The sequence below is a fragment of the Armigeres subalbatus genome, chromosome 3, assembly GCF_024139115.2.
Source record: "Armigeres subalbatus isolate Guangzhou_Male chromosome 3, GZ_Asu_2, whole genome shotgun sequence".
NCBI classification, from domain to species: Eukaryota; Metazoa; Arthropoda; class Insecta; order Diptera; family Culicidae; genus Armigeres; species Armigeres subalbatus.
Window position 1 is genome coordinate 77281603 of NC_085141.1, and position 288358 is coordinate 77569960.

General features: G+C 41.9%; 6 protein-coding genes, 2 long non-coding RNA genes and 1 pseudogene across 16 annotated transcripts; 5 read left to right on the plus strand and 4 right to left on the minus strand.

Moving 5' to 3' along the window:
• Positions 1-8545: 8545 nt before the first annotated feature.
• Positions 8546-213517, minus strand: LOC134224359 (ATP-binding cassette sub-family G member 1). 7 transcript variants are annotated; one of them, XM_062703689.1, is made up of 9 exons: positions 144425-144507; positions 143241-143735; positions 77049-77689; positions 41079-41190; positions 31220-31425; positions 30581-31155; positions 29817-30518; positions 29661-29761; positions 8546-10550 (listed from the first exon to the last, which is right to left on the minus strand). In XM_062703689.1, the coding sequence occupies exons 3-9, from the start codon at positions 77456-77458 to the stop codon at positions 10050-10052; spliced, it is 2607 nt and encodes an 868-aa protein (XP_062559673.1). In that variant the 5' UTR covers positions 77459-77689; positions 143241-143735; positions 144425-144507; the 3' UTR covers positions 8546-10049. The 7 variants fall into 7 exon arrangements, with proteins under 7 accessions (XP_062559673.1, XP_062559672.1, XP_062559671.1 ...); XM_062703688.1 differs by having other exon boundaries at positions 144278-144507; XM_062703687.1 differs by lacking the exons at positions 143241-143735; positions 144425-144507 and adding an exon at positions 213054-213517.
• On the plus strand, positions 83432-88146 carry LOC134221748 (putative nuclease HARBI1). The gene is made up of 4 exons (XM_062700934.1): positions 83432-83466; positions 83771-83937; positions 86291-86561; positions 87718-88146. The coding sequence occupies exons 1-4, from the start codon at positions 83443-83445 to the stop codon at positions 88144-88146; spliced, it is 891 nt and encodes a 296-aa protein (XP_062556918.1). The 5' UTR covers positions 83432-83442.
• LOC134224360 (uncharacterized) lies at positions 88718-96964 on the minus strand. The gene is made up of 5 exons (XM_062703693.1): positions 94595-96964; positions 92834-93106; positions 92592-92772; positions 92117-92210; positions 88718-89057 (listed from the first exon to the last, which is right to left on the minus strand). Exons 2-5 carry the CDS (start codon positions 93102-93104, stop codon positions 88803-88805), a joined length of 801 nt encoding a protein of 266 aa, XP_062559677.1. The 5' UTR covers positions 93105-93106; positions 94595-96964; the 3' UTR covers positions 88718-88802.
• Positions 136753-137810, plus strand: LOC134221749 (uncharacterized). Its single transcript, XM_062700935.1, has 2 exons — positions 136753-137244; positions 137304-137810. Exons 1-2 carry the CDS (start codon positions 136819-136821, stop codon positions 137808-137810), a joined length of 933 nt encoding a protein of 310 aa, XP_062556919.1. The 5' UTR covers positions 136753-136818.
• Positions 137820-153200, minus strand: LOC134221750 (uncharacterized; annotated as a pseudogene).
• On the plus strand, positions 168236-168868 carry LOC134221211 (uncharacterized). The gene is made up of 2 exons (XR_009982262.1): positions 168236-168283; positions 168394-168868. It is a non-coding gene; the product is annotated as an uncharacterized LOC134221211 (long non-coding RNA).
• On the plus strand, positions 181184-182168 carry LOC134219930 (uncharacterized). Its single transcript, XR_009981717.1, has 2 exons — positions 181184-181584; positions 181695-182168. It is a non-coding gene; the product is annotated as an uncharacterized LOC134219930 (long non-coding RNA).
• Positions 213518-222605: 9088 nt separating the features above from the next.
• Positions 222606-225362, minus strand: LOC134225418 (dnaJ homolog subfamily B member 12-like). 2 transcript variants are annotated; one of them, XM_062705478.1, is made up of 3 exons: positions 225145-225362; positions 224073-224939; positions 222606-224002 (listed from the first exon to the last, which is right to left on the minus strand). In XM_062705478.1, exons 2-3 carry the CDS (start codon positions 224888-224890, stop codon positions 223714-223716), a joined length of 1107 nt encoding a protein of 368 aa, XP_062561462.1. In that variant the 5' UTR covers positions 224891-224939; positions 225145-225362; the 3' UTR covers positions 222606-223713. The 2 variants fall into 2 exon arrangements, with proteins under 2 accessions (XP_062561462.1, XP_062561461.1); XM_062705477.1 differs by having other exon boundaries at positions 224073-224892; positions 225145-225355.
• A 27503-nt stretch (positions 225363-252865) lies between these two features.
• On the plus strand, positions 252866-272652 carry LOC134226137 (cytochrome P450 4C1-like). 2 transcript variants are annotated; one of them, XM_062706716.1, is made up of 6 exons: positions 252866-253048; positions 269527-269910; positions 270397-270466; positions 270521-270833; positions 270891-271134; positions 271197-272652. In XM_062706716.1, the coding sequence occupies exons 1-6, from the start codon at positions 253045-253047 to the stop codon at positions 271535-271537; spliced, it is 1356 nt and encodes a 451-aa protein (XP_062562700.1). In that variant the 5' UTR covers positions 252866-253044; the 3' UTR covers positions 271538-272652. The 2 variants fall into 2 exon arrangements, with proteins under 2 accessions (XP_062562700.1, XP_062562699.1); XM_062706715.1 differs by lacking the exon at positions 252866-253048 and adding an exon at positions 253315-253488.
• The last annotated feature ends 15706 nt before the right edge of the window (positions 272653-288358 follow it).

Here is a 288358-nt window from a genome sequence, read left to right on the forward strand (position 1 = left end):
GCAAAATACAAACCGGAAATATTCGGATTATACATCCAATAAACCTTACAGATCTTGAAATAACAATCAATCTCCTTACAAACTTAGTATACCAGAAACAACAAGATAATCAATCAATTAATCAAATTGGCAAGCATAAAATACGAGAATTATATTCTAATTTTTGCCTTTCTCGTACAACAAAGTTGTACCAGAAGGCTATAATTTCACTCCAAAAGCCAAATTTTCATAGAAGGCTCGGAGACCCATAGTGTTATATACCGATCGACTCAGCTCGAAAAACTGAGCACATGTCTGACTGTGTGTGTGTGTGTGTGTGTGTAGCCCCGGGAATTTTTTATTGTTAAACACGTTTCATATACACACTTAAAATATTTTACAGTGTACGGTAATTTTTTACCGAACTTTCAACAGCTGAACGTTCGGTAATCTGTTCGGTAAACGAAACATTTACAGTTCGTTCGGTAATTTTTAATTTTGTGATGATCTGTCAAAATTTACCGTACAGTTCGGTAATTCGAAAAAGGAACTACCGAGCGCTTCGGTACTTTTTCATTTACAAAATGAAGAGATATAAATGTTTGATGCTTTCAGTAATAGTTATAAAATAAAATACAACTTCGGTATAATAACATGACTTTTCTTTATTTCATTTTTTTACAATCGACCTCATTTTATAATGAAAGATCGCCATGAAAATATGATCTGCCACATTTTCCGTACACGAAACATACCTTTCCCAGCACAAACAAATATCAGCAAAGAAAAATCTGAAAAGAGTTTTGCTACATTAAAAACGATATACTTTTGTAAACAATGTAAAATACCTGTTATTATTTCTCCGGTCTATGTCTGAATATATTTTTACAATGATGAAAATGTTTCAAAATGGATCGTTTCGTAAAAAAAAGTCTTGATCCATTCGCAAGCTGTACATTTTTTCTGTAAAGAATTATGACTTTTACTGTTTGACAGCTCAACCTAGTTTACCGAAAAACTGTAAAGCAGAATTTGTTTTGCAGTTTGTTCGGTATTTATTTTACCGTATACGGCAACGACTTTGTTTTACCGTACGAACTGTTGGTTTCAATACCGAATTATGTCAAATAATTTTTAAATTGCAGTTTGATCCGTAAAATTTTACCGAAATACGGTAGAATAATTTATTTTTACCGAACTTACGGTAATTTTTAATGTTTACCGAAGTTTTTCGTCAAAAACTTTACCGAACAGCGAAATCTATTTTAAGTGTGTAGAATGACTTGACCGATTCGAGTGCAACTATTTTCATTCGACGGAGAAACTTTCCTAGTTGGACACTATTGTTTTTGTTTGCTAATAACTCATTCGATTTGAATAATATTTCTATTTTTCTTTTAACAAATACGCTGTTTACATGCACACTTTAAGTCATTAATCAATTTAGCCATGACGCAATCCATTACTCTCATAATAATTGCTTAAAAATTACTCAATTATTGAGTAATTTATAAGCAGCGTGATAGAGTTGCATCAAATATGTTAACCGCCAAGATGTAGGCAATTAGCACAGCATTTACAACATTAATTCGAATCCAACATATCGAATCGAGAAAGGCATAATCACCACTTGGGGATAAATTTGGGTTTTTACAAATTAAACCAACAACTCACAAGAGGACCAAACGATGGGACATCATTGGCACAACGTGGAAGTGGATCGCCGGCACTCCCGACGCCCAGGATCTTCGAATAATCGATAAAAGCCTGAACCAACTAGTACAAGAAAACAATCATCAAATCAAAATCAACAAACAGATCGGCAACAGTATTTCAGAGCTTACATCAGCCATCAATCAAATTATAGAAAAACAACACATAAATCAAATCGTCCTTGATGAAATGGATCTAATCACTACATTCCTGAACATAGTCACAATCAACAAAATTTTAATCAACATTCAAGAAGCAATACTCTTTTCAAAAATACACGTCACCAATCCCAAGATGCTAACCAACAAAGAAATTCATCTGATCAGAACCATCCTCAGCAACCAGGGAGTTCAGACGGATATACCCGAAGAAGCACTCAATTATGTATCCCCAAAAATAGTAACAAGCGACAAAACACTTTTATACATCCTACATGTACCGGAACTGGAACAAGAAGAATCAACAGTTATCCGTATATACCCGACGATTCAGAACGATACAATAATCAGAGATTACCCTCAAATTTTAATTAAACGGAACAAACAACTTCTTACCACGCTGAAACCCGAAGATTACGTCCAGCTTAACACTTATACTAAGGAGTTTAAAGACTCATGCATCTACCCACTCATTATGGGCAATTCACCCCTTTGTTTCTTGGAAAAGAACGAGGAAAGTTCAGCAAAGCTGATAGCCAACAACAAGCTGTTTATCTCAAACGCAAAACACCATGAATTACGTTCTGACTGTGGACCCAACTCTAGAAACCTTTCCGGAAACTTTGTAATATCCTTTTCAAACTGTACAGTTACCATCATGGGAAACAACTTAACATCTTCCGAGAAAATTAGTGAATCTGGAATTATCCAAGGAGCGTTCCATAACTTGATCATCAACCAACAAATCTTAAAAGAATACAACGTAGCACAATAAGGCAAAGACAAAGGTGCTGTTTGAACGAGATGGCGCCACAACATTTAAAGTAAAATGAATTTCCTTGTATGGACAAATCATCCGTTCTCATTAACTACGCATCGCATCAATATGAAACCTAGGTCAAAAAGCAACAAATAATTTTTAGATTTTTTGTTTCCACGGCTTGTTTTACAGTTCTAAACAATAAAAGAGATTTCATTGTACCTCCATACTAAATTCTAGCTGTATACTTTCAATTTCTTCAAGACTGTTCTCCACCTCGTGTGTGTGGAAGGAACATTGAAAGCTTACGATATCGAACAGCAGATGTCACTAGTGTATATGCAATATTACATTGATACAAACACACAGCAACACCACCTGTCGCCTGATAATGGAAATATTGCATTTATACCGTCAGGTGTAGTGGCTGTTGTTAAAATATTTTGAAAGGGCCTCAAGCGGAATTTTTGCTAGAGTGCAACTGACGATCTCCTATTGGAAAAGGTAGCGTTTTCAAACAGGAACAATTTAGACAAAGTACGACTGCAGCAGCAGTACGATCAGAAATGGAAATGGAGCTTAATAGGAGGAACATCCCTGTCTTCAACTTTGTTAATAATCATCATAATACTATTCTATTTCCATCTGAAAGCTACATATCAACGAGCATCGAGGAAATTGCAACGTAAACGGAAGACGAACCCAGCTTCTAATAACTTATCTAAAACTAACGATGAAGAACCAAGTATCGAGGACGCCACTTTTTCACCCCCCGGAGGAGTTACGATATGACCCATTCATATCCATTACAACGTGGCGTGCATCGTCATCAACTTACAACCACGCCACAGGTTAACGACCCGCGACGTCATCAACTCTACCCCGATTACCGGTAATTGCAAACTCAGCAATTCGAACCAATATAACCAACCCACAGACCGCGCCCGCGGGTAGTTTAATATTATCAAGTATCCGTGTCAGTTCGGTTGTTTAATTCAGATAGTTATAAATCAATTAAGTGAATAAAAATACAATAAAAGTAAGTTAAAGTTCAGTTAAGTGATTGTTAGTTCTTTTTTGAAAACCCGAATCGCCATCCGGAATCAAGATTATATATATATATAGGTAGTTCAATTTATTTTTCCACCCGTCGTGTGCCGACACTCAGTGTAGAGATAAGCGAAAATGTTAATTAACGTACTTCGTACGGCTGGGCTTACTTTCATTATTATCCTACCGTGTTCGTTAATCTGCTCATTTCCGAGACTAGGATTCGCAACTTGGTAGGATTCTCTTTTGCAGTAGTAGGTATTACTGTTTCATTACCACATTTAGAATTACCACATGATGGAATTCAGTTTGTTCAGTGATTTCCAGTACATGAAGAAATGGAGGGTGATATGAATTGGATAAGATTTTGCATTATGTTTTTGTTATGTTATATATATAACATAAAACTTTTCGTTGTAGTGCGCAATTTAATCAAAAAGCAAATGGATTTGAATTGAAGCCACACTCTGTCTTCATAATAAGTGTTATGTTCTGCATCCTCAAGTTATTTAAATACTCTCACCATTGTTACATCAAACATAAAAAGCTTGGTCAGGCAAAAGTTATATGCGTCACTAGTTACAATCATCACTTAGTAGAAGTATAAGTTGGAAAAGTTCGATCAAAGAATAGAAATAGCTACCCCCGTCGCAAGTGTTGTTTCTAACCGGAATAACTGCACGTAAACTGGTTTATCTAATCGTCCATGGTTAAGAGTTTGTTATGTACAGCTCAAAGAATTTTAGATCAGAAATATGAGAGAAATGACAGCTAAATTCGGACACAGTCCTTGAGCTAAATTCAATTCAGCGCAATGACGTAGTTGCGTGTGATACTGTTGCCCGTGTTTAGGGGTATGATCTTTGCCTTTATCGTATAAGTACTAAGTATACGTAAAGGCTATATGGTCACTACAAAAACAAACTTTTGATAGAAGGCTCGGAGACCCATATTGTCATGTACCAATCGACTCAGCTCGATGAATTAAGGTGATGTCTGTATGTGTGTATGTATGTATGTGTGTATGTGTACAAAAGTTTGTAGACACACTTTTTGGAACTTAGATTGGTCGAATTACTTGCAACAAGTTCCATTCGACGGTGCTCCTGTCCTATTGTTTGCTATTGAAAATTGGCCAGATCGGACTATGGGGTCAGAGGCCAAAATACTATTTTCTGTGCGCAAAACACGCTAAAAAAACTCACTCATATTTTTTGCACAAGAAAGGCACCAAAACCGCTAGGTAGATTAATCAGGGTTTTTTTAATGAAATTAAAAAATTTCATTGCAAAATATACAGCTCAAACATTTTGGCCTAGACAAAAAACCCTGATTAATCCACCGAGTATTTTGGCCTTAACTTCTTATTCCATAGGCCGATTTTCAATAGCAAATAATGGAACAAGATTCTCCGTCGAACGGAACTTGTTGCGAGAAATTCGGTAAATGCTAAGTTCCAAAAAGTGTGTCTACAAAATTTTGTTCTGACGTTTAATCATCTTTCTCTTGCACGCGCACAGGAAGGATAGGATTTGTTTTCATACGCTTCGGGAGCGTTTCCGTATGAAAACCAATTTTCCCGAAGAACCTATATTTTTTACCCTTATAAGTATCTATAAGAAAGGGCACAGACTAGAGTGTGCCAATTACAGAGGGATCACCCTTCTGAACTCGGCGTACAAAATCCTGTCGCGTATCCTGTTTAACAGACTGAGACCGCTTGAGGAGTCCTTCGTCGGTGAATACCAGGCAGGTTTTCGTGAGGACTGATCAACGACGGATCAGATGTTTAGCCTGCGGATAATTTCGGGAGTACAACTTGCAGACTCACCATCTGTTGTAGCGTACGATTCAGTGAAAAGAAAAGAGCTGTGGCAGATAATGTCCGAACATGGTTTTCCGGCAAAACTGATTAGACTGATACGTGCAACGCGGAATGGCTCGAAATCAAGTATTTGGATTGCAGACGAAGTGTCGACCTCGTTTGTGACCTTAGACGGATTGAAGCAGGGTGATGCACTTTCGAACCATTAACTCTACCAAGAAAAGTATATGGTGGCAGGTAGAAATAGAGGAAGACCTATTGGTGTTGTTGCTGAGGTAGTGCTTGATAGGGATGTGTTTGAAGTTGTTGAAGCATTTGTTTACCTTGAAACGCTTGTGACATGTCGGGACCGCTTTGCGATTTGGGCGTAACCTATTTTGTAAACAAACATTAGAAGGCGAATTCCTGCTAAAACAAGCATTTCATGAGGAAACCACGGTATGGATCCGACAGATTGAGATTTCCTCTACCACATAAGGGAATTAGCTTAGGATGAAAACGCTTGCATTCTCCGGAATCCATGAAGCAATGTTTGTTTTCAAAATAAGTTACGCCCAAATCGCAAATCAGTCCCGATGTGACAATAACGTTTCCCGTGAAGTGAAAAGACGTTTTGCTACTGCGAATAGGGAGAAAAGGAGAAAAGGCAACAAAAAAAAAAAAATAAAAGACTGAGGATTAGATCCAAACCCGCAAGTGATTGATTTTTTATGTATGTGCTAGTGATGCATGTACGTGATTGGTTGGTTTATCTATTTCTAAACTTTTTTTTATCAATTTTCGAGAATAAATAGTTAAAAATTAGAAGCGTTGACTCATCCTTGATCGGAAGGTCCAAAAAAATTGAAAATCCATCGAGAAACGGCTGAGATATTAAAGTTTAAAGTCGATCATATTTTCGTGACGGTCCCCGATTTTCGCAATCGTAAAGTGTACCCCAATATAGAAAAAATACACGTCAAAAAGCCGGTTTCGTCTCGTCTTTGTCCTTGTAGTCGAGGCTGGACGGCATATCGGTTTCATGCAAGTGGGTGGCAAGACGCCATGTTTTTGCAGCCAACATCTCAGTGTAAAATTAATGATAGTATGTGTTTTGTTTACAAACATCACATATGATTCTCATTAGGATACATAACTGTCAGTGGGATACGGTCGCGCAATGTTGGCTGCAAAACAAACCTATTGTGTGAGATAGGGATGCCACCGGGCTGGTTTCATGCTGCTCTTTTTACTACAAAGTAGGGGAAAAGTGGGTAAAACCGACACCTTAAGCAACTTTACAGTTCCCCAATCTATGAAGCAATTTTTCGGTCTAGAAATTTCATACAAGCATACTTTGGCTCTTCATGCATCAGTCCATGAGGTCTCAGGACAATATTTCTTGATAGAATTTGATTTATGATGAAAACGCGAACAGTCCATCTTCCAGTCCAAACAGCTGGGGTGCGGGTAAGATCGACACCACATGAGGGTAAAACCGACACATCGAGTCGTTATGGAATCGAACATCAGAACACTTCTAAATGATGTTATCACGTAATTGAAAATGTTTAACAACATTTATTTTGATGTTTGTGTATGAAATTCATGTTTAGGGGTCACTCATAAACGATGGTTGAACAAAATTTCATATATTTAAAATCATCACCACATATCATATTTTATTTAATTTCTTTTCTTTAGTGGGTCCGGTGGAGAATATATAGAGTAAAAGAATGTTACATATTAACAAGTTTACTAACTACTGTAAATATTGATGTACATTTGAATTTCACTTATTTTAAAAAGTTGTTTATAACGGCGATTGAAACTAAATGCATATGGTGCAGTTATGACAAGAAATGAAAATGGCTAGTTCCATAGGTTAGACAAGTTACATGTCTACAGGAGGAAACGGATCACGAAAGAACAACACTAGAGAACGGATTGAATATATCTAAGAGCAAAATAAGCCTAAAAATACGGTTCTTCTTTTAGTGCTCTTGTTATCCGACCTGCAGGTTTTCCTTGATGACTCAATATTACCCCTTAGACCTATTGTCACGCCCAATGATGATATGGTAAGTAATCAGTCAATGATTAAGTTATATTCCCCGGCGCCCCCTTTTCCAATACTTGAATTATATTATGCGAATGATGTGTCTAATAAAACAGAGGTATTTCGTGATTCGATGGCAGGTGTCGAATTTACCCCAACTGATAACATAATAATGATGAGATACATGTGAATGTTTATAATTAGAAAAGTAAACTATTTTTCCACAACATACACAAAATGATGTTCAATTATGGATCAGAGATGGATTAAATACTGAAAATCAACAAATTATTGTCGAAAAAGCTTATATACCGATGCCAAAATTTTACATAACTCATCTCCTCAATGATGATCAATGCTAATTGTCTGTTTATTATGACTCTTACACGTCTCCGCCAGTTACAAAATGATTAGAAATACAAGAAATCAAACGTTTATTCAAAGTGTGTCGAAATTCTGTCCGATAATCACTTGAAATCAGAGATTTGAAGTGGTGTCGGTTTTACCCGCAGTGTCGGTTTTACCCACAGTTCCCCTACGTCACAAACCTAAAAGCCCGGAAATGTAGTTGTTTCAACCCTAATGGGCATTCTTCCCAAAGAATCCCGGTGCTGTGTGACACCTCGTGAGTTGTATTATATTAAGTATGAGTTTGGCGTAGACGATGACAATGGTTGTGCAAGAACACGTGGCATATTTCTGAAGTCCTTCATTTCACTGTGTTATGGACTGAACAATGGTGGTTTCCTTGTCATATGACGATTTAGTACTATCCCTTTCAATTCCATCTCTCGAATTGTAACTTTACAAGTACTTATTCCGACCTGGACAGTAGGGCCGATTTCAGTGTCTCGTACTTGACTCATTTTTATCAGTTTTTTATGAGTACTGCATGAACTAGCATTCATGGCTCACACATGACTGTTCACAATTAGGCGACACTTGACAATAGTATCACCGATATAAGTTATACTTATCAAGGTAAGAATTTCTTTCAAAATAATTAAAAAAAATACATCAAATTTCTTTTCTCATACTTATATTAAAAATTGGTGAAATCAAGTTTCATATCACACTAATTCGCAGCTAAAAATCACCAAAAATGTGTATGTGTCTTATTCGCAGTTTATCCTTAGCTCATTGACTCATGTGACCTTTCTATCCCACGCATTAGATACGGACTGTCGTATCGCTATCTGCCATGCATCTCTCCAATGAAAAAAAAAGAACATCATACTGAGAGTGTATAAATTCGAGGGTACTTGCGTGTGCTTGTGTTACTGTTTGTGGGAATAATGGAAAGTGGGACAAAAGCGAATCAATTCACGCACATTCTAAGAGTATCGTACTTTCACAGATTGTTGAGTTTCACTTTGCTCCCCTCTTGAAGAGGTTCTGTGAGTCTCGTTTCGCATAAATACTTTACCGATAACGGTTTCCTTGTTGGATCATTCGAAGTAAACTAATCCTAACCTATTAGTACCACCATCTATTACTAGAAAAATAAGGTTTCGAGGAACAGACAGCTAATTGGATAACGAAAAGTAGAATTCGCCGACATCATTATCAACACGCTTCTTTTTAATTAATACATATCAAGGATTATTGGAAACAATGTCCAATTCACTGTAGCATGCACTGAGATTGAGCGCGTTCTCATTCTGTTCTGTTCGGTAGTGTGGCTCATTTGATTTTATCTCATTGTTACAATTCCTGCCCTTCTCTGATTGTTCTGCTCCCTCTCAACGCACCGAATTTTAGCGCAAAAAGAAACAAAATGCATTTGGTTGATTACTGTGGTTGATTTATCGATTCTTTTTGTTTTTTGTTCGGCAACAAATATTTTGTTGTTTCAATATGCATAGCAATGATTTTCATTCAATTGGTTTTATATCGCCCGTCATTCGAATATCGCGCAATAATTTGCTAAGTTCATCAACGCAGCAGAATATATTTCTGCTGTGTTTGGTTTTTTCTTCATCTAATAGCTATATAATGATGAATATATGTTGAGACTACATAGGAGTTCGTTACAATGCTAGCGTGTGTCTTTCTGTGGGAGGTTTGTTTTTGAGTGTTTCACAGTGTTGAATGTGTTAGGTTTTGAGAATATGTATTTGTAATTGCATGGACCTTTCAAAATTAACATCTTCATCGGTTTTATCGTAAATATGCGTTATAAGAATGACCGGTTTTACCTAACGAGTTTTACTTGGTGGCAGCAATTTCACGTTTTCTTTCATGAAGCGAACATCTTATAATATTGGCTAGAGCATGAATATACATAGGAAACGGTTACATTATTCTAGAAGTTCGAAAATATTTCTTTTGGTTACAATTGGAGTTAGCTTCAAGCGGTCATTCCAATAGCGCGACACTTGAATAATTGAAGTTTCATTCCAACAAATTGGAAACAAATAGAGCTTACGTAAGAATTCCAGAAAATATGATGGAAACTAAGCTTCTATTCTACGGTTATAAAAAATACAACATAGACAAAACATCTTAGTTGGTAAAGTACTACTTTTAACGGATGGAATGCAGTTTCCAGCGCAGCACTAAATAGGCCACGATGCGCAGACCTATGAACAGGCAGAACAGTGCCGTTGCATCGATCCAGTACTCAGCTTTGTCCATCGACATCTCTTCCAGGAACTTCTGCGGGCTCCGGTAGTGGCAGTAGATTTCCGTACACCGTAGCTTTTCCCGGCCCAGTCCGTACACAGAGACCATAGCCCCCTCGAAGCCGTACCGCACGTAGCTCACATACGTTAACCACTGGAGATATTTGGGAATGACGTCGAAGTTGACGAAGAAGCCGGAGAACAGAATGATCGGAATGGTGGACACTGGACCGAGAAAGACACCCGTCTCTACGCTCATTCCGGCGCCGATCAACAGCCCAAGACTTTGCGCGACTAACGACGTCAGGATGCAGATAAGCACGAACATGCCGGCCCTCTTCGGTTCCATCGGTTGAGATGTTAGATAGTAGACAACGATCACGTACACACTGGTGAAGAGTACCTGAAAATAATAGAATAAAACACATTTCAACAACCAGAATAACCTTGTTCTGTCTAGGACATTTAACAAAAATATGTAAAGAAAATTATTAGGCTCTATTAGTGGAATGTCTTCGTCTGTCATAAGATGAGTTTAGTACTATTCCATTAGATTCCAGCACATTATAATCTTTCTTGTTTTTCTTGTTCTTCTTCAATGACTCTACATTCCAGCTGGAACTTGGCCTGCTTTTCAACTTAGTATTCTATTAGCATTTCCTCAAATATTAATTGAAAGCTTTTCTATGCTCGCCATTGCATGAGAATGTATCTTGTGTGGCAAGTACAATGTACAGATGGATGTACTGTCCAGGGTGTCGAGAAAATTTCCAACCCGAAAACATTCTAGGCCGGACCGAGACTCGAACTTCGCCATCTCCGGATTGGCAATCCTACCCCTTTGCTCGCAACACTACTGGAGACCCGTTGTAATCTTTGCAGATACGTATTTCGACCTCAACTATAAGGTCGACTTCAGTGTCTCGTACTTGACTCGACTTGAAGAAAACAAAATAATAACAAATATGTTATACGGATAAACAATTTCTTGTCATGATGTAAATGTGCCAAAATCATAGTTTCAGGTTTAATAAAAGATTTAAAAAATGAAATGCATTGGTTTGAAAAGCTTTGATTTTTCACATTGATTAACGGGTCCTAGTGCAGTCGATATCTGCGCTCACGCATTTCTACACAAAAATTTCAAACTGAAAATTAGGATCCAATATCTGCTGGCTGCACATAAAAATGTATATTAGACCTCTTCATGTTTTCAAAAATTCAACCGGTCAGCCCAGAATCACAATTCTCATGCTAAAATAAGCTTCTTGTAAAATTTTCAGCTAATTCGGATGAAATTTCGAGGTGGCTCAAGTCAAATTAGTGTTTTTGGGCTATTTTCAATTTTGTAAAAAATCCAACAATAGATATAAACGCCGAAAACCATCGCAAAAATCTCTATACGGAAGCTTTTGGTGTGCTCTACACTGCCGCTAATTGCAAGTCGAGCACATTTGTCTTGTGAACATTGCGATTTGTTCCGTTCACGTTTTGACCATGTTAGAGCGATTTTTCGATGTTTTAAGTGCATGACATGATTAAGTCAAGACAAAATTTTCAAAACGACTTATCTGCTTTTGTAAACAAAGATACAATCAATGATTTGACGAATCTGATAGCTCTCTCACGCAAACCAACACCATCAACAAGTAGCGGAATACTTCACCTACCTATTGATGGTGTTGGCACAGACAAACAGACATAACACTCGCCAAATTTCCATCGATCAATGATTTACTGGTCGATTCAAATAATCATCAGTTGGCCAATCGACCACTCGAGGTGCGCGCATCGGATTTGCTTGAGTTTGACGTTTGCTCACTACCGCCATCTGGTCCGTGATTTGCCCAACTAACTGAAATCGGCAGATGTCGTTAGTGTTTGAATGACGATGAATTTGATGAGTGAATGTTCAACGTGTTATGTCTGTTTGTCTGTGGTGTTAGTTTGCGTGGGAGAGCTATCAGATTCGTCAAATCGCCGTTTGAATCTTTGTTCACAAAAACAGATAAGTCGTTTTGAAAATTTTGTCTTGGAGTGTGGACATGATTTAGGGAAGCCTAAAATTCATCAAAGTTTTTAAATTTTTACCCATGAAAATTTTACAGTCGCGATTCGCTGGTTGGGCCACGACCTCGGCCCAACTAACGAATTCGGTTTTTTAGTTGGGTCAACTGACAGCCATTTGAGCACGTGTATTTCGACTTGAACATCACAAATGATGTCCAGTGACGCTCAATCCCGTTTTCCGTGTTTACATTGAATTTTGACGTACGGTTGCTTTTTAGTTGGGCCATGGCCCAACCAGCGGAGGCCCAACTACAAAGTGACCCAAGTATTAAAATCCCAACCAGCAAATCCCGACTGTACCAAGGAAAAGTCGAAAATTGAATTTTTATTTTTGATGACTTAAAAATGCATGAAACGTCGAGATCTGATGCTATGTATTTAAAAAAAAACAATTTTTGATAAAAATCGATTTTTTTTTCTTAGTACATTTTTGGAAGTTTTGGAAAAAAAAATTTCATCGAATTTTAACACCGGACGATACTCAAACGCTATGCAAAATTTGAGCCCCATCGGACATGATTTAGGAGTGCTCATCAAACTTTAATCAAAACTTTTTTTTTTCTCCCAAGTTGGAATTTTTTTTTTAATTTTTTGATGCCAAGGGACTCAAAATGCATGAAACTTTGAGAATTTTTTTTTTCAAATATCGACTGTTTTGGGAACTTGGAGAATTAATTAAAAAAAAAACTCGACTGTTTTGGAACTTCGAAAAATGTTCATATGGCGAAACAATTTTTCATCGAATTTAAAAACCGGACGTCACACAAACATTTCCTAAGCCCTAAAATATGCCCCTATGCAAAATTTTAGCTCCTTCGGACATGATTCAGGAGTGCTAAAAATCTTACTATCAGAATTTTGATTTGTTTGTAACTTTGAAACTTTTTGAGATCAGTTATTGACCGACCCAACTGACCAGCTGAATCGCTGGTTCGAGCGCTTCGAACAACTTTTTCAAGTGCCAGCCAAGCCATCACCACCTCGGCATGATCTGCCTAGGATCCGACGTATAACACGCGGCAATACCGAAGCTCCATCACTGCTAGAGATTCAAACAGCCATCCAAAGCATGAAATCGAATAAAGCCCCAGGGGTCGACCGCATATCAGCCGAGATGCTCAAAGCTGACCCCATGACATCCGCTCAACTACTGCATCGTTTATTTCGTAATATCTGGAACACCGCAACTTTCCCGGTCGACTGCATGCAAGGTATCTTAGTGAAGGTGCCCAAAAAGGGTGACCTGACTGTATGCGATAACTGGTGAGGCATTATGTTGCTGTGTACCGTTCTCCAAGTTCTGTGCAAAATTATCCTAGCCCGGATTCAGGAGAAGATCTATGCGACTCTCCGACGGCAGCAAGCCGGATTCCGTGCCGGAAGATCCTGTGTGGACCATATTGTCACGCTCCGCATCATTCTGGAGCAGGTCAACGAATTCCAAGAGTCCCTTTACTTGGTATTCATTGACTACGAAAAAGCTTTCGACCGTCTCAATCACGAGAATATGTGGAGCACCCTGAGACGCAAGGGGGTTCCTGAGAAAATTATCGGCCTCATCGAAGCACAGTACGAGGCCTTTTCGTGTAGAGTGCTGCACAATGGGGTCCTGTCCGACCCTATCCGGGTCGTAGCTGGTGTGAGGCAAGGATGTATTCTACCACCGTTACAGTTCCTCGTCGTAATCGATGAGATTCTGGTAGATGCGATTGACCGTGAACCAAACCGCGGGATGTTATGGCAGCCTATAACCATGGAGCACCTAAACGACTTCGAATTGGCTGATGACGTTGCACTCCTCGCGCAACAGCGCTCTAATATGCAGAGTAAGCTCAACGACCTTGCCGAGCGCTCCTCTTCGGCAGATTTAGTCATCAACGTCAACAAAACCAAATCGTTGTATGTAAACACGGTGACTCCTTCCAGTTTCACAGTAGCCAGGCAACTAGTGGATAATGTTGAAAGCTTTCAATATCTTGGTAGCCAAATGGCGTCAGATGGCGGTACCAAGATCGACATAGGAGCACGGGTCAAGAAAGCAAGGGCTGCCTTTGCGAGTTTAAGAAATATCTGGAAAAACAGGCAGATAAGTGAACGCACCAAAATACGAATTTTCAACTCTAACGTGAAATCTGTGCTGTTATACGCTAGCGAAACATGGTGTGTATCAGTGGAGAACACTCAACGGCTGCAGGTGTTCAGTAACAGATGCCTGCGGTATATAATTCGGGCCTGGTGGCCTCACAACTGGATCTCAAACAACGAGCTCCATCGTCGTTGTCACCAGAGGGCGATAGCAACAGAAATTCGGGATCGGAAGTGAAGCTGGGTCGACCACACTCTACGTAGGGGCGGAAACGAAATCTGTAAACAAGCATTAGGCTGGAACCCAGCGAGACATCGCAGCAGAGGCAGACCCAGAGGCTCGTGGCGGCGAAGCCTCAATAAAGAAATAAAAGAAGTCGATCGAAATCTAACATGGCAACAGGTTAAAGCGATAGCCGGGCAACGCTCAGGATGGAGATCTTTCAAGTCGGCCCTTTGCACCACCGGAGGTGTACAGGATCCCTAAGTAAAGTAAGTAACAGACGTTGAAGCTGCACTTCTTCTTCTTATTGGTGTTACATCCCCACACTGGGACAGAGCCGCCTCGCAGCTTAGTGTTCATTAAGCACTTCCACAGTTATTAACTGCGAGGTTTCTAAGCCAGTTTACCATTTTTGCATTCGTATATAATGAGGCTAACACGATACTATTTTTATGCCCAGGAAAGTCGAGACAATTTCCAATCCGAAAATTGCCTAGACCGTCATCGGGAATCGATCCCAGCCACCCAGAAAATTATTGCTAGGCAATGTTTATTACACTGAGGTTTATTTTTACGCGGTTATTATTACGCGGTACCGCATGAATTCAAAACACAACGTGTAAAGATCAAGTTACAAAAAATTCAAAATTTTGATAGCAAGATTTTGAGCACCCCTAAATTATGTCCGATGGAGCTCAAATTTTGCATAGGGGCATATTTTAGGGCTTAGGAAATGTTTGCGTAACACCCGGTTCGATGAAAAATTGGTTTCGCCATAAGAATTTTTTTTTCGAAGTCGCAAAACAGTCGATTTTTTTCTCAAAAAATTAATTCTCAAAGTTTCATGCATTTTGAGTCCTTTGGCATCAAAAAAAACAAAAAAAAATGTCTCTTGTGAGAAAAAAAAGTTTTGATTGATTTTGAGCACCCCCTTTTTATCTGTAGGCTGTGACACCACCACATAGCCCACTCTAGATCCATACCAGCGAGTTGAGCATACTGGATGACATTCCCAAATCTTGATTACTATGTCTGAAACTCGATTATGCATATGCACATCATGTGACCCGCAGCTAAGCGGGTACTGATGAAACCAAATTCCCAGCACCGGGCACATAGCCAAACCACAGACAAACAGATATAACACATTGAACATTCACTCATCAAATTCATTGTTATTTAAACACTAACGACATCTGTTGATTTCAGTTAGTTGGGCAAATCACGAGCCATATGGCGGTAGTGAGCAAATTTCAAACTCGAGCAAATCCGTTGCGCGCGCCACTAGTGTCCGATTGGCCAACTAATGATTATTTGAATTGACCAGTGAACGATGGAAATTTGACGAGCGTTATGATCACGGTTGTCAACTGTATCGAACGGAAGATCACTGCGAACGATGCGTTACAATATCCAGCGATTGTCGGCGGAAGGAGTATCGGCTGAGTACCGCCAGAACCTCGACGAACGAATAAGTGCAATCAACGTTAGCGACAACATCAACGATCTGTGGGAGTCGATCCATGGAGCGGTGAGTACAACAGCACGAGAAGTGGTAGGCACTGCACAGAGGCGACCCAGGACGGGTTGGTTCGATGTGGAGTGTCAGAGAGTGACAGACGAGAAGAACGTTGCCAGAAGCTGGATGTTGGTGTTGGGTACCCTATCGAATAGAGGTCGGTACAAGGAAGCAAGGGCAGCCGAAAAACAACCCACCACCCATTAAATAGCTGAAAAACAATAAGGCTGCGGGTAGAGGTGTGCGCCGGTCCGATATACGCCGGCGGCTGCGTTTGTCAGAATTTTGGACGGATAAGGCCATGTTATTACGTTAGCTCAAGATTTTGTTTTTTGCATTTTTTTGGGATATTTTCAAGAATCTTTTGAATTTTGCCGGACAAATTTGAGTTTTCCTAGATATGAATTGCCAAATATCCATAAGATTCCTAAAAAAAACTCATAAAAATTTTAATCAATTACCGAATGATAGAATAAACGTATGTAAATCAAAAGGAAAATGTATTTTTCGGGAACCCACGCACTTGAACTAGTTGGGTCAATAGAATCCAACTCTACTGAGATGGTAATGGTAAGAGTCGTTGTCGGAGCTAGTTGGATCACGAAAAGCCCTTTGGCCCAGATCAGATTCTGATCAAGAAAAATTCAAAGCCGATCAAAGGTCGATGATTTAAGGAAATATTACTGGACTTAGTTACATAAAAAATCCAACTCTGTTAGTGGCCCAAATCGCCATAGAACCATATGCATGAGCATGCAGGGCCTGATTAAGGGGGGGGCCGGGGGGGCCACGGCCCCGGGCCCCCACAAATCTTATGTACCAAAACCAACCTATTTTGTACATTTTGGGGCCCCCACATACTGTCGGCCCCGGGGCCCCCTTCCGGCTAAATCCGGCCCTGAGCATGAGCATGATTGACCGCCCACGGTTGCTACTCCGTTATTGCCAGGTCAGCAGTAATTACACAGGGAACCAACAGATGATGTTTGGGACTAACACCATCCTCAATGTGTAAAAACTGGTGACCCAATATAAAGCAATACCAGCGCCGGCCGTGTCCGAATGCAGGTCAATTAAGGAATGGGTAGGAAAATGTTGACGTGATACTCGCTTTTATGGAAGCCGACGAGTCATCTGCACTTCCACGAGAAATCACTGGGATGTTGGATATATGGGGTAAGGCATGTAGCGGGGTTCGTCTTGGTAAACGATATGCAGTGTATAACGTGTAGTTTGATTATCGTGCACTAATTAGTTCAATTAGGGTAAGACGGTATAATGCGCCCCACCTGGCCAAAACGCCCCCCTTTGATTTCTAGAAAACTATAACTAACTAAGGGTAAAAATCACTTGGTACCTTTAAATATTTGTAAATCCATCATACTATGTGAATCTGGAAGTATTTTTGTATTACATAATGAAAATAATAGCAAAATACAAAAAGTAACAGTTTTGATGTAACTTTTATTGTTTGTTTGCTCAATATTCTGGAACGATGCTAGCATATTGTACGTAAAATTTGCACTGGAATACTCAGTTGGGCAACAAAATAACTTTTCTCAGTGATTAATGTAATATAAAATTGCTTCCATCTTCAAAAATGTAAAGGATTTCGAAAATATGTTTCACTGGTCAAAACGCCCCAGTGTAGGCAGGACAGTATGCCCTTACCAACTGGACACAAGCGCAGCGAGCCTGCAGCAGTTGCTTCCAAATTATATGGAAAATATTAAAATGTAATTCACACCTGCTTGAATGGACTTATGTTGGTTTTTTAATGTCAAGCACATAAGGATTTGTAACCTTTTTATTATGGGATAGAAAAAATAATAATGAAGGGCCATGTAACGTCTCTGGCTAAGGTGGGGCGTATTGCCCAGGCACTTTTTGAAATCCATTTTTTACGACTTTTCAAAAAAGCCTTATTACGTGGTATCTGTAATATTTTTATATGACTACTCACGGGCAATGCATTTGCGACTTCTTGCACTACCAAATAACACAAAGTTTGCATGAATTGCGATGAAAAGTAAAAAGTTATCATAGGTGTTGCCTTAGGGGGGGCGTATTATACCGTCTTACCCTACTGACCGCACCAAGTAGAACAAAACTTCCGTGATCTCGAGACCGTTCTGTTTTGAACAAACACGTTCGATCGAGCACTTAATTATTTGAATAACTTTCGGCACAAAGCAGAACAAAAACCCGTGGTCTCGAAACCGTTCTACTTTTAAACAAACACTTTCTATCGCACACTAATTAATTTAAAAAGTCTTTTATCTTTATTATCCCGCGACAACGAAAAAAAAAAAACTAACACAATGCAGGTTCGGTGGCTTCTGCATACTAGGTAATGCGCTTCTACGACCGAATCTTCGCGCACTAATAAACTTTATAAACTTTCAATTATTAACTGGATTATCCCGCAGAGTAAATATCGCATAATGTAAGCTAATTTACTATAGCATACCGAGAAACGCGCAACTACGACCGAACTCACGCGCACTTTAACACGATCTTTCAAACACTATTCCAATTATTACCAGTAGGTGGTACACATTTTTGCCTTTCTCGTATACTAAGTATACGTAAAGGCTATATGTTCACTCCAAAAACAAACTTTTTATAGAAGGCTCGGAGACCCATAGTGTTATATACCAATCGACTCAGCTCGACGAATTGAGGTGATGTCTGTGTGTGTGTGTGCGTGTGTGTGTGTGTATGTGCGCACCAAAAGAGCAAAAAGTTTAGCTCACTTTTTTGCACTTACCCTCAACCAATTTACTCGCAACAGGTTGCATTCGACGCAGTATACTGCCCCATTGTTTTCTATTGAAAATTGGCCGATTCGGACTATGGGCTTAGAAGTTATGGCCAAAATACTTTTCCTCATAAAAAAGCGCGTAAAAAAGTCTAGCTCACTTTAAATGCACTTACCCTAAACGGATTCCCTCACAGCAGGCTGCGTTCGACGCAGTATCTTGCTCCATTGTTTCCTATTGAAAATTGGACGGATCGAACTATGGGCTTGGTAGTTATGGCCAAAATACTTTTTCTCAGAAAAAAGGGCGTAAAAAAATCTAGCTCACTTTTAATGCACTTACCCTGAACCGATTTCCTCGCAACAGGTTGCATTAGACGCAGAATCTTGTCCCATTATTTCCTATTGAAAATTGGCCCAAACGGACGATGGGCTTAGAAGTAATGCCCAAAATACTATTTTTTTACCGCACGAGAAAGGCGTCATCACCGCTAGGTGGATTAATCTGGGTTTTTTTATGCCATTCTGTAAATTAAAATTCTGGTTATCATATTTTTTTCAAAAAAAAAGCTTAAAATGACAGTCCTTGTAATAATTGATTTAATAGAATGTAAATTTTGATAATAGTGATGTTATGTTGCTAAAACTCGAGGATTCATGGAAGATTCTTGAAACAAATTGTTAGGATAATTATAATAGTCTGCTGGAATATCTGACGCATACCTATATGAAAACTTATGGCATATTAAAATATTTATAAAATTGTGAATACCTGTACTTTTAGAAAATATAGGGCATAAGTAAGAACCGTTTAAAAATGGATTTTAAAATATAAAAATAAGAAATTAGAGGCGACCACATGAAAGCTACCATACCCGGAGAAACTCGTTCACTTACAAATGGGCATCCTTCCCCGTCGTCTCCCTCTGATAGAAGAAAAATTCACCCATCTTGTGAGAATAAGTCGATGCACTCATTTTAGTGAGCAAACCTGCTCACCCTCAAAAACGGGTAAATTCCCAAGCAGAGAGAAAGAGATAGCAAACAAAAAGCAAAGTAAACGACTTTCTCCGGATAGCACATACAATCTTTGTCCGGTGGTATCTTGTTATAAAAAGTCAAATGACTGTCAAGGAGAAGGCTCTTTTTTATCACAAGGTACCATCTCTACGTGACCATTTGAAGTGAATTGTATGAAAATGTGATAATACACATTTAATGTTATCAGAAATGGCGTCTTTTATTTTATGTTTCTGCATTTCACTAAAAGTAGGTGAATTCAAGACAATTTTCTACTCAAAAGTTAGCTACACAAATCAAGACCAAATTTGAGCTACACGCTCGTCATTTTCGGGAAGAAATGGTTGCGAGGCCAATAAAGCTGCATCACTTGATAGAAATACATGAAATATCATAAGTTCACTACATACCTGGATGGAAACTTTTTTATTAGAACTGGGCAATATATACAAACCAATTGCCGGAAGTAAAAACAAAGCGTGAGGTCGTCCTAGTTGCGGTATTGCAGTATTTCGGAATTTTCGAACTACTTGAATCCATCAACAGGAAGGTTTCTTAAATATTTTCTCACTTCACAGCACAGCTTTTTCTTTAATTTAAATTTATCGTTTGATTGAAAAACGGAGATTTTTTTTTCGCAGAGGAAAAACACGTCCACTATCTAAGGCAGCTTGCTACGATCCCCCTTAAGCTTCCGCTTCATTTCTCAAATCGCCATAGAACCATATGCGTATATAAAGTACAGAGGGCTTTCAGAAATAATTGAAAAATTATTTATGAAGTGCATTGCGATCATTTTTTATTTTACCCCCGTCACTTTTCTCAAATCTCTCAGCATTGCTCTGCTAACTTCCCAGAATATTTTGTGAATAGTAAAAACATACCACGCAATTTCCAATCCTAATTCAAAAAATCAAATTAAAATCCGATTCAAATCCAATCCAAATTCAATCCAAATCCAATCTAAATCAAATCCATTTGGAATCGAATCCAAATTTAATCCAAATACTATCCAATCTAAACCCAATCCAAATACCGTAATCCAATGCAAATCCAAATCCAATCCAAATCCAATCCAAATCAAATCCAAAGCCAATCAAAATTTAAGCCAAATCCAATCCAAACACGATTCGAATTGAATCTTAATCCAAATCAAATTCAATCCAAAATCCAATTCAAACCCAATCCAAAGATTTAATCCATTCCAAAAATATTTCAAATCCAATCCGAATCCAAATTAAATTCAAATTAATTCTAAATCCATTACAAATTCGATCCGAATCCAATTTCAATACAACCCAAATAGGAACCAAAACTAATCCAGTTTCAAATCCCATCTTAATCTGTTCAATCCAAACTCAATTCAAACCCAATCCAAAACTATTCAAATCCGGTCGGAAAACATCGCAAATCCGATCCTAATCCAAATCCATTACAAATCCCATCCAAAACCATTTCGATTCCAATCCAAATCAAATTCAAATCCAATCTATATTCAATTAATCCAATTTAAATCCGATTTAAATCAAATACAAAACTAATCCAATTTCATTACCAATTCAATCCACGTGCAATCTAAATCAATTCTAATTCAAATCCAATACAAAATTATTCCCATTCCAAACCAAATCCGGTTCAAATCAAATCCCAGTTCAATGTTAATTCAATCCAAATCTCATTCGAATTCGATCCAATCCGAATCCATTCCGAGTAACTTACAAAGCGAATCCGAAACCAAAACAAATTTAAATTCATTTCAAATCCAAAATAGCATCCAAAACCAAATTCCTTCCAAATCCCTTTCAAATCCTAATAAAAAAAATCCTATCCTATCCTGTTCCTATCCAAATCTAATCTAAATTCAATCCAAATCAAATACAAATGTAATCCGAACCTATTCCGTGAACATTACAAACCCAATTCGAATTCAATGCCAAATTTGTTTCAAATCCAATGAATGAATGTAACAAATCCAATTCTAATCCGAATCCAACAAATACCATCCAAATCCGATCAATATCCCATCCAACCGTTCTATATCAAATTCAAATCCAATCCAAATTAGACATGATTACAATCCGAAAAAAATTCATACTTAATCCGTTCTAAAATTAGAATTAAATCTATCTATCGCTCTCCCGTAATGTGATATATTAATTTTCATAATAAGAAATCCAAATGATCTTTTTTTAACCTTTAGTTCTATTACTTCAAAATTCATGTGAAATCCAAAACGCTTCTTTTTTTTCTTGGAAGTCGTACTGCTGCTACAAAATCTATCTTTTATTGAATAGGAATCCAAATGTACATATTTCCAATTCTTTCCATACATTGAATAGGAATCAAATGTTCCAATTTCCATCTTTATCTTTTCATCGAATAGGAATCCAAATGTACCTATTTTTATTTTTTTCATTCATTGAATAGGAGTTCAAATGTTCCTATGTAAACCTTTATCTATCCATTGAAAAGGAATCTAAATGTTCCTATTTCCATCTTTATTCTTTACTTCACTATAACATTGAACATTACAAAACTTTATACCCGGGAGCTTCCACTGCGCAAATTGTCGTGACGCTGATCGGCGAAATCGAGCTATTTGGCTGGTAATCCAGATATCCAGCCAATCCACAAAACGGAACGCGTGCTTTCGCTTCAGAATCGCCAACAGAATGGAGATGTGGTCAGGGATGCCAGATACATTTTTATAAGTCTGTATCAATCTCAGCAAAATGTCTGTATTTGTCTGTATAGAGTTTAGAACACACAGGAATTAGACAATTATTGAAAAACAGTGCACTTTTGAAAACGTAGAATATCGAAGTTACAATAATCAAAAAGTCATTGTAATACTTAGTCGAGTCAAGTACGAGATACTGAAGACAAGTAAGCTTTGCGCTTTCGAACAAAATACCTTTGGCTTACTAACGGAATCTTTTAAGATTTCGGAATCCCAAAAGAATATCCTTTATACAGAATGAGAATAAAAATTCAACTCCACTCGGTATTCCAATAGTATTGCTTTCGAAAGTAAAGTCCAAAATAATTTCGTTCAGCAGCCCAATAAGGTTCCGTTATAGGAAACCCAAAAGAACTCTGTTTTGGAAGCCTATAAAAATTTCGTTCAGAAATATAGAAGAATTACTTCCAGAATCCCAAATCATTTCGTTCGGAAACCCAGAGAAGGACTCATTTGGATTTACGAACCGAGTTTTGTTTTGGTTTTCTGGACGGAGCTTTTCTTCGTAACTTTATTAGAATAATTTTTAAGTTCAGTACAAAGTTCATCACTTAAAGAAGAACTGAACGGAGCTTCTTGGCTTTCGGAAAGAACTCTTCTGGGTTTTTAAGCGATTCCTTTTGCAGTTCCGAGCAAAATCCTTTCAAGGCTTCGGTAGGAAATCGCTCAAGTATTCTAATGAGAATCCCTTGTTCAAAAGCAGAAAAAGATTCCGTTCAGAAGCCCAGAATGCTCCTATCGAAAGTCTAGAAGTATTTCTTTGGAAAGTCCTGAAGGATTCCGTTCGGAAGACCAAAAGTATTCCATTCGTGATTAAAAAAAGATTATGTTCAGAATCCCATCAGAATTCCGTTGGAAGATTCCTTTCGTAAGCCCAAAAGAATTTCGTTCGAAAACTCGAAGGGATTCCGTTAGTAAACCCAGGAGGATTACGTTCGGAAGTTCACATAATTCTGTACAGAAATCCGTACGAACGGATGTCTTTTGGGCACCGTAATGGAATTCTTTTTGAGCTTTTGAAAGGGATCATTTTGTGTTTCAGAATGAATGAATTTTGGACTTCTGAATGGAATCTTTTTATGTTTCATAAAGGAATTAAAGAATCTATACGTTAGAAATTCTAATTGGATTTTTTTGGAAACCCAAAAGGAACCCCGTTCAGAAGCCTCAAAGGCTCCGCTCGGAAATACAAAATGTTACCGATTGGAAACTTTATAAAAATCCTTACGAAATCCCATAACAATTTTGTTTTGAAACCCAAAATGTTTTAATGGTTAACAGGATTCTGTTTGGCTGCCCAAATTTTTCGAAAACTGAATGTCTGTAAAAGTCTGTAACTTTAATCAAAAGTCTGTATAATGTCTGTAATGTGTAGTCTCACTTGCACCGTCTGTTTGTTTAATTGTCCGTACATGACTTCGGAAGCAGTGTTATCAGTTTTCATTTATTCTAGTCTGACTACACATACAACGACAAACAAACAACAAAAATATTTTCCCCTTGAAAAAGGCACAATCCCCATGTCGAAACGTTGGGTGAATAATAAACTCGTTGTAATAATTGTAAGACTGAGAAGCTGTTCAACAAATATAATTAAAACGTACAGTAGATCCATAATCAGGAAAAATGTTCGTATTGCCCATAAGAAATACTTGGGAGATTCCATTGGCCGAAAGCTACATACAGCCTTACTGACAATTTGGCCGAAAAAGCCGTGTTTTCTAACAGGTCGTTTGGCTGAATAGGTTATCAATCCGAAAATGTCGTTTGGCTGAAATGATCGTTTACAGAAGAATCCATTTGGCCCAAAATGTAATTTAGCCCGACGGGTCATACGGCCAAATGTCAATGACTAATTACATTTACTCTCTACCTTTTGAATTTGATACTGGCCTTTAAGCCAAAAGTCATCTAGCCAAATTCCATTTTACCGATTTGAACGTCCTTCCGAAACTGTTATCAGGTAATATCGCAGAAAATGCATGTTTGGCTAATTTGCAGAAAGGACATTTTCGGTTCTAATGGTTCTTTCTGACAGACGGCATTTTCGAGCAAATGATCTATTCGTTCAAACGACATTTTCGGCGAAACAGCATTTTCAACCAAATAACCTGTTAGGGCATACAACCTTTTCGGTCAAATGGCCAGTTCGGCGGAATGTCCTTTCGGCTGTATGTCGCTGTCGGCCAAACTACATTTTCGGGTAAACCATTTTTAACCTAATAAGAATTTTGGATAAACGTTGAAATCGGCTTAATAGAACTTGGCTAAATGGCTTTTGACTTAAAGGTCATTATCGATTTATCGAGATTATGGACTATTAAAATATAACGTCCACTACTTCTTGAGATTTCTAGACGCTCCCTCTCCCCTCTGTAACGCTTTTTTGCCTACCTTGTTACCGGCGGGTAACTTTTGTATACTTTTTGTTAATTCGAGCGTGATGAAGATTTTGTCAGATTTATTTTTTTTAACGGTGGGTTTAAAGTCTTGCGTTGGGTGCTCGAAACGCAAGCCAAAAGAATGAGCGCCTTGCCCAGTGCGAAACAACATTTAAAGGCGGAAGGATGGAACGCATGCTTTCGGTGGGCAAATGAGTACCAGGCTGCAGCAACGAAAAATCGAAAGCAACTGAGAGGAGTGTGTCTTCTGGCTTTGATGGAACGAGAGGTTTTTTTTTCATGTAAAGTCGTGAAATAGAAAGTGGTTTGCATTGACCTAAATAACGAGGTGGTGAATCTCTAAGCCCCGAATTATTGGTTGGGCACTTCGTCGCCTGTCTAGAATCGTGTGCCGCATCCGTATTATCTTCCGGCACATAGCCGGATTCCCGCCGTACGTTTCAACGAGTTGCTACCGGCATAACAACCCATCGAGATCCTCTGCGTCCAAGCCGCTTTGGGCCCTATTGTCGCCCGGCCACCTGCTGACCAATTTCTCGTCCGGCCGTTCGTCAGCCACATTACCAACGCATCGCAGCCCATCGGCAGTTCTGTCGCCAGGCCACCTGCTGGCCAATTCTTCGTCCGGCCGTTCGTTAGCCACATTACCAACGCCTAACAGCCCGTCGGAAGTGTTGTCGCCCGGCCACCTGCTGGCCAATTCTCCGTCCGGCCGTTCGTCGGCCACATCACCGTCGCATCGCAGCCCGTAGGCTGTATACTCATCGGTAGCCATCGGCCACCCCTTCGTTCAGCCGTCGTTAACCGCGGAATCGTCCAGCTTCCGACCAACTACCTACCCGCATCGTAGCACGTTTGCAATACCACCGACCGGCAACAGAACGCTATTGGTCCTTCTGCAACAACCCGTCGTCTGTTGCACCGTGCCGCCACTCGTTTTCGACACTGAAACCCATTCGTTGGCTGCATCATTCCCCGAATTCCCTCGGGGTGAACCTTCGATCGGCAGCCCACCGGCTACGTAACCGCCGGCCTTCGTGTCGGCTGTTTCCTCTCGTGACCACCCGACCACCGCATCATTACCAACCACCTGTAAGTTTTTTTGGTATTAAAAACCTCCAAACAGATTATTGAATTCCATGCTTAGGTCCGTCACGCTCCCGAAAACCTCCCCACACCAGTGACCCTGAGACCCGGAATAAAAGAGGCCTTCTGCGCCCACCCCAGACGGCTGCCGTGGCTAGACCAGCAGCTAGGGGTTTAGGCCAGTTCCCTTCTGGAACTGAGCGGTTTCGGGGCCATAAAATTAGAGTCTTACAACCTAGTATATGTACTGTCACAAAATATATTTACAGATGTATTTCACGTTCGGTCAATGAAATTCCTCAGGAATTTTCTGTAGAAATCAAAAGAAAATCCTAAAAAAAACTTCGAACAATTTTCCTTTAAACCAAAAGAAGTTTTTGTTGAAATATACGTTTTGAACTTTCTTTCACGGAAATTCTGAGAAGTTTTCCGTGGGAATTCAGGAAAATTGTTCATAAAAGTTCCAGAAAGTTTCCCGTGAAAACTTCTTGGAGTCTCCTGCGGGTATTCAAAGAATTTTTATGTTTTGACGTTGGCTATGCCAAACTAGCCATCTTTATTAATCTATACTGAGAAAACCAACAATAAAACATCCCTTCTACCAGTCGCAATCTCCTACAATAATGAAGAACTTTTTGTGTAAATTTCGAAGAATACTCAACAGAAACTTAACAGGAACTTTCCATGGATATTCCGAATATTTTCCTATAGAAATTTGGAACATGTTTTCGTGAAAATTCTGAAGAGATTTGCATGTAGGATCCGAAATATTTTTCGCTAAAATTCCAGACAATTTTCCTTGAGAATTCCAAATTTTAAAATAGTTCCCGTGGAAAATTTTAAAATATTTTCCAAATGAAAATTCTTTAAAAAAAACTCAAAGAACTTTCTGGGGAAGTTCATTAGATTTTTTTTCGGCGGAATTTAAAAGAATCTCCCGTTAATGTCTTGAAAATGGTCAACATGACCAATTCAGCTGAACGACTTAATTCGGCCGAACGTCCTTTGAGGCCAAACGGCCCTTTCTGCCAAACGACCATATCGGCCAATTGAGCTATTCGACCACCCGTTTTTTTCAGCCAAAGGAACTGTTCGACCAAATGACTTCCAGCCTTGTGGCCTTCGGTCAAATGGCTTTCTGCCGAACGATACTTTTCCGTTCAAAATTATATTTCAACGAGAAATTCTTTAGATTTCAATGGGAAACTCTTCGCAATTTCCACTCGAAGTTTTTCTTAGTTTTCACGAGAGCTTTTCGAAATTACAACGAAAAATTGTATGAAGGTTTCAAGGAAATCATTGGTATTTTACAAAAAATTCGTAAAAGTGACGTTGTATGTTTCAATAAGGAAATTCTACGGAAATTCCAATTCGAAACATTCACTGCAAATTCCGCGGACTTCTTTAAATTTCGATTGGCGTGGATAATTATAGATCAGCGGCGTGAAGAATTTTAAACGGTGGCGCGCCGATACAAAAATGTCGGCGGCGGCGCACACCTCTAGCTGCGGGGAAGGACCAGCCCCCGGCTGAACTCAAACATGGCAGTGAGCAGCTTTATGAAGTTTTGCACCATATTATGTCGAAAATATGCGAAGACATGGAATTGCCTGCTAGCTGGTTGGACGGCCTCATTTTCCCTCTCTTCAAGAAAGGGTACAGACTGGAGTGCGCAAATTACCAAGGAATAACCCTTCTTAATTCGGCCTACAAAATTATGTCCCGTATTCTGTTTAACAGATTAAGACCGCTTGAAGAGTACTTCGTCGGCGAATACCAAGCAGGTTTTCGTGAGGGCCGATCAACGACGGATCAAATGTTTACCCTGAGACAAATCCTTGATAAATTCCGGGAGTACAACTTGCAGACACATCATCTGTTTATTGATTTCAAGGCGGCCTACGATTCAGTGAAACAAAATGAATTACGGCAAATTATGCTTGACCATGGTTTTCCGGCGAAACTGATACGGCTGATTCGTATAACGTTAGACGGATCGAAATCGAGTGTAAGGGTTGCGAATAAAATATCGACCTTAATATCTTAGATGGATTGAAACAGGGTGATGCACTCTCGAATCTACTGTTAAATATAGCGCTCAAGGGTGTGATTAGGAGAGCTGGTGTGCATAGAAGCGGTATCACAAGATCGCATATGCTCCTGGGATTTGCGGACGATATCGATGTTATCGGGATTGATCGCCGTGCCGTGGAAGAGGCTTTTGTGCCTTTTAAGAGGAAGACAGCGAGGATTGGTCTCACGATCAATACCAGCAAAACGAAGTACATGGTCGCTGGCAATCAACGTGGGTTCATTAGTTGTAGTGGAAGCGAAATGGTGCTGGATGGTGAAAAATTTGATGTGGTGGAAGACCACAGACGTTACCATTAGTGACGTGCGATAATGATGTTACCCGCGAGGTGAAAAGGCGTATTGCAGCTGCAAATAGGGCTTATTACGGACTTCGTAACCAGCTTAAGTCCCGTAGTCTGCAAACGAAACAAAATTCGCGCTGTATACGACTCTGATTCTTCCGGTGGCTTCATACGGTCATGAAACATGGACGTTAAAGTAGGCTGATCGGAGAGCTTTCGGAGCGTTTGAGCGTAACGTGCTGCGGACAATACTTGGCGGTAAACAGGAGAACGGTATCTGGTGACGTCGAATGAATCACGAGTTGTACCAGTTGTATAAAGGGCTGAATATTGTTAAGCTTATCCAATATGGTAGACTACGGTAGGCTGGTTGTTCGTATGCCAGAAGAACGTCAAGCGAAGATAATATTTAGTAGAGAACCCGGAAAAGGCCGCAGGCTTCGTGGAAAGCCGCGTACACGATTGATTTTTGCAGTTGACGAGGACCTGAGTGCGACTGGAAGCGATTGCCCCAGGATCGAGTCCAGTGGAGAAGGATACTCCATTTGGCGTGTGTTCATCGAAGAGCTGTTCATAAAGTATCAAGTAAGTATTACGATAGAAAATAAGCAATAGCAATAACAAATATATTTTAAGTATTTTGATACATCATATGATTTTCCGGTATATCGATATTTTTATTCCAATATATCGGTGAGATCAATACTTTGATTCGATTATCGAATCGAATCAAATATCGATATTTTGAAGTATCGGAACGTCTCTACGTCAACCACGAATACAGGTGGATTAAGCGTGGATTGAGAGTCTCTCTAAAAAGAGTATACTATCGACTACACGGTTAGAAAAAAGTACCTAATTTTAGGTACTTTTTTTCTCTTGCATCTCCTTCCCTCTTCCCTTTGTTGTCATAAAATGAAGAGCAAAACCACTGAACAAGGGCATTAAAGTGTGGGAACCCAACGTTGAGTAATCTCATGTTTACAAAAGTTGAGTAAAATTTACCTAACTTTTGGTTAGTTTCTATTTAAAATTAAGTATATTTTACTTAATATTAAGTGAATTTTACTTAATTTCAAGAAAAAGTTATCTAATTTTGGGTTCTTACACTGAACCCCCGATTTGAGTGAAAAGTACCTAATATTAGGTACTTTTTTCTAACCGTGTACAGGACCCTAATTAGCTAATACTGGAGAAATTTTAAATTGAGAATTCCTTTTTACATGACTTACTTGAAATGGAAGATCAGCTACGGTTTTCGCAAAGTAGAAGGACTTTAACGAGTACCAATAGTTAAGATGCTCTCTCACAAAAACGGCCATTTCGGTTGGAACTAGAAAGATTGAATTTAGAATTTGCAAAAAAAATACATCTCTTCAAACACTTACACGTCAGAATGGTTGGCATCATCGCGGTGAACATGGTGAACATGGTGGTAAAGAATATACACCCGGCGTTGCTCATAATTTTGGCCGCATCGTTACCAATATCGTAGTAGATCATGCCGATGATTGCCCCAACCACCACGTGCGATACCAGCCGCATCTGGGTTAACGTTTGATCTCGCATAATTGTGATGAACGTTCGCTTCAACAGGATCCAGAACTGCATCCAACCGGACGTGGGAAAGCCGGTCATCTTTTTCGGCACTTCAATGCTCACACTTTCGGTCGAATCTAACAACGAGGTGGTGCAGGTTGGTTTGGACGATGCCGAAGTAGGCCCGCCGGTGGTTGTTCCCCCTCCCTCGACGGTGCCTTTCCCCGCACTGGTTCCACCGACCGTATCATCTGCCGTTTTACTACTGCTAATGATGACTGACGTCGAAAACTTGCTCTCATTGTTCAGGGGTTCGATATTGATGGTCGTAAACTCAACGGCGGAAGGTTTCACCAGGTCGTCTTCCCCTGCCCCCAGTGACAGAACTGTCACGATTTTCTCCGTCTGTTGGTCATTGGATAGCGGTAGATTAATTTGCGATGTGGTTGGCGCTAATACAGGTTGATTGTAGTTGTTGCACTTGCCATTGGCAACCGCAGTGACTAGCTTGCTGTTCCAGTCTCCGTGCTCGCCGCAAGCCACTTCCATCACTGAAAAGAATCGGATGACAATCAAAATCGATGTAATTAAATTTAAGTGCGATATAACCTACCATAATTGGCGGGATTGTGATAGCTGGGGCACTCCAGCCCAATCGATGCCAGGAACGACACCAATCCATTCACCCTGCCCTGATAGATGCACTGTCCCTCAGCCAGAACGTACAAATTGTCGAACATTTCGAATATTCTAGCCGAAGGTTGATGGATTGTACAGACAATGGTGCGGCCCCCTCGAGCCAGCGATTTGAGCAGGTGGATCAACTGGGAACAGGTGGCACTGTCTAGGCCGCTTGTCGGTTCGTCGAAAAACATTACAGGTGGGTTATTTACTAATTCTAACGCGATTGACAGCCGTTTGCGTTGGCCCCCGGACAGGTTAAGCGCCAGGGTACTAGCCGCATCTATCAGCCCCAGGGATTCGATAATTTCTTCGACGATTTCTTTCTTCAGATCGAGGGAGATGTCCTTGCCTAGTTTAAGGTTGGCCGACACCATCATCGCCTCTCGTACGGTCAAGTACGGCAGTAATCGGTCGTCCTGCATAATGTAGCAAGACAGCTTGCGAAACTTTCGCAGGTTTCGCTCCTTTCCGTTGATCAACACCGACCCTATCAGGTTTGAGGTTCTGCATTGGATGTTTGGGAATTAAACGTATGGAAGAATGAAGGAATAGATCGAATATATCTTACTTGTAGCCGGCAAGGATATTCATGAGCGTGCTTTTGCCGGCCCCGGACGGACCCATGATGGCGGTAAGTTCCCCAGACCGAAACTTGCCATTGATGCCTTTGAGAATCGTTTTGTAGCTCCGTTTGTGACCCTCGGACACTGAGTAGGCCAACTCATTGAACTCAATGTCTATTGGGGGCCGCTTTGGTAGGTGTGTTAACGAGGCCTGTGAAATAGAAATGAAATTTTCCGCATTTCATTCGATTATCGATTTACAATCCACACAATGCCCGCGTGCTGCTAGATAAGCCTCCGGGTAATCCCATTCGGTTAGTTAGAATGGACACGATAAGCAAAGCTCAGATTGACCATTGAATGGAAAGATTGATTTGTTCCGGTTGCTTTACATCGTCATTATCAGGTGTCAATCTTAGCTCTATGCGATATCGATATGTAGTTATTACCAGCAACCTAATGAAAGATGTAGACATCAGGGGGCCTGGAAATGCGGGAGCACCGCTTTGGGTCGTTTGTTGCAACGAGAAATCCATCAGAAGGGACGCGTAGTTTTTGCTTTGTTTAAATCTTCTAAATTTGTTTTCGCTGTATTCGCTGCAAAGGTTACTTGGACGGAATTACAATACCAATATAAGGCCCTCATATCAACATAAATATCGAAAATATAATCAATGCTCCTGATGGTATTGCTCATGACCTGATCAAGGTAAATAGACTACGTTAGGACTATGTAGATACCAGAGGCGCATCCACGTATCGAGTCGTGAGTAGGACAAATAGGAAATGCCGATTTTGCAACAGTTCTGGTATTAACAGCGATTCGCATAAATTCGCAGGTGTTTCAAGACTTTCATATCACTTACATCCGTTGACACAAATTGTATTAATCACTGGAAGCAAGGCACTCATCAACAGTCGAGATCAGTTCTGTCCTCGTTCTTGTGAATGCTGGAGGGAAAAGCAAGGTTAATTGGGACACCTTGTACTTAAGAAAGGAGCAGAGAACTCTACGTCCTCTCATCGGTGCCACGGGATGTTTTGGAACTGTTAGTGTGGAAACTGTAACGATAGGAATCGTTTTGGTAGAAGGTGAAACACAGAAAAAACTAAGGCATTCAGAATAGGAAAAGAGGCGAGCCTGTGATCGAGCCCGTGACCTCTTGCTCATAGACAGAAACGATAGCCACTAGACCGCCGAGCATGTTTCCGATTTGAGCAACAGTTCTGGTATTTAGAAACCGATGCACATTCTATCTATACTGCCGCTGAAAGCATAACTGTTCTATGTTGATATGAAATCCATTTCAATATGGATGAAAAATGCTTGCAATATAATCAATTCTAAAAATAATCAAGACTTAGGCCGGAATATTTATATAATTTTAGAAAATTTCCTCTATTTTTAGGACATTGCTTTCCAATTAATGCTCGAACATCTTTACAAGTTTCCTGAAGAAGTCACGGGTGACAGAAATTAAAAAAAAAAATCAATTGTTTCAATCAATTATTTCTAACTAGTAGGATTTCACATTACCTCTGGGATCAAGCAATCCAAAACAAATTTCCAAAAAATCGCATGATTGTCGATTAATCTGTTTTGGGAGCTCAGTATCCCTTACGGATCAGATTTAAAGCGGTCTTTGGTATGATTCTGGTTCAATAGAGATTTGAAGAAGACTTTTTCCCTGGCTTCTAATAATCCATTCAATCGTGCTTTATCAACTTCTTAAAAAAATTATTAAATCGCATTTGCAGATTTCAATTTCTATTTTACCTCTGTAAAACCTTTAGAGTCTAAGAAGTGAAGTTTAGACATCTTTGAGCACTTTAGGGATTCTAAAGTGCCTGAAGTCCAAAACAACAATCAGTAGTCTATAGCTTTAGGATCCCAAAACCATCTATGATTATTGTTTGGACTCTGATTAACTTTAAAATCACCTTCTGCTAACACACAAATTTTTGCCAACCAATGACTTCATAGGTTCTTACCACAATCATGGGTAGGACAATGCTTTGACTGTCCCACCCAGAAAAAATCATGCGTAGGACATGTCCCACCTGTAGATACCTTGGACCAGATTTTACATTGAATATGTTGGTTTTGCCCCAAAACCTCAACTTGTATCTTGAATTGTACTGCCTATGTTCGCATATCAGTCCCATATGAATTTTCGTCGTTTCCGATTTAGCACCTGTAACGGTCATTTTCATCATAGTACTAGTCGACCCGGCAGGCGTTGTCCTGCATAGTAGGCGAAAATGCGCGTTGTGAACTTCCCATGCGAAATTTCCATACGATTCTTCATTTTAGTTCAATCAAAGTTAATTGCTAATTGTTAATTTATTATTTAAATTGTTAATTTACAATGTTATGAAAACTCATATGTGAATATGTACGTTATGTGGAAGATATTGATTTGGAAAATGTATTGGAGGTTAACCACTTTCCCTTCGATGGGACTCGAACCCATGACCCTACAGTACGCTAGACTGGTGCTTTAACCAACTAAGCTACGAAGGACCTCCGTCGGCCTTCGCAACCTAGCGGCTACTGAACGAGCTCGAGATTCTCAAATTGGACGCATAGTCAAATCACTCGCAATCCATTTCTCAAGCCATCACTTCCACATGTGTATGGTACACGTCCACATTAGAGGAGCGTGAGTATTTAGAATGTCTGGCGGCTGTACACATTCTTCATCAGCAACTGTACTGATCATGTGAGGTTGTGTAAGCTATTTGCCCGTCGGTCGTCAAGCTCAGACCCGACCGCATTGCGTAGGCAAGAGCACGCAACTCAGGTTCAGTTCAATCAAAGTTAATTGCCTATTTCCGGGGATTAAACCACCCGTTCAGTAGCCGCTAGGTTGCGAAGGCCGACGGAGGTCCTTCGTAGCTTAGTTGGTTAAAGCACCAGTCTAGCGTACTGTAGGATCATGGGTTCGAGTCCCATCGAAGGGAAAGTGGTTACCTCCAATACATTTTCCAAATCAATATCTTCCACATAACGTACATATCCACATATGAGTTTTCATCTTCATTTTAGTTTTTCACGATTTACTCCATCTTACCCGTGATTTTCGCATTAGGAAATATTTTATAAACCCGTCGGAAACGATAACGAACATGTCTGCCTGGTGAAGGAATGAAGAAAATCCATCCAGCAGTTTTTGAGTTATGCGGATACCAACACAGACCATTTCATTTTTATTATATATAAGAAGATTATCGAATGCAACTGAATAGGAATGTTTGTTCAGAAAAAATCGAAAAAAAAAAATATCAGGCCAATTTGTCCCAGATGGAAAATGACCGCATATGAGTCCCTTTTTCTTTGATAATGGGACTCATATGCGGTCATTTTCTCCTTTTGATGTTTTTTCATATGGGACTGATATGGGATCATAGGCAGTGTATTGAACGCAGGTAAAATCTTGAAAGCCGTAGTTTATATAACGAGATCTTCTATAAATAGATAAATGTAATCTACATATTACTGTCGATGCACTATAGCAGCGTTTCTTAACCTGGGGTACATGGGTGGGGGTACCATCGCCGGACCCAGGGGGTACCACGGACAGAAATGCATAATGGCGGATATATTACAATTTGAATCAAACTTTTTTTTTTTCATTTCCGAATTTCGTCTTGTAAAGTTACTGCTCCTGGACTTCATATCATAGCTTCGGCATTCATCCCCCAAAAAATAAAGTAATGTAATGGTATTTTATTTGTTTCTCATTTGTGTGATTTTTTTCCAGCAGTGAGTGAGTGAGCGATGAGAAGAATATATGTTCAATGAGATGGAAAACGGAGATATATCCATGGTGATCAAAGGTTTTTCTTTCTGAAAAGCTAAGTTGCTTCGTTGCAAGAGGATTGTAAGTATCTTTCTACGCTTCTCGAAAGCCTCCTTCTAAACACCACGGAGTACTACTTAAAAGAGGATTAGAAGCCTCCTTTCAAAAGGTTCGGAAATCCTTCTTTCAAGAGGCCCGGAAGCTCCCTTCCAAGCATCACCTTAAGAAGCCCAGAAGCCTTCTTTTAAGAGGCTCGGAAGCCTAATCTTAAGAGGCTCTGAAGCTTCCTTTCAAGAGGCTGGTAAGCCTACATTCGAAAAGCTCGGAATCCTCTTTTCAAGTGGTTCGGAAGCCTCCTTTCAAGAGGCCCGGAAAACTCCTTTCAACAGCCCTGGAAGCCTCCTTTCAAGAGACCCGGAAGCCTCCTTTCAAGAGGACCGGAAGCCTCCTTTCAAGAGGACCGGAAGCCTCCTTTCAAGAGGACCGGAAGCCTCCTATCAAGAGGCCCGGAAGCCTCCTTTCAAGAGGCTCGGAAGCCTCCTTTCGAGAGGCTCGGAATCCTCCTTTTAAGTGGCTCGAAAGCCGCCTTTCAAGAGGCTCGGAAGATTCCTTTCAAGAGGCTCGGAAGCCTCCTTTCAAGAGGCTCGGAAGCCTCCTTTCAAGAGACTCGGAAGCCTGTTTTCAAGAGGCTCGGAAGCCTCTTTTTAAGAGGCTCGGAAGCCTCCGTTCAAGAGGCTCGGAAGCCTCCTTTCAAGAGGCTCGGAAGCCTGTTTTCAAGAGGCTCAGAGCCTCCTTTCAAGAGGCTCAGAAGCCTCCTTTCAAGAGGCTCAGAAGCCTCCTTTCAAGAGGCTCAGAGCCTCCTTTCAAGAGGCTCAGAAGCCTCCTTTCAAGAGGCTCAGAAGCCTCCTTTCAAGAGGCTCAGAAGCCTCCTTTCAAGAGGCTCAGGCCTCCTTTCAAAAGGCTCAGAGCCTTCTTTCAAGAGGCTCAGAAGCCTCCTTTCAAGAGGCTCAGGCCTCCTTTCAAGAGGCTCAGAAGCCTCCTTTCAAGAGGCTCAGGAAGCCTCCTTTCAAGAGGCTCAGAAGCCTCCTTTCAAGAGGCTCAGAAGCCTCCTTTCAAGAGGCTCAGAAGCCTCCTTTCAAGAGGCTCAGAAGCCTCCTTTCAAGAGGCTCAGAAGCCTCCTTTCAAGAGGCTCAGAGCCTCCTTTCAAGAGGCTCAGAAGCCTCCTTTCAAGAGGCTCAGAGCCTCCTTTCAAGAGGCTCAGAACCTCCTTTCAAGAGGCTCAGAAGCCTCCTTTCAAGAGGCTCAGAAGCCTCCTTTCAAGAGGCTCAGAAGCCTCCTTTCAAGAGGCTCAGGCCTCCTTTCAAGAGGCTCAGAAGCCTCCTTTCAAGAGGCTCAGGCCTCCTTTCAAGAGGCTCAGAAGCCTCCTTTCAAGAGGCTCAGAAGCCTCCTTTCAAGAGGCTCAGAGCCTCCTCCTTTCAAGAGGCTCAGAAGCCTCCTCCTTTCAAGAGGCTCAGAGCCTCCTTTCAAGAGGCTCAGGCCTCCTTTCAAGAGGCTCAGAAGCCTCCTTTCAAGAGGCTCAGGAAGCCTTTTCAAGAGGCTCAGAAGCCTCCTTTCAAGAGGCTCAGAGCCTCCTTTTACGAGGCTCAGAAGCTTCCTTTCAAGAGGCTCAGGCCTCCTTTCAAGAGGCTCAGAAGCCTCCTTTCAAGAGGCTCAGAGCCTCCTTTCAAGAGGCTCAGAAGCCTCCTTTCAAGAGGCTCAGAGCCTCCTTTCAAGAGGCTCAGAAGCCTCCTTTCAAGAGGCTCAGGCCTCCTTTCAAGAGGCTCAGAAGCCTCCTCTCAAGAGGCTCAGAAGCCTCCTTTCAAGAGAGCTCAGAAGCCTCCTTTCAAGAGGCTCAGAAGCCTCCTTTCAAGAGGCTCAGAAGCCTCCTCCTTTCAAGAGGCTCAGAAGCCTCCTTTCAAGAGGCTCAGAAGCCTCCTTTCAAGAGGCTCAGAAGCCTCCTTTCAAGAGGCTCAGAGCCTCCTTTCAAGAGGCTCAGAAGCCTCCTTTCAAGAGGCTCAGAAGCCTCCTTTTAAGAGGCTCGGAAGCCTCCTTTCAAGAGGCTCGGAAGCCTCCTTTCAAGAGGCTCGGAAGCCTCCTTTCAAGAGCTCCGGAAGTTTTATGTCGAGATGCTCGGAAGTCTCTCTTCAAGGGTCTTGGAATTATACGTTCAAGAGGCTTAGAGGCGTTTTTTCAAGATGCTTAGAAGCCTCCTTTTAAGTGGCTCGAAAGCCGCCTTTCAAGATGCTCGGAAGCTTCTCTTCAAGAGCTCGGAATAATGAAAATTTCAGCCAACTTTATGGAAGTCATTCATTCATTTATTTAGTTAACATCTAAACAGATAACACTGAATCAACAATTTGACGCCACAATGCACGGTTCGAGGCCGCATCTCTCCATCCTCGGATACGCCCCACGCTCGCCAAGTCGTTCTGCACCTGGTCTGCCCATCTCGCTCGCTGCGCTCCACGCCGTCTCGTACCTGCCGGATCGGAAGCGAACACCATCTTTGCAGGGTTGCTGTCCGGCATTCTTGCAACATGTCCTGCCCATCGTACCCTTCCGGCTTTAGCTACCTTCTGGATACTGGGTTCGCCGTAGAGTTGGGCGAGCTCATGGTTCATTCTTCGCCGCCACACACCGCCTTCTTGCACACCGCCAAAGATGGTCCTAAGCACCCGTCTCTCGAATACTCCGAGTGCTTGCAAGTCCTCCTCGAGCATTGTCCATGTTTCATGTCCGTAGAGAACTACCGGTCTTATTAACGTCTTGTACACATTTGGTGCGGTGGCGAATCTTTTTCGACCGCAGTTTCTTCTGGAGCCCGTAGTAGGCCCGACTTCCACAGATGATGCGCCTTCGTATTTCACGACTAACGTTGTTGTCAGCCGTTAGCAAGGATCCGAGGTAGACGAATTCCTCGACCACCTCGAAGGTATCCCCGTCTATCGTAACACTGCTTCCCAGGCGGGCCCTGTCGCGCTCGGTTCCGCCCACAAGCATGTACTTTGTCTTTGACGCATTCACCACCAGTCCAACTTTTGTTGCTTCACGTTTCAGGCGGGTGTACAGTTCTGCCACCTTTGCAAATGTTCGGCCGACAATGTCCATGTCATCCGCGAAGCAAATAAATTGACTGGATCTGTTGAAAATCGTACCCCGGCTGTTACACCCGGCTCTCCGCATGACACCTTCTAGCGCAATGTTGAACAACAGGCACGAAAGTCCATCACCTTGTCTTAGTCCCCGGTGCGATTCGAACGAACTGGAGTGTTCGCCCGAAATCTTCACACAGTTTTGCACACCATCCACCGTTGCTTTGATCAGTCTGGTAAGCTTCCCAGGGAAGCTGTTCTCGTCCATAATTTTCCATAGCTCTACACGGTCTATACTGTCGTATGCCGCCTTGAAATCAACGAACAGATGGTGCGTTGGGACCTGGTATTCACGGCACTTTTGAAAGATTTGCCGTACAGTAAAGATCTGGTCCGTTGTCGAGCGGCCGTCAACGAAGCCGGCTTGATAACTTCCCACGAACTCGTTCACTAATGGTGACAGACGACGGAAGATTATCTGGGATATCACTTTGTAGGCGGCATTAAGGATGGTGATCGCTCGAAAGTTCTCACACTCCAGTTTGTCGCCTTTCTTATAGATGGGGCATATAACCCCTTCCTTCCACTCCTCCGGTAGCTGTTCGGTTTCCCAGATTCTGACTATCAGTATGTGCAGGCAACTGGCCAGCTTTTCCGGGCCCATCTTGATGAGCTCAGCTCCGATACCATCCTTACCAGCTGCTTTATTGGTCTTTAGCTGTTGAATGGCATCCTTAACTTCCCTCAAGGTGGGGGCTGGTTGGCTTCCATCGTCCGCTGAACTGACGTAGTCATCTCCTCCGCTGCCTTGACTTTCACTGCCTGTACTCTCAGCGCCATTCAGATGTTCCTCGTAGTGCTGCTTCCACCTTTCGATCACCACACGTTCGTCCGTCAAGATGCTCCCATCCTTATCCCGGCACATTTCGGCTGGCGGCACGAAGCCTTTGCGGGATGCGTTGAGCTTCTGATAGAACTTGCGTGTATCTTGAGAACGGCACAGCTGTTCCATCTCCTCGCACTCCGCTTCTTCCAGGCGGCGTTTCTTTTCCTGAAAAAGGCGGGTCTGCTGTCTCCGCTTCCGTCTATAACGTTCCACGTTCTGCCGGGTACCTTGCTGCAGCGCGACCGCCCGCGCTGCGTCCTTCTCCTCCAGAATCTGTCTGCACTCTTCGTCGAACCAATCGTTCCGTCGACTTCGACCCATATACCCGACGTTGTTCTCCGCTGCGTCGTTAATGGCTGCTTTAACTGTACTCCAGCAATCCTCAAGAGGGGCCCCATCGAGCTCACCCTCTTCCGGCAACGCTGCCTCGAGATGCTGCGCGTATGTAGTGGCGACATCAGGTTGCTTCAGTCGCTCTAGGTCGTACCGCGGCGGTCGTCGGTACCGAACATTGTTGATGACGGATAGTTTTGGGCGCAGTTTAACCATCACCAGATAGTGGTCCGAGTCGATGTTAGCGCCACGATATGTCCTGACGTCGATAATGTCGGAGAAGTGCCGTCCATCAATCAGAACGTGGTCGATTTGTGATTCTGTCTGCAGTGGTGATCTCCAGGTGTACCGATACGGGAGGCTGTGTTGGAAGTAGGTGCTACGAATTGCCATATTCTTGGAGGCGGCGAAATCAATTAGTCGTAGGCCGTTTTCGTTCGTCAGCCGGTGAGCGCTGAACTTTCCAATAGTCGGTCTAAACTCCTCCTCTTGGCCAACCTGAGCGTTCAAATCTCCTATGATGATTTTGACGTCGTGGCTTGGGCAGCTGTCGTACTCACGTTCCAGCTGCGCGTACAATGCGTCCTTATCATCATCAGTGCTTCCGGAGTGTGGGCTATGGACGTTGATTATGCTGAAGTTGAAGAACCGGCCTTTGATCCTCAACCTGCACATTCTTTCATTGATCGGCCACCACCCGATCACGCGCCTTTGCATGTCGCCCATCACTATGAAAGCTGTTCCCAGCTCGTGTGTATTGCCGCAGCTCTGGTAGATGGTATGATTACCTCTAAACGTTCGCACCATTGATCCTTTCCAACAAACCTCCTGCAGCGCTACGATGCCGAATCCACGGTCCTTGAGCACATCGGCGAGTATGCGTGTGCTCCCGATGAAGTTGAGAGATTTGCAGTTCCACGAACCGAGTTTCCAATCGCTAGTCCCTTTTCGTCGCAGTGGTCTTCGCCGTTGGTTCCGGTCCGTACTCTCTTGTTGATTGTTCGTTGCTTATGATTTTTTAAAGGCTGGCTTGCAGGGCCTGACACCAAACCCCCTAAATTTCCGGAGGACCAATTCCTTCTTATCCCCGGTGTACCATGGTGCACAGTTTCACTCCGCGTCCCTCGCTGGCCCTCGGACGATCATCAGCCGCCCCTAACATGGAGAACAGACGCTGTTCTGCGCCGATCCTGACATGCAGAACAGACGCTCAGTAAGATTTGCACTTCCGAAGAGTAGCAAACCCCTCCTTCCCTGTTAGCATACGACCATAGTTCCCACCAGGGTTGGTTACCCGATCTTCCCCAAGTTAGCTCGTATCCCGGTCAGCACCACGAGGAGGTAGGGATAGGAGTTGCTGGGTAAGAGGCTAAGGACCGCAGGATGGGGTCTATTTTATTCCTTCAGGTACGCGAAGTACCAATGGTACGCTTTACCCAGCATTTACCCAGCATGGAGAGTCATATATTCCATTTGTTTCCAGATCAATTTTTCATATGTCTCATGAGTTACGTACGGGGTACCTCAATGAATTCAAAAGGGGCACCTCTCAAGAAAAAGGATGAGAACCGCTGCTCTATAATACTAAGTGTTCGATAAGGGCACAGACATGTTACTTAAAGGTTCATTTCCGCGATAATAAGATAGATTATTTCTGGGCCTCGCGGCGTAGAAATACAAAGAACAATTTGAGTTCGTATAAACGACTTACCATGCCTTTCTTTTGACCATTTTCGCAATTATTGAGGACTTTCCGCAGGTTGGAGTCCTTGGTTTGCCCATTTGTCATGATGGAGCCATTGCAGAGAGCGCTTTGAGAGTTCCTGAAAAGTAGAAAAGGAATAAAAGAAGCAAATTGTAAAAATCGAATACAAGAGGTCGTAGTTATATTTTAAGAATGTGTCAATGTTCCTTATGCATAGATGTAAAAAAATATTCATTTCAGTTTATAAGCCAGTTTTTCTTGATTCATGAAAAGCAAAAATATCTTTGGCTCAGGTGGGCGCTATGGAAGGTGATATTTACGATAAGAAAATCACCTTCGATGAATTTTTCACATTAGTTCTTCAGGAAACCTTGAACAGCTGGCAACAAAAATGGACAAATGGGGAGTTGGGTAGATGGCTGTATTCAATTCGTGCGAAAGTGTCGAAGCGTCCATGGCTCAAAAAATTGAATATGGGACGAGACTTCATTCGAACCATGTGTCGTCTAATGTCCAATCACTACACTTTAAATGCACATTTTTTCAGAGTGGGGCTCTCGGAAGGAAATCTCTGTGTTTGCGGCGAGGATTATCAGGACATCGATCTTGTCGTGTGGCCGGCGTTGTCGGGCCTTGATTTCGAGTACATGTCCCTGGTTCACCAATTTTCGAAAGTTGCTGATGTAAGACTGTAACCTTAGTCTGCCCTTCCTCTTGTCTGTTGTGTCCCATTAGGGGTCGTACACTTATTACGTAAGCATTTATTCTGGGTTTTTCGACACCCCCTCCCCCCATGTGAGATTTTTTTCATACAAATGATTTTTTATTTATATGGAGCGTAAGATATTGACCAATCCCCCCTCCCCCCATAAGTGCTTACGTAATATGTGTACGGCCCCTTACGAATGTCTCTTGTTGTCCATTTCAATGTATGTCATTAATCCCTTCCGTATGTCTTGCTCTCGTCGTTGTCTCTCAAAAAAAAAGTTTGTTTGTCCCGTTACAGATGTGAAACATCGCTAGGAATGTCAACTTTGTGAACATCAGCATTGTAATTACTTAAGTATCCTAAAATCCTTTCCTTTTCTACTGTATTATTGTATTCCCTAACCTCGACTAAACCGCGAGTCTATCGGTTCCCCAAAACTAACACTATGTATAAGAATCAAGAAATGAATTGTTAAACTTGATTTCGGCTCCGTAACGCTTCACGCATAACGACCACATCAAGCCATTCTTCATCAAAATTTGACGATCATAACGACCACATCAAGCCATTCTTCATCAAAATTTGACCATTACAAACTTTTCCAATCAAACCGGTCTGGCATGCGCACGCATCCATATCGAATGCAAGCTGCCATTCAACCGCTTTCTCGTTAGATGACCAATTATTCGAGTCGCACATTTTCTGTAACAATTCACAGGTTCAGGTCAATTCGATCAAGATGCACAATGACACATTACGACTAAATAACGTCAATGAATGATTCAATCCCATTCCTGGTGAACGCACCAGTCGAACCAACACTACATAAAATAGATTGATGTTATAATAAGTCCCGGAGACGAGCCAGCCTCGGGCTGAAAGTCTCCTTAATAAAGTCAAAAAAAAAAAAAAAAAAATGTTATAATAACGTAATAATTACAAAGGTTTTTAATGCTTTCGTTGATTATAGAACTCATAACGGAAATTAAGGATCCTGCCTTTCTTCTGTATATAATTTATAAAAAATATAATTATCGTGCAATTATGAAATATAAGATTAGGTGATAATAATTGAACAAGATTCAGCTGCTATGTCACTCGAACACTTATCTTCTCCAAGAACCTTTACTTACATTTTTGTATTGTATTGGAGATCGTTCAGTTGCAGCACCGGGCCGAAGCCATTTCCTTCAACAGCATGCTTCCCATCCCAATCACTCCCACCGGGCAAATTTGCATCGATCTAAAACATTGCACAGCGCCGCAACCTTCCGAAAGCACTTTCCATTAAAATTCCAATCACGAATCCACCACCAAAGCACCGACCGGGTTCTGCGTGTACCACCGCGACCGGGCGATTCTGACGCCTGTCGACAAACGACTGATTGTGGACGGGGCAGTTCCCAGTCCAAAAAGAAGGATCTCATCCGAAATCCCCGCGTAATATGCGAGGAAATCAAAAACAGCACATGCTGATAGGTACAGTGCGTCCACAACCATTGCACAGGCTCTTCAGTCGAAAAATTAGCCTAACTATCCGACTTACATGCTTTGCTTATCGTAATTACGCCTCGTCAAATTTGACTATTTTCTGGAACAACATAGACACCTTCGGATTTGCATAGCTTAATGCAACTCTTGTAAGACACAAACATGTGGAACGCTGTTATAAAACTTTAGATGACACAGAAATGCGGAAGAAGTGTAAGTGTAAAACCGATTTGGGCGGTTAATCGCACAATATATATTTCGGAACGAGTCGCGCTCTGCCCTGACCTCGCCGGAACGATCGATCATCATCGAAACGATTGGCGTCATTGTCTTCTTCAGTCGCTAAGGTGTATGTACCGGCGAGAGTGCACTTTGTACGCAAAAAGTGGTGTTGCTGTCGCGTATTGTCTTTTCCCCTGACGAATTAGGTCGGAATCGCCTGGGATAATCGTCCGACGCACGATTACTGTTATCAGCTTAGCGGGCGTGGGGATTAGTGCGATATGCACAAGTACCTCATTTGGTCGTAAAACCAGCGGGAAATCAAACACGTGTTTCGATAGACTGTGCGTACATTCGTAATATGTGTGAAGGTTGTAGAGCTAGGAACACAATTTCATATATGTTTGCCTCTATCCCTTCGCGTGACGACGGATCGAGTAATTTGCTGAATCGAGTGCAACTGCACTTGAATGTCTATCGAGCAGTTTCGATTTCGACATGCACACCCACAAAAGATTTCCCCAAAACGCCGACAAATCGTGCACCGTTGAAATGACAATTTCTAACCGTAAAGCATTTTGTATGAAAGACCAAACATATTTCAAGAATAGCAACGCTGGAAAAAACCTATTCCCTCTTACTGTATTACGTAATTTGTGTACGATGACTTATTGGAAGTTGTTGAATGATGTAGCACATTTCGATGCTCAGCCGGTACAAATCATGAATGGTGCTTTGGGCGGCAATGGAACGTACCATTTATCGGTTTTCGGTGTAATTACATTTTTGCACCGGACATTTTAACAATCTGTGCACCGACTGAGTACCGGTCGGTGCTGGTACTTGATAATAGATACTAACGCCGATATACATATGCCATCAGCAACGCCGTTGTTCGGATTCACATTAACAGAATTGGATTTTCGCTAATGACTGTGACATGTTATGCCGGCACGTTACCAAAGGGAATGAAGCAGCGACAATTGTTAGCTTGTTTCGGGCGAATCGGCACTTGATAATAGCAATGGATCATTTCCAGGACTTTCCTAGAATTGGTCGTGGCTATTTATGTATGTGTAGACTTGACATGATAATAGTACTTCAAAGGCGATTTTCTAAAAGTATCTTCTAGTTCGTAATTCTTAATCGGGTCTCTTATTAGCGATATGTGGATGAATAAAATGGCAAAGATAGTCGAATTTTATCTCCAAGAAATGTATCAAAGGAATACCTGAAATTGATGTCAAAAAAATACAAACCATTTAATGCATTCGCCATAGTCGCAAAAATTTGCAAATTCTTTGGAAAGACAGCACTAATAGTAAAATCCGGAGTGATTAAAATTACTTGGGGAGATTAATTATGAATGTGAAACATGCATTTCGCCAGAAAGCCGTTCCATTTTTTTCTAACAACTCAGTTCTATTTAAAGTGACACGGGAAGCGCAAATAATCATAAAATCGTCATCATTTTCATCATTGAATGCTTGATTTTTTTCTCTACAGCTAATATGATTTTGAAAAAGTATCACCGGTGCGTGCTTACTCGCAATCTACATACTGATACATTTACAGTTACATCAAACAACTGAAAACCGAAATACGCCGCTCCAAAATTATGAGATAGCAATGCTAGAAAGAGACAAAAGATAGGAAAAATAACACGGTGTGTAGTGCCTCCCCGAGTCACCTTAAAGTAGACTTAAATCGTACTTAAATAGATTGTGTGATTCGAATTTTTTTGCAAGTCGTTATTATATTACATTTTGTGGCGCAATCAGCATCGATAATTATTTTGCAAAAAAAAAAAAAATGATGCAATATGATTGGATAATTTCCCAATAACACTAGGATACATTCGATGAAAAAACTTACGCGTATGCATTCGTGCCGAAAATTGTTGTAACTAAATTTTCAAATGACTATATCTCAGTCGTTTTATAACCGATTTTCTCAGGTTTATCACCAATTTTTCAGCCATCTCTTCTGAACATTATGTATAGGGGTGTCCAATTTTTCGCTGAGCTGTGGGAGTAAAGCAACGGATTCTGAAAAATGCAAATTGCAAATATATACTCATATTTTATTACCATCTAGTGATGATAGAAATATTGACATAACATATGAAAGACATCACCTGAAACATAGGAACATATTTTGAACATCCCTATTATGCATACGGTGATAATTTGGTACCTGATAAATCTCCTTATTCTATAGGATATAAACTATTCAAAAGCATGTTATCTTGTGTGAAATTGTTAAATTCAATGTAAACTAAACAAAAAAACATGTATTATAATAAACTATGATGTAATTTTATCCCCCAAGTGTATATTGTTTACTGGCAGTCGTACATGGGATCTTTCAGATCCCCGAATTGCAGCATGATGCCCCTGCAGCTTGAAGCAAACTTACGATTTATCGACGACAGTGGCGTAGCCACGGGGGGGGGGAGTGTTAGGCATAACCCCCCCCCCCCCCCCCAAGAGACGAAATTTTTAGAAGAAATTTTTTTTTGGGAGAAAAAAAATGTTCAGAAAACCCCCCCCAGACCAATTTTCTGGCTACGCCACTGATCGACGACAACATATATTTTCATGTCGTCTGCATATAATATGAAGAGGGAGGAGGAGAATAGCAACTGTCCCATTTTGCTTCCCTATAGAAAAACATACCCGTTTGTGAACCATTTCGAAACAGAGTAGCCTATTTTAACAACTAGTTTTCCAAAACACATACAGGACCTATACCAACCAAAAAGCCCAGAAATTTACGCGAGACATCATGAAAGTCGTGGTTGATTCGGTAGGTAGACCATTTGTTTCAAATAAAAAATCACATTAATAAAGAAATTAAAAAGATCTCACAACATATCATATGCCTGGATTTGAGATGCAAATTAGGAAACGTCGCAAATTAGGTAACGCTTTGAGGGGGAAGGGGGGTTCAGTGAAGTGTGACGATCCATACAAAATTACATTACCCACCCTCATACAAAAAGTATGACAAAGGGTTAAGGGGGGGAATGAAAAAGTCCAATTTTTGTGTTACGTAATGAATGGAGCTTCATTTAAAGACAAATACTCGGAGAACATGACGAGGTTCAATATGGTAAAATATGGTCTTTCATCTTATTGGATGAGGTTGATATCGCGGCTTATGACATCATGGAAGTCGAGGACGATTCGGTAAACCACTTGATTAGAACTCCAGGAAAATTTGAAAATCCTTCAACTTCTTACATGCGTGATTTGATATGAAAAAGAAAGACAAATGGAGGACATGATGAGGTTGATACTGCGTCTAGAGACACCATGGAAATAGTGGTTAATTCGGTATACCATTTGAATAAAACTCTAGGGCAGTTTGGAAATCTCAAAACATCTCACATGCCTAGATTGAAGCACAAATGCTCGGAAGACATGTTTGGGCTGTTACAGCGGCTGGGCACATCATGGAAGTCGTGGTTGATTCGCTAGACCATTTAATTCCAATTCCAGAATAATTCGGTGATTGAGGGGCAGCATGGACTTTGTCCAATGGCTTGACAATCCCTCCCCAGGCCATCTGCGAGTTGTGGGGCTTGCCTAAATTCCTATAAAAAGCTGCATGTATCCGCAAGTAGGCCCCACCAAAGCGACCGTGTGCCGCTCAAAGCGCAGAAGCCCAAGTCCTGGTGTTAAGGTGGGACGCTGAACAGCCCTGACCTCCGACGAGGCAGAAGGTTTGCGCAGGCCCAATAGGCCGCCTTGAAAACCAACAATTACGAACAATATAAGAGATACTGCGACTCTATATAATCGGCAAAGACCTAGGCGACGAATAGAGGATCACGATTTGAAGCTTGGAACATGGAACTGCAAGTCGTTAGGTTTCGCAGGTTGCGACAGGATGATATACGATAAATTACATCGCCGCAATTTCGACGTCTTGGCGCTGCAGGAGATTCGTTGGACAGGACAGAAAGTGTGGAAAAGCAGGCATCGAGCGGCTAACTTCTACCAAAGCTGTGGCACCACCAACGAGCTGGGAACCGGCTTCATAGTGTTGGGTAAGATGCGCCATCGTGTGATTGGGTGGCAACCAATCAACGCAAGGATGTGCAAGCTGAGGATTAAAGGCCGTTTCTTCAACTATAGCATCATCAACGTGCACTGCCCACACGAAGGGAGACCCGACGACGAGAAAGAAGCGTTCTACGCACAGCTGGAGCAGACATACGATAGATGCCCTCTGTGGGACGTCAAAATCGTCATCAGTGACATGAACGCACAGGCAGGGAGGAAATGTATAGACCGGTCATCGGACCGGATAGTCTTCAAACCGTATCGAATGACAACGGCCAACGATGCATAAACTTCGCAGCCTCCCGCGGAATGGTAGTCCGAAGCACCTTCTTTCCCCGCAAAAATATCCACAAGGTCACATGGAAATCACCTAACCAAGAAACGGAAAACCAAATCGATCACGTTCTAATCGACGGTAAATTCTTCTCCGACATAACGAACGTCCGCATATACCGTAGTGCGAATATTGAATCCAACCACTATCTCGTTACAGTATGCATGCGCTCAAAATTCTCGACGGTGTACAACACGCGTCGGAGTCGGACGCCGCGGCTTAACTTGGGCGGCTACAAGACGGTAGACTAGCCCAAGAATACGCGCAGCGGCTGGAAGTGGCACTCCCAACGGAAGAGCAGCTAGGCGCAGCGTCTCTTGAAGATGGCTGGAGAGATATTCGATCCGCCATTGGAAGCACCGCAACCGCTGCACTTGGCAAGGTGACCCCGGATCAGAGAAACGACTGGTTTGACGGCGAATGTGAGCAGTTAGTAGAAGAGAAGAATGCAGCATGGGCGAGATTGCTGCAACATCGCACGAGGGCGAACGAGGCACGATATAAACAGGCGCGGAACATACAAAACTCGATTTTCCGGAGGAAAAGCGTCAGCAGGAAGATCGAGACCGTGAAGAGACGGAGAAACTGTACCGCGCTAATAACACACGAAAGTTCTATGAGAAGTTGAACCGTTCACGTAAGGGCCACGTGCCACAACCTGATATGTGTAAGGACATAAACGGGAACCTTCTTACGAACGAGCGTGAGGTGATCCAAAGGTGGCGGCAGCACTACGAAGAACACCTGAATGGCGATGTGGCAGACGAAGATGGCGGTATGGTGATGGACCTGGGGGAACGCGCGCAGGACATAGTTCTACCGGCTCCGGATCTCCAGAAATCCAGGAGGAGATTGGCCGGCTGAAGAACAACAAAGCCCCTGGGGTTGACCAACTACCAGGAGAGCTATTTAAACACGGTGGTGAGGCACTGGCTAGAGCGCTGCACTGGGTCATTACCAATATTTGGGAGGAGGAAGTTTTGCCGCAGGAGTGGATGGAAGGTGTCGTGTGTTCCATCTACAAAAAGGGCGATAAGCTGGATTGTAGCAACTACCGCTCAATCACATTGCTGAACGCCGCCTACAAGGTACTCTCCCAAATTGTATGCCATCGACTAGCACCAATTGCAAGGGAGTTCGTGGGGTAGTACCAGGCGGGTTTTATGGGCGAACGCTCCACCACGGACCAGGTGTTCGCCATTCGCCAAGTACTGCAGAAATGCCGCGAATACAACGTGCCCACACATCGTCTATTCATCGACTTCAAAGCCGCATATGATACAATCGATCGAGACCAGCTATGGCAGCTAATGCACGAACACGGATTTCCGGATAAACTGACACGGTTGATCAACGACGATGGATCGGGTGATGTGCGTAGTTCGAGTTCCAGGGGCATTCTCGAGTCCCTTCGAAACCCGCAGTGGGTTACGGCAAAGTGATGGTCTTTCGTGTCTGTTATTCAACATCGCTTTGGAAGGGGTAATACGAAGAGCAGGGATTAACACGAGTGGTACAATTTTCAATAAGTCCGTCCAGCTATTTGGCTTCGCCGACGACATAGATATTATGGCACGTAACTTTAAGAAGATGGAAGAAGCCTACATCAGACTGAAGAGGGAAGCCAAGCGGATCAGACTAGTCATCAACACGTCGAAGACGAAGTACATGATAGGAAGAGGTTCAAGAGAAGACAATGTGAGCCACCCACCGCGAGTTTGCATCGGTGGTGACGAAATCGAGGTGGTAGAAGAATTTGTGTACTTGGGCTCACTGGTGACTGCCGAAAATGATACCAGCAGAGAAATTCGGAGACGCATAGTGGCTGGAAATCGTACATACTTTAGACTCCGCAAGACGCTCCGATCGAATAGAGTTCGCCGCCGTACCAAACTGACAATCTACAAAACGCTCATTAGACCGGTAGTCCTCTACGGACACGAGACCTGGACGATGCTCGTGGAGGACCAACGCGCACTTGGAGTTTTCGAAAGGAAAGTGCTGCGTACCATCTATGGTGGGGTGCAGATGGCGGACGGTACGTGGAGGAGGCGAATGAACCACGAGTTGCATCAGCTGTTGGGAGAACCATCCATCGTTCACACCGCGAAAATCGGACGACTGCGGTGGGCCGGGCACGTAGCCAGAATGTCGGACAATAACCCGGTGAAAATGGTTCTCGACAACGATCCGACGGGTACAAGAAGGCGAGGTGCGCAGCGGGCAAGGTGGATCGATCAGGTGGAAGATGACTTGCGGACCCTCCGTAGACTGCGTGGCTGGCGACGGGTTGCCATGGACCGAGCCGAATGGAGAAGACTCTTATATACCGCACAGGCCACTTCGGCCTTAGTCTGAATAAATAAATAAAAAATGATGTATGTGATATTTAAGAGTGGACTATCTTGTACTTAAAAATCTTTGGTATCATTTTCAGTAATGAAATATGATGTCATCAAAATTGATTTTTTCTAAATCCGTTTATTTACTCTCATGGCTCTAGCGAAAAATTGAATACCTCTAAACACAATACAAGCAAAACATTGAACACTCCTAGACAGAATAGATGGCTAAGAGATTGGAGGAAAACCTGAATAAAATTGATGAAAACCGACTGAGATATAGCCATTTGAACATTTAGTTAAAACGATTGTCTGAACGAATAAATCCTAGTGTTAAAGAACAGGCTCGAACTTCTATTTCAGAAGAATATCCACTGGAATCGTCTCCCAAACTGCTGAAGTGTTTCTCCTGTAAACTTAGAACCATTTCCTGTAGATATGCAGGAGAAATTCACGTAACAAGGCAGAAAGATTTCCCAACCAAATGCAAAAGAATTTCCAATAAGACTTTTCTGAGCAAATTAATAAGTATTTCCGTGGAAAATTAAAAGAAAAAAAATCCGAAAAAAAATCCTTGCCGAGAAAAATCAGAAGAGTTTTCCGTAAAAAAATCATTGAACTGATCTGCGGAAACTACCCGGGTAGAAGCCGTGATATAGGTAACAAAACATGATATGCAGTTCATTGAAGTAATAGTAGAAATAACAAGAGAAATAACAAAAATTTGTACAGAAATGTTATAAAAATATCAGGTTTTTCATACGCGTAACGAAAAATCTTATAAATGCAACAAGGTTTAAGTAATCATTTGGACCAAATAGGACATGAATGGAATGCATGTTCCTTTCAATGCCATCAAAAAAATCGAAGAATTGGAGTAGGGTAGAGAACCATTTGACAGCACCCCCTATTCCCGTCCACAACGTTCATTACTCGGGAGCATTGAATCCGAATTACTTGTTTTTTAGTACATGGTTAGTTTCTGTCGATTTCTAGTGATGTACAAAGAATCATGCCATTTGGTTGGCACGCGGTCGAGTTATTAACGTTACGGACGGGAATAGAGGGTGCTGCCTAAGTGGTCTTGCTCCCTACATGTCCTAAGGTCAATACGCACAACGAAGGATCTATTTGCTTCTTGTAGGAATTCAATGAGCTTCTAGTAACCAATAAAAAGGGGCATGGACCATTTCCAAATAGTGAGAAGAACCCTTGGGTTACGAGTGTAGACAAGACCTGTGCGTCCAATGAAAATTTATAGTCATCGGTGAGATAGATCATTTTCAGCCAGCGGTGGTGGCGTGGTGGCGTCACGCCGATAACCGATGGCGTCACGCCGTTGGCAATCGGCGGCGGCGGCGCGGCGGCGTAGGTCGGCTTGAGCTATTTTCAAGCATTTGAAATTCTCCGAAATTGTTCCACAAATTCCTACTCCACCAGGAATTCCTCCGGAAGTTCTTCCAGAAGTTGAACCAAAAGTTCTTCCAGAAATTGCATCGTGAGTTCTTCCAGGAATTCCTCCGGGAAATATTTCGAATGTTCCTTCGGAAATTCCACCGGGAATTCCTCCGAAGGTTCCTCCTTCCGGAAGTTCCTACGGCAATTCCTCCAGGAATTCCTCCGGGATTTCTTCTTTATTTCAAGCATTCTAAATTCTCCAAAATTCTGCAACAAATTCCTCAAATTTCTTCCAGAAATTGCAGCGACAGTTCTTCCAGGAATTTCATTCGGAAGTTCTTTCGGGAATTTCTCCGGAAGTTCTTCAGGATTTCTTCTGAAAGTTCCTCCGAAATTTAAAATTAAGTCGTTTTTGGCCTTTGCAGTCTTGTAAAGCAGCAAAAACAAGTTTATTTCTTTCGGTAATATATTTTACCCTTTTCAAGGATTCTAAAAATGTATGCAATTAGCTTTAATTTTACAGTTTGTTTTAAACCCATCCCTAGTTTTATTCACTGAAGTTTTTTTCGTTGTTAGAATGGTGGTATTGCACACTAATGTAGCCGATTCAATAAAAAAAGGCGCCCGCTTCGGCTACACACACTTGAAAATTTTTAGATAATTTATTACCGAAACCGTCGGATGCAGAAGAAAACTTGTTTTTGCTGCTTTACAAGACCGTTAACGGCCGAAAACGACTTGATTTTCAATTAAGTTTTCCCCAGTCGCCAAGAGTTATTTCGTTCCTCCGAAAGTTCCTCCGCGAATTCCTCCGAAAATTCCTCTGGAAATTCCTCCAGGAAGTCCTCCGTAAGTTCCTCCGGGAATTCCTCCGGAAGATGCTCCAGGAACTCTTCCGGAAATTCCCCCGGAAATTTCTCCAGGAATTGTTCTAGAAGTTCCTCCAGGAATTCTTATGGAAGTTTTTCCAGGAGTTCCTCCGCAAGTTCCTCCAGAAATTGCTTCGAAAGTTCCCCCAGGAATTCCTTCGGAAATTACTCGAGGAATTCTTCTAGAAGTTCCACGGGGAATTCATCCGGAAATTCGTCGGGTAGTTGCTCCGGACGTTCTTCGGAGAGTTGCTCCGGAAGTTCCTCGGGCAGTTGCTCCGGAAAATCCTCGGAGAGTTGCTTCCGTAGTTCCACGGGGAATTCCTTCGGGAATCCTTCCGGAAGTTTCTCAGGGAATTTCTTTGGATGTCCCTCCAGTAATTCCACCGGCATTTTTTTCTAGGAACTCCTCCGGAACCCCCAGCGGGAATTCCTCCAGAAGTTCCTTTAAAAATTCCTCCAGAAGTTCCTCCAGGATTTTTTTTCGGAAGTTCCTATATGAATGAATGCCTTAGGAAGTTTCTCCAAGAATACCCCCGGAAATTTGCTCAGGAAACTTCCGGGAAGTCCTGCTTCAATTATTACCAATAGAAAAACCAATAAAAGTTACTCCACATGGATTTCCACTATATACCTCTCTTTCCATTAAATTGTCTTGGATTTTTCAAAGAATTTCTTACGGAAATTTTATTGCAAAATCTAGATCTGTAATATCTTACGCGCATTCCTCTAAGAATTCTTCTAGAACCGGAAATTCCTACCCCAAAACTCCTACAAGGATTCTCCTGGAAAGTCGTTCACAAATATTTTTTTCTGGAAAATAATTCTCCGAATTTTATTTAGAAATTCTTCCAAGAATTTCCACAAGAGCTCTTTCACAAATTCCCTTAATAATCTCCCCGGAAATTCCTCAGAAAATTATTTACGTAATTTCCCCGGTAATTCCCACGGAAGTTCCTCAAAAAATTTATCTATGAATTCGCTCAGAAAAACCTTCAGGATTTCTCCGGAAATTCCCCTGGAAACTTCTCCGACATAGTGTTACCAGACGTACTTATTTAAGAGTACATGTACTCTTTTTGAGGCAGAAAAAGTACGTACTCTTCTTTTTCGGAGAGAAAGGTTATATGTACTCTTTTAAATATTGTTAGTGCCAATTTGATTTTCAAACTTAACATTGCAAAGTGAATCCATTTTCCTTAGTTTGCACAAATAAAGTACGCTATTGTGTACATACACTATTTAAATTGAAAGAATTTATTATTTTCATAATATTTAATTTGTTTAACTGTTCCTGGCCACGCTGAAATTAAAGATAGATCGCCAGTTTTTTTTCGTGAAATTTAGATATCAAAAACTTGGAAAACCAGCACGTTCACATCAAATATGGCACAAACTACAATACCTAACTACAAATTCGAAGCTGGACAGAGAAAATTGTCTAACTATGCATGGGAATTGGGAACATTATTTAAACGTTCTTTCGCATATCACAGACTGCGTTCATTCATGTTTTTGAAGCTATTCCTCAGATATCACACAGTTTCAAACACCATTTTTCCTATGAAGAGTTGGGCTTTTCAATTTTCCCAATAAATTTGAAAATAGTAGATAGGATCATGAGGTTTTATTCTATAAATTGTTCTTTTACTCCTTCACTCATATTTAGGAGAATTTTTTTCCAAATGTTATGTGATAATTATTCAAATTTTTATAACAAAAAATATGTTGGGGCCCTCCTTAGCTGTACGGTAAGACGCGCGGCTACAATGCAAGATCATGCTGATAGTGGCTGGGTTCGATTCCCGGTGCCGGTCTAGGTCATTTTCGGATTGGAAATTGTCTCGACTTCCTGGGCATAAAAGGTATCATCGTTTTAGCCTCATGATAAACGAATGCAAAAATGGTAACCTGGCTTAGAAATCTCGCAGTTAATAACTGTGTTAGTGCTTAATGAACACTAAGCTGCGAGGCGACTCTGTCTCAGTGTGGGGATGTAATGCCAATTAGAAGAAGAAGAAGATATTGAAAATAATTATTTTTGTTGAATTCATACACATTCAGCATCAGCGATACAATTTCATCTTACAAATATAAAAGAAATTTACTCAAATTCCGACCATGACTCATATTTCGAGCACTGGCTTTTTAGCGTCCTACAATTCAAAATTCCATCGATTTTCCGTGGAAAGAACCACACAAATAATGATGAAATGGTTATTTAAATCCAGTTGTTCGAAATTGGAGTCATGTTCGGGATATGAGTTAAAACGGTCCAATATCAAACTTGAATTGTAAATTTTTAAAAAATCGTTGGTTGTACTCTTTTGTACTCTATTTTTACTTGTTGAAAATGTACTCTTTTTAGTCAAACAGAATCTGGTAACACTACTCTGACATATCATAAGGAAATTACTTCGGAAATCCTCCCGGTTTTTCTTCAGAGACTACTTTAGAAATTCTCCGAGAATTCTCATAAAAATACCTACAAGAATATCCGCGAAATTTTCATCAAGAACTTTTCCAAAAACATCTCTGCACGTTCCCTGGAAATTTCTCTAGAAAATTCCTCATGGAACTGCTCCATGAATTTTCTCTTTCACGACGGAGTTTTTTGTGATAATATCCGGAGGAATGCATAAAAGATTGTAATGAGCAATGCATGCTTATCACAATAGATCTTACAAACGGTCGCAGTGATTAAAATACCCAACAAGGAAAAAAAATGAGTAAGGCAGAAGGTGGCAAAGCGAATCAAAATGTCAAGTACTCATCTGAAAGTTCAGACTCTATACTATAAAGTAGTGAAAGTTTCGTGAATGCCAGGTCATTATTCAAGGTTTGGCATTACTCACAAATGTGTAATTTTCTTTAAAAATAAGCGATCTTTATACCCTTCTTAGGATGTAAGAAGGGTAAAACACTATTTTTGCCTTTCTCGTACACCAAGGTATAACGAAAAGGCTATATATTCACCTCCTAGACGATTTTGTGGTAGATCATCATCTGAGTTCGAGACAGCAACACGTACGGACGTGTTTTTTGCTCGCGCATTTTTTCGAAGTGTTTTTTTTTTCTCGTTCTTTCGCTGTTTACGTTTTCGCTTGTCGCGTTGGCGTTATTTTCTCCTGGACCCGTCATGGGAGACTCGGTGGCCGATTCGGTCGCTGGAAAAGTGCCTAAGCGCACTGCTCTTGGAGGCGCGGGTAACCCCTCCAAGCAGCTTTTGCAGAGCAACGTGTTCTCGCCGTTGCCGCTTGATGACGCCGGCAATCCGCCGAAAAAGAGGAAGAAGCAGCAATCGCAGCTGCCGCAGGTGCAACCGGAGCGGAAGGAGAAGTGCCCGCCCGTGTTTGTGAAGGGCGATCCGCCGGATTTACGACCAAAAATTCGCCAGCTGATCGCTAAGGGGCTGAAATGTACTTTTCGGCTCTGCAGCGAGGGCGTGAAAGTGATGCCGGCCAACAGGGACCATCATCAATCCGTCGTGGAGTTCCTCGAGGTCCACAAGTATGAGTACTACACTCATGACCACCCCGGCACGAAGCCGCTCAAGGCTTTGCTGCGAGGACTTCACGACATGAAGGAGGAAGAGCTCCAAGCAGAGCTTGAAAGTTGCGGACTGAAGCCAGTAGCCGTCCACAAGATCGCTCGTCACGACAAGGCGAGGAAATATCGCGACCAGCTTTACCTGATCCATCTGGAGCACGGCTCCACTACCTGGAAGGACCTGAAGCTGGTTGGCGTTATAAATTACACCGTCGTTGACTGGGAGCGATATCGGCCAGTGCACCGCGATGTCACGCAATGCACCAACTGCTTCAATTTCGGGCACGGCACCAGAAACTGCCGCATGAAGCCGCGCTGCAACAAGTGTGGTGAACCCCATACGACTGACGAGTGCGACAAAATGGAGGTGGCCGATCTCAAGTGCGCCAACTGTGGCGACAAACATCGGGCCACCACAAAGGGCTGCCCAAAGCGAGCCGAGTTCCTGGAAATCCGGAAGAAGGCTTCCACCAGGACCATTCCGAAGAAGAACCGTGTTCCTGTAATCAACGAGGTGAACTTTCCAGTTTCCCGGCTCCCCGTCGTGTGATTCCAATACTCCCACCGCTACAGCCGCACAAGCGACTGGCAGCGGCAGCTGCATCGGTCCAAGCTCCAGCATCGTCGGCACCATCCACCAGCGAATGGCCCCCGCTTCCTCCTCCTGGGTTCCGTCGGCAGTCGGAGAACGAAGCCGTCCCACCGGAAGAATCTGCCCTGCTGTACACCCGGAGCAGCTGATGCCGATCTTCGCGCAGCTCGCCACTGACTGCGCGGCTGCAAAACCCGATTCGACCAGGTCTTCACACTTGGCATGTTCATCATTGAAAATGGCTGCTAGGGTGGGCCTGGTCAACTGGAACGCTTGCTCGCTAAAGAGCAAAACAATCGAGCTGAAGGATTTCCTTGAGGAGAAGGAAATAAACGTGGCGTTCATCACCGAAACGCACCTAAAACCGGAGGTGAACATCAACATCCCGGACTTCCGCATCGTGCGACTCGACCGGCCGACCAGGGGGGTGGTGTGGCCATCGCTCGCTACAACATCAACTGTCGTCTGCTTCCAAGCTTCCAGCTCAGTGTCATCGAGGCCATCGGTGTCGAAATCACCACTTCGGTCGGCACAATCGCGCTCATCGCGGCGTACTGTCCAACGCAAGCCAAAGCCGGCGATGGATCATCGGCTGCCCTTCGGAGGGACATCGTCAAGCTGACGCGGAGGCAAGGCCAGTACATCATTGCCGGCGACCTGAATGCCAAACATCAAGCCTGGGGCAACAGTCGCGGCAATCGAAACGGCACCATCTGGAGCAACGACATGGAGGAAGGCCACTACACGATCCTGAGCCCGGATTCCCCCACTCGGCTGAGTCGGTCCGGTGCCCACGCAACGCTCGACCTCTACGTAACAAACCTGAGTGACCACGTCTCGCAGCCGGTTGTATACCAGGAGCTCAGTTCGGATCACTATCCGGTGGTGGCGGAACTGGGCTCCTCGGTCAATCGGCACCAGCAGTTACGGCGGAACTACCACCGAGTGAACTGGCAGCGGTTCCAGCAGTGCGTCGATAACACCGTCGACTACGAGGTGCGTCCGCAGACGCCGGAAAGTATCGACCGCCAGCTGTGCGCTATCGAGGAGGCGATCACGGCGGCCCGAGAGCAACACGTACCGACGGCTCGGCAGGTAAGCAACTCCTTAAACATCGATACGCTCACCAAAGATTTGATTCGATTGCGGAATGTCACTCGCAGGCAGTTTCAGCGTACTGGACTGCCTGAGCTTAAGGCACGCTGCAATCGAATCACAAAAATTATCAAGGCCAGAATGGTGGACCTCAAAATAACGACTTCTCGAATAAGATCCGCACTCTCCCAGATTATGCTAAGCCGTTCTGGAAAATGACCAAAATTCTAAAATCCAAGCCTCGGCCCATTCCACCTTTGATCCCACTAGACAATAATGGCTCTAAGGATCGCTTGATAACTCCTGCAGAGAAGGTCGCTGAAATAGGTCGTCACTTCGTCAGCTCACACAATCTTGGGCAGAACATCGTCAGTCCACACGAAGCAGCCGTCAACGAGCATGCTAACAACATCCATTTGATTCCCAACGACTTCTCGGAGGAGTTGGAGATCTCAGCTGACGAATTGACGGCCTATATCAAATCGTCGAAGAACATGAAGGCCCCAGGCTTCGACAGCATCCTGAATCTCGAGCTCAAACACATGAGTGCTCCGTTCTTTGAGCACCTCTCGCTGATCTTTAATCAGTGTCTCCGGCTCAGCTACTTCCCATCGTCCTGGAAGTCAGCGAAAGTCATCCCCATCCGGAAGCCTGGGAAGGATTCTTCCTCCCCCAAAAGTTATCGACCTATCAGCCTTCTCTCAGGGCTATCCAAGCTATTCGAAAAAGCTATTCATCATCGGTTACTTGAGTCTGCCGAAAATCTCAACATCTTGCTCGAGGAACAGTTTGGTTTCCGACGCGGTCGGTCAACTGTACACCAACTGACTCGAGTTACCAACGTCCTCAGACGGAACAAGTTTGTCTCGAAAACATCCGCCATGGCCTTACTCGATGTCGAGAAGGCATTTGACAATGTATGGCATGATGGCCTGGTGTACAAACTACAACGCTACAATCTTCCCAGCTACCTGGTGAAAATCATCAACAATTACCTGTCGGCAAGGACATTCGAGTTCCAATGCGCACAACATCGTCGCAGGCGTCCCCCAGGGCAGTATCCTCGGGCCCCTGCTTTTCAATCTGTTCACCTCCGACATGCCAGAACCTCCAGAAGGCGGCATTCTGTCTCTGTTCGCAGATGACACATCCATCGTCTACAACGGTAGAGTGATCAGAGCGCTAGTGACAAAACTCCAACGAGGCCTGGATGCCCTGACAGAGTACCTCACCAGCTGGAAGATCTGTATCAACGCGGCGAAGACCCAGGTCATCATTTTCCCCCACTCCAAATCCCCTAAACTTGTTCCGCCTGGGGACTGTAAAATCATCCTCAATGGCACGACTGTGGAATGGGCCAATGAGGCCGACTACCTTGGTTGATTTCGACAGCAAGCTTATTTTCAGGCAACAGGTTGACAAAACGGTGACAAAGTGTAACGTCTTGTTGAAACTACTGTACCCTTTGATCAACCGCCGGTCGTCATTGTCCCTGAAAAATAAGCTTGCTGTCTACAAGCAAATCATCCTTCCTGTGATCGAATATGGCATGCCGGTCTGGGAGAGCTGCGCTAAAACCCACCACCTCAAACTTCAACGGGTCCAAAACAAATTCCTGAGGATGATCCTCAACACCCCTCCCAGGACAAGAACATCCGAGGTCCACCGTCTGGCCGGAATAAAACCTTACATGAACGCTTTGGTGAGTGTAAAGAAAAGTTTAGGGTCCGTTGCTTGCATTCGGATCAGGGTGCAATTAGGGCGCTAGTTCCAATCTAGGTTATCAAATTTGTATTGTAAATATTAGTGTACATAGTAGTTAGGTTATCAAATTTTAAAAAACACACTAGCGCCTCCTGAAGGCCGTCATGATACATTATATTTTAAAAATTAAGTAGAAACATATAAATAATAATAATAATAATAATAATTAAAATTGAAGTTGGAGGGCCAAGCCGGCCGATCACTGTACATGTCAAAAATAATTGTAAAACAAAAAATGTGTAAATAAAGAAGAATTTTACTACTACTATTTTGTGGTAGAAGGTCCGGAGACCCATAGTGTTATATACCAATCGGCTCAGCTCGCCGAATTGAGATACTGTCTGTCTATGTGTGTGTATGTGCGTTTGTGTATGTACGTGCGCAAAATAAAACTCACTCATCTTTTAAGCTTTTATCTTGATCCGATTTGTTTGTAATAAGTTGCATTCGACGGGGAATCCTGTATCATTGCTTCCTATTGAAAATTGGCCAGATCGGACTATGGGATCAAAAGCTATGGCCAAAATACGATTTATATACAAAAAATTCTCATTCATTTTTTTAGTATATCTAATGTACGAGAAAGGCACAAACATCGCTTGGTGGATCAATCAAGGTTTTACTTTATAGTTTGAAGGTGTGATGGTTTGGTGAGTTCCAATTGGCACATACACAACTAGGGTTGTATTAACAGTGTCTTTCTTTCCTTTTGTGTACGTATTAAGATCTCAAGGCCTAAACTCTAGTGAATTTTTGAATAAACTGATAAAGATCAAATGTTGGAGAAGTAAAGCAGATTTTTTGCTGCCTTTGCTTCCAAACATTTGCATCAAGAACATAAGTCTGCATCAGGAGGTTGGCGAAAACGAATTGGATTTCACAAAAAAGAATGAAGTGGACGAAGAAACCGTACTGGATCTTAGTGAGATCGTTTCTTGGATCCTTGTATCAATTTTGGATCTAGATGTTTTGGGATGATGTAGGTGTGGGGTATTCAATGAGCTCGAAATAATTGATTGAATTTTGGGTAGTATTATTGTTTTGATTTATCAGAGTATGTTGCTATTCCATGTTAACAGTGTAAGCAAAATACAAGGTTATTCCTAATGATGGTAGGATGTGAGAAAGCTGTCATTAATTTTGGCGGAAATCATCAGAATTCGTATGAAGAAGAAGGAGCATCAATCTACAAAAGCATATGTGCTAGAAAGAGAAGATATACTCTGCAAAGGCGATATGGTAATAAAACGGAATTTTCTTAGGCATTCAGTGTTCGTTTCTTGAGGCGGAAGGATGCTGATTCTTTATCGGCGTCCGAAGCCTGTTTTCCACGTAAGAAGTGGACATTTTGGAATAGATTTGTTTGGCTACGACAATGGTGTGGTCATTGCTCCCCTACTAGGTAAGACATGTTTGAGGTGATTGGAGAAAAGAAGCGGAATAAGGCAAAAAAGAATGATAAGCCTATGATCAACTAGAACGGCAAAAAAAAATGATAAGCCAAAATAAGTGAGCGCAAAAGAAAATGGTAAGGCCAGCATGTCAATCTAACACCAGATCTTATGAATGGGAGTCCCGTTCGATACCACTCTACCATTCCTGCTGCGCCGTGGTTTTGTGTGTCCCGATGGTTTAGTGGTATAGTAAGCGCTATCCACCCCAAAGGTCAGCAGTTCGAATCTAGAAAAATTCAGTGTTCGTTTCTTGAGGCGAAAGGATGCTGATTCTTTATCGGCGTCCGAAGCCTGTTTTCCACGTAAGAAGTGGACATTTTGGAATAGATTTGTTTGGCTACGACAGTAGGTATGAGCAATATATGTTTTACGCTTTCGGTGATTCGTAATAAGAGTTTTATGGATGGTTTTTGTTTAAAACTCTAGAACAGTACTTAAGAACTGTCCCAATTGTTGTTTGCTTTTTATGATTTCAAGCATAACTTGTGAGGAGAGACTATTTTCCTAAATAATAGCCTTGTTGGATGCTGGTATACTTTTACTGTAATATATAACACCATATTACGCTATAAAAACTTTGAACATAATTATATATCCAAACACATTATTCAAAGTCTAGGCTTCCATTTGAATAAATTGTTTGTGTCGAAGTGGAATTATTAGCGAAATTACGTCCTATTGACCATTTGTTTATTTTTTGTTGGGTTAAAACTTTTCGAGGTGTTGCAAATGTTCCAATTTATTTGAAGTAGTGCGGATAGTTAATCAATTCAGCCATTAAAGGAAAGTGAATTCACTAGTGTTATTATTATGCTGACACATCAGCACAAAATATGCCGAACGAATATTTTATATACTTTCTTTCTCGTTTCAGAGAGCGAACAATGGTGCTTAAAGGTCACTCCTCACGGAATTCAAGTTTCTAGGTTTAAGGACACTCCTCACGGAATCCAAAGTGCTCGCGTTTTCGGGGCGTTTTCGTTTCTTTGAAACTTGGATTGTTGGATTAGCCAGGGCAAGCTTAATAGCTAACTGACAAACTCTTAAAGAATTGAAAACAGCGACAATAGTTGAAGGTGTACCATTTTTTTCACCACCAATGATTTAAAAAAAAAAGTTAATGCTCGAGGGAATTCTTGAATAACTCTTTAAATCAAAAAGAGCACAAACCATTGTTTAGAGAGAAAATTGTCTTTTTGCTAAGCGTGTATCTGGAACGGAACAGTTATTGAAGGCGGCTTCAGGCGCAAGGATTAAAACGAGCACGACAAATTTGAAAAAAAAAACAACATACTTTTAGCTACGCGTGTTAATCCGAGTCCTGTATTCCAGTAATTCTTGGAGCACCTGGAGGGGAACAGCTATTGAATTATAATTATTTAAATTGGTTACATAGATCAAATAGGGCATGGACTATTTAAAAAAAAAGATAAGAAACTTTCGGTCACGTGTGTGGATTTCAAGACCTATACTCCAGGGAATTATTGGATGACCTGACAAAGAACAGGCGAATCCAATTTGGTAAAATACATAAAAAGGGTATGAACCATTTTCAAGAAGAGATAACAGCCCTTTGGTTACTCGTGTAAACCTTAAGGCCTATACACCAGAGAATCTTGGATGAACGGGAACGAAACGATTCTTGAAGACGTATCTAATCTGTTTAAATAGATCAAATAGGGCATGAAACATTTCCAAAAAGAGATGACTACTTTTTGATTACGCCTGTAGACCTCCAGGCATGTACTCCAGGAAATTCGTGGACGACCAACGACAAAACAGTTGTTGAAGGCGTATACAGTTTTATTCTACGGACTGAAAAGGGCATGAACCATTTACAGAAAAGAGATGTCAACCTTAAGGCTCATACTTCAAGGAAATATGGTTGAGCTGAAACAAACCAGCTGTTTAAGATGCATTCCATTTGGTTAAATAGATCGAATAAGGTAAGAACCATTTTCAAAAAGAGATAAAAGGCATATTTAAGGCCAGAGCCGTAGGGTAGACTCCCAGCGCCCTTGGCAAACCGTTATTGGGTCGCCCCTTACTTTCATGTATGTTTAAAACAAATGAAATGGCTGTTTTTTTTAAATCAACATTTTTTGCGTGGTGGATTTAATAAATGTTTGCTTTATGAATTCCTTAAGCCTCTATGACTTGCATGTGTTCCATTAGGTGTAAGGATTTAAAAAAAATCCAGAACATTTCTGAAAATAACTTTTAAAGAAATTTCAACGATTTTCTGAAAGATTATTAAATAAACCTACGCAAATGAAAAAAAAACCAGATCCAGTAGTGCGTGTGTTACCGACACAAAATCCAGACTTCCTTGTGAATTCACGCACTCGTGGATCTAGCTAGGCCAATAAAATCCATCTCTCAAGTGTGCCGGTCAGCGATTGAATTACTTTCGGACGTAGACGCAACCAGAAGAACCCTACTTTGTAATGGAATGACCTTCGGAATGGGAATTAGAACTTGGTCGGTGTTTTGAAAGAACTACTGGACTGGTGTTAGGGTAGGGTGTTTTTCGACTGGATAAGATTTAATACTCGGAACTTGGCTTTCTCAGTCTAAAAAATCAGGACTATGTTTTTTTTACTTGCCCGTCGTTTCGGTTGATGAGTTGTAGCCTTTTTGAAGGTTAGTATAGTCTGTTGTCTATCGTAAATAATTGTAAACAACTTTTGATCAGTGGTGGAGAGGGTGCTTTCATGCTTGCTTTTTGTAGAATTTTGGAAAATTGATTTTAAGATTGGATTTGTTTTCTAACATACAACAGATGCAACGTGGGACAAGTAAAAAACCATCGTCCTGATTCTTCAGACTGAGGAAGCCAACTAGTAAAACTACTGGACTTTAAATGAAATTCAACTTGGGGAGAATTGGTAGAAGGTAAGAATAGTGATTTGACCAAGTCGTATAAAAAAGACAATTCCGGGCCTATTTGGATCAAGATATATCAACTCCTAGAGTGGACCTATCCGTAGTTTGGTGGAATTGGTTGACTTGGTTAGGCCAATAATATATCAACTTTGAAATAGATCAGTTGCCATCATTACTGAGATCCCTCGAAGCAGATTCTTGTATTCAGCATGTCGTTGGAAAAGTGCCTCGTTTAAAGCGTTGCCAGATTATATAGACCCAAAAGAAAAAAAAATCAAATTTAAAATATCATCGAATATTGAACGTTTTAGGTCTAAGATTTAATTATATTGTCCATTTATTCACTAGTTATTTTCGTTATTGCAGATATGATTGACATTAACTGTGTCACCAGTGTTGTACTTGACTCGACTTTCAAAGTCGAGTCGAGTCAAGTACAAGACACTGAAGACGACCACACAGTTGTGGTCGAAATACGTATCTGCAAAGATAACGAAAATTAACTGGTGGAATTAAATGGACAGTACTTAATTCGTCTTAGACGGTTTAATATATTCCACTAAAAGAGCTTAATATATTTTTCCGCCTTTGTATGTTTTTTCACCATTATACAATTGTCTGGTTTAAAGGATTCAAAAATTTCGAAGGTTCAAATGCGATCGTTATGGTCCGATTTTTTCTTAAATAAACTCCCTACCATTCCATCTATTATTTGGAAACGGCTTTAATTTATTATTCACGAACGAAAATTATACGCGTTTTTACAGCCTACTCTGTATTTTGCCTTTGGCGTGTTTAAGTCTTCATCTAGGGCTTCCTCCTCAAAAACTTGTTCCCCTCTTCTTTTCATTTATATTTCCTGTTCTTTTCTTTTTTCACCTTCTTCTTCATCAGGTAAATGATAAAAAAATAGTTATTATACTCCTTGAGCCTACGTTCTGTTACCTGTATCAGTTATTGACGAAAAAAGGCCTTTCGAAATTTGTCAAACGGTTGATTGCAGATGTAGTCCCCGAGGGAAACGTCTGTTAAAAGCTTGAATCTGAAACACATTGAATCGATAAGTTTGAGAATATACCAAGGTTTTTAACACGGTTTGATTTTAGCCGATTGAGACCCTCCGCATCAATAAAACAAAGAATTAACCTCACCACAAAAGATCGCAAAAAAAAAACAACAAAAATTCAAGTGGTATCCATCCAACCGCGTAAAAAACCTTGATGAGATTTGTCATCATTTCCTATAGTTCAATTCTGGATTTCGGCGCCCCCCTAAGGCCTGGCGCCCTTGGCGGGGGCCAACCTGGCCAACCACACGCTACGACGCTGTTTAAGGCATATCTAATTTGATTCTACTGATTGAAAAGGGGCATAAACCATTTCCAAATAGAGAGAAGAACCCTTTGGTTACACGTGTAGACTAGACCTGTACGCCGAATGAAAATTCATCGGCGGCGGTGAGATAGCTCATTTTCAGCCAGCGGTGGTGGCGTGGCGGCGTCACGCTGTTGGTAATCGGCGGCGGCGGCGTAGATCGGCGGTAGCTTTTTTCAAGCATTTGAAATTCTCCGAAATTCTTCCACAAATTCCTCCTTGAATTCTACTAGGAATTCTTCCGGAAGCTCTTCCAGAAATTGCATCAAAAGTTCTTCCAGGAATTCCTCCAGGAAATATTCCGAAAGTTCCTCAGGAAATTCGTCCGAAATTTCCTCCGAAGGTTCCTTCGGGAATTCCTCAGGAAAATCCTTCAGGAATTCTTCCGGAAGTTCTTCTTTATTTTAAGCATTCGAAATTTTCCGAAATACTGCAACAAATTCCTCAGGAAGCTCCTCCGGGAATTCCTCCAGAAGTTCCTCCGGGAATTCTTCTGGAAGTTCCTCCGGGAATTCCTCCGGAAGTACCTCCGGAAGTTCGCCCGGAAGTTCCTCGGGGAGACGCTTCGGAAGTTCAACGGGGAATTCCTCCGAAAGTTTCTCGGGGAATTCCTTCGAAAGTTCCTCCCGTAATTCCATCGGCATTTTTTTCCAGGAACTCCTCCGCAACCTTCTTCGGGAATTCCTTCAAAAGTTACTTTAAAAATTCCTCCGGAAGCTCCTCCAGAAATTTCTTAGGAAGTTTCGCTAGGAACTATTCCGGTAGCCCCTTCAATTTTTTTTATGGAAGTTCCTCCAGGATTTTTTCGGAAATTCCTTTATGAATGCCTTAGGAAATTTCTCCAAGAATACCTCCGGAATACCTCAGGAAACTTTCGGGAAGTCCTGTAACTTCTTAAATAATTACCCATAGAATGTCTCCTGAAATTCTCTCTGGAGTTCCTCCAAAAGTTCCTCCATATGGAATTCCACTAAATATACCTCTCCTCCTGGAAAGTTGTTTTTTGGAATGTTTGAAGAATTTCTTATGGAAATTGGCCCAATCTTATGCTATTGGCCCAAACAATTCCGGAAAGAGGTCCTTTGTAGCCTAGAAGAGAATGGGGAAAATCGTACCCCGGATGTTATACCCGGCTCTCCGCATGATTGAACAACAGGCACGAAAGTCCATCACATTGTCGTAGAACCCGGTGGGATTTGAACGACCTGGAGTGTCGTTGCTTTTAGCAGTTTTGAGAATCATCTTGTAATTCTTAAATAACTCCCCGCTCATTTTGTATACAATTGCTCACATGTCGTTTTCTTGCCTAAACTGCAGATCTCGGGTACTTATTCAGTGATGTATGTGATTTTGTAAATATTAAACGTCGATTTGTCCAATCTGATAGCACTCCCACGCAATCCATCATCACAGACGGATAGGGGAAGCCTTCGGCTACCTGTTGGTGGTGTTGGTTTGCGTGGGAGTTCCATCAGATTGGACAAATCGACGTTTGAATCTTTGTTTACAAAATCACATACGTCCTTTTGAATAAGTACCCGAGAGATACTGTTCTTCATCACACTTTAAAAAATGATCCATTCTTTTTTTGAACGTAAATAGGGTGGCTGTACCGGTAATAGTGGTGTACCAGTAATAGTGGAAACGTGATTTTCAATAGAATTTGTACATATTTATTTTTTTAAATTACTTCATAGCATAGCGCTTGCTAATAATAGTTGAATGTGTTCGAAAATTATTTGAAATTTTCCGGGAAAATATAGGAAAACATCAACATTTTTAACATTTTTTTTAACATTTCTTAAAATTTTAGCTCCCTTCCACCAGTAATAGTTTGGCGTTCCTATAATAGTGAATCCCATAAGAAACAAATGGGATTCACTATTATAGGAACAGAAGTTAGCAAGTACCACTATTACTTGTCCATGTCCCATATAGTGGAGGAAGCGATTTCGAAAAGAAAACAATATTTTAAAGAATCAACACCATTTTTCTTGAAAAGAAGAAAAGAACAGCTTTCTGCCAATATATTAACATCACTGGAAATGTATTCCTATCATTTGGTATGAATTAAACAATTTAGACCTATCCCTAATACCACTATTACTGGTACACCGACCCTAGTATCGTTCTCTAATAAACAATAATGATATCAAAATCGACAAGATTCTCACGGTGGTAAAAAATGATGAGACAATAATTTTAAATTAAGGTGTCACTGCCAAAAGCTATTACCCATAATACGTTCCATGCATTTTCATTCAAATAGTTTCTATAATTTGCTCGTTCTATTAGGTTTAATTTCCTCACATCAGATTATAATATAGATATGTAGACAATGTCTACACTTGCACTGACTGGACTGCACAGACAGCTGTTTTTTCTTTCCATTAGCTTACCAATTGACCTCCCAGCAAATTTAATTTGCTGTTGTGAGAAAATGAAATCCAGACCACGATGAAAGAGGAAGACATGCCTGATGCTACACATCTCGCTGATTTCAATATAAACTGTGATTCTTATAACCAACGAAAGATAATCACGCGAACGCTTGTAATAAATTACAACACAATCCTTGATGAACATAATATGGCACACACAACACTCAAACAACCAATAATATTGCGATATTCAGTTTTATTTTCTTGTATATCTTAACGCATTGGCAAAGATTCAACTTTTTCAGTTCATTCACGTGTTTAGTATTGTTTGTGATTTATTTCCATCTAAAACGACTCGCCATCTGACTAACCTTCGAATCCACACACCAGGCATATCCTCATCCTCTTCCATTAAATTTTCCGCCGGATCTGCTGCAAATCGGCTTTTACTGAAGTAACACAAATTAAAACTATTATCACAGCTCGGATGGTAGGACCTATTGGATGATCCACTAAGGGCTTCCAAATTGTCCAAACTACTCGCACCGGACGGTGGAAAACTCATCGCCACCAGCGGAGCCCGCTTCGGCATCGGAGTTGGCGCACACTCCAGCTCCTCGTAGGGTGGATCATCGTCCTCCAGGCTGGCACTCAACCGTTTAATAATTTTGGACATTTTCCACGAGCGTTCCCAATTGGGACGAACTTCAACAACCGTACCGATCGCGACAACCGTACCGAGTTGACTAGAGGAGGAAGCTGGTCATGCTCGACGGGTGAATTGCGATCTCACACGCCGCCAGTTCGGTTGCTCAACAAAGCTGTCTCTTGTGCCTACACCCAACTTTAGTTTTATGTCGTTGATTGAATTAGAAGCCAGTGGGGCCGCCGCCGCCGCCGCAGCGACCGATGGTTGACCGATAATGATGGACGATCGCGACGATGACAATTGCGGCTCAATTGGGTTGCACCAGAATCGAAACGAGGAGGTGTGTAATAAATAAGCATAACTCAGTTCTCGGTGGGATCAGAGTGGAGCAAATTGCATGTCTGATTATATCAGTGTGTTTGCAATAATGGGTGAAAATGCAAGTTGTATTCTATTCTACGTACTAAAAATAATAAACAGGTGGAACTAAATCCCACGGTACCTAACCAGACCGGATAAATGAGTGCACTCTTGACAATTAGCTTTCGATTCATATTTTGCTAAATTAGTTAGCAGGAGAGATTTTGCACGTTGGAGAACAAATGCAATTACGTTGAACTTATTTCACAAGATTTAAACAAGCAATAATTTAACTTCAAATTTACGACTAAATTCCCAATTTTCTTTTCTATTAGACCGTTGATGACAAAAATCATCATATTTTGAGATGCTTTATTTTTCAAAGCAAAAAAAACATTCATTGGTGCTGTTGAATATTCTCGAAATTATTGCTGTTTAAATTAAAATGAAAGATCGTTTACGTGAAAATATAGATCTTTTATTCACTGAAACAATCAATTGTCTATTGATGAGTGTTATGTCAAGGGAACAGTTTACTTTAAAAATAGATTTTTGATCCATGGGTATTTTATTTCGTTTTCCTTGTAGATGTAGTACGTTCTGGTCACGATTACCGCTGCGAATGAGAGCATTTAACGCCCAATTTTGTTATATGCCGACATTAGATTTAATTCACGCAATATGATAAGAAAAAGGTCAAGGTAAACAGCAGACCTTCTATTTCAGGCGTTCGCAAACATTTTTAAAACATGAAGGAGATTTTCCCTATTATTACCAGAATGCTGAATATTGTGACAGCTAATCTACCATTGTGCATACATTTCCGCCGCCTTCTCACATCGCTCAAAAACCTATTTTGTAAAATTTGCAGCCAGCCTGCATATTGTGGAAAAAGGATTTTTTTTTTGTAATTCCCGTGGCCATGCAAATCTTAGTGTCGTGACCCTTAGTTTAGGAAACAATTCTCCATTATGGTTTCTTATCAGAGATTGTCGTCCAACAGTTAGTGATTTACGCTACGGTGATAACCAGGCAATGAATGAGAATATCTAGCCAAAATACTTCTCATTATCAACATCCGCCTGTCTGCATGGCCCGCATGGCCATTTAAGGTGTAAGCAGCGGCGGTGCGGTGGGGGCGCGCCGGTCCGAAAATTGTAGGCGAAGGCGTTTGTTGTGATTTTAATTGGCAGGGGCGAGGATAAACAATTAAATTGCATCGCTTAGGGTAAAATCAGCAGTGATTCAAATCGTTCGGGGCTGTCAGTTTGAATATGAATCTGAAACATTCATTTTCCCAGCAGCTGTTCTAGATTGATTTTTTATACCAGTCAAATGTCAAAAAAATAGAACTGATATAACGCTCCGTTCTATTTTCTGCAGATTTGAACCACGATTGAATCACGAGATTCAAATATTTTCCAATTGTTTTGGTGTATGAATGCGTTATTTTATCTACGGATCAATCCACTTTGCAATTACGGCGCCTTTCTTGGCGCCAACATGATGATTTCATTTAATTGAAAATTTTAAAAACATGAATGGAACACTGCTGGGAAAATCAGCGAATTTGTTCTATTTTGGTCCAGATTCAAACTAAGAATAGGTAGTGGTCGAAAATTTAGAATGAAACTGAATCACTACTGATTTCACTCAGGGTGTGAACCGTTACACCGATTCGTTTAACTTTTAGTTTAAATTTGGTAGTTCGATGGTTATTTTCCCATCGTGGTTAAAATTTTACCCCGAAGCCGACCCATTTGAGTTTTGACAGATTGATAGTTATTTGGAACAAAATGGATTTGGCCCCAATTTTCTCGCAAACAAAGTTTAACTATCAAACTCCGAACTCCGGAGCAGAGTTATTTTTAACCACAGAGAAATAACAATCGAACTATCAAATTTTAGCTAAAAATTAAACGAATCGGTGGAATGGTTCACAGCTTTAGAAGAACTCGTCAAAAAAATCTTTCAACGATTGCCATGATTTTTTTTAGGACTGAAATACATTTTGTTAATTTGGTTAATGCCCATTTCACTTTAATTCTTCAACGCATTTAGAAAATTTAACTTTTCTCTTAAATGCACTCATATGATTTTGTTCAAGACTTGAACCCACATTTTTTTGCTATCAATCTTCCCCGCCAGAAAAAATATCTCGTTTATTTGATGTCAACATCCACATCAACACGTCGCCAACCACGCAGTCTACAGAAGGTCCGCAAGTCATCTTCCACCTGATCGATCCACCTTGTCCGCTACGTACCTTGCCTTTTTGTTCCCGTCGAATCGTTGTCGAGAACCATTTTCACCGGATTATTGTCATACATTCTGGCTACGTGCCCGGCCCACCCCAGATGGTACGCACCCCACCACAGATGGTACGCAGCACTTTTCTTTCGAAAACTCCAAGTGCGCGTTGGTCCTCCACGAGCATCCTCCAGGTCTCGTGTCCGTAGAGGACTACCGGTCTAATGAGCGTTTTGTAGATTGTCAGTTTGGTACGGCGGCGAACTCTATTCGATCGGAGCGTCTTGCGGAGTCCAAAGTACGTACGATTTCCAGCCACTATGCGTCCCCAAATTTCTCTGCTGGTATCATTTTCGCTCCCGCGCACGGACTTATTGAAAATTGTACCACTCGTGTTAATCCCTGCTCTTCGTATTACCCCTTCCAAAGCGATGTTGAATAGCAGACACGAAAGACCATCACCTTGCCGTAACCCTCTGCGGGTTTCGAAAGGACTCGAGGATGCCCCTGAAACTCGAAATACGCACATCACCCGATCCATCGCCGCTTTAATCAACCGTGTTAGCTTATCCGGAAATCCGTGTTCGTGCATTAGCTGCCATAGCTGGTCCCGATCGATTGTATCATATGCGGCTTTGAAATCGATGAATAGATGATGTGTGGGCATGCTGTATTCGCGGCATTTCTGCAGTACTTGGCGAATGGCGAACACCTGGTCCGTGGTGGAGCGTTCGCCAATAAAACCTGCCAGGTACTGCCCCACGAACTCCCTTGCAATTGGTGCTAGTCGACGGCATAAAATTTGGGAGAGTACCTTGTAGGCGGCGTTCAGCAATGTGATTGCGCGGTAGTTGCTACAATCCAGCTTATTCCCCTTTTTGTAGATGGGACACACGACACCTTCCATCCACTCCTGCGGCAAAACTTCCTCCTCCCAAATCTTGGTAATGACCCAGTGCAGCGCTCTAGCCAGTGCCTCACCACCGTGTTTAAATAGTTCTCCTGGTAGTTGGTCAACCCCAGGGGCTTTGTTGTTCTTCAGCCGGCCAATCTCCTCCTGGATTTCCTGGAGATCCGGAGCCGGTAAAATTATGTCCTGCGCGCGTTCTCCTAGGTCTATCACCATACCGCTATCTTCGTCTGCCACATCGCCATTCTGGTGTTCTTCGTAGTGCTGCCGCCACCTTTGGATCACCTCACGCTCGTTCGTAAGAAGGTTCCCGTTCATGTCCTTACACATATCAGGCTGTGGCACGTGGACTTTACTTGAATGGTTTAACTTCTCATAGAACTTTCGTGTGTTATTAGCGCGGTACAGTTGCTCCGTCTCTTCATGGTCTCGATCTTCCTGCTGGTGCTTTTTCCTCCGGAAAATCGAGTTTTGTCTGTTCCGCGCCCGTTTATATCGTGCCTCGCTCGACCTCGTGCGGTGTTGCAGCGATCTCGCCCATGCTGCATTCTTCTCTTCCACTAACTGCTCACATTCGCCGTCATACCAGTCGTTTCTCTGATCCGGGGTCACCGTGCCAAGTGCAGCAGTTGCGATGCTACCGATGGCGGATCGAATATCTCTCCAGCCATCTTCAAGAGACGCTGCGCCTAGCTGCTCTTCCGTTGGGAGTGCCACTTCCAGCTGCTGCGCGTATCTTTGGGCTAGTCTACCGTCTTGTAGCCGCCCAATGTTAAGCCGCGGCGTCCGGCTTCGACGCGTGTTGTACACCGTCGAGAATTTTGAGCGCAGGCATACTGCAACGAGGTAGTGGTCGGATTCAATATTCGCACTGCGGTAAGTGCGTACGTTCGTGATGTCGGAGAAGAATTTACCGTCGATTAGAACGTGGTCGATTTGGTTTTCCGTTACTTGATTAGGTGATTTCCATGTGGCCTTGTGGATATTCTTGCGGGGGAAGACTACTACCATTCCGCGGGAGGCTGCAAAGTTTATGCATCGTTGGCCGTTGTCGTTCGAAACGGTATGCAGACTATCCGGTCCGATGACCGGTCTATACATTTCCTCCCTTCCTCCCTAAGCGTTCATGTCACCGATGCCGATTTTGACCTCCCGCAGTGGGCTTCCATCGTGTGTCTGCTCCAGCTGTGCGTAGAACGCTTTCTTCTCGTCCACGGGTCTCCCTACGTGTGGGCAGTGCACGTTGATGATGCTATAGTTAGGGAAATGGCTTATTCTCAGCTTGGTCATCCTTGCGTTGATTGGCTGCCGCCCATTCACGCGTCGGCGCCTCTTGCCCAGCACTATGGAGCCGGTTCAAAGCTTTTTGGTGGTACCACAGCTTTGATAGAAGGTAGTCGCTCGATGTCCGCTTTTCCACACTTTCTGTCCTGTCCAGCAAATCCCTTGCGGCGCCACGACGTCAAAGTTTCGAGGATATAATTCATCGTAGATCATCCTGTCACAACCTGCGAAACTTAGCCACTTACAGTTACATGTTCCAAGCTTCCAATCGTGATCCTTTATTCGCCGTCTAGGTCTTTGCCGATTATATCGAGTCGTTTTATCTCTTATATTGCTCGTTATTATTGGTTTTACAGGCGGGCCTGCGCAAACCTTTTGTTTCGTCGGAGGGCCGGAAACCCTGACAACAAAAAACGCAAAACACGCATTTTTTTAATTTCACACATGTATTAAATGAACTGATTCCAAAATTAGATGATTTTAGCTTGTAAATTTAATTTTTGGTGGCTTGTTAATTACTATGTCTGAAACTTGAATATGCATATGTACAACATGTGATAGATTTAGTTCGGAAAAGGTATTGGAGGGTAACCGCCCCTTCGGTGGGGTTTGATCCCACGACCCCAGTTCGCATGACAGGTGCTTTCCCTACTAAGCTACGAAGGACCTCCGTGGTCCACCGCAGCTTAGCGGGTACTGATGAAACCAAATTCCCAGCACCAGGTACCAGCCGATCTCTCGCAATACATTTTCAGAACTAACTCTCTCAAATGTATTTTTGTACACATCATGTCAACCAAGTAGGATGAGTATTTAATATTGCCGGCTCCTACACACTTGCTTCATCAGCAACGGCGCTCAATGAAGTAGGGTTGTGTGAGGTTGTGCCAGTTTGGTCGTCAGATCCCAACACGACCACACAAGCGAAGAGAGATCGCCACTCGAGATCAGTACATTCAAAGTTAATTGCCTATATGCCGGGTATTAAGCCACCCGGAGTGGAAATTAATTACTATGTCTGAAACTTGATTATGCATATGTACAACATGTGATAGATTTAGTTCGGAAAAGGTATTGAGGGTAACCGCCCCTTCGGTGGGGTTTGATCCCACGACCCCAGTTCGCATGACAGGTAAGCTTTCCCTACTAAGCTACGAAGGACCACCGTCGTCCACTGCAGCTTAGCGGGTACTGATGAAACCAAATTCCCAGCACCAGGTACCAGCCGATCTCTCGCAATACATTTTCAGAACTAACTCTCTCAAATGTATTTTTGTACACATCATGTCAACCAAGTAGGATGAGTATTTAATATTGTCCGGCTCCTACACACTTGCTTCATCAGCAACGGCGCTCAATGAAGTAGGGTTGTGTGAGGTTGTGCCAGTTTGGTCGTCAGATCCCAACACGACCACACAAGCGAAGAGAGATCGCCGAGATCAGTACATTCAAAGTTAATTGCCTATATGCCGGGTATTAAGCCACCCGGAGTGGAAATTAATTACTATGTCTGAAACTTGATTATGCATATGTACAACATGTGATAGATTTAGTTCGGAAAAGGTATTGAGGGTAACCGCCCTTCGGTGGGGTTTGATCCCACGACCCCAGTTCGCATGACAGGTGCTTTCCCTACTAAGCTACGAAGGACCTCCGTCGTCCACTGCAGCTTAGCGGGTACTGATGAAACCAAATTCCCAGCACCAGGTACCAGCCGATCTCTCGCAATACATTTTCAGAACTAACTCTCTCAAATGTATTTTTGTACACATCATGTCAACCAAGTAGGATGAGTATTTAATATTGTCCGGCTCCTACACACTTGCTTCATCAGCAACGGCGCTCAATGAAGTAGGGTTGTGTGAGGTTGTGCCAGTTTGGTCGTCAGATCCCAACACGACCACACAAGCGAAGAGAGATCGCCACTCGAGATCAGTACATTCAAAGTTAATTGCCTATATGCCGGGTATTAAGCCACCCGGAGTGGAAATTAATTACTATGTCTGAAACTTGATTATGCATATGTACAACATGTGATAGATTTAGTTCGGAAAAGGTATTGGAGGGTAACCGCCCCTTCGGTGGGGTTTGATCCCACGACCCCAGTTCGCATGACAGGTGCTTTCCCTACTAAGCTACGAAGGACCTCCGTCGTCCACCGCAGCTTAGCGGGTACTGATGAAACCAAATTCCCAGCACCAGGTACCAGCCGATCTCTCGCAATACGACGGAGGTCCTTCGTAGCTTAGTAGGGAAAGCACCTGTCATGCGAACTGGGGTCGTGGGATCAAACCCCACCGAAGGGGCGGTTACCCTCCAATACCTTTTCCGAACTAAATCTATCACATGTTGTACATATGCATAATCAAGTTTCAGACATAGTAATTAATTTCCACTCCGGGTGGCTTAATACCCGGCATATAGGCAATTAACTTTGAATGTACTGGCTTGTTAAGTTAATGCTCTCCACCAAACCCTCGTCAGTCGCCGGATGCGCAGCCCATGCGGTAGCGTATTGGGGAACGCGTCTTACCGTCACGGTTGTCTGATGACGACTGACTACTTGTTATTCTCGGAGGCATTCTCGGAGGTCTGTTTTGCGTCCCACCTAACACCAGGACTTGGGCTTGTGCGCTTTGAGCGGCACACGGTCGCTTTGGTGGGGCCTACTTGCGGATACATGCAGCTTTTTATAGAGGTTTAACAGGGCCCATTGTCAAACCCCACCACATCCTAGGCAAGCCCCACAACTCGCAGATGGCCTGGGGAGGGATCGTCAAGCCCTTGGTCCCTGCTGTCGTGGTCTTTGTGGAGTGTAAATAATGGAGAAGGTTTTCGGTGAATACAAGTGAAATCTATTATTATTATTTTATTTTATATTGAAGAACATCACAGTCCTAACATTTTTATGAGAGTACAATGCTGTTGTAATTGGCAAAGTGGTGTTTTACATTCGCTGAAGAGGATCGATAACATCTCTACGAGATCTCACGAAAATTGAATTTCGTGTTTGGTATCAAGAGTTGGTGATGTTCCAAATTCCAAATTCACACTATTTTAAAATTTATAACATAAAATCGAGAATGTCTTGTTTTTTTAAGCCTAATTTTCGCTCGATTTTGGACCAACATCAGGGAAATTCCTCAGGGTGGTTCACAAATACAGCACTTTTTATGTTTTGTTTCAGATTTTTCAAGAAAAAAAACCTTAAGAATTCCAACGAAAAATTCTACCGAATCTTTACAGGAAACTTTTTATAACTTCCAGAAAAATCTTCCGTTTTTTTACGGGAAATACTTAAACAGTGTTAACAGTGAATTGTTCGGAATTCTTCCACGTTAAATTCTTCGGAATTTCGTAGGAAAATTTTTCGGGATTTCCATAAAAAAAAGACTACAGGGAAACTGGAAGTTCTTTGGAATATCCACTTGTAATGTATCTGGATTTTTTAGAAGATCGAACGAATCTAATGTCATCTTGCTATTTCAATCTACTGCGCAATATTGTACATGCTGCATTTTACCATAATGCTGCTCATGTCGTTAAACTTTACATTGTATGCGTTGAATACTGCGCTCTGTCGGGCCAGCGCAACTTCCTTATTTATTGTACATGACCCTTTGCGCGACAGCAGCTGGGAGTTGTACGGACTTGAATAGTTGATCGGTGCCATCGCTAACAAATGGCATTTGATCCGATTCGATGATGAAGCGGAAGCAATGGTCAATTAAATTCAATTTAATGAAACCAAACTTTCTTTGTGACTGACGGGAAGGAACATGACGATATAACGTTTTGTTTGATTTGATATAAAAGTCTACTGTTCTTTTTTTCAACTCTACATGATTCGATCAAATCATTCAATAACGAAAACTAGCGAAAATAGAATTATTCATCTAGCAAACATGATTATGATGTCAGTGTTATGTACAAATCTTAATAGCTATGAGATTTGGCATAATGAAAATGATCTATTGCATTCCAGCGTACTCACCCTATAATTCCATTCTTGAGATTATCGACCAGTGTTGGCGGTGACTTGCAGCGCACATTCTGCGTATAGGAATTGTACGCCACCGCCGTCAGATCCGCACTGTTGGACAAATTGAACAGATTGGTGAAGCCACCGCTGGGACCGATTCCGGAGCACGCGTTCCCACTCGAGGTTACCGTCGTGGGGAGATTCTGCGGCAGGGCCGAACCGGTGCCACCGCCCGAAATTGCCGACGAAATCATTGGCACCGAAGCGGCGAGCGAAGCGTTGATGTCCACCACCGACAGTGCGGTCGGTCCGTGGTGACCCGCGACCGTTGGCACTGCAGCCGTGCCTGTCGGTGCGCACGATAGCGAAATCTGTATGGCACTGTCACTTCGCGTTATCTGGCCACTCAATCCGGTGGCCATCGGTAACGGAGACGGTTTCGGTGCGTTTGTTCTTGAACAAATGGAACCAGTTGGCGGTCGACCGGGGACCTAAGTGGAAGGGCTGCGTTCAGTACATTTTCCTCTGTGACGGGGGAGGGCAGGTGGCTGCAGCATCGACGACGGCAGAACGTATGAAAACCGATTCCGGGTCGGTATATAAATGTAGTTTTAACTGCTGCTTAATTCTACCGGCTTGGTTGATGAGAAAAACTGAAACAAGAGTAGATAAAAATATTTGCTGATGACAAGCGGTAAATTGGTGATAATTGCACGATAGCGAAGCGATGCTCTTGTTTCGGTGCCCGTATCTACACGAATATCAAAGCTACGTTTATTTTAATTGTTAAGCCTAGTACGCAGTTCTCAAGGAAAAAGGTCAAGGAAAATTTGATCAAATTACCAAAGTAATTTTGACAATTGATAAAAGTAGTAGATAGAGTAGGCGAAAAAAATATGTTTTGTGTTGTCACCGCTGTCACCAAGCAGGTAGGTAATTGTTAATAATAGCTGCAACTTTTTTCTAAAAAACATCTCTTGTAGCATCTCTTGGATCAAAATCATTACAAGGACTTCTGAAGGAACACTGCTCCTAAAAAGTCAACGGATGTATCCTCCTCGCTCGTATCAACGTAGGGTGCAGCTAAAGATGCTTTTCGCTGAATGATGTGGAAGGTACGGAAGGTAGTATAGTACTTGCCTCCATGGATCCTGGATTAACATATGGATACTGGAAAAGTAACAAGCTGGATCGATTGGGCTCATAACTACCCTCAGCGCCTGTTGTATTCTTGTGTGCTTTGTGTTCGACGCCAGGATGTGGAGAATGCCAAGTTTTCGTTCTGCTTCCGATGCAATTCAACCACGCGTTCAGTAGACCTATTCTTGTCCAGTTGAAGCCATATCCCCGACCCATGCGAGAACTTCCTTGGAATAAAAAAGCCAGCTTCGTAAATGGAAACTTCCGAGAGAGTGGACATGACTGACCTCGAGCGGCCAGCTTTACTGGTTAACGCTTTGCCGAGCTTGCTGTTTGCTGCATCCCGTTCTGCCCAGCTGGCAACGATTGATTCTTTCGTTCTTTTAATGATAGAATATAATCTGAAGACTTAGAGACAGTTGGTTTTATATCCGAGACCACTTTCTTCGCAATATTTTGAGGTATAAAACATTGATTTTATTGTTAGTCACGTTTTTCTGAAAACGTTTTTCAGGTCGGCGGAAATGAATTTATATGAAATCAAGAAGCAGTAACCCTACTTTTTCAAGAAAAGAATTAGACCTTTGCGCCTATTGAAATTTTATCAGCTGCGGAGTGTTGATGAATCTTTTTCAGCCAGCGGAGGTGGCGTGGGGAGTTAATGTCTTAGAAATTCTCCGGAAGCAACTCCAGAAGACCAACTAATAATCCATAGGGAAGTTCCTCCAGGATTTCGTTCAGAAATTCCTTCATGAATTCGTCCGGAAGTTCCTTCAGAAATTCTCCCCGAAGATCTTTTAGGAATCCCTCCAGAAGTTCCTTCAAGAATGCATCCAGGAAGTCCATTGGTGAATTCACCGGAAATTACACAGGAAATTCCTTAAAGAATTTATTCAAAAAATCCTCCAGCTATTTGTGCACGATTTTTTACATATTTTTTTTTTATTTTCCAGGAACTGCATTATAGAATCTTTTGGGAACTCCTTCGGAAATTCGGATATGGTTTTCTACGTGAGTCTATGGAGAAATTTTGGGAGATTTAGCTTGAAAAATCTCAAAAGACTTTTAGCTAAAAATTATGGGATAAATTCTGGAGCAGCTTACCTGGGAATTTTTCGAACAATTTCCTACGGCGTTTGGGGGAGGATTCTTGGAAAAAAAAACCGAAGGAATTTCTTTAAAAAAAATCCTGAAGCAATTTCCGTTTGAATTCCTGGAAGGTGGGTTGAGAATTTTTTTGAGAAATTCATGAAGCAACTCTTGAAGGAACTTTCTGAGCGATTCCCATTGGAGCTCCCTGAAGAATTCCTGGCTGATCTTTTGGAGGAGTTTTTGAAGGAACTTTCCAAGAAACTCTTGAACGGAACTTTCCGAGGAGTTTAGAAGAAATTCCGGAGGATTTCCTAGAAGAACTTCTAGATGAATTCCTGCAAGAACGTTTGGAGGAATTCTTGAAAGAACTTTCCGAGAAATTCCTGGAAGTTGGCTAGTGGGTTTCGACTGTGAAATTTGTAATTTTAATTTTTGGATTGGTTTTCATCGATAAGCCCAAATCAAAACGTTGGTGATGAATTAAAATTGAACACGCAATTATCCTGGAAATTCTTCCGAAAAAATTCTTGGTTGATTTCGAGAAATTCCTAGAGGAAATTTTAAAAGGGTTCTTGGAAAATCTTCCGAAAGAGTTCTAGGAGTAACTTCTGGAGCAATTCCTAGAGCAACATTATGAAGGTTAACTTTCGACACAATAAATGGTATACTTCTCAAAGCATCCTTAAGGTCTGAGGGAAGCTCTCTCGCGGTAGAGCGCTATTTTCGTACTAAAATGTCTATAACTCGGAATTGGGAACGAATTTCGCTTATCCCAACTGACAATCTCTTTAAAATTTATCAAGGAATGTTCCTACAAAATTTCATGGACCTACTATTTCCCAAATTTGAATGAATGTCTCAATACTGAGCTATTGTAATAACTGAAATTTTCGCTTCTCAGTACCTCTCTCCGATGATTTGAGGCACAAAGGAACCGAATTTCGCAAAACCCAACTGACAAAAGTTTTGAATTTTTCCAACGATCATTTTGATGTAATAAAAAGTATATGTCACCGCAATAAATTTTGCAGGAAGCTCTTTTTCTTTTTCTTCAACCAAGTTTTTTAAATTCCATACAAAAGTTACCATTTCGGGAGAGCAGCCGACAGCACATTTTCTTGTGGCGCACGGCAGGAAAGGAGCGATGAGAGCGGTAGAAAGTTCGTCAACTTTGTATCTAGCGTGACACTAGAAAAAAGCGTATTCCTATTTGGGAACACGAGGATACCAAATATATAAATTGAAATCAAATATTGGAATTTGATGAGATAAATAATCGAAAATAAAAAAAACAAATAAGCAAAATAAAAGAGACAAATAAAGCAACTAAGACAAACAGCACAAATAAGATAATCAAGACAAATTCCTACGGAAGTCCCTCCAGGTATTCCTCCAGAAGTTCCTCCGGAAGTACCTCCGGGAATTCCTCTGGAAGTTCCTCCGTAAATTCCTCCAGGAAATCCTCCAGAAGCTCCTCTAGGAAATCCTCCAGAAGTTCCTCCAGGAATTTCTTCTGAAGTTCCTTCAGGAATTACTCCGGAAGTTGCTCCAGTAATTCCTCCGGAAGTTCCTTCAGTAAATCCTCCTGGAATTCCTCCGGAAGTTTCTATAAAAATTCCTCCTGAAGTTCCTCCAGGAGTTCCTTCGGAAGTTCCTCCAGGAATTACTCCAAAAGTTACTCCAGTAATTCCTCCGAAGTTCCTCCTGAATTCCTCCGGAAGTTCCTCCAGTAATTCCTCCGGAAGTTCCTTCTGAATTTCTTCGAAGTTCCTCCAGAAATTCTTTCGAAGTTTCTCCAGGAATTCCTTCAAAAGTTCTTCCAAGAATTTCTTCGAAAGTTTCTCCAGGAATTTCTCCCAAATTTATCCAGGAATTCTTTCGAAGATCCTCCAGAAATTCTTTCGGAAGTTACTGCAGAAATTCCTTTGAAGTTTATCCAGAAATTCCTTTGAAGTTTCTCCAGGAATTCCTTCGAAGTTTCTCCAGAAATTCCTTCGAAAGTTTCTCCAGGAATTCCTTCGAAAGTTTCTCCAGCAATTCCTTCGAAGTTTCTCCAGGAATTCTTCCGAAGTACTCTAGGAATTCCTCCGGAATTTCCTCTAGAAATCCTCTCCAGAAATTCCTTCGGATGTTCCTTCAGGAATTCCTTCGAAGATCCTTCAGGAATTCCTTCGAGTTCCTCTAGGAAATCCTTCGGAAGTTCCTCCAGGAATTTCTTCGGAAGTTCCGCCAGGAATTCCTTCGAAAAATCCGACAAGAGTTCCTTCGGAAGTTCCTCCAGGAATTTCTTCGGAAGTTGTTCCAGGATTTTTTTCGGAAGTTCCTTCAGAAATTCCTTCGGAAGTTCCTCCAGGAATTCCTTCGAAAATTCCTCCAGGAATTCCTTCGGAAGTTCCTCAAGGAATTACCCGGAAGATTTTCCAGGACTTCATTCGGAAGTTCATCCAGGAATTTCTTCGGAAGTTCTTCCAGGAGTTACTTCGGTAGTTCCTTCAGGGGTTCCTATGGAATTCCTCCGGAAGTGCCTTCGAGTTCCTCCGAAGTTCATTCGGAAATTCTTCCGGAAGTTCCTTTGTGAATTCCTCCGGAAGTTTCTTCGAAATTCTTCCGGAAGTTCCTTCGAAATTCTTCCGAAGTTCCTCCGAATTCCTCCGAAGTTCCTTCGGGAATTCCTCCGAAGTTCCTTCGAATTCCTCCGGAAGTTCCTTCGAATTCCTCCGAAGTTCCTTCGAATTCCTCCGAAGTTCCTTCAAACTCTTCCGAATTCCTCCGGAAGTTCCTTCGGGAATTCCTCCGGAAGTTCCTTCGGGAATTCTTCCGGGAATTCCTCCGGAAGTTCCTTCGGGAATTCTTCCGGAAGTTCCTTCGGGAATTCCTCCGGAAGTTCCTTCGGGAATCCTGAAGGAACTTCCGGAGGAATTCCCGAAGGAACTTCCGGAGGAATTCCCGAAGGAACTTCCGGAGGAATTCCCGAAGGAACTTCCGGAGGAATTCCCGAAGGAACTTCCGGAGGAATTCCCGAAGGAACTTCCGGAGGAATAATCAAAGAAACTTCCGTAGGAAATCCCGAAGGAACTTCCGGAGGAATTCTGAAGGAACTTCCGGAGGAATTCTGAAGGAACTTCCGGAGGAATTCCCGAAGGAACTTCCGGAGGAATTCCCGGAGGAATTCCCGAATGAACTTCCGGAGGAATTCCCGAAGGAACTAACATAAATATAATAATATATAAATATATAAATAACATTAAATTTTTTTACGTGCAGGAATGCCTTCGGAAGTTCCTCTAGGAATTGCTGCGGAATTTCCTCCAGGAATTCCTCCGGAAGTTCCTCCAAGAATTTCTTCGGAAGTTCCTCCAGGAACTCCTCCGGAAGCTCCTCCAGGAATTCCTGCCGAAGTTCCTCCAGGAATTCCTCCGGAAAATTCTCCAGGAGTTGTTGAGGGAAGTTCCTCCAGAAATTGCTTAGGAAGTTCCTCCAGGAATTCCTTCGGAAGTTCCTCCAAAAATTCCTTCGGAAATTTCTCCAGGAATTCCTTAGGAAGTTCCTCCAGGAATTGCTGCGGAATTTCCTCCAAGAATTCCTCCGGAAGTTCCTCCTAGAATTCCTCCGGAAGTTCCTCCAGGAATTCATCCGAAAGTTTTTATAGGAAATCCTCCGGAAATTCTAGGAATTCCCGGAGGAGCTTCTGGGGGAACTTCCGGAGTTCCCGGCGGAATTCCTGGAGGAACTTCTGGAGGAATTCCTGGAGAAACTTCCGGAGGAATTGCTGGAGGAACTTCCGGAGGAATTCCTGGAGAACTTCCGGAGGAATTCCTGGAGGAGCTTCCGGAGGCGACAGCGTCATTCTGGCGGGCTGAATTGGGCAATTTTCTCTCTCAGAGAGTCCTATAGTATACCACTACCGAAGTAATTTTGACAACACGTAATAAAAAAAGTAGGCGATCTGTACTGTTCATTCCCTTCTTCACGGCAATTTTTCAACATGTCATCCAGAAGGTAAGGAAGCAATAATTTCATGAAATTATTATAATACATATTATATATTGTTTTAGTTTCATGATGAACGTGACAATTGCTGCCTCAACAATTGTACTTCTAAAAAAGCTGCAGCAAGTGAAGCGGCGAAGGCGGGATGCGAACTTCGGGTACATCCGTTTTCATTGAAAGGAACATGAAAGGTAGATTTGCGACAGACGTAAGTGCATTTTAATTTATTATAATTCAAAGAACGTTTATATCATTATCAAACATGGTCTGGAAAAGGTAGTAAGTGATTTAATAGAACTAGGGCCCTCCTTAGCCGTGCGGTAAGACGCGCGGCTACAAAGCAAGACCATGCTGAGGGTGGCAAACACAATGTCCTCCAACCGAAAACACCCTTGACCCGACCATGAAAACTAGCTATCTGCAACTTACTTGTTTTGAGTATGGCTGGCGTACGACATTCTTGATGAAGTTTTAATAGATTTTTCTTCCTGTGAATTGCCATTTTTTTGCAGTTTGAAGACATGGCCAGAGGAGAGAAATTTTTCGTAGAAAATTTCCACATGTCAAAAAAAAATTTTGAACATCTTTTTAGTTTAATCGAAAAAGATCTTGTTCCGAAGCGCAACACACGTCCCAAGGATGCAATAACTGCAAAGTTGAAGTTAGCCTTAGTAATAGAGTAAGTATTAATTGGAAAATTACATTGAAGTCTTTGGTCCTTTAAGTTTGAACAGTTTAAACTTTTGAAAGTTATCTTACTTTTTATCTGTTGTATAAGCTCAATATGCACCCTGGTCTTTTGAAGGTTCCGCATTTTGTTATTTCTCAGCCGTATACAGACTACGAGGTATATCGCGTGATAGTGTGGAGCCCGTAGACCACTAAATTACCTATATTTTCCTAGTGCATTCAGACGCATAACAGATTAATAAGTTATCGGCTTGGGTATTGAGCAGACTTGACATATTATCATATGACAATACGATAGATACACACTGGGGGAAGTGGAAAAGGAAAAATCAATAGTGCATGTTTGAATTAGTGTAAAACCAATTTAAATGATCTAAATGCATTTGATTAAATGCTGGGCTATCAAAAACAGTCAATTTTCCACCAACTGTGCGGTAATTCATACCATTTCGGTCGCTTGAAATTCATGGAAATAGATTTGAAAATTAGGAGTTATTTTTCCATTTATCCCAGTGGGATGGGGTAAGTGCCCATGTTACCTTGACCTTCAATTGTGATGAGTAGCTTCTTCTTCTTCTTCTTCTTCTTATTGGCATTACATCCCCACACTGGAACAGAGCCGCCTCGCAGCTTAGTGTTCATTAAGCACTTCCACAGTTATTAACTACGAGGTTTCTAAGCCAAGTTACCATTTTTGCATTCGTATATCATGAGGCTAACACGATGATACTTTTATGCCCAGAGAAGTCGAGACAATTTCCAATCCGAAAATTGCCTAGACCGGCACCGGGAATCGAACCCAGCCACCCTCAGCATGGTCTTGCTTTGTAGCCGCGCGTCTTACCACACGGCTAAGGAGGGAGTAGCTAAATATAACTAAAATCAAAATGATAATAGCTCCGAGTATCTTTTGTTGAATAATTTAATTGGCTTAACGGAATTGATCCCCAAGGAATCCTTATAATAGCTAGTGGAGGGTGGTTTTGCCTTCTCGAACACAATGTAGGCAAAATCTATATGTTCGCACCAAAGATGAACTTTTTATAGGAAAAATGGAACTTACAGGGTTATAAAATAATCAACTTAGTTTATCGAATTGAGATGATGTCTGTGTGTGCGTATTTGTATGTACATATGTCTGTGCGCAAAACACGTACAAAATTATCACCTATTTTAAGGCACTTATCCACAATAATTTTTTTCGCCAAAAAAAATTGCATTCGACGGCGAAACTTGTTATGAATATAAATGAATGTGAATTATGGTATACATTTACCTATCAGTGCTATTTTTATCTTTGTAATACATTTTTTTTTTCATATGTAAAACATGTGAAAGGCATTAATATCGATAAGTGGATTAATTAGGCTTTTTCTTATGTACATTAGGCCAATCGCCACTGAAATCACAATGATAACAAAGAAGGAACATATTAAGATTCACAGCTATCGAAATAAACCCTGGAGGGAAGAAAAAAAATGCGTGATTAGAACATTATCCACTTTCCCCGCAGTGTTTGATTCCTGGGGTAAGTGTAAAATCTTTGAATTATTTGCTTTCATGGTACAAACCACCACCAATTGAATGAGATTAGTTTAATTGTATTATAATGGTCACCTGTGATATATTTTCACTTGAAAAAGGGACAATTGGTGCAAATAAGAATTGATTTAATGAATGCAAAAATCAACTTTTCTCGGAACTTAAAATCATAGTTCAAGCGTTAACCGTGTTAGTGTATGTATTATACAAATTTCACATAGTATTAGTGTGAGCATCAAAGTATATTCTTGCACAATGTTATGATGTGGATACTTTACCACTACCATGTAAAACTCAAATTTTTCGACTCGATTTTTCCACTTACCCTCTTTTTTCACTTCCCCCAGTGTACCTTACCACTTGAATTTCCTTTGATTTTTTGTGAACTTTTTCGTAGGATTGAGTCAATAGTTTCATTGAGGCTAAAGGTTCTAATCGACTAAATCCTACTCGTGTAAAAAAAAAGAACTAGGTGTAGCTAATTTTGATACGGAATGTCATTCATATTCATAGTTAAAAAATAAATGCGTGAACATTAAAAGGTACTCTACATCACATAATATAAATACCCTAATACGTCTATGTTTTTAAATTATTTATATTAGAAATGTTGATAGATTGAAAGATAACTGTTAATACTCGCATATCAGTCACTTTTGAACTTTCGTCACATTTGAGTTATTTGAAGTAGGATATCTTACGATTTTCGTTTTCCTAGTGCTTCAAAATCTTGTTTATATTCTTTTTTATATATGGGTTAGTAACACAAATTACTACAATTATCTTATGTTCTTTTATAGATATTTGGCTTCAGGTGATTTGCAGAGGCATCTTGCATCATGTTACAGAGTAAGCAAACAACACATGGGAGCTATAGTAGATAGTGTATGTAACGCTATTTGTCATGCCCTATGCCCAACAATGAAAGAACTAAATGCGGAAAATTTTCTTAACGTGGCGAATGGCTTCAACAAACGATGGAATTTTCCAAATTGCATTGGAGCCATCGATGGTAAACACGTAGCGATAAAAGCTCCAGCCAACGCTGGCAGTGTTTTCTATAACTATAAGGTAAATTTATGTTAAATATGTTAAGTTTATGTTTTAAATCTGAATTTCAGGCGTATAAAAGACAAATTCATGCGTTCACAAAAACATTGTAACTAAATTTTCAAATGGCCATATCTCAGTGGTTTTTCAACCAACTTTCTCAGTTTTTAAACCAATCTCTTGGCCATCTCTTCTAATTCTTGAACATTACAAAATATTGTGTTCAAAGATGTTGAACTTTTTGCTATAACTGTTTGAGTAAAGCAACGCATTTTGAAAAAGGCATTGTTTGAAATATATTCACATTTTAATCCTGAAATGGTATCTATCCATCTAATGATGATAGAAATATTGAAACAACATATGAATGCATTACCTGTACATGGGAACACATTTTGAGCATCCCTATTATGGCTACGATGATAATTGGATGCTTGGTGGAACCATCTCATACTACATGGTGTATGAAGCTACAAAAAATAATTATGTTGCCTTCAGTGAACTTGTTAAACTAAATGTAAACAACACAGGAAACATGTGTGATAATAAGCTATGATGTTCTAGGATTTCCGAAATGTCCTGGACGACTCCCATGATGTAATAAACCACCGTATCATCTCTAGTACTTTTCTTTTAATTGCATCTCAAATCTGATATTGTTCGAACTAAATCATTCTCATGTGAATGGATTTGAGACGCACATGATAGACAAATACTTAGAAAGCATAATTGGGCTGATGCCGTGGCTGAGGACATCATGTAAGACGTGGTTGATTCGGTAGGACATTTCGGAAAAAAATATTTATTTAAAATTTATTCATCGTACAATGTTCTGGGAAATTGTTCTTTAACATACCAACAGCCCTTTTTGCAATTCTGAGTTTAATCGAGCAATCAAAATCAAAATCCTTTGCTTTACTCCCACAGCTATAGCGAAAAATTGAGCACCCCTAGACACAATGTCTTATAATATTCAGAAATAAGAAGAGCGAGATTGGTGAAAAACTAAAAAAAATCGGTTGAAAACCACTGAGATATTGCCATTTAAAAATTTTGTAACAATGATTTTCTGAACGAATGTATCTGCTTAAGTTTTTTTAGCAAATGAATCCTAGTGTGAATATCACTTATTTCTGTAAATATACGTTAATTATTAAATGTTATTTTTTTGTTCCAGGGGTTTCATTCGTTGGTTTTGTTGGCTGTATGCGATGCAACATATAGGTTTACCTACGTCGATGTTGGAGCATACGGAAGTGAAGGAGACTGTAATATATTCAGGAATTCGCAATTTGGGAGAAATGTCCTAAATGATCGATTCCCCTTCCCGGCCAATGCAATGTTAAATGGAGTATCATTGCCGTTCTTTTTTGTAGCGGATGATGCATTTCCGCTTTGCAAAAGAATTATGAAACCTTTCAACAATAAGAACATGCCTACCGAGGAGGTGATTTACAATTATCGTCTTAGTCGAGCAAGGCGGTGCATAGAAAACGCGTTCGGACTGCTTTGCACGAAATGGGCATGCCTGAAGAAGACTTTATATTGTGGCCCTGATAGAGCTCAGAAGATTATGGCAGCATGTTGCATGCTGCATAACTTTTGATTGAGGAAAAATCGGTTGTGTACTGCCCACCTGGTTATATGGACAAGCTCGATGACATGGGAAACATAGTAGAAGGAGAGTGGCGAAATCGAGTTAATGAGAATTCGCTGTTCCACTCTTCAGTTCCAGCGAGTGTCGGCAGAGCTCCAGATTACGCGAAATATGTGAGAAACAACTTGAAAGAATACGTCAATTCTGAATTCGGTTCTTTACCGTGGCAACAAAGAGCAGCGTACATTTAATTTTTACGAACCTATGTTGTAGACTAAGTACTCCCTTGTATACCATATCAAATATATGATTATATCGCTTAATAATAATAAAAAATAATATAAATTGTGCAACAAATTTTGATCACAGACATCAAACTAAGGAAATTTTTGCCACATACCATTTTATTTTACCGATCAATTATTGATGGATGGGCATACAGAATAAAGCTGTTATCTATAGGAAACTACCTCGAACGGTTGACTCCAAACGAATCAACCCAGCAATCTACCATGTATCAATTTCGTAGGAATCATTGGCTTTAGCAAAAAACGCGACCACAATCAATGCTCGTATCAAGGCTTGTTTATGTATGCTTTATTATTTTCGAATTTATTTATATTTTCAACACTACATTTATGTTTATACAAAAAGAAAACTACAAACTATTCGCTACGGTAGAGCCTTATCTTGTTATATAACAACGTCGTTATTTCAAATAGGGAATCTTCGATTACGTGCGGCGGTAGCTGCTGTAGCATCCTATCTATATTTGCTAGTGCAGTCTTGTGCACAATGGGGTGCTCTTCTCTGTCCGTTTGCGGTGTGGATTTCTGATGCTGAATCAGTTCAGCAATATTATCAGCCAATATAGAAACCGTTTCATCTTCTCGTGGCTTGCGCTGGGATGGATGAGTTTGCTGAAATGTACGTTAGTTAACATTTTATAATTTACCATTTTTTTAAATTTCTTGAATACATCAGTGAACACAAAAAAAGTCAAAAAGCAAGACCATGCTGAAGAAAACAAATGAAGCTCCGCAGAATTTCCCGAGAAAATACAGAAGAATGATCCAAAGAATTTTCTGAATAAATTTCGCAGAATCTCTCAGTATGTGCTCTCGGGGAATGTCAAAGAATTTTAAGAAGATTTTCCAATAAGAAATTTCAAAGAGTTTCTGAAGAATTTCTGAAGTATTTCCTGTTAATATATTATAGTGCTTCCCTTGAAAATTCCTAAGAATTGGGGTTGGGGTTGATAATTTGAAATGGGGAAGGGTCGTTTGGCCGAAACCCATTTGGCCGAAAACCATTTGGCCGATTGCCAATAGGCCGAACACACCATTAGGCCGAAACACATCTGGCCGAAAGTCATTTGGCCGAACGGGTCATTCGGCTGAATAGGTTATTTGGCCGAAAACGCCATTTGGCCGAATATGTTATTCTGCCAAACAGATCATTTGACTTAACAGGTAATTTGACCATGTCATTTGGCCGACCAGGACATTTGGACGAATAAGTCTTTTAAAAAGTGATAAGTGAGGTGTGAAAAGTGAGACGTCCCACTTCTCATTCCTAATTTCTCACTTCTCACTGTGAAAAGTGAATTAGTGCGAAGTGAGAAGAGACGTCACTTCTCACTTCTCACTTTTTACAGTGAGCAGTGAGAAATGAGAAGTAAGTAGTAAAACGTCTCACTTCTCATTCCTCATGTCTCACTTCTCACTGTTAAAAGTGAGAAGCGCGAGGTGAGAAGTCAGACGTCACTTCGCACTACTCACTTTTTACAGGGAGAAGTGAGAAATTAGGAGTGAGACGTCTCACTTTTCACACCTCATTTCTCACTTTCCAAATCACCTATTCGGCCAAATGTCGATTTCGGCCGAATAACATATGCAAATGACTCTTTCGGCCTAATGGTCTGTTCGGCCTAGTGGACTTCGGTCAAATGCCATTCGGCCGAACGGTATTCGGCCAAACGGCCCTTCCCCGTTTTTGTTCAGATCGATGTGTGGCCACTGCCCCCAGAGCAACTTATTCATATCTCACCAGGAGCTTCCGAAGTGGCCGAATAATAATAGGGAATCTTTTAGGTCATTGTGTTTTACATATTATAAATCTGTCGATGAATTTATTGCCTTTCTCGTATACAAAGTATACGTAAAGGCTATAGGATCACTCCAAAACCGAACTTTTGATAGAAGGCTTGGAGACCCATAGTGTTATATACCAATCGACTCAGCTCGACGAATTGAGGTGATGTCTGTATGTGTGTATGTATGTTCAAAAATGTGAGACACACTTTTTGGAACTTAGCATTATCCGATTTGCTCGAAACAAGTTACAATCGACGCGGATTGCGGTCTAGTTGTTTCCTATTAAAAATTAGTTTGATCAGCCATTGCGTTCTAGAGTTATTTAAAAAAACATTGTTTTTTGCCTTTTGAAAAATCAAAACGAAAAAAAAAATTTTTTTTCACGGAATCCTCTGCACTGCACTTAAATGACCACAATTACCCATAAAATGAAGGAAAAAGTAAAATACATCCCCCTGAGGGCCCCCCTTGGCCGTGCGGTAAGATACGCGGCTACAAAGCAAGACCATGCTGAGGGTGGCTGAGTTCGATTCCCGGTGCCGGTCTAGACAATTTTCGGATTGGAATTTGTCTCGACTTTCCTGGGCATAAAAGTGTCATCGTGTTAGCCTCATGATATACGAATGCAGAAATAGTAACCTAGCTTGGAAACCTCGCAGTTAATAACTGTTGAAGTGCTTAATGAACACTAAGCTGCGAGGCGGCAATGTCCCAGTAGGGGATGTAATGCCAACGAAGAAGAATAAGCTGCCTGAAGTGCAATTTTGACCTCTCTTATATGTTTTCCTCATTTTTCGAGAAAGGCACCACCAACGCTAGGTGGATTAATCTGTTTTTTTTTTTATTAACATTACATTGATGAGGAAAGGATTTTTTAGAACACAAAAAAAATATCTATTATCACAACGGAATCCGGAATATCTCTGGAACCATATTACGGATCGTTTGCAGATTCCGGGAACAAAAACTATATGAATGTCTGGATTCAACGGTGGATAATTGATCAATTTAGAGCAGTTGAAGGAAAAAAGGTACCGGTGAAGGTGTGTACAGTAAAAGTTAAAAATAAAGAGACGCCATGTTAAAATTGGAACAGCGCGTTGTTTCAATCAAGCACGACTTCTTCATTCAGGAACTCTAGTCTAGTCTAGCCTCACTTATCGTATACTATAGTGATCATTTAGCAATTCGATTTAAGATGAACTATGGTCCGAGGGCGAGGGATCCCTGTCAGGCCCATGTGTGGAAGATCAATTACTTCGACAGCGAAGTTTTCACCGCGGCTATGGGGCTGGTAGCCAACACTGACTAAGCGGGAATGCGCTGGTAGCTGTTCTATCACGCGCGTACGATGCCATCATGCCGAGAAATAGCAGACGCCCGGTAGGATATTGATGGTGTGCCGAGATTGCAGTTCTTCGATCAGCATGCCTTAATGCTAGACGAAGGATGCAATGTTCCCGCTTCGAGGAGGCAAAAGCGGACCGCCGTGAAATGTTTCGAGCTGCGAAATTGACCCTCAACAAGGCCATTAAGAGCAGCAATGGAGCGTGTTTCGACAACCTGTGCGAGGGTGCCAACGCGAAACCGTGGGGTGACGCCTACAATATTGTGATGGCCATGACCAGAGAGAACTCTTCACACCCAACCGATCCCCGTATAGGTTGGCGAGGATTATCGAGGTACTCTTCCCGTCCTGTCCCACGTCACTAGCCTAATCCACCGTACGACGTTTTGGGTGCGGCCGAAATGGTAGCTCCGGTGACTAACGATGAGTTACTCGCGATAGCTATTTCCCTAGTAACGAACAAAGCTCCAGGGCCTGATAGAGTTCCGAACAAGACTAACCAAGTTGCATCAATTTGTATTTTAGTTTTACTTACATAAAAATAATTAGATTGAGAATTTCCGTTAGCATCACCAGTAATTCTTTCCAACGCTATTTGTGAAGAACCATTCTGCGCCGTCGTGAATGTCCTGAAAAGTTTTTAAGAAATGTATTTTTCTTTGTGTGATGTCTACTGTCGCGTCAAATACGTGACACACAAGACGGCCTTCATACTTTGAGATCGAGATAATCACACATATTCTTGTTTATGTTTTGAACAAAAGTTGATGCGCATTTCGTTTACGCCAGGAAAATCAAATGGAAAATAAATTGAGCGAATCAGATTCGTTCGAAAGTTCGACCATAAACAGCAATACGAGTGAATTACTTGTAACCTTGTAAAGTTACAATGAAGTACATAGTGGAATTCAATACATGATAATAAGCAACAACGCTTAAATCTGGACAAAGTAAAATAAAATTGAACTGAATTTCACGAACACCAAATACACTCTGCACTTATAACTTACTTTCTCTTCCTCGAAATATCTGGTAGAAATGCCAGATCCTCAGCAAATTCCCAATCCAAATCTTCTGTAGAAGGACCTGGCAAGGGTTCTCCACCATCACTACCAGACCGCTTCAGCATCATGCGTTTCCTATAGCGGTGGCTTTCCCGTATGGCAATCCATGCCGTCTTGCATTGATCAGCTTTAACGGAAATTTTATGTAGAACACATTTATTTTATAATTTTAATGAAAAAAAACCTACGTGTTCTGCACAATTCACCAGCGATTTGCTTCCAAGCCATTCTAATTGCTCCATTGTTATGATGATCGGGATCCTGCAAACTCCAAATTGCCGGATGACTTTTGACTTTTGAAATCAGTAGCTTTTTCTCATCGTTTGAGAAAAATTCCATCCGTCTTTTTTTCTTAGACGCCGGCTTCGGTGGTTGATTTTGAGAGGGACAACTTTGTGTAAGGTCAACCAATTCTTCACTTTCTAACAATTCTATATCGTAATCAATAAAATCATCCATTTCTAGAAGGGTAAGATAACTATAGTTCTTTATACTGAGATTGGTTCTTAAGATTAAGTTTTGATTTTATGTTAGATCATTATTGATAGTGACAATATGATACCAGAAGGTTTCAGATAGTACTTAGAGCTATGGTACCTATCATAATGGAAAATTATAGGCTAGCATTCGAGGAAATTTTTCACCTTCGCAAAAAGTGGAAACACGGTATCCAAACTTTTGTGGAGTTTACTGCAAATTACACGAAAGCAAGACCATGCTGAGGGTGGCTGGGTTCGAAACCCGGTGCCGGTATAGGCAATTTTCGGTTTGGAAATTGTCTCGACTTCTCTGGGCATAAAAGTATCATCGTGTTATACGAATGCAAAAATGAAAACCTGGCTTAGAAACCTCGCGGTTAATAACTGTGGAAGTGCTGAACGAACACTAAGCAGCAAGGCGGCAGCCGGGGTAATGCCAATATGAAGAAGAAGTACACGAAAGCTATGTCCTTTATTTGTCTGAAAACAATGGCTCTTGAAACTCCGAAGGTGAATCAGGTATGCCAGAGATATAAGCGCCATATAAGGTTGGATACTTGGCTAAATGCGAGAAAGGCAGTATCACTATTCGAAGAATTAATTTGGTTTTATATTTTCATTTTACAGATCTGATGATTTGTTTCTTTTTGCCCAACGAAGGTTTGATAAGAAAAGAAAAGTTGGTAAATTGGAAAATTCGATAAAAATAAATGCAATTAAAAAAAATACATCTTTAAATATACAAATCAATTTTTGAAACTGAGGAAGAAAAAAAAGTTGAGAGATTACCGAGAAAATGCTGGAAAATTAAAAAATGAAGTAAAACGGCTTTTTCCTCAATAAAAACTTCATTTCTGGCATACGAATAATATCCGACCAGAACTACTTACATCATACAAAACACAACGTAGTAGTGAATTTGGAGGTGAATTTAGAAATCCGATCTATTATTGTGTGAATCACTTATAAGGCATTTGTATGCAATAGCCTTGGACGGAACAAAGTCCGTCGGGTCAGCTAGTATTGCCATATATATTATAAAGCGGGATCGCGAGTTCTTTGATCAGTAGATGTAGGTCTTCGCCAATAAAAACAGTTGAGAATTGTAATGCCTCTGGCTTTGACAATTAAATTTGAAACAGATACGAAAGCATTATCAATACCATAATTGGTATCCAGAATTACATCATCAAAAATACTATCAAAATTACTACTAAAATCAGCTTTCAACAAATTTTCTTGCTGCAGTTAAGTGGGTAGTATGAAGGAGAATTTTCAAAAATTACTCCAAAATCAACTCAACTCATGGTTATCATTTGATGGATCCAGATGTAATGGTGCTGGACTTGAATTGCACAGCTAAACAATATACTATTAAAAAAAATAAACATGACTAGCAACGTACATTGGCAAGGTCGGTGGCTGACCAAATATTTATCCGACTGAAGACTTTTCAAATATAGTACCTACCTCCAAATAAAAGAACCACTTTCCGGTATGGAAACAGAAACCACGACCGACGATAATATTGTATTGCACTGAGTTTTGTGCTTCGCACTACACGCTGCACGAAATAAACGATTGCAATGGGGCTAGCGTGATGTGGAATCTGCAGTGGCACTCGGTGAGGACTGGCTTCACTGTCGACTGATATTGCTTGGTCGGCGCTGGACTTGGCTCACTGATCCTCTACAATATAAAAAGTTTGAATATCAACGGACATCGGGTAAATCATTGGCTAGCCAAACTTCTTCCAACTGAAATATAGGCCAACTGAAAACTTTGCGAATTTACCTACCTGTAAACGGAAGTGCAGAGCGCAGGATTCACTTAGGAAATCAGAAAAAATTGAACGCGAATGATTTTTTTAAAATAGTTAGAAATAATCTTAATAAAACGTCACTATTACTTGAGTAATAATGTATCGATTAGTTATTTCTGAACGGAAACTGTCAGTCAGCATTTTCTGCAATGAAATACGCCTGCTTGACCAAATTGTTCGTTTTCCTTGTCAGCTCCGTACTGCCCAAGGAATATCAGTACAGGAATCATTACTTGAGCTCTACTTGCCCTATCTATTTGCACAGTACTTTAGAAGTCCATACCACCCAAATGTGAACGGAAAAAATGCATCATCAGATCACAGTATGAGATTTAAAAAAAACAGGTGGTGCCTTTCTCACGCATTATAAAAATAGGAAAATCACACAAGAGAGGTCAAATTAGCTCTTCTGAGGGATAGATTTTACTATTTCCATCAATTTATATTTATAACGGTCATTTAAATGCATTGCAGCAGCTTCTAAGAAATATCGATTTTGAAAATTTGATTTACCTAGGGATTCTTGACAAAAAACAATGGCGAGTTTAGTACTCTACATTTAATTCCACTAATTATTTGAGTGGATAATAATTAGTGGAATTAAATGGAGAGTACTGAACTCGTCTTAGACGGTTGAATACATTCCACTTAAAAGAGCTTAAATCTCGGGTACTTATTCAAAAGGACGTATGTGATTTTGTAAACAAAGATTCAAACGTCGATTTGTCCAATCTGATGGCACTCCCACGCAAACCAACACCTCCAACAGATAGCCGAAGCCTCCTCCTATCTGTCTATGGTGACGGTTTGCGTGGAAGGGCTATCAGATCGGACAAATCGACGTTTAAATATGTACCCGAGAAATATTTTTTTTTCCGAAAAAACAATGATTTTTTAACCCAACCGTTACCAATCTCCCTTTTGGAAATGAAAATAAAAATCATTTTGGCTGCAACTTTTTTGTCTTTTAACATTTTTTTCGCAACTTTCACCAAAAAAATGCAAAATTTAGTCAAATTTCCGGGACTTTATAGATTTCCAGGTTTGACCACTTGGTTCCAGAGGTAATCCGGATTCAAAATGGGTGTTAGCTTTTGGCCGTTTTCTAGAACGCACACTTCGGGAATGTTTATATTAGATATGTATAGTCGACTCTCTACATCTCGATGTTCTATATCTCGATGTCTCTCCCTATTTCGATAGTTTCCTCGGTCCCTTCAATCTACATACATTTGGGCTTTCTACTTCTCGATAATCTCTCTATCTCGATAAATATATCTCTATCTCGATGTGTTCTGGTCATAAGAGGAAAAAAAAAAAAAAAATAATACCAAAAACTAATATGCACAATACTTAAGCCATAACAAACTCAGTTATTAAATTGAATTTCAATACCAAATGCATAACCAATTATTATTGGTTTGGTGTTGAAATACCTAAACATGGTATGCCTCAAGTATTCTGCATATAAGTTTTTGGTATCTATGGTATTGTACCTCTTGGGCAAGACTAAATCATACCAATTTCTGTTATCGAGGTCGTTGCTCCTGCTCGAGTAGATATTCATATTTCTAGGCTACTAGACTAGACCATCTTTGGAGAATATCAAACACATCAAAAACAAGAGATGACATTTGTTTTGTTGTCGTTTTTCATAGCAACCAGTTTATTCTCGATCTAGTACCCATTTCAAATTTCCTTCCATTCCTCAGTCTCTCCTTATCACAATGATCACTTCAATACAATATCGAGATGTAGAGAGGCGACTGTATTTTGATTGGAAACGACGCATAAACTATGCCAAATTTGATCAGAAATTTTATCAGTCCAAAATATGTCCTGTATTCCGGACGTTCTGACGGAAACTATTACTAGGTCACTTTACAGAAATAGGCGAATACCATCATGTAAGGGTATGCGATAACACACATTTCCATAACGAAACGAGACGAAACGAAACGAAATTTAAAACATATTTATTGATTCGAAACGAAACAAAACGAAATATAGATTTATTTTCGAGACTTCGAAACGATACGAAATCAAGGTCCGTTCAATTCGAAATTTTTCGAAACGAAACGAAATTTATTTATTTTTCCACGGAAACAAAAAATTAAACCTTCTTATTGGAGGTTTAATTTTTTGTTTCGGCGGATTTGAACGGACCTTGATTTCGTATCGTTTCGAAGTCTCTATATTTCGTTTTGTTTCCTTCTTATTGGAGGTTTGGTGGGGCCCTCCTTAGCCGTGCGGTAAGACGCGCGGCTACAAAGCAAGACCATGCTGAGGGTGGCTGGGTTCGATTCCTGGTGCCGGTCGAGGCAGTTTTCGGATTGGAAATTGTATCGACTTCCCAGGGCATAAAAGTATCATCGTGTTAGCCTCATGATATACGAATGCAAAAATGGTAACTTGGCTTAGAAACCTCGCAGTTAATAACTGTGGAAGTGCTTAATGAACACTAAGCTGCGAGGCGGCTCTGTCCCAGTGTGGGGATGTAATGCCAATAAGAAGAAGAAGATTGGAGGTTTGGAGACCCATATAGTCTTATATACAATCAGCTCGACGAACCAAGTATGTGTTTGTGCATATGAGGCATGCAGAAAATGTTGTCAAGCTGTCATCTTTAACCGACTTAAATTGAGTGCAAGAAACAGCTGCTATGGACAGTAAAGGGTGTACGGAATCAAATTGCATCATTTGAACTACTCGCCAAAAATTAGTCTATCAACCGATTGTCATGAAATTTTCAGAAACTGAAATACAATATGTAAGCTTTCACTACGTAAAACTGTTTCACTGTGATTCTTAAATACATCCAAATGCTGAAGCTTTTTTCATAAATGAACTCATAAGATTTTGTACATGTCCTTAACTAACATTTTTCATCCTGCAATCTACCACAACAACAAAAATTAACTAATTTTATTGTCTCAGTCGATTATTTAACTTAATTGAAGTCAACTGTCCCAAAGAAACCATATTTTTTGACGCCTCTAACTATTACAAAAATCTAAAACAAAAATCAAAAAAACGCTGCAATGTGAACCGGCCAGAACAATGAGATTGATGCTCTCCCAAAATCTGACAAACATCAGCCCAAAATTAGATTTCATCGCTTTTCTTATTTTTTTGATTTTGTTTTTTTTACTAAAGAAGCGACAAAACAAAAAGTTTTTTGGAAAGTTTACCTGTATTAGTCGGAAATGTTGACGTTGAAGTTATAAACCAATACGAAATGTTGACGCGAAAGGCCTAATCAACATTTTATGTTCCGCAATGATCAATTTTGGAGGCTTCCAAAGCTCGTGTTTTCACTCCTGACCAGTATCTTTCGATCGGCCGCAATTCTGGTGATTTTAAGGGGCAAAGGCACAAAATTTGATTACTAACATCTTTTTATAAGATGGTGAATATGGGGGTGGATGCACAAGATTTATTTGCACACGTCCTGTTCCTTCGGCTGTATTTTCTAAACTACTGGATATTTTGTCATGAAACTCACGCAGTGTGAAAAACACATGCTGAAGCCGTCTTCCACAGCCCAGGAGGCGTAATGTTATCGACTTTTGAAAGTGATGCAATTTGATTCCGTACACCCTTTATGAGCCAATCACGTCCTTACAGTCAATTTAGGATTAGGAGAGGAAAATTAGTTTGAAACTCATTGTTATAAGAGACCAATTAATGCTCTGAATCTTCGTGAGCGCCACGGGAAATGAATCGTTGGTTAGTTGAAAACGTAATTCATGTGAGTAAGCGACTAAATATTTATTGTAAACTAAGTTATATTGATACCTCAAAGACGAAAACTATGTTTCAAATCAATCCAACGCAAAATCAATGTGCTTCGTTTAATAACCTATTACAACACGATCGATTCTGCATTCAATAATTTTGTGTTCTTCGATGCAGACATTTTTTTTCACTTCGTATTCTCCCGCACTAGCTGGTGTGACCAGCATCAACACGATCAATCGAACACTGATTAAATAAATTTCTTCTCTGCGAGGCAGATTTTTTTTAGTTCCCGTTTCTCCGCACTAGTTGCATGCGCATGATCAGCATCACTGTATAAAAAAAAATCTGTTCACAATTTTTTTTTCACTTAGTGTTCTCCGGAACTAGCTGCTGTCCCGTGCTACTGGTCATCGATTCCGCACTCATGTTGTGCATATAGTCAAAAATGTAAAAAAAAAAATGTTGGGGGCTGTATGTATTTTTCTATGATTCGCCGAATATTGTGGATTATCTTTAATCCTCTGAGCTTCTTATTCGTACTTTTAGGTAAGATTCAAATTGTTGTTTGAATGAAAGGCCTTCTTAACTCTTAAACGGTGCTTACCCATTCGCCTAAACCTCGTATACGACCTAAACGGAGGTGAAGAAATCGACCTTTAATAAGAAAAAAATCGGAACCTACGCAGCTTTGGCTCTTTGACAAAGTTATACTGATCAGGTTAATATCTGATTACATTTGGGGGAGAACAGTGCATAATGCACCCGTGGGGCAAAATGGCCTCACTCATATAATCTGTTGTAGGACATTTATGAACAAATATTAATATTACTAGTACCAAAATGTCCAAGAAAAAAATAATAAATCAACCAAAATTGTAATAAATTTAAGAATTTTGTAGAAAAACGGCTTTTTAGAGAAACATTGTTTTTAAGCACTTTCGAGCTTGAAAACCACTTTAACATGGTCAACGCTTCAACGAAACGAGTAGCATTGTTCACAAGAATTTTAGAGCACACCAAAAGCTTCCATTTAGAGATCGTTGTGATGCTGAAATTTAAAAATAGCCCAAAAACACTAAATCAACTTGAGCCACCTCGAAATTTCATCCAAATTTGCTGAAAGTTTGTCTAAAGGCTTATTTTAGCATATTGTGATTCTGATCATGAAAACTGATCATGAAAACATGAAGTGGTCTAATACATATCTATCCAAAAATATTATTGAAATGAAAGGGATAGCTCCAAATTAGATCCATTGGTAAATTGATTGTGACACAATTTGTCCATATGACGCTGATCGATGTAGTCAATGTCAACTTCAACTATGATTCGATTCCATCCTTATCGAATGTACAGAATGGCCCATAAAAATGGAAAAAAAAATCAAAATCATAGTTTCGTAGATACATATTTGAGCGACTATCATAATGTTAGGGCCCTCCTTAGCCGTGCGGTAAGACGCGCTGCTACAAAGCAAGACCATGCTGAGGGTGGCTGGGTTCGATTCCCGGTGCCGGTCTAGGTAATTTTCGGATTGAAAATTGTCTCGACTTCCCTGGGCATAACAGTATCATCGTGTTAGCCTCATGATATACGAATGCGAAAATGGTAACTTGGCTTAGAAACCTCGCAGTTAATAGCTGTGGAAGTGCTTAATGAATACTAAGCTGCGAGGCGGCTCTGTCCCAGTGTGGGGATGTAATGCCAATAAGAAGAAGAAGAAGATCATAATGTAACATTGTTACAATTTTTTTTTTTCATGAATACATTCACTAGATACAAATGTGTTCGTCTTTCTCGTATACTAATGATCACTCCGAAATCGAACTTTTGATAGAAGGCTCGGAAACCAATAGTGTTATATCAATCGACTCAGCTCGACAAATTGAGGTGATGTCTGTTTGTGTGTATGTGTGTATGTGTACACAATTTTGTAAACACACTTTTTGAAACTAAGCATTTGCCGAATGACTCGAAACGGATTCCATTCGACGAGGAATTCTTTCCCATTTTGCTTGCTCTTGAATGTTGGGCAGATCGGATTAGGGGTTCAGAAGTCATGGTCAAAATACTATTTCTTACGCGAAAAACACGCTAAAAACACTCCCTCATATTTTTAAATATATTTTTGGAACGAGAAAGGCATCAACACCGCTAGGAGTTGGGTTTCAGGGTTTTTCATCATACGTTTTTTTATACACATATATATTGAAGTAGAAATAACCCTTTGATAGACACAAACATAAGGTATATTTTTTTGCATTTTCTCATGGGCCGCACTGTAAGCCTCTATATCAAGGCGCACCAGCAAAGATGGTACCGGCCGTATGGTGCCTCATAGCCTTTTTGGCATCAACTTAGTCCGAAGCTCAGTTCGGTAGGCACGGCGACAAAACGGGTCTCACAGCCAACCGGTGTGCAGTGTCCAATGCCAATCGACCCGTAAAGGATTTTTCTCTCTAGTCGTCGAGCTATAGTCAATAGGTAGCGACTATACACACATCCGAAAGGACGATGATGGTGGAAAATGGAAATCCGGTGTCGTTCCTGCCGAGAAACTGGCAATGTGACCTGGTATTTACATGCACACAGTCGAATGAAAACAGCTGGATACAGACGTTTCGAATTTGGCTCAAGGCAAATGTCACACTTGTGTTTCCTTGTTTCCTTTCGACTCCTATCTAATAATAAAGCTGGTGTATAGACAGAAAAATAGATAATACAAGTTTATAGAAGTCGTGAACGATTCCATTCAGTATCAACTACTTGTAACTTGTCCGAAGCGCCGAAGCACTTTCTGTGAACATGGGGTTCCAAAAATATGTCCCAACTTCTCAATCCGTTTCCCACAATTCAACGCTATACAACAGAATTCTGAAAAGCGGAAAAGCATATAAAATAATGACCCAGAGGGCTTCTTTGCACCAACTAGTGGCATGCACTAATGTGAATCAATATGCTAATGTGCCCCATTGCTGAACATAAATCGAAACAAGCTTGGCGACACTCGGTACAGAGAGTGGTATGGAATCTAGTTTCATGTCACCATAAACGAGGAATATAGTTACGAAGCGGATTGTAATTTGAAGTCCTACTACGTCCAGTGCCCTTTAGGGAAATTACGTATGTATGCTTCTATCTACCATTTATATACTGATTCATTTGATGGGCGTCTGGTGAGTGAAGGACACTCGATTCGTTGGAGGTATTTCCCCATTAACATAATAGATTGATGACTACTTCATAAAAACCTAACATTAGGTGGATCATGAAGGTCGTGAGATTCGTTTCATAAAGCCTGCCTATAGTCAAACCTAAAATAAGTGGAAGGGTATTTACATATCTGTAAGTTTGGAGCTTTAGGTCTTCGTTGATGCCACTGAGATGTGTACAGGTGTAAAGGTGATAAGAAGAATCCTGCGCTAGGTGGTTGTGTTTGTGACAATTATGTACCAGTAACAGCGAAAGTCTTGTTCACTCTGTATTTTGAAAATGTCTGAAAGCATTGAAATGAAACGTCTTTGTCTTCATCTTCATGAAGCAACCTCAGTTCGATTTTTAGCTTAATATGACTCAGTAAGCTTTCTTCTTAGTCATCTTGCTCATTGAATGGCAGAACAGTCAAACATGAAACTCAGTTCTATGTGGTTTATTACGTCATTAATTTAAGGTGCACTTATTTTCAATAAATTTAGATTGTGGAATGTAAATACATATTTGCTTACCGCATATTCAAGAGGAAATTTTCAGCGCAGTTTCAGCCGACTATAAATGTGTTGAAAAGTAACTGACAAATAAAAGCGCAGTAATTATCGTAAGTAATTGGTTTTGAAGCGTAAATGGAACATTGCATTCGGCTACCCAGCGTTAGAGTCGCGGTGACAGACGCATCGCGTGTGTTAGGGGAAAACTTAAAAGTTTGAAAATATGAAAAATGGCCAAAAATGTTGTTCAGCCGATCTAGTCATTTGGCCAGATCGTCCTCAAGCAGAAAGAGCCACTTGGCAGAACAAATCACTTGGCCGGTAGACCTGTGCGCCGATCTACTTTGAACCGGCGACGGCGTGAGTGCATTTCTCGTACACTGAAAGCGATTATCATAGTTTATATTAAAAGCTATTAATTTTTTCACGGTAATGTATAGAGAAAACTTTTGTTGTTTGCTTTAATTGATATTCCTGATGCCGTCAATTTGAAAAAAATCCTTCGAAAATTCTAAAACAAAAACTTTTGAAAATTACAGATTTTTAAAGCATTTCTTCTAAGGAATTCTTCGATTGAATTAAAATTCGGGAGCCCTTCTCCAGAATTCTTTTGTAAGAATTTCACAGAAACTCTTATAGATCGGACTTTTCAGAAGTCTAGTCGAAATAGGATACAAGAAGAAGAGAGTTACTAGTAATTTTATAATAATCTAGTAAATATATAATTCATGGAAGGAGATTTCCTCAGAAATGTTGAGGATGAAATTTCTCAGAGTTGTCAGAGAGAAGAGTTATCTAGAATATCTGAGCTTATGTGAGATATTCCCCAGAATTCTCAGAGGAGCGATTCCTCCAAATTTTTGAAGAAGAAATTCCTCTTGATATCTGGGATAGAGCTTCCCCAAAATTCTTGCGAGAGGGATTGATGTGATCTGTTGGAGGATCAATTCCCCAAAATGTCTGAATAAGTACTCTGGAGAATATCTGTAGAAGAAATTCTTGAAGAAGGAATTTTCCAGAGTTTTTCAAGGACAAATTACACAAAAATCTGCCCAGAACTTGTGAAAAAGAATTTCTCCAGAAAATCTGGAGATTTACTGAGAAATCGAGAAAAAGGAAAACCTGTGTTGAGGGAGGAGGTTAGACAAAAGTTCTTTGGATTTTTTGGTGGAAATCCTCAGAAATTCTGGGGAAAGAATTTCCCAGAATTTCTAGAGATGGAAGAACCCAGAATGCTTGGAAAACCAGTTTCCCAGAATTTATTGAGCAGGAATTTCCGAGAATTCATGAGGAAGAATTTTCTGAGAAATTTCCTTAAATCCTTGGAGGAAAACCTATCCTTAATTTCTGAAGGGGTAAATGTTCAGGGCTGCAAAATGGTGGGTTGACATCAAGGAAGAAGCGCCCAACAGAGTTCTGGTCCCCACAAGTTCCTATCTCACGCTTCCACGGGTCGTCCGATGACAAACGACCGCCAGCTAAGGGTTGTGTACTTAGCTGGTAGTGCAGCCTGGGCACTGTTGTTCAGCTATAGTGAGAAGATATACCTCGAACGTCTGTTCACCAGAAGGTGCGGCTCAAACAGCGTCTGCCTGGTACCCAGTGGCTGATTAACGAAATGCTGTATAGCGTCAGCTATACCTAAGGTGGCAGTCCCATCATCGCGATGTAGGAAACACGACCTTGGTGAGGTAGCTTACTGAAGCCTCTCAAATACCACGAAAAATGGATGTGGAAGAAAAAGAGAACGTTATTTTTGGCAACGGACCCGGCAAAGAAATAAGGACTATGATTGGAAACTCGGTACATGTCAGGACCCTAAATGAACCTGGACGAGTGAGCCTTCTGGCTCGCGAACTGCAGAAGATTGGAGTGAACGTGGCCGCTATTCAAGAAGTCCGATGGCCCAGATCCGGAGAACGTGAATTCCGGAGCCGTGGACCCCACGACCAACATTGCATTCAAGTAAAACATCTATCACAGCGGCGGCGGAAAAGCAGAGCATGGAGTTGGGGTCGTAGTGATGGGCAAGCAGATGAAGCGAGTGATGCGGTGGAAACCCATTAGCGAACGAATCTGTGTGTTGAGGATACGGGGCAAATTCTTCAATTACAGCCTAATCAACGTTTACGCACCGACAAACGATAAATCCGACGACGTGAAGGACACGTTTTACGAATGTCTTGATAAAGCCTATGGAGAGTGCCCAAAGCATGACGTGAAAATTGTTATCGGAGACGTTAACGCTCAGGTCGGTAGAGGGGACTTTTTCCGTCCCATAATCGGTAGGGAGAGCCTTCACTCCGCTACCAATGATAACGGCCTACGGCTAGTAAATTTCGCTGCTGCCAGAGAGATGGCCAACAATAACACCTACTTTGCACGAAAGAACATTCGAAAGCACACCTGGAGACACCCAAATGGTGAAACTTGCAACCAGATAGACCATGTTCTGGTGGATGGGCGCCATTTCTCACATGTTATCGATGTGCGGACATTCAGAGGTCCGAACATTGACTCTGATCACTACCTCGTTGTTAGTAAAATTCGATCACGGTTGTCAACTGTATCGAACGAAAGATCACAGCGAACGGATGCTTTACAATATCCAGCGATTGTCGGCAGAAGGAGTATCGGCTGAGTACCGTCAGAAGCTCGACGAACGGATAAGTGCAATCAACGTTAGCGACAATATCCACGATCTATGGGAGTCGCTCCATGGAGCGATGAGCACAACAGCACGAGAAGTGGTAGGCACTGCACAGAGGCGACAGACGAGAAGAACGTTGCCAGAAGCCGGATGTTGGTGTCGGGTACCCGATCGAATAGAGATCGGTACAAGGAAGCAAGAGCAGCCGAAAAACGAACCCACCGCAGGAAGAAAAAAGAGTTCGAAGAACAAGTTATTAGTGAGGCGCAGGAAAAAATGGAGCAGAACGATAATGATGTTACCCGCACACTTGAAATAAATCGCAGATTTATGTGAAATTTCACCAAAATCTCAACAGCAGAACTGTTCGGTGAATAATTTTACAGATTTTTTGTTGTTTTGACAGTTGAACAAAGAAAAAATCGCCGAAAATTTTGTGAAATAATTACCAAACAAATCTGCTGTTGAGATTTCGGTGAATTGAATCAAAATTCACCGAAATCTGTGAAATGATTTAAGTGTGCGCGAGGTGAAAAGGTGTATTGCAGCTGCAAACGGGGTTTACTACGGACTTCGTAACCAGCTTAAGTCCCGTAGTCTGCAAACGAAAACAAAACTCGCGCTGTATACTAATCTGATTCTTCCGGTGGCTTTATACGGCCATGAAACACGGACGTTAAAGGAGGCTGATCGGAGAGCTTACGGAGTGTTTGAGCGTAAGGTGCTGCGGAAAATACTCGGCGGTAAACAGGAGAACGGTATCTGGCGGCGTCGCATGAATCACGAATTGTACCAGGTGTATAAAGGGCTGGATATTATTAAGCTTATACAACACGGCAGACTACGGTGGGCTGGTCACGTTGTCCGTATGCCGGAAGAACGTCTAGCGAAGATAATATTTAGTAGAGAACCCGGAAGAGGCCGCAGGCTTCGTGGAAGGCCGCGTACACGATGGCTTTTGCAGTTGAAGAGGACCTGAGGGCGCTCAATGTTCAGGGCGACTGGAAGCGATTGGCCCAGGATCGAGTCCAGTGGAGAAGGATACTCCATTCGGCGTGGGTTCATCGAAGAGCTGTAGCCCGTCAAGTATCAAGTATCAAAAGCTCAGAACTCCTGGGAAGAAATTCGCCAGAATTCCTAGAAAGGAATAACTCTGTAATATGAGTTTTCTAGAATTTCTGGAGAAGGAATTTTTCAAATATCCTATTGGAGGATTTTCTCAGAATTAAAGAAGAGGGAAGACCATAGAATTATTGATGCAGCAAATTTCCAGAATACTTGGAGTGGGAAGAGAAATGCTCGAGCTTGAGTTTGATTAATTGCCCGCAGTTGTTACTCCATTATGACCAGATCAGCTGTTCTTGCACAGAGAACCAACAGATGTTTGCTCGGGAATAACATTCATCTTCAATGTACATGTACTGGCGATCTCATTTGTACAGTGATTAGGTCATACTGGCGCCTGCTACATCAGAATGCAAGTCATTCGCCCACTGCAAGCCGAATATACCTCTGCAGTAAAAATGTAAACGGTTTGGAGTCCATTTCCAGTTCTAGTGATTGCTAGAACATGAGGAATATAGAGAAAGATACAAAGTAGGACAATGGAACGTACCTGACCTGGATTGAACCCACGACCTCCTGCGTATGAGGACAACGTATGAGGGACTGAGTACGCTCGAAGGACTTTCTCTAGGCGCGTGTTTTATTTTATGACAATGATGTGATCAATTTTAGGCGAGCTGCAGAGCTGGGGTTTAAAAAAACTCGCGGTTCATCAGCTCAATGTAAGGAATCGTATATTCTGAACAGCTCCTGAGCGCTCCGCTCATCTCTAGTGAGAAATTAAAATGAAAAGTGAGAAATCTTACTTTTCATTCGTTATCTCTCTTTTCTTTTTTCTTACTCTTATTTACTTCTCAACCATCATTATACACTTTTCACATTCATTATTGTTCGGCCGAATGATATTTTCGGCCATATTGCCCGTTTAGAAAAAGACATTTTCGGCCAAACAACCAATTTTGTCAAACGTGTGGTGCAATTGTTATTGGTAAGTGCCGTCAAGTGGTATCGAGACCGGTAAGTGATTTGCAGCGCGGTGGTGATGTACAATCGTCAAAAGGCTCTGGACGTGGTGGGCGCCCCGGTGGTAGTGACGGCGGAAGCTGACAGAAAGTGTAAGTTCTAACGGTTGAATCCTGACGTTACTGTCGCCGTTCCGTTCCGTTGCGTTCTCATTGCGTTGGTGCGAAACATATTAACATAAGCTCTGTTTGGTAAATGCTCGAATTGAATTGCAACCACAACCTCAAGCTAAGATTGAAAATCTAACACAGCAGACCCCTTTTCGTCCGTACGATGTTTTTGTAGTAGGAGTGACTTTCTTTCAGATTCGCAAAAGTATATGAATGAAATGACCGTGGATGCTTCCTAACGTTTACGCGTGATATATGATAAATAGGTACATACTTGAGTCTCTCAAGAGATTAACAGTTACTTATGGTATTTTTCTAATAGCGCCCATTGAATTTCTAAAACATTTCGTGTGTGTGGGTGACACAAACATTATACACGTAGGCATAAATAAAACCCACACCATATGTATTTTACAACGTCACAAATTGCTTTACTCGTTGGTCAATCGCTAATCGGAACGGTGTCAATTTCGAGAACGTGAAACGAATCGATTGCATAGGTGCCGTTCATGTACGGTAGTTTGAAAGTGGGTATTAAAATATATAGGGGGAAAGACGGCTTTGGCAGGTTTTGTTCTATTATTGGCAGGGGGGTTTTTTTCGACCAAATTTTATGAAATTTGGCCACAATATTCTTTGATATGCATAGAATGTTTAGGCCAAATTTGAGCTTAGTCAGTCATAAAAAACCCCCCTGCCAATAATAGAACAAAACCTGCCAAAGCCGTCATTCCCCCTACACGGTTAGAAAAAAGTACCTAATTTAGGTACATTTTTTCTCTTGCATCTCCCTCCCTCTTCCCTTTGTTGTCATAAAATGAAGAGCAAAACCACTCAACAAGGGCATTAAGTTGTGGGAACCCAACGTTGAGTAATCTCATGTTTACACAAGTTGAGTGAAATTTACCTAACTTTTGGATAGTTTCTATTTAAAATTAAGTATATTTTACTTAATATTAGGTGAATTTCACTTAATTTCAAGAAAAAACTACTTAATTTTGATTTCTTGCACTGAACCCCCGATTTGAGTGAAAAGTACCTAATATTAGGTACTTTTTTCTAACCGTGTAGTGGAAAGAAAAGAATAGTGAACAGAAAATTAGAGAGAAAGTGTGCAACCGGCCATAGATGTAAAGAAACATTAATTAATTTTGTGCAGGGTGAAGGTGCACTAGTGAATGGAAAACTGTGTCTTGGCGTTCGGTCATTTAATAATCCGGCGGATTATCAGTGGCGGTGAGGAAAATAATCAGAGACGGAGTAAGTGTTAAGGTCAAATTGAAATTGAAAAAGAGGAAGAAATTAAAATAAAAGTGCAGTTATTATTATTTATCATCAATATTATTTTTTATTTCTTTTTCTTCATTAAAATTGGAAAAAGAGGAAGAAATTAAAATTTAACAGTGCAGTTATCATTATTATTATTATTATTTTCATTTCATTTTTTTTTCTTTTTATTACTATCATTATAATTACTTATATTTATTATCCCAACTATTAATATCATTACTACTATTACCAATACAATTGCATATTTTATAAAAAAAACCTAAATTACCAACTCGATATAAGACATACTTTTTTAAAATAAGTTAAGAGTATTTGTTAAGTTAATTTTAGCATTGAAGAGGCAGCACATATTCATTATGGAAAACTTGGAACAAGCTCACCTAAGGACGATCTCGAGGGAATTGTTAGTGAAAGTCATAGCAGGAGATGGAGGTTGTCTGTTCGGAGCGTTAGCACATCAATTATTTGGAATTGAAACCGAAGGATTCGCTTATCAGGAAGCAATTAGAGATCTGAGGAGACTGGTTATAATGCATATGCGAAGGAATCTCGCGCAATATGCTCTTTAACTATGTCCGGAGACTGCATCGACGGGAGCTCATTGCCCTAGGCAAATAAACAAGGCGCTGGCGGATTTAGAGAAAGGACCGAGGTGGGGCGGAGAAGAAACCATTCTCGCAGTGTCAGAAATGTTTAATATTAGAATCATTGTGGTTCACAACCTGACTATTTTCCGTTTCAGAAATATTGAAGTGGAGAGAACGGATGAGTGCTGGATATACTACCACGACTTTGACGATTTTCACGGAGTGAGTTCATCCGCCAATCATTATGACAGCATAATCAAATCTAAAAACACAGATTTGATAACAGAATATGAATGGATTTCCGCGAAACGATTGTGGACAACAGAGCTGAAACCATTGACCGCCAGAGATGGAAGGAGATATAATGCATTGTTCTTTGGAGAAACCACGGATAACATTCTCTTAGAATTGTGCCACCAGCTACGGGACAAGGAAACCACACCCATAGGAATCAATGCCAAACTTTTTAAATATGAGAACGATTTGTTCAGCGATAGGAATGCTGAATGGTTGAGAAATAAACCCAAAACCTCGAGAACTAGATGGAATGGATGGCGATGAATGGAAATCTTTCGTAGCGGGAGCGAATTTAACTAACTCCGAATGCACCAGACTTTGGGAAATAGTTCCCGAGACACTTCAAAGAGACGGGTTTGCACAAACGCTGACGTTCTGCTACGATGGTCCACATCGCTTCGGAAGTCTTATCTCCACTAGGAAACGCAGAACGCCAGAGGAGATCGAAAACGAGGAACACGAACCAACCGAGAGCAGCGACGAAGCAAGAACGAAAGCTGATGAAGATGAAGGAAATGAATGCCTCAATATAGCTTGTTGGAATGTTCGAGGTTGTTGCAGGATAGAAAAAAGGAATCTGATAGATACAATTCTTGTTAAAATGGATGTACACGTCGCTCTTTTACAAGAAGTGAACACAGATTGTGATATGGCTAGAACTGAACATTTCAGATGGCATGTTTTCAAAACCCCAAGCAATAAACAACGAGGGTTGGCTGCTTTGATAAAGAAGTCAACAGGCATCATCATTGATAAAATCGAGTGAATGATAATATCATGAAATTGACAGCATCCATCGGAGGGTTCAAATTCAGGAAACACATTACAATCCTGAATGTGTATGCCCCAAACAAAGGAATTTCCAGATTTCTTGGCGATCTGGGGACAGCATTTTTGAATTGCGACTACAGAGATAAAGTTATTATTTGTGGAGACTTTAACTCACAGCTGGACATGGACGAAGACGACAAAAAACTGATTGGAAAGTGTGTAGGGCACGATGTGGCTAATGAAAATGGTATTCAGCTGAAATTTTTCATGCGAACGCATAATCTGGTGGCACGAAATACAATGGCCCATCCGTCACTTATTACAACATGGTTTAATAAGGAGAAATCGTCTCAAATAGGCCATGTGCTCAATACATGCAATTCCAGTGTTATTGTAAAAAAACTGAGAGGGCATATGTGAACCGAATTTCTGAGTGACCATTAACTAATAACATTCAAAGCACAGATTCGCGGAAAAATGGACTTCGCCGTAATCGAACCGGAACCAATGACACAAAGCAAAACTCGATAGCATCGTTTGGATGGGATATCAAGCTTCTACAAGAAGATACATTCAGGAAAAGGTACCAGGCACAGTTATCCAAAGTAGTTATAAACATGAAGGACTTATCTATATCCACATCAAAGGCATGGGAAATATTATGCGACAAGTTACGTCAGGCAGCTGGATTATCTATCAACAAATTAGCGAAAATCCCTACTTCACCTGTTCGACGTCGTGCTATGGCTGATCTGAAGAAAGCTATATTCTGGAAGAATAGGAACCCGTTTAGCGTTCGCCGACTCAACAACTTCACAGAAGCCCAGAACAAGTACCGGAAAATATGCTGCGAGAGGGAAGAAAAGGATGAATTAGAATTCTTTAGAAATCTCCACCGTTATAAACCAGGGGAAAGAATAAGGCGTACTTACAAGTACATGAAACAAAACAAGAAAAGGCGAGGCATCAATAAGAGTTTGGATATATCTCTTGCACAATTTCAAGAGCAAGACAACGAAAAATTGTTGCCAGAGTTGATAGAGGAGTATAGAAATGAGGATACTGATGAGGACTTGGAACCGGATACACTTTCAATAGAAACAATACTGAACGGATCCAAAAACGGAAAAGCACCTGGAGAAGATGGAATTCAAATCGAACTGCTGAAATACGCAGACCAGTCAACCATCGAAGAATTTAAAAGGCTGTTGAAAAGAATATGGCAAGAGAACGACATTCCTGAAGGGTGGCGTAAAACTTTATGCGTACCAATTCCAAAAAAGAAAAACGCAAAATCAGCAAAGGACTTCAGGAAGATCACATTAGCTAGCGCAGCATATAAGGTATATGCAAGTTGGTTGCTCGGCTACCTGATCCAAGAAACAGTACCTATAGGGAATCATCAAGCAGGATTTTTGAACGAAAGATCTACAGTAGACCACATATTCACGGCTCGTCGCATAATGGAGGAAAAATGGAATGCTGGAGATAATTTAATTGTGATGTCTCTGGATATTGCTAAAGCATTCGATAATGTCAGCCTCAAAACACTTTCAACGGTGCTTGAATCAAAAGGTGCTACAAGAAGATTGACTAACAGGATAATAAATTGCATGATCGATGAGAAGCAAAGGATCTTTTGGAAAGGACAGAAGACATCTCCACAATCAAGGAAGAAAGGTGTGAAACAGGGTTGTCCACTCTCCCCTTTTATATTCGATATTATAATGGAGGAAGTTCTGAGAAAAGTGGAAACCGAACTCCAAGGATTTCTGTATTTTAATCAGTCAGGTAGAATAAGGTTCCCAGTTATATTAGTATATGCAAATGACATTCTCATCATTGCAAGAACAGTTGAGGAACTGGAGACTTTACTTCCTGTTCTGAAAAAGCACTTGAATGAAATGAACCTGACACTCAACGATGCGAAGTGCCAGATCCTTGTTCGCTCTCCAAAAGGAGAATCGCCTAAAGAAGTTGAAATCGATGGGGTCATCTATAAAACGGCTTCAACAATATATCATCTAGGAGTCCCAATCACAGAACGCCTTCATCGACCGTTTACAACTAGGAAAAGGTCGAAAGATGCAATTGCCGCCTCAAAAGCAATTTTGGAGTTCGTAAGGGTGAGGAAGCCATCATTGAAGTTGGGAACAATGATATATGAGAGCGTCATTTCGCCGACCATGGCTTATGGTACCCAGGCAATGGTTCTAACCAAAAGATCGAGAAAATCTTTGCGAAGATATGAGAAACAGATCTTTAATCAAATCAAAGGTCTCTGTGATATTGAAAATAGAAATTTAAACCCCGTAGACCTGGAATTGTCACCGAGATCTATTACGAAATGGATAAGAATACTACAGTTGCGCTACTGGGGACATATTATTCGGAGGCCGGATAATCATTTGCTGAAACTAGCCGCGGAATACAGACTACCGCATCGGAAACGAGGAAGGCCGTCCTTTACTTGGTGGGATACCATCGCCCAGAATTTATGGAGATTTGATGACATTTCGGTAGATCAATGGTATGAACTAGCGGAAGATAAGGATAAATTGAACAAGAAGTTGGAAGAACTGTATAATATAGCCGAATCGTCCTCCGATGACGATTGAAACATCAGAACTACATGCACACATATGCCTAGATACACACACACACACACACACACACACACACACACACACACACACACACACACACACACACACACACACACACACACACACACACACACACACACACACACACACAAGCACACACACACCCTCACATACACGCACGCACACGAACACACACAGATACACATACACACAAGAAATAAAAGAAACAAACATGTAATACGCTGAACAGATTTTAAAAATCTTGAACTAACATTAACTTTTTTGGATATGATTGATCTCTTTTACTAATTTTATTTTGTTCTGTTAGCGTATTTCGATGTGAGGGAGAATGGGAGGTATAGTTACTTTTATTTCAAAAAACTAATAATGCTTGTTAAATGAAGACATTGAGTAGAAATTAGTGCCATAGACATATTACAAACAAAGTCATCCTGTTATCATAATTGAAGTTTAGAAAGATTGCCCCAATATAAGAACCAACATCTAGCATTCGAAGAAAATGAAATGAATAGTATATCATAACTTATGTATTCGACCCAGTCAAATGCGTTACCTATAAATTCGTAATTTTCAGCATCATCTGGGAAATGGCTCACCTACAAAGACACGATTGAGTGAATTGCCGATTTTCGATATGTTTTTGTACACATCTCCATGAAGTGACACAGACACATATACACACACGTACATTCACGGTCCCACGTACACTAACACATACATTCACATCCTCACAGACCCATTCACAGATCACTTTGCTCCGTAAAGCGCATCTCGAAGCGAGGGATAATGGAAAATTGCATCCTCCATTTCCGACAAATGATAACAATGTTTGTTGAACGAAAGCAAGTTAAATTAGTTTCTATATTCATTTGTCGGACGAAGTCATGTTTATACATTATCATAAATAAAGTTTCTAAATTTGGGAGTATATGTCTGCGTCTACCATTCTAACGAGCTCGGTGGTCTGGCGGCTGTCGCTTCTGCCTTGTAGGCGGGAGGTCGTGGTTTCACTTCCGGGCTCGTCCCTTTCTTGTTTTGTGCTTCTGTCTTACTTCTTTCTGTGTTTACGGTGTACTGGGGCGATTCCTGCTGCTGTAGCCCTCCACACGGTCCCGGGGCCTCCTGTGGAACCTCTGAGAGGTCGTGGAGTTCTCTGCATCTTTCTTGAGTGGGTGTCCGGCGGGCCATCCCTCCCCTTCCTCGGCGTTTGCGGGGGCGTGGCTGGGGCTGATTTCGACTGATGGAGGGTGCATTGCTGCCGTCTGAGAGTTGGGGATTGGTCCCAGATCGGTGTATGTGGGGCGGATGAGAGTGATGCTACTTCATGCAGAAGTTTTGGCTTGTGCCACCTGAGAGTTTGTGCGAGCTGCAGAATGCTAGTGCTAATATGTCTGCGTCTACCATTATATAAAATTGAAGAATATAGTGGATATAAACTATTATACCTTCATACATTTGTGAATGAGAAGATCTTGTTTTTTGACCAGCAGGAATTCAATGTGTTGGTAAGTAAAATTTTGCATAATTATCTGCATTTTTATGTACTTTTCCATTTTAGGTATCCCGAGGAATGACCTGATTATAGAGTACTAGATCTACCAAACAATCGGACAAAGTAAGTGTGATCATCGAATATATGTATACGTCTTAACGTTAACCAAACGATTCCCATTGTTAAACCTTTCCCCCACTCCAAAAAACTCCCGTGACACCTATGAGAGGTCGTAGAGTTCTCTGCATCTTTCTTAAGTAGGTGTACAACTAACTATCCTTCCCTTTCCTCAGCATTCGCAAGGACGTGGCCAGGACAGATCTCGACTGTTGGAGAATGTACTGCTCTCGTCTAAGAGATAAAGATTAGTCCCAAATCTTTTTCTGTGGTTACGGACGAGAGTCATACTACCCTTGTACAACAGTCTAGGCTTGTACCACCTACGATATTGTACGAACTGCTCAATGCTAATGCTAATGCATGCTAACAACCAATTTTGTCAAACGTTATTTAGGATTGTGTGTCTATTTCGAACAAATGACATTTTTGGCCAAATGACTTTCGACCAGATTGGTTTTGGCTTAATGATTCTCGCTTAACTTTTCAAAAGGACCTAAGTAACATTTTTTTTCATGAATTAATTTGAGTACTGCAATCGAAAGCTTTCATGTTTTTCTGTTGATTGCGCTAATCAAATTAATTCATGAAAAAATGTTACTTAGTGTAGTAGATAAGATCAGGTGTATAAAGTGTCGGAAATAATATTCACTTTACTTTATTGTCTTATTTGCATTTAGTTATTATCCAATTAAATTATACTCATTTGTAGTATATTTTGTTTAAACGTGTAGCGAACGACCTAAGATTGTAAGATATTGTCTGATTTTCTCAAAATTTCACGCGGCGAACCCTTCATGAAAGGTACCGCCGCGCTTTCTGCACCCCGTTTACTTGATTCTTATGGGTGAATAGCATTGCGGTGTATCGTTTGGCGCGGCCGTACCTTTCGACAGTCATTCGCCGCGTGAAGTTTTGTGCAAGTACCCATTTGGGAACATTACAAACGCCGCGCAGTGTATCATATCCAGAAAATCTGACAATATTTTGATTCCATCCAGCAAGAAACTTTTCGGGATGATCGTGCGAGAGCGAAATGACAATCAGTTTGCTGAGTATTGTTGCGACGAACGGTCGAGACTGGAAATCTCGGTCGGGTCACGACAATGACGCAGCCGGTAGAATTGTGATTTTTATCTGTTGGTCTTGCTAGTGCTCCCCGGAAAAAGTGATATACGGAAAACAATCAGGTAAATATAAGCGTAAAATGGAGACCAATAAAGGAAATATGCTAGCGTCCCCGGTAGGCTCCCTGACGGAAGGGCAGTGGAGTAGGCCGGGTGACAGAAAAGTGCAAGCGTAAAATGGAGACAAATAAAGGAAATATGCTAGCGTCCCCTGTAGGCTCCCTGACGGAAGGGCAGTGGAGTAGGCCGGGTGACAGAAAAGTGTAAAAAAGAGAGCACAATGAAAACAAAAACAAAGATGGCTAGCGTCCCCGGTAGGCTCTCTGACGGAAGGGCAGTGGAGAAGGCCGGGTGACAGAAAAGTGCAAAAAAAAAAGAAAGCATGAACAATGAAAACAAAAACAATAAAAAAACAAAGATGGCTAGCGTCCCGGTAGGCTCCCTGACGGAAGGGCAGTGGAGTAGGCCGGGTGACAAAAATTTGCAAAAAAAAAAACATTAAGAAAAGATTAAATTTTAATACTGAATTAGAAAATATATTCTAGCAACTCAATATTTTAAGATGGATTTTCAATTTGAATCTCGTTTTTGGAATTGACATCGGATTTAGAGATGTTCATTGGACTTGAACTGTATTGGTATTGGATTTGTATTGAGTTGGGATGAGATTTCAATTGGATCAGGATTTGATTTAATATTTGGATTGTATTTGGACTGGATTTTCATTGGACTTGGATTGAATTTGCAATAGATTCAGATAAAATTTGAAAGAATATTTGAATAGGCAAGATTTGTGTTAGATTGTATTTGGACAGGATTTGCATTTGGATTAGACTAGGTTTGGATTGGATTGAATTTGCAATAGATTAAGATTAAATATAGATTGGATTTGAATTAAATTTGATTGAGTATTTCAGTGGATTTGACTAGATTTGAATTGGATTTGAATTGTACTTGAATTTGGATTGGATTTGATTCGGACTGGATTTCGATTAAGTTTGGATTGGATTTGAAATGGACTCGGATTAAATTGCATTTGAACTGGATTGGATTAAATTTGGATTGGATTATGATTAGATCTGGATGAGTATTTAGTTAGATTTGGCTAGGTTTTGATTGGAATTGATTCGGACTGGATTTGCATTACATTTGGATTGGATTTGCAATGGATTTGGATTGGATTCGGATTAAATTGGCTTTGAATTAGATTGGATTTAGATTAAATTTGGATTAGATAAAGATTATATTTAAATGAGTGATTTAATTTGGCTACATTTGGTTTGGATTGGATTTGGATTAAGTGTGGATTGGATTTGAACTGAATTTGGATAGGATTGGAGTAAAATTTCTGGATCTTGATTTGAATTGGTATTTAAATTGGGTTTGCATTGAATTATGACTCGATTCAGGTTAAATATGGATTGGATGAAGATCAGATTTAAATGAGTAATTAAATTGGCTAGATTTGTGTTGAATTGGATTTAGACTGTATTTGTATTGAATTTGGATTTTTTTTTGTTTCTTTATTAAAGTGATTTTTAAGTAGGACAAAGTTCATCACTACAAGTGAATTTGGATTGGATTTGTAATGAATGTGGATTGGATTTGGATTGAATTGGATTTACCATAGATTCAGACTTGAATTTGGATTTGGATTGTATCTGAATTGGATTCAGATTAAATTTGGATTGGATTAAGAGACTTGAATGAGTTTTTATTTGAATTTGGCTATATTTTAATTGGATTTGATTCGGACTGGATTTAGTTTAAGTTTGGATTGGATTTTGATAGGATTCGGATTATATTAGATTTGAATTGGATTTTGATTCAGATTGAATTTGGATTGGAATAAAGATTATATATGAATGAGTAATTGAGTAATTTGCTTTGAATTGGATTTCCAATGGTTTCAGATTAAATTTGCATTGGATTTGCAATAGATTTCGATTAAAATTGGATTGGATTTTGGAGTATATTTCATTGGCTATGACTAGATTTTAATTATATCGTTGGATTTGGCTAGATTTGTATTGAAATTGAATTGTACTTGGACTATTTTTTATTTGATTTGAATTGGATTCGGATTGAATTGGGATGAGACTTCGGTTGGACTTGGATTCAAACAGGTATTTGGATTGACGTTGGATTGGACTTGGATTGGACTTGGATTGGCTTTGCATTGGTTATGGATTGGCTTCGGACTGGATTTGGATTAATTTTGCATTGGATTTAAATTGCTTTTGGATTCAAATTAAATTTGGATTGGATAAAGATTAAATTTAGATGGATTTGCATTTTTTTGTTAGATTTGGATTGGATTGGATTAAGATATGATTGAACATTTTATTAAATTTGGCTTGGATTTGGATGAAGTTTAAATTGGATTGGATTAGGATTCGATTGGAATTGGTTTCCTACTTGATTTGGACTGAGTGTTTGATTTGAGTTTGATTTAAATGCATTAGAATTGGATTTGACCAAATTTTCGGCTTCATTGTGTTATGTTTCAAATAATTTTTGCATAAGCTTTTCTTGAAATTTTGAATTATACGTTCACAACTTTCCTGTAGAGTAGAGGAGGAAAAGAATGTAGTAGATAAGATCAGGTGTATAAAGTGTCGGAAATAATATTCACTTTACTTTATTGTCTTATTTGCATTTAGTTATTATCCAATTAAATTATACTCATTTGTAGTATATTTTGTTTAAACGTGTAGCGAACGACCTAAGATTGTAAGATATTTTGATTCCATCCAGCAAGAAACTTTTCGGGATGATCGTGCGAGAGCGAAATGACAATCAGTTTGCTGAGTATTGTTGCGACGAACGGTCGAGACTGGAAATCTCGGTCGGGTCACGACACTTAGGTCCTTTTGAAAAGTTAAGCGAGATTTGTTCGGCCAAATTACATTTTCGGCTAAATGGCTTTTTCGCTTTCAGTAGACTTGGATTAGTAAAGTAAAACATTATGTGTGAGAAGTTTGATTTCAGAAAAAAATCCTTTCTGCAGGGAAAAAAACCCTTCCAACTTTGATGTCCAAGAAGATAAAAGTATTATTCACCAGTATTAAAATTTGCAAGGGATACGGAAAAATTAAAAAAAAAAATAGACGGTTTTTTAGACGATTTTTAATATTTTTGCCTTTCTCGTACAACTAAGTTGTACCGAAAGGCTATCATTTCACTCCGAAAACGAATTTTTTATAGAAGCCTTTGAGACCCATAGTATTATATACCAATCGACTAAGCTCGACGAGCTGAGCACATGTCTGTCTGTCCGTGTGTATGTATGTGTGTATGTGTGTGCACAAAAGTTATAAAAAACATTAGACAACTTTTCGTATAGTAATCCTTAACCGATTTTCTCGCAACAAGTTTCATTCGACAGGAGACAAAGCCTTGTTGAATTTTATAACGATCGGTCATTGCATTTAAAAGTTATGAAGAAAATGGTACATCGGACCATATAAACTCCATATAAGATTGGTGTCATAACTAAATGCGAGAAAGGCACAATCAACGCTAGGTGTATTAATCTGGATTTTTAGTACTACTAACCACTTATATCAACCAAAACTCAAGGGTTCACCTAATTCGGTAAGTTGCACTGCTTATTAAGTTGATGTTCACTTACTATCTGTCAATGAGATATGTCATCCAGAGTGTCACCCATAGGCGTAAATGATATTGACGGACTGTGCTATTACATCGAAGTGCTCGGTTCGTCCAAAAACGTGTAAGGTACTAGAATTTAGTGAACTTAATACTGAACTTATTATTCTATATTCTATCTCTACAGTGCAAACTACCTTAATCGAAAGCTATTATACTACACGATTTAAATAACTGTTGTCTTGCTTTTATTTCTACTAATCAGTTTTTTGGTATCAACACAGATACGCATTTCGTTCTCCACTTGAGGACTTTTTCAGTATGTTGTTATCGCCTAATTATTCACTATTCTACTACCTCAAATGCTAGTATCACAGTGTATATCATAGTGTTGTGTACAACCCTAATGCGATGTGCTGCACGGTACTGAGTACGCCGCTGGGCTCGCACCACGACAGCATAACTGTCACTGCGCGATGCTGAATGAAGCACATCAAAGTATTTTAAACCGGTTGTCGTTATATTGTATTCGCGAAGTCGAAATCGCAAGTGCGATGGCCGTTGGTAGTGAGCAAAGTGGAAGAAGTAGTGTCAACCCGCCGGGAGCAATTCAGCGGCAGCAATTATCGTCTCTGCCGACGCTTCCTCCATTGGACTAGGAGCGACGATCAGCCACAAGTTCCCCGACGGTAGCATCAAGGTTGTCCAGCATGCCTCCAGGGCACTCACGAAAGCGGAGCAAGGTTACAGTCAGCCGGACCGTGAAGGTTTGGCCACCATCTTCGCCCTTGCGAAGTTCCACAAGATGCGCTTCGGACGCCACTTTCGTTTGCAAACGGATCATCAGCCTCTGCTGCGGATCTTCGGCATTGCATTCCGGTCTACACCGCAAATCTCCTTCAACGCTTCGCACTCAACCTGCTGCTCTGCGATTTCGACATCGAGTACGTGCCCAGTTCGGCAACGCGGACCTGCTTACCCGGTTGATCAACCAGCACGTCAAGCCCGATGAAGATTACATCATCGCAAGCCTCAACCTGGAAGAGGACCTCAGGTCAGTTATATCTAGTTCCGTTAAAGTGTTGCCTCTCCATTTCAGAGCCGTCGCGCAAAGCACCCAGACAGATCCGCTGCTACGTAAAGTATACCACCACATCCAGAATGGTTGGCCCCAGTCAAAACTTTCGGAGTCCGACCTCCAACAGTTCCAAGCCAGACAGGAATCGCTCTCTGTGGTAGATGGGTACATCATGTTTGCCGAACGGCTCGTCATCCCTTCGTTGCATCGCAAGCGCTGCCTGGAATAGTTCCATCGTGGCAATCCCGGAATGCAGCACATGAAATCTCTCGCACGCAGCTACGTCTATTGGCCCAGTTTGGATGCCGATATCGTCGCCTTCGTCAAGGCATGCCAAAAGTGCGCGTCCGTAGCTAGATCATTTCCTCACTCTACACCTGTGCCGTGGCCCAAATAAACAGTTCTGCGGCAGCGAGTCCACATCGATTACGCTGGCCCGATCGAAGGCGAATACTACCTTATCGATTCGCTCTCCAAGTGGCCGGAGATTGTTCAAACGAACCGTATCACCTCGACGACGACGGTGACCATCAGCATCCTCCGTGGGCTGTTCGCTCACCCGGGTATGCCTGCTACACTGGTCAGCGACAACGGTAACCAATTCACCAGCGCCGAGTTCGCTGATTTCTGCGCCACCAACGGCATTGAACACCTCACGACGGCTCCGTTCCATCCACAGTCCAATGGCCAAGCGGAAAGATTCGTGGACACTTTCAAACGGGCCGTGAAGAAGATTAGAGAGGGGAGAGGATCGATACAGGCAGCACTGGATATATTTCTTCTAACGTACGCCCAATCGTGCTCTTCCCGACCAGAAGTCGCCATCCGAGGTCATGTTCGGGCGCAAAATCCGCACGTGTCTCGAACTTCTGCGTCCACCGCCGGTACGAACACCAGTACCAACTAGGGATCCTATAATTACACGTAAAAAAATAACCTTATATGTTATGGCAAAAAACCATTCGAAAATACTTATACTCTTCATTATGCCACCCAATGAATGATCCCATATCAAAAAGCTAATAACATTCAAAAGTTAATGAAAAGTATAAGTTTCCGAATGTATGTGACTAATGCGATGTATAAGTTTTTTCTTATACATGTCATTAAGCGCCTGCTTTGGCAAAAAAGTATTAGAAAAATTAATAATAAACAACATTAATTTTTTTTACGTGTAGAGATATGAAAATACTTTTCCAGGCGATTTAGCAACCCTATTACTTTTGTTGGCAAACGCTTCCAGCACTTGCCGCACGCCTAATATTTTTTATTTTTTTTTAAATAGTATATATACTCACGCACACTTACGTCCAGGCTGCTACCGTTTCGCCTCGACAACATCGTTTCTTACGAAGCGGATGCACCATGCGCCGGGTGCGCACAACTCAGGGTTTCTCTATGCCGAGTGGTAGCGGTGGGGTCTCTGCAATGCCGGAGTTACTCTCCTGGACCTCCAGCACCGCTAGCTTTACCACCGGCCTCCTAAACTTACCATTCACCGTCTGTACCGCCTCTTGTCGAATTCGGCCGTCCACCCCCGGATGAACTTCCGTCACGACGCCACGAACCCAGCTCTTTCGCACCGCGTCGTCTGCGATGTATACGAGGTCACATTGGGCTAGTGGTGGCGACTCTTTGTGCCACTTCGTTCGCTGGTTGATTGATGGCAGATATTCAGATACCCAGCGAGCCCACAGTTTGTCCGCCAATAGTTGTGACCGCTTGTAACGGTCCCGCAGTGCTTCACCTTCGCTTGTGTGAGGAACGGCACGTTCTACATTGGTAATTCCGACGCTGCGAACGAAATGGTTCGGCAATGGATGGATCACCTTGCTGGCAGCTTGAAAATTCGTGTTGTTGTCGGAGTAGAATTCCAACGGTTTTCCTCGACGGCACACGGACCTCCGAATGGCCACAAACACGCTTGAGTCGTCAGGCTGTGAGCGACTTCAAGGTGAACAGCTCTCGTAGTCATGCAGGTAAACAAACAGATGTTCTCCGATCTTCGACCGACTGTGACTGTGACCGCAGAAGTCCACGCCGGTGTGGCTGAACGGTGGTAGTCCCGCCGTGACGCGTGACTCCGGCAATGGAGCCATTCTCGGTGTCCTCGCTCGGCATTTCTTCACCTTGCACCACATGCAAGACTTCCCGATCCGCTTCAACTCTGCTGGCAGGTTCCGAATGCTGAATCTTTGCCGGATTTCGTTGACGGCAGATTCCACATTTCAATGTGCTACTCGGTGATGGTTGTATTCGAGCAGCTTATCAGTCACCGGATGCTGTTTCGGTAGAATTCTTGAGAATCGAAGCTCGAACGGCAGCGACGAACCTTGCACTGCCTTGCACCTTCCATTCGCAGTACGTCCTCAGCGTCTAGGAACGGACTCAGGTTGTGCAAACTGCCACTCTTCTATAATTGCTGCTTCTGCCGTAACGGTAGCTGCCGGTTCTTTTTGATCGTCTTGATCTCGTCGCCGATACAATCGGCCTGGGCTGATTGCCAGAGGTACGCCTCCGCCTTCTGGTACTCTTCACGTTTCAACGGTACCGTCGTCGATCGTACAGTTTTTATAACCGCCTTCTTCACCGCTTCTGTAGTTGGAACTGCTTCGATCTTGAATCCGTCTTTTTCCTTCGACAGTTCGACGCGAACCGATAGACGCATGCCACCGTCCGCACTAATACCATCCACTTCGAAAATCGTTGCAGATCTACTATCGACATGGTGATGGCGACATCGTGAACTGGACACACGCTCGAACCTCCTCGGCAACGTTTGGTGCGATGCTGTCCTGCTTCGGCCAACAATCCTCCGGCTGGTAGAGGAATCCAGGGCCGCGGAACCACGGAGCATCGGAATGTATGCTGTGCGCCTTCTCCCACTTCGTTAACGCGTCGGCCGCATTGCACTTAGTCGGCACCCAACGCCATTCCGCTATTTTCGTTAGGCTGTGTATCTCTCCGATCCGGAAAGCCACGAACTGTTTATAACGACGGTGGTCGGAGTGAATCCACGAGAGTACGGTCTTCGAATCGGACCACATGCAACGACGCTTGACTTCTAACGTGAGAATCTCGCAGACGGAATTGGCGAGCCTCGCTCCTAGCGTTGCTGCTTGCAACTCCAAACGAAGTATGGACGTGTGTTGCAACGGTGCTACCTAAGAGCGAGGCTCGCCAATTCACTGCTTTCAAAACAGTTTATTTTGAGCCAGAGAAAAACCGTCACAACACTTTAAATATGATGACAGCTAGCGGCTTACGTGTATTTAGTTGAACAACAACGAAGAATCATTGTAAAGCTCTAAACCGAATTATGTAAGTCATCCAATCATCTAATGTGAAAACATAATTTAAACAAATACATTATTCCAGCTTGAAGCTGTATCAGCATGAAACTGTCTTTGCTATCAGCTCGTAGAATCGGCGAAGGGGCTCTTGTTCTTCGGAACACGGTATAATAACAAAAATGTATAGTAATCTAAGTAACTTTGTTAAGGGAAAATTTTAAATTGTCGTATCCAACAAGCTTCATATTTTGTGTTATGCCAGTCTTGTTCGAAATCAACGACATGAGAAAACAAAAGAATTATCTTATAATATTAATTCATGATAGCAATACAGTCCTCAAGGCACCAAACTGTTTTGCGTTATTTACGACAGGCGGGGGAGTCTTGTACATAAACCACCTGATATGTTTGCCTTTCTCGTATACTAAGTATACGGTAAAGGCTATATGTTCGCTCCAAAAATGAACTTTTTATAGGAGGCCCGGAGACCCCACTCAGCTCGACGAATTGAGGTGATGTCTGTGTCTGTCTTTCATTCATGTGTGTGTATGTGTGTGTATGTCTGTGGACAAATAAATTTCACTCATTTTTAAGGTACATATCCTTAACCAATTTGCTCGCAACAAGTTGCATTCGACGCAGAATCCTGTCCCATTGTTTCCTATTGAAAATCGGGCGGATCGGACTATGGGTTTAGGAGTTATGGTCAAAATATATTTTTTACATGAAAATTTCTCACTCATTTTTTGGCACTTATTCTCAACCGATTTGCTCTAAACAAAATGCATTCGACGCAGAATTCTGTCCCATTGTATCCTATTGAAAATTGGGCGGATTGGACTATGGGCTCAGGAGTTATGGTCAAAATAAAAAAAACTTACTTTAATTTATTGAACGGCTACTCAGTCTTGCACTTATTTCAACGAGTTTTTTATTTACCCGACGTTTCGACACGGGGATCACACGGGGAGACACAATCCCCGTGTCGAAACGTCGGGTAAATAAAACACTCGTTGTAATAAGTGCAAGACTGAGTAGCCGTTCAATAAATTAAATTAAAACGTACAGTCGATCCATAATCAGTAAAAGAAAAACTTACGTGAAAATTTCTCACTCATTTTTTTCCACTTATTCTCAACCGATTTGCTCTTAACAAATTGCATTCGACGCAGAATCCTGTCCCATTGTTTCCTATTGAAAATTGGGCGAATCGGACAATGGGCTCAGAAGTTATGGACAAAATTATGTTTTTGTTTTCATACCAAAAGTCACTCGAGAAAAACGAGAAAGGCACCATCACCGCTAGGTGGATTAATCTGGATTTTTTATTCAAATCGTTGGATGCGTCTAAAAATATGGGCTATTTGGAAAAGTTTATTTTAAATAAGCAAAAAAAAAAAGACCTGGACATATTTTTTTTTTATTTTACGGGAAAGAATAATTTGCTATCTCAGCACGCCTAGTAGATACGTAATCTAAGCATTCGTTTAATGATTTTTGAATAGCACAAAAGCACAACACCACAACGATTGGCCGATATGAAGGTGTGCTTTTAACTTCAGTTTTAAGTGACATAAAATTTATCAGAATTAGAATCCAAATTGTTGGAGTTCTGCCAATCTCATCGTGGGAGACATCTGTCACAAACCGGTATAAAAATAATCATATTCGGGGACATACGCTCCACGACTAATTCTTTTGAAAGTGCTGTTAATGCTAGGGCACCGATGGCGACAAAACAGTCTTATCCCTAATGGCATAAAAACGAGAACCGGGTGTTTTATCACTGCCTACGGCGTCTGTTACTGAACTGCTCTTGGATGCAGAACAGCTACTTGACTATAAAAGTATATATTGAAATTGTGTACTTAATACAAGAACGATTCCCTGAAAATTCCGCGGAAAAATAAAAAATCGTTTCGTTTTGGAAAGTTTCAAATCAAATGGGGCCTTTATTTTGCTTCGTTTTGTAATCTCGGATGTTTTGTAATCTCGGAAGTTGATTCAAATTATCAAGGAAATAACAAATTTCGTTTCGTTTCACAGGAAAAGGTGTGTCATTGCTTATGCTTACAGATAAGAATTGTAGTTCGAAGTGCATGGAAATAAAATTTAAATAACGATATGTGATCAAAGTTAAGTTCCGTCATAATTTGATATATGTCACCAAACTGTAAACTACGGAATTTTGGTCAACCTTTGTTGAAGCGCTGGCTACTGTGGAAACACGACGGATAAAGTTTCAATCACATAGAGCAGTGATCCTCAACATTCAGGGATACTTTTCCTCAAATTGATTCTTACACAACATAAGTGAGGTTTTTCTTACAAGTTAGTATTTGAACCAGGCAAGAGTATTAAGCTTATCGATCTCAAAATAAATCCATTAGATATGATCGAAGCAAAATAAAAGGTACCATAGAATAGGAAGCCGTACGGATGCCATATCATGATGCAATAAATAAACCAAAGTGTGGCTCGCGAACAAATGTGCGTATGTACTGACTGACGTAAAAAGCACGAGCCTTGGTCCGCTCAAGTTGAATCAGTTGGAAAACGCTTCTGTTCAGTTAAGTTCCTATGATTGCGATGTATGTTCGCATCGTTACGTTTGACGGAGTGATTCATGGGCTTTGACAAAGACGATGCATTGCACCCACTAGTGGCGATGATGGTACGACGTCAGTGTTACAGACTCATCTAGTTCTTTGGCTAACGTGGGCTTCGTACGTATCTGAGATCCTTTTTCAGCTCACGAGGAGCTACGTGAAGTGAACATGGATGGGGTTAGAAGCAAAGGTGACGGAAATAGATCCTGCCACATGATAGACTAAACCATATTGAAGGATGGTAGTTGGGTCGAAGCGGAAGTCGTGAGACAGATTAATGTTCTTGGCTGTGTGATGCATGCGTTGTTTCCGGTACGAAAGGCAATAACAAATGGAGACGTGTGGAAGAACTGATAGACGAATCAGTTATTTTGCTACTACTTTTATGGTTTGCCTCACACTAGGGATCATCTCATGAAAAACGGACCAATGAAAAAAAAATTGATTGGTTTCTCATTTTTTTGATGTTACTAAACAGAAGCGACAAAATTGGTGCCGTATTTATTTATTCCGCGAAGAGATGAATATATGTCCAGTGAGATGAAAAACGGAACAGTTCCCATACATAGTTATAAGAAAAAGCGTATGTGTGTGCCCGTTTTCGAAATTTGTGTTTGCGAAGTCATTTATTCAAGATCTTCTCTTATTAGCATACAAACTACTACCGGTAGAATGTATTTTTATTTTTAGCAATCGGGTATCCGGGTGAAATCACTTCCAATTTCTATCCCATTGCCACTGAATAATGCAATAAACGAAGCCCAGGAAACAGAAAGCGGTTTCCAACGAATATTCGCAATATATACTTCTGATTTGCTAGTTGCGCCACAGGCAATACGAATTCAAGACCCACAGCCGTAAACGGTATTGATATTGATCGGCGTCATACGATGAAAATGCATCAATATTTAATTCGCTGGCTTGAATCTTCTTCGGTGGCGAAATGTGCTCCTTCTTTCCCCGGAAGAACGTCATTCGCATAAACGAAGCTGTCTGAACGGGAAAAATGACCAAAGTGCACCCCTTGAGAAATCATTTAAATTTAAATCAAATGTTATCCAAAAATGAGCTTCGTAGCTTCTCTCAATACCATGTATCAATAAGTGTGCATAAAAATCGGTTATTTTGAAGAAAACAATTTCAATTTTAAAATGTTCTTTTCTAAATATCTGAATCTATTGATAAAATATTAGGAAAATAAAGTCACAAAACGATATCAAAAAGAGCCAAACTATTATTTCATTTATCTAAGTTTAATTAAAAATATGCTTATCAAATTCCTTCATTTGATGATATTACATACACTTGTTAATGTTAGCCCTGCGATGGCTAGTTCTCCCCATATGGTACATTCGAAACCATTCCCCCTTAAATGGCACAACGAGGGTGGGTGGGTTCATGTGGATTCTTCCGAACACCTGTAACAAATCCCAGCACGGTGGCGATGCGATGCAATGATGGTGCAACTTGCAGATGGCCTGAATTGTGCTATTTGCTGTCAACACCGGTAGTTGCCTCCCCTAAAGAAGATATTTAGTGATTCGGGGAAGATGTCCATGATAGGGGGAGATGAGATAACTGGTGCCGACATGCGACCTTGCACATTGCAACATCGACTGAGAACAGTATGCGATATTTCAGATAATTCAAGAGAAAAGAAAGAGCTAAAGAAATTAAATGCTTCTATCGACTTCTTCCAATTGTGACATTGTGAGTGCCAATTTCTTCAAGCATGCTTCAAATGATATTTAAATATCTTTTAATCAAGAAAACCACTTCAGAGTGCTTTGTTCAAGTGAATCCCATTAACAATAATAAATAGCTAACCCTTCCACGCCCGATTTAGTAGTGGTAGAGCACCATTAAATTTTGCACCTTTCAACTTCCATCGATATGTTTCAACAACAAAAAGCAAAACTTGGCACATCCTTTTGATTTTATTGAACTGCTTATATAATCGATGTTGTGCCCAATTAGTGAAACTGTTGAAAACAATCAAGCAACTATTGGTTTACAATCAATACTTTTTTTTTGATTTCCACTAAAATCGGCAATGCCAGATAAATTTTCCGGGTAGAGAGGAATGAGTCATTCCGAATGACACACTAATAATTAAAAAAAACATTTTGTGTTATTATTTTTGCTATTTTAGCAACCATATCAAACAAACCAATATCAGATTTTGCTATTCGGTAATTCATATACTGCCGTCATAAGCATATTTGTCCCATGTTTGCTGGGATTCCCTATATACATGGGACAATTATGCGTATAACGGCAGTAATTAAATTCATCATTTATCAATCTTTACACCCAATAAGCAGTTAATAGATTTTCGTACAACTTTGTAGAATAGCGAAATCCGTATGAAATTTTGTCAAACATGAAAAAATTGCAAGAATTTATCAAACATTGATAAAATATCCGTGTGTGGAACCTTACACTTCTTGTATAAGAATACATATATAGCAATTTTGTAAATGCCTAGATTTTATACAGATTTTTAATACACAATTGTAAAAAAACTGATCGCCCACTGGATGGGTGCTTTTTTGAATTTGTTTTCAATTGAAATGATTTTGTATCATACATCCTTATTTCAGCAGCTGTCGATCGACAGGACCATTGCCAAATGATTTTATTTGAATGGGTGCAGAATTTTATGTCGAAGAAAATCGGATTTGTGTTGTTTATCTTTCTAATCGACAATCTGCTCTTCCACGTTTTTCGTTCTTATAAGAAGTTGACACCCTCATGTCCAACACTGAGGAGGGAATCAGCGGAAGTATTTCCCCCGATGCTACAATGGCCGGGAATCCAGGCAAAACAGTTATACGGCGCCATACCTGAGAGAATTCCCTGGATGCAGGGTGTTTGGAGGCTCACTTTGTAGAGCAACGACGACGCTGGCGTAATCAGTTAGGACCGCAATGAATGATGAAGTTTCTTTGAGCGGTGCTGGTCAACTCCAGGCCATAGAGCACGTTTATCGATCATCGCTTAACATATCCTTAACCAAGTATGCCTGTTCGTGATGCGATGTTTCTTGTCCAGGGATTTCATTAGGTTAATTTGGGACTTGTAAGAACCGAATTTCTCAGGAAGTTCCTTTAAGATTCCTCCGGATGTTCCATCAGGAGTTCCTCCGAAGGTTCCATTAGGAATTTCTCCGGAAGTTTTGTCAGGAGTTGCTCCGGCTGTTCCATCAGGAATTCCCCCTGAAGTTCCGTTAGGAATTCCTCTTATAGTTCTGTCAGGAATGCCTCTGGTTGTTCCTTTGGGAATTCCTCCAGAAGTGCCTTCAGGAATTTCTCCGGAAGTTCCGTCAGGAAATCTTCCGTAAGTTTCATCAGGAATTCTTCCGCAAATTTCGTCAGGAATTCCTCCGGAAGTTCCGTAAGGAATTCCTCCGGAAGTTCCGTAAGGAATTCCTCCGGAAGTTCCGTAAGGAATTCCTCCGGAAGTTCCGTAAGGAATTCCTCCGGAAGTTCCGTAAGGAATTCCTCCGGAAGTTCCGTAAGGAATTCCTCCGGAAGTTCCGTAAGGAATTCCTCCGGAAGTTCCGTAAGGAATTCCATTCGGAAGTTCCGTAAGGAATTCCTCCGGAAGTTCCGTAAGGAATACCTCCGGAAGATCCGTAAGGAATTCCTCCGGAAGTTCCGTAAGGAATATCTCCGGAAGTTCCGTAAGGAACTCCCCCGGAAGTTCCGTAAGGAATTACCCCGGAAGTTCCGTAAGGAATTCCCCCGAAAGTTCCGTAAAGAATTCCCCCGAAAGTTCCGTCAGGAATTCCTCCCGAAGCTCCGTAAGGAATTCCTCCCGAAGTTCCGTCAGGAATTCCTTCGGAAGTTCCGTCAGGAATTCCTCCGGAAGTTCCGTAAGGAATTCCTCCGGAAGTTCCGTAAGGAATTCCTCCGGAAGTTCCGTAAGGAATTCCTCCGGAAGTTCCGTAAGGAATTCCTCCGGAAGTTCCGTAAGGAATTCCTCCGGAAGTTCCGTAAGGAATTCCTCCGGAAGTTCCGTAAGGAATTCCATTCGGAAGTTCCGTAAGGAATTCCATTCGGAAGTTCCGTAAGGAATTCCTCCGGAAGTTCCGTAAGGAATACCTCCGGAAGATCCGTAAGGAATTCCTCCGGAAGTTCCGTAAGGAATTCCTCCGGAAGTTCCGTAAGGAATATCTCCGGAAGTTCCGTAAGGAACTCCCCCGGAAGTGCCGTAAGGAATTACCCCGGAAGTTCCGTAAGGAATTCCCCCGAAAGTTCCGTAAAGAATTCCCCCGAAAGTTCCGTCAGGAATTCCTCCCGAAGCTCCGTAAGGAATTCCTCCCGAAGTTCCGTCAGGAATTCCTTCGGAAGTTCCGTCAGGAATTCCTCCGGAAGTTCCGTCAGGAATTTTTCCGGAAGTTCCGTCAGGAATTCCTCCGGAAGTTCCGTCAGGAATTCCTCCGGAAGTTCCGTCAGGAATTCCTCCGGAAGTTCCGTCAGGAATTCCTCCGGAAGTTCCGTCAGGAATTCCTCCGGAAGTTCCGTCAGGAATTCCTCCGGAAGTTCCGTCAGGAATTCCTCCGGAAGTTCCGTCAGGAATTCCTCCGGAAGTTCCGTCAGGAATTCCTCCGGAAGTTCCGTCAGGAATTCCTCCGGAAGTTCCGTCAGAATTCCTCCGGGAGTTCCGTCAGGGATTTCTCCGGAACGTCCGCCAGGAAGTTCTCCGGAAGTTCCGTCAGGAATTCCTCCGGAAGTTCCGTCAGGAATTCCTCCGGAAGTTCCGTCAGGAATTCCTCCGGAAGTTCCGTCAGGAATTCCTCCGGAAGTTCCGTCAGGAATTCCTCCGGAAGTTCCGTCAGGAATTCCTCCGGAAGTTCCGTCAGGAATTCCTCCGGAAGTTCCGTCAGGAATTCCTCCGGAAGTTCCGTCAGGAATTCCTCCGGAAGTTCCGTCAGGAATTCCTCCGGAAGTTCCGTCAGGAATTCCTCCGGAAGTTCCGTCAGGAATTCCTCCGGAAGTTCCGTCAGGAATTCCTCCGGAAGTTCCGTCAGGAATTCCTCCGGAAGTTCCGTCAGGAATTCCTCCGGAAGTTCCGTCAGGAATTCCTCCGGAAGTTCCGTCAGGAATTCCTCCGGAAGTTCCGTCAGGAATTCCTCCGGAAGTTCCGTCAGGAATTCCTCCGGAAGTTCCGTCAGGAATTCCTCCGGAAGTTCCGTCAGGAATTCCTCCGGAAGTTCCGTCAGGAATTCCTCCGGAAGTTCCGTCAGGAATTCCTCCGGAAGTTCCGTCAGGAATTCCTCCGGAAGTTCCGTCAGGAATTCCTCCGGAAGTTCCGTCAGGAATTCCTCCGGAAGTTCCGTCAGGAATTCCTCCGGAAGTTCCGTCAGGAATTCCTCCGGAAGTTCCGTCAGGAATTCCTCCGGAAGTTCCGTCAGGAATTCCTCCGGAAGTTCCGTCAGGAATTCCTCCGGAAGTTCCGTCAGGAATTCCTCCGGAAGTTCCGTCAGGAATTCCTCCGGAAGTTCCGTCAGAATTCCTCCGGAAGTTCCGTCAGGAATTCCTCCGGAAGTTCCGTCAGGAATTCCTCCGGAAGTTCCGTCAGGAATTCCTCCGGAAGTTCCGTCAGGAATTCCTCCGGAAGTTCCGTCAGGAATTCCTCCGGAAGTTCCGTCAGGAATTCCTCCGGAAGTTCCGTCAGGAATTCCTCCGGAAGTTCCGTCAGGAATTCCTCCGGAAGTTCCGTCAGGAATTCCTCCGGAAGTTCCGTCAGGAATTCCTCCGGAAGTTCCGTCAGGAATTCCTCCGGAAGTTCCGTCAGGAATTCCTCCGGAAGTTCCGTCAGGAATTCCTCCGGAAGTTCCGTCAGGAATTCCTCCGGAAGTTCCGTCAGGAATTCCTCCGGAAGTTCCGTCAGGAATTCCTCCGGAAGTTCCGTCAGGAATTCCTCCGGAAGTTCCGTCAGGAATTCCTCCGGAAGTTCCGTCAGGAATTCCTCCGGAAGTTCCGTCAGGAATTCCTCCGGAAGTTCCGTCAGGAATTCCTCCGGAAGTTCCGTCAGGAATTCCTCCGGAAGTTCCGTCAGGAATTCCTCCGGAATTCCTCCGGAAGTTCCGTCAGGAATTCCTCCGGAAGTTCCGTCAGGAATTCCTCCGGAAGTTCCGTCAGGAATTCCTCCGGAAGTTCCGTCAGGAATTCCTCCGGAAGTTCCGTCAGGAATTCCTCCGGAAGTTCCGTCAGGAATTCCTCCGGAAGTTCCGTCAGGAATTCCTCCGGAAGTTCCGTCAGGAATTCCTCCGGAAGTTCCGTCAGGAATTCCTCCGGAAGTTCCGTCAGGAATTCCTCCGGAAGTTCCGTCAGGAATTCCTCCGGAAGTTCCGTCAGGAATTCCTCCGGAAGTTCCGTCAGGAATTCCTCCGGAAGTTGACCGATTTGATTAAAACGCTGTGCAGAGTTTGCCGAAAATCTCGTAAGTAAAGATAATTCAATTCAATTCTGTCCAGAGCATCAGACCATCAAATAGAACGGAATAAGCGGGCGGCCCAACAAAAAAATTGATAGATTTTTTTTACCATACAACAGTAACATAACGATTTTGTCACCCCTGTGTTCTATTTGGGGTGATAAAATAGAAAATGTGACAAAATCGAAATACCCGTTATTTCTTGCCGAAAAGGCTTATAAAATCATTGACAGGTACTCAGAAATGATTTATAATAAACCACAGGCGGTGAAAGTTATTTCATGAAAATCATTGCTGTTTGCGGTGTTATTTACAAAAAGAGACCAAAACTTTCAAAAAAAAAAAAATTTTGTGTAACGAAATCGGGTCGAAAACGAGATAAAATAGAGGGTAGACAAAATCGGAGGCACACAAAATCTGGGAATGATATAATCGGGTCGACCCTATAGTTTGAACCACCCTATTTGATCATATAAACTTGGTTGAAATAATTATAGCTGTTTCCAACAGAATCTAGTAGAAGCTAATCATAACAGTAAAAATGCGCTTTTGAAACAAAAAATACAAAATCCAATAACGTACTAAAGTCCTTTAACGTACCAACGTACGTAGTCCTTCAATGGCTATATTGGCGTGGTAAGACGGCGGCGGCGGGGTAAGAAAATGATTGGCCCAGGTCTAGTTTAAAGGCCGCACAAAACTCCAAAGATATATTTTTGACCTTCCAAAAGTAGCTCATGATGAAAAGGACGTAACTCTTGCTCAATTTTCAACCAGTTTTGAGATTGTTAGTTTGTTAGGATTAAATTTGTTAAAATTTTGTAGAACATTTCGCTTTTCTGAATTCGTAGCAACTGAGAATTTGGTAATGATTTTGAAATTTCTTCCATGAAAAATCTGTTTTTAAAACGTTAAAAGTTTTTTTTAAATTTTAACCAAATTCAAATGATTGTAACATTAATTACTACAAAAGTGATACATCAGAATTAACTCATCTTACTGGAGACTTTTCTACTGTTAAAATTGCGACCGTCAATCAGTCATAATTGCTGGCGAACGATGAAAAGCAAAACAAATAATCAGAAAAAAAACACCCGCAATTATAAAGGGAACCTTCGAGCGATGTTTTGCCAGCAATACATTTCTGAGAAAGTTTGCATGCTTCGGGCGGTCAACTGACTGGACTGATCGGAGATGCGTCGCAGAAGAAGTGTCACGATTGCTTGGCATAAGTTTAAGTACAGCAATGAGTCATTAGTGAGATTATAAGCTATGATGATTGGCAGGTTCTTCAATGTCGTGTTCTTTTTTGCTCAGAAACGCAAGATGAAGATTACAACTTGCTGGTCATACCTATAACATAATAACTTCACTATTTAAATTTTAGCAGGAATTTTCTCAGTTGTTACACATATATGAACAACAGAACCTATTTGTATTGATAAATGAATTGCTTCCACTGGAAAGCGAAAGTTAGGTTTGCACGGTTAGGGTAGAATTATTTCGCTGTAAAAGACTGCATGGAATATTGTTAGAAATAACAGTGCCAGAAAGATTCGCGATATCACCAAACAAGATAACGATCAGAGACGATATGATGTCATTTGGCAGAGAAGTGATGTACGAAGCGAGGAAGTTGTAAAGTTAACCTGATATGTATCAAATATGTTAGAGTTGGTAGAAAAAGCACATTTTTTTTAAATGAAGTGATGCAGCAAATTCATCATGTTGAAAGCAAACTGTAATTGGAGAATGTGATGGAAATAAGTCCTGTGCGCCGATTAAAATATTATCGGCAGTGGCGTGATAGACAAAACTAGAACTGTGCGCCACCGCGCCGCCGCCGGTGGTTTTACTTACGCCGCCGCCGACGACGATTCTGGGTCGGCGCGCCGCTGATCATAATTTTGCCACGCCGATGACTAATCGCAAAAAAGTACAATTAATTTGATTAAGAAAATTATTTTGAGCTTTTTTGTGGAATGCCTTCACTTGTCATAAGACGAGTTTGTACAATCCCATTGAATTCCACAACTTGATTGTATCTTGACTTCGAGTCGAGTCAAGTACGAGACACTGAAGACGGCCTTACTGTTGAGGTCGAAATACGTATCTGTCAAGATACAATCAAGTGGTGGAATTCAATGGGATTGTACAAACTCGTCTTATGACAAGTGAATTAATTTGAGTCGAGTCGAGTTAAGTACGAGACACTAATGGCCTTAGAGTTGAGGATGAAATACGTATCTGTAAAGCAATACAACGTGTAAAATTAATTGGAGTAGTACTAAACTTGTCTCATGATAGTTCATAAATGTTCACTTGTCATAAGACGAGTTTGTACAATCCCATTTAGTGTCTCGTACATGACTCGACTTATGTCGAGTTCTGCATAGCTAAAATTGTGTTTAAAAATGGTCGCATCGCTTATCATAGTGAATCCAGATCCAACGATGCCTACCGACTAACTGATAATCCTTCCTGTGGTTTTTGTAGAAACGCAGAGGTAAACATGGTCTTCGAATAGCAAAAATCACCTACTAATATTCCTTCCTCTTCCTAACTAACTAAATGGACGTGGCCGATGCCGTTATTGATCATCTGAATATTTGAGTCACCGAAACTAGCACACTGAGAATGCTTGAGCAATCCCAGTCTATCATTCAGTTGATTCTTTGTGCTATGTATAGCATATATGCATAGATATGTATAGATATGTATTAGATATGTATAGTCAGTCAAAGCTAAGCTAAGCTAATTTAGCTACAGTGACCCGCAACGAAAAAAGAATCCACCTGGTTTATAATTAAGAAATCAGGCCGGAGCAAATAATGATTTTCAGATGAGCAAATTTTTAAATGTAGAACAAGAAATTTTATTATGATTTATTTAACAATTCATATTTGTACAGTATTTGAAAAAAAATAACAAAAAATTAGATGACACGAAAAAAATACACTTTGAAAATTCATATTATTAAAAATGATTTAAACTAGAGATGATGCTCGTCAGTATCCAGTATGCCCACCATGAGCTTCGATTACCTTCTGAAGACGTGTTGGCATGCTTTCCACCAAATTCGTCAGGTGTTGTGGGTCAATGTAGCTTCAGGCTCTCGATAAAGCTGAGTAGTACGTGTCTTTGTTTGTAACACCAGTTTTATCAACCTTGTTATCCAGAACTGCCAAGAGATTTTCAATAGGATTCAAGTCTGGGCTTTGAGCAGGCTATTCCAACAGCTTCATTCGCTTAGATTTGAAGAAAGCCTTAGTTTTCTTCGCAGTATGCTTTTATTCTGCTGAAAGATGTAGTTCTTACCAACTTTGGTTTTGATCACCGATTCCCACAGGTTTTCACTAATGATGTCAATGTAGGCATCGGCATTCATTATGCCGTGGAATCGGCCCGAATTCCCTACTCCGGCCCATTCGAAGCAGCCCCATACCATGATGTTTCCATCACCATGTTTAACAGTGGGCTGAAGATGTCGATCCTGTAGGGCTTCATCCGGTTTTCTCCACACTCTCACTCGTCGCTTTTGATTGAAGATCTCAAGCTTCGATTCATCAGTCCACAAAACATGTTTCCAGAACTCAATCGACTTGTTGATGTGCTTTTTAGCGAATTCGAGCCGTGCTTTTTTGTTCTTGGGACTGATTTACGGAAGTTTTTTTTTTGCGAATTTGCTCTTCAACCCGTGTTCACTGATCCTGCGGCTGATGGTACGATCCGACACCGAAAGCTGAAGATTTTCCTTGATCGATCTGATAGTTGTACTAGGGTTTTTTTTATTTCCCGAATAATCCTTGCATCAGCGCGTTCATCCGTTTTTCTCACACCTCCTCTGCCTGTTCTGTCAGCCACGGATCCGTCAAAACAAATATCGAGGGATGTGTCAATGTTTCAAGACGGTCATGTACATAATTAGAGCAAGCGCACCAATGCGTTGCTACAGCTATTATAGTAACGATCACCATGACGTAGTTATCGCACCGGGGGTTGCTATCCAGGTGCGGGAAATAGCAATGCATTTCAGAAATAGTATCAAGTGGCCAAATTTAGCAACACAATAGCAACCATACATGCAGTTGCTATTTGAATGTAACGTCAAAATGTTTGTTTTGGCTCCGTACAGGCTGTTTTTGTTTTTGTTATGCAAACATTTTAAAGTGGTGTCAAGGGTTGCTTGATAATTTAGTAGGTTTTATAGTTGATTAAATTATTGTGAAGCTGAGATGAGTGCGTCGAAACAACGAGGAAAAAATTGGAGTATAGCGGAGGATGAGGCACTGTGCACTGCATGGTTAAATATATCGCAAGATGCAAGCATCGGAACGAACCAGCGTATCGAAACGATGTATGATCGGGTATATGATTTGTTCATAGAGATTTGCACGGAACGGCAAGTGTTGGCAAATCCGGAACTGCGTGCCGCTAGTGGCATCAAAGCCAGGTGGCATCACATAAGCAAAATAGTCAGCAAGTTTGCTGGTTACCATGCTCAAATTGAGTCTCGCTGCCAAAGTGGTGCCTCACCGGAAGATATTTTAAAACAGGCGGTCACTTTATTTGCAGCTTCGGAAAACGCCTCGTTTTCCCTGATGCACTGTTATATTATTCTTCAAAGTGCTCCGAAGTGGCAGCAGTACAACAAAGTAAAGGTATGTCTTTTTGTTTATCTGTTACTCATATTCCTAATTGGTTGATGAATGTGTCCTAGGCTCAACCAAAACGAAAATCGTATGCAGATGAAAACGTTGAAAACATCATGCAGGAAGTAATCATGCCAGATGATATGCCTTCGACCTCCAAACGACCTATGGGACAAAAGGCTAGTAAATCCCTTAAGAAGCACCATGGATTCGCTGCAACTAATGCTGGACTGGAAATGGCGAAGGCTGGCACTCAGTTGGCGTATGCAGCAAAAAAAAGGTTAGCTTACAGCCAACAGAAAGCTGTGGCCTTGAGCAGATTGGCTAAGCATTCGATTATGTCGATGGATTTGAACGGCTTGAATACGACCGCTAAAGAATATTATATGTTGGAGCAATCAAGAATATTGAAAGAGACCAGAGAGTTGGCCGAAATAGAACCGGGTTCAGAACCAGAGCCTGAAGACGATGATCTGCCTAACGACGATGCTTCGATTGAAGAGAATGCAGCGGACTATGATCCAGATAGGATTGTCGAGTATTTGGATGAAAGCTATTCGGAAGAGAATGTTTAGCTATAACACTGGTGTTAAAAACTTTATATATTTCTATATAGATATAAGTAGAGAAAAACCTGATTAAATTATCTGTTGGAAAACTAATCTTCGTTTCCCTTCATATTCCATAGATGCTCGACAAGGTCGTTCTGGAGTTGATAATGAAGCTGCTTGTTGTGAACTTTCTTGTATCGATTGAGGAACGTTGTGAAGTTATCTGCTTCTGAATCCATTGGTAACATTTCTGCTTGAAGGAAATGATCTGCTTCTTCAAAGATGTCACATGTCGAATTATTATATGATTCATCTTCGATAATCATATTGTGAAGTATTATACAAGCACGCATAATGGATTTCAAATCATTCTTATTCCATAGCCGAGCCGGATTTTTAAGTATAGCGAATCGTCCCATTAACGCTCCAAACGCCCTTTCGACATCCTTTCTGGCCGATTCTTGCTTATCTGCAAAATACTGTGAATGAAAAATACTCTTAGATCTAGTTATTAAGTAAAAGCAGCGCTGTAAAATAAAACTACGAAAAGTAGTGCGACGACGTATAGCATTTGTTTTACCTTTCTCATATACACTAAGGGAATATATTCATTCCAAAATCATTTTTTTATAAAAGGCCCGGATACCCATAGTGTTAAATACCAATCGACTCAGTTCTATGAATTGAGGTGATGTGTGTGTGTGTGTACCCACTAGGGTGGATCAAATTAGTATGGGAAAAACTTTTTACAATTTTTTTGATGGGCCGCCCTCTTATTCGGTTCTATTTGGTGCCCTGATGCTCTGGACCAAATTTCAGCCAAATCGGTCAATGTTTGGGCGGTGCTAAACTTGTTGGAAGTTTATGTGGAAAAATGTATGCAGAAAAATTCAAAAACAGTGAATTGAAGTTGGACGGCACAACTTACGATGAAGAACTATGATACTCATTCAGCTCTTCAAGAATTTAATACAGAATGTTCTGCAGAAAACCGCGAGAAGATTAGAGTTTGCCCGGCTAAGTTATTAGCATTTCTCTGAAGTGGGGTTTGAGCAAATTTCGTTTCTTTTACCCTTGAAAAGAAATAAATTCACCCCTACAACCCTTCAGTAAAATGCTAATATCTTTGCCTAATAAACTCTAATCTTCTCGCGGTTTTCAGCATAACATTCGGTATTTAATTCTACAAGAACTGAATGAGTATCGTAGTTCTTGATGGTAAATTGTGCCGTCCAACTGCAAATCACTGTTTTTGGATGTTTCTACATACATTTTTCCATATAAACTTCCAACAAGTTTAGCACCGCCCAAACATTGACCGATTTGGCTGAAATTTGGTCCAGAGCATCAGGGCATCAAATAGAACCGAATAAGAGGGCGGCCCATCAAAAAATTTGAAAAAGTGTTTTTTGAGCCACCCTAGTACCCACCCTACAAAATTAAGCAAAAGTGTCACTCATTTTTTGGACACTTATCCTTAATCGATTTGCTTGCAACAAGTTTCAATCGACGCAAAATATTCTCCCATTGTTTCCTATCGAAAATTGTCTAGATCAGACTATGGGCTCAAAAATAATGGCCAAAATACTATTTTTTTATAATGCACGAGAAATGCACCATTATGCTACGTTTTGACAGGGCAAGTGAATTGAACAACTCAGTTGAATTCAATTGACTTGCCAAAAGTTGAACATGTTCAACTTTCTTTTCGTTCAAGTGGATTGAATTAAGGTGTTTACACGTTCAATTCGCGTTCGATTCAAGCGACTTGCTCAATTCACTTGTCTTATCTAAACGTAGCATTACCGCGCTAGGTGGATTAATCAGTTTTTTTTTTCTAAAACCAATACCACAGACAAACAGACATAACACATTGAACATTAACTCATCAAATTCATCGTCGTTCAAACTCTAACGACATCTGTTGATTTCAGTCTGTTGGGCAAATCAGGAACCAGATGGCGGTAGTGAACAAACGTCAAACTCGAGCAAAAACGATGTGCGCGCCACGAGTGTTCGATTGGCCAACTAATGATTATTTGAATTGATCAGTAAATCAGTGAACGATGGACATTTGACGAGTGTTATGTCTGTTTGTGGGTGCCAAAACTAAAGCCTCAAACGCAATTCGACGGAACAGCGACTGAAACGGAAAATTTGACATACAATATATGGGTTAACTGTCAATCCTGCCGTTTCTGTCGCCGCTCCGCTGTATTTCGTGGGGTCTTTTAAGTGGTGACTACATACCTTGCGCTTCAAACCCACTGGTGACGATATTGTTTGAACCAGCGTTGCGAGTGGAGGATATATTCCGTCTGTTAAGTAATACCCAGTATTATAGGTACGACCATTGACTTCGAATTGAACTGGAGGAGTTTTTCCATTGTAATAATTGGAGAACAATGGAGACCTATCCATCACGTTATATCGTTGTTCGATCCAGGCATACCGAAAAACGCGTGCCATATCCACAAATCATACGACGCAACGGCCTCTAAGATAATTGTGGGCTTCTTCTCCTTTCCCTTATACTGCCCGTAGACTGGCCCAGATTACTATGGGGAGAAAAAAATGTTGTCGAATTGCAAGGGGCACCCCCCAGAATTGTGTCTTTGGGTGAGAAAATCAATCTCTGAAAATTTCAGTTCAATCGCTTGTTGCATAAGCTGGCGCATTTGATTTGAAGTTTGTATGGGGATTTCAGCCAAAATGTATAGGAAAATACACCTCCGTCACTCATTCGATCTGGAAACTGGTTCTGATTGCTCGATTGACCCCAGAATTGCAAAAACGGCAGTTGGTATGCTACAGAACAATTTCACAGAACATTGTATGATGATTAAATGAACTTTTATATAATTTTCGGCTGATTTATTAGGAGCTGATTTGTGTATTTTTGGGTTTTTTTTATCGAATCGCATCAGCCGAAACCTATATAAAAGTTCATTTAATCATCATACAATGTTCTGTGAAATTGTTCTGTAGCATACGAACTGCCGTTTTTGCAATTCTGAGGTCAATTGAGCAATCAAAACCAATTTCCAGATCGAATGAGTGGCGGAGGTATATTTTCCTATACATTTTGGCTGAAATCCCCATACAAACTTCAAAATTAATGCGCCAGCTTATGCAACAAGCGATTGAGCTGAAATTTTCAGAGATTGATTTTCTCACCCAAAGACACAATCCTGGGGGGTGCCCCGTGGAATTAGACAACTTTTTGTTTCCTGGGCCAGTCTACTGCCCAGCCCAGGCGCTAGGGCAGTTTTTCCACTGCCAGTGGCAACAGTCCAACGATCCGAGCATGCCGGGAAATCCCCGTTCTTCACCTACTCTCAGCAAACGCGAAATGTCCTCCTGAGTTGGAGATCGCAGATATTCATTACCGAAAACTTTCTCCTCTGTGCAGCAGAATTCAAGCAGACACTTTCAAGCTGTCGATTCAGCCATTCGTACATATTCATCTATAGCATCTGAATATTTATCTATAGCATCTCGAATATTTGGATTTAGTACATGATATTAGAATAATACTAAGATAACCTGTTGAATAAGGGGTTTCACCCTGGGAGCTGCGGATAGAATCAAAACGAGTGTCAAAGAATCTCCAAAGTAAGCTGTCAAAAAGTATCCATCGCATCGAGAGAGGTTTTGTGCATTCTAAGCGCAGACGAGAGATTACACGTATAAATCAACTCATACTAAATATGGCTCATTTTTAACAAATTTCAATTTTACGGCGCCATTTTGAATATATCTACGGATTCAACATAAGTGGAGGGTATGAATTAATTTAACATTTGATACGTTAATTTATACGATGCGGTAAATTGACGAAATCTTTGTAATTATTTTTTTAAAGATAAACATAATGATAATAACATGTGAGAAAATCGTAACGTGAACACTGAGAGGAAATTTGCGAGTTTCAAGCAAAATATCTTGAAAATTGGATTCGATCGAGTCCGCAGCTCCCAGGTTTGACCCATTTATTATATGCGCATTTTCATGAAACCACACAATGAACAGGATAAAGGAAGAGGTGGATTTTTTTTTCGATGCGGGTCACTGTATATTGAGAAGTAAATCAAATGGAGTGTATCAAAATACTGAATTAGGAACAACTTTTGAAAAAAAAAACTATTTTGAATGTGCTTTTTGGTAATCGACAAATTGTAAATTTAATCATCTGAAGTCGATTTTTATACGGGTGATTCGTATCGTGTGAATTAAAACCGCGTGTACGCAAAAATCCGCGTTAAAATTGATTTTTTCAGCTATTGATTGTTTTATCTACGCCGGTTCACGCCACCGCCGATAGAAGTGAACGGCGCGCCACCGTGACGCCGCCGGGGCAAAAGTGACCACCACGCTGCCACCGCCGATGATATGACCGGCGCACAGGTCTACGCCAGATTGTCGTCTAAGAAAAACATAGCTCCAGAAAAAAGCTAATTTGATATTTTTTATTTTTGATGATCTTTGCCGCCATGTGGTGTATTCTGGCGATGAATGCTTTGATAGCACGTGCTATTTGTACTGCAGAAAACGATCAGGAAAGTTGTAAATTTGTTGCAATATTTTCAAATTACTAGGCCACTAGGCCATCTTTGGACAATAACAAATACATCAAAAACAAAAGATGACATTTGGTTTGTTATTGTTTTTATAGTAACGAGCTATGTTCGATCTAGTACCCATTTAAATTTTTCTTCCATTCCTCGATTTCTCCTAGATGGTCCCTCTTAAGGACACTCCTTGCGGAATCCAAGTGACAAAGTGCTCGCGTTTTCGGGGGCACATCACTCGATACGGAGGCGGCGCACAACTGTCATTTTTGTTGATTTAGCTTTGCTGCGTCGCAGCATGCGTGAAATGATAAAAATGGCAGTTATGCGTTGCTTCCGTATCGAGTGGTGTGCCGCAGAAAACGCGAGCACTTTGAAACTTGGATTCCGTAAGGAGTGTCCTTAAGAGGGACCATCTAGGAGAAATCGAGGAATGGAAGAAAAATTTAAATGGGTACTAGATCGAACATAGCTCGTTACTATAAAAACGATAACAAACCAAATGTCATCTTTTGTTTTTGATGTATTTGTTATTGTCCAAAGATGGCCTAGTGGCCTTAATGTCGAGATGTAGAGAGGCGACTATGATATAAATTTCTACATAAATTTCAATTACAACGCTACTTCGCTTTCTAACTTACACAAAGTTAGGCCACATCTTAAACTTTCAACACAAAATCACACTCATGGGTTTATCATAAGTATTTTCTATTCCTTTCAATTGGAAGTTTCACTCACGCTGTTTGAAACATGTGCCACAAATGTCATGTTTTGTTCGCCCAATTTACCTAAGTTGTCATACGAATTTGTATATGCTAATCGCTTGAGGAGAATTGATAGCTGGAGGAAAGCCGAGCACATAATTTTCAACCGAGCTACTTACATACTTATCCGACTTGACAGTGATGCTATCGGTGATGATGATGATGATGATAATACTTTTGCCACGACTCGGCCGGATCCTATGCCAACAAATCCACCGTTGGCTGTCCAGTCGGGTACACGTGCACTCGAGGCGCTCGCTCCAAATGTTTATGTTTATATTTATGTTGAGCTTGTTTGCTTGTGTTGCCGTTGTGTTTATGTTTCGAAACTTTCGCTCTTTCTCCAGGGCAAAGTACGACAAACGCACTTGTGTATCGCTCTCCACTCTCACTCTCGTTGAATTCTATTCACGAAACAACTTCCTAAGGACGCAGTTTTCCACCCCATCTATGTAGGTTGGCGTAAGTCCTTGCTGGTGGGACTCTCTCACCGATTTTCTATAACATTCACGTCAGCTAGGGGGCACACACATCTACAAACCGAAACGAAAACCAGACGCCCCAGAGAACTCTAGACCGTGATCGATTTCTATGACGATTTCCTTTGGATTCATCTACGGTTGAGGAGAAAAAAGCACTAATTCATAATTTGCATTCCTATAACAAAAAAATTCACTGGGAACGCTAAGTAACGACCTAAATCGATTGGCTTTTAACACTGAAATTTGGTTTTCTTCTATTTATAACCAATATTACAAATATTCTTGACCCTCCTAATCACGGAATTCAATCTTGTTCAATCTTCAAATCCACCTAAGACCAATTCCGTGCGTAATGTTAATTCAAGGACGATCTTCCAACGCCTGGAAATTTAACGGAAGGTCATCGGCTGTTCAGCAAATGAAGCGCTGCGAAATATCGGTGCAGCACTTGACGTTCTTCTTTCATTCGTCTGAAATGCAGCTGCAGACTACGGTTTCACAAGAAAAAGCTCTGTCGCATCACAATGAAATCAATCGAAGAAAACTGCGGGGGTTTAAAAAGTTGTGAACCGCGTAGCAACAGTGAATATTTGATGAGTCTGTCTAATATATTCGAATATTGCCATCGGATAATTCCACCCGAAAATCCACCACGAATGAAAAAATGGTTCCACCGAATTAACACCATCAAATCCGCAAATGGTTGATTTCTGACATTTTCGCACAAGTACGACGGCCAGCTACCCACTACACACAGTACGGATGGGCAGAGAAGCAGGAGGCCGGATATCGTCGGTGCACCCGAATAAAAAAGAAAGAACCATCCAAGATGATGATGAGCTCAAAAACCGATAAGGCCAACGACGGGGCCAGTTTTACGATCTAACCGTTTGGCCGACTGCTCTCAGACTGTTTGACTTGGTTGGTCTGTCTGCTGGTCGATGGTGGTGCAATGCTGCTTCTTGGCTGCTGGTTCATGTTCTCTCGCGATCTCAGCTGGTTTCCCTGCTCCGTTCTGAAGCACCCTCCGCGCGAACAACACGCGGCGACGAAGCCCGGCGGAGTTGGGGTGATTGGGGCTGCGTGGCGTTCGCTGTACGAAACACTCTTTCTCTCAAACGCTGTCAGATACCTACCTAGCGAACCAACATCAACAGCAGCTGCCAGATGTGAGCTGAGCTCACCAATACGACCCCAGCGAAATGATTCAACTCAGAACAGAAGGAAAACGGCATCCAACGGAACAACAACATGTTGGGGGTGGGTGGGGTTATACGGACCCGGAGATTCAAACTGTGGACTTGAATAAGCGATATCAATTATAAAAATATATCTATTTGTACAGGAATTCTAATGTAGAGTAAGACAGTACTACAACTTCCCAATTTTATTTTCTAAATCTTATCACCAAATTTCCTATTATTGAAGACACTATGACAGTTCTTGTATTGTATTGAATTCCCGTCACAGGATCAAGAACCGAGAATACGACATTATTTGGCCAAAACTCCTCCGTAATCGTATATGTGCTCACCCGACAATTTACGATGCAGCTAGTTGAAAGTTAACTAAAAGATGCCATTGCGATTTAAGAGGGGTATGGCGAAGCATAATAGCCTGGCGGAAATAGCTGCCTGCTATTTTTTATACACAAATTGCTTTCGTTTAGTACTTGCAAAAATAGACCTACCTTGAGTAGATTCATAGATAAATCTGACAGATAATCTTCAAACTTCCAAGTAGGAATTGATTAAACACATATCACGAGTATCTTAATCATACAGTTCGTTGTTACTAATCAGTGGTAGATTAGATATTACCAGTATGTGTGCCCTCCTTAGCCGTGCGGTAAGACGCGCGGCTACAAAGCAAGACCATGCTGAGGGTGGCTGGGTTCGATTCCCGGTGCCGGTCTTAGACAATTTTCGGATTGGAAATTGTCTCGACTTCCCTGGGCATAAAAGTATCATCGTGTTAGCCTAATGATATACGAATGCAAAAATGGTAACCTGGCTTAGAAACCTCGCAGTTAACGAGTGTGGAAGTGCTTAATGAACACTAAGCTGCGAGGCGGCTCTGTCCCAGTGTGGGGATGTAATGCCAATAAGAAGATTACCAGTATTACCAGGGAACCAAATGAATTGGGTTGGAACTAGCTATTCTTCACTGGCTATGCTCTCAACGCCATTCAGGTGCGACAGCGACGCGTCCTTCTTCTCTGCTCCGTTGGCTTCTCCAGCAGTCCTCAAGAACGAAAATTTTCCTCTCTTCCTGCAACGCTGCCTCAAGATGTTGTGCGTACACAGTAGCAACAACCGGCTGCTTCCACTGCTCTGACTTCCCTGATGATTGAATAGTGCTGGGCGCAGTTTAACCAACAATCAATATGAAACTGGAGATTTTTTGTGGTTCCAGTTTCGTAAGCTATGAACGGTCTTCGGTACCCAGCAATGAAAGCGGCGCTTCAGTACGTAATCTATTGATGCCCTTTAGAACAAATTTTAGCACTGCTGTCATAGCAACATTTGCGTATGTTGATTTTTCTTCAATTAATAACAAACTACAAAAATGAAAGCTGTAGCAAGGAGGAAAACCTTTTGAATCATTCGAAAGATTTAAAATGATTCGATGCAATATTTTTATTATCTTTTTTCCGACTTGGCGAATAATTGCCAACTGCTCCAAAAGGATTGTGATAAGGTAAGTAAATATAACAACTTGGATTTAATAATGATCCTTTTTAGGCATGGTTGGAGCGTCACACAATGTCCCCTACTCTTGGCCTGTTACTTAATATTGGAGGTAAATGAATTTTGGAATCTCTCGTATAAAAACACACACCCCAATTGGCACGGATTGGTTGTTAAGTATGAAGTAATCAGGGCTACACAATTCTGCTCCCGATGACTTGCGTGGCCATACGATCCTTGAAACAGTTGAACGTCATCGGGCCGCCAGCAGCACATAAAACACAGTTCAGTAAAAATTCACACAAAAAAATCTTCCAAAAAAAGCTTCATGATTCCGATAGGATTTTCATCTGAGCTTTCAAGGAAAATTCTGCTGAACCTGAAAACAAATAATAGTAGTTTGTGCAACTAGTTGCAAAAAGATGATTTTTTCAGCACGAGTTGTACGTTTATCCAACGAGGCTTGCCGAGTTGGATAAAAACTACGAGTGCTGAAAAAATCGAGTTTTGCAACGAGTTGCACACGCTATTTTTTGCAATGACGAAAAATGGGTTTTAATATGATAAATCTATACCAAAATTGTACAATCGAATTTACTCCACATGATCATTCATGCCAATAAATTATGTTGCGGCAGAGAACAATAAGATTCCATCTTATCGTGCCAAATTGCATAGCTTGAAAAGCTATGAAGCGAAGAATGCAATTGCCTTTGGAAAATTGTGATGTTATGTCCAACAAACCATTTCATTTATTACGAGACGCTTAGAGTACACTATTTGAACACTCACCCAAACTAATTCAGCTAAATGTAGTCAAGAAACTACTGTCCCACTGTAGGTTTTTCATTATAGCACCCAAATGAGTGCTATAATGAACATTATGCAACCCATTTGAGTTGCATAATGGTCATTAAAGCACCCATTCTGTTGGTATGGAAAAGTAGGCCGTTTTATCACTCAAATGACAACTGTAAACCAGGTATTATGATCAGGAATTGCAAAAAAATCTTTTAGCAAGGAAAAAATAAAATTATCGTGTTCCTGAAAAATTTGCAAACTGTCTGAAAATAATAAATAAACAGCCAAGATGATTTCCTTGGCAACAGTAGAAAATTAGAACGAATCAAATTTATGTTGAAGCGTAGCTTTGTTTCATTGGGTACCGACATCTTAGTACATGGAACCATAAAATGAGTACTAATTTGTTCTGACCCCAACATCTTGATTATTATATCTATGGTTTAACTGTCTGCAGTGGTGCAGGTGAACCTATACGCAAGATTGTGCTGGAAGTAGGAACCCAAGTAACAATTTCCATGCTTGTTGGATTTATTTAATTCTTATAGTGGTTTTATGACAGCAACCGCCATGACTAGTTTTCAGTTTTATTGGCGCTCTTATTATTATCAATAAACCACTCATAGATCTACTGGAAAAGCTTCAAACGTCAAATGCCGATTGATCTTATCAGCAACTCTACGGCTGTGCTCAAGAGCTTAATAAGCCATATTTTCAAAACTCGATCGAAGCCACAATTTTAGTCGTAATGTGGTCATATGAATAACCCCCATAAGAATATTTGCATTGCAAAGAGTTTATAACGGTTTAACATAAGAAAAAACACTTTTCTGTAAGGAATTCATGATGGCCATATTGGAAATAGAAGAAGTATTTTCATGTCGGTTAAATTTATCGCTGAAATCCATGAATAAATTATATTTTCATAGCGGAGAACACTTTTCCTGCTAAATGATTGGAATTAGGAGAAACATCAACATATTAGGGGGATATTTACGATGTTGATGTTTTAGTTGTTTTCAGCTTAAAGCGCTAAACTACATTATTTTGCCGGCGCGTGGTAAACAATCTTATTTTTTTCCTAGATTTCACCATAAAATCGAAAGCGCAGCTTATTTCAAAGAAAGTATATTGAAAAACAAACCTGATAATTTTTATTTTGTTGACATCCTCTTCATGAATTTCATCATCAGTCCATTTTGTTATTATTTCCTGCAATATTTTTTTCCCTTTTTAAAGCAACATTTTTGACAGCTGCCGCAGCCAAATTCCCTTTTTTTCAGGTGGTTCAAAAGGGTTTTTCAAATACTCTTATAAGAGGTTTATAGTGGTTATCTAGAGAGGGCCACCTGGTCATATTTTACTCTTATAGTGGTCATCAGAAGGTTGGCGTGTAGTTATGAGTTTTATTGTTAGTTCTTATGATTTGATCTTGAAAACCATTCCAAGAGGGAAATAGAACTTAAAATGTTACTTGGGAATGGCCTTACTCTTAGAGCTGGTAAAAGCATTTACTCGCAGTGTTTAAATTCATGCGTCCAAATCTCTCATGATTTGAACGTCATGGCTTGGACAGCGGTCGCGCTCATAATCAAGCGGTGATAAGAATGCGTCCGTATTATCATCAGTAGTTCTAGATATGGGCTGAGACGAGACCTGCAAAGACGGCTTTCTTTTTCCTTGTTTTGACACTTGTTCTTCTTTTCATCACAGTTGATCATCAATTCTCAACCGTTTCCTTGAGTGTTTCACCTAAAACCCGGGTAGAATCTTCTGAGCACAATAAACGTGTTTGCAATTTACGAATTTGTAAACTTATTTTTATAAAGATTTTCCTATCGGAAATAAAACATGTATTTATAACTGTTCAATAATAATCTGTCCGGCTATTGTAGAATACTTTTCAAAGTGAAAAAGTACTCGTAGAATAAAATCATTCGGAATACTTTTCGAGAGATACCAATACTTTCACACAAAAAGGTGCTGGTTGCATCTGACAATTCGTGACAGCGCTTGCTGGTTGCAGATGAAGTTACATTTTTTCCTCTTTGCAAGTCCCGTCCCAGGATATGGGCTGTCGTGAAGCTCGTGTGTTGTATGGCAGCTCTAGTAGCTATCTTCAATTAGGGACGATTCAACTATGACGACCACTACTTTTTGAGATTTCTAGACCCCCTCCTCCCCCCTCTGTCACGCTTTTTTTTGTATACCCAGCATATGTACTGTCACAAAATCTTAGACCCCCTCCCCCCCTAAAACCTGTGGCATCATTATTGAACGACCCCTTACATTGACCCCTCTCACCACTTCTCCTGTAACGCTAGACTCCCAGTTGCACATACTGTGTTTCCAAATTCTAGTCTCTCCCCATTCTACCATGGGTTCATAGGTCTTTGTCGATTGTTTCGATATTATCTATTTATATTGTCTCATTGATTATTTGTTATTTGGTTTTATACAAAGCTGGTTTGCAGAGCCCAACACATACTCCTTAATTTCCGAGTAACATTCCGCCTAGATATCCGACGAAGCATAGTGTGTACAGTTTTGCGCAGAGAGAGTCCCTTGTTGGCACATCAATGATTATCAGTCGCTCCAAATAACGAAAACAAACCCTGTTGAGCTGTTTCTGACATGAAGTACAGACGCTCCACGCCTGTAGCAACAAACTTCCTGTTAGCATACTACCAAAATTGAAATCGGGGTTGGTTCTCAATGTTTGTTTGTTCCGTTAATATTCAAGCGGAAGTCTCCAGGAAAACGTGTTGCCTTCGACGTGCAGCTCTTTTGACTGACATCCAAGTGCAACGGCTGCTTCGATTATTGTTTATTCGATTATTAGTATCAGGCCTAATTCGATAGTTTAAAAGTCATTGAATTTTTACTTATATAGTAAACGGCAAGTGCTTTTTCACTACCACACAACCACAAATCTTCTTTGTGTTAATTCGTTCCAAGGCCGACACAACGTAGCGTTTGGAATTGAAGTTTCTGAGCGGGAGGCTATAAGAACCCAAGTTGGGGAGCTACGTTTAAAATGCGCCAGTCAGCTACTATGCGCCATGGATATTTCTGAGCTAATATACTGAATTGAGTCACAAACCCGATGGCCAGGACTGGTAATGGACGATGACGAAAATAGTGATCAAATAGTGACTTTCAGAAGCAGAAAAAGTGACCAAATAGTGACTTTTGTATGAAGTATTAACCAGGTGGTGAGCTGAATTGCATTCGCATTGTTTCTACTGCTCGCTGTGCCCATCTTCACCGTAACTAGGGAGAGGATGGATCTTAGCAGGGGGCAACCGACTTGGCGAAACCATCATAAATACTACGAAGTTGGATATTGAGGAAGGTATTCGTTGGAACATTCAGAGGCTAGCAATATGACCATGGTAAAACTTGTTCCGTAACACACCACGTAATGGTATTTACCCAACGTCACGGGAGCAGGTAATGAGTTACAAGTTGTTACCATAAACCATGTTTATAATTTCAACAACGATTTTGAAGCAAGTTCTACAGCATTGTGGTAATAAAGTTTAACATGAACTCGAAGTTTTTCGTGAAACTGCAGTTTGTGTATGAAAAAGGCAGAATCATATATAACTAATTTTGCGCTGTCTTTTACTACCGTTAAAAAATATTGTCTCACTAAATATATTCCCAAAAGTTTCACCATATATAGATGATACAGCTGCAAGATAGTGTGAAAGAGTGAAAGAACGATGTTTTGGACTGTGCTTTCGCTAATTTTTACGTAGTTAGAAGTGTGAACATTCGTTTTAATATGATCTAATCAATTACTAGACAGAGAATTATTTGGAATCACAAAGCTTATGAATATTTTTTAGGATAAATTGTTTAAAAAAACGTAAAGAAATCAAAATTATGATGTTTTTAAAATACGATTTCAATTCAAATACATACAGAGTCCTTTTCCCATTTGTTTTTTCGAGAACCTTCTCTCGGTTGCCTGTGAACCGATTTTACATTAACCAGAACTCATATATAACATGAATTTTACCATACCTAAGTTTCCTAAGTTTCAAGTTTCGTAAAATAAGATCCAAAATCATGAAATTGATGCAGAAATTGCTTTGGAAAATTCTGAAATTTTTTTCAGAAATTTCAGCGGAAGTTGATTTTCTATGGAAAATCTTGTGGAAATTTCTAAGATTTTTTTCTGAAATTGGGCGGAAAGTACTTTAATTCTTGAGAAATCTTTCTCCAGGAGTTAAAAAGTAAATTCCAACAGAAATCCGATGGCGCATGTCAGCACAAAAACTTCCCGAAATTCTTTCATACCATAAATTTTGCAAACATTCCTGCTGTCTTTCAGCAATTTTCGCGGGAACTGTACGTCAATTATTGTGAAAACTTCTCCGCGAATCCCTGAAAAAAATCTCCTTCAAATACAAGCGGATTTTTTCATGAATTCCGGTAGAAATCGTTTTGAGAATTCCTGTAAATATTGTTTGGTGAATTCATAAGAAAAACCTTCCGAAAATTATTTCCCAAAATCAAGCAAGAATTTTTACGGAATTTTACACAAAGATTTATGCGGTCATTGCTACAGAAATTACAGTGAAAGTTTCTCCAAGAGAAACAAAGTTAGGAAGCTTTTTATACCGAAGTTGGATTTTTCTTCAGATACAGACAACTTTCCCAACTTCGGAAGTAGTGCGCTGGATTCGCCTAAAGATGCGCTAAACAACGCATCAATTAGTTTGACAGATAAAACTTCGGAAGAAAGTTCGGTTCCTAAGTCCCGACTAAAGATGTCGTAAAATCCCGATTAATCGATAAGTAACTAATCGATTATTGTCGATTCTTGTCGATTATTGAATCGATTAAACGTTGAGAAGTAATCGATTCAAAATTAATCAATTAACACAACATTAACACAACGATAATACAATCGAAGTAATCGATTAATTTTCGACATCTCTAATCCCGACTTCCAAATTCTAATTTGGTGCTATGCCGACACTATCATGCGGTGTTGAACTTAACCTAGAATAAAAAAAAAACACCTTAATAAAGCTTTAAAAAAAGACAATATCATGCTGTGTGGTTCGTCGTAGAGGGGTTATTCAATCAGATACTAAGAAATATCTCGGACTAATGTCAAAATTGACGTGACAAAAAATGGATATTCAGAAACGATGAAAAATGACAACAAGTGAAGTTCTTACCCTTATAATGCTTGTTAAACGAGTGCTCAAGAGTATAATGCATTTAATAATGGCTTGGAAATTTCCACCCAAAACTTAATCTGCGCGAAGCCTCAAAACCGTCATGTAAACCCACATCAAATCCGCGAAAACAGCAAAAATCGCGAGAACCGAGTAGTCGCAACAACCCTGCGCTTTATATACGTAGTTGCCGAAACGTATTCCCAAGCTTCGCTGTGTGGTATGCATACAGGCCTCTCGATCCCGAAGTCCATGATTCGAACTCACTCTGCTGCACATTGCTTCCTTTTTAAATTGGAATCATTACTAAATTTAAAAAAAAAATGGTTGAGACATCTATAATGAAATTACAAAAAAAAAATGTGTGTTTCCACCTTTTGATAAAATTTGAACTTCCGTTTCGCTAAGGATTTTTCACTAAATAAAAACATCTTCATGATAACCTTAACATATGCGTTGAAGAAAAAAATAATAATTATTGTGCCAAGTTACTTAAAACTTTACTACATTTTTCATAGATACACATGTTGGTAGTAAGAAGAAACTCAAAGAACAACAAATACTAGAGTTCCCTCTCTACACCACGGCAGGCTACTGACGGATAAATACTTCTGCCAGTATATTCCAACACTCCTCCTTAGTGTGCACGCCTCGCAACTTTCTTGGCTCCTTCTAACACCGAGCCTCCCGTCCAGAGCTCCTCCTCGCCGAACAATTCCTCCTGGCCCAATCCGTTGCCCGTACAAATGGCCTTTATCCGACGTTTGCACAGCACCCTCTGTTGACCAGCTCCTGAATGTTCCGACGCTTCTCCTGGACTCCTGCTGACCAGCCAGCATCCTACCGAACGTTCCAACCTCCTGATGAATTTCGTCCGGCGCTACCCAAGACTTACGTGGCTGATCCATGATCCCACAGCGCCACGCGACTTATGCGGCCGATCCATGATCCCACTGCGATAACGTCGACCATAACCTGTTGGCAGTAGGAAGGGGACCCCCTCACAAAGAACAACAAATACTAGAGTCCTGATATTCCAACAAAACATACATTTTAATAAAAAGTTTTAGGCCAAAACGTGCCTGTGAGATATTTTTCTTTTGAAATCTCTATACAGATTGCTATCAGAAATCAAGGTGGTTGTGATCCTTGATTTTAATCTAGGACAAAAATCACAAAAGTATGAGGACTACTTCTCCTGGCCACGCCCATCTTCACCGAAACTTGGTAGGGGAAGGAAGTGTTGATGTAGTACTTACTTAATGAGAGGTCCCGGCTCAGCGACACCTTCATAAGTACCACGGAGTTGGATATTGGGGAAGGTATTCGTTGGGTCAGGATTTTCCTGCAGCTCAAAATGTGACCATGATAGGTCTTACCTGACCTTACCCAGCGTTACGGAGAGGTTATAACATTGATTAAATGAATCAAGAATTTCATCAAGTAGGCACGATTTTCGTTTATCTTCCAGGCTTGTTCAAAAGAAAAAAGTGGTGAGTGAAAGATTTTTTTTTTTTAACTAATTTTATTTGCTAATTATCTAATACATGCATTCATCTCTTAGACTAGGTGTTCCGTGTTTTCTTAACACTATCATCCTTATTTGCTATGTTATAATTTTAGTTATTATTAATACATTTCAATTGCCTCTGGCAGTTAGAATTTTTCCTCTGGTTGAATTGAACCATGTAGGAATTACAATGTTTTCAACTTAAACTAATCTTAACCTATTTTATACTAAGGGTACAAGGAGTTAATCGTTGCAATAGAAGATTGCAACGATTTTTGTCTAAAATTGGAAATTATTTTGTTGGACATTTGTTGCAATGTCTCAATATTAGAAATTCTATGAAGTTCATTGGTACTATACCACGGAGGCAACTTCAGAATCATTTTCAGAATTTTATTTTGAATCCTCTGAAGTGCCTTCTTTCTGGTATTGCAGCAACTAGTCCATATTGGCACAGCATACAACATGGCAGGTCTATAAATTTGTTTGTAAATCAAAAGTTTGTTCTTAAGACAAAGTTTTGATTTTCTGTTTATAAGTGGATATAGACACTTAATATATTTGTTACATTTGGCTTGAAGGCCTTCAATGTGATTTTTAAAAGTTAATTTTTGATCTAGCAGAAGTCCTAAATATTTAGCTTCGCTAGACCAATTAATTGGAATTCCATTCATAGTGACAATATGTCTGCTAGAAGGTTTCAAATGAGAAGCTCTCGGCTTATGTGGAAAAATTATAAGCTGAGTTTTGGAAGCATTCGGGGAAATTTTCCATTTTTGCAAGTAAGTGGAGAAAATATCCAAACTTTTTTGCAATCTACTACAAATGACACGAAGGCTACGCCCTTTGGCTGAGAGACCTGTGTCATCTGCAAACAAAGATTTTTGACACCCTGGTGGTAAATCAGGTAAGTCAGAAGTAAAAATGTTATACAAAATGGGCCCCAGTATGCTGCCTTGGGGAACACCAGCTCTTACAGGTAATCTATCAGATTTAGAATTCTGATAGTTTACCTGCAGTGAGCGATCTGATAAATAATTTTGGATCAGTTTAATAATGTACAGAGGAAAATTAAAATTCATCAATTTTACAATCAAACCTTCATGCCAAACACTGTCAAATGCTTTCGAATATCCTTCAGATTTGTTGAGCCGAATTAAGTTCGTAACTCTTAATAACTGATGAGTGGTTGAATGCCCATGGCGAAAACCAAATTGCTCATCAGCAAAAATAGAATTGTCATGAATATGAACCATCATTCTATTTAAAATAATCTTTTCAAACAGTTTGCTTATTGAAGAAAGCAAACTGATTGGGCGATAACTAGAAGCCTCAGCTGGATTTTTGTCCGGCTTTAAAATTGGAACAACTTTGGCGTTTTTCCATTTATCTGGGAAGTATGCCAAATGAAAACATTTGTTAAATAAATTAACCAAAAAGGATAAAGAGCTCTCAGGAAGTTTTTTGATAAGTATGTAGAAAATACCATCATCACCCGGGGCTTTCATATTTTTAAATTTTCTAGTAATAGATCTCACTTCATCCAAATTAGTTCCCAACGAAGGGTCAAAAACATTCTCTTGATTGAGAATGTCTTCGAAGCTCCATGTAACCTGATCCTCAATTGGACTAGTGAGACCTAGACTAAAATTATGGGCACTCTCGAACTGCTGAGCAAGTTTTTGAGCCTTTTCGCCATTTGTTAATAAAATTTTATTTCCTTCTTTAAGCGCTGGAATTGGCTTTTGAGGTTTTTTAACAATTTTTGTTAATTTCCAAAAGGGTTTCGAACTGGGATCCAACTTCGAGACATTATTCTCAAAGTTGGTATTTCTCAGAATAGCGAAACGTTTTTTAATTTCATTTTGCAAATCTCGCCAAATAACTTTCAACGCGGGATCTCGAGTTCTTTGGTATTGCCTTCTTCTCACATTTTTAAGACGGATCAGTAGCTGAAGATCGTCGTCAATAATAATGGAGTTGAATTTAACTTCACATTTCGGAATTGCAATGCCTCTGGCTTCGACAATTAAATTTGTCAAAGATACGAGCGCATTGTCAATATCACTTTTGGTATCGAGAGGAATATCAACATCAAAATTCCTATCGATATACGTTTTATATAAATCCCAATCAGCCCTATGATAATTGAAAGTAGAGCTGATTGGATTATAAATGGCTGCTTGTGAGATTTCAAATGTCACAGGAAGGTGATCAGAGTCAAAGTCAGCATGAGTTACCAATTGACCAAACAGCTGACTTGAATCCGTTAAAACTAAATCAATTGTAGAAGGATTTCGACTGGAAGAAAACAAGTAGGGCCATTGGGATATTGAATAGTATAATATCCCGCAGAACAATCCTCAAATAAAATTTTGCCATTGGAATTGCTTTGACCATTATTCCATGAACGGTGTTTGGCATTGAAGTCACCAATTACGAAGAATTTTGATTTGTTGCGAGTCAGAATTTGAAGATCAGCTTTCAACAAATTCTTTTGCAGCCCATTGCATTGAAAAGGCAAATAGGCTGCAATGAAGGAAAATTGACCAAAATTTGTTTCAACAGAAACTCCCAAGGTTTCAAAAACTTTGGTTTCAAACGAAGAAAATAATTTATGTTTGATACGTCTATTAATGACAATGGCGACCCCACCACAGGCGCTGTCAAGACGATCATTTCTGTAGATAAAATAATTTGGATCTCTTTTAATGGAGAGTCCGGGCTTTAAATAAGTTTCTGTTATAATGGCAATATGCATATTATGAACTGTTAGGAAGTTGAATAATTCATCTTCCTTACCCTTTAGAGAGCGGGCATTCCAATTTAGAACTTTCACACAATTATTTAGATCCATTGAAACGGAGTCCGATAACAATTTTGTGTGTACTTTATACCAACCTGAACAGCTTCAGGAATGGTATTTGCTTTGAACATTGCATCAATCATGTGATGCAATTGTTCAGTTAAAAAATCAAAATCGGAAGCAGTCATGCTACCTGAATCGGCAACATGACCGTTATTTTCCTTTGGGACATGGGTATAAACCTCATTTTGAGAAGAGAAATTTTGTCTACCAGCAGCGATGTTTGCATACGTAGGTGCATTGGAAAAATTGGAATTTACTGAAGTGCTTGCTACCCGTTGACGAGCGGCAAAATTTGTTTGTGAATTGTGGTGGGTATGAATTGCTCGACCGGAAACCGGTTTCGAAATATGAGCGTTTGAAGAATTTCTACCCGTCGAATCTGGGATCCGATTGGAATTTCCCGTCATCAATTTTGCACGGGAATTCAAAACTTTTTTGCGTGAAGAGCATTCCCAGAAATTGGATTTATGATTGCCCCCTACAATTTGCACATTTAAATTTATTGGAATCTTCTCTCACAGGACATGCGTCCTTGGCGTGAGAGGTTCCACCACAAATCATGCATTTAGCATCCATGTGACAATGTTTGGTTCCATGACCCCACTTTTGGCACTTACGGCACTGGGTGGGGTTTTGGAAATTTCGGCCTGCGGAAATGTTCCCATGTAACACGGACATGAGACATAATACAGGCCTTTTCCAATCTTTTCATATTATTTAGTTCACTTTTGTTAAAATGAATTAAATAAAATTCTTGAGAAATGCCCTCTGGGAAGTACCAGAGTGGGATTTCTTTTCATCTTAATTACTTGGACTGGTGAAAATCCAAGTAATTGTTTAATTTCAATTTTAATCTCATCCAGTGATTTATCATCACTGGGGAGACCTTTCAAGACGACTTTGAACAATCGCTCGGTTTTGTCGTCGTATGTGAAGAATTTATGGCGCTTCTCAGTTAAATACTGAAGAAGACGTTTGCGATCGTCAAAGGATCCCGGCAAACGCGGCAGTCACCCTTCCTAGCAATCTGAAATGAAACCTTGATCCCCTGAAGGTTACTCAAAATCTCATTCCGGAAGCCAGAAAACTCGGCAACAGATACCACAATTGGCGGAATCCTTTGCTTTTTCGCATGAATCGAATCACCTGGGCTAGAGGTATATTCGATTTGCTCAATTTCATCATTAATCAAATCGAATTGATTGCTCAGTTCGATTGGAGAAGAATTATTTCCGATATTAGAGTTAGAAGGAATATCTGAATTCTCCAGCTTCCTTCTATTTTTTCCGCGCTTAGGCAGGACGGTCTTGAAACCTTGTTTCTTTGAAGGAAGTGGAGAATTCAGAGACTCCCCCTTCCTCTTGTTTTTATTAATGCTCATTGCTGAGCGTGGAGACGTGACCTTCTAAGAGGTTTTTCCCAGAACGGTGTCCCTGCAGGATTACCACCGCTTGTCGGAATTTTACTTCCGCAAACGGGTCCAACGTAAAACGAAGGCACGGGTCCTTGCAAAGATCGTAACGGGATCAGTGGGTACAAATAGCGCTAAGAAGCACCGTTGAAATTAAAATAGCTTCGGGTAGTATTAAAAACTTCCTTCCGCAAAGAGAGAAAGAACCGCACAGCACGAAAGCACGATGCGGTCTGTGTGATATCTGCAGAGATACTGGTGAGTGAAAGATGATTCTCGCTTGTTTTCATCGAAACGGAAAGTGCGAACCCTGATTGAAGTGATATTTTAGACCTAATTTTATGTGATAATAACATCATTATCTTCCTTAACCTTTCCGTCCCTGATGTTTGTTTTAAAGGGCTTTCAAAAATTAAAACTGCTGAAAAACCACATTTCTTGACCGTTTCCTTCGCAACAAGTTGCATTCGATCCGGATGAATCCTAATTTTCGATTTATACTGGATTTTGGTTCATCCTCAGTACGGTTCCAGAATTATTCCAGAATCCACTGGGGCCAGTTGTCTGGAAAATGTGGCCATTTTAAAGTCTAAGTCAAATCAGGTCGTGGAACACCTCAAACTTCATGATTTCACAAAACAATGATATTTTTAAGGTTTCTGAACCACTCGAGTTCAATCCGGCCACAATTCAGAGGAGCTTCGGAATGGCCATTGCCTAAATTAAGGTATAATGGGTCGTGCGACACCTCAAATTTCATGATTTCACAAAGCAATGGTTGGAATGATATTTTTAGGGTTCCTCGGTCACTTGAGTTCAATCCGGCCACAATCCGGAGGATCTCCTGAATGGACATTTTCTAAATTGAGCTGAAATAGGTCGTGCGAAACCTCAAACTTCATGATTTCTCAAAACATTGATCAGAATGATATTTTTAGGTTCCAAGGGCCACTCGGGATCAATCCGAGATCAATCGGACTGCTTCAAATATGGTGTATATAATAGAATGTGTCTAAGGTATAGGCTCTCGGTCATCCAAGTACTTAGATCTTTTTTCGGAAGATCTACAATTTTGCGAATACTAAATATGTACGTTAGTTTTAATAAAACGTCTTGAGTGCCTCGCAATAAGGGTGTTTTTTTCCAAATGTCCTCAATTTTTTAATGTTCCCAGGATTTCAGTTCAGTTTCAGGTCAACACAGTTGGCCACTTGTTCATATAAATCGAAATATTTAACCCCCGGGCCAGTCACGCCTGCTCCAACTTGATTGTTCAGTTTTGAACCATCGGTGTAGAACACAATTGATCCTGAGCGAAGATTTGGTTCACCATTTGTCCATATCCTTCGCTCAAGCTTAATTACAATCAAACATCGATAAAAGTTGTATCTTTTCTCATCCATCATTGTTAGCGATCAGTGAGCTACTTATTGTATTTGGAATACTTAGATGCACTTTCAGGTCACCTTCGAAGAAGTTCGGGCAAAGCGTCTAGTGCTTTGTTTGGCGTGCTTCTCATTGCACCCATTATGGAAAGGGAAGCTAATCTTTGAAGTTTTTCCAACTTCATTTGCACGGGTGGTGGTTATTTTGTTATAGGCCACCATATTAAAGCAGCACATGACATTCTGGGTTTCAAAATCACCGTATCAATTGAATCATTTTTGGCTTTAATCCCCACTTTATACCGAACGTCGCCTTACTCATCCATAAAGCACTTGTAGCTTTGCTAATTGCCTCTTCAAGATGTAAATTCCAATTACTGTCAAGTCGTACACCAAGATGCTTGACTGAATTTAAAGTTTAGTGCATTGAGTGCAATTCTGTCAGAAATGCAAGAAAGAAATGACAGATCTATTGTTGGCAAAACCTTAAAAATACTAAGATGGAGGAAAGAACAGGAAATTTTGATTGTGATAAAAAATATGAAGGAAGACGAGCAAGCGTAGTTGTCGACACCGACTACAGGTCCACTTAAATGAAATTGAAAATTAATGCGAATCATTCCATTTCAGAGAGAATCTCACATAGGAGAATCAATCGGATTGTGGAACAGTCCTTGTACAGTGAGATAATTCTAATTATGAAAACATCTGTAAAATAAAATTAATAATTAGAAATCTGAAGTTTTAGTTTCATTTTTACTAATATAGATATTAATCTGTGTCTAATTATGAATTTATGAAACTTAAGACCACGCTCCCCTTTCATTTTGCTTCGCTTGCCGACTGAGTCAGTGCCGGGTCGGGTGAATTTGTTTGTTTGGATATTAGCAGGAGAAGCAAAACCATACACATGAAAGGGGGAGATCGACCGGGCACTCCGTTTCAGCAAAACCAGTGGAGTAGAGGCGCATGATGATAAAATTGCGTCCAAACAAAGAAAGCGATGGCGATCAAGTCGCGAGCTAAGGAATGAACGTAGAGATAGCCACTTAGGATAATGATACTCGGTTGGTTGGCAACGTGTACAGCGAATAATTTTGATCGTTGCATTAATGCGAGTTGAGGATGCTGATATAAGCATGTGAATCAGAGAAATCACAGGAAAAAATATCACCGTGACCAGAATATTTGGGAAGCACATGTATTCCATTCCCTAATACCATTACCTGCCGGATTATATTATTTTTGGTAAAGGTGATGTTTCAAGTGATGAAAAACAAGTCATTTATTGAAAGGAACTGAGTGATAAAGGCAGATGACGAAAATAGGTGGTGTTATTCAAATAGATCTTCTTCATTATGTTTTGTTCTGAATCAGTAATTTATGATATTGTAAACTGCATATTTACCCAATTGCCCTACCCTTCTCTTTTTGTATTCATTACCGTAGATTGATGTGTGCTTACGCATGGCAATCCCACTGCGTATGTGTAGTTGAAAGCAACATCCTTGCTTTATCACAATTTTTCAAGCCACTAGAAGTTGCAAATTAATTTTGTTCAAACGAGTTGTACTATCTAAAAAGACTAGCCGAGTTGTTTGGCAACGAATAACTTAAACTGTTTTTACTTTCCCAAAAAGTTATCTTTGACTAAATGTTTTAGTTTGTGACTCTTCTATGTATCTGGATTTGCATTTACATATGTGTCATATATCAAATACTAAACCTCCAAAATAAACAAAAAATTAGAAAAAAATCAAATACTCAAAGCACCATGAGTATCAACCGTTTCCATAATTTGAAAGTGATATCGAACTGATATCGGACTGCATGTCGGACGAAGAAGCGGTAGTGGAGACTGCTGCTTCGATGAAGGTCAGTCCGATGACGCACATAAAGCCTTCATATAATTCCGCAAACTAGATATGCTTTCTATCCTGTCCTCATTTTTGCGAGTAAGAAGGGAAGGAAATTCCAAAATAGTCAACTTTAAGTTACCGTACGAATTATTCCTCATACAGATTTGATATTGTATCAGAATTTGTTTGTATGCATAGAATCAAAAAGTTGTATGGGGAACCATTGAGCTTGTCGTTATAAAAATGGATTAAATGTGAATTAAGTTTTAAATAAGTTATATGGATTTTCATTGCTAAATCCATAAACGCCATTTTTTTGTAGCTCGTAATTTAATGATTGTAGAAAGTGATGCATACTACCAGAGAAAAATAGTGATTAGGGGGAGGTCAACACACCGTCTTTATGCACATCGCCAAAGAATGTCCTAAGCACCCGTCTCTCGAATACTCCGAGATCTTGTAAGTCCTTCTCGAGCATGGTCCAAATTTCATGTCCGTAGAGGACTTCCGTTTTTTCACTGTATTTATCACATAACCGCTAAGGCATTAAGTTTACCGTAGCATAGTGGTAAAGCACCCGTCTAGCATAAGGGAGGTATGTGGTTCGATTAATCCAAAATTCCCACCCTCAGGAACCCTCTTGGTTAACAGACGCTCCACATATTTTCGCTTTTTATAGTCAATGTAAACCAAATAGAGATACTCTTGGAATTCGTTGCCCTGCTCTAAACCCGAGTAGCAAAAATTAAATTTGTTTTGATATCAGAAGCTTATGTATGACTTGACATTAGACTGGCCCAGATTACTATGGGGTGAAAAAAAATGTTGTTGAATTCCACTGGGCACCCCCCAGAATTGTGTCTTTGGGTGAGAAAATCAATCTCTGAAAATTTCAGCTCAATCGCTTGTTGCATAAGCTGGCGCATTTGATTTGAAGTTTGTATGGGGATTTCAGCCAAAATGTATAGGAAAATACACCTCCGTCACTCATTCGATCTGGAAATTGGTTCTGATTGCTCGATTGACCTCAGAATTGCAAAAACGGCAGTTGGTATGCTACAGAACAATTTCACAGAACATTGCATGATGATTAAATGAACTTTTATATAATTTTCGGCTGGTTTATTAAGAGCTGATTTGTGTATTTTTGGGTTTTTTGATCGAATCGCATCAGCCGAAACCTATATAAAAGTTCATTTAATCATCATACAATGTTCTGTGAAAATGTTCTGTAGCATACCAACTGCCGTTTTTGCAATTCTGAGGTCAATCGAGCAATCAGAACCATTTTCCAGATCGAATGAGTGACGGAGGTGTATTTTCCTATACATTTTGGCTGAAATCCCCATACAAACTTCAAATCAAATGCGCCAGCTTATGCAGCAAGCGATTGAGCTGAAATTTTCAGAGATTGATTTTCTCACCCAAGGACACAATTCTGGGGGTGCCCAGTGGAATTAGACAACTTTTTGTTTCCTGGGCCAGTCTACTTGACATGATATGAGCGCTTTGCTTCCTTCTGTAGTGCCGAGTATCGTTGACGAGCTAAGACTATGGCTCCTTTGATTTTTGATCGCTGTATAGCCGCTTTGGTTTCTCTTCGCTACTGTCTTCCACCAGGAGATATTGGCCAAACATAATGGATACGTTTGCGTGCGTTTTGACAGTTTTCCCATGGGAAAACTGTCAAAACGCACGGAAACGTATCAATTGTGTTTGGCCCAATACACCGTTCGCCCATAATATTCTCGCTGGGAGCTATAAAGGCGTTCTTTATGGCGGTCCATTGGTCTTCTACGCTGTCACCTTCCAGAACATCTGAGATTCCAGTTTTTCATCGAAGGATCTTTTCATCGTGGCATATTCCAGTCGATGTGTTAAACCATAATTCAACTTCCACCTCTTGTCGACGAACTTGCGCAATGCGCAGACTTACTTTGCTGACGAGGAGGTTAGGATCATACGCGATATCGGCACTACGTTCATTTCGTTCATTTTCCATTTTAGAACTCTGCGATCAGTTAAGAGTCATTGCCGTTCAAACAGTCCATGTTATTTCATGGCCGAAATATCAAAAAAATTGATTTTTGAGGAACAACAAGTTGTTGCCCCTATTCACTGGGCTGGGACTTTCATCGTAGATGATGCTTCTGGGTAAACAGACGCTCGATCAGTCAGCTCAGATTTGTTCAGAGTCCCACTCCACACCAGGTTTATTGCGCTTTAAGCGACACACGGTCGCTTTGATAGTGAATAGTTACATACACATGCAGCTTTTTATAAAAGCTTAACAAGGCCCACTATCAAAACCCATCACATCCTAGGCTAATGTTATGGATTTTATACAAGTTCGGGCGAGAGAGCTCAAACGTGTTCGTAAAATGTCGGAATCAGTAACTTTGTTCGTGTCGTTAGAAAACGGCGATGGCTTGGGTGCCGGAAACAGAACGGTTTCGTCAAACACCCACTTAATGACTCAAATTTTGTGTGAGTTTGACGTCAGCAATCAGCTGATCGGACAAAAGGACAAAAGGCATGTTCAACCGGATATTGATCCTACACCAAATCAGCAACCAAACCAGCGATTGCAAGATTGTATAATTATCTAGCTTTTTTGCATATGCTCAGTTCTTATACAAATTTTGGTAAGTTTTTTGTACAGAATTATTAGAAAATCTAACGATAATCAATTGGGTGTAGGAAGGCTCCCAGGTAAACCTGTGCGCCGATTGAAATTTCATCCGGAAGTTCCTCCAGGAATTCCTCCGGAAGTTCCTCCAGGAATTCCTGTGGAAGTTCCGTCAGGAATTCCTCCGGAAGTTCCATCAGGAATTCCTCCGGAAGTTCCGTCAGGAATTCCTCCAGAAGTTCCGTCAGGAATTCCTCCAGAAGTTCCGTCAGGAATTCCTCCGGAAGTTCCGTCAGGAATTCCTCCGGAAGTTCCGTCAGGAATTCCTCCGGAAGTTCCGTCAGGAATTCTCCGAAGTTCCGTCAGGAATTCCTCCGGAAGTTCCGTCAGGAATTCCTCCGGAAGTTCCGTCAGGAATTCCTCCGGAAGTTCCGTCAGGAATTCCTCCGGAAGTTCCGTCAGGAATTCTTCCGGAAGTTCCGTCAGGAATTCCTCCGGAAGTTGATTTCACAGAGAATTGCTCTCTAGCTAATGTCAAGAAAACAACAATGCGCAGGCTACACTACCTGCGAAGTACACAACGGCACCCTGTGGAAGCGTGGAACAGCAGACCTGTGGAAGCGTGAGTTATTGGGACTTGTAAGCTATGACCAGAGATATGTTGGACGCTCCTCCACAGATGTCGTCTCATCGTTTCGTAACCTATTTTAGTAGAACATCTGGGGTAACAGTACCAATAATGGAGGTATTAGTAGATCCACAAAAGAAAATAATTTTAAAAATTGATAATCATTTAGCTTCAGCTTAGCGTCAGCTTTAATATTTCATTCAATAGATAAACTAATAAATTTGCTAACAACAATGAGATAGATGTAATTTAACATCAACAATTACCAAATATTGCTTGCACCACTATGGGTACACTGTTCCTTTAGTGGCGGTAAAAATTAATTTTGGTTCCCATAGGGGTGCTATCCATTGGTTTCTTATGAGACTCGCCACTATCGGTACAGTTACACTACTATAGGTGCAAGGGAGTCAATTTTGTTAAGGAAAATCATTGTTTTCAATAGTTTTTCAAGCGAAATCTTAAGATAAGTTGCATTTAACAGGATATTTAAAACACGACGCATCAACTTAAACCATTGTAAATTGTATAAATATGATAAATCTCATTAAAACTCCACTACCTCCACTATTGGTGCTACCTCCAATAAGGGTACGGTTACCCTATTGGTTACTTTCAAAATATAAGCTCTTATATTTAGAAATTCATATGTGATGTATTGAGTACATTTTCGGTTATTTCTCAGTACTAGAATCATTCGGAAATTCAGAGTGGTATTCGAAAGTGCCAATATTCCCCTCTGTAAAACCGTGCTAATTTCGAAAATCGACCCACGCTGTCAAAAGTTATCACCGAAAGTGTAGTCAAAGTGGTAACCTTTTATACAAATAGAACAAATACGACAGAATCAGTAAGTTTCCGGCCTTGATCTAACTTTGTTTTTAATCCCAAATAATAGAACAAGAACGCAACTAAAAGCCATATTTTGTGTATGCTGCAACTCAGCAAAGGCAAAAAATGGTAGCCGCTGGTCTGGTTTTTATTCGCGAAATAATTGTTAGATAAAATTTGCATTGTTTCTAAAGGATTTGTTTTGAAAGCGGGTCCAAAATTACAAGACATGGTACTATGCTATCAATGAAAAAATAAATTTAGAATTCTTGGTTGTTACCACCGCTGCTAGGTTACCAGTAAAATATGCGCAATACTTGATGCTTGTCCACATCATGTGGAATATTTGTATCGATAAATATTTTGAAGGCATCCATCATCCTTCGATAGGTTACACATATTTTAGCCCATATTATAGAAAGTATAAAGTGACTATAGTGATTCAATATAAATTTTCTGAGCACTTTTCCTTTGGAAATGAAATTTATACTATCAATCGAGTAATTTCGTTAAATTTCAAAGCTCGCGCCTTCGATTCCATTTGCCACTGTAAATTAAAAAGAAAGCCTGTTGGTAACAGACTGCGGTATAGTCGTTGATATCAGACTAGGTGGAATTATTTTCACTACGGTTGGGTATTGCGCTTCGGCACACCTTTTTGCAACGGTCATGTTAACAAAACAGCCAGATGTAACAAGTTACTGAAATTTCCTGCAAAGCAAATGGTTTGGCTACGTAAAATTGTATTCATTGGTTCCCGAGCCAGTGACGAGAACGTTACCCCTGTCCCTAAACAAAAATTTTAGAACTTCAGCGCAAATTAAATTCCAAAAAATCCAGTCCGATCCAACACGCACCGCTGTCAATTTAAATTTATTTGACGCAACACTTCTCCGAATGAAACGATTTCCCAAACAGTTCCATTAACACTCGTTGATAAACATAGCGCCAACAGGGTGGGTTTGCCTCCGGGGATGGTGGTAATGAATGATCCGAGGGAGAATAAGAGTGAGATATGTGTATGAGCGGTATCGAACACACCATTTGGAGCTGGACGGGGACAAACGCCTTTTCGGAATGTTCACATATATTGGTTGGAGCTTGCTGAACGACACTAAACGCAAATTTGACTTTGTTAATACAAGTAACATGGGAGTTTATTCGTACATGTATTTATTTGCGAATATTTCCAAGTTCTGAGGATTGTTGGATTAAGAAAATGGATGCTCTTCAGTAACCCATAATTCAAACATGTTTTGTGCTAAGCAATCTTGTGTTAGGTTCAAATCCATAAACCGAGATTTGTACAGCTGAGCTCGAGTAATAAAAGGCTAAGTGTGCAGGTGTAGAGCACATTGCTCCATCTCCCCTATTGCGTTGTACATATCTGCATTCAACCGGCGAAAGTTCGTTTGTTTGTCAAACATCTCGCATTATTGCTGTTCAGTACTAAGTTCTTGTACCGTACTGAACGATGGGCATGGCTATTTTCAAGTTCCATGAACAGGATGTCACTTGCAATTATTTTATTCCAAGGCCACATAAAAAGTTTGCATATTCGCATGAAATGTAAACAAATCTAAAAAAAGGATTGCAAAGAAATAAAATATGTTTATTCTTGGAGCAATTTTGCAGAATGTGTCAAAAAGGAACACATCTGATATTTATCCATTCTTGACGGTGTTACTGCTTGCATTCATATATGGTACATGCTAATTTCATTCTAATTAAGCTAATTCGTTTAGAAATCTACCCTGTTATTTCCGTTTAGCGTGACGATGGATAAAAAAGAACGTAGATACAGAGAGAGTGACCCTACCGGCTCGCACTCTTTCGGATAAAATTTGGCATGTAAGTATTTTTTTTTTGTTTACGCTGAATAACCACAACGAATAAAAATATTCTCATAAATGTATGGCTGCAGGTATTGCGCAAGTCTTTTCTCCCCATGTTTGAATGACGACGAGATGCCGTTGGTTGACGGCGAATCTCCGGGTTGGGAGAAAATTCTCATTCTCAAATGGAACGATATACGAGATTGAAACTAATATTGCTGTACTCGGACACAACATTAAAAAAAATCTTTTATGTGATTGTTATGAATGATAAGTTGTAGTGGAAAACTTTTTTTTTGAAAAATTATTCCGTTGTAGTACAGAGGTTATTCGATTATACGTATGATGGGGTTTTCAAACATATAACTTATGGAAAAGATGTTTGAGATATTTGAGAGATGTATCTCCTGTAGACATTGTTACCGAATGCGTCAACAATGAGACACCCATGCATATAACCCTTAACTAATAAAGAAAACCCAAAAATTGTGAGACTACGCATGAAGTACCCAAAAAGGCGGAATACACGGGTAAATTGCCGACTACCTGTGTATTCCGTCTTCATCGTGTACCCACTAACGCTGCTACCACCCCTACCATCGAGGCGATTGGAAGATTGGAAGCAGATCCGGGGCGAAAAGAAAAAGAGGGAGCGAGGAAGGAGGAAAGCAGGGCGATAGACGGGGTAGTCGGTTGGTGAACGCTCGAGAAAGAGGAGTGAATTTCTGCTGAACGTGAAAAAAGAGAAGAGCATCGAGAAACGTGGTGCAATCTGCCAAATCCCAAAATACTGGTTCCGGACGGTAAATTTCGCCGTCCGTGACCGAAACCACCTTCTCGACTGGACACAGCGAGACTCGGAAAACCCACCGACCGAGTGAAAGCAACCTTCGAAGAGGCAGTGCTGATAGCCCTGTGAAAGTGTTGGCCCGAGTTAATTGTGAGCGCTAGGAACGGTTCTCAGCCCGGCGTGGGTCCTAGGCCGACCTTTTTGGAAGGAGTACACCCATTTCCGCGTACGAACACCAAGAAAAGTGAGCCGCTGCTACGCACTTAGCCACGTGGTCTTTCGTGCCCATCGCGGAACGAACCTCTGCGAGTACGAACACCGTCCATTCGTCCATTTTGGAATACTCATCTCCAGCCCGGCCGCTCGTAAAATCGCCGGAGTAAATAAACCCCTTTTCGAGCCGACGGCGAAGCTCCGCATCGGACGGGCACATCCTGTCACCCCAGTGGGAACTAGCCCCGGCGTGAACCCTACGGAAGTCCCAGTATCATCGTGCCAAGCGCAAAGCGACCCGGAGATCCAGCTCTACCTCGGCCGAAATCGACCCTCGTCCTTGGGGCGCCACGGAAGCCGAAGTTGCAGCCCTTCCGCGGCCGAATCCGAACCCCCCCCCCCTTGTGAGGCACCAAGCAACCTGGGGAATCAGGCACTCCCCTGCCGACGCCGGAATGGGCCAGACCATCGCTTCCCATCATCTCGCCGGCGGATCCCCGCCAAACATCCAAGGTATGAGCTCACATTTGTAAACGGCCGCAACGATTCTTACTAACCCGAACTAACTACTAATTCTAAGAATGAAAAAAGAAAATTAAATGAAATTAAGTAAAATGTAACAATTATGTTCCTTCATTTGAACTACTAGTCCTGAACTGCATGGGATTGTCTTGGCTCATTGTGGTTGTCCGCTGCTCCACCTTTGTCTCTGTGTGTCCCTAAGCAGGTTCAAACCGACCCTGAGAAACCCCAACGAGGCGAGCTAGTTTGGGACGTTAGGACGTCCGCTCCACAGACGTGAGGACGTCGAAGGAGATTGTTTCAATTGGCGATCCACGTAAAGTTATAAAAATATTCTTCAACTAGTTTACGAATATTTTTGCACCTGCTTGGGGAGACCCACGAATGGTTTGTCGTGGTTTATCTAGTGGATTTTCTTGGTGACGTCAGTGAAGTGATTTGTGGCTGGGGGAAAGTTTGTTTGATCTCTTACTGCGCTCTTACTAGTCCGAGTCACTCACAGCGATAAAGGCAATTTTTTTGAAAGGCTTCGGATTTGATAAACTAGTATATTAATTGAATTTGTATCATATTTCTTAGTTTCACTATATTATTTTCTTTCTATTTTCATTTACTCTGAATTGAACTTATTATTGAATGTAAATATAGGCTAGGTTTTTTTTCTCTTTTTTTAAATTTATTCACTGAATTTACAAAAAAAACTAGAATTCGAGATGGCCGAAGGTGGCTCAAGCTTAGGAATTAGGGAGGAAGACTTAAATAGACTATTCTACGACATTCGCGTCGATCATCTTAACGAAGATGAACTCGATTTTGAGTTAGAGATTAGGGATATTGTATTTGGACATGATGAAACGATGTGCCGGAAAAGAAGAGTTTTAAGGGAAAGATTGAAGCAGGAGAAAGCAGAAGAAGGACTTGAGAAGTGTTCGTTGAAACGGAATCCGATTGAGGAGGTAGTAGCCAGAGGAGAAAATTCGGTTGATAAAGGCCTCAGTTGAAGGCTCAACTAAGGATGCACCACCTAGGTGCCAGTCAGCTCTGCTGCACTTAGGAAATAGGGTAAGGCTAGTCAAAAGCTGCATTGCACCAGAAGAACAACCACAGCTTAATGAAATTCTAATGACAGTTCTGTCGCTGCTGTGGGAGTTTTTCTATAAGAAAACTCCAAGGGAACAGCTGGGTTTGGACTGGCTTTTCAATGATCGGGTTACAACCTCGACCGATCAGATAGCAACGCCACGTCAGTCATCGGTTGACGATGATATTTTCGGGTCACTTCAGAGATTGGGATTGATGGGGTCGGAAGATACGCAAACTAATGATGATGTCAGGGAAGGTTTATTGAAGCTCGAACACGAACTATATCTTTTAAGGAAGTTTAAAGATGTTCATTCTAACCGTCATACAAACTGCAGTAGTGCAGCAAATACCACGGGTATCAATCAAACTATCTGTACAGGAACAGTGCCGAAAGAATCAGGGGCAGGGCGAGTGACCACCACTAGGCAAGTGGACTTCTCAGAACCGTCCTGGTCACAAGAGACACAGGCCAATAGGGGTTCAATACAAGTGACCGATTTTGGTCATTGGAAAAATTGTGGTATAAATATGGGGCACCAAGATACTTTCGCTAGAAGTACCGTTGGTTACCCAGCAATTAATACGGTAACGAATCCTACTTTAGTGAACACGGTACCGAGAATGGCGTCATCGATCAACCCTAGTTCTTATTATAATTTACCGACAGGTACACTGGCCTATCGTTCGCCCCCGCCAATAAATTCTTGGTTTCCCTTAACCAGTGTTCAGGAAACCCCACGCCAAACATCTTCGTTTGCTGCTTCCGATTTTTCGGGAGATAAGTGGAAGCTAGCACCGTATGTTCCCAGGGAACACGCCTTCACTCCATCGCGGTCTTCATCCGAATACACCCCGTTGTCATGGGGACCGGACTGGATTCAAAACCCCCTACCGAGTAGTAGGACAGGACCAGTCAATAATCAGAGGTCTTCTAGCATGATCAGTCAGGTGCACAGCCAAGTCCCAGCATCGCTGGTAATAGGTAACATGCCAAACACTCCTTTTCCCGTTTGGGACCCAACTAATAGACCGTATAGCCGTAAATCCCTACCAGTATCTAAGTGGAAGGTCGAAAAGTACGCTGGCACTGACCAGGGACTCAAATTAAACGAGTTTCTGCATTTGGTTTTCCAATTGGCTCTCTCCGAAAATATTTCGGAACCGGAACTCTTCGATTCTGCCTTCCACCTGTTCACAGGTCCAGCACTTAGCTGGTACATGTCCATGCGATCAGCGGGAAGATTGGGCAACTGGGCCCATTTAGTAACAGAACTCAGAAAAACTTTCGCTCATCCGGAGCTAGATTCGCTAGTCCGGAGTAAAATTTATCAAAGACGACAGCAAAGGAACGAAACATTCCAAGAGTTCTATTATGAGATGGAAGGAATGTTTCGTTCAATGATAAACCCCATGACTGAAGGAGAAAGACTTGACATTCTCAGAAGAAATATGCGAGCGGACTATAAGAAGGCTTTGCTCTGGAAACCCCTTGCAAACCTTTCGGAACTATTGGAGGCTGGTCATATGATAGATGCCTCCAATTTCTCACTGTTCGCAAAAGTATTTGGATCTGAGAAAACCACCAATCTTATTTCAGCGGGAAAACCATCACTTGAAGAAAATAAATATACAAATCGTTCGTCGAATTCAAAATCACAGGAAAAATATTTCACCAAAAATAAAGAAATAAAACCCCACCCACCTAATAAGGAGAATAATGGTAAAAGCGAACCCAAAAACCCAACTCCATCTAATAAACCCATAGGCCATGAGCCCGCCCGAGAGGGAGGGTCAAAGCCATCGAGAACCCTAGAATACTTAGTAAGTGGCTACACGCCACCACGAAGATATGAGTGTCTAAATTGTCGCCAAGCTAATCATAACCTAGAACAATGCCGAGGCTACAAGGGCGGTTTGTTATGTCTGGTATGTGGCTTTAAGGGATTCGAAACCCAAAATTGCCCATACTGCAAAAAAAACGGGCTTCAGGCGATCGAAAATCGCCGATCGTCGAGCCCGTCTTTACACGCGTAAACTCTTACCCGATCGGAATCACCCTTCCGAGTGGTGGGAACCTGTATCGGAAGAGTGCTATGATTTACAATCCACCGAATCCCTAAATATTTCGCTATCTCAGTTGAATGACAACAGGCCATACGCGGCCATTAAAATATATGGTATTCCATCTAAAGGTCTGCTCGACTCTGGCAGTCAGCTGACCATTATCAGCGTAGAAATTTATAATAAACTCCGTGGAGGCAAACTTCAACCTTTGAAGCGGCCTACTAAGATTCACTCAGCTAATGGGTCTGAATTAAGAATTTTAGGTCAAATGTTCATTCCATTCAACTTCCAAGGCAGTTTAAAAATTATCCCTACTATTGTAGTACAAGACCTTGTCGTTGATTGTATTCTAGGAATGGATTTTTGGCGCAAGTTTCGTATATGGCCCACCGTACAAAGCTGTAACGTGTGCACCGTAGACGAAGTGCGTCTCGAAACCATTTCACAGCCCCTTCTCACCGAAAATGAAAGCATTCAGCTGGAGGAGACCAAAAAACTATTCAAAGTGGCGGTCGCTGACGAACTTTCAGTGACTCCGCTGACAGAACATCGGATCGAAATATCGGACGAGTGGAAAGGTAAACCTCCAGTACGGCAGTACCCATATACCACAGACAAACAGACGTAACAGCTAGAACAATTTGTTTCAAAATCCATCGCCCAGTTATTTTACCACCTAATGTGCATGTTGTACGAAACACAGTTTAGTACGACAATGTCAACAGAAGGCGCTAGTGTGAGATGTCAAATACAAAGGTATACGATGCCCGCGCCCCTGGATGTGAAACTCGCAAGCAGTTGAATTTAAAAAGGCCGTTGAGCTCATGGTCGATGGGAATTTTCTCAGTGTTACGTCTGTTTGTCTGTGCATATACATTGTCCCCCAAGGTCCAACAGAAGGTCGCGAGGGAACTCGATCGAATGCTTCATATCGGTATAATCGAACGAGCCCATTCTGACTGGTCATCTAATGTGGTGCCCGTTATAAAACCGTCGGGAAAGGTGCGCCTATGCTTAGATGCAAGGAAAATAAATGAACGAACAATTCGAGACGCATACCCCTTGCCCCATCCAGGACGAATCCTGAGTCAGTTGCCGAAGGCGCGGTATTTAAGTACCATTGATCTTTCCGAAGCATTTCTCCAAATACCTTTGGAGAAAAGCTCGCGTCGGTATACGGCCTTTAGCATACAGGGCAAGGGTATGTTTCAGTTTACTCGTCTTCCTTTCGGGCTTGTCAACAGCCCTGCTTCTCTATCCAGATTAATGGACAGGGTGCTGGGGCACGGGGAGCTCGAACCGAACGTCTTCGTCTACCTAGACGATATAGTCATCGTGACGGAGACGTTCGAAGAGCATATTCAGCTCTTACAGGAAGTGGCTCGTCGTCTAACCCTAGCAAACCTTTCTATTAATTTAGAGAAATCTAAATTCGGTGTTGAAGAGTTGCCATTCCTAGGATACCTGCTCTCCACGGATGGTCTCCGGGCCAATCCTGAGAAAGTACGAGCCATAGTGGAATATGAGAGACCAACCACTATAACTAAACTGCGCCGCTTCCTAGAATGGCCAACTATTATCGCCGATTTATCGACGACTTTAGCGGGATCACTTCCTCTTTATCGGACCTGTTAAAAACCAAGTCCAAAATCCTGGGCTGGAACGAGGCCGCTGAAGAGGTTCAATAAAATCAAAGAAAATTGATTTCTGCTCCAATTCTTTCTTCTCCAGATTTTAATCTAGAATTTACAATCCAGACAGACGCCAGTGACGTGGCAGTGGCCGGAATCCTAACTCAAAAGCAAGATGGACTGGAGAAAGTTATTGCTTACTTCTCGCATAAAATGACAACCCCACAAAGGAACTATCATGCATGCGAGAAGGAAGCTTTAGCTGCTCTCCTGTCCATCGAGGCTTTTAGAGGCTACGTTGAGGGATCACACTTTACCCTAGTGACCGATTCATCTGCCTTAACCCATATAATGACGGCCAAGTGGAAGACGGCATCTAGGTGCAGTAGGTGGTGTCTGGAATTACAGCACCACAATATGACGATAATTCATCGAAAGGGAAAAGAAAACACGGTACCAGACGCCCTCTCTCGTGGGGTATCCACCCTGGCCGTTAAGACAGGTAATCCCATTTCTAGTCCTTCCGAGGATGCTAATCCTATGAACTCGGACACTCATTGGTACGAGCAAATGATGGATGAAATTGTTCTGAATCCGGAAAATAATGTCGATTACCAAATTAGGGAGGGAAAACTGTATCGATACCTTTCCACTCCCGGGTCAATCCACGACCTGCGGTTTGACTGGAAAGAGGTACCGGCTCCTCAAGAGCGGTCAGCGGTTTTAGAAGAAAATCATGACAATTCCCTGCACCTGGGTACCGACAAAACTTTGGCTCGAATCCGGCAGCGCTATTTTTGGCCAAGGATGGCTATCGATGTCCGACAACATGTTCAAAATTGCACAGTATGTAAAGAATCCAAGGGAGCTAATGTTGCACTGTGTCCTCCTTTAGGAGAGCAACGCATTACCACCCATCCCTGGCAAATTATAGCTCTTGACTTTGTTGGCCCACTTCCTAAAAGTAAAAAACAAAATCAGTATAGGTATCTTTTCTGTAATCGATTTGTTTAGCAAATGGATTATGCTGGTGCCTTTTCGAAGAATCGATAGTGTCGTCCTCTGCACCACTCTTCGTGACCAGTGGTTCTTCCGCAATTCGGTGCCGGAAGTGGTTATAACCGACAACGCGTCATGCTTTCTTTCGCGGGAATTTCGTATGCTAGTGGAACGATTTGAGATCAGACACTGGCTAAATTCAAAATATCATTCCCAGGGCAACCCTGTGGAATGTGTTCACCGCACGGTAAATGCAGCAATCCGCACCTACGTGCGGGAGGACCAACGTTTATGGGACAGTAGGATCTCAGAAATCGAGACGGTCCTTAACAATTCCTTACACACAGCGACTGAACTCACGCCATATTTTGCCACACATGGATACGAAATGTTGATTAAAGGACCTGACCATCGGCGCGGTGAACCGGAGATTGGTCAATCTCCCGAGGACAGGTCTAAACAACAGTCCGACCTGTATGGCAAGATAAGCGATTTAGTAAAAGAAAATCTCAAAAGGGCTCATGCTGAGAGCCAGAAAAAATACAACCTTCGGCACAGAAGATTCGGAAAAGAGTTCCAGGCAGGACAAATGGTGTTCCGCCGGAACATGAAGCTTTCCAGTGCCGCAGACCACTATAATGCCAAATACGGCCCACTATTTCTGCCTGCTCGGGTGCTGAAGAAAAAAGGGTCGTCGTCTTATGAGATTGCGGATCTCGATGGCAAATCGATGGGGGTTTGGCCGGCCGACAGAGCCGTAGCGTGGACTCCCAGCGCCCTTGGCGAAACCGTTATTGGGTTCCCCTTACTTTCATGCATGTTCAAAACAAATGGCATGATAGGAGCTGTTTTTCTTTCATTATCAACATTTTTAGCGTGGTGGATTTAATAAATGTTTGCTTTATGAATTCCTTAAGCCTCTATAACTTACATGTGTCCATATAGGTGTAAGGATTATAAAAATGACCAGAACATTTCTAAAATCCGTTTTATAGAAATTTCAACGATTTTCTTAACCTTCGGGGACCCTCGCCGTTGTAAAAAGTACAACACTTTCGAAAAAAGCACGCTTATTTTCACAACAGAAGCGGGACTGCGTGAGCGGACCAGGACCAAGCGAGTCCCGGAAGGTTAAAGATTAAATAAATCTACGCAAATAAAAATACTAGATCCAGTAGTGCTTGTGTTACCGACACAAAATCCAGACTTCCTTGTTGTGAATTCACGTGGATCTAGCTAGGCCAATAAAATCCATCTCAATTGTGCCGATCAGTGGTTGGATCACTTTCGGACGTAGTCACAACAAGAAGAACCCTACTTTGGAGTGGATTGAATGACCTTCGGAATCGCCATTGAACCTTGGTCGGTAATTTGAAAGAACTACTCTACTGGACTTATAGTGTTAGGGTAGGATATTTTTCGACTGGATAAGATGTAATACTCGGAAGTTGGTTTTCTCAGTCTAAAGAATCAGGACGATATTATTCTTACGTGCCCGACGTTTCTTGAAGGTTTGTATAGTCTGTCGTCTATCGTAAATAATTGTAAACCACATTCGATCAGTGGTGGAGAGGGTGCTTTCATGCTCGCTTTCTGTGAAATTTTGAAAAGTAATTTAAAGATTGGGTTTCTTTTCTAACATACAACAGCTGCAACGTCGGACAAGTAAAAAAACATCGTCCTGATTCTTCAGACTGAGATAGCTAATTCAACTTGGAGAGAATTAGTGTAAGGTAAGAATAGCGATTTGACCAAGTCGTATGAAAAAAGACAACTTTGGGCCTATTCGGATCAAAATATATCAATTCCTAGAGTGGGCCTATCGGTAGTTTGGTGGCATTGGTTGAATTGGTTAGGCCAATAAATTTTCACCCTTATACAATTGTCTGTTTAAATGAATCGAAAATTTCACAGGATCAAATGCGATCGTTATGGTCCGAATTTTTCTCAAATTAAAACAAACTCCCCTATCACTACATCCGAGTATCTATTACTTGGAAAGGGCTTAGATTTCTTAATCACGAACAAAAATTATACGCGTTTTTTTAAAATCTACTCTATGTTTTGCCTTTGGCGTGTTGAAGTCCTCATCTAGGGCTTCTTCCCCAGAAACTTGTTTCATTCTTCTTTTTATTAATATTTCCTGATCCTTTCTATTTTCACTTCCTTTTTCATCAAGTAAATTATAAAAAGTAGTCAGTGAAGATGCTCCCTGAGCTACCGTGCGGGACCGAAATCCGTACAGCACCTAAATCCGTCCACCTCATGAGATATCAATAAATTAAAGAAGGTTAAAGGTAATTAATGTAGGAATAATTAATCTTATCCTGTTCAGATACTTGACAATAAGCTTTTAGGGCATAGAATTGGAAAGAAGGCTTTGAAATTAAAACCACAAAAATCAAAAACAAATCTCCACCCAACAAACGCGGAGTTTGTGCCGCCATTTTGTTTTCGGGTAGAGCATAATTGCACCAAAAGTAACTGTGTTTTAATTGCTAATTGCAAACCATTACATAAGATAAGCGGAATACAATTTTAAGGGGTCGCTTCTCAAGGTGCATATCGAATTATTTACAGTGGTAGTTTAGTAAATCAGACTGTTTCAATTTTAATAGTTAGTTAAGAAATAGCTGTACGGATTTTGATCCTTTGATTCGAAATCCGTCCACGGTGGACGGGTTTCGAGTTAGGTGTAGTTGATTTAATTCATTATTTTATCATGTTTGTCTTAGTTTTTCATGAGTAAATGTGACACACTTCAAAAGTAGAAGCCTTCATGCGCCTGTGTCAATGACAAACGTTTTATTTACATTCGATTCCTATTTTCTAATGACTTTTTCATATACTAAGGTGCTTAAGTGTACGGATTTCGATGCCCCACGGTACAGAGAACAGACATGGATGCTCGAACAAAATTTCGTTAAAAACGTGTGTAAAGATTTAAATCGCACCTCAGCGCCACCAACGCAGGCTGCCCGACATAAAAAGTCAATCTCACTAAGCGATGGCGTTGGCATACACTACACAAATAATGTAGTGCTGCCACCTAGGAGTGAGCCTAGGAGCAATTCGGAATGAACACTAGCGTTAAAAAGCAAAACACGGCAAAATTTAACCACATTAATCAGCAAACTGCGATTTAAATATTTACACACGTTTTTAACGAAATTTTGTTCGACCATCCATGTCTGTTCTCTGTGCTAGCACTGCGCAACGGAAGCATAACGACATACTTAAAATTGACCAGTACAAACTTTACACAACCACGCAAATGAAGATGAACGTCTGTTCTATGTGCCTGAGCCTACGTTCTGTTACGTGTATCAATTATTGACGGAAAAAGTCCTTTCGAAAATAAATAAAACGGTTGATTGCGGATGTTAGTCCCCGAGGGAAATGTCTGTTAAGGTCACTCCTCACGGAATCCAGGTTTCAAAGTGCTCGCGTTTTCGGGGGCACACCACTCGATACGGAAGCAACGCACAACTGTCATTTTTATTTTTTCACGCATGCTGCGACGCAGCAAAGCTAAATCAACAAAAATGACAGTTGTGCGCCGCCTCCGTATCGATTTTAGCCGATGAGACCCTCAGCATCAATAAAACAATGAGTTACCATAAACCCTCACGAATCGAAGAAAATTCAAGTGGTATTCATCCACCTCCTAGAAAAAATCTTGATGAGATTTGTCATCATTTCCTATAGTTCAATTCTGGATTTCGGCGCCCCCTAAAGGCCTGGCGCCCTTGGCGGGGGCCAACCTGGCCAACCACACGCTACGGCGCTGCCGGCCGAGCATTTGAAACCGGGATAACGGCTTCTAATCCATATACCATCACACCGATACCGTCCACAATTTAGGGTTGGCGAAGTTTGTAGATTTTTATCAAAAAAATAAATCATTTTTGTAAGAAGTTTGTGCCCCGTAAATCTTCAAACGAACAATGAACTTTCAGTGGTAGGTTTGTTTTGGTTTAGGTTTTTTTTTGATTTTTTGGTTTTATTTTTAGCAAACTGAAGTTGACGGCGATGACCGCGGCGAAGGCGAAAAATGAGTGCGTTCAATGAATCATATCGCCTCACAATCTATAGAAAAACACTCAATGTGAATGAGTCAATGCTTGGGAACAAATCTGAAAATTTGAATGGTTGAACCCTGGTTGCACCCAGTTCGCAAGAATAATTAATATTTCATTGAATGATAATAAATTACCACTGAGGCTTGGAGAGCCTCAATGGAGGGAAGGTACGTAAAAGACGGTAGGCGTCTTTCGGATAAGCATAGGATAAAAATAAAACTAGTTTAGACATTTTTACAATGTTATGGAAACTCATATGTGAATATGTACGTTATGTGGAAGATATTGATTTGAAAAATGTATTGGAGGTAACCACTTTCCCTTCGATGGGACTCGAACCCATGACCCTACAGTACGCTAGACTGGTGCTTTAACCAACTAAGCTACGAAGGACCTCCGTCGGCCTTCGCAACCTAGCGGCTACTGAACGAGCTCGAGATTCCCAAATTGGACGCATAGTCAAATCACTCGCAATCCATTTCTCAAGCCAATACTTCCACATGTGTATTGTACACGTCCACATTAGAGGAGCGTGAGTATTTAGAATGTCTGGCTGCTATACACATTCTTCATCAGCAACGGTACTGATCAAGTGAGGTTGTGTAAGCTATTTGCCAGTCGGTCGTCAAGCTCAGACCCGACCGCATTGCGTAGGCAAGAGCACGCAACTCAAGTTCAGTTCAATCAAAGGTAATTGCCTATTTCCGGGGATTAAACCACCCGACTTGGACGTTAATTTACAATGTTATGGAAACTCATATGTGAATATGTACGTTATGTGGAAGATATTGATTTGAAAAATGTATTGGAGGTAACCACTTTCCCTTCGATGGGACTCGAACCCATGACCCTACAGTACGCTAGACTGGTGCTTTAACCAACGACCGGTGCTTGACGACCGACTGGCAAATAGCTTACACAACCTCACTTGATCAGTACCGTTGCTGATGAAGAATGTGTATAGCAGCCAGACATTCTAAATACTCACGCTCCTCTAATGTGGACGTGTACAATACACATGTGGAAGTATTGGCTTGAGAAATGGATTGCGAGTGATTTGACTATGCGTCCAATTTGGGAATCTCGAGCTCGTTCAGTAGCCGCTAGGTTGCGAAGGCCGACGGAGGTCCTTCGTAGCTTAGTTGGTTAAAGCACCAGTCTAGCGTACTGTAGGGTCATGGGTTCGAGTCCCATCGAAGGAAAGTGGTTACCTCCAATACATTTTTCAAATCAATATCTTCCACATAACGTACATATTCACATATGAGTTTCCATAACATTGTAAATTAACGTCCAAGTCGGGTGGTTTAATCCCCGGAAATAGGCAATTACCTTTGATTGAACTGAACTTGAGTTGCGTGCTCTTGCCTACGCAATGCGGTCGGGTCTGAGCTTGACGACCGACTGGCAAATAGCTTACACAACCTCACTTGATCAGTACCGTTGCTGATGAAGAATGTGTATAGCAGCCAGACATTCTAAATACTCACGCTCCTCTAATGTGGACGTGTACAATACACATGTGGAAGTATTGGCTTGAGAAATGGATTGCGAGTGATTTGACTATGCGTCCAATTTGGGGAATCTCGAGCTCGTTCAGTAGCCGCTAGGTTGCGAAGGCCGACGGAGGTCCTTCGTAGCTTAGTTGGTTAAAGCACCAGTCTAGCGTACTGTAGGGTCATGGGTTCGAGTCCCATCGAAGGGAAAGTGGTTACCTCCAATACATTTTTCAAATCAATATCTTCCACATAACGTACATATTCACATATGAGTTTCCATAACATTGTAAATTAACGTCCAAGTCGGGTGGTTTAATCCCCGGAAATAGGCAATTACCTTTGATTGAACTAGTTTAGACAGTTAGAATAATTATACCATGAATAAAAGCAGGAATGACAGTCTTCGGAATGAGTTAGGGCCCACTGAATGTAGATGAAAAGGATGAGTGAATGAGTATTACCTAGTTTCTAAACGTTAATGATTCACAGGATCTTAAAGGGAAGTAAGCTTATCCCTGGGATCCTTAATAGAAGTTCATTTTTTTCTCAGAAAATAGTGTAGTGAAGAAGAAATATATAGTTGTAGATAAAACCGGACATTGCATCAATCAATAACAGCCTTTGTCAAGAAAGTTCATTTATCAAGTGCAGTGAATGCAAACGGGTACGAGCATTTAAATATTTTTAGATCCAAACCGCCTCCCTATTATTGAATTACAAAACTGGTGTCCAAAAGAACGTTGACTGATTACCCGCAGTACCTTGCCATATGAGTGGAAAAATTAAGCCTTTACGAAGGCTCAATTTTTCCCCCATCGGAGAGGCAATTGTTACCGAATGCGTCAACAATGAGACACCCATGCATATAACCCTTAACTAATAAAGAAAACCCAAAAATTGTGAGACTACGCATGAAGTACCCAAAAAGGCGGAATACACGGGTAAATTGCCGACTACCTGTGTATTCCGTCTTCATCGTGTACCCACTAACGCTGCTACCACCCCTACCATCGAGGCGATTGGAAGATTGGAAGCAGATCCGGGGCGAAAAGAAAAAGAGGGAGCGAGGAAGGAGGAAAGCAGGGCGATAGACGGGGTAGTCGGTTGGTGAACGCTCGAGAAAGAGGAGTGAATTTCTGCTGAACGTGAAAAAAAAGAGAAGAGCATCGAGAAACGTGGTGCAATCGGCCAAATCCCAAAATACTGGTTCCGGACGGTAAATTTCGCCGTCCGTGACCGAAACCACCTTCTCGACTGGACACAGCGAGACTCGTAAAACCCACCGACCGAGTGAAAGCAACCTTCGAAGAGGCAGTGCTGATAGCCCTGTGAAAGTGTTGGCCCGAGTTAATTGTGAGCGCTAGGAACGGTTCTGAGCCCGGCGTGGATCCTAGGCCGACCGATCCTTTTTGGAAGGAGTACACCCATTTCCGCGTACGAACACCAAGAAAAGTGAGCCGCTGCTACGCACTTAGCCACGTGGTCTTTCGTGCCCATCGCGGAACGAACCTCTGCGAGTACGAACACTGTCCATTCGTCCATTTTGGAATACTCATCTCCAGCCCGGCCGCTCGTAAAATCGCCGGAGTAAATAAACCCCTTTTCGAGCCGACGGCGAAGCTCCGCATCGGACGGGCACATCCTGTCACCCCAGTGGGAACTAGCCCCGGCGTGAACCCTACGGAAGTCCCAGTATCATCGTGCCAAGCGCAAAGCGACCCGGAGATCCAGCTCTACCTCGGCCGAAATCGACCCTCGTCCTTGGGGCGCCACGGAAGCCGAAGTTGCAGCCCTTCCGCGGCCGAATCCGAACCCCCCCCCCTTGTGAGGCACCAAGCAACCTGGGGAATCAGGCACTCCCCTGCCGACGCCGGAATGGGCCAGACCATCGCTTCCCATCATCTCGCCGGCGGATCCCCGCCAAACATCCAAGGTATGAGCTCACATTTGTAAACGGCCGCAACGATTCTTACTAACCCGAACTAACTACTAATTCTAAGAATGAAAAAAGAAAATTAAATGAAATTAAGTAAAATGTAACAATTATGTTCCTTCATTTGAACTACTAGTCCTGAACTGCATGGGATTGTCTTGGCTCATTGTGGTTGTCCGCTGCTCCACCTTTGTCTCTGTGTGTCCCCTAAGCAGGTTCAAACCGACCCTGAGAAACCCCAACGAGGCGAGCTAGTTTGGGACGTTAGGACGTCCGCTCCACAGACGTGAGGACGTCGAAGGAGTTGTTTCAACATTTTGGAGTACATAATTTGATCTACCAAGAATCCGGTCTCGTTTCAAACGACGTGCATGACCTTGATCAAAATGCGATTAAATCTATGAATCAGAATACTGATGCTTTTATCGTTTATGTGAAATGTGAGGAGTGTATTACAAAGCTGAAAATATCCTTTTCAATGGGATAGGTTCCATCATCAACCTTCATTTACATTAAATACATTGCATGCCGAGGGGCCCTCCTTAGCCGTGCAGTGAAACGCGCGGCTACAAAGCAAGACCATGCTGAGGGTGGCTGGGTTCGATTCCCGGTGCCGGTCTAGGCAATTTTCGGATTGGAAATTGTCTCGACTTCCCTGGGCATAAAAGTATCATCGTGGTAGCCTCATGATATACAAATGCTAAAATGGTAACCTGGCTTAGAAACCTCACAGTAATAACTGTGGAGGTGCTTAATGAACACTAAGCTGCGAGGCGGCGCTGTCCCAGTGTGGGGATGTAATGCCAATAAGAAGAAGAAGAACATTGCATGCCCTAATATCTTCCACCGCTTTTGCTTCGATCATTATTATTGTTCGGGTTGGGTTTGGTTCTTCAAGATTTGGAAGGCTACCTGTTGAAGAGCTGAAATCTATTTAAAAAGTTGTCAGATATTAGTATAATACGTTTGGTGTAATTAAACGTTTCTTAAAGTGGGGAATTTTTATTATTATTATTTTTAATCAGTAATTTTTTGGAAGTCTCAAACAACTATGCAGAATCAGGACCGATTGGTTGCGTAACCGCTTTCCGCATTAAAGTTTGTGTAATTTTAGCATTAATATAAATCAGAATATTACAAAATGGGTTGTTTAGGAGTGTCGATGTTTTAACATATTCTGAATCTGCAAGAAAAACTGATCTAAAGCCTAATTTTTCAGAATTTTTGGAGTCATGGAACTATTTTTAATTACATTTTAAGATTAAAGCCTGTCCACGTTTAATTTCAGACACCTTTTTTTTCAGCGTTGTTTTTGAAATATTTCACGGATCGCAGAAACATTTCTCTAATATGAAAGCTGGAACTCTCCTCTTTGTTCCGTGGTATAAAATGTTTACATTCTTCTTGCATTTGGTGACATGGCGTCGAATCAAGTAGAAGTGCGCAAACGCATTTTGCACGAACGGCAGCAAAACCCGACGTTGTCGATACGCGATCTTGCCAAGAGACTAAAAATTCCGAAAAGTACTGTGTTTAGTGTTTGTAAAATATTTGATCAACGCTTGACTGTTGATCGGAAAGTTGGAAGTGGAACAAACCGGAAAGTATGTTCACGACAAATGGACAAGAAGGTGGTAGCCATTATTGAGAAAAATCCCAACCTTTCGGTACGAAATGTGGTCCGTAAAGTTGGAAGGTCAAAATCATATGTACAAAAAGTGAAGCAGAGGCATGGAATGAAGGCGTACAAAGTGAAAAAGGTACCCAACCGTGATGACAAGCAAAATACCACTGCAAAAAGTCGTGCTAAGGAGCTTTATAGAGAGTTTTTGCAAAAAATTTCTTGTGTCATAATGGATGACGAAACATATGTGCTAGAGGACTTTAAACAGCTTCCGGGTCTGGCTTTTTATACCGCAATGCAAAAGAACGCCGTTGCCGAGCACTTTCGAACAAAAAAGTTGTCCAAATTTCCCAAAAAGTATTTGGTTTGGCAGGCCATATGTAGCTGTGGACGAAAATCTAAAAGTTTCGTTTCTACCGGCACTATAAACAAGGACGTGTACCAAGAACAGTGTCTGAAAAAGCGGTTGTTACCATTTATCAGATGCCATGACTCTCCAGCTTTGTTTTGGCCTGATTTGGCCTCTTGTCACTATGCTAAATCCGTCCTGGAATGGTATAAGGCACAAGAGGTCAACTTTGTGCCAAGAACAGCCAACCCACCAAACTGTCCAGAACTTCGCCCCATTACTGGGCTTTAGTTAAGCGAAAACTCTTCGAAACTAAGAAGAAAGCAAATGATATTGATGATTTTAAGCGACGATGGAGAGGTGCCACCGCTAGCGTGTCTGAGGATACTGTACGGAACCTCATGGCTGGTGTACCACAGAAAGTTCGAGAATTTTACAGAAAGAAGGATTGACATCTCAATCAAGTTGTTTTACAGTAGATATAACTCTATTATACTGAAATAAATAATTGGTTTTGTTGAATTATGTGTAATTTATTTCTGCTGTCATTATTTTAGTGTCCGAAATTTAACGTGGACAGGCTTTATATGGAACTAATAATTTGTTCTTATGCTGCATGGTCCAAATGTCATACTGTGGATGTTAACTAAAACAAGAAAGGCAAAAGTAGAGCAAATTGATTCAACGGAAATAGACCAGGCAACGAATAAAGGACAATGGTCGGCGTGATTGTGGCAGCAATCCAGGAAATACGGTGGCCCAGAACTGGAGAATTCCGGGCGGTAGATCCCATAGTGAACACTTCATTCAAGTACCACACCTACTATGGTGTCGGTGACAGAGCAGTACGAGGAGTTGGCTTCATGGTGATCGGGAAGCAGATGAAGCGTGTTAAGCGGTGGAACTGATATGCGACTGCATTTGCGTGTTGAGAATGAAATTCTTCAACTGTAGCCTGATCAGCATCTATGCCCCAACGAACGATAAGCCTGATGACGTGAAGGATGAGTTCTATGAGAGCCTTGATAAGGCCTACGGAGAGTGCCCTACACGCGATGTAAAGATTGTCATCGGGAGAGAAAGTTTCTTTCGCCCTGTCATTGGTACGGAAAGCCTTCATTCCGCTACCAACGATAACGGTCTGCGACTTGTAACCTTTGCTGCTGCTAGAGGGATGGCAATAAGCAGAGCCTACTTCGCACGTAAGAATTTCCACACGCATGGCAACATCCGAGTGGAGACACTTGTTCACAGATAGACCACATGCTGGTCGACGGACGACATTTCTCGGATGCTATAGATGTAAGGTCCTTCAGAGGTTCGAACATTGACTCGGATCATACCTTGTAGTTGCATAAATTCAGACGACTTTCCTGCGTCACGAATTCACGAAACAACAGAACGCTGCGTTTCAATATCCAACGCTTGTCAGTTGAAGAAGTTGCTGAACCGTACCATCACAAGCTGGACGAGCGGATAGGAGATGCCACCGGATCTGGCGACGTCAACAGATTGTGGGAAAATATCCTCGAAGGTGAGACTACAATAGCGCAGGAAGTGTTAGGTATTGCACAGCGACGCCAACGAAATGGTTGGTTTGATGAAGAGTGCCAGCGAGTGTCGGGCGAGAAAAATGTTGCTAGGAGTCGAATGCTAGTGGCTCGTATCCATTCCAAAAGAGAGCGGTACAGTGTAGCAAAAAAAAAGGCAACACGAAGAGAGTGTGATAGCTGAAGCGCAGGGGAACATGGATAGAAACGATGTGCGGTGGTTTTACGCAACAGTCACTGGCGCGCGGCATAAGGCTGCGCCAGTGCTCGCCATGTGCAATGACCGAGAAGGGAATTTGCTGACAGACAAGACTATGGTGGCAGCCAGGTGGAAGAAGCACTTCGAAAATTTGTTGAACGAAGCGTCCCCTGCGATAGCCGCCGATAGTCGGGGCACCATCAGTGCGGAAGTTTCCTTCACCGGAACTGGTGGACCGAGTTTGTGGCACGACCGACGAGGGATGGAGACAACGTTGCAGTGGATTTCAGCAAGCCAGTCGACCAACTGCCTAAGCCAGGGTCAGGTAGGAAGCCAGCCCTGTTCGCCTTAGAGGTGTCTGTCGCACAGATTTTTAATGGCCCTTGTAAAAAACGCACAAACACACACACACACACAGACACACACACACACACACACACACACACACACACACACACACAACTGGGTGGCGGATTCATCGGGGATTGCAGCTATCCAAGTGATGGGCAAATTCCCTATTCAAGAAGTGGTAGACAGCTCAAGCGAAGGTTTCGTTATCTCCAAAATCAACGGGATCTTCGTGTGTAGCTGCTACGCACCCCCAAGATGGACTTTGGAGCAGTATAACCGGATGCTGAACTCACTCACGGAGAAGCTGATCGGCCGAAAACCGGTAATCATAGGAGGCGACTTCAACGCTTGGGCAGTGGAGTGGGGAAGCAGGCTGACTAACCCCAGAGGTTACAGTTTGCTGGAGTCGTTGGCAAAGCTGGACGTCAGGATGTGCAACGAAGGTACCGTTAGTACATTTCGCAGAGATGGCAGGGAGTCCATCATCGACGTCACGTTCTGTAGTCCGTCGCTGGTGAGGAACATGAACTGGAGAGTTAGTGAGGACTATACACATAGTGATCATCAGGCGATCCGGTATTGTGTTGGAACACGAATGCCGACGGTACGGCGAGAGATTAGGAATAGCGGGCGAAAATGGAAGGCGAAGGACTTCGACAAAGATCTTTTTATCGAAGCACTCCAAGCTGACAGCGGCGCTACAAATCTCGATGCAGACGAGCTGACAGAAACTCTTGCGAGGGCATGCGATGCGACGATGCCAAGGAGACTGGAGCCAAGGAAAAGCCGGCGGCTAAATTACTAGTGGAACGATACTCTTGCTAGCCTTCGTGCTGCGTGTCTCAGAGCCAGAAGACACTTTCAGAGAGCAAGGTCTGAAACAGTCAGAGAGGTGCGTAAGATAATCTTCCGTGAAGCTAGATCGGCCTTCAAACGGGAGATTAAAGTCAGCCAATCCAACTGCTTCAAGGAGTTGTGCCGAGAAGCTGACGCTGATCCTTGGGGCAACGCTTATCGGGTCGTAACAGCGAGGATCAGGGGTCCAGCGACGCCAGCGGAAATGTGTCCGGACAAGCTGAAGATCATCGTTGATGGTCTCTTCCCGCAGCATGATTCTACGATGTGGCCACCTACACCGTACGTAGATGAAGACGGAGTAACCATTGCAGGTATGCAAGTCTCCAACGACGAGCTGTCATCAGTGGCGAAAGGTCTGAAGATGAAGAAAGCTCCGGGTCCGGATGGAATTCCAAACGTGGCTCTAAAAACTGCGATACTGGCGTTTCCAGATTTGTTTAGGATGGTGCTGCAGAATTGCCTAGCAGATGGTAACTTTCCGGATAGGTGGAAGATCCAGAAACTAGTGCTGCTGCCGAAACCAGGGAAACCGCCGGGGAATCCAGCATCGTATAGGCCCATATGCCTGCTGGATACACTGGGGAAGCTTCTGGAAAGGATTATCCTTAATCGGCTGACGCAGTTCACTGAAGGCGAGACTGGCTTATCGGAAATGCAGTTCGGATTCCGAAAAGGCAGATCGACGGTGGACGCAATCAGGACGGTCATTGAAGTTTCAGAGAAAGCGGCCAAGAAGAAGAGGCGCGGCAATCGATTCTGCGCTGTAGTAACGATTGACGTCAAAAACGCTTTTAACAGTGCCAGCTGGGAGGCTATCGCCGCAGCGCTGCACGGTATGCGGGTTCCTGACTACTTGTGTAGAATCATTGAAAGTTACTTCCAGAACCGGATCCTGGTTTACGAAACGAATTCTGGGCAGAAGTCGATTAGGGTCACCGCAGGTGTTCCGCAAGGTTCCATTCTAGGCCCGACGCTGTGGAACATTATGTATAACGGAGTTCTAAAACTGAAGTTGCCCAAAGGCGTGAAGATTTTCGGATTCGCGGATGATGTCGTTCTAACGATAACCGGAGAGTCGCTGGAAGAGGTAGAAATGCTGGTGGCGGAGACGACCGACGCAGTTGAAAACTGGATGAATGGAGTCAAACTGCAGCTTGCTCACCACAAAACAGAAGTGATGCTGGTTAGCAACTGCCGCGAGATCCAGCGGATTCAGCTTACCATAGGAGGGCACAACATACCGTCCGTGCGGGCTTTGAGGCATCTAGGAGTGATGATCGACGACCGGTTGAATTTCAACACCCATGTAGACTATTCCTGCGAAAAGACATCTAAAATGGTCAGTGCGTTTGCAAGGATCATGCCGAACGTGGGTGGTCCTAAAAGCAGCAGTAGGCGTCTTCTGGCAGCAGTAGCATCCTCGATACTGAGGTACGGAGCTCCAGCCTGGGAGCTGCGCTCAAGACGAAACGTAACCGCAGAAAGTTAAACAGCGTGTTTCGCCTAATGGCCGTTCGAGTCGCGAGTGCGTACCGAACCATTTCCTCGGAGGCAGTTTGCGTTATCGCAGGGATGATTCCAATCTGGATAACCCTAGCAGAGGATATCGAGTGTTACCAACGGAGAGATACCAGAAATGTGAGGAAGACGGTGAGACTGGACTCTATGGTGAAGTGGCAGCAGGAGTGGGACAATGCGGATAATGGAAGGTGGACCCACCGGCTCATCCCCAATGTGTCGACGTGGGTGTATAGTGCACAGCCTTATGTGCCGACACCTTCCTAAAACAATTTTAAATACCGATGGCAGTGAGATATTGTAAAAACAAGGCCGAATACATTCAATTACTCAACGCAAAGTAATTTAAGCAATCAACATAAATTAAAAATGTTGCATGTAGGAATTGTTGGGTTAATTTACTTTTCATCAATTTAAAAGCTATGTGAAATATCGCATACCCTTATCACGGTTTGGCGAAACCGTCGAAAACAGCTTAGTCAGATTTACTTAACTGGAGCGCGGTGGATTGACATGTTCAAACGTGCTCACATATTGGACAGTGCACGATATAGCGGTACATAGCCGCGATCGTCATTGATGATGATGCATTGGCGCATATGTATAGGACACTAAGGAAAGAATTTGTTTGGGTGAGGAGCGCGGAATAATAACTTAGCCAAAATGATAGAGACAATAAGAGTCTTCATTGAATCTACATACACGTATACAGGTGTATTGATTTAAAGGGTTTGTTGCCCAGTATGAAAACAGAGAGAACATGATTTTGTTCTTACCAATATAAACTTGAAAAAATATTGATATTGGGGTCTTAGTGGTTCGGGAAAAGGAAGAGCCGACCCGAAGGGGTAATGATTCTTTAGGGAAAGGGAATTTAATTCAAAGCCCAGTTGAAAGAAAGAAAAATATTGATTGATTGATTTTTAAGAGCATACTTAAAATCAAAAGAGTAATACAAGCGGTAGCTGTTAATTGATCGGCGGTATGGTACGCTGTTTTACAAAGAACCCATGCTGGGTTCGAATACAGATTTTTAAGTGAATGTTTTCACAACTCCGTTGGTTTAGTAGTATCATGCATTATTAAACATTTGGGACTTGTTGAACATTACTCTGTGAGACAGCAATGTTCAAGTTTAAGTGTTCTAGGTTTCCCTAGCCGGCCTACCGAATACTCCAATTGAGTCGGGGTCAGTCCCAAATATTCAGCAGCACCTTTATTGGAATTCGGCGCTTTCTAGGTTTCCCTAGCCGGCCTACCGAATACTCCAATTGAGTCAGGGCCAGTCCCAAATATTCAGCAGCACCTTTATTGGAATTCGGCGCTTTCTAGGTTTCCCTAGCCGGCCTACCGAACACTCCAATTGAATCAGGGTTGTCCCTTAGACACCTCGACACTCGTGACAGGTGCACGAATCGAGATCTAAGTTTAAATTAATTAACTTCTTGAAAAAGATAAAAGTGAACAGTTAAATGTCCGTCGCGGTAAAATCGAGAATCGGTGTTAGAGTCTCAGAATAAGTATCGATAAATAAAAAGTGTTAGTATCTCTGGGAAAGACATTGTCATACGGGAAATAGTGCAAAATATTCGAGTTTATAATTATACGAAAGTGTTAATTGTAATGAGTGTAATGAAAGTTTATAAATGTAAAAAAAGTTTATAAATGTACAAACAAGTGATACATAAATAATAAAGTTTTATTCTAACCGTAATAGAGTGTTTGAACTAAAAACCCGAAAAACCAGTGCCGCGCCGTCGGCATAGAACGCTTCTTACTTCATTGTGCGTGAACAATACGTCGAACAAACTAAGTTTCGTTACATATGGTGACAGCGGAAAAAGACTGTTTTCGCAACAGAGGAACGCTAATTTTTGATTAAGTGAAAATCAGTGCCGAAGAAAATAAGAACAAACATCAGATAAGTAGAAGTGGTTTTGCGGAGAAAAAATACAAAAAAACGACCACAAGATCGAGCACCAGGTCTTAGATATGGAAACAACAATAATACATGGAATTTTAATATGGTAAGTAACAAACCTTTTTCTTTAATTTGAATGCCTTAAAACATGTTGGATATTATTTCTCATCATCAATAGTGAAAATATTTGCTGATTTTGACATTATTCAAATAAATGTCAAGTTTGGACGATTCATTTGAAAAAGACTCTGAACAATTAGAACAAATTCGAGAATTCTTTTTTAAGGAATTCGATAATTTAAACAAAAATAGAACCAGAACAAGGTCTTTACAGGGTATTTTTCATAAATCAGAAATCTTAAAAGCGGCGTTAGAAGAATTCGAGAACATTGTCCAAAAATATGAACAATTAAACGAAACTGAAATTTGGAATGATTTAACAGATAAACTGGATATTGTGAAAAGAAATATGAAAATTGTATTCAAATATTAGAAAATACCAAAACAAAAAGAAATACGGAAAAGAACTCTGAAATTCAAGCAGGAAAATTTCATAATTTGAGGAATAGACGTGTAAGTGTTAGTGAAGATCATTTTCCAATTAGTATTGAGGATTTTTCGAATCTGAACGTGTCCATATCTGGCACAGATTTATATTTTGGACCAATACGTGATCCTAATCTTTTATCATCTACATTAAATAACGCTGATCAATCTGAAATCGATACCAAATCTTTGATATTAAACGAGCTACAAGAATTTAGTGTTAAATTTGAGCCGGTATACAAATCATTCTTGAACAAAATGGCTTACGAATTCCCCACAGAAAAAGCAATTAAATGCATTCCAGAATTTCGAGGAACAGCAGCTGAATTGGATGGCTTTTTGTTCCAAGCAGACTATTTTGCAAAATTCATTCCACCAAGGAATGATCAGAATGAGATCCATGAAACCGAAACGGAACTCATTCATGTAATATTATCCAAATTGAAAGGACCAGCAGCATTGCATTTCAAACGAATACATGCCGATACTTGGGTAGAAATTAGAGATAATTTGCAAAGAGAATTCAAAGGAAAATTGAAATTAGAAGAATTGTTTCAAAAGATTGAAACGTTGGAACAAGGGAAAACAGAGACCTTTCAAAGTTACAAAGATAGGGTGCTTACTATGAAACAACACATTGATGAATATGAAGCGAACAGAGGGGGCGGGGAAAATTCATACGCTCTCAGAAACTTACGACTCCATTTCTTAGGAGGGCTTAAAAATAGAAACTTGAAAAACTTAGCCAAAGCACATAAGGAGGATAGTTTGGAAAACTTGATAACTTATCTGCAGGAGGAATGTATAGATGTGGAGCAGATAGAACAAATTGAGCATAGATTGCAGGATGCTCATATTGCAGAATCACACAGACTTGAAAAAGAAGAGCAAAAATTCAACAACCAAAGAAAAAACTTCGGAAATTTCAGAAACAGAAACAATTTTTACAGCAACAGAAACATTGACCATGACGACAGAAATGATCAAAGGAATAGAAATAATGACAGAAACCTTTTCAATGGGCAATCTAATAACTACCAGCAAAATCAGAACTACGGATATCCGAATAATAATAGTTATCGAAATCGAAATGATAACTATTCAAGAAATGACAGACATTACAATTCCCTCGCAACGAACGAAACAACTTTGAACAAAATTCTTACAGAAATAACGGTAACCAATATGACAACAATCATAGCCAAAACAATAGAAACAATTCGAATCAAAATTATCGGAATGAATCACCGCATCAAAACAACGGAAATAGAAATTACTTTAATACGAACGGAAATTCAAACTCTGAAAACAGAAGATTCGAACCATTACGTGAAGGAAACTGGAATGACCGAAATTTTGAATACAATCAGAAGCAAAAAAACTAAACCATGGGGGTTTGGATAGGAAAAAGATAGACGGATCCCACTGTTTTTATACACAAGTATATGATACTGATGCACAATACGAAGAAGAAGAAACAGGAAAATTATTTGCAACAAGCCCTATGTATGGAGGCTTTTCAACCGGTTTTTATTGGAAACTGGCAACCGCAGAAAATCCACAATACAATGAGAGATACTACTTGGATACAAGTATCTGTTATAATTTCATTCATCAGAGCACCGCAATCAAAGTCGGAGCAACAAAATAGACCCATTCAAACATGCATGGATATGCGTAAATGGTAAACAAGTGCCATCCATTGGAACAATATGGATTCATTTAACAATAGGAGAACTAATCATACCGACAAAATTCCACGTGGTGGATAAATTAGGAGTACCAGCCAAAATTGGGTACAAATTTGCTAAGGAGCATATCGAATCAATATACATGAATTTCGAGGAAACACGTTGTAAACTAAAAGATCAGAGAACACTTCTCTAAATGTTTACGGATTTGTAAGCAAGGATTTAATAGAATATGAAGAAAGAGATAAGTACGAGAAAAACATCGATTCGGTTATCCAACAGAATAAGCAGAATTATGACTTTAAAAGCGATATAGATTCCGAATCTATCACAACAGAATCTTCGAAACCCGAAACAACTGAATCATTCTCAGAAATAATTGAACCAATAATGAATGAATCAGGTAGATTTGAACTTTTTTGCAAACAACAAGAATCAATTCGGAACCCACATAATGATGGTCTAGAAAATATCAACTTCAATGTCGACACAAAAGATAATACATGGAAAACATATCCTTACGAAGAGTTTGTAAAAGCAATGCCACAGCTTAGACAGATATCAATAAGATTGACGACAAAAATACTTGAGGAATATGAAAAAGATGCTACATTTTTAATAATTAACAGTCTATCAGCTTATAAAGAACTGAAGAATTTCATCGACCTTCCGTATGGTCTAAAACCACATTTAAATGGAAGATTTTTTTCATTTCCTAATAAAAGAACTTGGGGTATATTAATGAATGGTACTAAGGAAACAGATTTTAACTCGAAAGTATTTTTCAAAGGACTCATAGATGGATTCCATAACGGTCCAGAATTTTCCAAGATGGCGAAAATTATTCAAGTATTCTCCTTTAAAGATTTACTCGACACATTAAGTTTAGACATTTTAAGATACATAGCAGACACATTCAATAAGGAATTCATAGTGTACACTGCAGATAAAGACAACAATGGAGGCTATACTTACGACAGAAAATTAGCCAAACTAAACGAGGACATGGGATTTGTATTTGTAGCAAAATCAGATAAAACGTGTGGTCATATAGAAAAGCCACAAGACATTCAAAACTCAAACATTGCAGCTCAAGTTACAACGGAATTAACTTATGATAATGATAAATATTTCATGGAGTTGGCGTCAGTGGACAAGCCCATGAATAAAGTAAAATATTTAATAGATACAGGTTCTTCAGTAAACCTATTAAGATATGATTTATTAAGCTATGTAGGCGTTAAAAGTTTTAATACGGATGAGATAATTACACTAGTGGGTATAGAAAATGGTAGTAAAGTAACACTTGGGAGAGCAGACGTAGAATTACTTATCAATGGAATAAGATTTATAACTACTTTTCACTTAGTAGACAATTTAATAATGCCAGGTATCATTGGAATAGAATTCCTTAAACAATATGTATCAAACATTAGTGAAAACTTCAGAACAATTACTTTGAAAGCGGGTGCAAACCATTTCGATGTTTCGATATCAAGTAGAAACAACAATAGGTACGTGCATACTATTAACAAAATTCAAACAAGTACATTGATCAATCAAAACACGTATTTTAACCAATCCGAAAATGATTGGCAGCATAATAATGATGAGATATGTAAACCAAATCAAGTTATCAACAACATGAGTCCGGAATATGGATCGGATCATGCAGATGAATATTATTACGACGAAACTACAATGATTGAATCTTCAGAACAAAAATTGAATGATAATATGGGCGACAACGATATTGATGAATATGAAGAAAACGAATATCGGGAAGAGAATTCAGAAATACAATGGAAACCTGTGGATTTGGACTCAACCAAGACTACAGCTTGGTAGAAAACAAGAATCGAAAGCAAATAAGAGGCAATGAACGCAGTAGTAAATTACTAGAAATAATCGACTTCAAGCATTTAAAGAAACCTAACTTCAACGCGATAGAAGAAATTATGGCGAAATATAGCGACGTATTTTATTTGAAAGAAGATAAGCTTACAATTACGAATGCTGCAATGCATGAAATTGAAACCACAACAAATGTACCAATTAATAAACGACAATACAGATTTCCAGAATCTACCAAGAAGCATATTAATGAAGAAATTGATGAAATGTACAAGCAAGGCATTATTAGGCCAAGTAAAAGTCCATGGAATGCACCTGTGTTATGCATTCCGAAGAAAGATTTTGATGAAGAAGGAAACAAGAAATATCGAATTGTAGTAGATTTTAGAGCGTTAAACTTGATTACGAAACCATTCGTATATCCAATTCCATTAATAGATGAAATAATGGACAATTTGGGGGATAGTGCATATTTTTCAACCATTGACTTAAAGTCAGGATTTTATCAGGTTCCAATTCACCCTAAAGATGCAGCCAAAACTGCTTTCTCAACACCAAGAGGACATTTTGAATTCACAAGGATGCCAATGGGACTAAGAAACAGTCCATCAACATTTCAAAGATTAATGAACACAATAATTTACGAGATTAAAGATGTCAAAGCTATTGTTTATTTAGACGACATCATTGTTTTTGGAAAAACAATAGAGGAACATAACGAAAATCTTATTAAAATACTTGAAGCTCTTAGAAGGCACAATTTGAAAATTGAGCCTACGAAATGTCAAATTCTGAAAACTCAGTTAAAATTCTTAGGACACATGGTAGATAAAAATGGAAAACGACCATTAAATGATAATATTAAAGTTATTAAAGAAATGTCTGTACCCAAGACAGTGAAAGGAGTAAGATCATTTTTAGGAACTGTGAACTTCTATGGCAAATTCATACCTGGAATAGCCGAGAAACGGAAACCCTTGAATGAATTATTGGGGAAAAATGTTAAATTTGTTTGGTCGGATGACTGCCAAAAAGCATTTGAGGAACTGAGAAACTTTTTAACATCGGACTCACTCTTATCCAGACCAAATTATAAAGACACGTTTGTTATTACTACCGACGCGAGCGAACATGGCATTGGTGCGGTACTATCGAATGAAAAATCAATTGATAAACCCATAGCTTATGCTAGTAGGAGTCTTATAGGAGCAGAAAAAGGTATCATACAATCGAAAAGAATTACTCGCAATAGTGTGGGCAGTTCAGCATTTCAGACATTACATATATCATCAGAGGTTTATTGTCTATACGGATCATAGACCGCTAATTTCTTTATGGCATTTAAAAGAAACTTCGCCAATTCTCACACGCTTAAGATTGAAATTACAAGGATTAGAATGTGACATTAGATACAAACAGGGAAAAGAGAACATTGTAGCAGATTTTTTATCTCGGCTTCCAACTGCCGAAAATCAATCTCTCAAAAACACAGAATCAGAGGAACAAATTATTGCTGTTGTTACACGTCAGCAACTTAAAAAACAGCAGGAACTCAACTTGTTTGAATCAGTAAATGCAATAAAAGATAATAATTCGCCTAATACAAACATAGACAACGACAAAAACTTGCCTATTGTAACGGATCAAAATCAAATTAATGATGATATGACTCAATCATATGATATAGACAAAATTGTGACGTTGAAGATTCCAATATGACCAACGCATACGAAGAATATTTGGAATCATCTAAAGAAAATTCAATTGACATAGAACAATTAGTAATTTCAAAATCACTAAAGGATGACTCAGCCGATATTAATATCGTTATTTTGAACAGTAGATCAAAATACAATGAAATTTCACAAATCACCAATTTACCGCATGGAATAAAAGACTTTAGCGAAAATGGAATACTATCGATTCCACAGGAAAACATATTTGGAATAATTGTTGACGGGAAAAGTAATTCAGTAATCAACAGCAGAAAGTTTTTCCAGAAATTAGATAAATGTTTAAGCGATAATGGAACTATGATTAAAGCTTCAAATAAAATTCATGTCACATCGTTTCGAAAAATAAAACAGTTTGATATATTAGAAATATTACAATTTCTAGCAACCAAATATGGCTTAGTTTTCAGCCTATATAACGCAGATTCCGAACGAATTCAAATTAATACTAATGAGATTGAAACAATACTTAGAGAATTTCATGAGGCTCGAGATATTGACAACTATGTTCGGCAGTGTGCCTCTTGTCAAAAGAATAAAATTGGTAAATCACACAAAATACCAATGAAAATTACTACCACTGCTTGTGAACCATTCGAAAAATTATACATGGATATTGTAGTTCTACCGGAATCGGAATGGGGGAACAAATATGGGCTTGTCATGCAAGATGACCTGACACGTTTTCTGGTGGTATCACCTATGAGCAACCAAGAAGCCGAAACTGTTTCAAGAACGTTTGTAGAAAATTTAATTTGCAAGTACGGGACACCCTTAGAATTGGTTACAGACCAAGGATCAATTTTATGAGTTAATTTTTCAAACACATTTGCACAATTTTGAAAATTAAAAAGACTAATACTAGTGCTTATCCCCCCCAGGCAAATTTAGTAGAAAGATCTAACAGAGAATTGAAAATGTATCCCAGACAATTTGTAGGGGGTAATCCACAATTATGGGATCAACACTTAAACTACTTCTCGTTTGAATATAATACGACAAACAACGGATCAACGAATTATACACCGTTCGAACTCCTATATGGAAGAAAAGCAAGAATCCCGTCATCAATTTATACAATTACCGAGTCAGAATTAAACTATGATGACTACAGTAAAGAAATGAAAATAATTTTTAAAAGATTGCATGAAAATGCAAGACAAAATTTAATAATATCGAAGGAAAAACGTAAGGAAATTTACGATAAGAACTCTGACGAATGGCAGCCCATGTGGGGAGATATGGTTCTCGTTCAAGCCAACCCAACGGGTGCAGGACAAAAAATTACAGGCCTTATGGAAGGGCCCCTATGAAATTTTCGCTTTTCCTAGCGAACAAACAACAATCATTAAAAATGGGAACAAATTGGAGAAAATACATAATAACAGATTTAAAAAAATACAATAACTAATACCAAACATTTGATTGTTTTCATCTTCTATCATCGTTCTATGATAAGAAAAGAGTATTTGATATAGGGATAAACGTCGAACAACTTAAGAATCAACGTACTGTCCTACAAAACTTAGTTTATGCACCTTTAAAGAATCCATGGTTTACTACCACGTCCATTGCAGTCATAGGAGGGGTGATAGGTATATTTTTATGTTGTTTCAAAGGAGAAATTTCTTGTTGCGCAAGAAAACTAGAATTCAATCCACAAGGAATTAGTAAAAAGGAGAAGTATAATAAAAAGAACAGCATAGATAAAGAGCAACGTCATAGAAATAAAGGTGAGAATTTAAAAATGGGGAAATGCAAGACAAAAATAAGTCACAGACAAAAAGAAAAATTGATATATACTAATGACATAGAAACTGGGTTGAACAACCCAAAGAATACAACAACAATCGATGGAACGTTGAACAGAAAAGACACAATTAGCCAAATAAAAGAAGAAAATGAGCTCACTCAAATAGCAACAATAAACGAAGGTACCGACACTCAAATTATTTCGAACACTATGGATAATAAGGAGAGGAAAATTACGGAAAACAAACAGAAGACGAAACAATATTTATCAGCAAATATATACTGAATATGGGAAAAGGAAATGTATTAAGTAGTTTTCAAAAATATGACGAAGTAATGTTACAGTTGCATAAAAACCTTGAATGGACACCCATCAAAGCCTTAGCATGAAACAGAACGGAATTATTATCTTTGATTACTCTAAAAATATCATGGACTTTGAAAATGGAAAGTATTTCAGACATCTAATACGAAAAAATGGAAACATTAATTCAATTAAAGGTAATTGGTAATTATTTCTTTATTATGTAATAATCAAATAAATAAAAATAACCATAGGATAATTTACTAAATCATAACAAATTGAGTTAGGAACTTATAATTTTGCATACTAATATACATATGTTTATAGTACAACTAATAAATTTTCATTTGTTTTTTATTTTAAAATGTTTATAAATACTATGAATTAATCGCAAGGATTGAGTATCATTTCAGAAGCACGCCTAAAGCCATGATCGATGAGGGGGGAGAGGTTGTAGCAATTTCTCAACCAAAACCGCCCTAAATACTAAAGAAGTAAGTATAACACGATAGACGTAGCAACAAGTATTTTGCAGGAAGAAATTTTTATTGAATTTATACGTCCCCAAAAACCTGCAGAAGACATTCATTGCTACAACACAAAGATAATGTATTAATTAATGGGAATAATACTGGGAAAACAAAATAATCGAAAAAAATGATAATAATAGTAAGTAAGGTTCATAATAAAATGTGATAAATATAATAACTTAAGCATGTAAAAAGGTAGCAAGGAATTAATACCGAATCGAATAACTAAAGTAAGTGAAAAGTAACAAAAACTGTAGGAGCAGGTCCTTATATTTGCAAAGTCCAATAAAAATTATAGGATAGTGAACTATTCACAATAATTTGAGAAAATTTAAATATGCACAACTTATTCGAGAGACGGTCGAGATGAAGACGAACAGACGACATCGGCAGAGAAGGAGGACATCAACGGCTCACGATATACATACCATAGTTAATTGGTATCACCGGAACGACGGGTCATACGGTGGGTTGAAGATCGAGAGTGTGGGGGATCAGGAGACAGAAGACGAAATATTCGGAGGTTATCAATGAAGGCGAACTCAACCAGGAAGTGAAAGTGTTAAATACATCATACGAAATCAACAATACGAATTAAAGTGACAACAGGCGAAGACGGATATGCATCATACGAAAACAAAAAGGCGGATTCAACAAGGCGATTGGAGATAAGTGAATGACAAGACATTATACAAAGCTGAAAGCAAGGACATATTCAGGAGCATCATCATACACAACCGAAAGTGCAAGAAGAGATTTTAATTCAACCCCTGGAGATGATTTTGGAAGAGTTAAAGTAACACAATAATGACAGAACGAGCAGATACAAGTCGCCTCACAAAGATAAAACCAACGTTAAGACGAAATTTTAGAACAATCAACAATTCAACAGTGTTCATCAATTTAACCAGACGGCCCCAAAAAGTCAATTCAAAGCAGAGGTCCTAAAACTACAGCGAAGGCGGGCTAACACAAAGGCAACTTATCAAGTAATCAAAATTTCCACAAGCTGAAGCCAATACACAGCGAAATTCAAAAAGCAACAACAAAGACTTCGAATCAAACACAAACAATGCGAACATCATGATAACGGTACAACATCTAAGAATCCATTCATTTAAGCAGTGTGACACACGTCAATTCATCACGACTTGCTAACTTATCTGAACGGAAGCAGCTTAAAACTATTGAAAAAGGCACTGTAATAACGTCAAACTATTACAATGTTACATGCAGAAAATCATTGAAATACAACTAGAGCAGAGCTACTTCTACTCCGCTGGAGATATCACGTCAGATTTATACAAGTGGCCGGTACAACAGCAATTTTTGCACTCAACAAACAATAGACATCATTTACCAAAACATCATCATGGCTTGGCCAAAACAATTTCATCGAAGATTACAAATTTAGACGGCCGTACAAAGGAACCCACACGAGAGGAGCAGCTTAAGAGGCGAAACAAGTAAGGCATCAGAAAGCACAAGACGATACGGAAGAATCAAACAACAGACTAGGAACACACCCTGCACTCGAGATTTACAACCAACCAAGTGATAAACAACACGAATGATTACGAGGACACAAGAGCAACACCAAGTAAAGGCGAGGCGATTCGAGAAGGCATCATCAGGTAAGAAACTCTCGAGAAAGTTTATGTGCAAATATGAGAATACTTAAAAGATTAGAGGAAATTAAACGGTCACACGACGAAAGAAAAAAAAAAGGATATGACAGGGTGATTTGATAGATTAGAAGAACACGTAATAGATGCAGTATGGTCAGAAAACAAACAAACAAAAAAAAAGTGTTTTTTATTAATAAAATAAGTTGATATAACACTAAGATACGGGTGAAAAATAATTTTGAGATAATACAAAGAGTAAGAATTAGGGCAAAATATTTGAAAAAATTGCCAAACGCGTACAATTATATAGCATTTAAAGATTACAAGAAAAAAAAATGATTGTTATGATAAATTTGAAGAATAATAGGGAACATGAAAATTGCTGTGGAATAATTATATATATTAACTCAGAATCGTATCAATGTATTTAAATCATGGTCAAGAGAAGTGTTAAAGAATAACAAAATTACAATCGTAAATTTTATGTTCCTATAAATAACGCTAGATTTAAACATGAAATTAGAAAGCTGCTCATGTTCCAAAGGAATATTATACATAATTCAAAAATGTTAGCCGAACCATATCAAAGATCTTTAAAGTAAACTTCGTAAGAAATTATTATTAAGAGAATTTATAAAAACACATACAGAACGAATAACATCAAGAGATTCTAACACTAAACTCCACCGAAAGTAAAATTCAGATATGACAGATAATAGTTAATGATTGATAAACAACGGACCATTGAATGATTAAATAATTGAAAAATATATATGTTTTTGGCCTACCTAACAAGCGAAGGATCATTTTCTTAATGAACCTTCACCTCGTTTGCGTGGGAGGAGATGAACGGCCTTGAGATCCTTCATCACTCCTCATATCAGATCACGGGATATATCGTAGGAATCTTTAAACCAAACATAGAAGAAAGCGTAAAACTTTGAGACAGACTCAGCTGACCCATTTTACTTGCGATCAGCTGATCCAAAACAAATTAAAATAAACGATCGTGCATACGAAATAATATACATACAAGAGGGCAAAAACATTGCCACTGGTGAGGGACCAACGCCCGGCGATTCACATACGGAGCATCATATTTCAATTTTATTGTATTATTGTACGCAGGGAAACGTTCATTACCTTTCCCAACGTAATGGAACGACAAGTACGTTATTAAGGGTCAATGTGGCATAAAATCACTATTGATAGTATAATTAATTTTACTTTCGACCGTTAAATCGAAATGGTCGATATATTTACTCGGATTTTCCGGCGCAAACATTTGAGCATAATCTACTATATATGCTCAACTCGATGGGATGGAAGGATATGCACAGCCTTATGTGCCGACACCTTCCTAAAACAATTTTAAATACCGATGGCAGTGAGATATTGTAAAAACAAGGCCGAATACATTCAATTACTCAACGCAAAGTAATTTAAGCAATCAACATAAATTAAAAATGTTGCATGTAGGAATTGTTGGGTTAATTTACTTTTCATCAATTTAAAAGCTATGTGAAATATCGCATACCCTTATCACGGTTTGGCGAAACCGTCGAAAACAGCTTAGTCAGATTTACTTAACTGGAGCGCGGTGGATTGACATGTTCAAACGTGCTCACATATTGGACAGTGCACGATATAGCGGTACATAGCCGCGATCGTCATTGATGATGATGCATTGGCGCATATGTATAGGACACTAAGGAAAGAATTTGTTTGGGTGAGGAGCGCGGAATAATAACTTAGCCAAAATGATAGAGACAATAAGAGTCTTCATTGAATCTACATACACGTATACAGGTGTATTGATTTAAAGGGGTTTGTTGCCCAGTATGAAAAACAGAGAGAACATGATTTTGTTCTTACCAATATAAACTTGAAAAAAATATTGATATTGGGGTCTTAGTGGTTCGGGAAAAGGAAGAGCCGACCCGAAGGGGTAATGATTCTTTAGGGAAAGGGGAATTTAATTCAAAGCCCAGTTGAAAGAAAGAGAAAAATATTGATTGATTGATTTTTAAGAGCATACTTAAAATCAAAGAGTAATACAAGCGGTAGCTGTTAATTGATCGGCGGTATGGTACGCTGTTTTACAAAGAACCCATGCTGGGTTCGAATACAGATTTTTAAGTGAATGTTTTCACAACTCCGTTGGTTTAGTAGTATCATGCATTATTAAACATTTGGGACTTGTTGAACATTACTCTGTGAGACAGCAATGTTCAAGTTTAAGTGTTCTAGGTTTCCCTAGCCGGCCTACCGAATACTCCAATTGAGTCGGGGTCAGTCCCAAATATTCAGCAGCACCTTTATTGGAATTCGGCGCTTTCTAGGTTTCCCTAGCCGGCCTACCGAATACTCCAATTGAGTCAGGGCCAGTCCCAAATATTCAGCAGCACCTTTATTGGAATTCGGCGCTTTCTAGGTTTCCCTAGCCGGCCTACCGAACACTCCAATTGAATCAGGGTTGTCCCTTAGACACCTCGACACTCGTGACAGGTGCACGAATCGAGATCTAAGTTTAAATTAATTAACTTCTTGAAAAAGATAAAAGTGAACAGTTAAATGTCCGTCGCGGTAAAATCGAGAATCGGTGTTAGAGTCTCAGAATAAGTATCGATAAATAAAAAGTGTTAGTATCTCTGGGAAAGACATTGTCATACGGGAAATAGTGCAAAAGTTTGAAAAACGAAAATATTCGAGTTTATAATTATACGAAAGTGTTAATTGTAATGAGTGTAATGAAAGTTTATAAATGTAAAAAAAGTTTATAAATGTACAAACAAGTGATACATAAATAATAAAGTTTTATTCTAACCGTAATAGAGTGTTTGAACTAAAAACCCGAAAAACCAGTGCCGCGCCGTCGGCATAGAACGCTTCTTACTTCATTGTGCGTGAACAATACGTCGAACAAACTAAGCTTTCGTTACAATAGGGAGCATGGAGAGGTGAACTTTTACCTCACACAGTTCCTTTCCGGACATGGCTGTTTCCGTCACTATCTGCATCGGTGTGGCCATGCGTCATCGCCATCCTGCCCGGCGTGTATCAACATAGAGGAGACTCCAGAACACGTGGTATTCGATTGCCCAAGGTTTGCTGAAGTACGTAGAGGAATGCCTGCCCTACGGGCGGACAACATCGCAGAGCGAATGTGTCGCGATGAGGGTACGTGGAATGCAGTAAGCAGAGTCGTGACGCAAATACTGTCAGAGCTGCAGCGTCAATGGAGAAGGGACCAGCAAATAAGCGTCGGTTTGGAGCGAAATCCAGCACAGTGAGCAGTGTTTGGTTTCGGGTCGTCAGGGCGCCAGCGAACCGGAAGTCTTCTGCCAACCGGAATCGTTGGACCGACCTCGGCACTTGAATTGCCAACCTGCTGAAGAAAGAAGAAAGAAGAAGGAAGTGCTTCCGGGTATGTAAGGCACCGCCAGTGCGGACGTCATCCACCACCGGAACTGTCGGACCACCTCTGCAACCCGAAGACGAAGTCGGCGCAATGCGCGAAAGCGTCCCCTGCGATAGCCGCCGGTAGTCGGGCACCATCAGTGCGGAAGTTTCCTTCACCGGAACTGGTGGACCACCCTCGACGCCGGGGGAAGTCAGGAGGATTCGAGTAAGGAAGTTTGCGGCACGACCGCCGAGGGATCGAGACAACGTAGCAGTGGATCTCAGCAAGCCAGTCGGCGAACTAGCCTAAGCTAGGGGCCGGAATTTTAGAAGAAGTGCATGTGCACAGCCCCCCTGAAGTAGTCGCAGCATCCCGTGGTCCCTGGGGATCGAGGCAAGGAGGATAAGGGACCCGGTTTATCCGGGAGGCACATTTTAGCAGGTCGGGAGGAGCCCATCCCTGTTCGCCTTCGAGCATAGTGTGGATGCTCAAGGTGTCTGTCGCGCAGATTTTTGATGGCCTTTAACCCTTGTAAAAAAAAAAACACACACACACACACACACACACACACACACACACACACACACACACACACACACACACACACACACACACACACACACACACACACACCAACCGGCACATCAGGATTGATGCCAGTAAGATCCTGATTATGGTATACTGGTCACGGCAAACGACATTGGACGATTCTCGGTTTTTGGATAGGTTTAGGCGTATATGGGCTGACAGTCGAGCTATTCTGTTTCCTGAGTAAAAAAGAGTGACATCTTTTTGAAATGGCAAGCAGGCTAATGGTTCGTCTGCCTCCGTCCCGGTAAACAACCTGGCAGGCCTCCGGTAACGCTCAACACTTGTCACCTATACCGGTGGGTAGTAGGTTCAGATGCACCATTCCTGATTTACGCCGATCCGGCTCTGAACACGGTGTTATAAGGCACCGGTGTCAACCCTTGCATGGACCTCACTGTTACAAAGGCACCCATGGGATCACAAGAGGCGACTATCTACAACAGGAAGAGACAACGGCCCGGAGGGGGACCCTTTTACATGGAAACAAATTCTACAATCAACGAAGGAGCAGGCGGTGCGAATGTTTTCGCAAAGAGTGGGAGGCTGCAGCGATCTCCAGTGATGGCGCAGGCAGCAGTAGCAAGTACCAGCAGTATGGCCAAGGCTGCTGAGAACCAGGCAGGCCAACAGGAGCTAGGATCCGGAAATAGGGTGTCCACCCCAAAATCGGAAAGTAGTGCTATTCAGGAGGATCTACAATTTGGGAGGTCCAACCTGATGGAGGTGCGGAAGCGAGTCAACGAGCTCTATGACTTCGTGAAGGACAAGCACAATGTTCACACGAAGATCAAGCTTCTAGTGACGAGCATCAAGTCCGCCGTTAAATCTGCTGAGCACGAACAGAACGCGCTCAAAAGAAGAGCGGAAGCAGCTGAAAAAGCACTGAAAGATGCAGCGGAGCATACAACAGTCGAGACACTGCAAACACCAATGAGCTCCCGAAATACTCCTTTTGGAGAAGCGAAGCAGGGACTCTCCAGGAGAGCAGGAAATCCCGAAGAAGCAGCGGAACGTGCAAGATAGTGCTAGCGTACTGAAGGAAGGCGGCAAGAACGGGGATTGGCAAACCGGGGAAAGTCAGCGAGAGAAGAGAAAGAAGCAGAAGGAGTTCGTGGAAAATAAGAAGGAGCAGAAGAAGAAAGAAAAACATCGCTTTCCTCGTGAGAGGGTCAAGGGTGACGCCTTGATAGTCGAAGTGAGCGACAAGACGACATACGCAGCGATATTACGGAAGGTGAGAGAAGACCCGGTGCTCAAGGACTTGGGTGAAAAAGTGGTGAGGACTAGGCGTACTCAGAAGGGGGAATTGCTGTTCGAGCTGAAGAAGGATCCCACGGTCAAGAGCTCGGCCTTCCGGGAGCTCATTGCCAATTCCTTAGGTAGTGAAGGAAACGTAAGGGCTTTAACGCAGGAGGCCGTGGTCGAATGCAGAGACCTGGACGAGATCACCACGATAGACGAACTGAGGGATGCACTGATCTCACAATGCATGCTGGGCGAAGTTCAGATGACCATTCGGTTGAGGAAAGCGTACGGTGGTACACAAATAGCAGCGATACGACTACCGGTAGATGCCGCCAACAAAATGGTGGAGGTGGCCAAGGTGAAGGTCGGATGGTCTATGTGTCCGTTGAGACTCACCCCTCGAATCACCAAACAGATGGAGCGATGCTTCAAATGTATGGCATTTGGACACCAGGCGCGAAACTGCAGTGGCCCAGACAGATCCGGTCTTTGTAGGAAATGTGGTGGAGAAGGACACGTTGCTAGGGACTGCACGAAGCAACCAAGATGCCTGCTCTGCAAACCGGAGGATGGAAACGACCACATGACGGGTGGCTTTCAATGCCCTGCCTACAAGAAGGCGATGGCGGGCCGAGATTAATGGAGATCATCCAGTTGAATCTCAACCATTGCGACACCACACAGCAGCTGTTGTGGCAGTCGACAACAGAAGCAATGTGCGACGTGGCAATTATTGCTGAGCCGTACCGGATTCCTTCTGACAACGGCAACTGGGTGGCGGATGCTACGGGGATTGCGGCTATCCAAGTGATGGGCAGATTTCCTATCCAAGAGGTGGTAGACAGTTCAAGCGAGGGTTTCGTAATCGCCAAAATTAACGGGATCCTTGTCTGTAGCTGTTACGCACCCCCAAGGTGGACTTTGGAGCAGTATAACCGGATGCTGGACTCACTCACGGAGAAGCTGATCGGCCGAAATCCAGTGATCATCGGAGGCGATTTCAATGCTTGGGCAGTGGATTGGGGAAGCAGACTGACTAACGCCAGAGGTTACAGTTTGCTGGAGGCGCTGGCTAAGCTGGAAGTAAGATTGTGCAACGAAGGTACCGTTAGTACATTCCGCAGAGATGGCAGGGAGTCCATCATCGATGTCACGTTCTGCAGTCCGTCGATGGCGAGGAACATGAACTGGAGAGTTTGTGAAGAATATACCCATAGCGATCACCAGGCGATCCGATATAGTGTTGGAACGCGAACGCCGACGGTACGACGGGAGACAAGGTCTAGTTGGCGAAGATGGAAGATGAAGGACTTCGATAAGGATCTTTTTATCGAAGCACTTCGAGTGAACAGCGACGCTACAAACCTTGACAAACCTTCGGGCAGCAGGGACTATGTCCAAGGGCTTGACGATCCCTCCCCAGGCCATCTGCGAGTTGTGGCGCCTGCCTAGGATGTGGTGGGGTTTGACAGTGGGCCCTGTTAAACTTCTATAAAAAGCTGCATGTATCCGCAAGTAGGCTCCGCCAAAGCGACCGTGTGCCGCTCAAAGCGCACAAGCCCAAGTCCTGGTGTTAGGTGGGACGCTAAACAGCCCTGACACGACGGCCCTCCGACGAGACAGGAGGTTTGCGCAGGCCCAATAAGCCGCCTTTAAAAACAACTATTACGAACGACATAGAAGATAATAAGATGGCTGGAGAGATATTCGATCCGCCATTGGAAGCACCGCAACCGCTGCACTAGGCACGGTGGCTCCGGATCAGAGAAACGACTGGTATGACGGCGAATGTGAGCAGTTAGTTGAGGAGAAGAATGCAGCATGGGCGAGATTGCTGCAACACCGCACGAGGGCGAACGAGGCACGATACAAACGGGCGCGGAACAGACAAAACTCGATTTTCCGGAGGAAAAAGCGCCAGCAGGAAGATCGAGACCGTGAAGAGACGGAGGAACTGTACCGCGCTAATAACGCACGAAAGTTCTATGAGAAGTTGAACCGTTCACGTAAGGGCCACGTGCCACAGCCCGATATGTGTAAGGACATAAACGGGAACCTTCTTACGAACGAGCGTGAGGTGATCCAAAGGTGGCGGCAGCACTACGAAGAGCACCTGAATGGCGATATGGCAGACGACGGTGGCGGTATGGTAATGAACCTAGAAGCACGCGCGCAGGACATGCGACTTCCGGCTCCGAATCTCCAGGAAATCCAGGAGGAGATCGGCCGGCTGAAAAACAACAAAGCCCCTGGAGTTGACCAACTACCAGGAGAGCTGTTTAAACACGGTGGTGAAGCACTGGCTAGAGCGCTGCACTGGGTGATTACCAAGGTTTGGGAGGATGAGGTTCTGCCGCAGGAGTGGATGGAAGGTGTCGTGTGTCCCATCTACAAAAGGGCGATAAGCTGGATTGTAGCAACTACCGCGCAATCACATTGCTGAACGCCGCCTACAAGGTACTCTCCCAAATTTTATGCCGTCGACTAACACCAATTGCAAGAGAGTTCGTGGGGCAGTACCAGGCGGGATTTATGGGTGAACGCTCTACCACAGACCAGGTGTTCGCCATACGTCAGGTATTGCAGAAATGCCGCGAATACAACGTGCCCACACATCATCTATTTATCGACTTCAAAGCCGCATATGATACAATCGATTGGGACCAGCTATGGCAGCTAATGCACGAAAACGGATTTCCGGATAAACTGATACGGTTGATCAAGGCGACGATGGATCGGGTGATGTGCGTAGTTCGAGTTTCAGGGGCATTCTCGAGTCCCTTCGAAACCCGTAGAGGGTTACGGCAAGGTGATGGTCTTTCGTGTCTGCTATTCAACATCGCTTTGGAGGGAGTAATACGAAGAGCAGGGATTGACACGAGTGGTACGATTTTCACGAAGTCCGTCCAGTTATTTGGTTTCGCCGACGACATTGATATCATGGCACGTAACTTTGAGAGGATGGAGGAAGCCTACATCAGACTGAAAAGCGAAGCTAAACGGATTGGACTAGTCATCAACACGTCGAAGACGAAGTACATGATAGGAAGAGGCTCAAGAGAGGTCAATGTGAGCCACCCATCACGAGTTTCTATCGGTGGTGACGAAATCGAGGTGGTTGAAGAATTCGTGTACTTGGGCTCACTGGTGACCGCCGATAACGATACCAGCAGAGAAATTCGGAGACGCATAGTGGCTGGAAATCGTACGTACTTTGGACTCCGCAAGACGCTCCGATCGAATAGAGTTCGCCGCCGTACCAAACTGACTATCTACAAAACGCTTATAAGACCGGTAGTTCTCTACGGACACGAGACCTGGACGATGCTCGTAGAGGACCAACGCGCACTGGGAGTTTTCGAAAGGAAAGTGTTGCGTACCATCTATGGTGGGGTGCAGATGGCGGACGGTACGTGGAGGAGGCGAATGAACCACGAGTTGCATCAGCTGTTGGGAGAACCATCCATCGTTCACACCGCGAAAATCGGAAGACTGCGGTGGGCCGGGCACGTAGCCAGAATGTCGGACAGTAATCCGGTGAAAATGGTTCTCGACAACGATCCGACGGGAACAAGAAAGCGAGGTGCACAGCGGGCAAGGTGGATCGATCAGGTGGAGGACGACTTGCGGACCCTCCGCAGACTGCGTGGCTGGCGAAGTGCAGCCATGGACCGAGCTGAATGGAGAAGTCTTTTATGTGCAGCACAGGCCACTCCGGCCTTAGTCTGATTATAAATAAATAAACAAACCTTGACGCAGACCAACTGACGGAAACGCTAGCGAGGGCTTGCGATGCGACGATGCCGAGGAAATTGGAGCCAACGAATAGCCGACGGCCAAGTTACTGGTGGAACGAAAATCCTGCTAACCTTCGCGCTGCCTGTCTCAGAGCTAGGAGACACGTTCAGAGGGCACGGTCTGAAATGGTCAGAGAGGAGCGAAAGATAGTTTTCCGTGAAGCTAGAGCGGCATTCAAACGGGCGATCCAAATCAGCAAGTCTAACTGCTTCAAGGAGTTGTGCCAGGAAGCTGACGCTGATCCTTGGGGTAACGCTTATCGAGTTGTGACAAAGAAGATCAGGGGTCCAGCGACGCCAGCCGAAATGTGTCCAGACAAGCTGAAGATCATCGTGGACGGTCTTTTCCCGCAGCATGGTTCTACGACGTGGCCGCGTACGCCGTACGAAGATGAAGACCGAGTAACCGCTGCAGGTATGCAAGTCACCAATGACGAGCTATTATCAGTAGCGAAAGGTTTGAAGTTGAAAAAAGCTCCGGGTCCGGATGGAATTCCAAATGTGGCTTTAAAATCCGCGATTTTGGCGTTCCCGGATCTGTTCAGGATGGTGCTGCAGAAGTGTTTAGTAGACGGTAATTTTCCGGACACGTGGAAGATCCAGAAACTGGTGCTGCTGCCGAAACCAGGAAAACCGCCGGGGAATCCAGCATCGTATAGGCCCATATGTCTGCTGGATACACTGGGGAAGCTTCTGGAAAGGGTTATCCTTAATAGGCTTACACAGTTCACGGAGGGTGAGACTGGCTTATCGGAAAAACAGTTCGGATTCCGCAAAGGCAGATCGACTGTGGATGCAATCAGGACAGTCATTGAAGATGCAGAGAGGGCGTCCAAGAAGAAGAGGAGCGGCAATCGGTTCTGCGCGGTAGTGACGATTGACGTCAAAAACGCGTTCAATAGTGCCAGCTGAAAGGCCATCGTCGTAGCGCTGCATGGAATGCGAAATCTCCGACTTCCTGTGTAAGATCCTAAGGAGCTACTATGTGTACCGGATTCTGGTTTACGACACGAACTCGGGGCAGAAGTCGATCAGGGTTACGGCGGGCGTTCCACAAGGGTCCATACTAGGCCCGACGTTATGGAATGTGATGTACAACGGGGTGCTGATGCTGAAGTTGCCCAAAGGTGTAAAGATTTACGGATTCGCGGATGATGTCGTCCTAACGATAACCGGCGAGTCACTGGAGGAGGTGGAAATGCTGGTGGCGGAAGCGACCGACGCAGTAGAAACATGGATGAATGGAGTAAAGCTGCAGCTGGCTCATCACAAAACGGAAGTGATGCTGGTCAGCAACTGCAAAGTAATCCAGCGGATGCAGATTACCATTGGAGGGCACGACATCCCGTCGGTGCGGACTCTGAGACATCTAGGTGTGATGATTGATGACCGGTTGAACTTCAACACCCACGTGGACTATTCCTGTGAAAAGGCGGCTCAAATGATCAGTGCGTTAGCAAGGATCATGCCGAACGTCGGCGGTCCGAAAGGCAGCAGTAGGCGTCTTCTTGCATCAGTATCATCCTCGATACTAAGGTACGGAGTTCCAGCCTGGGGAGCTGCGCTCAAGACGAAACGTAACCGGAGGAAGCTGAATAGCGTGTTTCGTCTAATGGCCATTCGAGTCGCGAGTGCGTACCGAACTATTTCGTCGGAGGCAGTTTGCGTTATCGCAGGGATGATTCCAGTCTGCATAACCCTAGCAGAGGACATCGAGTGCTACCAACGGAGGGATACCAGAAATGTGAGGAAGGCGGTGAGACTGGACTCTATGGTGAAGTGGCAGCAGGAGTGGGACAATGCGGATAATGGAAGGTGGACCCATCGGCTCATCCCCAATGTGTCGACGTGGGTGAACAGGGAGCATGGTGAGGTGAACTTTACCTCACACGGTTCCTGTCCGGACACGGTTGTTTCCGCCAATATTTGCACCGATGTGGCCATGCGTCATCGCCATTCTGCCCGGCGTGTATCGACGTAGAGGAGACTCCAGAGCACGTGATATTCGACTGCCCGCGGTTTGCGGAGGCACGTAGGAGAATGCCTGCCATAAGGGCGGACAACATCGCAGAGCGAATGTGTCGCGATGAAGGTACGTGGCATGCGGTAACCAGAGTCGTGACACAAATAATGTCAGAGCTGCAGCGTCGATAGAGAAGGGACCAGCAAGTAAGCGTCGGTTTGGAGCAAAATCCAGCACAGTGAGCAGTGTTGGGTCTCGAGTCGTCGGGGCGCCAGCGAACCGGAAGTCTTCTGCCAACCGGAATCGTCGGACCGACCTCGGCACTCGAACCGTCAACCTGCTGAAGAAAGAAGAAAGAAGAAGGAAGTGCTTCGGGTATGTAGGGCACCGCCAGTGCGGACGTTATCCACCACCGGAACTGTCGGACCACCTCTGCAACCCGAAGACGAAGTCGACGCAATGCGCGAAAGCGTCCCCTGCGATAGCCGCCGGTAGTCGGGGCACCATCAGTGCGGAAGTTTCCTTCACCGGAACTGGTGGACCACCCTCGACGCCGGGGAAGTCAGGAGGATTCGAGTGAGGAAGTTTGCGGCACAACCGCCGAGGATCGAGACGTAGCAGTGGATCTCAGCAAGCCAGTCGGCGAACTAGCCTAAGCTAGGGGCCGGAATTTCAGAAGAAGTGCATGAGCACTGCCCCCCGAAGTAGTCGCAGCATCCCGTGGTCCCGGGGGGATCGAGGCAAGGAGGATAAGGGATCCGGTTTATCCGGGAGGCACATTTTTAGCAGGTCGGGAGGAGCCCATCCCTGTTCGCCTTCGAGCATAGTGTGGATGCTCGAGGTGTCTGTCGCACAGATTTTTGATGGCCTTTAACCCTTGCAAAAAAAAAAAAAAAAAAAAAAAAACACACACACACACACAAACAAGCGATACTTTTGGAATATGTAGACCACACCACGTCTAACGATGACAATGCACTAGCCACTTATGGTCTTTATGACTAATCTTACTCGTCGAAACAAAGATTAACTAGGCTAGATGTACCAGTTGTAGCTATAGCACCAGATGTCGCACTAGTGCTTTATATGCCAAATGGCCAATCAAATCACCGCAAACCAAGTTCATATCGATAAAGCATATTCATATGATACGATAACACTTTTGATTTCCACCAAAATAAGCAAAGCATAATTGTAAAAAAATATTTTGACAAATTTTTGACGTTCTTTGCACCAGTTTCGCACTAGTGGTCCCAATTTGGCCAGTCCCATAAGAAAACAATGTGATTTGCCAAATAAGGAACCAAAGTTAAGAATAGTGCCACAACTGGTGCATGCGTTCCTATTATGGATTAATCAATTTTGAGGATAATAACACATTTTATTGTGGTTTTCACAGCTGTTCTAAGGAGCAGGAAGTGAAACCTTTCGCTTGATATATAAAGTCCACCCACATGCCTTTTACTTATTTTTTAAAAATAGTTGTTCTTATGTATGGCGACAATTGGCACACCCACCCTATTTTTTCTCAGCACTTTATAAGAAATTAATCATGAATTATCTTACTTGTTGGTCACTTACCTAATAGCGTAGCAAGACTTTCGATCAACTGCATTAACATCTGGAATCAACCAACACACCACAGCCCGTCACACGCGAACTTATTCTTTGTTCTTGAACCCACTCGCTTCCATCTATTCCAATCACTTTCTTCTTATAACACCAGGACTGCCTTCCACACTTTTTCCAGAAACGTCACACAGCCATAGCAACCAATTTCAAACCAATCCGTATATCCATTTGAATTAAGCATTCGATTTTCACTTCTTGGGATTCGATTAGCGATAGCTGCGCTAAAATATGTCACCTCACAGAGATTGAATCCAAGAAAAAAAGAAGTTTGCCCTCAGATCACTCCTGACCCGATGACGATGATGCTACTGCTGCTAACTTTTCCGAAACACAACTGTTTCAGCAGACCATGGACGGTTCCACAAACCCAACCTCGGTAAACAAAACCCCAACAAACTGTTCGCTACTCGGCGTCGTCGTGCGAATGAACGGAAGGGGCTCGCTGCTTTCCTCGGATGTTACTCACACAGTCGGTAGAGGTACAAAGCAGACGGCAATGAGAACGAACGGAGCGAGTGCAGGCGCACCGAAACCCAACAGCTGATATTCCCTGCCGCGCGCGGTCGCCGCACTTCGTCGACGGGTTACTAGCTCGGTGCAAGTGTACCGAACCGTCATCATCAGCATTATCGTTCGGTCGTCATCATTCACAGCTCAAATAGGTACGCAACAAGCGGCGGGCGGACGCGGAAGAGAGCGTAGCGAAAAAGCGGTTCGCTGACCTCCCCTCCCGCTCCATGCGAACCAGTGCGGGCGGGTGGTCGTGAGTTGTTTCGAAGAGGCAGTGCATGACGTGATGGGGTGGTTTGAGCGTTTCAGTGAACACGCTGAGGAATATTAACACAAAAATTACTACAATTTGTACAGTTGAAACATTTACCTCAATGCGTGTGTACAAGTATCGTAGTCTATTGCATATTATTTACCCTGTACTGAATAGTTTGCAGAAACATTTCCTTATTTGCTGCAAAATGGTGGGTTGACATCAAGGAAGGAGCGCCCAACAGAGCTCTAATCCCCACAAGTTCCTATCTCACGCTTCCACGGGTCGTCCGATGACAAAAGACCGCCAGCTAAGGGTTGTGTACTTAGCTGGTAAAGCAGCCTGGGCACTGTTGTCCTTCTGACATCAGCTAGAGTGAGAAGGTCGCCTCGAGAATCTGTTCACCAGGAGGTGTGGCTCAAACAGCGTCTGCCTGGTACCCAGCGGCTATACCTAAGGTGGCAGCCCCACCAGCGCACATAGGGGTATTTCGTCATTCTAGCCGGAATAACGTTAAATTTTTAAAATTGTCCTAGAACAGTCTAAATATGTCTCAAACTTCTCTGAATAGTAGACGAGCCACTCCTAGTACTAGCTTTTCTATTTAGATTTAAAGTTTTACCACTACACTTCTAGAAAGTTAGAGGTTTTTCATTGAGGAAATTACCGGTTTTCTCTGTTGAATTTGATTACGTTCGGTATGTTCTATTGTGGTCAAATATTTGTCACAGTAATCCACAGACCAGTACATACCATAAAAAAGTAGACAAAATAGTATTGTGTAAACGTGTTTTTGTCAAGAATAAATGATTCTGAACAGAAATACAAAAGAGTAATTCGAAGTCCATTTTCGAGCTAAAACTAGTTAATGTACCTCATATTTTCAATAAGCATAAAACACTTATTCGATGATATTCGGTAATGTTTCAGTATAGAGAGGACGCATTTATGTCTATATTTTAGGATCCCGGAGAAAAATCTTGCGCAAATTTGCGCCATTTTGAAAGCTGTGTTTTTAGTTTGGTACTGTATTTAAGGTATTTATGACCTATATCATACATTCAACATCTCTATGAAAAGAGGAAGAGTCATAGAGCAATTTCCATGACACCATCTTTTAGCATAGAGTTGAATTGATTTCGGTAGAAGCGATGACAAGAACGAATTAATTGAAATTATCAATGTTTTTCAGGGTTTTAAAGGGTTAAAAAGGGTTAAATGGGTCAAAAAGTGAAAATTAAGAACACTGATATTTCAGCTAAATTATCATCACAGTATCATAAAATAAGGTGAAATATCGCAGTTTAAGAGATAAAATAATTGCAGTAGATCCCCTATGTGCAGCATGATGTAGGTAGCGCGACCCCGGTAAGGTAGCTTACTGAAGCCTCTCATATAGGGACACGGCAGGTATTGCCGTCCATCGTCATAGGGGCTAAAACCAACGAAAGCAACGTACATTTGCTAGAACTCCACTATAGCAGAATGTTTCTCCTGAGCTTACAATTTGGTACGTATGAGTTTTACAAAAAAGCGTCTTTTTTATTGGTTTTCGAGACTATGACGAACAGACGAAAATACCTGCCGTGTCCCTACCACGAAAATGGAGATAGAAGAAAAAGAGAACGTTATTTTTGGCAACCGACCCGGCAACGAAATAAGGACTATGATTGGAAACTCGGTACCTGGAATGTCAGGACCCTAAATGAACCTGGACTAGTGAGCCTTCTGGCTCGCGAACTGCAGAAGGTTGGAGTGCATGGAGTTGGTTTCGTAGTGATGGGCAATAGACTGGCCCAGATTACTATGGGGAGAAAAAAATGTTGGCGAATTCCACGGGGCACCCCCCAGAATTGTGTTTTTGGGTGAGAAAATCAATCTCTGAAAATTTCAGCTCAATCGCTTGTTGCATAAGCTGGCGCATTTGATTTGAAGTTTGTATGGGGATTTCAGCCAAAATGTATAGGAAAATACACCTCCGTCACTCATTCGATCTGGAAATTAATTCTGATTGCTCGATTGACCTCAGAATTGCAAAAACGGCAGTTGGTATGCCACAGAACAATTTCACAGAACATTGCATGATGATCAAATGAACTTTTATATAATTTTCGGCTGATTTATTAGGAGCTGATTTGTGTATTTTTGGGTTTTTTGATCGAATCGCATCAGCCGAAACCTATATAAAATTTCATTTAATCATCATACAATGTTCTGTGAAATTGTTCTGTGGCATACCAACTGCCGTTTTTGCAATTCTGAGGTCAATCGAGCAATAAGAACCAATTTCCAGATCGAATGAGTGACGGAGGTGTATTTTCCTATACATTTTGGCTGAAATCCCCATACAAACTTCAAATCAAATGCGCCAGCTTATGCAACAAGCGATTGAGCTGAAATTTTCAGAGATTGATTTTCTCACCCAAAGACACAATCCTGGGGGGTGCCCCGTGGAATAAAACAACTTTTTGTTTCCTGGGCCAGTCTAATGGGCAAGCAGATGAAGCGAGTGATGCGGTGGAAACCCATTAGCGAACGAATCTGTGTGTTGAGGATACGGGGCAAATTCTTCAATTACAGCCTAATCAACGTTTACGCACCGATAAACGATAAATTCGACGACGTGAAGGACACGTTTTATGAATGTCTTGATAAAGCCATGGAGAGTGCCCAAAGCATGACGTGAAAATTGTTATCGGAGACGCTAACGCTCAGGTCGGTAAAGAGGACTTTTTCCGTCCCATAATCGGTAGGGAGAGCCTTTACTCCGTTACAAATGACAACGGCCTACGGCTAGTAAATTCCGCTGCTGCCAGAGGGATGGCCTTCAGCAGCACCTACTTTGCACGAAAGAATATCCGAAAGCACACCTGGAGACACCCAAATGGTGAAACTTGCAACCAGATAGACCATGTTCTGGTGGATGGGTGCCATTTCTCGGATGTTATCGATGTACGGACATTCAGAGGTCCGAACATTGACTCTGATCACTACCTCGTTGTCAGTAAAATTCGATCACAGTTGTCAACTGTATTGAACGAAAGATCATAGCGAACGATGCGTTACAATATCCAGCGATTGTCAGCGGAAGGAATATCTGCTGAGTACCGCCAGAAGATTGACGAACGGATAAGTGCAATCAACGTTAGCGACAACATCAACGATCTATGGGAATCGATCCATGGAGCGGTGAGCACAACAGCACGAGAAGTGGTAGGCACTGCACAGAGGCGACCCAGGTTGGTTCGATGTGGAGTGTCAGAGAATGGCAGACGAGAAGAACGTTGCCAGAAGCCGAATGTTGGTGTCGGGTACCCGATCGAATAGAGATCGGTACAAGGAAGCAAGAGCAGCCAAAAAACGAACCGCAGGAAGAAAGAGTACGAAAAACAAGATATTAGTGAGGCGCAGAAAAAAATCTCGCGTAACATATGATTACGGCTTATAAACCAAAACCATGATTTTTGGTTTTCTGGCATTAACGATTGCTTTGTAAATGATTCTTCATGCTAGTTAAAACTCCGTACTTGATATCTCTTAAGAAACACATTAATTGCTACTTTGAGTGAACGTCTCATGAACCATTTGCACCATAGTGGTTTTTAAGTCCTTTGTTGGCGCCCTTAACTACCATGCGGAATATTTGCTTTGGTTTTTAGGCCGTTCACTTTATATTGTTTATTTTAGAAAAACTAACTTCAAGTTATTTTAAAATCTATATTCTTACTAGGTTTTCGATATATCGCATAGCAGAACTGATCTGGCTAACAAATCTAAACAAATCCGATGGTGTTAGTAGCTTTGAGCAAACGGCTTAAAAATCAGACGTATTGCTGGTAATGCGAGTAAACGGTGCGATTTTTGTTTTTGCTGAAATTTTGTAGATTTCGAATGGTTTTTCAATTAATCTTGATCTGCTGTTATAATATAACCATTTACGTATAGTATTGACATGGTTTTGGCAATGAAATGTGTTTCTACTTCAATAAATGAATTGAATTAGACTTAGAAAATCTCGGAGACGAGCCAGCCTTGGGCTGAAAGTCTCTTTAATAAAGACAAAAAAAAAAAAAAAAAAAAGACTTAGAAAATTTGAACCTCATTTTTCTCGGTTCAGCTTTGTTGGTTTTTCGGTCCTAATCATATGTTGCTCGAGAAATGGAGCAGAACGATATGTAGAGGTTCTATGAGTCTGTGAATGGCGTGCGGAGAAAGACAGCGCCATCTCCCGTCATGTGCAACGACCAACAAGGGAATTTGCTGACAGACAAAACCGAAGTGGCTGCCAGGTGGAAGCAACACTTCGAGACTTTGTTGAATAGTGGAAGTGACAGTGCATCGGTGAACAGAATAAATGATAGCGACGATGGACAAGCTGTGGAGTCACATACACTAGATGAGGTTGAAAAAGCTGTTAAAGAGCTGAAAAATAATAAGACTGCGGGGAAAGACCAGCTCCCGGCTGAACTTCTCAAACATGGCAGTGAGTAGCTTTATGAAGTTCTGCACCATATTATGTCGAAAATATGGGAAGACGAGGAAATGCCTGCTAGCTGGTTGGACGGCCTCATTTGCCCTCTCTTTAAGAAAGGGCACAGACTGGAGTGCGCCAATTACCGAGGAATAACCCTCCTTAATTCGGCGTACAAAATTATATCCCGTATTTTGTTCAACAGATTGAGACCGCTTGAAGAGTCCTTCGCCGGCGAATAAGAAGCAGATTTTCGTGAGGGCCGATTAACAACGGATCAAATGTTTACCCTGAGACAAATCCTTGATAAATTCCGGGAGTACAACTTGCAGACACATCATCTGTTTATTGATTTCAAGGCGGCGTACGATTCAGTGAAACGGAATGAATTATGGCAAATTATGCTTGAACATGGTTTTCCGGCGAAACTGATACGGCTGATTCGTATAACGTTGGACGGATCGAAATCAAGTATTAGGATTGCGGATGAAATATCGACGTCATCTGTTACCTTAGATGCATTAAAGCAGAGTGACGTACTCTCGAATCTACTGTTCAATATAGCGCTCGAGGGAGCGATTAGGAGAGCTGGTGTGCAAAGAAGCGGTACCATCATCACAAATCGCATAAGGTCATGAGATTTGCGGACGATATCGATATTATCGGAATTGATCGCAGTGCCGTGGAAGAGGCTTTTGTGCCTTTTAAGAGGGAGACAGCGAGGATTGGACTCACGATCAATTCCAGCAAAACGAAGTATATGGTCGCTGGCAATCAACGTGGTTCATTAGCGGCGGTGGTAGCGAAATGGTGCTGCATGGTGAAAAGTTTGAAGTGGTAGAAGAATTTGTTTATCTTGGAACATTAGTGACGTGCGATAATGATGTTACCCGCGAGGTGAAAAGGCGTACTGCAGCTGCAAATAGGGCTTACTACGGACTTCGTAATAAGATTAAACCTCGTAGTCTGCAAACGAAAACAAAACTCGCGCTGTATACTACTCTGATTCTTTCGGTGGCTTTATACGGCTATGAAACATGGGCGTTAAAGGAGGATGATCGGAGAGCTTTCGGAGTGTTTGAGCGTAAGGTGCTGCGGACAATACTCGGCGGTAAACAGGAGAACGGTATCTGGCGGCGCCGCATGAATCACGAATTGTACCAGGTGTATAAAGGGATGGATATTATTAAGCTTATGCAACACGGCAGACTACGGTGAGCTGGTCACGTTGTTCGTATGCCGGAAGAACGTCAAGCGAAGATAATATTTAGTAGAGTACCCGGAACAGGCCGCAGGCTTCGTGGAAGGCCGCGTTCACGATGGCTTCTAGCAGTTGAAGAGGACCTGAGGGCGCTCAATGTTCAGGGTGACTGGAAGCGATTGGCCAAGATCGAGTCCAGTGGAGAAGGATACTCTATTCGGCGTAGGTTCATCGATGAGCTGTAGCCCATCAAGTATCAAGTAAGTTAGCCAAGTAATGTTCAGCCAGACATATTTTGTTAATTAACGTTTATTTTACATGTCAATTATTTCGCATTACTTTCGCGCGCTTGTGTGTCGCTTGCTGTGACCAGTATACCGCAATCAGGAACTCACTGATATTAAGGTCACTCCTGACGGAATCCAAGTTTAAAAGTGCTCGCGTTTTCGGGGGCACACCACTCGATTTAGAGGCGGCGCACAACTGTAATTTTTGTTAATTTAGCTTTGCTGCGTCGCAGCATGCGTGAAATAATAAAAATGACAGTTGTGCGTTGCTTCCGTATCGAGTGGTGTGCCCCCGAAAACGCGAGCACTTTTAAACTTGGACTCCGTCAGGAGTGACCTTAAACCTGATGTACCGGTTGCAACTTGTGTTGGGCTTGTGAACCCACGACACAATATACGTTCATGTGTTGGCTGGGTTTGATAGGGCCTGCTTATAGATACATGCAGCTTTTTGTTGAGGTTTAACAGAGCCTACTGTCAAACCCCACTTCATCCTAGGAAAACCCCCTAACTCGCAGTGGCCATAGGGAGCACGCTATGTTTAAAGGCAACTATTATGCAAAGTGAATGCACCTCGGATGTTAAGCCGTTAGATCATAGTTTTTGACCTCTAGTTTAAGGATCTGCGTCGATTAAAATATTTCATCGGTGAAATTTTGACTTTTTTACTATTTAAGGTAATATTTTTAACCTAAAAACCTTTTCCGATTTAAAAAAAAAATTTGAAACAAGTTATATAAAATCCAACCATTTCTTTTTTTCCTGATGCTTTAAGAAACATTTTCATATAAAAACATTTTTCATATGATGAAAATAGTAGAAGTTATATTAAAATTACTGCCAGTCTTAAATGTTCTTACGGTTTATTATGAATAGATCTGGAGCCTTCCTTAGCCGTGCGGTAAGATGCACTACTACACTGCAAGACCATGCTAAAAGTGGCGGGGTTCGATTCCCGGTCTTGTCTAGGAAATATTGTCGCCTTCTCTGGGCAAAAAGTATCATCGTAGCCTCATATTATACGAATGCGAAAATGGTAACTTGGACACACTTGGTAAATGGTAATGAACACTCCGAGGCGGCATATGTCAGAGTGGTTGATGTAATGCCAATAAGAAGAAGTATTACTAGAAGTATTAAATTTAAGAACATAATATCACTCTTTAACATATCAAATCAACAAAAAATTGAATCCACGAACTAGTTCAAAGCAGTATTTATGTTCTGTAGTTCAAACTTGATTGAACCTCAATGGACGTCTGCATTATGTGACCCCTGTTATATGCTACCACCGTGGATAGCAGTTTACTTGCATACTGTTCGTGGTTATCTGGCTTTTTGTAATTTTTCTAGATAGTATAGAAATTTATGTGGATGGCTTCTGTTGTTTGCTCCGTATACTTTGTAAGGCCTCCCTGTGATGCGCTCAATTCAAGAACATGGAATTTCAAAATAAGAAATTTTTCGGTGATTGGTAGCTCGGCTGCTATCCAACTGTCACAAAAAGCACGTATGGCGTCTGAGTAGATTTCCACCAATGTTACACTAAAGCAGCAATCAGCTACCTGAGGTAGACTCTCCAATACCTTGTAATAACCATTGCATTATTTTCCTTTCAAAACACCCCGTTTAACTAGACTTCGGCAGTCACGCCCAGTGAAACCAAGTTGAGCGTGATCAGTTGCGTTGACCTCTGATGTCCAGACTTCAGATTTGTCTGGATTTTTGTTTTGCTACGGAGCCGAAAATTTGGTAGACCAATCCCACCAGCCAATGTAGCGCTGGAGGAGGGGTTTTGTCTAAAATTGTGTCATAGTCTTCTCCTTTCAGAAGATGATTATGAACACAATTGTAATATAATCGAGCATCTTCCTTGACCTGTCCACTGTCCAGCGTTAAATTCTGTTTCTATGGTAACAAGTGGTGCAGGGTTGCTGGTTTATTTAATAAACACGTATGAGATATGCAGTTACACAAGAATTCGCTATCGAAAAATGAAATATATGTACGGTGTCAACAGTATTTTTAGTATAACTTCTGCTACTTTCATCATATAAAAATTGTTTTTATATGAAAATTTACCTTGAATTTTCAGGAAAAAAATGTGGTGCCGGTATTTTATATAACTCGCTTCAAAAAAATTTAAAGAATCAGTATAGATTTTTAGGTAAAAAATATCCCCTTAAAAAGTAAAAAAGTCAAATTTTCACCGATGAAATATTTCAATCGACACAGATCCTTAAACTAGAGGTCAAAAACTATGACCTAACGGTTTAACATCCGAGGTGCATTCACTTTGCATAATAGTTGCCTTTAAACATAGCGTGGGGAGGGGTCGTCGAGTATAGTCAATACGTGAAAAAAAGTGCCAGAAAACAGCTTTTTTCAAATAATGCTCTGCCGGAACCTTTTAATTATTTTTCAGAGTTTTGGGTTGTTCTACATGAATGCTCCGGATACAAAAATCTTTCATTTAAGTCTGAGCACCGTGACTTTCCGAACATAGTGTTTTTTTTAGGAAATCCTACTCAATAGTAAACACACACCGACATGCAGATCTTGCTGTGGTGAAATTTTTCGTTGAAAAATTTGGAACTAGACATAAACTTTTCTCATTTATTTCTGTGTTCTTTAGGACCCTGAATAGTAACTACTTAGCTCGTAACAGTCATTTGAAAATAAAATTTTAAAATCACAATCGATCTTTCTAAATAAATATCTCTGAAAAGGATAACGTTTTCAAGGACTTTCACCAGGCAATATCAATCAGATGTTGTGCTGTTATTAGACGTTATGATTCATTTATTAAAGCTTGCTGATAGAGCTCCCGCATTGATTCACTAAAGGAATGTTGAATAAATATATCTACAAAATAATTTTGACCTTTCTCGTACACTGAGCGGCTATATATTCCCCAATTAAATTATTTTTTGATAGGATGCCTGAAGATTCAAAGTGTCTTCGACGAATTGAAGTGATGTCTGTATGTGTGTGTAATGTGTACTAATCAAGCTCTTGCCAAAATAAAAGCGAAAGACACAAGAGAGAGTTATCTTAGTCGATCATTGTAAGAAAAAAAATAGTGTCGTGATTGATTGCACTTTTAAGCTTAGAGAAAAAAAAACAAAATGATCTGCAATATTACACAAAAAACCAAATACTCTGCTAGAGTGGCTCAAATTAGTATAAAAAAAACTATTTTAAATTTATTGATGGGCCGGAAGTTCATATGGAAAAATGCATGGAGAAACATCGAAAAAACATTAAATTGAAGCAAGATGGCACCAATTACGATGAAGAACTATGACGCCTATTCAGTTTTGGCCGAATTCAATACTGTATGTTATGCTGGAAATCGCGAGAAGATTCACCCATCCACGCTTAAGATAGAAAACTAAGTTGAAGGAAAAGTACCGGTTGGAATGTAGAGTGCTATTGAAGTAGAAGGCGAAGTATAAATGACAGTGCATCATCAGTTATTTCACAAAATCGGTATCATGTAGCTGGTGTTTGTAATTAGAAGCTATAATCGGTACTAAATTATTTAAAATAAAACATGTATCCGCCTAGTGATGTTACTGCTTTTCTTGTTATTATACAAGACACCAGCCATTAATACGATATACGTTCATAATTTTTGAACGCCATGGTCGACTACCAGACAAAACTTCGTTGTACGAAAAAGGCGAAATATGTTCTTTGAACATTCATCAGAACATAACGAGATATATTGGATCTTTGGCATCCTGCGTCGTCCCTAAGCTTTCCACCTACCATTGACCTATATTTCATGAGCAGCAATGAAGCCTGTAATACCGTACATTAATGAGAAACCAATCTAATTCTGATTTAGGATAAACGCGTCCGTAGAAAGAAAAAAAACTGCTTTAGTAATTAACCCGACCGATTCCCAACTTATATAGAGCGTCACAAGACGGCATTTTCAGCTGTTGGGCTTGGTTGAGTTGTGTTCGGCTACCGAAGTTCTTGGCCCGGACCATCATGGCGTCCCGATAATTACGTTCGTTAAAGCAGTTCCGTTTCATGTATAGAATGTATTCCTCTTCGACGGAGTGCTCTAGCCGGCTGAGCGAACCCTGGTACTCGCTTACGAACGATTCCTTCACGTAGTATGGGATTTTGAAGTTCAAGGTGCGACGCTCTACGAAGTATTTACTGAAAAATAAACATCGAAATCATGTAATTAAAAGCCTCGCGCTTGTTTAAGATTCGAAGGAAAACTCACGGGGTTTGCTGAAGGCTGTAGAGTGGGTCCGAAGCAAAGAACGTCGACAGCATCGATACAACAATGAAGCAGAGCACTAGCCCGAAGATCAGGCTCGGCTGGCTGCCAGATTGCGATTCGTTAGATTGAAAACGATTGCGGCCGCGAGCATGTTGCGGCGGAAAGCCCCCACCAAAGAACATGTTGAACAGGTCGTTTGGATTGATATCCGACTCGAAGCTTCGGCCGAAGGTGTATTCATACTGATTAGATCCCCCGCTACTGGAGTGGTTGGAACGATGATTGTTGGAATTCTCTTGACCTCCATATAGGTCGTACTCTTTGCGTTTCTGAACATCCGTGAGAATGGCGACAGCGTTTCCAAGAGCTTTGAAAGCTTCCACTGATCCTGGCGCTTTGTTTTTATCCGGGTGCAACTGCAGGGCCAATTTTTTGTAGGCCTTTTTAATTTCAGAGTCGGTAGATTCCTTTTTAACGCCCAGTACTTCGTAGAAATCTTTACACTTCTTAATCCGCTTGACAGCGTCCAACTGTTCTTGAGTGTAATCTACATTGAGCTTCGGTTCCTGTGGTTTCTCCTTGGTGGTCGTTCTTCGACGGGTACCTTCGTCGCCTGAAGTCGGTGTCGTTGGCTTGGGCTTGCTGGTTGAGGAGGATGCAAGGTTCCGAATAATCCGTATCAAATCGTCGGCTTCTTTGAGGGGAAATAGTCGCCTGGATTTCTCTGCGAACTTTTGAGCCTTCTCCATATTGCCGAACTTGAAGGCCATGAGTGCGATGTCAATGCACCGTCTTGCCTCGTCTTTGTTTACTTCCATGGCTAAAATGTACAATAGTACGTGTGGCACACGTGATTAGGATTTTCAGCTAAAAATAGATTGTTGCACTTTTAGTGTAACTTGGTAGAATTGCAGCATAGAAATATGTTGAGCCCAGAATATAGGTACAATGCGCTAAAAATTGATTGACGAAAAATCGATTTTCCCATCTTCCATTTCTGACCCATTTCTATGGATTCTCGGTATCAATTGAAATGAGAATTATTTTCCAAACTCTTGATGAACTTATTTACCTTTTTATGTATTCCAACTGTGATAGCTTGATTATCCTTTCACCTGTGTAATAAGCCAATTAAAGTAATACAAAAAAGACGGGCAGTATTTTCAATGCCTTTAGAAACTTATGTTATTGTTGAGGGTCCGTAATGGTGAATGAACGAAGGAAAAACTCCATCAAAACTGTCAATGTCACTGATTGGAGATCGTAATTCGCTACTTCGGGCACTAATACATACACAAAGTTAAGAGACGATCCAATTGAACCTTTTGTCAAAATATATTTTGACGCGACCTGACGCGACATCTGCTTGAGGATGAGAACATTTCAACTAATCGAGACGTACTAGATTGCTTCCGAGAAATTGTATGCAATGTTGTTTTCAATCACCCTAGGAAGCTGTTCTTGTTAGAATAGAAGTTTTAAATTTGGACTTATAGGATAGTATCACTGGCGGAGTACCTGGGGCACGATGAGGCCGGAACTCATCAAATCGAATATTTCCCTGAAATTAAATTTATAATTAGGTACGGACCTCTACGATTTGCTTTAAAAAAAAACATTTATTCACTTAACGGGAGAGTTACATTGCAATCAAGGTTCTATCTGTTCCAGTCCAAATTAGAGCTGAGCTCTCTGAATAAAAATTGGTAACTGTCTCTACTGATTAGGCTGACCAGACCATTTCGGTGAAAAAATGGGACAAACGCACTTGCAAAACGGGACATGCCAAAAAACCTTAACACGTATTAAGTTAGTTGTGGAAAAATATTAAACTACTAATATTTCATTTTTCAAAGGGACGCGGACTAAAACACAAAGGTACAAAAACATTACGCATTTTTCAAAATATTAAAAAAGTGGAATTTTGAAATTTTATTTTAATTCACTCTTAAACATGCATTAAGGATTTTATCACTACCTAATATCAGAAACTTTTCAAATCCTGAACAATTGAAAATATCAATAAATAGTCAAAGTGCATTAGGCGATCTAGGCATTATTTTAAGAAAAAAAAATGTCAAAAGATAAATTCGACTCATACAATAAAATAAATCCTGGCTAATTTGTAGGTTGGTTTACAGCTCGGACTCTCGGATATTTCCACCGGATTATATTTTAAATCGGGAACCCATAGATCCCCGCACACATATGGAAGCGAAATTATCAGAAAAGCTCCTGAACTGTAAACTAGCCTTATAGTACGTGAGGACCGAAATCTGAACAAATTTTCCCTCGCTTTGCCTTAAACTTGATTTTGTTCGGCTGATTTATAAACTATTTTTTGCAATGAGTTATTGGCAGTGGCTGATTTTATACCCGCCGCTGACACATTCAGATGCTTTATAAGTATATGTGCAAAATAGCCAGCATGAGCTAACCAACAGAAATTTGTATGGCGAAAGACATCTAACGCGGGTTTTCTCAAAATTAGAAACTTTTCATGAAAAACTATTTAATATCGGTTATGTAGGAAGGTGTCCGCTACTACGCCTACCAAATATTTTTTAGATGAAGGTGCTTTATTTTGAGAAATCGAACCTTAGATGCCTTTCGCCATACTGATTTCCGAAAGTTAACTCCTAATGTGCCGCTGTAAGCACGCTCAAAGCAGGCGATTTATTCCGGATCATAATATCTGGTTTACAGTTCGCGGTTGAGTCATAAAACGGCCTACTTTCCCATACAAACGAAATGGGTGTTTTAATGAACACTATGCAACTCAAATGAAAAACCAATATCAGAACAGTAGTTACATGACCACATTTTGCTGAATTAGCTTGGGTAAGTGTTCAAATAGTGTATTCTCTGCGTCGCGTAATAAATGAAATCGCGTCGCGTAATTGATGGACATGACATCAAAAATTTCCAAAAGCAAGTACATCTATCGCTTCACGGTTTATCAAACTATGCAATGTGGCACGGCAACATGGAATCGCTGCAGCAACATAATTTATTGGCAACAATGATCATGTGGAGTAAATTCTGGAAGGAATTAGACAAGTACAAGTATAATTTTGGTACAGATTTGTCATATTAAAGTCTATTTTTCGTCATTGCAAAAAAAAAAAACGTGTGCAACTCGTTGCAAAACTCGATTTTTTCAGCACTCGTTATTTATCCAACTCGGCATACCTCGTTCGATAAACGTACGACACGTGCTGAAAATATAATCTTTTTGCAACTTGTTGCACAAACTACTATTTCAATATCGTCGTTTTTAAAACAGCGAATGATTTCGAAATAGTCAGAATTTTTCAGAAGTATTTTAAATGCTTCCTTATGTTTGGAAAAGAATCAAACGATTGAAAAATATGTGATAAAGCAAATTTGAAGAAAAATAGCCACTGCGCAAGGAAAAAAACTAAGATGATTTTAATCTGGAAATAGATAGCATTCTTTTAAAAGCAACACCAATAACTTATCATCTCAAACTTTTTGGATGGGTTTCGTCTACATTCCTTGTATTTGGTTTTAGATTCCTGCCGGAAATATTGAATTAGTTCGAATAATATTTTGGAGATCTTTGGACGAATCAATGAAAAAACGGGACAAATTGAGGGTTTTTTAGATTACGACGGGACAGCCCAATAAGCTCTAAAAAACGGGACTGTCCCGTTAAATACGGTACGTATGGTCAGCCTACTACTGATCGATGGACTGGTTAATTGCTGCGTCAGGCCTTTGGTGTCGTCGTCGTTGTTGCCACCTTGGCTCTGCTGCGTCGGAAGTCCAAGGTGCATTTGGGTCGCTGTGTTGCTATGTTGGGGTCGCTGTGGATGTCGGTCATTCACTTGTTGCGTCAGGAATGTCAAGGCTATTTATATTGATTAGGCAGTGGTAATGAAAACACGTCTGGATTTGTTAAGTGTTACATTGGAAGTGGTGAAAATATTTTATTGAAGAAAACTTATGCCTACTATAATTTTTTTATTCTAGGTTGCTATGCTGCTACTCTTTGGTTGCTATCCAACACCCCCTGCTCAACCGAATAATCCTAGCTTAGTTCTCAGCACTTCGAATTGTCCGCGAGCCAATCCTTTGGTGAACAAGTCCGCCAATTGATCTTTTGTTGGAATGTACTGGATTTTGAACGTACCATCTTGCAGCTTCTCGCGAATGAAATTATAGCGGATATCCACGTGCTTCATCCTTTTGTGGTCACCTGGCTCCTGGGCAATGCATATGCAAGATTGATTATCTTTATAGAGAATCACTGATGGATGATCAAGTGGGATACCGAATTCGAGTATAAGATTTCTTAGATAAATTGCTTCACAAACGGCATGACTGAGCGAAACATACTCAGCTTCAGTTGAGGATAGTGCAACGGTGCTTTGCTTGCGGGTCATCCAAGAAACTGTCCCGTCAAACACTTGAAACACGTTACCTGAGATTGATCGCCGGTCGCCCGAGTCGTTACCCCAGTCAGCGTCGGCATATCCTGCTAATGGCTTCGATCTTTCGTTTCTGCAAAAGTGCAAACCGTAGTTCGTAGTTCCCTTCAGATACCGGAGAATCCGTTTCAGATGACTCCAGTGCTCTCTGGTTGGGGCTGATTGGTATCGGCTAAAGAAATTAACCGCAGCACTGATATCCGGTCTTGTTGTAAATGCCAGGTAACTTAAGCACCCTATCAGTTCACGATACGGTTCGGTGGTGATTGCAGCTTTATCCTCACATCGTTGCAGCTTAAGATTTGGTTCCAGCGGCGTCGTTATGGGTTTGCAGTCTGCCATACCGAAACGCTTGAGCAAATCACAAACATATTTTGGCTGGCTGATTTTCATCGTTTCCATTCGCTTGATTTCGTTCGATCTTGAGTCCTAAGAACATCTTCAGTTCACCAACATCCGTCATCTCGAACCTGCATTGGCGTAAATAAGGGGGGGGGGGGCTGGCCCCTCTGACCTACTTGTTCCCCACCCCCCAAAATTTTGAAAAGTAATTCAAACTTAGTCAATTTTAATTTCATTTACATATTTCCTACATATTTCTAAATTTTGATTTTGAATTCTATAATAGTAGTTTGTGCAACAAGTTGCAAAAAGATGATTTTTTCAGCAGGAGTCGTACGTTTATCGAACGAGGCTTGCCGAGTTGGATAAATACTACGAGTGCTGAAAAATCGAGTTTTGCAACGAGTTGTACACGCTTTTTTTTTGCAATGACGAAAAATGGACTTTAAATATGACAAATCTGTACCAATATTATACTTGTCCAATTCCTTCCAGAATTTACACAACATGATCATTCTTGCCGTGCCACATTGCATAGTTCGATAAACCGTGAAGCGATAGATGTACCTGCCTTTGGTAATTTTTTGATTACAATTAATTGCATATTATTCGGCAACTCGGCCGTACGAAAACCATTTTTTTGTTAAATATCTTGGCTGTGCATATGCACAGCATATGTTTCGAAATGGACAAATTGATATGAAATTTGCGAAAAAGAATCCACGTGTCTTGGAGGGACTCGAACCCTCAACCTCCTACTCTCTAGATAGGCGTGATAACCCCTACACAACAAGACCACTTAAAGGTCACGTTTGCGGAAAAGCCATCAGAATCCGAGTACCAACCTCCACCGCGGTTAGCTCTCTTTTTTGCAAATTGAATATCTTTCGGATGCTTGATTTGCCCAATCTCCACATTTGCTTTACTGTTGTATATCCACAGCCAAGCGAGTGCACATTGTTTATTAAACGAGAGGATCGCACTCCATGCCCCCAACAACGGACTGGGCAGGACGGTATAGAATGCGAATTCAATCGCACTCTGCTGTGCCAAAGGCTTGCTTGGCTAAAGCATTTGATGAGTTTGATTGCCTTTACGTAAACGGTCGCGTGTACTCAGACGACTAATGACGGTGAAAGACCGACACTTGATTACAATTAATTGCATATTATTCGGCAACTCGGCCGTACGAAAACCATTTTTTTGTTAAATATCTTGGCTGTGCATATGCACAGCATATGTTTCGAAATGGACAAATTGATATGAAATTTGCGAAAAAGAAGAGCAAAAAAAGAGAGCTAACCGCGGTGGAGGTTGGTACTCGGATTCTGATGGCTTTTCCGCAAACGTGACCTTTAAGTGGTCTTGTTGTGTAGGGGTTATCACGCCTATCTAGAGAGTAGGAGGTTGAGGGTTCGAGTCCCTCCAAGACACGTGGATTCTTTTTCGCAAATTTCATATCAATTTGTCCATTTCGAAACATATGCTGTGCATATGCACAGCCAAGATATTTAACAAAAATGGTTTTCGTACGGCCGAGTTGCCGAATAATATGCAATTAATTGTAATCAAGTGTCGGTCTTTCACCGTCATTAGTCGTCTGAGTACACGCGACCGTTTACGTAAAGGCAATCAAACTCATCAAATGCTTTAGCCAAGCAAGCCTTTGGCACAGCAGAGTGCGATTGAATTCGCATTCTATACCGTCCCGCCCAGTCCGTTGCTGGGGGCATGGAGTGCGATCCTCTCGTTTAATAAACAATGTGCACTCGCTTGGCTGTGGATATACAACAGTAAAGCAAATGTGGAGATTGGGCAAATCAAGCATCCGAAAGATATTCAATTTGCAAAAAGAGAGCTAACCGCGGTGGAGGTTGGTACTCGGATTCTGATGGCTTTTCCGCAAACGTGACCTTTAAGTGGTCTTGTTGTGTAGGGGTTATCACGCCTATCTAGAGAGTAGGAGGTTGAGGGTTCGAGTCCCTCCAAGACACGTGGATTCTTTTCGCAAATTTCATATCAATTTGTCCATTTCGAAACATATGCTGTGCATATGCACAGCCAAGATATTTAACAAAAAATGGTTTTCGTACGGCCGAGTTGCCGAATAATATGCAATTAATTGTAATCAAGTGTCGGTCTTTCACCGTCATTAGTCGTCTGAGTACACGCGACCGTTTACGTAAAGGCAATCAAACTCATCAAATGCTTTAGCCAAGCAAGCCTTTGGCACAGCAGAGTGCGATTGAATTCGCATTCTATACCGTCCCGCCCAGTCCGTTGCTGGGGGCATGGAGTGCGATCCTCTCGTTTAATAAACAATGTGCACTCGCTTGGCTGTGGATATACAACAGTAAAGCAAATGTGGAGATTGGGCAAATCAAGCATCCGAAAGATATTCAATTTGCAAAAAGAGAGCTAACCGCGGTGGAGGTTGGTACTCGGATTCTGATGGCTTTTCCGCAAACGTGACCTTTAAGTGGTCTTGTTGTGTAGGGGTTATCACGCCTATCTAGAGAGTAGGAGGTTGAGGGTTCGAGTCCCTCCAAGACACGTGGATTCTTTTTCGCAAATTTCATATCAATTTGTCCATTTCGAAACATATGCTGTGCATATGCACAGCCAAGATATTTAACAAAAAAATTTTTTGATGTCCATCAAACTATTTCATTTATTACGCGACGCAGAGAATACACTATTTGAGCACTTACCCTAGCTTATTCAGCTAAATGTAGTCATGAAACTACTGTTCTGATATTGGTTTTTCATTATAGCACCCACATGAGTGTTATAATGAATATTATGCAACCCATTTGAGTTACATAATGTTCATTTAAGCACCCATTTAATTGATATGGAAAAATAGGCCGTTTTATGACTCAACGGCGAATTGTAAACCAGATATTATGATCAGGAATTGCAAAAACATATTTTTTGTTGCGTTATCACATCTGTGACCATTTGTTCAGCAAAGCATCGAAATATTTAAGTTGGACCCCCGGGAGCATTTTCTCGATTTTTAAGCTAAAATCAATGCCGCTTCTAATTCAGTTGCTAGCTTAAAATAATAAATTTGTTCTGCATTTGTTTGACTAGTATCCTGATTGTATTAAGATATAAATGTTTCTGTTCTATTAAACCACCATCCGCTTCAAAAAAGACTACATCAAAATGAGCACATGTACACAAATCCGGTCAATGAAATTTCGAACGACCATTCTTTCGAAAATCTTTTAGTTAATCGCAAGGTATGCCACAAAACAGTTGATCAAATTCCTATGGAGCTTTTTGCTCTCGCTATATAATTCTGGCACAGAAAAATATAAAATTATAAAACTTAAGAATCTTTGTTACAATGACAAAAAAATCAACAACGCATTCCATTGAAAGTATTAGGACAAGTATGATTTTTGCAGAGAAATCTCTCACCTATTCAGAAAACCATAATAAAGCCTCTTCCTAACGTCAGTAACTACAAAAACCCTATGTTATTCTGGAATTTGATTTATGACTCATAATTTTATGACACATGGAATTTATGACTCATAAAAAACACTTTAGGATTCCAAATTGTGTTCATCGGTACTTAACTATTTCAGCACATAGCATACATTTTGGAATTGCATGAATACTTATATTGATTATGACAAAATTTCGTGGAATTTATTCCACATCTAAAGAGTTTCAAAAATTTCAAGTTTCAAAAAAATCGAGATCTTTATGCATTAAGTAATCATGGAAATGCTTGAAAACTTTCAGAAATATACTCATATCGAATTTCATTTAGATAATTCGAAGAAGATTCTTGAATCTTAGATTACACACTTATCCACATTTAGTAACATGGAGAAGACAAGTTGACACAGACACAGCGTTTTGAAGCAATCACAGCATCATTGGAAATCAATTGTATTATTCGCGATTTTTTTTTTATGTTAGTTCTAGGACGAATGAGCGATAAACTTATTCAAACAATTTCTATTGCAATCCATGCACAGTGCTTTAAATCGCCTTTGAAAATTACATCCCACCAGCTGGTGCCATGCCCCCCCCCCCCCCTAGACCGAGACTCTAGTTACGCCTATGCGAACCTGGCTGATAACCTTTTCTTTATATCGGCGATTATATCCAAACTGTTGGACACTAAAATAATGTCGTCAACATAGAGTAGCAGATATACTACATTCTCATTCTTACGCCACCAGTAGAGACAGCTATCCACATTCGAACGTCGAAAGCCAAGCTGAAGGATGAAATTATGAAACTCCGAATTCCAGCTCCGTGAGGCCTGCTTCAATCCATAAAGTGCCTTCTTGAGACGACACACTAGCCTGGGGTCACCTTGAATGAAGCCTTCAGGTTGTCGCATGAAAATTTCTTCCTGCAGCTGTCCATTTAGAAACGCGTTCTTTACGTCCATTTGGTGGACGTGATATTGCTTTTGGTTCGCTACTGCCAGCAGAACTCTTACCGTGGTCCCCTTTGCTACGGGTGCATACGTTTCATCGTAATCATATCCCTTTTTCTGCGAATAACCCTTGGCGACCAGGCGGGCTTTATATTTGTCGACGTTTCCAGCTTCATCTCTTTTTATCTTGAACACCCATTTGCATTCAACGATGTTCCTACCTTGTGGTTTCGGGACAAGTTCCCACGTTCCGTTTTTATTAAGCGACTCCAACTCGCTTGTGATGGCTTCTTTCCAGTTTATCCAATCGCTTCGTCGTCGCAACCCGTCGATTGTAGTCGGCAGGTTTTCTACAAAAGTTTCAGCGTTCAATGCAAACGCCAGCGTCGAATCATCTTGGTCCTCAGAAATACCTGTAGAACAATCAGCCGCAGTAGATGCTCTCAAACCGGTAATAAAGTTAAGAAACTTACCGGGGAGTTTGCGCTCCCGTTTGCTGCGCCTCGTGTTGCATACTGTTGGGCTGTCAACACGTTCTGGTTGCGAAGGGAGCGCGGTGTCATCAGCTTCATCATTCTCATCAGATGTCAGATAATCTTCATTTGCGTCCGACGTTGCGTCCTCATGTGGCTCGATGGTGACTTGCTGTTCCAGTTCGGAGCCATTTTGTTCCAAGTTAACTTCTGGATCTTCTGTTTCTGCATTTCTATATAGAACATTTTTGACGCAATTTGGTGCGACAGTACTATCTTCTTGCTGTTCATCGAATACCACATCTCGTGCAATGGTAATTTTCCGCTTCCGTGGATCCCATACTCGATAACCGTTCGTCGTATAACCAACCATAATATCACCCGGCCTACTCCTCTGCCCTTCCGTCAGGGAGCCTACCGGGGACGCCAGCTTTCATCATATGAATTTTTTTGTTTTGTTTTGGTTGCTTTCTTTTTGCACTTTTTTTTTCTACCCGGCCTACTCCTCTGCCCTTCCGTCAGGGAGCCTACCGGGGACATTTCTGTTTGATTTTGGTTCCGTTATTTCTTTCATTTTTTTTCTTACCGTTTCCTGATTCAACCCTTCACTACGTATCACATATTTTCGCGGAGCACTACAAAGCAAAATCAACAAAAAAAGAGGTTCGAATTTATATCTACCGGCTGCGTCATTGTCGTGACCTAGACGAGATTACTAGGCTCGTCCGTTCGTCGCAACAATACTCAGCAAACTGATCCGCTTTTCGCTTTTGACACAATCATCCAACATGTTTCAAAATAAGGTAGCTTGTTACCCATTCGAAAGAAATACATATCAAAAGAGCGTATTCAAATAACAAAAATCAACTGATTGCCAATACCACAATGCAGTACAGTGAATCACTTTTTTCGATACTTTATAGACCTGATCTTATCTACTACACTGGAGTCCAGCTTACTGCGTTTTTCTTTTGGCACCCAGGTGTAAGCTGCAGAACCGAATACTCGCATTTTATCGATGTTGGGTTTCTTTCCATACCGTACCTCATACGGCGTTTTCTTCTTTTTCAGCGCTGATGCAGGACTTCGGTTACTTAGTAAGCTGATGTCAATACGGCCTCACCCCACATGGATTTGTCCATTCCTGCCTCGTGCACCATCGATCGTGACTTTTCCAACAGTGTACCTACGGTTCATCCTTTCTGCCACTCCGTTCTGCTGTGGACTGTACGGAACGGTGGCCTCCACGCTGATACCCTGAGTGCGACAAAACTTGCGGAATATTTTTCCGGTATATTCTCCTCCGTTGTCGCACCTCAGACGTGACACTCGACTCCCAAAGAACGCCGTAACTCTGGCGCAGTACTCCACTAACTTTGATTGAACCTCATCTTTGGACTCCAGTAGATAAACTACCGTGAAATGACTGAAGTCATCGATAAACGTGATGAAGAAGCGCTTATTGTCCCATGTTCTTGGCGTAAACGGACCACAAACGTCCGAATGTATTAATTCAAGTGGACGACTTGCCCGTCGCTCTCCAACGTCTTCGAATGGTTGCCTTGTCTGCTTCCCTTGAAGACATACTTCACAGATGCATTTTTCAGGCCACTTGGTGATCTTCGTCATCGTTTGCACCATCCCAGCTTTCCACAGAGTCTTCATACTCGCCATTCCCAGATGGCCAAACCGTCGATGCCACAAATCAAACATGTCTTGCTTCGAAGTCATAGCATTAACTTTGCACAATCCATCAGCGGCCGAATCAGATTCTTGACGAAACTCGATGTTTAACTCATATAGTTGGCCAGTTTGTTGCCGGCAAGGAGCGATCCGTCCTTAAAAGCACGTGGCTTAAGCGCCACTCCATTATGGAGACCACGGCCCAAGTTAACTTGCCCGGATGAGACTCCCAAAGGGCGAGTCCATTAATTTCCCAGATAGGATTTACGGATCGTTTCAACTGGCTACGAGCTAATTCTTGCCAAACGGTATCACCCTAATTATCGCAGCATGCCTTACAGCCACGAAGCCACTCAGAGAGACGGTGAGAGCCCACCACACCTAATACACTCTAAGCGTGAGAGTGCCTATCATCATCGGCAGACTCTCTCCGCTCGCCTGCTCTTCTACAACAAATTGGAAGCATACAACATACCCAGTCAAACTCGCAAAGAAACACGGAGGACGGGACTCGCAACTATAATGACGCGTTGTGACGAAAAATACAATTATAATATAATTATAATATAATCAATAAGCAAAAACTGCCGCTATGAAATGAACAGATTGCGCCACCGTAGACATGTTCTGTCAAACACACATGAATAGAAATATGCGTATACAGTGCCGCCGTTGTTTTGATGCGGTGAGTGCAAAATGAGTTACCTTGATTGATCCATTAACAAATTTGCTAGGGAAAGATTAGGCGACATGGAAACATTAATGAACATTTATTTCCTTACTTCTAATAGGGACACATATTTAGTGGGGGACAGTCGCATATGCTTCTATTTGTGTTGGTGTTCGTTCATACTATTCCCTAGCTGTGTGCGGTTTACTCTTCCCTAGCTTCTACTCTATTCGTGTGTGCTCTGTGCGTTCTGCGCTACTACGTGACGTCACAACTAAGTTTCGCGCATCTCCTTCACATTCTGCGCTCCTGTTAACTGGTAGGTGGTGGCAAATTAGCGCACGCACGCATGTGCACGGTCCGTGATGACGGACCCAATTACTTGTCAGCGGGGTAGCAGCTCACGACAAAGGAAAACAGCGCGATGGCTTTAGCGGCACATCCTTCAGTCTACGACTGGACAACAAATTCCTCCGCGGCGCCCTCCTTGGACGCCGCACTCCGTGCAAAAAAAGATGGGAGACTCACCGTATCGATGGGGCCTACAGTCGATGACCGTTGGGCGGGGTCGATGCTCCCCGGGCAGGCAACGCTTGGCGATTGCTTCTCAATGAAGCGTGTCGTGAATCGCGATGGCGGTTTGCCGACGGGGTCACTTGATTGCCGGTAGCTTGACGGACCGGCTGGTGGATTCCGTCCACTTAGAGGTCCCCTGGCCTCCTCGGACCGACATAGTGACGGATCGTCCGCTTCTGGCCGGTTGGCGACTGCCAGGAATCTTTCGTCCGTAGGGGATGAAGCGCGCGCTTGGGTGCGCGGAATTCGCTGCGGGTGAAATATAAAGCCAATCTGGCAGAACAACACATAATGAGCACAAGCACCGTTTCGCACATCTAGAGCACATTTTTACCTTTTGTTTCACTTTAATTATTACAACCGCACACGAATAACACGCACACTTGATTTGCCTAAAGCAACTAGAGAACGAACAAATAATTTATTAATTAACTATATTTAACGCCACTTTAAATTATCCTACTTGTAACAAACGAAACACTAACAACAAACGCGTACTTCCAACTCCTTGGAGATTCACCGACGAAATGATCGAATCTGTGAATTCTCAGATTAAGGAAAGAGGGACTCGGGCACGACCGGATTGACGTCATTTTCCAACCCCTTTGGATACAATCGTATTCGTGACTTTATCGGAACGATTGATAACTTGACAAGATAGTCGTGCTACTATCCCTTTCTCACCTTATCCAGAAAACAAATGGCCTCGACCTTGGAAAGCTTGGCTGCTTGATTAATGCTCGCTTGCCTATGTCAAGGGAACATTATATTGAAGTTTATTGGCGATTGAAAGATTTGTATACTTACAATCTAATTTATTTACAAAAACTATTTACAAACTATATACAAAATTACTGAATGCTACAAGTTCTTCTACCAGTGGCAACCACACGATCATTCTTCAGAACTGACACACTTCCGTTCGAAATCTTCACCGTCATCCCGTTATCTTCAATGCGCCGTACCGAAAACAAGTTGCATTCCAATTGCGGTACATAGAGAACGTTTTTCACTACCGTCGGAACCTTTTTATCGCCAATCAGCATATTCACCTTCACGGACCCCGCGTACGGACCTTCACGGACCCCGCGACCCCGAGTGCTTGACCAGACTTGGCAACAGAAATGCGCACTTTGTCCGCCAAAGGATGCAGCTCCTCAAAGAATTCCTTGTTCTTCATCATATGGTCCGTTGCACCAGAGTCAAGGATCCAATCAATATTTTTTGTCACCATGGCAACTGGTAAACAGTTAGTCGTTGTCGTCGTAGCAATGAACGTCATCTCCTCGGCAACATTTGCTCCAAACTTAGGCTTTCGGTGAAATTCCACTATGCTTTTTCGGACCCGGGTCGAGCCAGATCGCTCGGCGGAACTATTTTCAGGGCACTCTGTGTGATCCAACTTTCCACATCCGAAACATTTTATTCCACCCTTTTTACCGGCGAACGCCGATTCACTAGAATTTTCCACATCGCCTACAGGACTTGAATGGACCCGCTTAACCTGCTCATCCAGTAGCCGCTTCCTTACGTACTCCAATGGCAGCTGTTGTGGTTGTATTGTCTCTAGGGCCGTAATAAGCGCTTCGTAGGACTTGGGAAGTGCTAGTAACAACTTAACGTCCGCTGCACGTAGTTCTCGCATAACCTTGTCGAATCGTAGCAAAAAAGCCTTCCCATCGCCACCCTCAGCCAGCCTTAGTTCTTGGAATTGCTTCTTAAGAAATAAATTGCCTGCAATCCCAACGCGCTCAAAAGCATTCTTCAGAGCATCCCAAACGTCTTTGGCTATCTTCTTGTCCTTAACATACTCCAGCTGGTCTTCCGAAATCCGGTGAATCAGGAGATTCTTGCATTTTCTATCTAGGGCCCACCGTTCTTTAAGCTTCTTTTTTTTGACGGTTTGAACTTCCGCAGAATCCGTTGCAAAGGTTACCGCATTCTCTTCATCTTCGATTGCCTTTTTCACGCAGTCAAGTAGGTTCCGATCTTCAAGCAGGACTTCGATCCGGAATTTCCAATTTCCAAAATTGCTTCCGTCGAATAACCACAGCTTCTCTTCGGACATCTTGATAACTACTTCGTTCTTGAAAATGCAAAGAAAAATTTAACTTCCGTTATGTCCTGGGCCTGTACGGCAAATCCTTCAAAAATGCCGTGAATACCAGGTCCCAACGCACCATCTGTTCGTTGATTTCAAGGCGGCATACGACAGTATAGACCGCGTAGAGCTATGGAAAATTATGGACGAGAACAGCTTCCCTGGAAAGCTTACCAGACTGATCAAAGCAACGGTGGATGGTGTGCAAAACTGTGTGAAGATCTCAGGCGAACACTCCAGTTCGTTCGAATCGCGCCGGGGACTAAGACAAGGTGATGGACTTTCGTGCCTGTTGTTCAACATTGCGCTAGAAGGTGTCATGCGGAGAGCCGGGTGTAACAGCCGGGGTACGATTTTCAACAGATCCAGTCAATTTATTTGCTTCGCGGATGACATGGACATTGTCGGCCGAACATTTGCAAAGGTGGCAGAACTGTACACCCGCCTGAAACGTGAAGCAACAAAAGTTGGACTGGTGGTGAATGCATCGAAGACAAAGTACATGCTTGTGGGTGGAACCGAGCGCGACAGGGTCCGCCTGGGAAGCAGTGTTACGATAGACGGGGATACCTTCGAGGTGGTCGAGGAATTCGTCTACCTCGGATCCTTGCTAACGGCTGACAACAACGTTAGTCGTGAAATACGAAGGCGCATCATCTGTGGAAGTCGGGCCTACTACGGGCTCCAGAAGAAACTGCGGTCGAAAAAGATTCGCCACCGCACCAAATTCGTCATGTACAAGACGTTAATAAGACCGGTAGTCCTCTACGGACATGAAACATGGACAATGCTCGAGGAGGACTTGCAAGCACTCGCAGTATTCGAGAGACGGGTGCTTAGGACCATCTTTGGCGGTGTGCAAGAAGACGGTGTGTGGCGGCGAAGAATGAACCATGAGCTCGCCCAGCTCTACGGCGAACCCAGTATCCAGAAGGTAGCTAAAGCCGGAAGGGTACGATGGGTAGGGCATGTTGCAAGAATGCCGGACAGCAACCCTGCAAAGATGGTGTTCGCTTCCGATCCGGCAGGTACGAGACGACGTGGAGCGCAGCGAGCGAGATGGGCAGACCAGGTGCAGAACGACTTGGCGAGCGTGGGGCGTATCCGAGGATGGAGAGATGCGGCCTCGAACCGTGTATTGTGGCGTCAAATTGTTGATTCAGTGTTATCTGTTTAGATGTAGACTAAATAAATGAATGAATGTCCTGGGCCCACAACCCATTGATTAGGCAGTGGTAATGAAAACACGTCTGGATTTGTTAAGTGTTACATTGGAAGTGGTGAAAATATTTTATTGAAGAAAACTTATGCCTATTATAATTTGTTATTCTAGGTTGCTATGCTGCTACTCTTTGGTTGCTATCCAACAATTTATTGGGTGCGTCATGAAAAGCGCATCCGGTGCTACAGTCGTTGATCCGTTGATCCAATCCGGTATTGTTGTAGTCGATATTCAATAATGTCCATAACTTCCCCCGCCTAAGATTGCGCTGTCTCGTTTCAACTTCTCATGAAGAGCCAGGTGTTTGGATGTGAATGAAGTCTCGGATGCCTCGTACTTCTCTGGTTATGTAAATGAAAATATAAATAATGATCATAGATATGATGATAACGCTTCCAATGTTAATTGAACTACCCAAGTAACCAAAAGTTCCTTTAGGAGTACGTTTTTCGCTTAAGCAGCTCAAGGAAGATGATTAAGCAAAAAACGTACTCTTAAAGGAACTTTTGGTTACTTGGGTATTTTGGTGATTTGTAGTTTCCAGAAGGCTGATTCTATGCCGATTATTTGTTTGTAATTGTTGCATCTCCTCCATCGGGTCCATTTGTGTTGATGTTCTGTTGACTTCAACGAAGTGAAGTGGTAAAACATCCAATTTAGTATCGAACCTCATCATTTCACTGTCATAGTGAGCTCCTTCAATGTCAATGTCAAAAATAAAAAAATGTTATGTAGAATGATCCTGTTAGGTTTTTGGGTCCGTGGATTATGTTCTTTAGTAAGATCCCATTGTTTTCCAAGGGCATTGTTTCTGGTGATTTGAGGCTGGTGCTGATGAATGGGCATCTGCAATATCTTGTGGTAACATACGTTCTCTGGAACGTTTACCAGATGCTGACTGTTACATAAAAGATTATTTTCGACATGAGTACATTTCTCATTTGTCAGAAATGATCAGTCTCGTTCCGTTAAACTGGATGACTTTTCGATCAATTGGAATTGTTTCAAGTCGGATTAATTGATAACTGCCGATTTAAAATTTTGGGATTTTTACCAAGAGAATAATAGATGAACCATTATGGAAGGCAGATGGTTCCAAGTATTCGTAAACTTGATCATAGCTGTTGACTTCGATTCTGTCTGCTGTTAAAAGTTGTATGACGAACACATTTCGGTAGGATATAGAAATGCTTTCGATATTATGCCTAGCTTAGAAAGTTAGATGGATGGCAAAGTCATTTGCATCCGTCTCCAAAATAAATTTCTTGTTAAAGTCTGGATATTTTAGAATGGAATCTGTTGTCAGTAAGCGCTTGCAATCATTGAAGCAGCTAATAAACTCTTCATTATGCACGATTTTAACGTCCTTTTTCAAACACTTTGTCAACGGTTTCGTAAATTTAGCGAAATCGCGAATAAATTTTCTGTAATAGCCAAGTAGTCCCAGAAATCCTTTTATCTGAGTAGTGGTTTTTGGAAGTGGCCTGTTGATGATTTTCTCAATTGTATTGGCTTGATGCCATCCTGGGTTATTATATGACCTAAGAATTCACATTCTTTTTGAAGAAACTCGCACTTGTCGAATTGGATTGAGTAAGTCTATGAAGTACTTTGATCATATTATCTAGGTGTTTTTGTAAAGAGCTGGCGCCTTTTAAAGTCCAAATGGCATGCGAATGAACTCATAAAGCCCTTTATCTGTGCTAAAAGTGGTATTTTGTCTGGCTTTAGGGTGCACTTCAATTTGATGAAACCCAGATTTGAGATCCAACGTAGTGAAGTAATTGCTGCGATCAAGTCTATCGAGAATTTATTCAATGCGTGGAATTGGGAACTTATCATCCACAGTCTTCTCACTTAATTTCCGGTAGTCTATTATAATACGCCATTTTTTCTTACCACTAGCATCGAGTTTCTTTGGAACAATCCTTATTGGAGATGACCAAGGAGAAATGGAATTTTGGATGATACCATCTGCCAGCATTTCGTTGATTTGTTCCTCAACTTCAGCTTTATGAATATGACGGTACCTGTAGGCTTTTGTATGGGCTGGAATGTCGTCCGTGGTCTTTATATGGTGTTGAATTGCAGAAGTGCAAGACAATTTTTCAGATTCTTCGTAGAAAATTCCGGGATTTTTGGAAAGGGTTTTCAGGAGTGCAAGTCTCTCCTCTTGATTAAGATGTTGAAGTCCAATAAATTTTTCTAATTCTGGGTTGGATATACGTGAAGTTTGGTGGATTGGATTGGAATTAATGTTATTAATTTCAGCAACATTATTCACTCCAAAGGTTTTTGCAGGCTTTGTCCAGTTGAAAGTTCCAGATTCATCAAAATTTCTTATAAAAACTTTCACAAAGCTGTTTTCAGCGTGATACAGGCCTGATGGATATCATTGGTATTTCGCATACCTGAAGGATTAAATAAACCCCATCTCGCGGTCCTTAACCTCTTACCCAGCAACTCCTATCCCTACCTCCCCGTGGTGCTTGTCGGGATACGAGCATCCTTAGGGAAGATCGGGTAACCAACCCAGGTGGGAACTATGGTTGTATGCTGACAGGGAAAGGGGGGTTTGCTTCTCTCCGGAAGTGCAAATCTTACTGAGCTTATTTATGGCACTACAATTTTGTTGATTGTTTTTTTTTGAATAAAACTTGGCGAAATAAAGTTTTTGTTTGATCCGCTGTCTACAAGAATACTGACATCTTTTCCAAACAGCTTTACATATAATGGCATATGGAAGGCCGTTAATTGCGTTCACGTCTGCCTGTCTGGAGGGATTAACATCCGATTCTAATAATTCGTCTTCGGAGTGACTATCTTCCTCTGGTTCCTCCGGACTTTCGTGTTCTGCATCGTGATTATAAATTTGTTCTGATTGGAACGCAATGATGGGTCGATTTCCATAGGGCTCACTTTTTGCCTATCAGACATCGGTCTTTGGAATCGTGTGATCGTGTGCTATTATTTCTATTCTCTTGCTTTGGAAACGTTTTGCTTGAAGTGTTACTACTATAGCTCGGGATGTTATTTTGGTGTGTAAATTTCTTCGTTGTCTCTGCACACTGAAATCTGCACAAAAATGCGTATGCTGTTTCTAAATCGTTTGGTTGCGCGTATCCGAAGTATGGTCGACATCCAATAATGTCCATAACTATATATGCCAAAACTGGGGTGACATTGCGCATCTCGAATCGAATCACTCGATTCGTATGTTTTTGGATTCGTTTCGAAAAAAATGCGGCATTATGTATTTCGTTCGACTTCATTCAGTTGTAGTACAAGATTTCGAATGGTGCTGTACTAGCTCAATCGAGTCTGTTCTGTCAAACGAAATGTAAACAGAGAGAATAAGAGATAGCTGTCTCCGTGTTTAGTATGCCGCCCGCTGGAGAGACAACCTTAAGCGCATGGCGAGAGTGAGTAAACAGAGAGAATAAGAGATAATTTGATCTGCGTGTAGCATGTTGCCTGTTGGAAAGGCATCCTTCAGGGCATGAATTGGCAGTTAATTTATAAACAAGCAATTTGTGCTCAATGACTTTAAAAAGCAATATTATTTGTTGAGTAGTTGCAACCAATTAAAACATTATGCCGATACGACATGTTTTGTAAATTGAGATATTGTTACGACACAAATTATAAGTTTTATGTTTATTCGAGTGTATGCCACAGATCCAATTTTGAGCTAAATAATTTCAAGCTAAAGAAGAATTTGATAATAAATTACTTTGATGTTTCCATGTGTTTTAGTTAAATGCACTTGAGTCATACCATGCGCGTTTATTTATTTAACTCATCTATTTTTACGCAGATTTTCCTCATAGATTTTTTCATGCGATTTATCGAAATCGTCAAAAAATACGTGAAAACTTCAAAAAACCTATTTTAGTTGAAATCGTTTTTACGCAGATTTCGGGATAATTAGAGATTGCATATTGTCTGGAAATTATAAAAGTAGGTATACTAATGACATTCCTTTCCTCAAGAAACAATAATAAAGCATTTATTCTCTTCCCGTAGAGAAATAATAACAAATATAATGAAAAACTTTCAGCAAGGAATAACTCTCGAACAACATTCGAAAGCTATAAAGGTGACGAGTGTTTTTCATTCGACTTGGGTCGTTTTTCAGTGTGCTATCGAGTTTCCATAATGCCAAAACATCTCGTTATTCTTGTACCTCCTCGAGCATACTCGAACGATGAGTCGTTTTCGAGATCGAATGGAAACCCGTAATGCCAAGCATGTTCGACTTGATAGAATTACGTTCGAGTCGAGATGCACAATGCCACCCCTGGCTTGACAAAATATATTTTGACCTGGAAAAAAATTGTAACAACCAGGTTATCGTACACTCTAATAAATTACAAATTACAAAAAAATAAAGAATTTGCGCTAATTTTTAGAATCATTGGCGAAATTAAGCTGGAGCACGTGACCCACCAAATCGATTATTTCCCTAAAATAGTTAATGTATATGCGAAAGTTATTCTGACAAAAAAAGGGTTTCCGCCAATTTGTATCCAGTCGAGTCAAGTACGAAACACTGAAGACGGCTTTGCTGTTGAGGTCGAAATACATAGGGGAGAATGAGTAGACTTGATCCCCTTTTCTGATTTCCGATGTATCACAGCCAAAAATAAATAAACATACGCGATTTCCACACAGACTCTTTTAGTATTAACTTTACTGATGTATGACAGTCCTTAAATTATTGTTGTTAATGATACACAATCGATTTTTTGAAGTGCTGTCAAAAATCGACTTTTAAAATTTTCGGGGGAAATTGATCCCTCTTCAAGAACTTGCTTTGATAAAATTTGAAAGGTGTTCTCAAGTTTTTAAAATATTTTTCCTTCAACATACGCAGAATTTTCGAATTGTTGTGCGTATACATGAACGATTTTTGTTATTGAATTCGACAGCACATGCAGTTTTAAAATTTGGGAAGACTGGATTCCCTTTTTATGGTATCTACGCAATAAATCATTTTTCCAGCCAAACCTTCATGAAATCTGTCAAATGTACAAAAAATTAGAAGCCTGAGAACAGATTTATATTTTTTTCTGAATTTTTTCGTCAAATTTTTGTATGGGTGTCTAATGGGCGATTGAGTGTCCCCATATTGAGGCCGCATATAATACAATCGATCAGGACCAGCTATGGCAGCTAATGCACGAAAAAGGATTTCCGGATAAACTGACACGGTTGATCAAAGCGACGATGGATCGGGTGATGTGCGTAGTTCGAGTTTCAGGGGCATTCTCGAGTCCCTTCAAACCCGCAGAGGGTTACGGCAAGGTGATGGTCTTTCGTGTCTGCTATTCAACATCGCTTTGGAAGAGGTAATACGAAGAGCAGGGATTAACACGAGTGGTACAATTTTCAATAAGTCCGTCCAGCTGTTTGGCTTCGCCGACGACATAGATATTATGGCACGTAACTTTGAGAAGATGAAGGAAGCCAACATCAGACTGAAGAGGGAAGCCAAGCGGATCGGACTAGTCACCAACACGTCGAAGACGAAGTACATGATAGGAAGAGGTTCAAGAGAAGACAATGTGTGCCATCCACCGCGAGTTGGCATCGGTGGTGACGAAATCGAGGTGGTAGAAGAATTTGTGTACTTGGGCTCACTGGTAACTGCCGAAAATGATACCAGCAGAGAAATTCGGAGACGCATAGTGGCTGGAAATCGTACGTACTTTGGACTCCGCAAGACGCTCCGATCGAATAGAGTGCGCCGCCGTACCAAACTGACTCTACGGACACGAGACCTGGACGATGCTCGTGGAGGACCAACGCGCACTCGGAGTTTTCGAAAGGAAAGTGCTGCGTACCATCTATGATGGGGTGCAGATGGCGGACGGTACGTGGAGGAGGCGAATGAACCACGAGTTGCATCAGCTGTTGGGAGAACCATCCATCGTTCACACCGCGAAAATCGGACGACTGCGGTGGACCGGGCACGTAGCCAGAATGTCGGACAGTAACCCGGTGAACTCCGCTAGCAATGATGGTTCTCCGTAGTTGCATGTCCGAAAGATTGTGAAACTATTGAGAACTTGAGCTACAGGTCCTAAGCCCTGGTAAAGGAGGAAGGTTGCGATGGCTGTTATTCATGGCCATCGTGTAAAGCAAAAATGGATAAACCCCAATGCCAAGGTGTCATGCGACCCGTGCCGAGGGCTGAATGGTTGAGGGGGTTCTAAACATGCTCAATCGCGAACGGAGCCTGGGGTGCACCAGGGCGAACACCCCAGTAAGCAGCCCTTACTGCACTACGGCGGGGCACTGGTGCAGCGGACATTTATTCCCCTAGCTACTCGTGGGACCAAAAATGAGTACAAATTTTACAAACAACCCTCAAGGTGACGACTGCCTCTCTCAGTCATGTGAGAGCGAAGTGGAGAATACTCTGAGTCAGCTTGGCCTTACCGAAGACCAGCTACTCAGTAGTTCGCAGGAGAAGATGGAAATATCCTGCCCCTCAACGCCTATCTCCCGGAGCAGCACATGTTTCGAAAAAGCTGATCCAGATCTACAACCCCCCTCATCGACCGACTCCAACCTGTTGGACATGGAAGATAACGAAGATGATGGTATAAGGATCGTCATCAACCCCCAAAAATCTTTAGCAAGTAGCAAAGGATCCGAAGATAACAAGGGTTCTACGGAAGCCAAGGGTGCTCCGAGAAAGAAAATCCCCACACTCACACGCTCGCAGAGGAAGCAGCTTAGAACTCTCCGGGAGAAGGGAAAAGACCGGAATGAGGCCTTGTCCATAATCCTGAATAAGGAGAGCGAGCCCACTTCCTCAAAACGCTCGAGAAACGACCTAGACAAATCCGCCACAGAGGACCCCAAACAAAAAAGGGTGAAGCACCATCTGGATCCGAGAGAGCGCGCCCAAAAGTCCTCAAACCGCGCGCCTCAGAAAAACGTGTCTGGACAACAAAACCCACCCATGAGGAAAACAGCTGGTATCAGCTACAGTGATATGGCCAAAAGCGTGAAGGTCGGGATAATACCCAAAGACTTTCCCACCGTCCAACTCACTACAGCCCAGCTAGACCTTCTACAAGAAGCACTCCTGCTCAGAGTAGTTCAACAGCGAAACGAGCCAATAAAACCCAAATTCAACAACCTCATCAACAAGTCCGGTTACATGGTTCTAATCTGTAAGGATCAAGAGACTGCTGAGTGGTTAAAGAGAATATCCCCATCCATGAAACCCTGGGAAGGTGCAGAGCTGATGGCAATGGACGAAGTGGCGATTCCACGTCCAGAGATGATCCGAGCATTCTTCCCACAAAGCTCCAGCTATGATGACGACCGAATAAAGGCTCTCATAGAAAGCCAAAATGACATCACAACAACTAATTGGCGTATTGTGAAACGATCCATTCTGAAAGATATTCATGTTGAATGGATCTTCACAGTAGAGGGTGCGTCGATGGAAAAGTTGAAGAAGTCCAAATACACCCTCAACTACCGATTTGGTGAAATCCAACTAAGGAAGATTACAGATCAACCGACTGCCGCTACCGCCAATCCGACTGGAAGGCCGACCCAAGAGCAATCTGAGGAGGCCTCCTGTTCAAGCGAGGTTCGGCTAACTGGAAGGCCGACCCAAGAGAAATCTGAGGAAGCCTCCGGTTCAGGCGAGGTTAGTAAATCTCACCCCAAAAGCACCATAAAGGCTAGTCTGTCCGCCTCTAAAGGAAAAGCTCGAAGCTTACATGCGACCCCTGCTCTAGTGGTACCAAACCAAATGTATCTAAACAGGGCAAAGGGGGTGCAAAAGCGACAGTTTGACCACAGAGGCGAAACTGTGGGCCAGGTTGCTACAGGGAAGAGAGAAAACCCAAACTGTAACATCAAACGACATCCTGATGATCCGCAACATCCAAAGCCGGACAGTCGTCGTCCGGAAAAAGCGGGAACCCCGGAAATGGCGACTAAAGTTCTGCAAGTGAACCTCCACCATGCTGAGAGTGCCACAGGTGTGCTCTGTCGGAGGTTCACCAAAGAGAATTTAACCGTGGCCCTCATTCAAGAGCCATGGGGCAATAAATCCAGAATACAAGGTATTCCACAACACTCATGTAAGTTGGTATATGATGACAGCCAGCTTTCTCCTAGGGCGGCTATTTTATTACATAACAACTGTAAATACTTTCCAATTTCAGAATTCATAAAAAGGGACATCGTAGCGGTCAGGATGGAGGTACCTTCCGCCAGAGGGAGTAGAGAGATCTTGGTGGTCTCGGCATACTTCCCAGGTGACGTGGACGAAATCCTCCTCCAGAAATAGCTGCGCACGTAGCCTACAGCCACCGACACAACATCCCCTTCGTCATAGGGTGCGACGCAAATGCACATCACACCGTATGGGGAAGTACCAATTTAAACACCAGAGGTGAGTACCTGTTACAGTTTCTCTCTTCCAAGAACATTGACATTTGTAATGTTGGTGACAAGCCCACGTTTGAAAACTCCATTCGTCAGGAAGTTTTGGACTTGACTCTATGAAGTCGGTCTATCTCTGATAAAATAAAAAACTGGCATGTTTCTGAAGAAATATCAATGTCAGACCATAAACACATCATCTTCGAATGGGAAGGGGGTCTAACGATGGAAAAAACGTTTAAAGATCCTAAGAAAACTGATTGGGAATCCTACTCAGCTATCCTACGATCCGAAGAGTACATCATAGAAAGTCACATCAAGTCCATAACACAATTGGGAGATGCGTCCAAATCCATTAAAACAAAATCCTTAACGCCTACCAAGAGAGCTGTCCAACTAAATCAACTAGTTCGAGTAGAGACGTTCCATGGTGGAATAAAACTCTTGAGAAGCTTAGGAAAACTGCGCGTAGGGAGTTCAACCGTGCTAAGCGAACCGGCGATTGGAGCCTATACAGAAAGGCCCTGACGAACTACAACAAAGAAATAAGGTCAGCCAAACGGAAATCGTGGATTCTAATGTGTGAAAGCATAGAGAATACACCCGTAGTGGCCAGACTCCAAAAACTCTTCCAAAAGACCACTCCAATGGTGTGGGTAGCCTCGAAAGACGGATGGTTCGCTCACTGTAGAGCCTAGCGATACACTGAGCGAATTGTTAAAGATCCACTTCCCTGATTCAATCCCTGAGTCGAGCATCGGCGACCAAGGCACTGGAATTACTGTCTCAGATCCACAAGAGATCCAATCATGGGTTTCTGGGTCTAAAAAGACGCAATAAAGGTTGCAAAGGAAGCTTTCACTCAGGCCAGGGTTGAGAGGGCTGTGAGATCTTTCGAGCCATTTAAGTCTCCTGGCATGGATGGAATATTCCCAGCGTTGATCCAAAAAGAGGAGAAAACACTGGTTCCACCCTTGGTTGAGATTTTTAAGGCGAATCTGATTTTGGGGCACATACCTAACGATTGGCGTCAAATCCGGGCTGTCTTCATTCCGAAGGCAGGCAAGAGAGATAAAACCAACCCCAAAGCATTCAGGCCGATAAGTTTATCCTCTGTAATGCTCAAAATTATGGAAAAGGTACTATGCGAGTACATAAATCACAAATTTATGAAAGCAATGCCTTTGTCAAAAACCAATTCGCTTATCAAAGTGGAAAATCTACGATCTCGGCACTACATACGGTAGTTCAAAAATCGAAAAAACACTTAATGCAAAAGAAATTGCTCTTGTAGCATTTCTTGATATTGAGGGCGCATTCGATAACGCTTCTTATTCGTCTATATGGTCAGCAATGTTGAGGAGAAAATTCGACCCATGCATTGTTACCTGGGTACATGCTATGCTAGCTAATCGGAAAATCTCCTCTGAGCTTAGCGGTTCATACATCACTGTTCAAGCAACAAGGGGGTGTCCGCAAGGCGGAGTGCTTTCTCCTTTGTTGTGGTCACTGGTGGTGGATGAGCTTCTAGACAGCTTAGAGAGAAGAGGCTTCGAAGTGGTTGGATATGCTGATGACGTTGTCATTATTGTACGAGGCAAATTCGAAAGTGTTATCGTGGAAAGAATGCAATCTGCCCTAAATCACACCTTTTCCTGGTGTCAAAAGTATCAACTAGGCATAAATCCTACAAAAACTTCCATTATCCCTTTCACCAAACGGAGAAAGGTACAACTGAAACCCCTTTTCTTGAATAAAACACAATTAGTTTATTCAAGTGAAGTAAAATATCTAAGTGTCATACTCGACGCAAAGCTTAATTGGAACTCTCATCTCCAATCAGTTGTGCAGAAAGGTCTCAATACACTTTGGGTTTGTTCAAAAACCCTTGGTAAAAGATGGGGCCTAAAACCAAGTATGATCATGTGGATATATAAAACCATTGTCCGTCCCAGGACAACTTGCGCTTCCCTTGTCTGGTGCCCTAAAACTAATGAGGCTGCTGCAAGGGCTAAGCTCAACAAAATCCAACGCACCGCTTGCATAGCCATCACTGGTGCAGTTCGTAGTACACCCACTTTGGCCCTAGACGCAATGCTTCACCTGCCCCGGTTAGATCAATTCATAAAGCTGGAAGCGGAATTAAATGCTCTAAGGTTAAAGAAAACAAAAACACTGCTGTCGGGAGACCTTACGGGTCACCTCAGCATATTAAATGAATTTGCCATAAATCCCGCAATAGGAATTTGTAGTGACTGGATGGAAACGGTAGTCAATTATGACTTACCTTACGATGTGTTCATTCCTTCCCGCCAGGAGTGGGAAGGAGGTGGACCCAGCGTTCCAACAGGCTCTATAAATTTCTTCACAGATGGTTCGAAAATGAATAATCTGACAGGATCCGGAATCTATGGCCCTACAACAAAAATTTCTGTCCACTTAGGACAGTGGCCCTGATATTTCAGGCGGAAATATATGCAATATTAGAATGCGTGTTATTATGCCTGAGGAGAAAGTATAGATTTGCAAAAATATGTATTTTCTCTGACAGCCAAGCGGCACTTAAGTCGCTTAATAACTACACTTGTAACTCAAAGCTAGTGTGGGAATGCATTCTGGCTTTGAAAAACTTATCCATACGCAATCGAGTCTACCTATATTGGATCCCAGGACATACGGGTCTAGAGGGAAACGAGATTGCTGATGAGCTAGCCAGGAATGGATCTAATGAACAACTGAACAACAACTATTAGGTCTCAACAAAAGGGATCTCAACATCTACACCGGTCTAATAACTGGACACTGCCCCTGCAGATACTATCTACAAAAGATCGGAGCAATCCAAACCTCAAATTGCCGCTTCTGTGACGAGGAGAGAGAAACATCAGAACACATCCTCTGCTATTGCAGTGCACTCACCCAACGTAGGTTCAAAGTTCTCAGCAAGCCCTTTTTAGGGCCTGCTGACATATGGATCTTATCCCCCAAGGACGTGGTTGGCTTCATAAAGCTAGTCTCGCCAGAATGGGGGAGTCACATACTGTAACTCAGGATCTCTATTCATCAATAATAGATGGTCTTGAGTTCAGTCGATACCAAGGTATCTCAGTGACAAACATGTTACTAAGATAACTTGCGTATTTCACAGCAAAAGGGTATATCACAATAGTCCTAAAATCTGGACGCAGTGATCTTCACCCGACAAACGAGGAAAAAAAAAACCGGTGAAAATGGTTCTCGACAACGATCCGACGGGCACAAGAAGGCGAGGTGCGCAGCGGGTATGGTGGATCGATCAGGTGGAAGATGACTTACGGACCCTCCGTAGACTGCGTGGTTGGCGACGTGTAGCCATGGACCGAGCCGAATGGAGAAGACTCTTATATACCGCACAGGCGACTTAGGCCTTAGTCTGAATAAATAATAAATAAATAATATTGAGGCAATTACTTCAAATCCAAATATCCTAAGACTTTGACGGAATGTTGACATTTTCATCAGTACAGATCATTGAGCATACATATTTATGGCTCTGCGCTGTGAAAAAACGAAAGCATTTGGTCATTGTTATGGAAAGTTGTTCAAATTTTGCGAGGCCAATAAAAAAATCTTTGGGAAGGTCAAAACATACAAACCGCCCTGCAGAATAAATAAGGTTGTCAATCCAAAAAATAACTCACCACATAAAGGTCATTTGTTTAGAGGATCTATATTAAAAAATACGCTAGAACAAAACTACTTTAGTTCTCAGTAAAATAGGGGGTGATCAAGTCTTCCCACCTTCCTCTATCTGTTAAAGGTACAATAAAATTAAATGTGATAGTACAACCTCGTCTTATGACGAATAATTATATAGCATAGCATGAAACCAACAATGGAACCCTTGTACAAATCGTAGATGGAGTTTCAGAGATAAGCATATCCACGGTCACTGTAAATCTGCCACAATCTACAATTAAGCGAACCCGATTTTCTCCACACACCTGGCCACGTTCTTACAAAGTGTAATGACGAATAATTGTATCTGCCACTAATTATATCTGACTAAATCGACCAGGCTCTATTCGACAACACGCGTCGAAGTTGAACGCTGGGCTAAACATTGGGTGGCTACAAGACGGAAGACTAGCCCAATACTACGTACAGCAGCTGGAAGGGACACTTCCCACGGAAGAGCAGATCAGCGCAGCTTCTCTAATAGCGGGAATTTTGAAAGAGTATGCAGAATCCAGTTTATAACCAACTCCTACTAGTCATCAAGTGTCGGCTTGTCATGCATTGGTTTCTGCACATGCATGGATTATTATCATTAGTTTACCCCTTTGTTGACGTAACAGCTGTGTTGTATTTATTTCCAGCGTGGATTAGTCAATCGGTCGAGCTTTGCACTTTGAGAAGAGATAAGATTCCAAACAACGCAACAGTTTATAAAGCCTCTTCAACAACATTTGCTGTAACCCGGCTTCGCTTACCACCGTGATAACCCCCGACGGCGATTTTTGGTTGTTTTGATAATTTAAGGTCAAAGTCAAGGCCCTTCAATTATATTAAATAAAAACCTTTCCAGTCACACGATTGTCGCTGCATCTATGCGATTTGTGAATGCTTCCCAATGTAAATAATCTATGAGTAAGTAAACAATAACATATATTTCAAAGCATTGTATGTTATTTTGTTGTTGAGATGTGCCCTCTTGAAGCTATGTTCCATGTGCGATCATTGAAATTCTATCAACCTTGTCCTTGCGGAACGAATCGAGAGCTCGAAATGATAAATCGCAAACCGTAATCGCGTTTCAATCTTTATTAGGTTTGATACGACATTTGATGTTATTTTTAAATTTGATTAAGAAACAAATCTAGAGAATTTTGTTAGTACAAAACTGAGTGCCGGTTGATACACATCTTTCAATATGATCGTTCTAGTAGTAATCACAGTAATTTTTGCCTATTTTTTGAAGGAATTTCTAAAAGAGAGAAACAAGCTGAAAAAAATTTCGGCACATTTTGGTGGCCCAAAACCCCTACCAGTGATTGGAAATCTGCTTGAGTTCAATACCGATATTCCTGGTACGTAAGAAACATTGTAACTATGTTATAGTGAGCCCCTCAACCTGCAACCTCCCGGGAAGCACATGACATTGGTCACGTACTCTGTCTCGCCCGTCTTGTGCCCAGCAAACTGGCTTTTATTGAGCAGCGATCTCTCCCTCACATCCTACTCAGATGAGACCGGATGAAAAGTTTCCTGATATCGATGCAATTCGAATAGGTCAGATATGTATATTAGGAAAATTGACTAGTTTCAAATAAGTGCATATCAAGTGGTCCAATACTTAGCTAAGCATCAGTAGCACAGCATAGGTGATTGCATACGTCGTGGGTGGCTATACAATGCTTAACTGAGCAATCTTCTGTATATTATCGCAAATCGGCACTTGCGATTAGTAGGTTTTACTATTGTAAACCTGGCCACGTCCTTACAACCACGGAAAGAAGGGAAGGAATGGTAGTTCAACATATGCTAGTAAAGATGCAATTAGCTCATATCACCTTCATAAATGTCTCGGCGAGGTAAATTTGTGTTAGTAGGTTAGGTTAATATGGGAGTCGTGTACCAAAAGCGTCCAATCGCGCACGCGCTCTAATTAATTTGCTTGCCGACCGCACAGTACAGAACAAAAATGCTTGGATAACGCGCACTAAAATACCAACAACTTCCGTGTTTTCACCATGTTCCCATGAGCAAAGTATATCGTGGCTTTGGGTACAAGTTTCGATTTTCGCACACGTGACACTACCGCCAAGCAGTTACTTGTCTCATTTTTTATTTACATTGCTGGTCGGGAAAGAACTGTTCATGATCAACACGTTGATTTATTTTCACACTACACTACGTTGGAATAGTGCCGCGCCGCGTCTACGAGGCCGAAAGAGGTCCTTCGTAGCTTAGTTGATCAAAAAGCACCAGTCTAGCGTACTTAGGTTCGTGGATTTGAATCCCATCGAAGGAAAGTGGTTACCTTCAATACATTTTGCAAGTCAAAATCTTCCACATAATGTACATATTCACATCTGAGTTTTCAGAACAGAACAGAGTAATTCTCGTTGAGACCGGACCACAATTTGCACGAGGTTCTCAAAAATGTCTAAATTTATGTTCATTTGGAAGCTTTCGGCGGGTATTTTAAGGATCCGAGTTAAATTCCTCAAAAAGATGGCCCCTCGTGAGTTCAGCATATCGTTGGAAAGAGGAAGAGTGTGGCCTCAATTTGTCATAATAAAAATGTAGGCTTCCATATTGAAAACGGGCTTGGTAGTCATATGGCTACTGCTTCTGCCTTATACGCAGGAGGTCATGGGTTCAATCCCAGGTCCGTTCCATTGTCCTACTTTGTATCTTTCTCTATATTTCTCATGTTCTTGCAATCGCTATAACTGGAAATGGACTTGCATACCGTTTCCATTACTATTCATATTCCTTCAACTTGAGTAATCTAACAGTAATCTACTAGAATTGGAAATGAATCATAGAGCTCGTTTCCTACATCCAATCAGTCTTCAAAAGTTCCCTTGCAATTTGTTGCATTGATGCAAAATCCAAGGAGCAGGAGAATTAATGCACTCCATTTGTCAAGTGATCATTGCTTTGATGCACTTGCATCATTTTTTTAAAATACTGCATCATTGATTTGAATCCTTTCATTGGATTCTAGGCAAAGCCAAACACGTGGTGCGTATTATTAGTAACCGGTTTGCTTTTCACTTCGTTGTTACGCCGCGACGACGGCTCAAATTTGGCCTAAACATTCTTTGCATATCAAAGAATATTGTGGCCAAATTTCATAAAATTTGGTTGACAAAAACCCCCTGCCAATAATAGAACAAAACCTGCCAAAGCCGTCTTTCCCCCTATTAGATTTCATGCAACAGATAGAATCGCCAGTATCATGAGTACTATAGATTTGGTGCTCGGAAGGTTGTTATCTACAGTTGTCGCTAGAAGTTTTGTTCGTCAAAATAAACAGTTATTACCCTCATTCGACACAGCATAACCATTTGTGTCCTAACACTCGATTCATATCCATATACTTGATACTTGATACTTGATGGGCTACAGCTCTTCGATGAACCTACGCCGAATGGAGTATCCTTCTCCACTGGACTCGATCCTGGGCCAATCGCTTCCAGTCGCCCTGAACATTGAGCGCCCTCATGTCCTCTTCAACTGCAAAAAGCCATCGTGTACGCGGCCTTCCACGAAGCCTGCAGCCTCTTCCGGGTTCTCTACTAAATATTATCTTCGCTTGACGTTCTTCCGGCATACGAACAACGTGACCAGCCCACCGTAGTCTGCCGTGTTGTATAAGCTTAATAATATCCAGCCCTTTATATACCTGGTACAATTCGTGATTCATGCGACGCGGCCAGATACCGTTCTCCTGTTTACCGCCGAGTATTGTCCGCAGCACCTTACGCTCATACACTCCGAGAGCTCTTCGATCAGCCTCCTTTAACGTCCATGTCTCATGGCCGTATAAAGCCACCGGAAGAATCAGAGTAGTATACAGCGCGAGTTTTGTTTTCGTTTGCAGACTACGGGACTTAAGCTGGTTACGAAGTCCGTAATAAGCCCTATTTGCAGCTGCAATACGCCTTTTCACCTCGCGGGTAACATCATTATCGCACGTCACTAATGTTCCAAGATACACAAATTCTTCTACCACTTCAAATTTTTCACCATCCAGCACTATTTCGCTACCACCACCACTAATGAACCCACGTTGATTGCCAGCGACCATGTACTTCGATTTGCTGGTATTGATCGTGAGTCCAATCCTCGCTGTCTCCCTCTTAAAAGGCGCAAAAGCCTCTTCCACGGCACGGCGATCAATTCCGATAATATCGATATCGTCCGCAAATCCCAGGAGCATATGCGATTTTGTGATAATGGTACCGCTTCTTTGCACACCAGCTCTTCTTATCGCTCCCTCGAGCGCTATATTGAACAGTAGGTTCGAGAGTGCATCACCCTGCTTTAATCCATCTAAGGTAACAAATGACGTCGATATTTCATCCGCAGCCCTTACACTTGATTTCGATCCGTCCAACGTTATACGAATCAGCCGTATCAGTTTCGCCGGAAAACCATGTTCAAGCATAATTTGCCATAATTCATTCCGTTTCACTGAATCGTACGCCGCCTTGAAATCAATAAACAGATGATGTGTCTGCAAGTTGTACTCCCGGAATTTATCAAGGATTTGTCTCAGGGTAAACATTTGATCCGTCGTTGATCGGCCCTCACGAAAACCTGCTTGGTATTCGCCGACGAAGGACTCTTCAAGCGGTCTCAATCTGTTGAACAGAATACGGGACATAATTTTGTACGCCGAATTAAGGAGGGTTATTCCTCGGTAATTGGCGCACTCCAGTCTGTGCCCATTCTTAAAGAGAGGGCAAATGAGGCCGTCCAACCAGCTAGCAGGCATTTCCTCGTCTTCCCATATTTTCGACATAATATGGTGCAGAACTTCATAAAGCTGTTCACTGCCATGTTTGAGAAGTTCAGCCGGGAGCTGGTCCTTCCCCGCAGCCTTATTGTTTTTCAGCTCTTTGACAGCTTTTTTAACCTCATCTAGTGTAGGTGACTAGTGTTGCTTCCACCTGGCAGCCACTTCAGTTTTATCTGTCAGCAAATTCCCTTGTTGGTCATTGCACATGACGGGAGATGGCGCTGTCTTTCTCTGCACGCCATTGACAGACTCGTAAAACCTCCGCATATCGTTCTGCTCCATTTTTTCCTGCGCCTCACTAATAACTTGTTCTTCGTACTCTTTTTTCTTCCTGCGGTGGGTTCGTTTTTCGGCTGCTCTTGCTTCCTTGTACCGATCTCTATTCGATCGGGTACCCGACACCAACATCCGGCTTCTGGCAACGTTCTTCTCGTCTGTCGCCTCTGTGCAGTGCCTACCACTTCTCGTGCTGTTGTGCTCACCGCTCCATGGATCGACTCCCATAGATCGTTGATGTTGTCGCTAACGTTGATTGCACTTATCCGTTCGTCGAGCTTCTGGCGGTACTCAGCCGATACTCCTTCCGCCGAAAATCGCTGGATATTGTAACGCATCGTTCGCTGTGATCTTTCGTTCGATACAGTTGACAACCGTGATCGAATTTTACTGACAACGAGGTAGTGATCAGAGTCAATGTTCGGACCTCTGAATGTCCGCACATCGATAACATCCGAGAAATGGCGCCCATCCACCAGAACATGGTCTATCTGGTTGCAAGTTTCACCATTTGAGTGTCTCCAGGTGTGCTTTCGGATGTTCTTTCGTGCAAAGTAGGTGCTACTGATGGCCATCCCTCTGGCAGCAGCAAAATTTACTAGCCGTAGGCCGTTGTCATTGGTAGTGGAGTGAAGGCTCTCCCTACCGATTATGGGACGGAAAAAGTCCTCTCTACCGACCTGAGCGTTAGCATCTCCGATAACAATTTTCACGTCATGCTTTGGGCACTCTCCATAGGCTTTATCAAGACATTCATAAAACGTGTCCTTCACGTCGTCGGATTTATCGTTTGTCGGTGCGTAAACGTTGATTAGGCTCTAATTGAAGAAATTGCCCCGTATCCTCAACACACAGATTCGTTCGCTAATGGGTATCCACCGCATCACTCGCTTCATCTGCTTGCCCATCACTACGAAGCCAACTCCATGCTCTGCTTTTTCAGCGCCGCTGTGATAGGTGTTATACTTGAATGCAGTAATGGTCGTGGGATCCACAGCTCGGAATTCACGTTCTCCGGATCTAGGCCATCGGACTTCTTGAATAGCAGCCACGTTCACTCCAACCTTCTGTAGTTCACGAGCCAGAAGGCTCACTCGTCCAGGTTCATTTAGGGTCCTGACATTCCAGGTACCGAGTTTCCAATCATAGTCCTTATTTCGTTGCCGGGTCGGTTGCCAAAAATAACGTTCTCTTTTTCTTCTATCTCCATTTTTCGTGGTATTGGAGAGGCTTCAGTAAGCTACCTTACCGGGGTCGCGTTACCTACATCGCGATGATGGGGCTGCCACCTTAGGTATAGCTGACGCGATACAGCATTTCGTTAGTCAGCCGCTGGGTACCAGGCAGACGCTGTTTGAGCCGCACCTCCTGGTGAACAGACGCTCGAGGCGTACCTTCTCACTCTAGCTGATGTCAGAAGGACAACAGTGCCCAGGCTGCACTACCAGCTAAGTACACAACCCTTAGCTGGCGGTCTTTTGTCATCGGACGACCCGGGGGGAGCGTGAGATAGGGACTTGTGGGGACCAGAGCTCTGTTGGGCGCTCCTTCCTTGATGTCAACCCACCATTTTGCAGCCCATATCCAAATAATAAAGTATAAAAAACGAGAAAGTTCGACGGGAGAATCAAACTCTCACTCAAGAGATTGACACAATTGAATTCTGACACCACTAGCCATATAACCACATAGCCACCTTTGAGTTCCAAGCTTTCAAAGGGCAATTTGATGCTTCGTTTCTCAATTCGATAGATCATCGCCTGAAATTATTTGAATCAATGATGCGATATTTGCAATCAAGTGTGCAAAGGAGCAATTGACACCGAGGATGCAAAGTTATCCCAATTCAAATCATTTTGCCAAAGCATGCTTTTGCGAATCATTCTCAAAAGAGAATGCTCTTTGAAGACTGCATCCAATTAGAAATTCCATCAGTTGCTTTCTCCTATCTATCACATTGGCAGCTCGTTAACCAAGACGGACCTCTGTCTCTCGAACCTAACCCAAAAAATCCAACAAATTCCGCATGAACTCGTGGCAAGTGCAGAGGTATATTAGGCTTGCAGTGAGCGAGTGATTGCATTATCATTTCCTCCCCTTCCTTACATTGACTTGCATTCTGACGCGGCAGGCACCAGTATGACCTAACAAATCAGATCACTAGTACTTGTACATTGAAGATGTGTGCTAGTCCCAAGCAAACATCTGTTGCCCTAGCAGCACACATGTTCCACATAAGTTACTGCTACTTATATGTGACCGGATTCAGTCACAATTAAGTTGCTGCAACCATTTTTATCTGACTTGTGCTGCTCGGGTGGTTCCCTGTGCAAGAACAGCTGATTTGGTCATAATGGGGTAGCAACTACGAGCAGTCAGTTCAAGCTCAAGCTCATAAAAATGTAGGCATCCATATTGAATTTGGTCGCCATCTTGAATATTTTCTAAAAACTTTTTGTTTTCGCTAGATTTGAATATTTTTATATCGTTGGAAAGCGTAGCCTATATAGTGCTTTGTGTCCAAAAATCTCAGGTGTATAATTTTTCTTCCAAAAGTTATACGTACGATTTTCCATATTATTTTTAAAAGGTCCATCAACGAACATTATTTTTATGGTTAATATGATACTACGACGTCAGTTCCTTGATTTTATACAATATTTTTTTAATCTTTCGTCTATTTTGAAGGCTCTATTGCCGTGAAGCGTTACGGAGCTTTCTTGGCGATGTTTCACATCTGTAACGGGACATTTTTATCACAAACATTTTCTTGGGAGATTGTTGAGGAAGACATACGAAAGGGGTTAACGACAGACATTGAAATGGACAACAAGAGGAAGACATTCGTTATGGTATACGACAGACTAAGGGATGGGCAGACTAAGAATACAGTCTTACATCACCAACTTTCACAAATTGGTGAACGACAGACATGTATTCTAGATCAAGGACAGCCAACACTTCTCTAATAGGCTTTGGTTGTTCTCCTCGGACCCGGAGATGTTCAGTCAATGCAGATCCTGGGTCGCGATTATCCTTGCACGCCCACACTACATGATCAATGTCCTGTTAATCCTAGCCGCAAGCAGATAGATTGTTTTCCGAGAGCCCCACTCTGAAAAGATGTGCGTTTAAAGTGTAGTGATTGGACATTGGACGACACATGGTTCGAATGAAGTCTCGTCTTATATTAAATTGTTTGAGCCATGGACGCTTCGACACCTGCGGGCGACTTGAATGCAGCCATCTACCCAACTTCCCGTTTGTCCATTTCTGCCAGCTGATCAAGCTCTCGATCTGATCTGACGAACTAATGAGAAAAATTCATCGAAGGTGATTTGCCTATCGTAAATATCACCTTCCACAGCGCCCACCTTGGCCAAAGAGTCCGCTTTCTTATTTCCCGGGATCGAGCAATGGAAAGGGACCCAAGCCATGGTGATTGTGAATGACCGTTTTGATAAAGCATTCAAAGCTTTCCGTTTCTCGGTAAGAAGATACGCTGAGTGTTTTACAGATTTCATTGACCAAACAACATCCAGGGTACTTAGACTGTCGGTGAAGATAAAGAAGTGGTCAGGAGGTAGGGATGCAATATGCTCAAATGAATAGTGTACAGCTGCTAGCTCAGCGGTATACCCGGAACTAGGCTCTCTTAGCTTGAAGTAGACGCTATGTAAAACGTTAAAAACACCGAAACCAGTGGATTCATCCATTTTTGATCCGTCTGTAAAAATGCTTCACTTCTCGCTGCCATGCCCGTATTTGCTTGAAAATAATGGAGGTATGACCTCCACACGAATGAAGTCTGGTATTCCATGAACCTCTTGCTTGATGGTCAGATCAAAAGAAACAGAGGAACTGTAAGCGTCTTAGAAGTTAGCACGATTGGTGTCAACCGAAGATGGGCTCACCTCCAGCGTCATATACCAGTGGTAAATACTCATGAATCGAGATTGAGGGTTTTGTTGGAGCAGCTTCTCGAAGTTGAGATTGAGAACCTCACAGCGGATGAGGAACCAGAGTGATAATTCCGCGATACAATCGGTCAGAGGTAGTACTCCCGCAAGTCCTTCCAGGGTCATCGTAAGAGTCATACAACCTAACGCGATACGGAGACAGCGGTACTGAATCCGTTGAAGCTGCAACATGTATGTTTTAGCCGTGAACTGAAAACAGAAACTATCGTATTCGAGGACCGACTGAATGGTTGTTCGATACAACGTGAAAAGCTCTTCGGGGTGCGCACCCCACCATCCATGTTCCCGTGACTGTTCGCATGAAATTGATTCGTTTCTGGCATGTTTGTGTCCCGAAGGTGCATTTCGAGAGCGGGAACTTTGCCGGCTTAAGTTCCTTTTTAAAAGACAACTTTCTCAGTTTTTTTCCGGAGAGAATTCGATACCCAGCTTTAAAGCCCAAGTAGAAAAATTGTCCAAAGTATCTTGCAATGGTCCTTGCAGATCAATTGCGGTTGCAAACGAGCAAATAGGCTTGAGACATTCATAAATGTCTCTGACGTGAAAATTATAAAAAAGGGGGCTTAACCATAAGCCCTGGGGGAGACCCATGTAGCTAATTCGTGAAGTTGACGAGTCACAATGAGAAAAACTCATACGCTTCTCTGACAACAGATTATACAAATAATTGTGTTCAATCAAAGGTAATTGCCTACAGGGGATGGACAAAATAATTAGGATAGGCAAATTTTGGGTAAAATTAGATGTGTTGTAACTACCTTAGTTATCATCCGATTTTGACGATTCAGGCATGCCTGAACTAGAAAATTAATGCAGTTTGACGGTATGTCCATAGAACCGACTGTGGCCACCGGATTCGGATTTTTCGGAGGTAGGTTCAAAACCATAAATTTGAGGTGGATATTAGGAGAAGTTGTGGTTAAAAATGGAATAATATTAGTAACCACAAATGAAGTAGGGCTCTTGCTGATTGGAACCATATATTGAGATTTGGAATCGGACCAGAATCAAGTGAGATATGGCCATTTCTTTATAATCGGTTCCGATCGATACTTATCAAAGAAGTCAGGCCACAACTTCATTTGAATCTCGCTTTTTGATAGATCGTCCACTATGATTTTATTCTAGGAGGCCTCTAATGTGTCAAGAATGAAATACCAATTAAATAAACGGATCCTGGAGTCGCTGGGATGTCCCCGGGGAACCTGTGAATGTGGACATTCAAGTTTTAGCACCAAAAACAGTCATTCGACGGCTCTTTTTTCATGGTTTTCGATCAGGAAGCGAAGTATGAATATAAAATGGTCCATTGACGGCTCTGACCGCTTCCAGGAACTACGGATTGGCCCCGGGGAACCTGTGGAAGGGGACATTTTAGTTTTACCACCAAAACCAGTCGTTCAACGGCTCTTTTTTCATGGTTTTCGATCACGAAGCGAAGTATGAATATAAAATGGTCAATTGACGGTTCTGACCGCTTCCAGGACCTACGGATTCGCCCGGGGGAGCCTGTGGAAGGGGACATTTAAGTTTTAGCACCAAAACCAGTCATTCAAAGGCTCTTTTTTCAAGGTTTTCGATCAGGAAGCGAAGCATGAATATAAAATAATCCATTGACGGCTCTGACCGCTTTCAAGACCTACGGATTGGCCCCGGGAAACCTGTGGAAGGGGACATTTTAGTTTTAGCACCAAAACCAGTCATTCGACGGCTCTTTTTTCATGGTTTTCGATCAGGAAGCGAAGTATGAATATAAAATGGTCCATTGATAGCTCTGATTGCTTCCAGGACCTACTGGTTGCCTCCGAGGAACCTGTGGAAGAGGACATTTTATTGTTAGCACCAAAACCAGTCATTCGACAGCTCTTTTTTCAAGATTTTCGATCAGGAAGAACCTGTGGAAGAGGACATTTTATTTTTAGCACCAAACCCAGTCATTCGAAGGTTCTTTTTTCATGGATTTCGACCAGGAAGCGAAATATGAATTTAAAATGTCCATTGACGGCTCTGACCGCTTCCAGGACCTGGAGTGCTAAAACTAAAATGTCCCCTTCCACAGTTCCCCGGGGCAATCAGTAAATCCTGGAAGCGGTCAGATCCATTAATGGTCCAATTTATACTCATACTTCGCTTTCTGATCAAAAATCACGAAAAAAAAACCGTCGAGTTATTGGTTTTGGTGCTGCAACTTAAATGTTCCTTTCCACTGGTTTTCCGGGGGGAATCTGTAGGTCCTGAGAGCGGTCAGAGTCATCAATGGTCAATTTTATATTCATACTTTGCTTATATTAAAGAAGAGCTGTCGAATGATAGATTTTGGTGTAAAAACTAAAATGTCCCCTTCCACAGGTTCCTCGGGGGCAACCAGTAGGTCCTGGAAACGGTCAAAGCTGTTAATGGTCCTTTAATATTTATACTTTGCTTCCTGTTCGAAAACCTATAAAAAGAGCCGTCGAATAACTGATTTTAGTGCTAAAACTTTTATGTTCCCTTCCTGGAAGCGGTCAGAGCCGTCAATGGACCATTTTATTTTCGTACTTCGCTTCCTGATCGATAACCATGAATGAAGAGCTGTCGAATGGCTGGTTTTGGTGCTAAAACTAAAATGTCCCCTTCCACAGGTTCCTCGGGGCCAATCCGTAGATCCTGGAATCGGTCAGATCCGTCAATGGACCATTTTATATACATACATCGCTTCCTGATCGGAAACCATGAAATAAAAGCCTTCGAATGACTGGTTTTGGTGCTAAAACTTAAATGTCTCCTTCCACAGTTTCCCCCGGGCCAATCCATAGGTCCTGGAAGCGGTCAGAACCGTCAATTGACCATTTTATATTCATACTTCGCTTCGTGATCGAAAACCATGAAAAAAGAGCCGTTGAACGACTGGTTTTGGTGGTAAAACTAAAATGTCCCCTTCCACAGGTTCCCCAGGGCCAATCAGTAGTTCCTGGAAGCGGTCAGAGCCGTCAATGGACCATTTTATATTCATACTTCGCTTCCTGATCGAAAGCCATGAAAAAAGAGTCGTCGAATAGCTGATTTTGGTGCTAAAACTTAAATGTCCTCTTTCACAGGTTCCCCGGGGACATCCTAGCGACTCCAGGATCCGTTTATTCAATTGGTTTTTCATTCTTGACACATTAGAGGCCATCTAGAATAAAATCATAGTGGATGATCTATCAAAAAGCGAGATTCAAATGAAGTTGAGGCCTGACTTCTTTGATAAGTATCGATCGGAACCGATTATAAAGAAATGGCCATATCTCACTTGATTCTGGTCCGATTCCAAATCTCAATATGTGGTTCCAATCAACAAAAGCCCGGAATATCTCCGGAGTCCGGTGGCCATAGTCTGTTCCATGGACATACCGTCAAACTGCATTAATTTTCTAGTTCGGGCATGCCTGAATTGTCAAAATCGGATGATAACTAAGATAGTTACAACCTGGGAGGGAGAAACAGATTCAAAAAATGTGTGTGTCAAGCCGAGCCGAAATCTAGCTGTCATGATATATCAGTGCGAGCCGAGAGCAAAACTCTCGTCAAGAAAATTGTCTAAGGCAATATAACAACAACAGGGTGTCTACTCATCTGCAAAAACAAAATTCCCTGATTTTTCCAGGTTTTTTCCAGGTGTTTTACATTAATTTCCAGGTAAAAACAAACTTTAAAAACTAAATATTGCGAAGAACAATTTAAAAAAAATGGTTGGCTTACAAGAACAATGTTGTAAATTACTTAAGAAATTCTTCCAGGAATTCCTTCGCAAGTTCACCCCGAAATTACTTCAGCCATTCAATCAAAAAATCTTTCAGGAATCGCATAGGAAATTCCTCCAGGAATCCTTTGAAAATTTCTTCATAAATTCCATCGGAAAATCCTCCGGAAATGATTACAGAAATTCCTTCAAAGAGAGAACTTCAAGAATTGCATCAGAGTTTCCCTTAGAACTTCCTCCAGGATTTCATTTGAAAATTTCTTTGCAAAAACTTTAGAAAACATCTCAAGGAATTGTTCCGGCAATTGCTTTAGAGATGCATTTGGCGATTCCTTAATGATTTTTTTAATTCCTTCTTTGGAAATTTGGTTAAAAATTCTTTCGGAAATTTCTTTGAATTTTATTTCAGCTATTTTTTTAAAAAAGGAACTTAAGAAATCCTCTTAAGGAATTGTTCCGGAAATATGTTTGGGAATATGGTAGGAAATCGTTCAGAACTTCTTGCGAAAACTCCTTCAGGAAATGAGTTGATGCAAAATATAGGATTGTGGGGTCCATGACGTTAGGCATAAGGACATTAGGCGTAATACTACCTTTTTCATGTCGTGGGCTGTTTTTTTGGGCATTTTATGCTTAACATCCTTTATGCCTAACGTACCCATGCCTAACGTCCTTATACCTGACACGGGGTATACCCGAGATAACTATTGTTGCTCTTGTTCGCGTGAACAACATCTAGTTTGTTCCAGTTTGTGACCAAAATCTAGTTTGTTTAGACCTAGCAGCCAAGGTACCGGTACTATAAATATCAAGCGGTCAATTTATAGCTTATTCAGATAACGGCAATTATGATCATAAATATCATGATAAAAAACAACCTGATACCATCCCAATACATTCAATTCTCTTTCTCCAATTTAACACGATATTTATTACGATAAATAATGTAATCGTAATCTGAGTAGGTTATTAAGCATATTTTGGCAGAATAATTTCAATGATTACAGCGCCACTAGCGTTCTATTACTTATGGCTTTTACAGTAAAAACAAAAAATATTTTAGTTCAGAAAATATATTTTAAGCTCTTTTTAGTGGAATGTATTCAACCGTCTAAGACGAGTTAAGTAACCTCTATTTAATTCCACCAATTATTTCGATTTCTTTGCAGATACGTATTTCGAGTAAGTCGAGTCACGTACAAGACACTGAAGACGACCACACAGTTGTGGTCGAAATACGTATCTGCAAAGATATCGAAATAATTGGTGGAATTAAATGGAGGTTACTTAACTCGTCTTAGACGGTTGATATTTTAGTTACCAGATAAAGATTGTCGCTTCGGTTCTCTTTGTTCTGCTGTCCGAAACATGTGTGGTACCTAACTGTCAAATCGTATGTATTCCTTCATTGGCATTTAGATCCCCTATCCTCGCCAGCAAAAGATGTTCCGAACAGCGACGACAGCGACAATGTTTATCTTGTAACTAAAATATCTTTTGTAAAAACCTTCGGAAAATGCTTCGGGTATTCTTTTGAAATTCCTTGGGTTTTTTAGAAACTCATGCAGAAGTATCTTGAGGAAAACTTTAGAAAACACCTGGAGGAGTTGTTCCAGATATTTTGCTTTCAAGAATTCTTTGGAAATTTGTCGAGAATACATTTAGAAACCCTTCTTTGAAAAATCCATTCGGGATTCATTCGGCTTTTCTTTCAAGAATTCCTTTAGCAAAAATACTTCACCAATCACTTACACTTTTTTTTTTCAGAAATCCCTTCAGGTGATTTATTTGTAAAATCCTCAGAAAAATCCTTGGAAAACTGATCCCGAAATTCCTTCGGATGTTCCTCCAGGAATTGCTTTTTTGGAAAATCCTAACATTTTTTTGTTAAATATCTTGGCTGTGCATATGCACAGCATATGTTTCAAAATGGACAAATTGATATGAAATTTGCGAAAAAGAATCCACGTGTCTTGGAGAGATTCGAACCCTCAACCTCCTACTCTCTAGATAGGCGTGATAACCCCTACACAACAAGACCACTTAAAGGTCACGTTTGCGGAAAAGCCATCAGAATCCGAGAAAAAAAATGGTTTTCGTACGGCCGAGTTGCCGAATAATATGCAATTAATTGTAATCAAGTGTCGGTCTTTCACCGTCATTAGTCGTCTGAGTGCACGCGACCGCTTACGTAAAGGCAATCAAACTCATCAAATGCTTTAGCCAAGCAAGCCTTTGGCACAGCAGAGTGCGATTGAATTCGCATTCTATACCGTCCCGCCCAGCCCGTTACTGGGGGCATGGAGTGCGATCCTCTCGTTTAATAAACAATGTGCACTCGCTTGACTGTGGATATACAATAGTAAAGCACACACAGAAAAAAGTTCCATGGTAAGAGTTACTATTTCGTAGACTACGCCTTGTTTTTGAAACTACTATACAATTTCAGTTAAATTACCCATGGTTTTAGAGAAATTCACCACTGATTCAGTTCATGTGACAACATTCCACAGTTGATTTTTACTGCACGCATGGTAAAATCAAACGGGATTGTTTTCTGCTGAAAATCGTCGGTGCGTATTCTTAAAATAACCCTCGGAATGGTAGTTTCCACCGCAACAATTTTTTTTGTGCATGTGGAGATTGGACAAATCAAGCATCCGAAAGATATTAAATTTGCAAAAAAGAGAGCTAACCGCGGTGGAGGTTGGTACTCGGATTCTGATGGCTTTTCCGCAAACGTGACCTTTAAGTGGTCTTGTTGTGTAGGGGTTATCACGCCTATCTAGAGAGTAGGAGGTTGAGGGTTCGAGTCCCTCCAAGACACGTGGATTCTTTTTCGCAAATTTCATATCAATTTGTCCATTTCGAAACATATGCTGTGCATATGCACAGCCAAGATATTTAACAAAAAAATGGTTTTCGTACGGCCGAGTTGCCGAATAATATGCAATTAAATCCTAACAAATTTAGTATTTTTTAATAGATTCCTAAAGAATTTCCGAAAGAATTCTCAAAAGAATTTACAAAGCAATCCCTAATAAATTCCTAGATTTCACCAAGAATAGCTTCGGAAATTCTCAAGGAATTCTTTTAAGATAAGAAAATTATTTTGAGCTTTTTAGTGGAATGTCTTCACTTGTCCTAAGACGAGTTTATACCATCCCATTGAATTCCACCACTTAATTGTATCTTGACAGATACGTATTTCGACCTCAACAGTAAGGCCGTCTTCAGTGTCTCGTACTTGACTCGACTTTACGAGACACTGAAGACGGCCTTACTGTTGAGGTCGAAATACGTATCTGTCAAGATACAATTAAGTGGTGGAATTCAATGGGATCTTTTAAGATGGCAAAATGTTTTTGGCGAAACAATAATGGTATATTTATTCAAAAATTTATAAGGATTTTTTTCATCTTTTGAGAGAATTTCACTCATGATCACCGGGTATTGAAATTTCCCTGATTATGTCAGGAATTCCCTGATAATTCCAGGTTTTTTCCAGGTGGGGAAAATTCCTTGATAATTCCAGGTTTTCCAGGTTATTCCAGGTAGTAGACACCCTGAACAATAACACACAAAACGAAATGTGGTCTTTTCAGGTGGCGCCTACATTGATTATTTATTCTTGTTGAAAATTTGCTTGTTGCCTGACAACAATTTTAATTTATTTGATGTGTAGTATCGAGAGCTCCCTCCCAGGTTACAACACATCTAATTTTACCCAAAATTTGCCTATCCTAATTATTTTGTACATCCCCTGTATTTCCGGGGATTAAACCACCCGACTTGGACGTTAATTTACAATGTTATGAAAACTCATATGTGAATATGTACGTTATGTGGAAGATATTGATTTGGAAAATGTATTGGAGGTAACCACTTTCCCTTCGATGGGACTCGAACCCATGACCCTACAGTACGCTAGACTGGTGCTTTAACCAACTAAGCTACGAAGAACCTCCGTCGGCCTTCGCAACCTAGCGGCTACTGAACGAGCTCGAGATTCCCAAATTGGACGCATAGTCAAATCACTCGCAATCCATTTCTCAAGCCAATACTTCCACATGTGTATTGTACACGTCCACATTAGAGCCGACGGAGGTCCTTCGTAGCTTAGTTGGTTAAAGCACCAGTCTAGCGTACTGTAGGGTCATGGGTTCGAGTCCCATCAAAGGGAAAGTGGTTACCTCCAATACATTTTCCAAATCAATATCTTCCACATAACGTACATATTCACATATGAGTTTTCATAACATTGTAAATTAACGTCCAAGTCGGGTGGTTTAATCCCCGGAAATAGGCAATTAACTTTGACTTAACTGAACATTTTTGATTTTAAAGGCATTTATTGAACATCAATTAAAATATAAAGAATAACTATTCCCAGTCAAAAGCAAAAAGATGTTTCAGATAAGCGTTCATGACCATATTCAACTGATTGTAACAGAACAAATCACTTAAGGTGGCACACTTGTCCCAAATTCCGCTACATCACTACATAATATTCTTAGTGTTTTCTATTTAATCCCGGAAAAAATGTATAAAAAAATATGAAGGAAAATTAAATCCTAGGATGATTCTTTTAAATTCCTATCTCAATTTTTTACAGGGATTTTCGAAACAGGAATCCGCTTGATAAAGCAGCATGGACCAAACCTTTTCCTGTGGGGACTACTGAATCAAAATATTCTGATCTTGGGCGACACAAAACAAGTCGAGAAAGTCCTGTTAGCAAAACAAACGCAAAAATCGGTTCTCTACAGTTTTCTGAACAGCTGGCTACGCACCGGCCTTTTGCTGGCCAGTGGGGAAAAATGGTTCCAACGGCGACGCATCATAACCCCGACGTTCCATTTCAAAATTTTGGAACAGTTCGTGTCGGTTTTCAATCGGGAGGCAGATACCATGGTGAATTTGATGAGGAAGCATGCGGGCGGGAAGGAGTTTGATGTGTACTCGTATGTGACACTGATGGCTTTGGATAGTGTTTGCGGTAATATAGGATAATTTTGTAAAGCGATAACTTAGAGTGAAATCAGGAGTGATTCAGTTTCATTGCAAATTTTCGACCACTATTCTAGTTTGAATCTGGAGCAAAATAGAACAAACTTGCTGGTTCCCCCAGCAGTGTTCTATTCATGTTTTTCAAATTTTCAATTAATTGAAATTATTATGTTACTGCCAAGAAAGGCGCCGTAATTGCATAGTGGATTGATCCGTAGATAAAATGACGCATCCATACACCAAAACAATTGAACAATATTTGAATCTCGTGATTCAATCGTGGTTCAAATCTGCAGAAAATAGAACGGAGCGTTATACCAGTTTTATTTTTTTGACAGTTGACTGGTATAAAAACTGAATCTAGAACAGCTACTGGGAAAATTAATGTTTCAGATTCATATTCAAACTGACAGCCCCGAACGATTTGAATCACTGCTGATTTTACTCTTAGTGATATTCAATTAATTTTTTTCAGAGACCTCAATGGGAACAACAGTCAATGCTCAGAATGACCCCGACAATAGATATGTGCAAAATGTCAAAAGGTATTTCTATTGAATTCAAAACAAAATTGGGATGCATTGTTAACTTTCTTTTAGAATGTCCGTCCTCTTTTTGATGCAAGTTGTCAGTCCACTAGGAGCACACCCAAAAGTATATTCCGTCGTACACCCTAATGCCTATGAACAACGAAGCCTCGTCCAAGAACTGCATGAATTCACCGACAATGTTATAGTGAATCGGAGGCGACAGCTTGAATCTGAACCTAAGCTGGATATCAATCAAAATGAGGAAGGATTGTACACCAAGGAAAAGATGACATTTTTAGATCTGTTGTTGAACGTCACAGTTGATGGAAAACCGCTGAGCGATGTGGATATCCGCGAAGAAGTAGACACATTCATGTTTGAGGTTAGTGACATAGTGAGTTAATCAAAATGTTTGTTAATCAAATTAATTTTCATTTAGGGTCACGATACCACAACTAGTGGTATATCCTTCACCATCTATCAGTTGGCGCTGAATCCCCATGTTCAAGACAAAATATACGATGAGATCGTGGCAATTCTAGGAAAAAATCCCAAATCAGTTGAACTGACATACCAGTCCCTTCAAGAGTTCAAATACTTGGAGATGGCGATTAAAGAAGCTCTTCGTCTGTTCCCATCAGTTCCTTTCATTGGACGCAATCTTGTCGAGGCTCTGGAACTTGGTAATGTTGGCAATCCATTCAAAGTACTAACAAATAAACATTGCCTTTCCCAAACACCCCAGATGGAATCACGCTTCCGGTCGGGCAAGATATCCTGATCCCAATCTACATGATCCACCGCAATCCGAAGGTGTATCCCGATCCGGAACGATTCGATCCGGAGCGCTTTTCTGACAGTGCGGAATCCAAGCGAGGTCCATATGACTACATCCCGTTCAGTGCCGGCTCGCGGAACTGCATTGGTCAACGGTTCGCCATGTTGGAGATGAAAACTGCCCTGATCAAATTGATTGGCAGCTATCGAGTGCTGCCGGGTGAATCGATGAAGGAACTGCGCATCAAGACGGATTTGGTTTTACGGCCCAATGCGGGTGTTCCGATTCGCTTGGTAGAACGGGTCTAGGGTTACTAATATTCTGACTAAAAGCTATATCACGTGATATTTTTAAGAAACAACTTACATATTATTTAAAAAAAAATAGATTGATCGTTTTGACTTTTTCGTAGTGATATAGCTCGTAGTCTAAATATGTTATAAGGCAGTGATAGGTATTAGGGTGTATTAACAAAATACGAAATAAAGAAGACATTACATATTACTAGGCGTGGAACAAATAAAATAAAGATGAAATACGCATCAAATGATATTAAGGTATCGGCAGGTATTACCGTCAGGCTATTGCACTTCGGCACATATGGTCGGGATTCAGCCAAACCGCACCAAGCGGCTTTTCGACTGACTTGTGATATTTTGTTCGTACAAGGACAACGGAAATAGTTTCATATCAATGTAAGCATACATTTGCAGTAGGATATCCTCAGTTATGGGGTTGAGGGATATTCGATGCGATTTGCGATCAATTAAATCTGTTATACGAAAGTTTGAGTATAAAAATCGGTAATTTTTCTATGGCGCTTGGTGTGATTTGGCTGAACCCCGACCACATGTACATTAAAGCCGCAATAGCATCCTTTAGTACAACTGGCCCTGAATTGAACTTAACTTATACCAAAGCGCTTGTGACGTGTTTTGATATCTACCAAACGCAGCGCAGCTCTCACAGAACGGCATGCCGATTCGATCACATGGAGGATGATTAGCTTGTAGGCAGCAAACTTATTTCTAGGAACAAGGACGACCGACGGTTGATCAAAGGGTACAGTAGTTACAACAAAACGATACACTTCATCACCGTCTTCAAAACTAGTTGACGAAAATTATATCAATATGTGTTACAAATAACAATATCTGCAATAATTTTGTTATAACTTATCTGTCTTAGATGAAGAAAAAATTATGATCGTCATAACAAAATTATAACAAAATGTGATAAAATCAATACGATCAGCAATATTTGTAACACAACCAGTGATAGCTTTGTTTCTTTTCAATACCTAACAAAATTTGTAACAATTTTAGCTATTTTCACTACTTTAAATGCAACACACAGACCTGTGGTTGTGGGGAGTCGCGGTTAGTCGCTTTTCCGGGATGATTTTCTTGTTCAAGACACTACATTCTTACAAAAATACTGTTCTAAGCTAACTCCCTTGAAGAGAAGAAAAGAAAAGAAGCTTATAATATGCTGAGTTCCCTCTCGTGGCCTCGGACGAGTGTTCAATCTACTATGAACGCCTTAGACTAGTCACATTGTTTTTAATTTGATACTGTGTCCGCCCTCATAGAGATTGTGAATGTAGTAGGGTAAAAGTTCCGATATTCGTGGGTGGTCCTATAGTTGCGGTGGTGTAGTTTTTAGTGAATCTACATATTAAACGTAGCAACACACATTGTTGATCAATTAGGTGAACTGTCACAATAAGAAGCAAACGACAACAGCTCAGGAATACACTCGAAATCGGTAAATGATCCTCAAATACCTTATTTTTTACTGGTCTTTGCACCAATAGTTGCTGTAGTGTTCCTATAGTTGCGAGTCTCGTAAGAAAACAATGGGAATCGCAACTATAGGAACACGAAATAAAAAATACCACAACTATTGGAACATGGTACCAATATTTGGAGGATTGATTTTAGGCAACAACAGTGGCGCCGGAAGTGGGTGGCACAAGTAGGACATGTCCGACGCATGAAAATACCTGGGTAGGACACTGGAAGCATTGTCCTACCTTTGATTATGGTAAGAACTTACCATGTGGATAACTAAAATATCTAATACAATCAATACTATTTTAATTTTTTTAGATCTATAAAAATATCATTAAAACGTTTCAAAGTTTATCAGAGGTTTTACAATTAATCAGAGGTTAAACTAACAATCGTAGAGTTTTCCAGGGATTGTAAAGAAGAAATCTATTCCGGAAGGCTTCTCAGAGTCTTTGAGGAATTCTTTCCATTTCACTGGTGTAAATTGTGCAAAGATCCAAATGAATAAAGGTTGATTTTTACTGTCTGTTAACTGTCTCGCAATACATTTTCAGAACTAACTCTCTCAAATGTATTTTTGTACAAATGTCAACCAAGTAGGATGAGTATTTAGTATTGTCCGGCTCCTACACACTTGCTTCATCAGCAACGGCGCTCAATGAAGTAGGGTTGTGTGAGGTTGTGCGAGAGATCGGCTGGTACCTGGTGCTGGGAATTTGGTTTCATCAGTACCCGCTAAGCTGCGGTGGACGACGGAGGTCCTTCGTAGCTTAGTAGGGAAAGCACCTGTCATGCGAACTGGGGTCGTGGGATCAAACCCCACCGAAGGGGCGGTTACCCTCCAATACCTTTTCCGAACTAAATCTATCACATGTTGTACATATGCATAATCAAGTTTCAGACATAGTAATTAATTTCCACTCCGGGTGGCTCAATACCCGGCATATAGGCAATCAACTTTGAATGTACCGTTCCGCAACATGTTAATGGTGTTGGTTTGCGTGGAAGTGCTATCAGATTCGTCCAATAGACGTTTGAATCTTTGTTTACAAAAGCAGATAAGTCGTTTTGAAAATTTGGCGTTGAATTGTCCTAATAGTCATAGGAAGTTTTATGACTTATCTGAGAGTGTCCGAAAAAATCTCTTGAAATCTGATAGGATCTCCAGAAAGTCGCTGAAGTTCCATAAAAGTATGCTATAGATTTCGTTATCCAGTTTTTGTCCTACACACGTCTCGGAACGTGGCCGCGCCTCTGGGCAACAATGATAGACTTCCTTGCGATCGGAACACATTTCTCATAAAATAAAAATAATGAGCTTTTGGATACACTCTCAAGGTAAGTGAAATGAAGTATCGTTTAGATGTGAGTGATAAAATAGTGATGACGCGTGCTTATTACCTCCACTATTAGTTTTTTTTTTACCCTATTAAAGATTCTGATTTCACAACCATCCAATTTTCATGAATTTTGATATGTACGCATCAAACTTCTGTTTTTGGCATCTGCATAAATGAAACTAGCGGATAATTCATTATTTTGAGTTGTTTTGCCATTTCTAAGTTGAGAATGATTAAACCAATTCATCCATCAATGTTGTTTGTACACTATCAATGAAACCGTTAAATCATTGCAACATGGTTCGACTGTTTTAGGAAGGCGTAACAAGCGCGTTTCGTATGAATTCCCATATAACTTCTGAGCACATAGTTCGATCTGGCCCAATAACAATAGGAAATAATTGGACAGAATTCTGCGTGGAAAGCAATCTGTTGCGAATAAAATGGTTGAGGGTAAATGCAAAAAAGTGAGCTAGATTTTTTAACGCGCTTTTATATGAGAAAAAATATTTTGGCCATAACTTCCAAGTCTATAGTCCGATCCGACCAATTTTCAATAGGAAACAATGGGGCAGGATATTGCGCACAGAATAAATGCAAAAAAAGTGAGATAAACTTTTGGCTCTTTTGGATAAACTTTTGCACACACACACGGGCTGCGAAATGGTGAGTTGACATCTGGGAAGGAGCGACCTACACAGCTCTGGTCCTCACAAGTTCCAATCTCACGCTTCCACGGGTCTTCCGATGACAATCGAGAGCCAGCTAAGGGTTTTGTACTTAGCTGGTAGTGCAGCCTGGGCACTGTTGTCCTTCTGACATCAGCTAGAGTGAGGGGGTGCGACAAAGGGGACCATCGTCCCTAACCCCTAATCCCAAGGCGTCAAGCGACCCGTGCCGAGGGGATGCATGGCCAGGGGGGTGAAATAATAAGCTAGGCCTTTAACGGAGCCTGAGGGGTACCTGGGCACCCTCCACAGTAATTGTCCCTTACCGCGTCATGCTGGGCTCTGGCGTGGTGGACCTCTTTTCCCGAGCAACTCGTGGGACCAAAATGGAAAACCAAGTCAATTCTTCAATTAGTGGTAGTAGTGTAGGCGACGCAGTGCCAGCGTGTGTCACTTAACCATCTCCCAGGCTACGCCGGTAGAGGTTATGGACGGCCCATGGCTTGTGGAGGCGATGAACCGCACACGAGGTGGCGACGGAACAGCTGAACGCCATCATCGACTTTGCGTCATCGAAGCATAATATCAGTAAGGACCTCAAGAGGAGCTTGCTGAAACTTCGAAAGTCGATGTTGGGGGCCAAGCTGGAGAGGGCGGTCCGTACGGCCAAGTGTAAACCCGTGAAATCGGTGGAGTCGAGGTCTACCCAGACTGAGGCCCAAGGATTCGCGGACTCGGGCAAGGTCGAATCGACCGAAGGCGTGCCAGCGAAGACGGTGGTGCCAAAGTCTACCCAGACTGAGGCTCAAGTATTTGCGGGTACGTCGGGGGTGACTGCTCCAACGGAGCAGACACAAAAACGGGGGAGACAGTCTCCAGGGGATGAGCTCCCTGGGGGCCGCTCCAAAACGCGGAGGGTTACTACCCCGAACAAGGGTAGTGGAGCTGGGAAGCTGAACCCCGGTCAGGTACCTCCAAAATCGGGGGAGGAAGGACCTGGAAAGGTCCGTCCACTCAGGAAAGACGGTGGTAAGGGGTTACGGCAGGCTGAAAGTTCTCAGCCGCACCAGACCAGGGAAATAGAAGGGGATGACGCCTCCTGGACCCTGGTCAAGAACAAGAGGAAACCGAAGACGTCAAGGGCCGAAAAGAAGGCCCAGGCGAATGAGGGTAGCAAGAAGTCTAGGGTAGGCGCCAATCGCTCCAGGGGCGATGCCCTAGTCATCACGGCGGACGAGGCTAAGTACTCGGATGTTTTGAAGGCGATGAGGAGTGAAATCAAGCTCGGTGAACTCGGCGCCGACGTACGTCGAATAAGACGTACCCGGATGGGCGAGATGATACTCGAGCTGAAGCGGGGCGTCTCGCAAAAGGGCGCCGCCTACAAGAAGTTGGCGGAGGAGGTCCTAGGCGAGACGGTCAAGGTGAGGGCACTCACGACGGAGGTGAATCTAAGGATTAAAACCCTGGACGAGATCACTGAAGTCGAAGAGCTCGTCACGGCACTGCGGCGACAGTGTGAAGTAGAGACGCCCACCGCAGCCGTTCGGCTACGGAAAGGTCCGGCAGGGACGCAGGTAGCATTGGTTCGGCTATCTGCAGCGGACGCCTCCAGAGTAGTCAAGTTAGGGAGCGTCAAGGTGGGATGGTCGGTATGCCCTGTGCGCATATACGAGCAACCCGAAGTTTGCTTCAAGTGCCTGGAACCGAGGTTCAAGCAATGGGACTGCAAAGGCCCTGACAGAAGCAATCTCTGCCGACGCTGCGGATTGGAGGGACATAAGGCACAATGCTGCACGAACCCTCCCAATTGTTTGATTTGTTCCAGCAAAGCTGTGAACAGCAAGCACCCCATGGGGGGTTCGATGTGCCCGGCGTTTAAGCGTGCTGCAAAATCAAAGTGCAGGTAACGCAGCTGGCTTGCTCGGCCCCGCCCGAGTGTTTGGTGTGCGTAGGTTTAGAGGAAACGGCGGAACACGTGTTGTTCGTGTGCCCGCGTTTTCGCACAATGCGTGACCACATGCTTGCCTCATGTGGTCTGGACACTACCCCGGACAACCTAGTTCGGAGGATGTGTAAAGACGAAGTTGGCTGGAACGCCGTTTTATCGGCTATCGCCCAAATCGTCTCGGAGCTACATAGAAGGTGGCGCGTGGACTCAAGGATGGCTAGTTCAGGCGCAAATAAGAGGTGGTCCAAGGGATCGGAATCGGCTTCATGGGTCATACCGGTGGTCATGCTCTGTGGTCGAACTCGATCCTTTTACCGAACAAGTGGCCGCGCGAAGAACAACATGGTATCGTCGCTTTCGCGGCGTTGGTCAACCGGGCGGGTTCCGAGCCCGAGGACGAAAAGAGGTCCTCGTCAAGGCTGGGGCAGGCGTAGGCACCGCGTCGGCAAGTCCCTCTGTGTGCTGGCGAATAGGCCCTATCGCAGAAAGGTCAATTTGGGGTGCACGCGGCATCATCATTCTTGATACCAGTCGTGCAGAGGGAAGCAGGCGCGAAGTCGACCCTGCCCACCTTCCGAGGACATAGGGCGTGGTAAGGCCACCTGGAAAGCCGGCAATGCGCTGGCACGACACCATGGAGTTATTCTAAAAAAGCGAGTCACGATGTTCGATGCTGCAAGGACACGCAGCTAACCTCGAGGGTGCGTTATGCACTGGCCCCCCTTTGAAGCATTACTTTCTGGTTGTACCGAAGGGACGATGGGCTTGGCGGCAATGGAAACGATTTGGCTGGTCGGGGATGCAGTCCTGCCTCCCTCATTGGAGGTGGCCCCTAACCCAGCACTTCCTGGTCAACCCAGGATGTCTGTTGAGCAGATTCCCCCTCCATTGTTTAGGAAGAAAAAAAAAACACACACACACACACACACACACACACACACACACACACACACACACACACATAGGGGCAGCAGGGACTTTGTCCAAGGGCTTGACGACCCCTCTCCATGGCCACTGCGAGTTAGACCGGGACCATCGTCCCTAACCCCTAATCCCAAGGCGTCAAGCGACCCGTGCCGAGGGGATGCATGGCCAGGGGGGTGAAATAATAAGCTAGGCCTTTAACGGAGCCTGTGGGGTACCTGGGCACCCTCCACAGTAATTGTCCCTTACCGCGTTATGCTGGGCTCTGGCGTGGTGGACCTCTTTTCCCGAGCAACTCGTGGGACCAAAATGGAAAACCAAGTCAATTCTTCAATTAGTGGTAGTAGTGTAGGCGACAACCCCTTCGCAAGAGGTGGGTTGTTCAGGTCTCCGCCTAGGAGGCCAGAGGCAATAGTCGGCAGCTCAGTGCGCAGCACCAGCGTGGGTCACTCAACCTTCCTCTCGGCTATAAAAACGCCGGTAGGGGTTATTGACGGCCCATGGCTTGTGGAGGCGATGAACCGCAAACGCGATGGGCTTTCGGCCTTCGAGGTGGCGACGGAACAGCTGGACGCCATCATCGACTTTGCGTCATCGAAGCATAATATCAGCAAGGACCTCAAGAGGAGCTTGCAGAAACTTCGAAAGTCGATGCTGGACGCCAAGCTGGAGAGGGCGGTCGGGACGGCCAAGTGTAAACCCGTGAAATCGATGGAGTCGAGGTCTACCCAGACTGAGGCCCAAGGATTCGCGGACTCGGGCAAGGTCGAATCGACCGAAGGCGTGCCAGCTAAGACGGTGGTGCCAAAGTCTACCCAGACTGAGGCTCAAGTATTTGCGGGTACGTCGGGGGTGACTGCTCCAACGGAGCAGACACAAAAACGGGGGAGACATTCTCCAGGGGATGAGCTCCCTGGGGGCCGCTCCAAAACGCGGAGGGTTGCTACCTCGAACAAGGGTAGTGGGGCTGGGAAGCTGAACCCCGGTCAGGTACCTCCAAAACCGGGGGAGGAAGGACCTGGAAAGGTCCGTCCACTCAGGCATGACAGTGGTAAGGGGTTACGGCAGGCTGAAAGTTCTCAGCCGCACCAGACCAGGGAAATAGAGGGGAATGACGCCTTCTGGACCCTGGTCAAGAACAAGAGGAAACCGAAGACGTCAAGGGCCGAAAAGAAGGCCCAGGCTAATGAGGGTAGCAAGAAGTCTAGGGTAGGCGCCAATCGCTCCAGGGGCGATGCCCTAGTCATCACGGCGGACGAGGCTAAGTACTCGGATGTTTTGAAGGCGATGAGGAGTGACGTCAAGCTCGGTGAACTCGGCGCCGACGTACGTCGAATAAGACGTACCCGGATGGGCGAGATGATACTCGAGCTGAAGCGGGGCGTCTCGCAAAGGGCGCCGCCTACAAGAAGTTGGCGGAGGAGGTCCTAGGCGAGACGGTCAAGGTGAGGGCACTCACGACGGAGGTGAATCTAAGGGTTAAAGACCTGGACGAGATCACTGAAGTCGAAGAGCTCGTCACGGCACTGCGGCGACAGTGTGAAGTGGAGACGCCCACCGCAGCCGTTCGGCTACGGAAAGGTCCGGCAGGGACGCAGGTAGCATTGGTTCGGCTATCTGCAGCGGACGCCTCCAAGGTAGTCAAGTTAGGGAGCGTCAAGGTGGGATGGTCGGTATGCCCTGTCCGCATATACGAGCAACCCGAAGTTTGCTTCAAGTGCCTGGAACCGGGGCACAAGCAATGGGACTGCAAAGGCCCTGACAGAAGCAATCTCTGCCGACGCTGCGGATTGGAGGGACATAAGGCACAATGCTGCACGAACCCTTCCAATTGTTTGATTTGTTCCAGCAAAGCTGTGAACAGCAAGCACCCCATGGGGGGTTCGATGTGCCCAGCGTTTAAGCGTGCTGCAAAATCAAAGTGCAGGTAAAGCAGCTGGCTTGCTCGGCTTCGCCCGAGTGTTTGGTGTGCGCAGGTTTAGAGGAAACGGCGGAACACGTGTTGTTCGTGTGCTCACGTTTTCGCGCAATGCGTGACCACATGCTTGCCACATGTGGTCTGGACACTACCCCGGACAACCTAGTTCGGAGGATGTGTAAAGACGAAGTTGGCTGGAACGCCGTTTTATCGGCTATCGCCCAAATCGTCTCGGAGCTACACAGAAGGTGGCGCGTGGACTCAAGGATGGCTATTTCAGGCGCAAATAAGAGGTGGTCCAAGGGATCGGAGTCGGCTTCATGGGACATACCGGTGCCCTGTGGTCGAACTCGATCCTTTTATCGAACAAGTGGCCGCGCGAAGAACAACATGGTATCGTCGCTTTCTCGGCGTCGGTCAACCGGGCGGGTTCCGAGCCCGAGGACGGAAAGGGGTCCTCGTCAAGGCTGGGGCAGGCGTAGGCCTCGCGTCGGCAAGTCCCTCTGTGTGCTGGCGAATAGGCCCTATCGCAGAAAGGTCAATATGGGGTGCACGCGGCATCATCATTCTTGATACCAGTCGTGCAGAGGGAAGCAGGCGCGAAGTCGACCCTGCCCACCTCCCGAGGACATAGGGCGTGGTAAGGCCACCTGGAAAGCCGGCAATGCGCTGGCACGATACCATGGTGTTCTTCTAAAAAAGCGAGTCACGATGTTCGATACTGCAAGGACACGCAGCTAACCTCGAGGGTGCGTCATGCACTGGCCCCCCTTTGAAGCATTACTTTCTGGTTGTACCGAAGGGACGATGGGCTTGGCAGCAATGGAAACGGTTTAGCTGGTCGGGGATGCAGTCCTGCCTCCCTCATTGGAGGTGGCCCCTAACCCAGCACTTCCTGGTCAACCCAGGATGTCTGTTGAGCAGATTCCCCCTCCATTGTTTAGGAAGAAAAAACACACACACACACACACACACACACACACACACACACACACACACACACACACACACACACACACACACACACACACACACACACACACACACACACACACACACACACACACACACACACACACAGATTTGATTTGCCGCCTTAAATGGCAATATTACAGCTTCTGTTTAAGCCCAAAAGAGTTCAAATCGGGTCATAGACGGCTGAGATATTGGTGTGACAATTCTTTATTAGTAGTCTGAAAATATGTCTCATATTCGTATTTCACAGATATCTCTGAAACCGAATTTCCGATTGCAGAAAAAAATTAATGGGTCCAATGACAAAAGTATAGCTTTCGTTTAAAGATAAAATCGCACAAATCGGTCCAAGGACTACTGAGATCTTGATGGGACATATTTTACCAATGTGTGAAGTTGATACGTTTAATACTTTATGTTCGTATTTCGGAGATATTTCCGGAACCCAATGTCTAATTGCAAAAACAAAATACAACGGGTTCAATGGCAAAGTCATAGCTTTCGTTTAAAGATAAAATCATGCAAATTGGTTTACAGGCGGCTGAGATATTCATGTGACATTATTTTGATAGTTTTCTGAAAATACACTTTATGTTCGTATTTCTCACATATCTCTGGAACCAAATGTCCGATTGCAAAAAAAATTAAACTTGTACAATGACAAAGTCATAGCTTTCGTTTAGTGTTAAAATCGTGCAAATCCACGGTCCACGGACGGCTGAGATCTTGATGTGACATTTTTGTAACGCACACACATACGCACACACACATACATACATGTGCTCAGTTCGTCGAGCTGAGTTGATTGGTATATACGACTTGGGCCTCCGAGTTTCGGATAAAAAGTCGGTTTTTCAAGCGATCTTTATACCCTTCTTAGGATGTAAGAAGGGTAAAAATGTGAGATAAACTTTTGGCTCTTTTGGATAAACTTTTTGCACACACACTCACACACCTACACACACACACACACACACACGGGCTGCGAAATGGTGAGTTGACATCTGGGAAGGAGCGACCTACACAGCTCTGGTCCTCACAAGTTCCAATCTCACGCTTCCACGGGTCTTCCAATGACAATCGACCGCCAGCTAAGGGTTTTGTACTTAGCTGGTAGTGCAGCCTGGGCACTGTTGTCCTTCTGACATCAGCTAGAGTGAGGGGGTGCGATCAAGGGGACCATCGTCCCTAACCCCTAATCCCAAGGCGTTAAGTGCCGAGGGGATGCATGGCCTGGGGGAAATAATGAGCTAGGCCTTTAACGGAGCCTGTGGGGTACCTGGGCACCCTCCACAGTAATTGTCCCTTACCACGTCATGCTGGGCTCTGGCGTGGTGGACCTCTTTTCCCGAGCAACTCGTGGGATCAAAATGGAAAACCAAGTCAATTCTTCAATTAAATAGTGGTAGTAGTGTAGACGACAACCCCTTCGCAAGAGGTGGGTTGTTCAGGTCTCTGCCTAGGAGGCCAGAGGCAATAGTCGGCAGCTCAGTGCGCAGCGCCAGCGTGGGTCACTTAACTTTCTCCTCGGCTACGCCGGTAGAGGTTCTGGACGACCCATGGCTTGTGGAGGCGATGAACCGCAAACGCGATGGGCTTTCGGTCTTCGAGGTGGCGACGGAACAGCTGGACGCCATCATCGACTTTGCGTCATCGAAGCATAATATCAATAAGGACCTCAAGAGGAGCTTCGAAAGTCGATGTTGGACGCGAAGCTGGAGAGGGCGGTCGGGACGGCCAAGTGTAAATTCGTGAAATCCGTGGAGTCGAGGTCTACCCAGACTGAGGCCCAAGGATTCGCGGACTCGGGCAAGGTCGAATCGACCGAGGGCGTGCCAGCGAAGACGGTGGTGCCAAAGTCTACCTAGACTGAGGCTCAAGTATTCACGGGTACGTCGGGGGTCACTGCTCCAACGGAGCAGACACAAAAAGGGGGGAGACAGTCTCCAGGGGATGAGCTCCCTGGGGGCCCTTCCAAAACGCGGAGGGTTACTACCCCGAACACGGGTAGTGGGGCTGGGATGCTGAACCCCGGCTAGGTACCTCCAAAACGGGGGAGGTAGGACCTGGAAAGGTCCGTCCACTCAGGAAAGACGGTGGTAAGGGGTTACGGCAGGCTGAAAGTTCTCAGCCGCCCCAGACCAGGGAAATAGAGGGGGATGACGCCTCCTGGACCGTGGTCAAGAACAAGAGGAAACCGAAGACGTCAAGGGCCGAAAAGAAGGCCCAGGCGAATGAGGGTAGCAAGAAGTCTAGGGTAGGCGCCAATCGCTCAAGGGGCGATGCCCTAGTCATCAAGGCGGACGAGGCTAAGTACTCGGACGTCTTGAAGGCGATGAGGAGTGACGTCAAGCTCGGTGAACTCGGCGCCGACGTACGTCGAATAAGACGTACCCGGATGGGCGAGATGATCCTCGAGCTGATGCGGGGCATTTCGCAAAAGGGCGCCGCCTACAAGAAGTTGGCGGAGGAAGTCCTAGGCGAGACGGTCAAGGTGAGGGCACTCACGACGGAGGTGAATCTAAGGGTTAAAGACCTGGACGAGATCACCGAAGTCGAAGAGCTCATCACGGCACTGCGGCGACAGTGTGAAGTGGAGACGCCCACCGCAGCCGTTCGGCAACGGAAAGGTCCAGCAGGGTCACAGACCTGTAGCATTGGTTCGGCTATCTGCAGCGGACGCCTCCAAGGTAGTCAAGTTAGGGAGCGTCAAGGTGGGATGGTCGGTGTGCCCTGTGGGCATATATGAGCAACCTGAAGTTTGCTTCAAGGGCCTGTAACCAGGGCACAAGCAATTCTTCTTCTTATTGGCATTACGTCCCCACACTGGGACAGAGCCGCCTCGCAGCTTAGTGTTCATTAAGCACTTCCACAGTTATTAACTGCGAGGTTTCTAAGCCAGGTTACCATTTCTGCATTCGTATATCATGAGGCTAACACGATGATACTTTTATGCCCAGGGAAGTCGAGACAATTTCCAATCCGAAAATTGCCTAGACCGGCACCGGGAATCGAACCCAGCGACCCTCAGCATGGTCTTGCTTTGTAGCCGCGCGTCTTACCACACGGCTAAGGAGGGCCCCTAGCAATGGGACTGCAAATGCCCTGACAGAGGCAATCTCTGCCGACGCTGCGGATTGGAGGAACATAAGGCACAATGCTGCACGAACCCTCCCAATCGTTTGATTTGTTCCAGCAAATCTGTGAACAGCAAGCACCCCATGGGGGGTTCGATGTGCCTGGCGTTTAAGCGTGCTGCAAAATCACAGTACAGGTAATGCAGCTAAACCTGAACCACTGTGATGCAGCCCAGCAATGGTTGTGCCAGACGGTTGCTGAATGGGGGACGGATCATAACGAATCCTTACCGGGAACCCGAAAGGAACGGTAATTGGGTCACCGATGGGTCTAAAATGGCGGTGATATGGACAACGGGGAAATACCCAGTCCAAGAGTTAGTGTCTTCGACACATGAGGGCTTCGTCATTGCCAAAGTCAATAGGGTCTTCTTCTGCGGCTGCTACGCGCCTCCTCGATGGTCGATCGAGCAGTTCGGTCGTATGCTGGATTGTTTGACGGCTAACTTGATGGGGCGTAGACCGGTGGTAATAGCGGCACCCCCCTGAAATGAAATGTAGTTCTTGAAGCCGTCTATCGATTGGGTGGCGCTAGTGTTGCCTTTCCTATTTTAAGCTCCATTCATACCGTCGCGAGAGCGGTATGTAAATGATTCTTACCAAGAAAATTAAAGATCATATCGTGAAATTAGAATTTCTCGTGAATTAACAATTCACAACAGGCTTATTAATTAGGCTTATGATGAAATCACAATGCTCATTGGCTGCGACGCATGACTTAGCCGAAAGCAACAAAAGAAATAAAGTGAACGCATATTATTGCTGTAAGGTATACTTCTCAATATTTCTTCTTTTTCCTCGTTATTTGGCATAACTTTACAAAGTCAAAACCTAATCCACAACTCCACGCCAATACATACGGTTCGTAGCTACCTCCCTCCATCCTCGATTGCGACCCATACTCGCCAAGTCTTGGTGCACCTCGTTGGGCACCTCGTCGAATCATCTTCGAAATCACGGAAATCGTATGGATCGCACTCTTAGACTCAGCCGAATCAGCATCCACAAAACCAATCACAACGATTACAACACGGAAGAATAATCAATCACTTGCATATCACCACCTCGACTGATGCGCACTATACAAAGCGACAAAGCGAACAATCCGAGTACACCGTAACACGGTTTGCGCTTTGATGTTGCATGAAGAAGAAGAAGCAGAAAGATGATAATCAAAAATATTCGCACGGGAAAACATACGAAGAAATTTTTGAAACTCTTCTTTAAAATTCTGAAAGCAATTTAATTAAAAACGGTAAGCAGTACGGGGTTAAACTTGTTTTCATCTGCACAATAAACACAATATTTCAATTTCAATTTTTATTATGTGAAATCATACTTAATACACAGTATAAGAAAAGTCCAACCCCGTACGGTTTACCGTTTTTAATTAAATTGCTTCCACAATTTTAAAGAAGAGCTTCAAAAATTTCTTCGCATGTCTCCCCGCGCGAAAATTTTAAAATATCATCTTTCTGCTTCTTCTTTTTCATGCAACATCAAAGCGCCAATTATTCACGTCGAAAATCACACAACATTGCAATACAACTCGTTGAATATAATTTAACAATGCAACACATGCCGCTTACTTTTGGCTTCAGGCGAGTTGATTGTGGATGACAGCCGTTTCATGGGGGTGGATAGCGGGGGCTTGAACGCTTTGGCCGTGAATGGGGAAGCCGATCCACGAATCAACGGGGGCAGATCCTGTTGGAATCACTGTTCATGTTGGATGTGGACTTGGCTAAAGTCGGTACCAGAAGTATCTACAGCTGGAACGGGGCCGAGTCGATTATCGACGTTACGTTTTCGAGCCCTGGCCAAACGAGTAGTTCGAACTGGAGGGTTGGTGATGGCTACACTCACAGCGACCACCTGGCGGTTCGCTACAGTATCGACTATATGACCAGCATTCAGCGGAGGGAAGAAGGGGCGAGGCCTAGTCCTCGTATGTGGAAGACATCATACTTCGACGACGAGGTGTTTAAGGAAGCGCTCCGCCGCGAGCACAATACTCTCGGTCTGAGCGGCGAGCAGCTGGTAACAGTACTCTCGCGTGCATGCGATGCCATCATGCCTAGGAAAGTCCACCCTAGGAATGGGAGGCCACCGGCTCACTGGTGGACTCAAGCAATTGCGAACCTGTGCCGCGCTCGCCTACGGGCAAGGAAGCGGATGCAGCGAGCACGCACAGAAGAGGAGCGTGTTGAACGACGGGTGGCGTTCGTGGCTGCTAGAGCCGCTCTGAAGACTGAGATTATATCAAGCAAAAAAGCCTGCTTCGAGGGCCTGTGTCAAAGTGTCAACGCGAATCCATGGGGTGACCCCTATAGGGGCCCCTACAGAGCGGTCTCCAGAGATGCTGGAGAGGATCATCGCGGGGCTCTTACCACGTTATGACCCAAGTCCCTGGCCTTTGTGGAGCTGCCAGGGGCAGGGTGGCCGACTAGGGAAGAATAACTGTGGCGGATCTTGCGGAGATTGAACAGTCCCTTAGTGTAGGTAAGACGCCAGGACCGGATGGTATTCCGAACCTGGCAAATCAAAGCGGCCATTGCTGAGGCTCCCGAAATGTTCAGATCTGTCATGCAGAGATGCCTGGACGAGGGAGTCTTCCCTGAAGCATGGAAAAGGCAGAGCTTGGTCCAATTGCCAAAGACGGGAAAACCACCGGGGGATCCGTCGGCATATAGACCAATATGCCTGCTTGATACGGCGGGGAAGGTGCTCGAGAAGATCATCCTCAACAGGTTGTTGATACGCACGGAGGGTGTAGATGATCTATCGAGTAACCAGTTTGGCTTCCGAAAGGGAAAGTCGACCGTAGACGCTATCTTGTCGGTTACCAAATCCGCGGAGATAGCCATCCAGCGTAAGAGGAGGGGAGGTCGCTATTGTGCAGTAGTTACTCTCGACGTGAGGAATACATTCAATAGTGCCAGTTGGGCAGCTATTGCAGATGCGCTCCTGCGTCTTGGAATTCCTGAGTACCTGTGCAAGATTCTCGGAAGCTACTTCGACAGCTGGTATACGACACGAAGGCGGGTCGGAAGTGCGTTGACATACCGTCAGGGGTTCCGAAAGGTATCATACTGGGTCCGGTGTTATGGAACGTCATGTACGACGGTGTCTTGAGGTTGAAGTTCCCGGTGGGCGTGGTAATCGTTGGCTTCGCTGACGATATTACGTGGGAGGTTTACGGCGAATCGATCGAAGAGGTGGAGTTGACTGCAGCACAAACGATCGCAATTGTGAAGAAGTGGATGAGTTCCAGGAAGTTAGAACTGGTTCATCACAAGACTGAGGTGGTTGTTGTTAACAACCGAAAGTCGGAGCAACAAGCGGCGATAAGGGCAGGCAACTGCGCGGTCACCTCTGAACGCTCCATCGAAATCTTGTGGGTAATGATCGACGATAAGCTCACCTTTAGTAGCCACGTCAATTACGCCTGCAAGCGTGCCTCCACAGCTATAGAGGTATGGGGGACAGCTTGGGGCACGGCCCTGCGTATTAACTGCTACAAAACGAAGTTAGAAAGTACGCATAGGCTCATGTGCCTAAGAGTTGCGAGCGCGTACCGTACCGTGTCGCGCGATGCACTTTGCGTCATCACCGGTATGATGCCTATTGATATCGTTATCGGTGAAGACATAGAGTGCGCGAAATGCGCGGTAAAACCATTTGGCCGAAATGTCGGGAATGTAACTATAAAATCGTTCTTGAATCTACAGACTGAGAAAGTCAAGTTTATAAAGTTAACTAAATCCAGTTGAAAACGCCATTGCGAATACTAAGTACACATTTGATGGTTTAAAATAATATTCGTTTTGTCCGTCAATATATAACACTATGGGTCATCGACCCTTTTGTTAAAGGCTTGTCATCGGAGTCAATTGGAACCTTTTCTTTGTTTTTAAGAGAAACGCTAAAATACTCTATTTTACGTATATTCGCATTCAACTCTAATTGGCATCTGTTTCATTTATTTAGCTTACATCTAAACATATAATACTGCATCAACCATTTAGGGCCGATGTCCACGTAGCGGTTTTTTTGAACTGCGTGCACGCCGCGTCCACGCAAGGTACCCAGCATCGAATGCAGTCGTGCACACGTTTACGTGTGCATTACTCCATTTGATGCTGGGTACCTTGCGTGAACGCGGGGTGCACGCAGCATAAAAAACCGCTACGTGGACATCGACCCTTAACGCTACAATACACGGTTCAAGACCGCATCTCTCTATCCTCGGATGTGCCCCGTGCTTGCCAAGTCGTTCTGTACCTGGTCAGCCCACCTCGCTCCCTGCTTCAATCCCTGCTTAGAATTTTATCTTAAAAAACGCGTAAAATTCTAAACCTACGTACACAGCAAAAAATATATTAATATGTCGCGACGTATTTTCGTAAAACGTACATGAAAA

Excerpts from the sequence above, each read along its gene's own strand:
- LOC134224359 (XM_062703687.1), bottom strand. The coding sequence starts at position 77,458 with ATGGCCACCGGATTGAGTGGCCAGATAACGCGAAGTGACAGTGCCATA. Across the intron at positions 41,191-77,048 it reads CTCAAGAATGGAATTATAGG|GAACTCTCAAAGCGCTCTCT; the intron begins GTGAGTACGCTG and ends TCTACTTTTCAG. Across the intron at positions 30,519-30,580 it reads TCACAATCCCGCCAATTATG|TGATGGAAGTGGCTTGCGGC; the intron begins GTAGGTTATATC and ends GATTCTTTTCAG.
- LOC134221748 (XM_062700934.1), top strand. The coding sequence starts at position 83,443 with ATGAAAGGTAGATTTGCGACAGAC. Across the intron at positions 83,467-83,770 it reads AAGGTAGATTTGCGACAGAC|TTTGAAGACATGGCCAGAGG; the intron begins GTAAGTGCATTT and ends ATTTTTTTGCAG. Across the intron at positions 86,562-87,717 it reads GTGTTTTCTATAACTATAAG|GGGTTTCATTCGTTGGTTTT; the intron begins GTAAATTTATGT and ends TTTTTGTTCCAG.
- LOC134224360 (XM_062703693.1), bottom strand. The coding sequence starts at position 93,104 with ATGGATGATTTTATTGATTACGATATAGAATTGTTAGAAAGTGAAGAA. Across the intron at positions 92,773-92,833 it reads TGGTGAATTGTGCAGAACAC|CTGATCAATGCAAGACGGCA; the intron begins GTAGGTTTTTTT and ends TTTCCGTTAAAG. Across the intron at positions 92,211-92,591 it reads GATATTTCGAGGAAGAGAAA|GACATTCACGACGGCGCAGA; the intron begins GTAAGTTATAAG and ends AAAACTTTTCAG.
- LOC134221749 (XM_062700935.1), top strand. The coding sequence starts at position 136,819 with ATGAGTGCGTCGAAACAACGAGGAAAAAATTGGAGTATAGCGGAGGAT. Across the intron at positions 137,245-137,303 it reads AGCAGTACAACAAAGTAAAG|GCTCAACCAAAACGAAAATC; the intron begins GTATGTCTTTTT and ends AATGTGTCCTAG.
- LOC134225418 (XM_062705478.1), bottom strand. The coding sequence starts at position 224,890 with ATGGAAGTAAACAAAGACGAGGCAAGACGGTGCATTGACATCGCACTC. Across the intron at positions 224,003-224,072 it reads TACAGCCTTCAGCAAACCCC|TAAATACTTCGTAGAGCGTC; the intron begins GTGAGTTTTCCT and ends TTTATTTTTCAG.
- LOC134226137 (XM_062706715.1), top strand. The coding sequence starts at position 253,332 with ATGATCGTTCTAGTAGTAATCACAGTAATTTTTGCCTATTTTTTGAAG. Across the intron at positions 270,467-270,520 it reads TATGTGCAAAATGTCAAAAG|AATGTCCGTCCTCTTTTTGA; the intron begins GTATTTCTATTG and ends ACTTTCTTTTAG. Across the intron at positions 270,834-270,890 it reads TAGACACATTCATGTTTGAG|GGTCACGATACCACAACTAG; the intron begins GTTAGTGACATA and ends ATTTTCATTTAG.